General features: G+C 37.5%; 1 protein-coding gene and 1 pseudogene across 12 annotated transcripts; both read left to right on the top strand.

Annotated features, from left to right (window-relative positions):
- Positions 1 to 65381: 65381 nt before the first annotated feature.
- On the top strand, positions 65382 to 283019 carry PTPN13 (protein tyrosine phosphatase non-receptor type 13). 12 transcript variants are annotated; one of them, XM_037030632.1, is made up of 48 exons: positions 65384 to 65906; positions 112883 to 113002; positions 138540 to 138718; positions 140704 to 140769; positions 149558 to 149743; positions 153786 to 153873; positions 164408 to 164974; positions 179689 to 179784; positions 180152 to 180245; positions 195853 to 196075; positions 198785 to 198859; positions 198979 to 199153; positions 200683 to 200836; positions 201099 to 201237; positions 201951 to 202103; positions 202846 to 203028; positions 207639 to 207801; positions 212230 to 212647; positions 212786 to 212883; positions 214467 to 214523; positions 224514 to 224603; positions 224910 to 225017; positions 225188 to 225319; positions 229411 to 229871; positions 230860 to 230991; positions 232228 to 232321; positions 235061 to 235146; positions 235843 to 236005; positions 237376 to 237590; positions 237713 to 237811; positions 238974 to 239338; positions 242216 to 242390; positions 243866 to 244024; positions 244563 to 244734; positions 244834 to 245044; positions 250499 to 250569; positions 253158 to 253219; positions 255496 to 255589; positions 256500 to 256637; positions 256735 to 256823; positions 263450 to 263505; positions 267342 to 267445; positions 268921 to 269069; positions 272383 to 272473; positions 276304 to 276641; positions 278345 to 278560; positions 279824 to 279886; positions 282323 to 283019. In XM_037030632.1, the coding sequence occupies exons 2-48, from the start codon at positions 112888 to 112890 to the stop codon at positions 282416 to 282418; spliced, it is 7458 nt and encodes a 2485-aa protein (XP_036886527.1). In that variant the 5' UTR covers positions 65384 to 65906; positions 112883 to 112887; the 3' UTR covers positions 282419 to 283019. The 12 variants fall into 12 exon arrangements, 11 of the variants coding, with proteins under 11 accessions (XP_036886574.1, XP_036886527.1, XP_036886512.1 ...); XM_037030617.1 differs by having other exon boundaries at positions 255496 to 255640; XM_037030625.1 differs by having other exon boundaries at positions 230860 to 231006.
- On the top strand, positions 264580 to 265388 carry LOC118976277 (proteasome subunit alpha type-1-like; annotated as a pseudogene).
- Positions 283020 to 288358: the final 5339 nt, after the last annotated feature.

Genomic DNA, 288358 nt, shown 5'->3' with positions numbered 1-288358 from the left:
TTTTGCTGACATAGCAGACTTCACAATTACAGAGAAAAGTTCACAAGTTTTGTCTTTCAAAACTGAAAGTTGTTGTTGTTGTTTTTAATTTCATTATTTCAAAAGGAAACAAAATCCTCAGACTTGCTTCCTGAGGAAGAATTTTAAAAAGAAGAGAAGAAGGAATGGATAAAAGGGAAAGAGGGTAAGAAAGAAAGAAAGAAAGAAGAGAGGAAGCAACAAAACAATGGCATAATCATGTTTCTGAGTGTTGTTTTTTTCTCTTTTATAAAGTATTAAGATGTTGGATAATAAAGGAGCCAAAAATTTTTGCAAGGACCTGAGTGTATCATCATAAGAATAAGAATACAAGGCAAGGCCCATGGAGCCAAGGATAAAGGGTTTTGAAATGAGTGTAAGGATTGATTCACCCAAAAACTTGTAGAATTGAGGTATCAGGCTAAAAGGCTAAGTCTTGGGAATGAGTGCATAAAGAAATAGGATAACTTCTCCCTCATGTTCTTCTTTCTTTCCCCTCATCCTTGGTGTGGAGGGGATGTTTGGTAGGACAGCATAAATGACCGCACTTTATGAGGACCATGAGAGTCCTGAGGCAGATGTGCTTTCCCCTGAGCACTTTCTCCAAATCAAACACCTTTTCTATGGTGGTTAAGGACATGATGAAAACACCTGGTGAAAACACCTGGGAGTAATTACTGAAATACCATCTTGTAACCGGAAAAGACGCCAACGTTCAGGCTGCCTGTCACTACCAAACCCAGTAAGCAGTGACAGGGTTGAATCTGTATGGGAGCTGTATTCAGATGGCCAGCAATCTAAGATGGCGGGTTCATACCCTAGCAGACCACCTTGCCTTCTCTTTCCTGGCCAGATCTTTTATAAGGGGGGTGGGGGAGGACAAACAAGGTGCGTGAGGGCTTTGAGATTCCGAAGCTGCACCATTCCTGTCCTCCACAGTGAGCTGTCCCCAGGGTGGGGTGGTTGTCTGCTCCCCTGGAAGACAAAGGGCCCAGATGCCTCCAACTTGTCCCCAGGCGGTCATCTCTAGCCCGTGTCCCAGGAGGCCAGCTGTTTTTCCCAGGAGCCAGGATGGGCCTTATCTGTAGTTTCTGAAACAAACGCTTTAACATGCACATTACTGGCTAGACTTATAATTTTACCTTAAGCTAAAATTTTCCAAGTCTTGAGTTCCCTATCAATCTGAGGTTGCTTTCCAATAGCACCATGTGGGTCTTTATGGTAATGGAAGACAAAGCAACTGTGTCTTGATAGAAATGTCTCTAAATGAAAAAAATATATACAAGGCAGGGCAGAAGTAGGTTTACAAGTTGTGAGTAGGCAAAACAGAGTTTATTCTTATATTGTTATTTATTAATTATTGTATTGTTTTCCATACAAACAATGTAAACCTACTTTTTCTGCACCCTGTATATGTTTGTATATTTTTCATGATGGTATATCAGGCAGAAGGCCTGGGAAGTCCAGAAAGAAAGAAGCATAAAGTCACTGGTGGAAAGAAAAAAGAAAAGAGGTATTAAGGGCACTTCAAACATTTGTCTCACTTCAACTCTGACCATGATGACATTTTGCCTTAGTGCCTTAATACATGCAAAGAGAGTAAGTACCAATTTCATATTTTAAAAAGTTTAGTTAGACATTAGAAAAACATTAGAGAGTATCTATATAATTCTTTCTTTGAAAATAAAAGCAAATCACTGCAACAGAACTGGTGACAAAATTTGCATGGCCCAGTGCGATATGAAAATTCAGAGCTTCTTCTTCAAAACTTATTAACAATTTCAAAATGGCAACAGCAGAACATTAAACTAAGCAAGGGGCCCTCCGAGTATGGGTGCTCCATGTCTGCGCTGGTCATACACCCAGGAAGCTCACCCTGCCCTAAAATTAAGATCAGACTTGAATGGGTTCCCTAAGCATTTTGGGCAGAAAATCCAAATGTAAATTCCCATCACGCAAGTTGAAGAGAAGGAGCTTGATTATTGAAGACAGCAGGCCAGTTATCTTCCGTTTTTGATGAGCTGTAGTAGGTTCAGATGCCCTCAACGTTACTTCTGGTCCTTCTATTTTTAAAATTCTACTTGAGCACAACCTGCTCCCTAGAACAATGCAAGAGCCCAGAAGGACGTTATACGCATCTCTCAGGTATGGAAAAGGTTAAAAACATGCTGTAGGTAGGTTTGGTTTCTTCAAAATGTCATTACATCATTGTAATTCTGTCAAGTTCAAATAAATCTATGCTTTCACCATTATGGTTTAATGATTTCAGTTCTGAAACAAAGTGAATATACCACTAGTAGTTTACCATTTATATCATGTAATGTTAAATTATCAGTATAAATGCTTGTATTTTATTTTAAAATTTAAAAATCAGTGAATAAACCTTTAATACATTTAAAATATAAAGGTTTATAAATATATTATAGCCCTGGCTGGTGTGGCTCAGTGGACTCAGAGCTGGCCTGAGAAGAAAAGGGTCACTGGACTGATTCCCAGTCAGGGCACATGATTGGGTTGTGGGCCAGGTCCCCAGCAAGGGGTGCTCAGGAGACAATCACACACTAATGTTTCTCTCCCTCATTTTCTCCCCTCTCCCCCTCTCTAAAAATAAACATATAGAATCTTTTAAAAAATAAATGTTTAAAAAATAAAAATAAATAAAAATAAACATCAAATAAAAATTAAAATGCATAAAAATATTGTAAAAATGTTAATCATTTATCATCATAGTAGATAGATACACTTTATTTCCTCACACAACAAAAGAAGGATAACAACTGATTTAAAAATTAAAAACAACCAGAACTGCCAGAAAATTCAACTGCATGGAACTCCAACACCCAAGATGTTGAAGAAACATTCATCCAGACTGGTAGGAGGGGCAGAGACTGGCAGCCAGGCAGAGCAGATGTGTGGCACCTTCGGGGTGAGGTGGGGGCTGGCAATCCAGGCAGTCCCATGATTTCATGTGGATAAACTGGGAGGAACAACAGAGGAGGGAGACAGCCTTGAAACCCAGTGTTTCAGTGCAGGGAAACTAAAGAGTCAAAAATCTATGGCTATAAAATTCTTTGGGGACTGTGAAAGTGGGAGAAACTCCCGGTCTCACAGGAGAGTTGGTTGGAAAGGCCCATGGGGTCCTACAATGTACATAAACCCACCTGGAAATCAACACCTGAAAGGGCACAATCTACTTGTGAGAAGTGAGGGAAGTGACAGAAAGTGGAACAAGAACCGAGCAAGCAGCATTGTTTACTTTCTGACCCATCATCCACAAATAACACCACAACACAGCAAAGTGGGTTGCACTCCTCAGTTGAATACCTAAGGCTCTGTACCTTACAATATAATGGGTGTGCCAAGACAAAGAAACATGGCCCAAGTGAAAGAACAGAGCAAAGCTCCAGAAAAAGAACTAAGCAACAAAGAGATAGACAACTTATCTGATGAAGAATTCAAAACATTGATAATCAGGATGCTCACAAAAATGGTTGAGCTCAGTTGCAAAATGAAGGAAGAAATAAAGGCTATGCAAAGTGAAATAAAGGAAAATATTCAGGGAACCAATAGTGAAGGGAAGGAAACTGAGATTCAAATCCATGAAGTGGACCAGAAAAAAAGAAATAAACATCTGACCAGAACAGAATAAAGAAACAAGAATTCAAAAAAAAAAAAAAAAAGGAGAGGCTTAGGAACCTCTAGAACAGCTTTCAACATTTCAACATCCAAATTATAGGGGTGCCAGAGGAGAAGAAGAGCAAGTAATTAAAAACTTATTTGAAAAAATAATGAAGATAAACTTCCCCAATCTGGTGAAGGAAATAGACTCCCAGGAAGTCCAGGAAGCCCAGAGAATCCCAAATAAATTGGACCCAAAGAGGAACACATCAAGGCACATTATCATTAAATTACCCAAGATTAAAGATAAGGAGAGAATCTTAAAAGCAGTAAGAGACAAAGAGACAGTTACCTACAAAGGAGTTCCCATACGACCATCAGCTGGTTTCTCAAACGAAACCTTGCAGGCAAGAAGGGGCTGGAAGGAAGTATTTCAAGTCATAAAAGGCAAAGAACTACACAAAGATTACTCTATCCATCAAAGCCCTCATTTAGAATGAAGGGCAGATAAAGGCTTCCCATATAAATTCAAGTTAAAGGAGTTCATTATCATAAAGCCATTATTATATGAAATGTTAAAGGGACTTACCTACGAAATAGAAGATCAGAAACTATGAACAGTAAAATGGCAAGAAACTCACAAGTATCAACAACTGAACCTAAAAAACAAAAAGAAAACCTAAGCAAACAACTAAAATAGGAACAGAATCACAGAAATGGAAATCACATGGAGGGTTATCAGTGGGAAGGGGGAAGGGGAGAACATGGGGGAAAGGTACAGGAAAAAGAAGCATAATAGGTAGGCACAAGATAGACAGGGAAAAGTTAAGAATAATACAGGAAATGTAGAAGCCAAAGAACTTATGCATATAACCTATGGATATGAACTAAGAGGGCAGTGGAATGCTGGAGAGTAGGGTGGTGTAGGGCAGAGGGGAACAAAAGGGAGAAAAATATGGGACAACTAAATGGCACAATCAATAAAATATATTTAAAAATTATTCATAGACAAAATTATTTAAAATATTCAAAAATGTATTCAACACTTTAAATTAAAATAATTGAATTAACCATGAAAACTTTGAACTGTGACTTCTGGTCAAGCTGGAGGCATAGGAAGACATGCTTTGCCTCCTCACGCAACTACAGAGAGAATTACAATTATATCCAAAACAAGTAACACCCAGAACAGTCAGAAACTTGAGCTGTATGGAAGTCCAACAACCAAGAATTTAAAGGAGCCACATGCATCCATATTGGTAGGAGGGGCAGAATCATGGATATGGGCTCAAAGGTGCAGAGATGTGGTGTGGCACAGAGAAGCAGCGGCAACACATTGGGCAGTCCAACATTCCTGTGCGGTGGATGAAAATCAGGAGGGTTACCTTGGGAGGCAGTGATCCCAGCCCCAGGCCAGACCACAAACCCCAGGCTTCCAGCACCAGGATGATAAAATCCCATACATTCTGGCTGTAAAAACCAGTGTGGTTTGGGATGGCGGAAGAAACTGCCAGATTTTCACAAGAGTCCATTTAAAGAGCCTGCATGGCTTAGAACTTACACAAACCCACCTACTCTGGGATTCACCACAAAGGCAAGAGCTGGAAGGGCACCAGTCACATAAAGAAGGTGGGTGAAGTGACTGAAATGGGGTGAGTGCCAGGCAAACCTCCAGAAGCCAGTCAGCAGCATTCCCCTTTCTCTAAGTTACCCCACCACCCGGAGCCAGGAAGCAGTGAAGTGGGTTGCCTTGCCCAGGTGAGCACCTAAGGCTTTGGCCCACATAATTTACAGGTGCATTTTCTAAGAAAGGTGGGTCAAAGCAGCCCTACTTAACAGACAGAAACAAACACAAGGAGATTGCTGAGCTGATGAGACAAAAAAATATGGTCCAAATGAAAGAACAGAACAAAACTGAGATAACCAACCTATCAGATACATAGTTCAAACTACTGATCATCAGGATGCACAAAGAACTCACTGAATATGACAAAAACATAAGGGAAGAAATGAAAGTTATACTAAGTGAAATTTTAAAAAAGTCTATAAAGAACCAACAGAGGAGAGGATGAAGGTGAGAATCAAATCAATGATTTGGAACACAAGGGAGGAAAATGCATTCAAACAGAACAAGAAGAAAAAGAATTTTTAAAAAATGAAGATAAGCCCAGGAAACTCTGAGACAACCTTAAACGTACCAATATTCAAATCATAGGGTTTCCAGAAGGAGAAAAGGAAGAGTAAGAAATTGAAAACTTATTTGAAAAAATAATGAAAGAAAACTTCCTTAATTTGGTGAAGGAAATAGACATACAAGTCTAGGAAGCACAGAGAGTCCCAGACAAGTTAGATCCAAATATGAACACAGCAAGGTACATCATAATTAAAATGCCAAAGGTTAAAGATAAAAAGAGAATCTTAAAGCAGCAAGAGAAAGGCAGACAGTTAACTACCAAGGAGTCCCCATAAGACTATCAGCTGATTTCTCAAAGGAAACCTTGCAGGCAAGAAGGGGCTAGAAAGAAGTATTTAAAGTCACAAAAGGCAAGGACCTACATCCAAGATTACTCTATCCATCAAAGCTATCATTTAGAATGGAAGGGCAGACAAAATGCTTCCCAGACAAGATGAAGCCAAAGAAGTTCATCATCACCAAGCTATCATTACATAAAATGTTAAAGGGACTTATTTAAGAAAAAGATCAAAACTATGAACATTAAAAGAGCAACAAATTCACAACTATCAACACTGAATCTTAAAAAACAAACTAAACAAACAACCAGAACAGGGACAGAATCATAGATATGGAGATCACAGGGAGGGTTATCAGCTGGGAGGAGGAAGGGAGGGAGGGAGGAAGATACAAGGATTAAGAAGCATAATTGGTAGGTACAAAATAGACAGGGAGATGTCAAGAAGAGTATAGGGAATTATGAAGCCAAAGAACTTATATGTATGATCCAGGGACATAAACTAAAGGGGAGGGGATTGCTCAAGGGGAGGAGGGTGCACAGCAGAGGAGCACAAAGGGGAAAAATTTGGGACAATCATAACAGCATAATCAATAAAACATATTTTTTTTAAAAAGAAAAGTTGGAAATGTAACCATACATTTTATTTAGAAGAAGGAAAAGGGGGAGAGAGGGAGATGGAGAGAGAGAAAGACAGAGACAGAGAGAAAGATGGAAATGCTGATTTTTGTTGTTCACTTATTCATGAATTCATTGGTTAATTGTTGTATGGGCCCTGACTTGGGACTGAACCCACAACCTTGGTGTCTCAGGGTGTCTCACTAATCAACTGAGCAACTCATCCAGAGCAACAATAACATTTTAATTAAATGTAGTATAAAAGCAAGGTCATCAATTTTGTCATGATTGATCCTTGAGCAACATTTTGTGCATTTTTTCCCACCTACTGAAAAAGTATTCTGACTATATAATAGTTGGGGGACTATAAGAAATAATTTAGTGTGCTAACTTTAGTGTGCTAATTCAATCTGGCCATCATTTGCAATTAGGTATATTTATTATTTGATGATAAACTTTGGAACCAAATCTTTTTTCAGGGACTTCAGTGTTTTGATTGCTAATGATTGTTTTGCTTTACTGATATTTTAAAAGAATTAAAGTTCATTTTTCCTTCTCCCCCCATCTTACCATGTATAAATGAACACTCTCAAACAGTTATCTACATTACTTTTTAAAAAATTAATCTTTATTGCTTTTTTTACATTACCTTTTAGTTCTCTTATATCCCCCTAAGCCCGGCAATCAACACACTGTTGTCCATGTCCATGAATCCATTTCCTCTTTGCTCAATCCCTACACCCGCTAATCTCCCCTCAGGGCACTAGCTGTCCATCTATAAGTCTGTCCCCATTTTCCTTGTTAGTTTAGTTTGTTCATTAAATTCCACATATGAGTGAAATAATATGGTATTTATCTTTCTCTGACTGGCTTATTTCACTTAGCATAATGTTCTTCAGGTCCATCCATATTGTTGCAAAGGATAAAATTGTCTTCCTTTTTTATGGCCAAGTAGTAATCCATTGTATAAATGTCCCATAGTTGTTTCATCCATTCATCTATTGATGGACACTTGGGTGCTTCCATATTTTGGCAATTGTAAATAATGCTGCCATGAACATAGAGGTATTTAAGTTTTTTGAATTAGTGTTTTTTGTATATTCCCAGAAGTGGAAACCCTGTATTAAAAGGCAGATCTATTTTTAATTTTTTGAGGTATCTCCATATTACTGTCCACAGTTACTGCAGCAGTCTCCCTTTCCACCAACAGTACAAAACAGTTCCTCTTTTCCCACATCCTCACCAGCACTTGTTGTTTGTTGATTTACTGATGATAGTCACTCTGACATATGTGAGATGATATCTCATTGTGTTTTTAATTTGCATTCCTCTGATGATTAGTTGCACTGAGCATTTTTTCATATGTCCAGTGGCCATGTGCACGTACTCTTTGGAGAAGTGTCTATTCAGGTTCTTGCCACTCTTTTAATTGTTTTTTATGTTGAATTTATAAGTTCTTAAAAATTTTTGGATATTAATCCCTTATCAGATGTATGAGCAAATATGTTCTCTCATCCTGTGGGTTGTCTTTTTATTTTGTTGTGATTTCCTATCCTATGCAAAACTTTTAGTTTGGTGTAGTCCCCTTTGCTTTTTGTTTGTTTGTTTGTTTCCCATGTTTAAGGAGATATATCGGATAAAATATTGTACAAGCAATGTCCAAGATTTTGCTGCCTATTTTGTCTTATAGTATTTTTATGGTTTGGGGTCTAATATTTAAGTCTTTGATCCATTTTGAATTACTCTTGTGTATAGTGTAAGAAGGTAGTCTAGTTTCATTTTTCTGCATGTTTTTGTACAATTTTCCAAACACCATATATTGAATAAGCTATCTGTAGCCTGTTGCATGTGCTTGCTTTCTCTGCGGTATATTAATTGACTATGAAAGCATGGGTCTCTTTCCAGGCTCTTTAGTGTCTTCCATTGGTCTATGTGTCTGTTTTTTATGCCAGTAACGTGGTGTTTTGATTATTATGGCTTTATAGTATAGTTTGATATTAGGTTGATATTAGGTACCGTGATTCCTCCAACTTTGTTCTTCTTTCTCATGTTGCTGTTTCTATGCAGAGCCTTTTATGGTTTTTTGGCAACTCAGAGTCAAATCTAAAACAAAATTCTGTGTACTTAGTGTGCTGTTTCACATACAGAACCTAAAATATGTGACACTGTTTCAAAGAAAGTGGTTGGAATATCTCCTAAGAACTAGAAAAGTAGCAACTCTTCTTACGTCTTAAAAAAAAACATTTAATAAAACTGCTATCTATGATGACTTAGAGGGCAGACCACTTGCTAGTTAAGAATGTAGTAGTTGGGAGATGGTTAGAAAAAAATCAGGGCACTGGTACTTTTTTACTGCATCAAATCCTCACAAGCTAGAGATAGAGCTAGCTAAAATTCAAAGGTGGAAAGGACTTCATTTAGCTCTGCTGAGAGAGGCCTACTCTGCCTGCAACCTATAATCAAAGGAAACTGAAAATGTAATGAATTGGAGCCTCCCCGGATTTGAAAAAGCCAAGCCTTGTCCTGACTGGGTAGCTCAGTTGGTTAGAGCATCATCCTTTTACACCAAGTTTATGCATTTGATTCCCAGGCAGGGCACATATGAGAATCAACCAATGAGTGCATAAGTAAGTGGAACAACAATAATAATGTTTCTCTCTCTCTCTCTCTCCCTCGGTCCCTCTCTCCCTCTAAAATCAGTTAAAAAACTAAACTGCTAAAAAGTCAAGCCTTTCATCCCCCAACTGAGGCAATTTTAATCAGTGCCTTAGAAACTTCGATCTTAACAGTAACCAGTGTGGCTCATGTGGTTGGGTATCATCCCCCAAAAGCAAAGAGTTGCCCATTTTGACTCCCACTCAGGGCACATGCCTGGGTGCAGGTTCAGTTCCTGGTTGGTGCACATGCAGGAGCCAACTTACTGATGTTTCTCTTTCTCCCTTCCTTCCCCTCTCTCTAAAAATAAACAAATAAAATTAAAAGAAAATAGTACATATGCCCATATCATATCAAGAACACTTAAAGAACTGGACTTAGATTTTCTTTCTCTGTCCTGGCTGGTGTGACTTAGTGGATTGAGCACTGGCCTGTTGACTAAAAGGTTGCCAGTTTAATTCCCAGTCAGGGAACATTCCTGAGTTGTGGGCCAGGTCCCCAGCTGGGGGCATATGAGAGGCAACTGATTGATGTATCTCTTGCACGTTGATGTTTCTCTCCCTCTCTTTTTCCCTCCCTTCCTATTCCCTTTACTATTTATAAAAGTAAATAAATAAAATCTTAAAAAATATATATTTTCCTTCTCTAACCAGCCCATTGCTTTAGTTGATTTCATAGCCACCATTAAGCAGAGTAATGGGAATGAGCTCAGCTATCCCAACACAGACCTGAATCTTCATAAAAAAATATGTCTAGACAAGTATTTTTGTTGTGGTTATTGGCATGTGAAACTGACCAAGTAGCAAACTGATTGGAAGTCTACTAAATTACTGAAAAAAAATTTTACCAAAAAATTCCCACAAGTTTAGTCTGCAAAAGGCTGTGATTATTCAATTCCTAAAGCACACTGGGCATCTAAATCTGAACTAGCCGAAAGCAACAAATATGAGGCAGTATGCTCTCCAAAGCCTACTTCAGCTGTGACCATGGAAGATAGTGCACAAGGGAGACTCTCCAGAGGGCAGTGACAGGGACGACAGAGGATGATGGGCAAGGAACTTTTTCCAAGGGAGCAGAATCAGGGCTCGCAATCTAGGGGAAGAGGAGCAAGGGGTGACCCAGAAGCTGACTTTACCTTCAGAAATGACTGTCTTCCCTGTTTCTGCATGTTGGGATTTGGGCAATACCCATTCTCCCCTTTCCCATAGGGGTGTTTCTGTTTTAGTTCCCTGTTCTTATACTACTATGGTATAAAAAAGGGGAAGCAAAAAATGTATCCTTCATGGGTCATTGAACCAAGAGGAGCCAAGTTTGGACCTGGCAGAAACGACTATACATTATTTATGTCCTAGACTTTGAGACTTTAATCTGAATAAAATTTTGAAATGTCTTTCTTAGAAAGACAACAGCAAATCTATTATTTATTTGTGTAGAAAGAAAGGATTCCAGAGATCAGGTGGTCTAAAGAGTAGACCCTATCAAAGACTGATGATTAGTACCCCAGTAGGTTTTGCAGCAATAGAAGCCCTGATTTTTATTGAGTCACATGGCCACCTGAACAAAAAGCTATATTCCCCAACCTCCCTACAGTTAAGTACTTGGTCTTTGAGTTACATGACTACATTCTTACCAAGAGAATGTAGATAAAGGTAGTATATACAATTCCAGAAAGTAGCCTTATAAAGGGGAAGAAACATAGGTTCCTCTCTCCTTGTCTTCCTCTCTGCTAACTGGAATGCAGACTTGATGATTGAAGATGCATCAGCCATTCTAGCCTAAGAAATGACTTTGTAAATAGAGGCCATGCAGAAGCCTCTGTCTCCGATATTGTGAAGTGCTACATCAGCTTTGGACCTTCTGCCTTTACGTTTGTACTGTTCCATATAGTCCTCCTTAGCTATATGTATCTATTGAGCATTTGCAATATGGGTAGGCAAAAGTGAGCTGTGCTCAGTGTGTATAAAATATATATCCAATTTCTTCTAACTTTTTTATTGTTGTTCAAGTACAGTTTTCTACATCATATATCTGACTTTGAGGACAGTATGAGAAAAGAAGTAAAACAGCTCATTAATAATTTTATATTGATTATATGTGTATTATAACATTTTGTATTTATTGAGTAAATAAAATATATTATTAAAATTGATTTCAAGTGTTTCTTTTTACATTTTTAAACATAGCTAATTAAAATTTTTTATTTACTTATATGGCTCACATTGCATTTCTATTGGACAGCACCGTTCTAAACTTTTATGTGGGAAAAATCTTAAGCTCTTGTTACTTCAAATTTTCTGTCACAGTTGAACTTAACTCTAATTAATTATCTACAAATACACTTTTTAAAAACTCAATCTCAAGTCTCTGATCTCTCTTCTAAACTCCAAGTATATTCTCCTATGTTTATGGGAATATTCCCCTTGGATATCTGAAAGGCATTTCAAACCTACAAATCTCAGACTGAATTCCTGATCCTTGCCTGCATACACCCCATTAAACCCAATTTCTTTTTCCCTGTTACCTCAGTGAAAATTGTCACCATCCGTTCAGTTATGCGAGTCAGGGAACTAGGAGTCTTCCTTGATATCCGCCGTTCCCTTACGCGGCATACCCAATCCATCATGCTCTAGAAACTGAATCTGAAATGCAGCTCTTCGTGGTCTACCATCACTGCCCCTACCCTAATCTTAACCACCTTCATTTCTTCTCCGGTCAACTCTGGTAGTCTCTTAACTGATCCCCTTTACCATCCAGCCTGGCCTTCTTCCAATACATTTTTGATGCTGCCAACAGAACGTTCCTTTCAAAAACTTAATCTGGTCACATTAGCCTCAGATTTAAAATATTTCTATGGCTTCTTATTGCTCTTAAGATAAAAGACCAATCTTGCTCTGGCCGGTGTGGCTCAGTTGGTTAGAGCATTGTCCGTAAACTGAAAGTTTGCAGGTTTGATTGCCAGTCAAGGTAAGTGCCTAGGTGGCAGGTTTCAGTCCCCAGTTGGAGCACGTGTGAGAGGCAAGCAATCGATGTTTCTCACATCCGTGTTTCACTCCCTCCCTCTTTCCCTCCATTCCCCTCTTCCTAAAATCAATAAGCATGTCCTTGGAGGAGGACTTTGAAAAGAGATAAAGACTGATCTCCATTAGAAGGACCATAGAACTCTCCAGGTCTGGCCCACTCTTCCCTTATTCTCTGTATTCCTGCTACATAGACCGTGCCATGCCCCTTTGCTCTCTCCCATGTCTGATGCTGTTCTCCTGGTCCAGAATGTGCTTCAGTGCCTTTCCTTCATTCTCTGTACACCTAGTTGACTCTCATTCATACTTTAGAAGTCAGGAAAACTTTTTCTGACCTACAATCTAGGTTAGCTTTCTTCATTATATGTACTTACAGTACTGTATTTCTCTCTCAGATTACAATATCAGCTTATAATTATATATTTATTATTATAATGATTATTCATGTCTGACTATATGAAAATTGGAACCATGTCTGGTTTTGTCTCTATTATATTCCTAGTGCTAAGCACGGTTTTCAGGAGAAAATAGATACTTAATAAATATCGGCTAAAAGAATTAACAAGTTTTCATTTATTATTCCCATTCATATACATTCTATTTTAAGTACCTGACATACAAAAGGATCAAGGATCAGACACATTATAACATATCAAGTTCATTTAAGTTTATTTAAATAAAATAGCTTTCTTCAAAAAAAGAGAATGAATGAATGAATGAATAAAACAGCTCTCTTAAAACTATATCCTCCTCAAATAAGAACACACTGAGGTCCTGGCTGGGTAGCTCAGTTGGTTAAAGTGTCATCCTGATATGCCAAAGTTGTGGGTTCAATCCCCAGTCAGAGCACATACAAGAATCAACCAATGAGTGCATAAATAAGTGGAACAACAAATTGGTGTCTCTCTCCCTTCCTTTCTCTAATAAAAAAGTAATAATTTTTTTTAAAAAAAGAAGTGCACATTGGGGGAAAAAAAGACACAAAACATTACACCCTAAAAGTCAGGCTCCTTGGAACTTCTCAGGGCAGAAAATAAATAAATCTCATAAGTGATCTATAAATTATTAGGTATTATTATCAGTACCTTTCAAGTCAAAAAATCTTTTCCATGTAGTAACTGTATACTACGAGACATCTTTCTCACAAAAATTCTGAGCTTATTGCCCAGGGGCACTAGTTCATTCAGAACACAAAAGCACATGTATAGAATCAATATGCATAACTCCTCAGGAGACTAGAACTTATGCGATCTGAGATCCAATGGCATAAAGCATGACAATGGCCAGTTGTATTTTTTTCCTCTGTCATATCTACTTATTTAGTACTCAATATGCATCAGATACTAGAATAAAAAAAGATGCAGTAGCATTATTATAAAGTGGAGTTTCAGTTAAAAAAAGGAAAACCAAAACTCCAAATAGAATTAATAGAATTAGGTAAAGTTTAATTCTTGCTCATATCAAGTCCTCTGAGGCTTGCTTTTTTTGCATGTTGGTCCACTTTCCAGGTTGCTTTGGAATTTATTGTAGCACCTCCTACTCAGCCCATGCTTCCATAATACTGGTAATAAATGCCTCCTCCTGACAGTGACATACTTCACTTCCACACACAATTTATAGGTCAAAGCAAGCCACCTGGTTATATGTCACTTTGGGGAGGAAGGTAAACACAATACTCTTGTATGCCAGAAAACAGAGGAAAAGCAGAACTAAGTAAACAGCAAAAATGCTACCCATAGTACATGACAATCATCCAGATTTATGTCAGTTTGTATAGCTTGACCTTGATTTTCTAAAATTTATAATAAAAATAATGGGCAGTTAAACAAACTGTATACATATGAGTTAGTCCATCAAATACAACTACATACTTCATTCATATTATTTTATAGAAATTTGTGGGTTTTAGTATTTAATAATTACATTATTTACGCTGGACTCATAGGTATCCACTTTTCTTTTTGCCTATGAATTTTTTAACTAGGCAAAACCAGGTAAAAATATTGTGGTTGTAGGAATTGCCTTTACTCAATGGAAAATTATAAATAGGCTTATCTCCTAACCAGTGAGTGAAGTTTTATCAAAAAGATCATTCCTGATTTCGATTTTCATTAAGGTTAGTAAAATAAATACTTCAAAATATAGCCTGAGTTTTTCTTTTTCCAAGTGTTCTCTTTTAACCTTTGGCTGCCTGAATTTTATTTTCATAGGTTTAAAGATAAAATTATATTTCTGCTGAATTTTGTCATCAGAAAATACCTATTTTTAAAAATAGGTTTAATTTTAGTAGACTAAAATTTATAGTAGGTTAAAATTTTAATTTTAGTAGATTAAATTGTATTTTTTAAGGAAATAAGAAACATAAAACAAAATAGCTTAATTAAGAGAGGGAGAAGAAAGAATACACAGACCTACTTGTTAGGAAACAATTCTCCATGTGTCTCCCACGTTACTGCATGTGCTGCAAGTAGAGGAGCTGGCTTTTTTCTGGATTATCTTTTAAAGGATGTTTGATAGAGAACAACCTTGGAAGAGAGAAGGAGTGCCTCTCTTGAGAGCAGAGAGCAGGTTTGTTTGCTGCACAGTGTAATTAAGATAATGTTTTCCTCCGGGGTAAAGTTTGGGCAGGCTTGTTTGTAGCCCCCATAAAATTGACTGGGATTTTCTATACTCTGGGGTACTCAGCTGCATGTGTACCACTCATGTGAGTTAATGCACATCACCTCTATAGACTCAAGAATGGTATGATGCCTGATGTTTTATGAGAATAAAGTCCTTTTTCTCTGACCAAGGAGTCTCATATTTTTTGCCAGCACCCACAAAAGTGTGGCAAACTAACTTGACAGCTTTTGGCAACAAGAATGGGATACTAACCAACATTTTTTTTCTGGGACAAAAAAGACAAAGGATCCTCAGGACTGAATTTGGGATTATGAGAAGACTCCCCAGGACCCAATAGTGCAGTTCTTGCCCAAACAGTAAGCAAAGGCAGATGGAGGGTGTGGCTAGGGGTGGAATCTCCCATTGTGCTACCTGGTCATGAGTATTTAGAGTCTGAATAGAAAAAGATGGGATTGAAACAGATTACCTAAATGCTGCTTTAGTTGTTGCTTGCTCTTCTCTGGTAAGAAAGGGAAAGGGTCAAGGAATCTCCAAGCTGATAAGAGAACTTTGGGTGTATGAAAACAGAACTTAGCTTTGGCTGAGCCCTGAGCAGCCCCTCAGTCACTCAAAATGGAAAGTAAATGTAGTGTAATTGCTGGCATGGAGCCACTTTCTCCCTACACACCCCAGATTCCCTTCCCATCCCTTCTACTCTGACGTCAGCTGCTTTCAAGGGAAAGATAACTGAAGGTGGGGCTGAGTCTCCCTGTCCCCCAAATTTATATATATATACATATATATAAATTTTGCTTCCTTTAATTTTGCAATTTTGCTTCCTCCAATTTTGCTTCCTTACTTGGAAGTATATATATATGCTGGGGAAGTTAATGGAGGTGAAGGACTCAATCTTCAATGGTTCTGTTGAATGTAAGCATCCAAGTCATCCATTCTACCCAGAGCCAAGAGGAAAAACTGGTCAGATTCAATTAATATGATTTGGTCAGGACTTACAGTAAAGATCAGAAGCTAATAAGACCTCACCATTTCCTCTTGACTTCTAGTTCTCTGAGAGGCCTTTGGTTTTCTTCAATGAATCCTTCTCTCAGACCATTTCTTCAATTAGGAATTCTTAAAAGAAATAGAAGTTAAGAAAAGTTAGGGAGAGGAGGCTATTATCAGCTCTCAAAGGGAGATATCTGAATTGCCATGATTAGAAGTAATCTGAAATATTTATATTTTCGAAAGGAGGCATGGATAGAAAATGAATGAGGGACACTGTTATAAGTGCTCATGTTTTCCAGAGTTTCATCTTTGGTGGCTGTTTCTTCTATACTTTTCGGTATATGATTTCACCCATGTTGTAGCATCTACCTATATGCTTAGAGTTCCCAAGTGTAAGTTCTAACATATCAAGTTTCAGACTCATTTTCTCAAGTGCTTATTAACTTGGCTTTTCTATAGGCACATCAACCTAATACATTAAAAAATTTTCTGAAATAATCTTTAACTCCTCAAATATTGCCCCTGTTCCCAACATGATTAATAGAGTCAACATCCTGAAATCTCCCTAGTGAGAAACTCATTCTGTAGTCCCTCCTTTTCTCAACGATCCACATGTAGATTTTACCCCTTTTTTTCAGAAATATGTCCAAAATATTATCTTTCTGACCCATTTCTACTGCTACTAATTCAACTCAGGCTCTCACAATTTCTATCCACGTCTAATGACATAGTGCCTTATCTGGTCTCTCCTCCATCATTCTCTACAATTCATTTTTTACATTTCTGCCATAATTATCTTCTTGTCAAATAAATATAATCATACCCTTCTCTTTTTTGTTTCTGTTTTGTTTTAGCAATTTCCCCTTATTTCCCACTAGCTGCTCTACAACGGCCAAGTCCTTTTGTCTGGGTACAGTGCTTCGTGATGTAACCCTAATATACTCTTCCAATTCATTTCCTGTCACTCCCCACCACAATCCTAAGTTCCAAACCACAATGAACTTCTCACATATCTTTTCAAAACTCTATGCCTTTGCACATTTTACTCTTTTTGCCTGAAATGCCCTTTCTTCCTCTTTTGTATATAGTAAATTCCCATTCTACATTTAAGACTGTCCAGAGGTTTTTCCTTGGTCAAGCTTCCCCTGATGTCCCTAGCATCCACCACAGGTCCTACTTCTGTGTTTTTTTATTTATTTCTTCATGTGTATACCTCTTCCATTACACTGAATTTTCTTTTATTGTTTAAGATTTTATTTATTTACTTTTAGACAGAGGAGAAGGAGGGAGAAACGGAGGAAGAGAAACACCAATGTGTGAGAAATACACCAATTGCTTACCTTTTGCATGCCTCCAACTGGGTACTTGGCCTGTTACCCAGGCGTGTGCCATGAGTGGGAATCAAATCAATTACCCTTGGGTTTGCAGGCTGGTGCTAAATCCACACCACCCAGAGCTATACTGAGTTTTTTAAGAGTAAAGGTCATAGGTTTTTCATTTTTTGAGTCCTGTGCACCTCAGCAAATATCTTGAATATAGATAAACAAATGCTTATTGACTTAATAACCTAATTTCTCATGTCAAGCAATAAATGCTTTCACCTGGAATCAGTTCTTAAACAACCAAATGCTGATGTTTTAAATAGTTTCCATATCTATATTCTATATCTTTTATTCTTTGAAAATTTCATTCTTTGACAAACCCCATTGTGGTTATTTTTTTCTATTTTTGTTTACATTTTTTGTTATTTTAAAATCTAGGTGTAATTGACATTTAATACTATACTAATTCCAGGTACATAACATAATAATTAGATATTTATATAATAAATGATTACCACAATAAGTTCATTTTGGTTATTTAAATGAACATTATGAATGATCACATAGGGAAAAACAAGTTTAAATTTTGCTCTTTATTAATAGTTTAAGAGATTTAATAACGGAAAATATTTAAACTAATAGCTAAATTGAGAATGAGGAGAATCTATGAATTATCCTTGGATCCTAAGGTCATGAAAAATCAATTTGTGTAGATATGAAAGTATTACTAATGATATCATGCCTTATAATATCAGGAATCACATTAATAAAATAAGAGTTCAATTTGAAGATCCTAAAAGATTATTTGGACGACTAAGATCATATATATTCTGTTCAGAGAGTCGTTTTCATTGGTTTGGGCTATAGCATTTTACAGCCCACTGCATTTTTATCTGCTCATTTTATCAGATTTATCAAACACCTCCTATGTTGTCTCAGAAACACGTAGGTGGGAAATGAGGGGCAAGAAGCAATTCATAAAGAGGGATGGTAAAATACTAAGACAATATGTGTTTTTATATTGAATGTGAGCTGGCCTGTATCCATAGGTTAGTAAAACAAAGAAATCTGAGTTATCTACGTTAGTTATCCTAGGACATTGCAAGTTCCTGAGGACAAAGAGCTTTTATTCATCTCGCCTTTTCTCCAAGTAAAATATTATGAGTATGTCTTTGCAGAATTGTATCCAATGGGAAGCTTTACTCCCTCCTTTCAAAATTTCAGATGATATTTTAATAAAGCACACTCATCTATTGTCTGATATAATAAACTATAACACACATGCATCAAAAATGAAACAACTTGCTTTTACTCTTACATAATACTTAGAAATAGAGACATATTTATAGACAACCTTGGGCAGAAAAACCTGCAAATTAATTGCTGACTCAGTCACTGAAAATGAAAAGAACTTTAAGAGACTCAAGATGTGGCAAGGTAGGTGGGAGTGGAGCCCAGTCCTCTCTGTGCCCAGCGGGAACACCTAGCCTATCTTCTGAGGAACAGAGTGACCAGCCAATGGAATCCCGGCTTATATGAAGTTTGGAGGCCAAAAATTGCAGAGGACACTGAAAAACAGACAGTGAAGAGATTGTACTGGGACGGTAATGTCCCAGATTGCATGCTGGGATCTGCAAAGGGTCCTAGGCTGCTGGGCCCCTGCCCCGGGCCCATTGCCTGCCACGGGATACCTCAAGGAGAGTTAGATCACCAGACCCCTCCCCTACCAGAGCAGGAGGTCAGCCTGGCACCAGGAGGAAACTGGATGCTGGAAGTCACCTGAGGGGAATAGAGGCAAAGTGGGAGATACACAGTGGCGGTACACATCCACTGGGACTGTGGACACCCGAACAAGAGAAATTGGGGTGCCAGGCGACACCTGGAGAAGGGAGGAGTTGGGCCATGTCAGACCCTGACTTAGTGCCCAGACTGATTGGAAAGCTGGGCTGTGTGAAAAGCCTTGTGCTTATTAAGAACAGCGAGAAGCTGCTTTGTAAGGAACTTACAAGGAGCAGCTGGCTCCTTGGAGGGTGATTTGAGCTTCGTGCCCAAAGACTGAGTGGTTGATTTGAGCCTGGTGGTTCATGGAGGACCTGGGCCAGAGGCTGGGCAATTGTGAATATTGCCGCCCAGACCTGGTCCCCATCCTCTCAAAATCATAGGAAAGGAGAAAAGCCAAGCCCAAGCTCCCTCTTCCTGTGGCATCCAGGAAGACTAGCAAAACTCCCTGAACATGTTTAAAGTCAGCAGGAGGCTTATTTTTTTTCTTTTCTCTCTCTCTTTTTTTTTCTTCCCCCAAGTGATACAATAAGACTGGAGTTACAAAAGGTCCAGGGACAGATCCAAAGGGGGAGCACAAAGCTAACCTCAAAACTTGAGAAACTGAGACAAATGTCACTTTGCTATCCCAATAGAGCTGGCATTTTATTGTTTATCTGTATTATTATTTTTTCATTATTTTTAGCATTTTATTTTATTAGTATTTTTTATTTCTCTTCCTTATGTTTAGTTTTCCTCGTTTTATTTCTCTGTTTAGCTGAAGTGAAATTAATTGTTTGACTGGTTTTCCTTATATTCTTTTTATTGTATTTTAATTTTCCTTCTTTCTCTTCATTCATGTTCCAATAACACACTACTTTTGACTGCATACTTTCTATTCTGGTTATCCAAATCATATATTTCTTGTCATATTATTGTTATTCCAGTACTAATATAAATAATTGTTGTTCCATACAATTGTACATACTACACAACAACCCTCCCTGATCTTAGCCCACTTCACTTTATTCCTGAGCATTACTACTATTGTGGTTAACTCTATTGTCTTTCACACTGTGCCTACTTTCTATCCTTTATTCTCACTCCATCTCATCACCGAACCTTGCACAAGTACTCCTTCGAGTGTGCATTTTATTTCCAAGACTGTATTGTTCATTTCTTCCTCCCCTCTAACAATCCTCCTCCCCTCTAACAAGAGTCTTATCTCTCTTTCACATTTTATAAAAAGTGACTAATTGGGTGAAATATCACAGTTAACGCTATACTTATCCAAAGAATCTATCTCTTCTCTACTTGCTGGTACTTTAAATCCCATAAAATACTCTCCTGCTTTCTTAATCCATCTTGCCTACCATCGCCACTGATCACATACTAAAATACATGAGAGCTTTGAACACCTGCTGGAGGAGAGAAACCACCAATGAAGTAATCACTAAAAGGCAAAAACCCAAGTACAACAAGACAGCCCACACAAATGGAAGAAATGGAACACCTAGAGCACCCAGACAAGGAAATCAAAGATATCACCCCACTGAACCCCACTGAAGCAGTAATCAACAAACTCCCAACACGCAAAAGCCCTGGACCAGATGGTTTCACGGGAGAATTCTACAAAGCATTTAAGGAAGAGCTAACCCCTATCTTTACAGACTATACCAAAAAATCAAAGAAGACAGAAGACTCCCAAACTCTTTTTATGAAGCCAGCATCATCCTAATCCCAAAACCAGATAAAGACACAACAAAGAAAGAAAATTTCAGGCCAACATCACTGATGAATATAGACACTAAAACCCTTAACAAAATATTGCCAAAGCGCATTCAGGAATACATTAAAAAGATCATACACCATGATCAAGTGGGATTCATCCCAGGGATGCAAGGATGGTACAATATTCACAAATCAATAAATGTAATACATCACATAAACAAAAGACAAAAATCACATGATCATATCAATAAATATGGAAAAAACATTTGATAAGGTACAGCACTCATTTATGTTTAAAACACTCAGCAAAGTGGGAGAGGAGTATTCCTCAACCTAATAAAGGCCATATATGAGAGACCTACACCCAACATCATACTCAATGGGCAAAACTAAAAATTTTTCCACAAAGATCAGGAATAAGACAAGGTTGTCCACTTTCACCACTTTTATTCAACATAGTATTGGATGTCCTAGCCACAGAAATCAGACAATAAAAGGAAATAAAAGGCATCCAAATTGGAAAAGAGGAAACAAAACTGGTATTGTTCGCAGATCACATGATAGTGTACATAGAAAGTCTTATAGACTCTGCCAAAAAAACTGCTCAACCTAATAAAGAAATTTGGCAAAACAGTGAGATACAAAGTCGGTATTCCCAAGCAAAGGCATTTTTCTATACCAACAATGAAATATCAGAAACAGAAATCAGGAAAATAATTTCATTTGATATAGCAACAAGAAATATAAAATACCTAGGAATAAACCTAACCAAGGGGGTAAACGACCTATACTCAGAAAACTACACAACACTGAAGAAACAAATTTAAAAAGACACAAACAAATGGAAGCATGTTCATGAATTGGAAGAATTAACATCACCAAAATGTTCATATTACCTAAAGCAATTTAAACATTCAATGTAATACCTATTAAAGTACCAATAATATATTTCACAGACATAGTACAAACATTCCAAAAATTTATATGGAACCATAAACTACCACAAATAGCGGCTTCAATTTTGAGAAAGAAGAACAAAGTAGGAGGGATCACAATACCTGATATCAAACCATATTACAAGGTCACTGTAATCAAAACAGCCTGGTACTGGCATAAGAACAAACACACGGACCAATGGAACAGATAGAGAGACCATAAATAAACTCAGGTCTCTGTGGTCGATTAATATTTGACGAAGGGGGCAGCAGCATAAAGTGGAGTAAAAATAGCCTCTTCACCAAATGGTGTTGGGAGAGCTAGCTACATGCAAAAAAATGAAACTCGAGCACCAACTTACACCATACACAAAAATAAATTCAAGGTGGATAAAAGATTTAAATATAAGTCATGACACCATTAAAGTCCTAGAGGAGAACATAGGCAGCAAAATGTGAGGTATTTCACACAGCAATATTTTCACTTATATGACCCCTAGAGCAAGGGGCATAAAGGAAAGAATAAACAAATGGGATCTCATCAAAATAAAAAGCTTCTGCATGGCTAAAGAAATGCTTTAAAATGAAAAGAGAACCAAATGTATGGGAAAACATATTTGCCAATGATACCTCAGACAAGCGTTTGATCTCCAAAATATCAAAGAACTCACATGACTCTAAGAAGACAAGCAACCCAATTTAAAAAATGGGCAAAGGACTTGAACAGACACTTCTCCAAGAAGGACATACAGAGGATCTAGAGACATATGAAAAGATGCTCAACATCACTATGCATCAGAGAGATGCAAATTAAAACCACAATGAGATACCACTTCACACAGGTGAGAATGGCCATCATAAACAAATCAAAAAACAACCAGTGTTTGAGAGATTATGGAGAAAACAGAACCCTACTGCTGTATTGGTGGGAATGCAGACTAGGGCAACCACTAAGGAAAACAGTATAGAATTTCCTCAGAAAACTAAAAATGAAACTGCCTTTTGACCTGGCAATTCCACTGCTAAGATTATATCCTAAGAACTTTGAAACATCAATCCAAAAGAATTTATGCACCCCAATGTTCATAGAAGCACAATTTACAATAGCCAAGTGCTGGAAGCAACCTAGGTGCCCATCAGTAAATTAATGGATCAAAAAACTATGGTACATTTACACAATGGAATTCTACACAGCAGAAAGAAAGGAGCTCCTACCCTGTGTGAAAGCATAGATGAAACTGGAGAGTGTTATGCTAAATGAAATAAGCCAGGCAGTGAGACAAATACCATATGATGTCACCTTTAACTGGAACCTAATCAACAAAACAAACAAGCAAGCAAAATATAACCAAAGACGTTGAAATTAAGAACAAACTGACAGTAACCAGAGGGGAGAATGGAGGGGATAATGGAGGGGAAAGGGTGAAGGGTTTACAGGAACAACTATAAGGGACACATGGGCAAAACCAAGGTGGGTGGAAACAGGGCATGGAGGTGGGGATAGCTGGGGTGGAATGAAAAGGCAGAAAAATGTACTTGAACAACAATTAAATTCAAAAGCATTTAATAAAAATAAAAAATAAAATAAAATAAATAAAAGAGATAGTACATAAAACATACCCCAAAGAAAGGAGAAATATTTTTGTTTCACAGCATAGAGAGCTACAATTGCAAAAAGAATTAGATGGTGAACAAAGCAAAACTATAGTGTTTATTTATTACAGAGCCCTTTTAAGTCTGAGATAAAAAAAAAAAAAAACTAAAGAAAGATAACTTGGAAAATGTCTTCCAAAGTCTCCTAAAATTTAAAATTTAACAATGTGTAAAATGAGAACCATTCTTATAACACTGGCAAGATAATCAAGTTATAAGATGTCCTCACGATTTCATGCTCAGTCTGTACTTAGCTGTAACCTCTGCAACTTTTATTTTTTCTGAGTGGGCTGGGCAGTGAAACCCATAAGATTGGCCCTCTGGGACAGAGCCATTTTAAATACAGTGCTTTGCCTACTCATCAGACACAAAAAAGCAGTGAATCATTCATCTTCTAACCAAAATTAAGCTGGTTAATTGCATGGCTATCAATCTTGACAGTTAATGTTTACATTCACAATTTGGGGTAGGGGATAAATGAGTTTTTAACAAAAGAATATGAAGTGGACCATTAATGAAATTCTAACTAGAGTGAAACTAAATCTTTTTTTATGGCAGTAGTAAATGTTTTAAAGATGTATTGCTTCTTGTTTTCCAGTCTCTCTTTTCCTTGACCACAACCAGCATAGGATATAATGATTCTAAAATAACAACCTCATGAGTTATGTTATTGCAGAGTTGTTTTACAGCCCAACCCAAGGCAAAATAAACATCAGTAATGAATTGTTCCCAGGAACCGACCTCAGGAAAGACTGTACTAAAAACTCGTACATTTACTCTGAGGTTTGACAATTTCATTGATAATTTATGTCATCCAAGGTTTCATGCAACTAAAGGCAACTATTTAATTAGGATATAATATCTCAAGAATCTTATTGGTTCTAGTGGAAATCACAAACTACTGATAAATTTGTTAATATTTCAAAGGATACAATTGTTCATTTATTCAGCAATAATTGCTGAAATTTAATGAATCCAAAATGCTGTTTAGTTTCAGCCAAAAGTGGGTGACAAATATTTCTCTTATTACAGAGCATAGAGGTAACTGATTCATCACAATATTTTTTTGTTTTCATATTAGTCATTTGAAATCCAAGAAACTCAATATGTCATGGAAGGATGCAATAGGAGTCATATCTGAAAATGAAATTGCTATTTTTATACCTTCTACTGGCTCATAAATTCAGGCACTTTACAGAAACATGAAACGTATTTCCCTCAGTTAAATGTCCTGACTTGAGTAGAATTTAATAACATGTTTATTTAAAGTGAATTGTATTACCTTGATATGTTGGCAACAAATTAAATGTTTTGTTCTTTCATGTACCTCCAAGAAGCTTTTCTAGACTCAGTCATTTTTTAGAAACAAACAACTGATTAGCTTATGTTTGACAAATAGAAGCAAAATAAAAAGTAAATTTATATATATAAAGTACATAGTTTATTACTTTAAGTGGCTATATTTTCTATTTTCTATATATTACCATATTTAGCCATGTATAAAGCAACCCATGTCTTTGGCCCAGACTTTCAGGAAAAAATCTTTTGTTTTAATCTTTTAACTGAATTATTTATTCATTTATATTTAGGAACAAAACCAATTATTGTATTCCAGGGTATTATTTTGCATACAAATATGATTATTGCTTTCAAGAGTTACACTTTTAATGCATAGCATAAATAAAAGAATTAAAAACATTTATTTAGATACAGAAGTAGTACTATCTATGTACAATGCAGATCCTTATTTTTCCTTCAAAAATTTGGGCAAAAAAGGTGCTCACTATACACAGCAAAATACGGTTATTTCTAAATGGTTACATTTTCTATTTTCAAAGTAGCATTCTCTTAAATTCTTCATTTAGTCTAGATTGAAAAATTCAATGTAGACATCCCAAATAAAACATTTATGAACGGATTCATAAATTTAAGTCACATGAAAAGAGTATTATTTGATGTTTCAGAATTTTTCCATCAATAAATGAATTTTTATAGTCCATCCACTTCAGGGCTAATGATGAGGCTCCATACTCAGTATGGTGTCTTTCATCTTGGGCCTTTGAAACACTTTATGGGCCTTAATTAATTCTCACCACACCCCTCTGAGACAGGTTGGTATCATTATCTCCTTTTTATAGTTGAGGAAACAAAGACAAAAAGAGATTAGTATGAGATCTGCCCAGCAACGTAAAATAAACCAGGGACTCCTTCAGCATGAGCTAACAAACTCACAGCCAGCCATGCTATCGGCCTCTACCTTTCTCCATCCTACCAGTATCAATGTTTTTGTTTTGTTTTGTTTTTTTTTAAATTTAATTTATTTATCTTTAGAGGGGAAGGAGAGAGGGAGAGAGACATCAATGTATGGTTGCCTTTTGCGCGTCCCCTGCTGGGAGTTGGCCTGCAGGGAACTGGCCTGCAACCCAGGCATGTGCCCTGACTGGGAATTGAACCGCGATCCTCTGGTTCGCAGGCCTGTGCTCAATCCACTGAGCTACGCCAGCCAGGGCCCAGTATCAATGTTTTAACATCTTCAACAGAAAAAAGTTCTCATAGTAGCAACATAGTTAAGTTGAATTACTTTATTACTCTGAAAAATTTACATTGCCTCTTTGAACATTTATTTTGTTTTCAGGTGGCTACAAAATGGATCTTTGACGTTTTGTAATAAAATGTACAAGTTAGTACCCTGAGAAAATTATATTATACATTACTTACAGTTACATATTAAAGTTTCAGGAAATGTGTAACATATAATATCAGATCACTTATAAGGGCATTTTAGAGTCCACATAGGCCATCCATCTAGAAATCTTTATGGTAATACTGCTGAGATACAATCTCATCTCATGACTCTTGTTGGCTTGTTCAGGCTTGTGCTCTTTGCGAACTGAAGACCTGCCACAAGCCCAGTCACAACTAGTTTGTCTGCTATTACTTCACACCTCATAGTGACTGAGAAAGTAAACCTGCATACCTCATACCTGTTTTTCTATTAGAGTTCTATGACAAATGTCTTTTACTGAAGCAAAATGAAAAAAGAAAGTCAACACTTTATCACTTTTTTCCTCTCTCTTTTTTTATTGTGGAAACATCCTTAAAAGTTTATTTTAAGGCTCAACCAAATCCAATAGCTTTGGTTTTCTACCCCTTGTATGACCAGCATCTCTCATTAAAAGAGATAATGCCATATGCTAAAAAAATTTTAGTAATCATATAATCTTAAAAATTATGTTTTAGTTGCGTTGTTTGGATGAAAATGTTTATTGGTAGATGTTTCTATTATTGGATTTATTCTAAATTTGATCTGTTTATGCTGCTTGGTTTTCTTATAATGTCCTACTACTCCATTAAATGTCTCTGATCATGCTACCAGCAAATGTAGGTAGCATGATCAGAGACTCTCTCTGATCAGAGAGACTCTCTCTCTGTTTTCACCATGAACTCTTTCTTTTTTCCCTTGGTCTGCTTTGAATAACTTGTCTAAAACACTATGCAAGGACTACCTTTGTGGAAAAGCTAAAAATAGGAAAAGGAAAAACACACCATTTTAATTTTGAAACTACACTCTCCAAATATTTTATTCTTTACCTTTCATGCCCACTCACCTACCTTGTATAAAAAGCAATGACTTTTAAACTTAGGATATTATTAGTCACATGATTTCAGCAATAAATATTTTGTTTTAAAATTTTGCTATACTAAATTAAATCATAGTATAGTTAAAGTTCACCTTATTATATAAAGTTCACACACACATACACACACACAGTTTGAGGAAAATAGCAAGATTTTTCAAAATGAATGCATTACACCAAGTCTCAGGGTCGGATTGAGCCCCATTAAGCCAACCTCCATCATCAGATATTTTAAATATTTTTCTAAGTCCACCAATGTCCATACAGCTTGGACATTTTACAAAATCTTTTCCTCTTAAAATAGAAATATGTTCTATTTTCCTCAAATGTGTGTGTTCAAAACAAGGACACATCTTTTAATATTTATTGCAAATTATAATGGAATTCTTAGTCTAAGTTTTGGATAGAATTCGTCATATACTTCCAAATATTTATTTTAGGGAGTAGTTGATAAACCTGCCTGTTTTATCTGGTAGCTTAAAACTGGGTCAATTTCACCACTTGGTGCTAAGCACCATTCATCACCCTTATCTCTCAAACAGCTAATCTAAAGCAGTTAAGTAGTAATATATTAGCATTCTTCCTCTTAACTCAACCAGCAAGCTATAAACTTAGCATTGAAAAACAGAAAGAAAGAAAACTCCAATAAGCCTCACTGATTTAGGTAAACTATTTTCAATTCAAAATAAAGAGTCTTAAAAAATCATTTTCGTAGAGTTGGTAGATTCTTTTCTGCGAAATATTAGGACATATAATAACGCATATTTAATGAGCTGTGCAAGAAACAAAGCCTCTTTGCTCTTTTAAAGTTCATAGTCAAAAGACCGAAGCACATTAAACTCTCACATTGTAGTGAAAGCCCTATTCAGTTTCCTAGATGACTGCCAGTTGCTGTGTGGCGTGACTTTTTATAATACGATGTGAATTATATAATGCTTATGGTAGTAGTAGTAGTATTTCTAATACACATTCTGTCATGCCTTAATAAACTAGACTCTCATGTGCTCCAGGCATATTTGAGCTCAGTTCCAAAAGTTCTTTCATTTTTTACAGAATGCAACTCACCAAAATCTCTTTGCTCTTTTCCGGAATCAAGTCTTCATTGTTGCTTCTCTTGTTGACTTACAGTGAATGAAAAATGGCTCTGGTATTATTGAAGTCTGTTTTTTATCAAAAATTAGCTGTGTTATGTATATGCATATTAATATGCCTTTTAATACTTGAAAACAGACAGTACTAATGTGGATGAAATTGATAATCAAGGAGGATATTTATTCATCAGAAAACATTTCTCTGTACCAAACAATATACCAGGCACTGGGGAGATAAGACACAGACACCATCCTTGCTTTCATAAAACTGATGATCTAGTTAGAATAGAAACTGTTTTATTCCTTTATAAATAATCACAAATCACTTATTTGCTTCTACACCTCTTCTAATTTTCAGCTCCCTAGTTTGGGCACTTACCACTTCCTCTTAGATCACTATAGTGGTCTCCTCTAAAAGGTCCTCAGGCTCTGGTAAATCCACCCTCTTGATCCTCTTGGATTGGTTATTCATCTTAACTTCTACTTTGATTGTATTCATAGAGGGCTGTATAATCTTGTTTGAAAAGTTCAAGAATTAATGCCTTTGAAATAAAGTTTTATTTTTATTTTTATTTTTTTAATTTAATTTTATTTATTTGAGAGAGAGAAACATCAATTTGTTGTTCCACTTATTTATACATTCTTTGGTTGGTTTTTTAATGCATTCTGACCTGGGATTGAACCCACAACCTTGGCATATGAGAACAGTGCTATAACCAACTGAGCTACCTGGCCAGGGATGCATAGAATAAAGTTTTATTTTTTTAAATATATTTTATTAATTATTCTATCACAGTTGTCCCATTTTCCCCCTTCATTCCCCTTCATTCTGCACACCCCCTCCCACCCACATTTCCCCCCTTTAGTTCATGTCAATGTGTCTTAAGTTCTTTACTTTCTACATTTTCCACACTACTCTTGCCCTCCAGCTGTCTATTTTCTATATACCGTCTATGCTACTTACTCTTTGTAAGAGTAAGTAGCATAGACGGTATATAGAAAATATACTCTTACTCTTATACTCTTACTCTTCTCCCTCCTTCTCCTCCTCCCACTCCCATGTTGCTATCCCTCCATGTGATCTGCATTTCTGTGGCTCCACTCCTGTTCTAGCTGTCTGCTTAGTTTGCTTTTGTTTTAGGTGTGGTTGTTAGTAACTGTGAGTTTGCTGTCCTTTCACTGTTTATATTTTTATCTTCTTTTTCTTAGAGAAGTCCCTTTAACATTTTGTATAATAAGGATTTGGTGATGATGAACTTCTTTAACTTGACCTTATCTGGGAAGCACTTTATCTGCCCTTCCATTCTAAATGAAAGCTTTGCTGGATTGAGCAATCTTGGATGTAGGTCTTTGGATTTCATGACTTGGAATACTTCCCTCCAACCCCTTCTTGCCTGTAAGGTCTCTTTTGAGAAATCAGCTGACAGTCTGATGGGCATTCCTTTGTAGGTGACTGTTCCCTTATCTCTTGCTGCTTTTAGAATTCTCTGCTTCATTTTAATCTTGGCTAATGTAATTATGATGTGCCTTGGTGTGTTCCTTCTTGGGTCCAACTTCTTTGGGACTCTGAGCTTCCTGAATTTCCTGGAAGTCTATTTCCTTTGCCAGACTGGGGAAGTTCTTCTTTTATTTGTTCAAATAAGTTTTCCACTTATTTGAATAAGTTGCTCTTCCTCTTCCCCTTCTGGTACCCTAATTTGAATGTTGGAACATTTAAAGATGTCCTGGAGGTTCCTAAGCCTCCCCTCATTTTTTTTTGAATTCTTGTTTCTTCATTGCTTTCTGTTTGGTTGTTTCTTTCTTCCTTCTGGTCTAATCCATTGATTTGAATCAAAGTCCTCTTCCCAACACTATTGGTTCCCTGTGCATTTCCCTTCATTTCACTTAGTGTAGCCTTCATTTATTCATCTAATTTGAGAGCAAATTCAACCAATTCTGTGAGCATCCTGATCACCAGTGCTTTGAACTGTGCATCTGATAGGTTGGCTATTTCTTTGTCGCTTAATTGTATTATTTCTGGAGCTTTGATCTGTTCTTCCTTTTCAGCCATTTTTTGTCTCATTGTGCCTGTTACATAGGAAGGGGCAGAGCCTTAGGTGTTCACCAGGGCGGAGCAACCCAGTTGCTGGGTTGTGACACTGTATGTGGGGGCAGGGTCCAAGAAGGAATAATGACACTTGCTCTGCTCTCTGTCAGACCTAAGTCCCTTCTGCTGCTTTCCCCAAGCCAATTGGGCCTTTCTGGTGCTGATTCCCATGTGGGTGAGCTTGTGTGCATTCTACGACCCTGTGGATATCTCCAATGAACTCTCCTGTGAAGCTGGGAGTGTCTCCCTGCACCTCATCCCCCACAGGTATTTTCAATCAGTGTTTTCAGACTTTATTTCCCAGTGCTGGGACACTGGGTTGTGTGGTCTGTCTCACTCTCCAGTCATCTGCAAGTGAATGTGGGACTGCCACCCAGTCAGACAGCCATCTTGCCCATGGTGCCCCGCTTCTCAATCGCTGCCTCGCTGGGTCTGCCTGTTGCCACCCCAATCCCAGGTCTGCCAGCCGTCTCCTGCGTGCCTAGGGTCCATCTGTGTCTTGCATGCCCAGTGTGCCTTGCCCACCCAGTGTCACCACTTCCTGTGCCACGACCCTCTCTGCTTGGCAGCCCGACTCCACCCTGCCTACCGGTCTATTTCAACTCCGTGGCTGTCAGTCTTCCATACAGTTCAATTTTCTGTCAGTTCTGGTTGTTATTTTGTTTCTAAATTTTTGTTGTCCTTATTTTGGTTGTGTGAGGAGGCACAGTGTGTCTACCTATGCCTCCATCTTGGCCAGAAGTCTCAAGTTCTAATTTCTAAGTCTAGCTTCAGTCCCAATGCTTTTAAAATCAGACACCAATCTACTCAGTTTCCTGTATATCCCACACATTTTTCTATATTTCTACCCTGAATTACTTTGTTTCCAGTCTTTAGAATTCCCTGAAATACTACCCACCTAAGGTGAAGTTCTTATGCTGCTTCTTCCTACTCAGGAAGCCTACTCAGAATTCCTCCAGGAGAAACTGATCTCTTTTTCAATGTCATCTAAAGGTTTAAGTTCTTCCTTGTATCACTCTTATAGTGCCAGTCAAATGCTATGTTGTGTTGTTATGTTTATTTCTTTCTTTCTTACAAGCATATAAAAACAACCACAGAACTCTTGGCATGTGTCATGTATATTGAGAAGTTAGTAAGCATGTGTGAGGTGTTGAATATAATAAAAAGAACAAGCAAGTGTGCAGATATGTAGGTGGAGATAAATGCCAGGGAAAGCTTTGTTAACAAAAGTACAAAATGTGGAACTTTAGTATTAAAGGAAGAAATTTTGTTCATAATTGTATCTTGATCTATACAGTTTCTGCACCAGAGATTTCCAATTTCTCACATAAATAATTCAAACATTTACAACATACAGGGAAGGTACACAAAGGTGTTGAGTTCAGTGGGTAAAAAAAAACCATTGGGAAAATTCCAAGAGAGCAAAATCAGAATATCTGATAGAGAACTTGCTCAAAGTGGCAGCATTATTTGTATCCAGATAATTAAATTGCCAGATTTTAAATACTGAAATATATTTACTTTTGTCTTTTATGGTTATGGTGTCAGTGTGGTAAGCAGGCCCATTTGGAACTGGAGTAACTTTTCTGATTACTTGATACATATTACCTATTTCCTTCCAGTTCCTTTCCTTGAGGTGAAAGGTCTCCTGACCACTAAAAGGTGTTGGATGTGTGGTGTTTTGAGAAGGATATGCAAGAAGAGAAGAAGAAAAAAGCTGCGACTGTTTTAAGTATTACAGGAAATGCCTCTCCTCAAAAAGAGCTGGGTTTAGAGCCTTTTGTCTGCTTCCTCATCATAGTCTTTTTCCCTTCCCTCCTAAGCTACAGTGCATTACGTGATCCAAAGGAAGGCTGGAAGGTAAGAAACAGTGTGTAAGGAAGGCACTGATTTGCCTCTGGGTGAAGAAGTGCCGAGACACCACCAAATGAACCTCATTCTCCCACTCCCCACTCTGCCATAAAGAGGAGTCTGTGTGACCCCACCCAGGTGTGGGGCCCCGAGGAAAGATCCTGTCCCCTCTTCCAGTACCATTTTAAGGAAATGAAGCAAGCAAATGTTCTTTAGGCTCTACTTAGACCTCAGAGTTTTGAAAAGGGTGAATTTCCAGTAGGGCAAGATAATCTTGGGGAGGAATTCTTCAAGCATACAAGGTCAAAATACCCTGGAGAACAACACAATAAAGTATTTGCCCAGGCTTGTGGAACAGTCTGCATTTATTCAAGCAGAAGATAAAGGGGGAGCTTCAAGGGCCTCCCACACTGGAAAGTGTGCTTAATGACTTGGCATCCTGAGAACTTATCTGGACTAGCGGAGGAAGTCTAACTTTACAAATGGGTTTCTGTCAGAATTTTTCTTATATTCCCCACTTCTGTTGAGAATGGAGTTGGCTATACATGTAGCCAGATGACCCCCCTCCCCCATTCACAAAAGATGAGGTGGTGGGGACACAAGAGAAGATGGGTCAGCCTCCTACTGTACGCTAACAAAACAGTCTAATCAAACTCATCTGTGTACAACTTCATTTTTTAATAGCTCAAAGTAATACCTTTCTATTGATGAAGTATAGAGTACTGCATATTTCCAAATTACACATATACTCATTTCACACTCTGTTCAGAAGAATAAATCCATGTTAAAATAAACAAAAAGTTTCAGGCCCTGGCTGTGTAGCTCAGTTGGTTACAACATTGTCCCAACAGGACAAGATTGCATGTTCAATCCCCAGTTAGGGCACATACAAGAATCAACCAATAAATACATAAATAAGTGAAGCAACATCTCTCTCTCTCTCCCCCCCTTCCACTATTTCTCTAAGATTAATTTAAAAATAACTTGAAAGTTTTAATTCTTATTATTTTTATGTTGTAGTGATTTTTTTAAAATTTGAATAAATATTTCTTAACACTATGATATACTATAAAAATAATTTCAAAGACACAAATTTTCTCTAAAAGTGAGCACTTCAGTTCATCCATAATAATTAATCCAAAAATAGTACACATAGTTGAAGCACTGAAAAGTCTTCAAGTTTCTTCTGAGTCATCAGAGATAAAATTGTGATTGGTTTTCTAACCAATCACAGTTTAAGAGAAATAAAGCACAGTGAGAAACAAGTACCTGAATATAACATTTTTATGTAGCACACTTGATGTTGCAAAAATGGTCCAGTATTTATGGCTTCAACCCAGGAATAGATAAGATTCAGCTTGCCCATAATACTTGTTGCATATTTTATCCTCATATTTCTTTGAGGATAAATGTATAAATTTCTTTGACAGCTCACCATTTCTTACATTAAACTTTCAAGCTTCTTCAACTGGCCTTTTTCCTCACATTCCTTTGTGACACTTCAAATGTATTAGGTGTTTACTAGTTACGTAGAACTCCTGCTCAAGATAAACTGGTCTATTTGTTTCCCGAATGCATCATTCACATTCTTTCTACCTGCATGATTTAACTCAATCCCTCCCCCACCTGTTTTCTCCCTTCTCTGCTATCATTCTTAATGTGTAGCTTAAGTGTTAGCTCCTCCAGGAAGCCTTTCCCAACCATTTCTCTGCCAACAGGTCAGCACACATTCACACTTGTGTGGAACACCCCCTTTTCTGTACTCCTCTGGCAGGCATGTCTGAACTACCATTTGGCCTTCACTAAATGCCTCCATCCATTGCCATGCTGCATATGTTCATTCCCTTTCCCTAAGGTCAAGGTTCAGGTCCACTGTCTGTTTTATCCACAGAAACTAGAACTAAAAAGTACTCAAATACTGTTGCTGATAATAATATTGATGTGACAATAATGGACCTATGGAGAACAAAGACTAGGATGGAATCTCTTAGGAAATGATTGGCCACAAACACACACACATGCACACAACCATTAGTTTACCTCACTGAAAACACTGTTTCTTTCCTAAATTCAATAGATATAGAACTAACTTATACTGCGTTCTGACCGATAATCACCTATATCCTCATAAGATTCAGTTTGGTATACAACTGTTAAGAATGCATTTAAAAATTACCTATACTGCTCACTATACATAAAAATGTTATTCAAAAGTAGAGTGTGTCACACTTGAAAACTCTGTAGAAAAAATTATTTCTAGGGATTTTATTTGTTTTGGTCAACTTATGGATGCTTTTTGTCCTCCTAAATTCTATACTAATTTCCTTATCTATGTCAACTCACAATGGGTCACTTACCCCTCTGGGTTCTCTAATAATTCATAATTCTTGAAATGGACAAGAGATATCTGTACCTGAAAAAGTGTTCTATAAGCCTTTGAAACCCCTCTAGCTGAGGATAACAATTCCTTACTTCTAGCCTTGGCTCTGCTACTATGTCACTCTCCGATCAGTAAAATGGGAGTAGTAACATCAGTCCTTTCCTTGCTGCATATTAGATCATAGATATAACTGATCTGAAAATCCTCACAGGAAATCTGGTACATAAAGTCAAGGTATTGCCCATTAAAATGAAAATTTGAGATAACCAAGACTGAAATCTCTTCATTTCCTGGAAAAAAAAAACTTTCTAAGACTTACTAAGCACCTCTACTGTGCCACACAGAGCTTTGTCTGGAAATTGAAAGAGAAATAAGACCCAGGATGGGTCCCAGACTTCAAAATATAGTAGAGACAAAGTTAAACAAATAGATCAAAGGTCAACAAGCTACACTGACTGTTTTGTAAAGTCCATGAGCTAAGAGTTGTTTGTTTTCTTCCCCTAAGACTTGTTTTTACAGATGAACATTTGCAGTCAGTTTGATGAATGGGCACACTAATTCTGAACCATGGTTAAGAGAAATGTTATCCTCTCCAAAAAAAAATTCCATTACTCTGACGAATTTATCGGTGTTATAAAATTGTAGTTATTACATTTTAAATTGTTATACAATTTGTTGTTTCTTGCCATTGAGTCAGCTCTTACTCCAGATGACACTGGGAATGCATGAGGTCCACAATGCCCTGTCCTCAACAGCCCTGCTCAGCTCCTGTAGCTTCATGCCTGTGGCTTCTTGTATGGGGTCACTCCATCTCATATTTCTCTTCCTCTTTTTCTGATGCCTTCTATTTTCCCCATCAGTATTGTCTTCTCCAAAGAACCCTGCCTTCTTATGATGTGTGCAATGTAGGACACTTACATAATGGTCTTGATCTTGCCTCTTTGCCTGCAAAGCCTAAAATATTTACTAACTGTAAACTTTACAGAAAATGTCTACTAACCCCGGAAATAATTAAACATATAATTAAAATATAATGTGGTAAATACTGTGACAGAGAATACAACTTGAGAATTTTGGTTATGTTAAAATATTGAGCATTAACATCTAAGTCAGCTTGGTGTCACGGTCAGAAGTCAGCTTAATCCACTCCCAGAGCATACTCCTGGGAATAGATGGCATCAGAAAGAGTCTGAAAAGCTCGTAAAAGTAAACAAAATAAGGGGGATGGGCAGAGGGATCACCAAGGGTGGCTGGTGGGGGAACTTTAGTTCTGGTCAGTTCTGGTCCTCAGGTAAGAGGATGCTCAGATGGGATTAGATATGATTAATTGCAGGTGTTGATGGCTTTTAACTCTATACTCCTACCATACACTCAGTTCCAATTAGTACCAGCTATGTGATGGTGCTTTGCGAGCAGGTCTAGAGACCCCTACTGAGATGATACCATAATCTCTATTCCTCCTATGGACATGGGTTCTGGTTATATGAGTATGTTCTATCTCTGTGGGTCTGTCCTGCCTTTAGTGTGTTCACTATTCACATGCTAAAGATGCATTGTTTTATGTTTTAATTTTATTTATTGATTTGAGAGAAAGAGGTGAAGGGGGATATATAGAAAAAGAAATCAATTTGTAGTTCCAGTTATTTATGCATTTATTGGTTGCTTGTTTTAAAGATTTTATTTATTTATGTTTAGAGAGAGAGGAAGGGAGGGCGAAAGAGAGGGAGAGAAACATCAGTTTGTAAGAGATATCAGTTGCCTCTCACAAGGCTGCTATCCAGAGACCTGGCCTGCAACGCAGGCATGTGGCTGAATAAGAACTGAACTGGCAACCTTTAAGTTCACAGACTGGCACTCAATCTACTGAGCCACACCAGTCAGGGCTATTGGTTGATTATAGTATGTGTCTTGACTAGGAACCAAACCCACAACCTTAGCATATCAGGATGATGCTCTAACCAGCTGAGCTACCTGACAAGGGCAAAGTTGCATTGTTTTATATAAAAGAATAAAATACTTAATTTTTTGTGATAGAAGTCTGTAGAAACTAAATAAATTTAAAAAAACATAAAAGTCTTTGCAGGGACATCCAAATTTTCAAAACATATTTCCAAAAATAGATAAAATATATGTATACACTTATCCCTCACCCTCCTAAAATATTACAAAAGTAATGCCAGGAAAAGGATTTTTAAAAATATAAAATCTCAAATAAAAGGAGACCTGGAGAGAAAATAGCAGAGAGAACTGTCAAACGTAAGTTGAAAACTGGAGAGCATATGGTCAAGTAAGTAGTAACTGACTTAGGAGACAAGAGGACCTGAAAGTGCTTGTCCCGGGAAAACTCAAGAAGCAAACTATTCCCAGAAAAGAAAAAAAACTGAAAAACTTTATCATCCCCAAACCACCATTACATGAAATGTTAAAGGAACTTCTTTCAGGAGAAGGAAAAAGAAAACATGACTAAGAAAATAGTGCAAAGACAAAATATTCCCACTGACAAAGGCAAACACGTGATAAAAGCAGTGCATCCACCAACGCTAAAGCTAGAACAAAGGTTAAAAGGTTAAAAATGTAGAAATATCATGCAATAAATTAAGAGATACATACAAACAGACACACACAGAAGTAAAAAATAATGACAAAAACGTAAACATAGGAAAGTGGGTAAAAATGGGAGTGATTTGAGAATGTTTTCAAATTTAAATGACCATCAACTTAGAATAGACTGCTATAAATTGCTTGGTATATACGAAGCACCTAATAACCATAAACCAAAATCTACAAGAGATAAACAGCAAATAAAGAGAAAGAAATTCAAACACAACTCTACAGAATGTCATCAACCTATAAGAGAAGAATGCAAGAGAATAAGGAAGGAACAGGGAACTACAAATACAATCAGAAAGCAATTAATAAAATGGCAATGACTACATACCTAACAATAACTACTTTGAATGTAAATGGATTAAATGCTCCAATCAAAAGATGAATACATAAAGAAGAGGTGGTACACTTATACACAATGGAATATTGGCCAGAAAAAGAATGAATTTTAACCATTTTCAACAACATGAATGGACCTAGAGAGTATTATGCTAAGTGAAATAAGTAGGACAGAGAAAGACAAATATTGTATGATTTCACTTACATGGAGAATCTAAAGAACAATATAAATGAACAAACAAAACAGAAATAGACTCAGATACAGAGAACAAACTGAAGGTTGCAAGATGGGAGAGGAGTTGGAGGAATGGTTGAAAAAGGTGAAGGCATTAAGAAGTACAAATTGGCAGTTACAAAATAGTTATGAGGATGTAAAGTACAGCTTAAGGAATGGAGTCAATAATATTGTGCCCTAGTTGCTGTGGCTCAGTGGATTGAGCACCAGCCTGAGCACCAGAAGATTGCCAGTTCGATTTCCAGTCGGGGCACATACCAGGGTTGTGGGCCAGGTCCCCAGATGGGAGCATGCGAGAGGGGACCAATGGGGGGTACAAGATTTGTTAGGGAGATCACATCATAACTTATATCAATATCTAACTCCTATGCTGTATACCTGAGACTAATATAATTGAATGTCAACTGTAATTGAAACATTTTTTTAGAAAAGAAGCACCTCTCTCTCTCTCAAATGCCTGTGCTTCCCTTTTCCCCCAGGTGCTCTCTCTAGAGCATGCCCACACCTTTCCCCCTCTCCTTTCCCAGGTGGATTTTTTATTTTGCCTTTCTTTTACCTAAGCTCCATGGGCCCTTCTTTTGTCTCTGTAATTTGCTTCCTCAGTCCATGAAGCCTAGCTGGCTCACTTCTTCCATGGCTCACTTCTTCTACCTCTGCGATTCTCGAAATAAACTTTTGCTTGAATTTGAAAAAATAAAATCAAATAAAAAGAGGAAACTAATTAATTTAGCCTCAAACCAAAAACCAAAACCAAAACCTCAAACTCAAAACCAAAATCTGAATTCTGAATGATGAGCGTTAACATGTTCTCCCCTCCCTTAACTCCCAAAATGCTACATGTGCATCCTGAAATATCTAGGTGGATATCTCTTGAGAATCCTACATTAAAGCCCAACAATTGCTTTCTTAGTAATATGGTAAGTGAACAATGTAATTTATATGCTTTTAAGCATACAATTTATTTTTTAATTTTAATTTTTTATTTTTAGAGAGAGAAAAAATTGATTTGTTGTTCCACTTATTTATGCATTCATTGGTTGATTTTATATGTCCTGATCAGGGTTAGAACTCCCAACCTTGGTGTATCAGGGTGACGTTCTAACCAATGGAGCTACCTGGCTAGGGCTAAGCATCTAATTTAAATGTATAATAAATGTATACAGAGTCAGCTATACAATGTGTTGGGATCCTTGTTCAAAAAGCGAGAAAAAGTATAAATAAAAAACATGGCTAACCTTGACTGGTATGGCTGAGTGGTTTGAGTGTTATCCTGTGAACCCAAAAGTCACTAGTTCTATTCTGGGTCAGGCCAGACATACCTGGGTTGCAGGCCAGGTCCCCAGTTGGGGGGCTGTGAGAGGCAACCTGTTGATCAATGTGTCTCTCACACATCAATGTTTCTCTCCCTCTCTTTCTCCCTCCCTTCCCCTCTCTCTAAAAATAAATAAATTTTTTTAAATGGAGAAATCTTAAGAGTATTTCATTAAGTGAAATAAACTAGGCAGAAAAGGAAAAAATATTATTTTACTTATATGTGGAATACGAAACAAAATGTAACAAACTAGTGAAACAATCAAAATCAAACTGATAACTAGGAAGAACAGAATGTTGTTAACCAGATTGTGGGGTGAAGGGGGGAAAGTGGATAAAGGGGGTCAAACATGTGGTAATGCAAGGAGTCTAGATTGGGGTGGGAAGCATATAATAAAATACACAAATGTTAAATTATAACATTGTACACCTGAAAACTATGTAATGTTATTAACCAATGTTACCTCAATAAATTTATTTTAATAAAATATAAAGGGTTTTTTGGTTTTTTGTTTGTTTGTTTGTTTGTTTTGCCCTGGCTGGTGTGGCTCAGTGGATTGAGCTCTGGATTACCAACCAAAAGGTCATCATTCAATGCCCACTCGGGGCACATGCCCGGGCTGTGTGCCAGGCTCCCAGTTGACGATGTGTGAGAGGCAACCAATCTCACTCTCTCTAAAAATAAATAAATAAAATGTGTTTTTTAAAAAATATTTTTCCTTTCTTCCTCAGTCACTCTTTTAACTTCCCATAGTGTTTTTTAAAATTTGCTATTTAATATTTATCTAAGAAAAAAATTTTAATTTAAATTATTAGCTCAAATTTCACCATTCTTTATATTGTGCAATGTCGGTGTTAAATGTGAATATGGAAACATTTAATTAATATACAGAATAATTAAAATCATACAATTCATATTTTGTAACTCATACATGCAACATATTTTGTTTTTAGCAGAACAGTGGAAATACTACATAAAGCTAATTCAATTGTTTATTTTAGTTTTTTTAATGATTTTTTTGTTTGGGGGAAGGGGGAGAGAGGAAGAAATTTGTTATTCCACTTATTTATGCATCATTAGTTGACTTTTGTATGTGCCCTGACTGGGGATCAGACCCATAACGTTGGTGTATCGGGATGACGCTCTAACCAACTTTGCTACCCGGCCGGGGCCCCAGCATCATTTTTTTAAACCTTTTACACCATTTAATTACTGTGTCATCTTTGTTGAAAATCATTTGACCATATAATGTGGTCATATTTCTGAATTCTCTTTATCTACATGTCTATCCTTACTCCAATAGCACATCGTCTTGAAGCTTTAATAAGTCTTGAACACAGATACTGTGAGGGAGACCCCACACCTTGTTTTTGTTTCAAAATAATTTTGCCTATACTAGCTTCTTTGCATTTCCAAGTAAATTTTATTGTGTGTCTGTCAATTTCTATCCAGTTATGTGTTTATGTGCCCCTTAAACACATACCTCAGTAGACCTGTGATGGATGAGAGTTTAGTGAGACTCAAAGGTAGTACAAGATAAGCAAGCTACATCTGTGCAGCTTAGATTTTTTATTTGAATTGTATGCATTATATAGAAGCGTGAGATAAACTGACAGCATAAAAAAGCAAGTCTTTCAATCCGTGAACATGATGTATCTCTTTATTTATTAGGTCTTTTTTCACCTCCCTTCCCAATGTTTTATAATTTTCAGCATATAACTTTTCTGTATTTTTCTTAGATTTGTCCCTTAACATTCATGTGCTATTGTGATATTTTAAAGTTTTGATTTAAATTTTTTCTTGATTTTACATATAGAGAAAACATCAATTTTGTTGTTTATGCATTTATGCATAAAAAGTGGGTAAATGTTTATCCACTTATTTATGCATTTATTGGTGGCTTCTTGTTTGTGCCCTGACCAGGTATTGAACCTACAACCTTGACATATCAGGATGACACTCTTACAAACTGAGTACCCACCCAGCCAGGGCCTAAAGTTTCCATTTCTAATTATTGACTGCAAGTATACAAAAATACAAAGTATTTTGTATACTGTGACCTGGCTTCATTGGATAAGTAATTTTATTAGATTTTTTGTGACATTTTTGGGACTTGGAGGCAGCAATCATGCTATCTCTTTCATATGGCTTTTACTTGTTTTCTTATGTTATTGCTCTTGCAAGCATGTTCAGTACAACATTAAACAGAAGTGGTTAGAACAGAGATCATTTCTTTATTCCTGATTTTAGGGAGAAGTAAACATTTTTCCTCATTAAGTATGATTTTAGCTCTTTTTTTTCCAGTTTATTGTGTTCAGAATGTTATCTTCACAACTTGCTGAGTGATTTGTCATAAATAGCTGTTAAATTTTTTCAAACACTTTTACATCTACTATTATGATCACAGGAATTGCTTTTTAGTCTGTTAACATGATAAATTGAATCAAGAGGTTTTCAAATGGCAAACCAACTTTGCATTCTTGTATAGCCCCCACTGCGTTATGATGTAGTATGAAAGGATAGACAAGAATCACTGCATTTGAGAGAAGCCTCTAACATGAAAGCTAAGATCAAAATAAATAAAAGAAGGTACTTGCAGTAAACAGAAAATATTCAAAAGTATCATTATTACCTTCAGAGAGATGAGAAAATATAGCATGCTAGGAAGAATAACATCACACTGTATATTTTTTCTTTCTCTTTTAAAAAATATATTTTATTGATTATGCCATTACAGTCGTCCCATTTCCCCCCCTCCACTCCCCTCCACCTGCACACCCCCTCTCACCCACATTCCCCCCCCTTTAGTTCATGTCCATGTGTCATATATATAAATTCTTTGGTTTCTACTTTTCCCATACTATTTTTACTCTTCCCCTATTTTCTACCTACCGTTTATGCTACTTATTCTCTATACCTTTTCCCTCCCTCTCCCCCTCTCACTCCCCTGTTGATAACCCTCCATGTGATCTTCATTTCTGTGGTTATGTTCCTATTCTAGTTGTTTCCTTAGCTTGTTTTTGTTTTAGGTGTGGTTGTTAATAATTGAATTTGCTGTCCTTTCACTGTTCATATTTTTATCTTCTTTTTCTTAGATAAATCCTTTAACACTTCATATATAAGGGCTTGGTGATGATGAACTACTTGAACTTGACCTTATCTGAGAAGCACTTTATCTGCCCTTCCATTCTAAATGAAAGCTTTGCTAGATAGAGCAATCTTGGATGTAGGTCTTTGGATTTCATGACTTGGAATACTTCTCTCCAGCCCCTTCTTGCCTGTAGGGTCTCTTTTGAGAAATCCGCTGACAGTCTGATGGGCATTCCTTTGTAAGTGACTGTCCCCTTATCTCTTGCTGCTTTTAGAATTCTCTCCTTCATTTTAATCTTGGCTAATGTAATTATGATGTGCCTTGGTGTGTTTCTCCTTGCGTCCACCTTCTTTGGGACTCCCTGAGCTTCCTGGACTTCCTGGAAGTCTATTGCCTTTGCCAGATTGGGGAAATTCTCCTTTATTATTTCTTCGAATACATTTTCCACTCATGGCTGTTTCTTTCCCCCTTCTGGTACCCCTATAATTTGGATTTTTGGAACGTTTAAAGGTGTCCTGGAAGTTCCTAAACCTCTCCTCATTTTTTTGAATTCTTGTTTCTTCATTCTTTTCTGATTGGATGTTTGTTTCTTCCTTCTGGTCCACTCCATTGATTTGAGTCCCCATTTCCTTTCCATCACTATTGATTCTCTGTACATTTTCCTTTATTTCACTTAGCATAGTTTTCATTTTTTTCAACTAATTTGTGACCAAATTCAACCAATTCTGTGAGCACCCTGATTATCAGGGTTTTGAACTGTGCATCTGAAAGATTGGCTATCTTTTCACCACTTAGTTGTGTTTTTTCTGGAGCGTTCATTTGTTCTTTCATTTGGGCCGTTTTTTTTTTTTTTTTGACTTTATGAGCCTGTTACATAGTGAGGGGCGGAGCCTTAGGTGTTCACCCGGGCAGGGTAACCGTCATCACTGCATTGTGAAGGTATATGTGGGGAAGGGGTTGGAGAGGGAACAATGGCACTTGCTCTGCTCTCTGCTGGATTTCAGTCATTTCCCCCACTTCCCACAAGCAAATTGGGCCCTTCTGGTGCTGATTCCTGGGTGGGTGGGTTTGTATACATTCTAGAATCCTGTGGGTCTCTCCAATGAACTTTTCTGTGAGGCTGGGAGTTTCTTCAGCTGCTGCCTCAGCCCCCACAGGTATTTTCAATCAGTGGTTTGAGGCTCTATTTCCCCACACTGGGACCCTGGGTTGTGCAGTTTGTCCTGCTCCCCCTTTGTTTTACCTGGTTTATCTGCATGCACATGTGGGACGACTCGGTCCACCAGCCCCTGTCTTGCCAACCAGCTTCGGCCTTGCCTGCCCCATTCCACACTCTGCCACCTCGCTGGGGCTGCTATCCACCACCTTTCCGAGAGTCCTCTCTGTCCCAGCTGCCTGTCTCCATCCCTCCTACCAGTCTGGATGTATGTCTTCTTTAACTCCTTGGTTGTTAGACTTCCATGCAGTTAGATTTTCTGTCAGTTCTAGCTTTTTGTGTGTGTTTTTAAATTGCTGTGGTCTTTCTTTTGGTTATGCAAGAAGGCACAGTGTCTCTACCTATGCCTCCATCTTGGCTGGAAGTCCTCTCACACTGTATATTTTTAAAGGGATCATTCAAAAACTAAAATAGCTCCTGTAATTAAAAACAAAAAATAAAAAAAGGTGATATTTTAAAAATTCTCAGAAAATATAGGGGAAAGGATAAACAGAAAACATTAAGTCAGGAAGCAGGATGTATAAGAGAATCAGAGGTTCCACATTCGATAAACCGTAGATCCACAAAGAGAGTGCATAGAGGGAGATGAGGGGAGTGCAGACAAATATTAATGAAGTTATACCACAATAAAACTTCCCTAAACTAAAAAGCCTGAGTTTCCAGTACCCAGCATAATGGTATCAAAAAGACCTATATTGTGCTCGCTATTGTAGAATTTTAGAGTACCACAGACAAAATAAACAGAAATTCCAAATGTTCTACTGAGAGAAAACAACTTACATACAAAACCCAGGACTTGGAATGACATCAAAGTTTTCAATTACAACACTGAAAATTAAGAGACAATAGAACAATACCTTTAATATTTTCAGGGAAAACAATTTTCAACATTATATTTAGAGTAAATACAGCCAAACCTCAATTCTTGAACATCTTGTTTCTCAAACATTTCAGTTCTCGACCAAGTTGTTCATGAAAAACGTGTCTCGGTTGTCTAACAAAACTTCGGCTCTCCATTCTCTACTCCACAATCCTTTCACGCGATCCTGGAGGGTAAGTCACGCGTCTCTCGTGAGACACTCAAAGGAGATTCAGTTCCAGACAAACCGCTTCTCAAACCGTTTTCCAGAACAAATTGAGTGTGAGAAACAAGGTTCCACTGTACATTTGGACACTCAAAGAGTCTCATGGAAGATGCAGTCCATAAAGTCAAGGGAGTAAATCAGAATTAGGCATGAGATCCAGAAATAGGGAATCAAACGCATAATAAAGGTGAAAGGAATCCCAGGAAAATGGTGCACAGAAATTTCAGATGCAATCTATGCAGCAGGCCTAGGTAGGGAGCATCATGGCCATATGGAAGCAGAGAAGGAAAAGCTCTGGAGAGGAATTGTGTAAATTTGCCATATGTGTCCAATCGTACTGACATTAGATGTACATTTCTAATAGACAGTTTAGAGATACTTAGCTACACAGAAAACTAAGCAAATGAACAAAAAGCCAATTATTTACTCTAGGAGAAAAAGAAAATAGTAGAAGAAAATAAATATACCAAATATAATAAAGATACTAATATACTATTTGACTCAGTTTTGAATAACTACATGGTCATAATCATTATAAAGGCTGAATATCGACATACAGAAATTGTGGCCCTGGCCAGAGAGCTCAGTTGGCTAGAGCATCACCCCAACATGCCAAGGTTGTGGGTTTGATCTCCAGTCAGGGCATCTACAAGAAGCAACCAATGAATGCATAAATACATGGAACAAAAAAACACTCAATGTTTCTCTCTCGCTCTCTTTCTCTCCACCCCCTTTCTTTCTTTCTAAAATCAATGAATAAAAAAAATAAATTGTGATGATTGCATTGCAGAAATGGGAGGAATCGAAGTCTAATGGATAAAACATAAAACTGAAAAACTGAAATATAATTGTATTTGTTTAGCAAATATTTGCAGAATACTTACTATGTGCTAAGCAGTAAGTGCTTCACAAATGGTATTTATTTAAAAGTCATATTGGCTCTATGAGTTGGTATTACTATTAGTTCCAATTTGCTGATGAGAGAACAAAGTCATAGAAAACTTAGTTAACTTCCCCAACATTGGAGGATTTCAATTTCGGGTGATTTTTTTCCTCCAAAGGACATTTGTTGGTGCATGGAGACATTTTTAGTTGTTACAGCTGGGGTAGGGGTGCTACTGAACCAGGGTACTGCTACACACTCTACAATGCACAAGACATCTCCCTACAATAAAAAATTACTTGGCACAGAATGTCAGTTCTGCCTGTTAAGGAACACTGCCCAAGATAAACAGAAATGGTGAGTGGCAGAACTAGGAGTTGAATCCTATCAGCTCCTAAACCACCTTACTACACCACTTCTCCATAGCAACCTAAGGACATTATTTAGAAACACAAAGGTTAGTATCAGAAGAAAAAGCTAGAAAAGTTTAAAGTATTAGTTGCCTCTACAGACAGAGAACCTGGGAGAGGGAATAAAGGACAGGGAACTATTTTTTAATAATGTTATATATTGTTATTCTTTGGTTGTGTTGTTCTTTTAAAATACTTGAAGAATTATTTGGACTATCATATATTTATTTTTAAATGTTTCCCATATTTCAAAAGCGCTAGTAAAATGCAGTTTATGAGTTGACTCAGTAAATTTTGGTTGAGTGAAAGAAAAAAAGAGAAATGTTCATAGAGGACAAAATGTACAAAAAGAGAACTTTTGTCTTGATTATCATCTCGTACATCAAGTTCCAACTTGCAACATAATGAAGCATTTCAGACAGAAAATCTTGAAGATCCAGATTCCTAAAAGAAAAGCTATTTCAGGCCTTATAGGCAAACAAGAAAAAATACCTTTACTAGATAATAACAGATCACTAACTCTATCATTACATATATAAAAAATCCATATTGGGGTAACAATTATTTTTAAACACATTGACAGCAACTGAAATAAGGATGACACTATAATATTTACTAACTTTTTTAAGTCACAAATATCATGCAATGTTTAAAAATCCATAAAAAACTACAAATCTAACTGGAAATTCATCCAATTTTCAATGTCTTGTGCCAGTAACAATATATCTTTAATAGGATACACTGCAGAGAAAAGGAAGAAAGTTACCAAGTTCATGCCATTACTACAGCAAAACAGTGGATCAGCAGAATATCTCCCTCTTTACTCTCAAAGACAATAAAAGCTATCTTCATGAACCTTCCCCATCTTTATTTCCTTCCCCACATCTCTGTTTTCTTTCCTTAGGTACCTGTTTAAAATTCTCTAGTATGCCATACTATAAAAATTATTTAACCATTTTAAAAAATTTTTTAGTTTTCAAGTACATTAAGAGAAAAATACTTTTTAAAATCAGGTGTATACTTCTATGTTTTTAAAAGTTCCAAGTTAAGCCAACTTAAAGAAAATTTGTACCTTAACATATAGCATTTTTGCAAACAAACTTGTAATGAGACCTAACAGTATCCCTTGTATAAAAATAAATCAGTGGTTTTACTTCAACTAAATTTTGTATCATTTTCTGTACTAACAGTAATTACTTAAATTTTAAACAGTATGCTTTATATGGAATATTTTAATTTCTCATATTTAAATATATCATTTTAGTATAGTCAAATAGAAGAAATGCTAAAAGTCTAAGTAATCACATGAAATATTTTTTTTCAAACAAGATATTAAAGGTAAGCTAAGAAGCTTGGAATTATATAAATAATTAAATGCTTCCATCTCTTTTTCTACCACCTACTTCCCGTCTCCCAACCCCGTGCACCCTGGACAGCTCATCTCTTTGACTGGAGCTCAGACTGGGGACTGGGTAGAGGAGAGTAAGAAAGACGCAGCACATGACAACCATCCACCAAGTGCCAGGAATACATCTCTTCACAGGGCTTCACAGTCAGGCTAATTTGGTCTAAAACTGTGACATCAAAGGAGAGTGTGAGTTTCTCTGTGGCCTTTGCCCTTTTTTTCAATTACAGTTGACACTTATTTATGGATTTATTCTTTAATATATTTTCTTGATTATGCAATTACGGTTGTCCCATTTTCCCCCTTCATTCCCCTCCACCCTGCACACCCCATCCCCCCACATTCACCCCCTTTAGTTCATATCCATGCGTCATAAGTTCTTCAGCTTCTACATTTCCCACACTTGCCCTCCCTGTCTATTTTCTCCCCACCGTCTTTGCTACTTATTCTCTTTACCTTCTCCCCCCTTCTCCTCCTTCCCCTCCCTTGTTGCTAACCCTCCAACTGATCTCCACTTCTATGGTTCCGCTCCTGATCTAGCTGATCCTCTTAGTTTGCTTTTGTTTTAGGTGTGGTTGTTAATAACTGTGAGTCTGCTGTGCTTTCACTGTTCAGGTTTTTAACTCATTTTTCTTAGATAAGTTCCTTTAACATTTCATATAATAAGGGCTTGGTGATGATGAACTCCTTGAATTTGACTTTATCTGAGAAGCACTTTATCTGCCCTTCTATTCTACTATGAAAGCTTTGTTGTTAGAGGAATCTTGGATGTAGGTCCTTGCCTTTCATGTCTTGAAATACTTTTATCCAGCCCTTTCTTGCCTGCAAGGTTTCTTTTGAGAAATCACTTGACAGTCCTATGGGAACTCCTTTGTAGGTACCTGCCTCCTTATCTCTTGCTGCTTCTAAGATTCTCTCCTTCATTTCAATATTGAGTAATGTAATTATGATGTGCCTTGGTGTGTTCCTCCTTGGACCCAACTTCTTTGAGCTTCCTGGACTTCCTGGAAGTCTATTTCCTTTGCCAGATTGGGGAAGTTCTCCTTTATTATTTGTTCAGATAACTTGTCCACTTCTTGCTCTTCCTCTTCCCCTTCTGGTACCCCTATAATTCGGATGTTGGAACGTTTAAAGATGTCTTGGAAGTTCCTAAGCCTCCCCTTATTTTTTTGAATTCTTGTTTCTTCATTCTTTTCTGTTTTGTAATTTTTTTCTTCCTTCTGGTCCACTCCACTGATTTGAGTCCCAGTTTCCTTTCCATCACTATTGGTTTCCTGTGCATTTTTCTTCATTTCACTTAGTGTAGCCTTCATTTTTTCACTTAATTTGCAACCAAAATCAACCGGTTCTGTGAGCATCCTGATGATCATCAGTGTTATGAACTGTGCATCTGATAGGTTGGCTACCTCTTGGTCTCTTAGAAGTATTGGCTCTGGGGCTTTGAGTTGTTCTGTTTGAGCCATAATGTTTTGGTCTGGTAATTCCTGTTATGTATGAGGGGAGGAACCTTAGGTGTTTACCAGGGCAGGGCAACCCAGTTGCTGGGTTGTGATGTTATATGTGGGGGTGGGGTCAGAGAGGGAGCAACGGCACTTGTTCCGCTCTCTCTCAGATTTTGGTCCCCTCTGCCACTTACCACAAGCAAATTGGGCCCTTGTGGTGCTGGTTCCCAGGTGGATGGGCTTGTGTACATTCAAGGACCCTGTGGGTCTTTCCAATGAACTCTTCTGTGAGGCTAGGACCCTCTCCCAGCACCTCAACCCCCACAAGTTTTTCCAATCAGTGCTTTTAGGCTTTATTTCCTGTTGCTGGGGCCCTGGGTCATGTAGTTTGTCTCACTGCCCTGTTTTTCCCCTGGTTTATCTGCATGCAAATGTGTGTCCTCAGTCAGCCAATCACCTTGCACGCCTCATTTCCTCCCTGGACCTAGTTCTGCTAACCACTGCCTCTTCCTGCTGAGACCCCTCTCTGCTCGCCACCAACTCTGCCCCTCTCACCTGTCTGGATGAATGGTTTGTTTTTGCAGACTTCAGTACAGTTCAGTTTTCTGTCTGTTTTGGTTGTGTTTCTGTTTCTAAATCTTTGTTGTCCTTAAGTTTGGTTGTGTGAGGAGGTACAGTATTTCCACCTATGCCTCCATCTTGGCCAGAAGTCCTACTGTTGACATTTAATATTATATTAGTTTCAGGTGTACAGCATAATGGTTAGACATTTATGTAACTTATGAAGGGATCACCTCAATAAGTCTAGTGACTACTTGTGAGAGGGAATAAAGGCTATTGGACTATTTTTTTTAAGTGTTGTATTTGTTGTTCTTTGCCTTTTGTTCCTTCAAGAGACTTGAAGAATAACTATTTGGACTATAATATATGTATTTTTAAATGTTAAAATAATGTGAGCATTCAAATTATAGACTATTTCACTGTTTCCCATATTTTAGAAGTATTAGTAAAATGCAGTTTATAAGAGATGACTCAGTATATTTTGGTTGGCTGTAGTTATTACAATATTATTGACTATATTCCCAATAATGTACTTTACATCCCTGTGATTATTTTGTAACTGCCATTTGTACTTCTTTCTCCCTTCACCTTTTACACCTGACCCTCCAAACCCTTCCTATTTGGCAACTGTCAGTTTGTTCCCTGTATCTATAAGTTTGTTTTTATTTTGTTTGTTCATTTATTTTGTTTTTCAGATTCCACATATAAGTAAAATCACGTGGTATTTGTATTTCTCTGTCTGACTTATTTCACTTAGCATAACACTCTCAAGGTCCACCCACATTGTTGCAAATAGTAAGATTCCCTTTTTTATGGCTGAGTAATATTTATTGCAAGCACATATGACATTTTCTTTAACCAATTTTCTATTGATGGACACCTAGGTTCTCTGTGTCTCCTTTTTTTTTAAAGATTTTATTTATTTATCTTTTAGAGGGGAAGGGAAGGAGAGGAGGAGAGAAGTATCAATATATGGTTGTCTCTCATGAGTCCCCTGCTGGGAACTGGCCTGCAACCTAGGCATGTGCCCTGACTGGGAATCGAACTGCGATCGTGTGGTTCGCAGGTCTGTGGCCCTTTTAAAAGATTCTTCCCAAGAGAAAAGTCCATTTGATATCCATTGATAAATGGATAAATTCCAAGGTCAATGGATTTTTTTTAATGAATGGTCTTCCATTCCAAATTAATATAATCTTTGGGGGTTAAATATTAAATTTGTTAGCCCACTTCTATTTTCAAGTAAGAAAAGAAATTGCTTTCACTTTTATGGATTCAACTTACTTCCCAGAACATAAGGAGATAATCTACCAGACAATCAGAAAGCACTGTACCATGTTTGTTTAAATTCCTTAAGGCAGCCCTGGCTGGGTAGCTCAGTTGATTAGAGCATTTTCCTGATACACCAAGCTTGAGGGTTTGATTCCCCTGTCAGGGCACACACAAGAATCAACCAATGAATGCATAAATAAGTGAAACAACAAATTTATGTTTTTTTCTCTCTCTCTAAAAAAAATCAATAAATAAATTTCTTGAGGCATATGGATATGACCTTGTCACTGGTAAAAGACTACAGAAAGGCTGAGGGCACAAAACTATAATTATTGTTCCACGTATTTACTGTCCTGAAAAACAAACTCCTAGAAGGTAGGTATTAACACCAACGCTGCAGCAGGGCAAAGAGCTCACAGTTTTGAAGAGTTTAAATTGCCAGGGACCCTGGTAAATCACAGATACTCCTTCACTTAGTTTTTACAATCATTGATGAGACAGGTACTGTTTTAAAATTCATTTTACAAATGAGGACACTTGGGTACAAAGAGGCTAAAGTGATTTGTCCAGGGCCACACCACCAGTTTAAAAAAAAAGGTCTACAGAAATGGAAAGGCGACATGCATGCCTCAAAATAGGGAAAGAAAAGATTCAACATGTATAAATAATTAGAAGTTAAATATCAATTGAATAATTATCACAACCAAAGAAGGCATGTGACCCTTCCAACCTTCCATAGGCCAAAAACTAATAAAGTGCTATCAGAAACATGATGAAAAGCTGTCAGTTACAGATTATATTAACTCTCTAAGAAAATTAAGTCACAATTCTGTTATGAAAATTTTGTACAAGCAGAAAAATAAAAGCAAAGAAAAACAGTAAACACTTCATCAAAATGCCACAATGATATTTTAATGATAACAAATCCTCTCAGTGTGTGTTCTGGCTGAACAAATTTGTATTTACTCTTGTTCAGTTTTGCATAATCAAGTTGTCCTTCTTTGAGTTTGTTATTGTGTGTATGTCTGCTACTTTCTGATGAAGATAAGATGTAAGAACTTGAAATTCTTTTCTTTAATATAATTTTCTTTCTTTTTTAAAAAAGATTTTATTTATTTATTTTTAGAGAGGAAGGGAAGGAGAGAAGGAGAGAAATATCAATGTATGGTTGCCTCTTGTGAGTTCCCTGCTGGGAACTGGCCTGCAACCCAGGCATGTGCCCTGACTGGGAATCGAACCATGATCATGTGGTTTGCAGGCCTGCACTCAATCCACTGAGCTATACCAGCCAGGGCTAAGAACTTGAAATTCTTTACCAGGGATCCATCCAGCCAGTCCTCGTCCTGTAGGAACCAGGCCGCACAGCAGGAGGTGAGCTTGAATGTAATGTGCTTGAATTATCTGGAACCATCCTCTCCCACCCATAGTCCATGGAAAAATTGTCTTCCACAAAATCAGCACCTGGTGCCAAAAAGGTTGGGGACCACTGCTTTATACAATCTATATCCATGCATCTAAGAACAGAATATCAATTTTAACATAACATTATTAATAAGAATAGAGCACGACATAACAATTAAATTGCATGTTATTGCTTGTTATTAGTTGGCATTGATAAATTTCTAGAAACTATGAAAACATAGTAAGTTGTTCGTGCATATCTTCAAACACTGAGGTGGCATGTAAATCAAGTAATTTGTAGAACTGATACTCAAATATAAATTTCTTTTCTGTTTAAATATTATTAGTCAGGTGCCAAGTACAATGGAATTTTCATGAGCTTCATAGTGAATCTATAGGCTTCTGTCTTTGTCTTCAAAAGTATAAGAAATAGACTTCCAGCCAAGATGGAGGCGTAGGTGGAAACACTGTGCCTCCTCTCACGACCAAGTTTAAAGACAACAAAGTTTTAGGAACAAAAACACAACCAAACCACAGACAATTCAACTGTACAGAAGTCTGACAAAAACAAACCATTCAGCCAGACCGGTAAGAGGGGCAGAGCCAGCTGCTGGTGGAGAGGTGTCGGCTAGGGGGAGGGGTCAGGGGACAGGGGTCATGCAGGAAAAAGCAGCTGGACCAACCCAGGCGCACAGGCAGTGGTTGGCAAATCTCAGGCCCGGGGTGGCAATGGATGGACCCAGTGAGGGCTCAAGTCGACAGAATGACTGCGGTCACACATTCATGCGCAGATAAACCAGGCAGAGGAGTGAGCTGTGAGACAGACAGCACAAACCAGGGCTCCAGCGACAGGAATTAAAGCCTAAAACACCAATTGGAAAAATTTTCAGGGTCGAGGTGCTGGGAGCAGCTCCCAGGCTCACAGAGAGTTAGAGAGACCCACAGGGTCCTGGAAGGTGCACCAGCCCACACACCCAGGAGCCAGCACCAGAAGGGCCCAATTTGCTTGCAGGAAGCAGCAGAGGGGACCGAAATCTGAGAGAGAGCAGAAAAATGCCATTGCCCATCTCTGACCCTGCACCCACATACAGTGTCACAACCCAGCAACCTGGGTCGCCCCATTCTGGTGAACACCTAAGGCTCCACCTCTCATACATAACAGGCACAAACACCCCAAAACATTATGACTCAAGCAGAAAAGCTCAAAGCTCCAGAGCCAATACTTCTAAGTGACCAAGAGATAGCCAACCTATCAGATGCACAGTTCAAAATACTGGTGATCAGGATGCTCACAGAATTGGTTGATTTTAGTCACAAATTAGATGAATAAATGAAGGCTAAACTAAGTGAAATGAAGGGAAATGCACAGGGAACCAATAGTGATGGGAAGGAAACTAGGTCTCAAACCAATAGAGTGGACTAGAAGGAAGAAAAAAATGACCAAACAGAAAAGAATGAAGAAACAAGAATTCGAAAAAATGAGGAGAGGCTTAGTAACCTCCAGGACATCTTTAAACATTCCAACATCCGGATTATAGGGGTACCAGAAGGGGAAGAGGAAGAGCCACAAGTGGAAAACTTATTTGAACAAATAATAAAGGAGAACTTCCCCAATCTGGCAAAGGAAATAGACTTCCAGGAAGTCCAGGAAGCTCAGAGAATCCTGAAGAACTTGGACCCAAGGAGGAACAAACCAAGGCAGATTATAATTATACTACCCAAGATTAAAATTAAAGAGAGAATTCTAGAAGCAGCAAGAGATAAGGAGGCAGTTACCTACAAAGGAGTTCCCATAAGACTGTAAGCTCATTTCTCAAAAGAGACCTTACAGGCAAGAAGGGGCTGGAAAGAAGTATTCCAAGTCATGAAAGACAAGGACCTACATCCAAGATTGCTCTATCCAGCTAAGCTTTCATTTAGAATGGAAGGGCAGATAAAGGGCTTCTCAGATAAGGTCAAGTTCAAGGAGTTCATCATCACCAAGCCCTTATTATATGAAACGTTAAAGGGACTTCTCTAAGAAAAAGAAGATAAAAAATATGAACCATGAAAGGACAGCAAACTCACAGTTGTTAACAACCACACCTTAAACAAAAGCAAACTAAGAGAAGAGCTAGATCAGGAGCAGAAACATAAAAATGGAGATCACATGGAGGGTTAGCAACAGGGGAGTGGGAGGAGGAGAAGGGGGGAGAAGGTACAGAGAATAAGCAGCATAGACAGTAGGTAGAAAATAGACAGGGGGAGGGCAAGAATAGTACGGGAAATATAGAATCTAAAGAACTTGTGACACATGGACATAAACTAAAATGGGGGAATGGTGGGAGAGGGGGTGTGCAGAGTGGAGAGGAGTGAAGGGGGGAATGGGACAACTGTAATGGCATAATCAATAACATACATTTTAAAAAAATATAAGAAATAATTGTTTATCATCTGTAAATATTAAAGTAATGACAAATATCAAATCTATTTATGATAGAATAGAAAAAGTAAGCCAAAAGTATTATAATTTCTAGCTTTTTCAGTTGCACACAATCCCTTTTGGGAAGAAAAAATTTCAAAATACAAGCTAAATTAGCTAATACATTTTTTTTTACATCTTTAGAAGTACCACATAAAATTCTATTATTTTCAAGGACTACATGCCATATTGCTAATATAAATACATGCTTTTCAGAGAATGAATGGAACACTAATATCAGAATTAAGCAAGAGTTTTTGCACATTTCATGCAAATACAAATTCAGAACTTCGGTTCTGAACTTTGGTTATGAATTTGGTACAAATTTTGCTCATTCATGATCATATACAATTAGCTACTTTAGCTCTTTGTTTTCCCCTCCAAAATAGACCTCTTGTACCTTAAAGGCTTAATCTATAACTAGAGCAAGGCTGAAACAATCATCTGTGTCATCTGAAAAAACACAGTTATGCGACACTGTCGGGGAAGAGAGAGGCAATGGCTTGGCACTGGTGACCATCAAAAAGAAATTGTGAACTAAAACTGATGGACCTTGAAATTCGATAGGAAACTTTATATAGTAACTGAGAAACCAACGTTGTTTTACATAAAATTTAATCCCTTTTTATCTGATAAGATTTGTCCATTCTAGTTGATAACTTACATTTACATTTTAATCTTACTATTGTGGTGTTAGTCAAACATGTTATTAATACAATTGTTGAGGTGATTAATATAGTATATTTTTTAAATATTTTATTTATTTATTTTTAGAGGGGAAGGGAAGGAGAGAGGGAGAGAAATATCAACGTATGGTTGCCTCTCATGAGTCCCCTGCTGAGAACTGGCCTGCAACCCAGGCATGTGCACTGACTGGGAATCAAACCAGCGACCCTTTGCTTCACAGGCCCGTGCTCAATCCACTGAGCTACACCAGCCAGGGCTAATAGAGTATATTTTAATAAAAATATTTTAATATTTTACTTTTAGAAAAGATTGTATTTGTTTTTAGAGAGAAAGGAAAGTAGAAAGAAAGAGTGGGAAAGAAATATCAATTGGCTGCCTCTCACATGTCCCCAGCTAAGGAGCTGGCCTGCAATGCAGGCATGTGCCCTGACCGAGAATCTAATAGGCGACCCTTTGGTTTGCAGGATGATGCTCAACCCACTGAGCCACACCACTCAGGGCTTCATTGACTTTAAGAAAGAGAGAAGAGGAAGAGAAAGAGATGTCGATTTATTGTTCCAATTAGTTGTGCATACATTGATTGATTCTTGTATGTGCCCCGACCAGGGATCAAACCTGTAACCTTGGCATATCAGGACACTAGCCAACTGAGCTACCCAGAGAGAGCAATATGATATTATTTTTAAAATAATTCATTGAAATTTTGTCTTAAATTAAAATAGTTTATAAAGTTCTTATTTGTTTACTTAAAGATTCTATGGAAATGTTATTTGTAGAACCTGTTCACCCTACTTCCACCAACCCCTGTACCTTACCAGTAACCCCGCCTACAGTATTCTCATGCTGGGAATATTCAAGCACAGACACTGACGATGGCCTAAATAAATCAATACACATTTTCAAACCCTGTTTCCTATGCTTGCCTCTACTAGGGGCTAGAAAAGCTAACTACTTTCTTCCCAGCTTTCCTTGTGATTAGAAAGATGCAATTTGGCCAACTATGTACAGGTGAAAGAACACTGGAGCACAGTCTTTTGGGAAAACTTATAAATTTTACAAATATACGTGAACAATGTAATCTGCCCCCACATTTTTCCATCCTTATTTTGGTCTCAAAGGAGAATTAGATGTCTGGAGTTGCAGCAGTCCTCTTACAGATCAGACAAGGAAGGCAGAGAGAAGTGCAATGACCTGGCTTACACATCATCAGAAGCAGCTGCCTAACACAGAAAATAGCCCTGTCTGTAAGCTGCTGTTTATAAGATACACTAGTTCTTGGAATGGCCTTTCTGATGCACTACCTTTAAAGAGTTCACATTCTACTGAGAAAAACATGGTCAGCTGCCCAAGTCAATGACTATCTTTATGAGATATCTCTCTTATCTTAATTAAAGAACATGTACCCACCCACTGAATCTTTCTGCAATATTCTGATTACCAGAGCCTGGTTGTGCTGAAAGGGAGGGCTGGTGACCTCTTAAAGCATCTATGTGAATGAGCGTATCCATAGAAGTACTTTTACTTTTGGCTGAAGAACAGGGAAAGAATATGTGCGTGAGCATAAGTGAGTATGTGCGTGTGTGGGTGTAGGGTGACAGTAAAAAGAAGTTGGCATGGTGACTTTCTTGCTTCACCTCCATTCACTTAAAATAGTTAATTTCGTCAGAAATTTTGTGATATAATAATGAACACAAGCTGCGCTGCTTCAAGAACCAGGTGACAAAGTATATGTAGCACAGTGGTGGCCTTGATTCTGCAGTTAGGCACAGGCCAGCTCCAGCTCGTTGGTGGGCAGCTTGGGAGCCGAGAGACAATGTCCTTGATACCAACATTGTTTCTCTCATGAGGGTATCAGCAGCAGTGGAAGTGACAAGCTCCTTACTTCTAATGATATTCAGGCATTAGATTTTCAGGAAAGCTTTCAGTATAAGGACAAAGGCCAACATTACAGAGCACATGTGAACTATCTCTTGAGAAACCCTGTATGTCCAGGAAGCAGATGAGAAATTTTCAGGCGACTGGAGGTCCTGTAAGAGCAGATGAAGCTAAAGTTGAGTTATTAATGTAAATGGAATTCAGACCATAGCTCAAGCTGGCAAAGGTTTTAAAGATGGTAATTTTTGGCCAACAGAGGTCTGTGGCTAACTTTAACTCTTTATCAAATGCAAGTTGCCATTAGTGGTATTAAAAAAAACTTTCACATTAAGCAAACTAGAGAAAGGAGAATCATCAGACACAAGACGGTGTGTATTGAAAGCTGAATAATTGGAATATATTCTCTCATCAAAGGGAATAGAGTTCATTCTGCTTTGAGTTCATTTTATTGCACACTTTAGTAATTGTTTTGAGAGAGCAGAAAAATCTCTTTTCCCCTCCACACTGCAAGACTCCATATGCAGCATCAAAAGCTCTTCTCCGTGCTTTCCCCTTTCCTTCTCTCTTTCTCTCTTAAACTCCCTCCCACTTTCTCTCTCCCTCCCTCCCTCCCTCAGCAGAGTAAAACCAACAATCAACAGAGATTAATAGTATTTACAGAACAGATATAAGGAGTGCTAAGCACTACGTGGGGATTTATCCTTCTTTAATTTTTTTTTTTACTTATTGATGTTAGAGAAAAAAGAAAGGCAGGAGAGAGAGAAAAGGAGAGACATTTATTTGTTGTTCCACTCATTCATGCATATTGGGATAATGTTCTAATCAACTGAGCCTGGCCAGGGCAGGCAATTTTTCAAAATAAAATAGAAGCTCTATTAAATCACTTCCACTTAGTCAAACCACTAGATTTACTAATCCTCTCCATTCTCTGTATAAAACACACAGACAAATGCTAATGACCTCTGAATGCTTACTGATGGGCTACATCATAGTATACCTGCACATTTATGCTTCCTCCATCTGAGTTATAACTACGAAGAGTCATTTATTCCCTTAATAGTATCTAAGCACCTACTGTGGGACATGTACTTTTCTAGAAGCTAAGGACATGGCAGTAAATTTTTAAAAATCCTGTCCTCATGTAACTTACATAAAAATGAATTGTTTTAGTTTCCCAAACTCTTAATGTGAGTTATTCTTGCTAATATAATTAGGTAATTTAATTTTATATACTTTATTAAAATAAATGCAAAATACATTTTTTTCTATTGAAAATAAAGTTGAAACTTAGAAATGGCTAAAATGGTAAATTTTATATATATATGTTTTACCACAACTTTAATTTTAATTTTATTTTAAAAAACTTCTTATATTGCCCTGGCTGGTGTAGCTCAGTGGATTGAGTGCGGGCCTGTGAACCAAAGATTCGCAGTTCAATTCCCAGTCAGGGCACATGCCTGGGTTGCAGGCCAGTTCCCAGCAGGGGACACACGAGAGGCAACCATACATTGATATTTCCCTCCCTCTCTCCTGCCCTTCCCCTATAAAGATAAATAAATTAAAAAACTTCTTATATTCACCTATTGACTTTTAGAGAGAGGAAGAATAGCAGAAAGGGAGTGAGAGAGATTGATTTGTTGTCCCATTTATTTATACATTCACTGGTTGATTCTTGTATGGGGTACTGACCAGGGAGTGAATCCCCAACCTTGGTGTATTGGGATGATGCTCTAAACAGTGGTCCCCAGCCTTTTTGGCATGCAGGACCAGTTTTGCAGAAGACAATTTTTCCACCGACAGTGGTGGGGGGTTGGCGAGGGAGGAAGGGGGACGTGAGGTGGAGCTCAGGCAGCAAGGTAAGCGAAGCTTTGCTCTCTTGCCCAGCGCTCACTGGTACTGGTCTGCAGCCTGGGGGGTGACGGCCCCTGCTCTAACCAATTCAGCTACCTGGCCAGGGCCTACCACAGTTTTTAAAAACCAGACTTGAATATTGAGGAAAGACAAATTACTGCCACACATTATCATGGGCAAGAAAACCAGAATATGCTACATAAATATAGAAGTGTTCTAAACTCATATTATTTCACACATGTCCTCTAATTCTAGGTTTTCTCTAACCAAAAACCAAAACAGAACATTGTAGATTTTGCATTTTGAAAGGGTGTATGTAAAAAAGGCAACCTAGAACTCTCAACAGTAGATTCATATTCAGACAGGCCTTGGCCCATGATGGAAAGATTGGCTAATAAATGCGCATGATAGGTTTTTTTGTAAAAACAAAATACTTAACTTACATATATATAGTTTTTTACAGTTCCCTACTATACCTTTTTAGATGAGTTGAAGAACTACTCATCCAAACACCTTCAACTCTCTAAGATGTGTTTCCTTTCTTCATATCGTTATAAAAAGAATTTTTTCCATTTATATGAATATCATCAGTCTGGATTTGGCCTAAAACTGATATTCAGTTTCTGTAGATAAGACTGTTTTCCTCTTAAGTTTTCCACTAGTATAGAAAAAAATGCAAAAATCAAGGCACTTTTAAGACATTTTTCACAAAGTGATACTTTGTTTTAATACCCCAACTCCATTTAAAGCCTTTAATGATCAACTTTCTTGCACAGCAGCTAGTTCAGCATGAAATCACTGTCTTTAAAAGTGAACGTTAACTAGAAAGCTTAACTTCTGATTTGGCCTCCATTTCTGAGAACACTTAAAAAAGTCAAGATTAGCAGTCTTGAACCCTAAGGCAAGTCCCTGTAGGTCAGATTTAGATGACTGCATATTTGTATTAAATTACTCTGTGTATGTTCAAACATGGCTAAGTTTCAAACAACAGAAGGGTTATGCTTATTTGCCATACTCCCTTCAGCCAAATTGAATAGGCGGTTACATAACTTGCCAGGACAAGTAGTAGAACTGAGTCAGACAGAACCAGCCCAAGTAAAAATTGTGAATTAGGCGGTTTGACTTCAGTGCCACACCTCTTCAGTACTACACACACTTCCCTGATCTCGCCCTTGGTATCATCGCCCTGAGGGTCAGCCTCATACTGCATACCTTCCTCCCCCTCACTACCAAATTCCTCTCTTCCTGTTTTTCTTCCATTCACACAGAAACTAGCTTTCCCTCTCTCCTCCTTCCCGGTCATTAATTAAAATTTACCTCTCCAGTATCTTTCGCCCTCAGGGTTTAAAGTGGCAGCTACCTAATCTGATAAACCCATCTACATTAATGTTCCAAGAGGGAAAGCTGAAAGGTAAAATGAATTTACCCTTAACTTTCTAAAGTGAACACCTTTGGAGTTTAACTCATTAGTAACTAAAAGTGAAAATTTCTTCTTAAATTTTAGTTATTGATTTTAGGAAGAGAGAGGGGGTGGGGTTAAAAGTGAGAATTTCCAGCAGAAGCATTCAGGATAAATATTTTTGTTCAGGTAGAGCGATTAAGCAACTGGCAAATCAAATAGGAAGTGATAAATGCTTTTAGCCTAACAGGCTGCCAGCCCTATTCAGTGTAACTAAAAAGCCCTGGTCAGTGTGGGGTCAGTAGGGGAAAATGGGAAAAACGCTAAGAATCTTTGGTTGGCAAAAAAAAAAAAATTTAGGGGAGCACCACAATGAAAATTTTTTGACTTAACCTTTCATAGGACTAGCTAGCCTTGGTACCTAATAAATTTTTTTTAACTTTCTCTTCAGAATAAAAGAAATTATTTGAAAAAAAAGTTTCTCAATATGTCTAAAACAGTAATTCTAAAAATCTGTACAAATCTGTACAACTTTAGTTGCTGTTGTTTGATTTCTAAAACTAATGCTTTAAATTTATAGTTTTCATTTACATATTTTATTTAATCCTATTGACTACTGAAAGAACATGACTAGCTATTATCAGTTATTCTTATTTCCTTCACTCTATCAATGAGGAAAATGATGCTCAAAGAAGTTAAGTGGCTTGCCAAGATTTGCACTTGGGTCTTCCGAGTGCATATGCTGTGCTCTTTCATTGTCCTGAGTACCAGGCTGCCTCCTAATATCTAGAGTTATCTGCGCCATTGCTGTCGTGTACCTGTGTCCTAGGGGAATTCTCACATTTTGAAGAGAGTTCAGCTACTACCAAAAGAAAATAACCTGTTTATTCAATGGACCTGAGGGTAATTGTAGTCCTATCTGGTTTCCATCGCTGCATTTTTTTTCCCCTGGCTAATTCTTGGTTCACTTGGAAGTGTTAGCACTGCCTCACAAAGTCTTCCTTAAGCACTGTCAGAGTTTGTGCTCCGATTACCTGCTCATGTTTTGGTGGATTACTTATCTGGCTTCTCTCTCACCTGGGCAAAGTTCCCATCATAGCCCTTACTCTGTTAGCAAGAAAGGATAACATGTTTCTGGGCTTAAGGAGGGAAAACACTAACATGGTTGGTACAAGCCAGAATACAAATATTTCACATTGAGATGAACACAAGAAGCCAGCTGGGAAAACATTGCTATTTACAGATTTAATTGGCCCAGAATTCATTTCAGCCTTTGAGGTAAAGGTGGTATTTTTAAATCATTGACATTTGAAGAACACAACCTTAACATTTTGGAGAGATATAAAACCCCTTCTGAATTTATCAAAACATATAGGTGATCTCCGTAGAAAAATGTACAATCACACATACTTGAAATATAGTTTCAAGAGGTCCATTATGGGGTGATCCATGAGTTCCACGTAAAATATCCCTGATTTAGAGAGTGTCACAAGTATGGTCCCTAAGAGATGAGCATTCTGAGGTCCACGGGCCACTTGGGAACCCAGTTAAATTGTGTTATTGTCACTAATTTCTGTATTATTAGTAGTAAAAATCTATGTTGACCTTTTACAATAAAAGGAACACATACTTGTAAAGATTCTAAATAAAAAGATTTCAGAAATGCACTGTTTTCTGTCATTCTAATCCTCAGAGAAACCATTGTTAGTGGCATGAATATTGTCGTATATATAGATATATGACTTTTGAACAGAAATCACATCACACTATACTGCAATGTGGTTTTGTCCCTAGGTAATATGTTTGAATAGACCACAGTGTATGTAATTGCTTCACTATTACGGACATCTATTTTTAAAAATATTATAATTGCTAGCAATATTGCAATGAATGATCATATCTATGGGCATATATGTAAACATTTCTTTAGGATAAATTTCTAAAATGCAATAAGTTAAAGGAATAAATATTATGAATTATGACTTTGCAATTGTACCCCCAAAATGAACAAGCTAACCTATAATCCTACCAACAATTGTGGGTCATTACCTACTTTACATGTTTTCACCAGTGGCACATAAAAGAAGTCTTTAAAAATATTTTTCCAATTTGATAGTTATATAAAATAGTTCATTTTTGCTTTCATTTTAATTTATAAACTTGCTTGACTTTCAAATATTCATTGCTTTTCTGGGTTTGTTTTTTTGTAAATTTCTTATTCATTCTTGTTTTTATTACTATATAGAAGCTTTATATTTTATGTAGGAAACTTACAAATTGTTCTATGATTTTGGAGGATAACTGGGTAGCTGTTGCAAAATAAAGTCCATATGAATCAAAGAATAAAATTTAAAAACAAAAGCCATAAAAAAGTTCTAGAAGAAAACATAGGAGAATATTTTGGGTAATGGAAAATAAAATGGCCTTTAAGCATACAAAAATATACTCATTGTAGAAACAAAAATTACACTTCTTTTTTTTTAAGTTTTATTTATTTATCTTTAGAGGGGAAGGGAAGGAGAGAGGAAGGAAATATCAATGTATGGTTGCTTCTTGTGCATCCCCTGCAGGGAACTGGCTCCTGCCGGAAACTAGCCTGCAACCCAAGCATGTGCCCTGACTGGGAATCGAACCACGATTATCTGGTTCACAGGCCCGTGCTCAATCCACTGAGCTACACCAGCCAGGGCCACACTTCTAATGAGATAGCATTGTTTCTATAAAATTGGCAAAAGTCAATTGGTATATCATTTGTACTGTAATTCTGGGTTCTATTTGTTAATATTGTGTTTTAATTTTCTATCATATTTGAAAGGAGATTACCTGTAGATTTTTCTTTTGTGTACTCTTCATTGGGTTTTGGTATCACAGTCATTTACTTAAAAACCAGTCTTTCAGCTCACGCAAAACAGAAGTATTACTATGAAAAAAACATTGAGGGAAAGCAATTGAAATGATCTTAAAGTTAAAAAGAAAGAAAGAAAGAAAGAAAGAAAGAAAGAAAGAAAGAAAGAAAGAAAGAAAGAAAAAGTGCCCCCAACACCATCTACTTTTGTGAAAACTTCCAACACCATAGTCTTTTTTTTTTTTATATTTTATTTNTGTGTTTTAATTTTCTATCATATTTGAAAGGAGATTACCTGTAGATTTTTCTTTTGTGTACTCTTCATTGGGTTTTGGTATCACAGTCATTTACTTAAAAACCAGTCTTTCAGCTCACGCAAAACAGAAGTATTACTATGAAAAAAACATTGAGGGAAAGCAATTGAAATGATCTTAAAGTTAAAAAGAAAGAAAGAAAGAAAGAAAAAGTGCCCCCAACACCATCTACTTTTGTGAAAACTTCCAACGCCATAGTCTTTTTTTTTTTATATGTTATTTATTTATCTTTGGAGGGGAAGGGAAGGAGAGAGGAAGGAATCAATGTATGGTTGCTTCTCATGCATCCCCTGCAGGGAACTGGCTCCTGCCCGAAACTGGCCTGCAACCCAGGCATGTGCCCTGACTGGGAATCGAACCAGGATCCTGTGGTTCGCAGGCCTGCGCTCAATCCACTGAGCTACACCAGCCAGGGCCCCAACACCATAGTCTTTACATGTTCTGACAGGAATTTATAAGCTATTCCAAGTTTTATGAACACTGTTTTTCTTTCCAATAAATATATGAACTTTCTGGGACAGACGCAGATGTTCCGTGGTTTTTATTCTCACAGATATCTCACCCTCTCTACCTTACCAGCTTGATACCTGAACCAGAACATTTAAAAACTCCTATATCATAAAATGGGGAAAGAACTCCAAGCCCTCACTTCCGTCTCCAGTTGAGCTAGGCTGGTCTTCTCACTGTTATTTGCTTCCACCACTCTCCCTGCTGCTGCTCTCTGGTTTTATGTTCTTTCCTTCACCTTTGATTCATTTATCCCATTACCTACCCTTCAAAACCCAGTTTAAATTTCCTTCCTCCATAACCTAATCTAGCCCATTCCACATACCACAGACTTTCATTTGTTAATATACTTGAAGTTCGCTGTACATTCTATAACTGTTTTCAGATTCTTTCAAGAGTGCAAGTTTTTCCCTTAGGCTTTGTGGTTAGCGCCTTCCGGGCAGGTAACTTACCTTAAAATTCTGCTGGGTATTTCCCATTGTGTTTCAGCACTGTGGGTAAACGCCATCAGTGAAGGCTTGCAAGGCAAGTTCGATGGAAGACATCCATCATAGTTATTCATTTAGTAAGATAGTGAAATTAAGTACTCCCCAAAGGTGGACCATTGCTATTAACTCCCTCATTCATCACACGTGCACAGCGGCCTCAGCGGCTAGGGAACCTACGATTGCATCTTTAACTTTGTCTCTGATATCTCCATTTTAGAGGCCATGATGAGTTTAGATTTATCTAGGGCCCAACACCAGAGTTCCAAGACTAAATTTACTCCCAGGACCTCTTCCCAGAGTGGACCAGGTAACCTTGTATCTCTGAGAATAAACCCAAACTATTGAAACTCAAATGCCAAGATATCATTTACTCATGAATTCAGCATGACACCGTTGTAAATAGCTGAAACCCAAATATTTAGCTTGCAGGAGGGGGACAACTTCTGGGACATACCTTTGCCAAGTTGTAATGTGTAGTCCTACATGGAAAAGGGGACGTTCTTTATTTTATTAGATTAAGTTAAATATTTGCTTAAATTTTTACTTTAAGATTGTTTCAGTTTCAGAGGAAAAATAACTGGGCAAGAACTTACATACTTGTTTCGAAAATATGAGAATTTGGGTTTTGCAGAGGGCATTTGGAGTTAACGGAGTGCTGTCACCACACCTTCTAAGATCACTTTACAACAGTGGGAAAACTCGCAGGGCTGTTCTGTTTTCGTTGACCCCCGCCATTTCCAAGTTGCTATATTGCTGCAGGGAGCGGGCAGAGCCTTGCTCTTTATCTCTACTTTTCTGCTCACCCCTTCAAAGCCCAATCCGCTCAGTGGGAATTTGGAAACAGGACTGGAGGCAAGAGAGGGCAAGGGGGGAGGGGTTCTTTAGAGTGATAGGGAAAGAGAATCAGGCGTTTTTTTCTCTCTCAGGCCCCAGGGCCATAAAGTTCTGCTGAATTTGCAAATGGGTTGAGGAGGCTGCCTGCTACATTGTCAATGTAGCCTAAAATTGGGCTAAGAACTTCGCCTGGAGGCTAACAACCTGAGTTTCTAGCTACTCTGAAGCGAGACTCAGGCCCAAGGCACCGGTTGTCATGGGAACCAGAGCGCAGGTCTCCCCGGCGACCTCGTCCCTAGGGAGGGGGCGGGGCTTAAGGCCCAGCGGACTAATCAGGCCTAGGGAAGCTCAGGGTTGGCGATCTGCGGTCCTTCAGGAGCCCGGAAAAGGTTGAGTGACAGAAATGAGGGCGGGGCCGGAGCGCCGCCCGAGGTGGGACAGAAGTCCTGCCAGTAGCTCCCGCGGCCGCGGCGCTGCGAGGGTGACACATCATGATCGCCGGCCGTAGAGACTGTAGTGCAGGCGAGCAGCACGCTCTGGCTCCCCGGCGGGTCTCAGCCGCCTCCGCAGCACTCGGAGCCGACTGCAGGAGTTAAGCCATTCCGCGCCAGAGAGGTTTAGCGAAGCCCTTGGAGTCCTTGGAGGCGCGCTGAGCACGGGAGCGCGGAGCGGCTGCGCGAGCGTTCCGGGGTCGGGCGGTCGGCCGGTGTCGCCGCTGGCGGGGCGTTTCCGAGGTGTGGTGGAGGAGGAGATGCTGCTCCTCTTCCCCCCCTCCCCAGGCTCGTTCTCCAGCTCCTTCGGCTCACTCCCGCAGCCGCTCGGGGGAGAAGAGGTGGTGGCTCTCCGCGCCCGCGGCGGCTGCCGGCGGCCCGCCCCGACGCCGCGTCCCCGCAGCCCGCTCCGGGCGCTCCAGTAGCAGGACCCGGTCTCCACTCGAGCGGGTAAGGACAGGAGCGGCCCCGGGCTCTGGGCTGGATGTGCAGAAGTGCAAAGCTTCGTACGCTGCGCTGGCCCTCTTCTTCATCTCTCTGCTTTTGCTTCAGCCCCTAAAACCAACTCCTCTGTCGCCTTGATGGAAGAAACTTTTGTTTGGTTTTCGTGGTGGTGTGTTTCTGTCTGTTACAGTGGGGGTAGGGGAAAGATGAGATGAAGTTTCATTTTGAGGTAGGTAGATCCACCTCTTCCGTGGAAGAAAGCCAGATTCCTGGGAATGAAACCCCAGAGGGCGGGTAAGAGATCGTGGGGTAATAGGGAGTGACATTGTCCCATCCTGCTAGTCTAGCTCTGCTCTGTGCATGCTAAGGGCAGGGCTCCCGGAGTCTGTTTCTAATTTTTGTAAATGATTGTGGACATGCTTTGTGGTTAGAGCCCGCCCAGAAGAATGTGTATATGTAAGGACTCAGGGAAGAGGGGGAGTGGTGAGGATTGGGGGCAGCGGGGGCGCAGGGAGAGAGACGGCGCCTGCTATGAGCTCTCTCTCCACTGTTCTCCGGGCGCGAGTTAACCGCCTCCCCTCCCCCCTTGCCCTTGTCCCCGCCGCTCTCCGCAAGCTTCTGTAGTACGGAAAGCTGGAAAGCTGAAGTTTGGTAAAGTCAAGAAAGTTCTTCTGAAGTTTAATTTCCTTCTGTTGTGAATATATTGGAGGAGGGGGAGTGGCAAAAGATGTATTACCACTGAAATAGACTTACACAGCAAGCAACAAAAGTTTCATTGGCCTTATACATATATGATGGACACCTCCACGCACTTCCAACTAATCTCTAAGACAGCTTTGTGTCATGTTCGTTTAATTGCATCTTTGAGACAACAAACGCGGTGACTTCATAGGGAGCTGCCCAGAGCTGATTTTACCTCTCAGAAAATGGGGCAATCGGGTTTGTTTTCAAGGCGGGGACCTAAACAAAATGTAGGACACCTGATCTGTGGGTGAAGGCGCTGGTAACTAATTAGAAAGATGTTTAAATTTATCTACAGAATTTATTAAAGGACAGGGAAAAAATTAAGGTCGCAGTATTATGAAACAAGCGTTGATATGTTCCCAAATTCTTGAAGACTGGGTTCCCAGGGTCCAAGTGAAAACTTGATTCATGCTCATTGGTTCCTTGTAGTACTCGTATGATACAAATTATTTCTCGTTTTAATATCATTATCATTTTAAAATTAAATGCACACATATATTGATTCAGTAAATTCATACAGAGGCAAGTTGAATACTTTATCATTCAGTCCTAAATTTACCAAACTTTTTCATAATAACATTGTGTTCTAACTTTGATGTTGTAGAGGCTTTGTGGGAATATGTGTGGGGCAGAGGGTAGGATGGAAGCTGGTATTAAACCTAGAAAATAACTAAGGTTAGTTGTTAGGAAAATTGACTGATTTATAGTCTTTCACTTTTATAATGGGGGAAATATGATTTCCTTCACCATTATGTAAAATTGTCTTTAAAATATTTTTAATTTGTTGGTTTTAGAGAGAGGCTGCGATGGGGAGGGGAGAGAGAGAGTAAGACAGACATGGATTTGTTGTTCCACTTATTTATGCATTCAGCGCTTCGTGTATGTGCTCTACCCAGAGATTGAACACACAACCTTGGCCCACAACCTAGGCTTATGGGGAGAATGCTCTTACCAGCTGCGCTACCCAGCCAGGGCCTGTAGGATTGTTTTTGAATTGACATTTGTCCCACCCAAATTTTCACTTGCATGTAAAGCCTACTTATGTTTTGAAGGGTGATTACCAGCATCCCAAAAATATTTATAAATAGCCTTTCTTGTCACAAATAACACAGGTACACAGACCATTAAAACCAGTGTTAATTTAAAGGATAGATTTTGATACTGTGATAGGAGTCAAACTTTGTAAATACTTAGATTGTCTTTTTCTCTAGGCATGCTTCAAATGCAGGAAGTGAATTTGAGAATTGCCTGATCGTTTATTTTTGAGTAGATGATAGGTGTCTATCTTTAAATGAATGGAATTTGTGTGCTCTTTATTAAGAAAAACAGGTTGAATCCTTGTTTTGTTTCATTTTCAATAGGTTAAGGATGGCATGGGAGAGCATTGTAGCTTCTCCTGTATCAATTGAGCATACATTTTCCAGCCCATCTTATTGCCCAGCTCCAAACCTAGTGGAGAAAAGGACTATTGGTGGTTAGCTGCCACTGCTTCTGCATTTTTGACAGTATGTAATTTTTAAATAAACTACAAAATATTTTTATGGTATTATTCCATTGTAGTTAGTATCATTTGAAATTGGAAAGAAACACTACCATACTCCAAGTTGGTGTATTTAGGAGTTACTCCTGTCAACATATTCTTATTTTGGCGTGTAGTTTATGCCATTAGAATGATGTGTTGAAGGTATTCTGTTTGGCCTGTGATATAACCAAGCATGACTCATTTAAGTTAATGTCACTTGACAAAGCAGGGGCCTGAAATGTTGAAAAGATGTTGGGTCCCAGGAAAGAAAGATCAGTGCTGATGGGGAAAGATGAGGGTCCATTGCTCTGGATTTCCCAATTTTTCTCTGAGAACCTTCTTCTTTCAAGTTGAAAATTAAGATGAGTTGAACAACTCAGGAACTAGATTTTCAAAACATAGCTTTTAATGAGTGAATTAATATAGGACTTTAAATGGTCTAAGTTAAAGTTTCACACTCAATGTAAGAAATTGAGTATTATCTGCAAACAAAGAAATGTCTTTTGCTGCATACTGCCTCTATGCCTAATAAACAGTCTCCTTTTTTATTTCTAGTTGCATGGCTGCATGTTAGAATCACCTGACTAGCTTGAAATATTTTCATGCCCAGGATGCCCAGGACTCAACCCAGACCAATGAAGCCAGAATTTTTGGCGTGGCATTGGGGTGGGGGTCTCATGGTGGCATCTCATGGGTGTGAGATCCATGTGTCCATATTTTTGGAAGCTCCCTAAGAAATTAAACTATGGAGCCAACTTGTGAACCAGTGTTCTGGTCCTCTCTAGAAGATCAGTATAGAAAACTTGATTCCTACAAATGCAACATTTTTATGTTGAGTTACAGTTCTTCTATATAAATCACAAGTATGTTTTAAAAAATAAACTTATATCTCCAAAGCATCTATGTATATAGCTATCTACAGGACTTTTTACAATTTGATTCAGAATTTAAGATACAAATATTTCCTTCTAGTTTCTTAGCCCACACTGTCCAATGTAGTAGTCCTAGCACAAGTAGCTAAAGTTAGTTTAAAATTCTTTTTTTTCTAGACTTTATTTATTTCTCTTTAGAGGGGAAAGGAAGGAGAGAGAGAGAGAGAAACATGAATGTATGGTTGCCTCTGGTGTGTCCCCCGCCGGGAACTGGCCCGCAACCCAGGCATGTGCCCTGACTGGGAATCGAACCACGATCATGTGGTTCGCAGGCCCGCGCTCAATCCACTGAGCCACGCCAGCCAGGGCTAAAGTTAGTTTAATGAGCTAATATGTTCCTTATTCCCACCAGCCCTATTTTAAATGCTCAATAGCCACTTGTGGCTAGTAGCCACTGTATTGGATATCATTGCAGAAAATTCTGTATTACCTACAGGTATAAACATTTGTATTACAATTTCCATCTGAAATGGAAAGATGTAATCATTTCCTTCAGATTTATAATTTAAAAGATGTGTTTTTGATAGTTGTTTTTTAAGTGAAGGAAATACATTTTCAATGTTTCCATGACCTCTTTCCTCAGTATGTTGCACATAGTTGCAAGATTTTCCTATCTAAACTTGACTGAGAGGAGAAATTTTAGTGTCCTTTTGTTTACTATTTGTACCAGAGTGCTTTGAATCTAACCAGTGGCTTAAAATTGCCCTGGTGTGTTACAGCAGTTACTGGTCTGGAAATAGAGTCGTCGTTTAATTCAAGTGATGGCATTTGGTTCAAGGTTTTTCTATTTAGTGAAGGTCCCCCCCCACCCCCACCCCAAATCGAGACTCTTAGTTGGGATATGATATGATTGAATTTTTCAACAGGAAATCATCTTAATAGTTTTAACATGAACATGCAAACAGACTTTATTTTCCCCCATATAAGAAACCATCCCCTTCAACAAAAGAAGAGGTTTCTGAATGATCTGAGATGGTTGGAAACTAACAGTAGTATGTCATGAGCTTTAATGGTGTTTGCCACTTGTTAACTCCTGATTCACAGTTTAGAAGAAACTGTGCTGCGTACATCATCTCCCCAGCAACAACTCCATAACATGTGTAAAAAAAAATAAATCAAAGTTTTCGCTATGGATTTAGTGTGTTCTGATTAGAAATGGAGACAAATTATTTTCAGTTAAAAGTATTCTTTCTTTAGTTTTTTTTCCTTATCGGCAGATGGTACATTTCCTTTTTAAACACACATATACTTTTTTACCTAGTTGCATAAGACAAATTTGCATCTAGAATGTTGTAGGTTTTTTTAAAGGATGCCCGAATATGGGTGGGGGGAGAGTATAAGGAGGATAAACAGTAAAGAAAAAAATACAGAAAAAAAAACCAAACCTCTGGCTGGTGTGGCTCATTGGATTGAGTGTCAGTTTGTGAACTGAAAGGTTGCTGGATCGATTCCCCATCAGGGCACAACCTGGACTCCCTGATGGAGTCCAGCGAAAGGCAACCCAGGCAACCCGTCCATGTTTCTCTCGCACATCCATGTATCTTTCCCTGTAGTTCTCCCTGCCTTCCACTTTTTTTAAAGCATAAATAAATAAAATCTTAAAAAAAGAAAGCTTCTTGTTGAATAACTTAAGGTTAGAATGATTATATAACTTGAGAATGTGGAAAAAATATTCCAAGTTGGTGGGTTTTTGGAAAAAAGATACAGCTTGGAAATTTTTTAAAATAAGGAAACTCTTTAGAGAAAATTTGTTCCTCTTACTACTTAAGTACTACTTAAGCACTTTTCTACAAAAGTGTGATTTTCAAAATAAGCATTTAAACTATTAAGGAATGACGAATTGTTAGGTCTTAATGTAGTCAGGTGTCTATCTTTTCTAGAAAATACAATGTAATTCAGTTTTTCAAGGGAAAAGAAATAATATGTATTTTGGAACAAGAATTTTCCTTATTGTAAAGTTCTGACTGATAGATTCATTTCCTCTTCATTGTCTTTCATATTCTTGGTTTGTGCTGAGATATAATTTTTTAGAATTATTTGAATATAATATTGATTAAATTCATTCTTTACACAATCTGTTTTAATTTTATTCTGTTGCTACCTTTTGTATTTAGTTTAAGAAGTGAGCTTGAGGCAATGATTCCAATGTAACACATACCAATTTTCTATGTGCTGTGTGAAAATGTACCAAAGCTAAAATGTATCCTTACAGCTGCACTTGAAAGCTGGACGACTTGCTTTGTTAAAACGAAACAAAACAAAACCTAATAATAAAAAATACAATAAATATAATGGAAACTTTAGTTCAGGAATATTCAATTATCAAATCAAAGCTAGATAAAACTGTTACTGGTAGCACATACCATTCAGTTGAGTTCAATCATATCTTTGAAATTCTGGCGCTGCTTTGAAGTGTATGGAAATGAATAACAAATAGGACATAGTGCCCCCAAAATTGTTACTTAAGTTACAATTTAAGTTGACATAGTCTCCAATGTTTATAATTATTTAATTCTTTTAAAGATTTTATTTATTTACTTTTAGAGAAAGGGGAAAGGAGGGAGAAAGAGAAGGAGAGATACAGCAATGTGCGAGAGATACACTGCTTGGTTGCCTCTCTGGTGGCCCCCAGTCCAGAACCTGGCCCACAACAGAGGCATGTGCTCTGGCTGAGAAGCAAGCCTGTGACCTGTAGATGCACAGGCTGGCGTTCAAACCACTGAGCCACACCAGCCAGGGTGGTTATATAATTTTTAATAGTTACAATTTAAAAATCTAGACTATATTCTCTATTATTACAAGGTAATGGGATTTCTTTCAAGTTTTATTTTTTACTTTTTGTTTACTTATTTAAATATTACTTAAAAATATTTTAAAATCTATTTTAGAGAGAGGAAGGGATGGAGGGAAGGAGAGAGAGTGAGAGAATGGGAGAGGCAGAGAGAGGGATTTGTTGTTCCCCTTATTTATGCATTCATTGGTTGATCCTTGTACGTGTCCTGACTGAGAATTGACCGAGAATGAACCTGCAACCTTGGTTTATTAGGACAGCGCTCTAACCAGCAGAGTTACCTGGCCAGGGCTTCCTTCAACCTTTAAATAAAAGAAAAATTTTAATGCAGTCATACAATATATCATACTCATTGTGTAACTGAAGACCAAACTGAGCTGTTTTTAGAAATTTCATCTGAATCTTTCTTGATGTTTATATTAGTACAAGATTTCTAACTACAAAGGGATTTTAAGATTGCATTGAGATACTAAGATTTAATTGGAAAACAGATAATATTGTTCTTCTACCTACAGGGATACTAATGAATCATTTTTCATTAGTGAGCCAACCCAATTAGTTGACTTTTTTAGTAGCAGTAATAAATGTGGACTGATCCATCCACGTTCTGGTGCCCAGATCTCTTCTTAATTGTTCTGTGTTCTATAAATATACAATGAATTCCTGCTTTCTTCCAGGCACTTTACTAGGTATTGATGATTCACAGAAAGAACACATATCCAAGACAGCAGATAAATGGAATAGTCTGTGGCCACATAGCCTTAATCATCTGAGTTCATGCCAAGTAAATTGATCCATCAGCAGGATATATTGACACAGAATAGCTGTGAAAACAAAATTAAATAAGATGTAAACTTGCCTTGTAAAACTCTATAAACACATGGGTAACTATCTGAACATGAATAAATTGTTTTCGGCACAGCTGTAAATGCTGTGTTGACCACTCCTGTTTGATTCAGAGGGACAGTGTAGTGTGGAATTTAGATCATAGACTCTGGAGCCAGGCTGCCTGGGTTTTGATTTCTGACTCTGATTTACCAGATTTCTTAAACTCACTGTGCTTTAGTTTTTTAATCTGCAAAATGAGGATAACGACCAGGCTTCTTTTATCAGATCCTTGCAAGGATCAAATGAGTTAATGCATGTAAAGCACTCAGAGTAGGACCTGGTGCATACCGAGTGTTTAATAAACATTAGCTATAGTTATTTTTGTATAAAGTTGATTTGTAGCAGTTTTTTTAAACACTGAGTAAAGGTGATATGTGAACTGAAATGTGTTTTTTTTCTTTTAAACTTATGGCCCTACTTTGTTCCTTGGGCTGCATGTTTCTTATACTCATTACTTGGGCTCCTTGGTATATGTAATGTGTGCCTGATTTTACACGTTTCATGGAACTTGTGAAAATAAATGTCCTCTTCAGACTACTCATTTTAAGAACAGTACATCTTCTGTTTTGGAGTTACTTTTAGAGCATATGGCATGTGGTTTTGAATATCTTTCTAGTGGCACATCTGTTCTTTGAGTGGGTTTGAGTCAATTAAATACTATATTTACTCATGTTTTTGGTGAGTGGTGAGGAGTATGATTTGAATTAAAATGAAAAATGAGCCCTGGCTGTTGTGGCTCAATGGATTGAGTACTGGCATGTGAACCAAAGGATCACCCACTGGATTTCCTGTCTAGGTCACATACCTGGGTTGCAGGCCAGGTCTCCAGTAGGGGGCGCACCAGAGGCAACCACACATTGATGTTTCTTTCCCTTTCTCTCTCCCTTCCCCTCTCTAAAAATAAATAAAATCTTTTAAAAAATAAAATGAAAAGTGATTATAAAGTAAAATAAGTGATTTTTAAAAAAGATTTAATTAATTTATTCTTGGAGAGGGGGGAAGGGAGTGAGAAAGAAAGGGAGAGAAACATTGATTGTTTGCCCGTCATGTACCCTCAACCAGGGACTTGGCCCTCAACCCAGGTACATGCCCTGACCAGGAATCTAACCAGTGCCCTTCGGTTTTGCAGATGATGCCCAAAACACTGAGCCACACCAGTCAGGGCAAAAGGAGTGATTTTTAAAATATGGCTAGAAACATAATTAGAAAGGACAGTCCCAGAAATGGTTTTGATAATATTATGTTTGAGGACATGGGTATGTGTCTTCCCAAAGTGTGTATTTTGAAAGGCGGTGACCCTCCCAGACTTACGAATTCTAGTATATAGTTAAATGTACATGTTCACAGTTTCATAAACAGTTATTTAATATTTGTGAGTGTTAGGTTGCTATGTCTCTGGGAGTAAGTGTTGTGTAGCATAATCTAAAATTGTTTGGCATATTTCTCAAGAGATACTGTGTACCATTAGAACCTGTAATATGTTAATACACCTTGTGAACCTCCAAGATGATATCATATATATCATTTTTCATTTATTTGACAACTTAACTACAGAATTCATAATATATCTTTTAACATCTCTCATAATAGGAACACTGATTTGGGAAATGCTGCTTTAAATATTCTTTTTGTGTGCCCCACGCAAGACCATTGTAATGATTTGTTCTGCTTCTTGCAGTTACAAATTACATTGGGTTGCAAATGCAAGACACCTAGCATAACAGTGGACAAAAAGAAAGTAGGAGCCCTGGCTGGTGTAGCTCAGTGGATTGAGCTTTCATGTGGACCTGCGAACCACATGATTGTGGTTCAATTCCCAGTCAGGGCACATGCCTGGGTTGCAGGCCAGTTCCCAGCAGGGGACTCACGAGAGGCAACTATACATTGATACTTCTCTCCTTCTCTCCTTCCCTTCCTCTCTAAAGATAATAAATAAAATCTTAAAAAAAAAAGAAGGTAGGGATTTTTCTTCCAACATGATAAAAATCCAGGCATAATGCTCCATAGCTGGCATGGCAGTTTCAGGATATGGCAGTGAACCCAGGCATCCTTTAGATTTCTTCCCTACCTCCGTAGTGCATGGCTTTCATCCTCAACATGGCCTCATGGCCACAAAAGGGCTCCTAGAGTTCTATTCAAAATGTCCTTTCAGGAAGACAGAATATGGGAGAAATTGGGAAAAATGGCAGAAAGGGTGTGCCTTCCAGCTGAGTCAAATTCTTGTAAAGAATTTTCATGAGAGCCTTACCCAGTGACTTTGGTTTACGTTGGCCACCTCTAAATTGAAGGAAAGCTGGGAATTGTAGGTTTTTCCTGGGCCTTTGTCCCAAAGCTAACAGAAGTAAGTAGGTATTTGAGATCCAATTATTTTCTCCACGCTTCCTAATATCTGATCTCCATTTGTTTCCAGTTTAGTGGGATTTGGTTGTAATGCACATAGTTGGGGGGTGGTGGTTAGTATTACTTCCCACTTGATGTGTGACACATAAACAATGTTGATTGAAGTGTACTGACCTAGACCACATTTAAGAAACTGGATTCACTTTCTGTATAGGCTGGTTTATAGACATTAAGATTATTTGGTACTTTAATACTTTGTATTGTTTGATAATTAGTTCCTTGAAATAATATAGTTCATGTATACAGTTTTAAAAACCATTACTCAATCTACCACTGAAATATTGAGTTACTGTTAACCTTTAACAGGAGAAAATTAATGTATTTCTATCCATTCTTAAATACTGTGTTTGTGAAAACTAGATAGTGTCATGACTTGTTTACTTACATTCCAATGTAAAATAGGAAGCGTAGTGTAGTAGAAAGAATACAGATTTCAAATTTAGACAGTGTTTGGTTTGTGCTTTAGCTCTTTTAGTCATTCTGGGTGAGTAATTTCATCTCTCTGTGTCTAATCTTTAAAATGGAAGTGATAATAACTACCATACAGTTTTGTAAGCTTTATTCTTGAAGCCTAGATGTGTAAAAGCCTAGATGTGTAAAAGCCTATTCTTTACTAGATGTGTAAAATGATTGGGCACAGCCCTCTGATTCAGTTTATAAGAATTCTTTCCCTTTTACTTCTCTCTTTGGTGCATATAGAAGAAATAGTAACTAAGAAATATGATTAATAATACTAAGAAAACTGCATGGCTTAGGTCTATCACCCAGTGTATTACTAGATTCTTTAATATACATTATTTTGATTAGGTCACTGACTGCTTTTATTAGATTGTTATATTGTATATGTAGGATGTTTTTAGACATGGTAGGTACATATAAGTCACTTTAAAACTAAAATGTTTGAAATTTTAAAGGAAATAAAATAGGTAAATCTGCCTGTGTTCTCTTCAAAATGTGAAAAAATATAGAAATTGGTAGAAAATATCCATAGGATTGTTTGACTATAAAGTAGCAATAATTACAAATGCTGTATAAGTAATACAAATTTATTTTTGTTTTGAGTGTCTTTTGTTTCTTCTCTAAACTATTATACATCTTACAGTATTTGGCGAACTACTCCATGTTCAAAATTGTTTTATGTATTTTGAGAAATACTGAACAATAAAATAAAAATGTTCATAAAACACTTCATGTTTTTTAAAATTTTAGTTATTTATTTTCAGAGTGAGGAGAAGGGACGGAGAAAGAGGGAGAGAAACATCAATTGGCTGCCTTTTGTTTGCCCCCAATGGAGACCCGGCTCACAGCCCAGGCACATGCCCTGACAGGGAAGTGTACCCACAACCTTTTAGTTCACAGGCCATCGCTCAATCCACTGAGCCAAACCATCCAGGGCCCTAAAACACTTTAAATCTAGGTTTAAAAAGATAAGATAGGAACCCATTATCTATTACAAAACAATAAGTGCAGTAAAACTTTTAAGGAAGTGTAGCTTGATTTAATCAGAGGATTCACTTGGAAATAGAGCTGTAGCAGACATTATTGGATGTGGGAACTAGCAGTGTATCACAGAGCAGAATGAAAGATGAGAGAGTTTTAGATGGTATGTGAAGGTGAGAAAAGTTGGGGGCAGAGAAGTAGCTAAAGAGGAAAAGAAGTAGGGAAGTGTGTTCGGAGAGCCTCAAGGAGTATGTGACCAACAGTGCCAGGTGCCACACCAAAGAAAGACCACTGAAGGAAAGTACAAGAAGCAGAACAGTGTGAGCAGTTGAATATTATTACCATCAAAAGAACCATTTGCTACACTAACAAGGAGGCGGAAAGGAAGGACATTAAATTGGAGGATGGTATTTGGTGGTAAAATAGATGAGATTTCATAGGTCAGAAAAATTTTTTTAGATTTTATGAGATTAAGAGACTTAAAATGCCAGAATGAATGCAAAAGAGTAATTTCCTTTTATGAGGCTCTGTCTGGATGTGAAGGAGTGAATCCTAGGTAGAGTTGTTGGCTTTAGTTTTTCGTGAGGGAAACAACATTTGTCTATAAGACTGAAGGGAGGTCTACAAAGATAAGTATGGGCTTACTGATGAGTAGAGATGAAAATAAGCTTCTGTAAAAGAACTGACACTTACTGCTGTTATCTTCAGAACCTGCTGTATGAGGAGGCAAGATGATCTGCTTTTCAGTATGATTTGGGTAGTGGTAAAGAATTGGAAGTTTGAGGAGCAAGGTAAAGATTAGATATCATCACCATTGGGGAAGTAATGGGAGATTAAGAAAGGATTTACAGGTCTTATCTGTTTGAAGGTGAATACTTTGAATAGTGATGGCTTAAATCTACACCTGCAGAAAATGAAGAGTGAGATATAGAGATTATTGCAATCTGTGATGGCCAAGTTATATATGGGTCTTCCAGTAAGGAGGAAGCCTCACTGAGGCAGGGTGGCTTAGATGAAGTGGAAAGTGATTTTTATTCAGTGCTTTCTGAATTTGCTCAATGAGCTAACTAACTATTGATAGAGTCAAAGTTATTTATTATTTGCTGCTATCTCCATACCACTTTATTAGAACAAGCTGACACAGGATCCTGACTCGAAGTAAAAGTGTGTCTGATGTTTGTTAAATTGAGAATGCTATGTGGATTAGTTACTGCTTGGTTCACTTAACTGGAGTAGAGGATTATTTTTAAAATGAGCCATTTAAACTCTAAATTCAGGAAAAGTGTTTAAATTAAAATCTCATCCTGTGGTTGAATATTCTGTTATGGTAGTTGGGTACTTTTTGCCACTAGTGTGACTTTGCTGTTTGCCTTTATACTTACTTAGTATTATGATACTTATTACTAGGATTTAAAATTTAGAATTAATCAGGAGTGTTTTCTGCAAATTGCTTTGGCTACAAAAGAATTTTCTATCCCCTTCTATGAATTATCATACTTGGCAGATAAAAAGTTTTGAAATTACCCCATCCTTCCATTTTTAAATCACATGAGGGTTTTATCTGCTACACCTAGTGTGATGTAAAAAGTAAAATTCAAACATGTTTATTATTTTATCAATGCAGGACTTGGTTTATTTCTTTTCATTCCTGCAATAGCATATTATAAAACTTTTTGGCTATGTACAGATAATGGTAGATTGCCTAAAGTCACCCACTTGATTGTTAAGTAACAGCAAAATTCAGTGTCGGCCTCTAATAATGCTGCAAGGATGAACTGCCATGGCCTTGATTAATAGTGTACATAATGCTGACTGGTGTGTTTTTCTTATCTGCTAGTTTTAATATTACCATATAACTTCTAAGCAAAAAAAAAAAACCTAGAAGAAATAATGTTATTCTAGCTTATAAATTACTCCTAGTTTGCTTAGACAACCTGCTTTTCAATATACTAGACCTTATTAACTATGTGAAAAAGACTAAATCTGGGGTTTCTTATTTTGTCTCAAGAAAAATTTTCCATGGTATGTAATATAAGCAGCAGAATTTATGTTTATGATTCCTTTAAAACTAGTATTTAATTTGAAAAGTTTATGTAACTCCTTTTTTACAGTCCTAGTGAGAAGCATTGTATTTTCATATCTCTGTGTTTTGACAATTAGCTTTTTAGAATGAACAGTATGTTAGAAGCTAACTATGATGCAGAGATTTACAAATATGCACCTGTACCATTATAATCTGTAAATTAGGCCAATAATTTATTCATGAACCACATATATAGTATCTATTTGTATCTTTCAAACCACCTAAATGAATATTGAGAATGGTTATAACGATAAGGTACTATTTGTGAATTTATCATGTGCTATGCACTGTTTTAAGAATTTGACACATAGGATATTAATTGTCTTTACAACATTCTTGTGAAATAGATGCTATTATTCTTATAATAGATGACAAAGCTGAGGCTTAGAGAGGCTTAATAAATTACCGTAACTTACACAGCTAGTTGGTAGAGCGTGGATTTTGATCCAGGTCTGTCTGACTTCCAAGTCAATTATCTTAACCATAACTTCTCATGTGAATAGTATCTTTTAAAAAAGCCGTAGTGCCCTGGCTGGTGTGGCTCAGTGGGTTGAGCGCCAGCCTGCAAACTGAAAGATTCCCGGTCAGGGCACAGGCCTGGGTTTTGGGCCAGGTCCCCAGTTGGGGGTGTGGGAGAGGCAACCTGTTGATGAGACTCTCACATAGGTGTTTCTCTTCCTCTTTCTTCCTTTCTTCCTTTCTCTCTAAAAAGTAAATAATTAAAATCATAGTAAAAAAAATGAGCAGTATCAAGGAGGAACAAAATATTATAATTTACATGCACTTATTAAAGAGAATTCCACAATCTGTGTTGGAATCTAAATTTATGAAATTGTCAAGAGCCCTTAAAACAAGTGTTCTTGTAAATGTGTAGTGTATTTTCAGTGTATTTATGTTGTTCCCTGTGCCTAGGTCTCCTTCTACTAAACTATGGTCTTCATAGCATCAAGTTACAATAAACTGTTGAGTAAAGATAATAAAATATCCTTTTGAAAAATCTTTAAAAAATGTTTAAATGCTCATCACAGCATTATTTGTAATGCTATAAAATTGGGAACAACATAAATATTTTATAGAGGAGGAGTGGCTTAAAGCATTCTTACAGTGCCGTATTGTGATCATCAAAAGTTAGATTGATGAGAGGCGTTTTGTAACATGGATATGTATTTAATAGAAAAAAGATAAAAGTAAATAAAGCATGATTATAACCATAGTTTTGGTTTTGCTTTAATTTTTAATGAAAACTTTAATTTTAAGAAAGACCAAAAAGAAACAAAAATGTCAAAAATGGTGATATATAAGGGAAAAACCAACCTGTTTTAGGATTAGAAGGATTAGATTGTGAAGAGTTCATGACATACAGAATCTGTTCTGTTGAGTTGAGAAAGAAATTATGATATTTTGCCTGAATACATTTTTCTGTATGGAAGAGGCTTAATGATTATAATGCATCAAATTATCTTAGCAACACTGTAAACAAACTAGATGTTGTACTTGAGCTTAGGTTACTGCTTTACAGGATAATTTAATAATAATGATAATACACACTCATAAAATACACTCTTTAATGTAGTGAAAATTCGATTTCTCCAAACAGTGTTAAGGTAGGTACTACCATTATCTCCATTTTTACAGATAAGGAGACTGAGGTAAGAGTTAGACTAATTTGTCCAAATAATGTAGATGTGTAGTTAAGTAGTTAAGTGGGAGAACAATCATTTTGTTTTTTTTAAAATATATTTTATTGATTATGCCATTACAGTTGTCCCATTTTCTCCATTCTTCCCCTCTGCCCTACACACCCCCTCTTACCCACATCCCCTCACCTTTAGTTCATGTTCATGGGTTGAACATATAAGTTCTTTGGCTACTACATTTCCTATACTGTTCTTAACCTCCTGCCTATTTTCTGCCGAGAACCGACATTTTGAATCTGGTTATGTTATGTGATCCTGAAGCCTGTGCACTTAATCACTATACACTATACATTTTAATTTTGAAAATCATCTAACTTTTAATTCAGGGTTAGAAGATCTTACGAAGGTGTGATCATTAAGAGTAGTTTATGTTCTGAATCTCTATTCCATGTTTAGTGCATTAAAAAGTGTCCTTCCGTTTGGTTGACAGCTGTTATTCACAGAGCCCCAGACTGTTCGTAATTGCTATCACAGTTTCTTCCTCTTTCAATGGACTCTTTTAGTAGGCTTGGATGCTTTGTATGTGGTGGTATAAAAAGTGTCTGCAAGGATAACTTCAGAAGTTTCTAAATTTTGCTTTATCGTATGGTTTTAAAATTCATTCACAGTATAATCAGTTGACATTTGCTCTTATTTGGATTAATGAAATTTGTATCCTAGAGTTCTTAGAGACATAAAATTGAAGTCACTATTAACCATTTCCTTTAACTGCCTTTAGTTCCTTTTTTCACTTTAAGTATTGTATTCTCATGCAGATGGTTTAGGTGATCATGAAGTTCATTTATTAAGTAAACAGTTTTGTTGCCCTCAGAAGGGGATGAATTATGCAGGCTTTAATTATTAAGCAAGTAAAGTTTCGTTTCCTTTTTTTAAAAAAAAATTATTTTTTGATTTATTTTTTTTTAAAGAGGCAGGGATGGAGGGGGGGGGGGGAGATCAATTTGTTGTTCCGCTTACCCATTCATTAGTTGTTTCTTGTATGTGCCTGAGGACTAACCTGCAACCGTGGCACCTCAGGCGATGCTCTAACCAACTGAAGGACCAGGCCAGAACTGTGGCCAGGGCTGTGTTCTTATTTTTAAATACATCACTTTTTCAGAATAGGCAAATTGTGTATTGTACATGATTAAAGTTACAAAGACTAGAAAGTAATCTTTCTATTTCTACTTCCAGTTGCCCTCCCTGAGATGCTCTTCTGTAACCTTCATTTTCAGTAATATTACCAAAACAGGAGGGAACATTAATGAATACTATGCCAGGCTGATGTGAAACTTGATGTGTCCCCCATTGATATGCAAAAAAGTTCTTGCTTTTGGAAAACAAATATATACACAGTCTTTTCTTTTATGTATTGAAGTACATCTTCATGTTTCTGATTTTTTCCCTTCAGATTAGACATTAAACATTTCTCACATTTTGCTCTGTTAATCTACATGCTTTTTTTAAAAATATATTTTATTGATTATGCCATTACAGTTGTCCCATTCCCCCCCTTCATTCCCCTCCACCCTGCACACCCCTCCCCCATCATTCCCCCCCTTTCATTCATGTCCATGTGTCACAAGTTCTTTAGATTCTATATTTCCCATAGTATTCCTGCCCTCCCCCCTGTCTATTTTCTACCCACCGCCTATGCTACTTATTCTTTGCACCTTCTCCCCCCTTCTCCTCCTCCCACTCCCCTGTTGCTAACCCTCCATGTGATCTCCATTTCTATGGTTCCACTCCCGATCTAGCTGTCCTCTTAGTTTGCTTTTGTTTAAGGTGTGGTTGTTAATAACTGTGAGTTTGCTGTCCTTTCACTGTTCATGTTTTTTAATCATCTTTTTCTTAGATAAGTCCCTTTAACATTTCATATAATAAGGGCTTGGTGATGATGAAATCCTTGAATTTGACCTTATCTGAGAAGCACTTTATCTGCCCTTCCATTCTAAATGAAAGCTTTGCTGGTAGAGCAATCTTGGATGTAGGTCTTTGGATTTCATGACTTGGAATACTTCTTTCCAGTCCCTTCTTGCCTGTAAGGTCTCTTTTGAGAAATCCGCTGACAGTCTGATGGGTACTCCTTTGTAGGTGACTGTCCCCTTATCCCTTGCTGCTTCTAGAATTCTCTCCTTCATTTTAATCTTGGCTGATGTAATTATGTTGTGCCTTGGTGTGTTCCTTCTCGGGTCCAACTTCTTTGGAACTCTCTGAACTTCCTGGATTTCCTGGAAGTCTATTTCCTTTGCCAGACTGGGGAAGTTCTCCTTTATTATTTGTTCAAATAACTTTTCCACTTGTGGCTGTTCCTCTTCCCCTTCTGGTACCCCTATAATTCGAATGTTGGAATGTTTAAAGATGTCCTGGAGGTTCCTAGGCCTCTCCTCATTTTTTTTGAATTCTTGTTTCTTCCTTCTCTTCTGTTTGGTTGTTTCTTTCTTCCTTCTGGGCCACTCCCTTGCTTTGAGTCCCAGTTTCCTTTCCATCACTATTGATTGCCTGTGCATTTCCCTTCATTTCAATCAGTTTAGCCTCCATATGTTCCTCTAATTTGTGGCTAAAATCAACCAATTCTGTGAGCATCCTGATCACCAGTGTTTTGAACTGTGCATCTGAAAGGCTGGCTATTTCTTGGTCACTTAGAATTATAGGCTCTGGGGCTTTGAGCTGTTCTTGAGTCATAATGCTTGGTTTGTTCGCACCTGTTATGTTTGCGGGGCGGAGCCTTAGATGTTCACCAGGGTGGGGCAACCCAGTTGCTGGGTTGTGATGTTGTATGTGGGGGCGGGGTCAGTGAGGGAAAAAAATGGCGCTTTGCTCTGCTCTGTGCTCTCTCTCAGATTTCTGTTCCCTCTGTAGCTTCTCACAAGCAAATTCAGCCCCTCTGGTGCTGGTTCCCGGGTGTGTGGGCCCTTGTACTCACCAGGACCCTGTGGGTCTCTTCAACTAACTCTCTGTAGGCCTGGGAGCCTCTCCTGGCCCCTCGACCTAGAGAAAGTCTTTCCATTTCCAGCTGGTGCTTTCACCAGCTTGCTGGTGCTCTAATTCCCCGTGACTGGGGCCCTAGCCTGAGCGGTCTATCTCACTGTTCGCTCCTTTGCTTGGTTTATCTGCAAAGGAATGTGCGAATGTGTGACCGCAGTCAGCCAGCCGCCCTGCGCTCTCAGTGGGTCCGCCCGTCGCCACCCGATGCCTGGGATCCACCAACTGCATCCACCTCTGCTCCTGGGTCGGTGGGAGGGAACGGTCTTTCCAGCCCAACCCTGCTCTGCCGCTGCCTCTGCCCCTCTTACTGGTCTGGCTGAGTGGTTTGTTGTTGTCAGACTTCTGTACAGTTCAATTTTCAATGTTTTGGCTGCATTTTTGTTTCTAAAACTTTGTTGTCTTTAAATTTAATTGTGGGAGGGGGCACAGTGTTTCCACCTATGCCTCCATCTTGGCTGGAAGTCCCTCTACATGCTTTTATTGGCAGTTAAAAATATGTTAAAAATAAAAGCAAACTGGATGTCTTAATACTGCTTTGTTTGTGAAGCTGAACATTCTCTTTTAACTGAGGTTGGCAAATATTGGGTATAACTGAAGTTGGATCATTTTACCAATGACATGAGTATTTAGATCTATTTCAAGTATTTTATTTTATAGAGCACTGGGGTGGGTACAAAGAAACCCCCAAATATTGAAATTTTTGGTGTATAGCAATTTTTAAAAACAGGCTTGCTCTTCTAATTTTCTTGACTTAAGGATGAATGCTAAGGACTAAATATAGGGTTATGCTTATTGTGTGCCTAAAGTTCAGATTTTTTTCTGCTTAAATAGAGTGTGTTGGGAGGAAAAGTGTGCCAGAGCATAATTTTCTAATAACTTCATTTTAGCTCTTTCTAATTATGCTTCCTTTAATGTGTATCTTATGAAATGTAGTCAAAAGGTAGGGTACATTGTGGTTTCCAAAGTGAGTTATATCCAAACTACCTATGAATCTGTTAAAAATAAACATTTTGAGATACTTCCTAGACCCTCAGGAATCTAGTTTTCTTATAATTAGTAGACAGTAAGTTCTCTTTTCAGTGTATCTTTCTAGAAATCCTGTCTCCCTTTAAAAAATAATAGGTGTTTTGGTTATGATTTTATACATTTGTTCTGTAAGTTTAAAAATCAGAGTTAATTTGTTGGGATATTATTATATGTACCCTTGACAGGTATCACTAGCCTAAAAATACCTGTAGGGGCAAGAAGGACCAGGGATAGGTGAGGGGGATGGAAGACAGTAATGAGGATAGACACTGTAGTCAACCAAAAGGCTCAGACTCTGCTTCCCAGTTGAGTACTGTTGTATCCCCTTTTTCTTCAAGATAAGATTTTTATATTAAATCCCTCTAATTTTGAAATCTAATTTATAAATATTAGCCACAAATTTACACTTTTGTAAAATATGGTGTGGCCCATCACTCTAAAGGCGAAATACAACATGATTGCAGGCCAAGTAAAGCCTATGGGCAACTAGTGTGCAAGCCTTGCCCTAGATTATCTTAACCACCTTATACTTGCATGAACTTGTTGTATTTTGTTTTGACATTTATTAAGGGATAATAATGATGATGCTTCCAGTTGGCTGCTTTAATTAAATATTAGTTAAGTAAACATTGGAATTTTGCGTAGGAAGAAAGAACAAAACATGTGGAGATAATGTCATGTATAAATGTCTCAGACTTGACTTCCATGAGAATTTTATTCTCAACCCCTTTCTCAAGATCTGCCATTCTTCCTTTTCCTGCCTCCACATTCAGTATCTCCCTGCTCCTCCCATGAATGTTCTTTTCATTTGTAAGAACTATATAAAAGGGAAATCTTTCTTATAGAAACTATAGAATGGAAATCACTTTGTGACTTACTAAGCTGCACAAACTTTAAGACATTCTTCCCCATGGCATTAAAATTCCTTAGCCTTAATACTGTTTCTTTCAAATGTGCTGTTTAAACAGAAGAATGACTGCCTTTAAGATGGTTAGTGAAAGGACTCATACAGAAACAATCTAGATGGGCAGCCTCATAACCGTGTAAGATTTGACCCCAGTCCATTAGGGATTATTGAATAAGATGCCATTTACACTAGTTCAGTACAGAAAAAATAAAATAAGTGAGAGAAACTTCTGCTTCTAGCCAAGTTGAAGGAATAGGAACAAGATTTACCCTTGTACCCACAACAGTTAAAAAATGAACCAAACATGTGAGGCAATAATTTTCAAGACCCTGGATATCAGGCAATGAAAGACAATGATGTATCCCTGAGAATGAGAAACAAAGTGAGCCTTAAGGTTGCCCAGGTTACTAAACTGAAGAAACTTTCTAGACTGTGGTGCATGTAAGGTGTGGGAAAACATGGGAAGAATGGTGGAATTTCTGAATTTAGAATATTTTGCTTAATGTCTAGCGAGACACAGGCAGCTAAAGTTAACAGTACAGAGTACTGGTACAGAGAACTATAGGGGTCTCCATTGAGTATTCAACTGAGTCCTCAGTAGCACTTACATATGAGGACACTTCTGGAGCTAGATTTAAAGGGAACAGCACTTGTGTATTCATGGCCAGGAGTACTGCCTGTTTCCACAAACCACAGTGGAAAACCTCAAGGTTCATGGAGCACTAGGTAGACTACACGGAAGAATTTTTCCCCAGTTGTGAGAAATAATTAGCCCTTGATTGCTTATTGTCTGGACCAGCCTAACAAATATTAAAAGCCAGACCAAAAGGATCAAACTTTCCAGTTTTCAAATAATTTAACTTCATCCATGAGCAAATCTCAAGAATATTATGAGCATGCTCAGCATCCAACAAGATAAAATTCACAATTTATAGCATCCAATCAGAAATTTCTAGGTATGCAAAGAAGCAGGAAAATATCTCTCATAATGAGAAGATAAATCAATCTTACTAACTCAGAACTAACAGGTTAGAATTAGCAGATAAGTATAATAAAATTATTATTCTAACTTTTTCAATTATTGAAAAGTTAAATAGCACATTGAACCTCTAAAGATGAAAACTATAATGTCTGAGATGAAAATTACACTGTATGGAATTAATAGCAGACTAACCGTTACGGAAGAAAAGATTAGTGAACTTGAAGGCATGCTGACCTAAATTATTCAAAATGAAACAAAATAATTTCAGAAGTTAACAGTACATCAGTAAATTTTGGGATAGCTTCAAGTGCCTAATATTCATGACATCTGAGCTGCTAGAGGAGTGGAGAAAGAAGGCATGATGGGCAAAAAAATTTGAGTAAATAATGGCTGAAAGTTTCCCAAATTTGATGAAAACTATAAATCCACAGATTTCAGTGAACCCCAAGGATAAGAAGTGTGAAGAAAATTACACCAAGGCACTGTTCAAAACCTGTAATTGAAAAACAAACAACAACCAAAACCCTTAAAGGCACCCAAAGGAAAAAAGACATTGTATAAAGAGGGATACAAAGATAAGGATGACTGTATATTTTTCGTCAGAAACAAGCAAACAAAAGCAAGGCAACAACATCTTTGAAATATTGAAACTGCCAACCTAGAATTCTGTACCCAATAAAAACATCTTTGTAAAACAAGGTGAAATGGAGACTTTTTCAGAGATACAGTAGCCAAAAAAAATCATCACTAGGAGACCTATAATACCAGAAATGTTGAAGTCCTTAAGGCAAGAGGAAAATGATGCCAAATGGTCCTATACAACAAAAGGAAGAACACTGGAAATGCTAACTGTATTGGTAAATATACATGATATTTTTCTTATTACCTAAATGTCTTCAAAAGGAAATTGATGAAAGTGAGAAAGGTAGATTAATAGGCCCACTTTGCAAGAATCTCAAAATGCAATAATGAAATAAAAATGACTAGCATTTTGACCACTGTAGTGGGCAGTGAGTTTTACCTGTATCATTTCATTTAATCCACCTAATAATCCTATGAGTAGGTCCCATTATTTTTCTATTACAAAGGAGGGAAGTAAGCTATAGGAAGGTGAAGTTACTAGTCCAAGATTACACAACTATTAAATGGGTGGGCTGGGATTAAACTCATTCTGCTTAACTCTAAAGCTTAGATACTTTACCATTTCTCTACATTGCCATCTGGGAAGGAAGAAATAATACAGAACAAGTGCTAAGTCAAAGAGGATCAAGTAGAGAGTCAAGGAGGAGGGAATAGAGAAGAGATGGCAGGTGGCTTGGCAGATCTCGTTTTTCTTACCCACGTAGCATAGACTGTTTCCACTTGGATGGTCAAGGCCACTCAAGTTGGCACTTTTAACTGTAATTTTTCTTAAGTTCAGAGTTTTCACAGATGTGGGAGACAGTGAGTCCAGGTCTCCTTTTTAAGCTTAACATAGCTCGGAGTGTGCCTTCGGCAGTTCTGAAATGGGGAGAAACATATTCTCATATGCCCCTGGGAGGTGATTAACCCTCTGTTCAGGGAGGTCCTTCCCCTCAGCCAGGTCTTTCACCAACTTGTTGGACTATAGACCTAAATGATTTAACAGCTTTTCTCTTTCATTTTTAATAACAGTTGTAACATTTCATGACTTTACTTACAAGATCAGCTAACCAGGAATAAAAGGTTTAGTGTGGGTAATCTGGTTTGTACTACTAGTAATAATTTTGAAGTCACATGAGAATGATTTTAAAAAACTATGGGTAACGATAGGTACTTTTTAATGTGCTTATATTTTCTTATTTACAATAAATTTGGCTTGAAAATGATTGACTTTAAACAAAAATAATGCTGTAGTAACTACAGTGTAGTAATAACACTGTAGTAAAAATAACACTGGAGTTTATAACACGTGTAAAAGTAAAATGCATGGCAATAGCACAAAGGTTGGGAAGGGAGAAATGGAAGAATACAATTGTAGGTTCTTATATGAAGTGATATAGTATCACTTGCAGGTAGACTATGATAAGTTAAAGTGTATACTATAAACCCTATAGTAATAACTAAAATAATAAAACAGTTATAGCTAAAAACCAACAAAGGAGATAAAATGGAATCAGAAAAATTATTGTTATTGCAAAGGCAGAAAAAATCAGTAGGGACAAATAAAAAAATAATGAAGCAATAAACCCAATTATACCAATAATCACATTTAATGTAAATGGCCTAAACACTGCAATGAAGTGTCAGACTTGTCAGATTAGATTAAAAAACCAAAACTCAACTACATGCAATCTTAGTTAAAAGTAAAAGGGTGGAAACAGTGTACCATGTTGACACTAGCTTTAAAAACAGCTGGCTGTGTTAATATCAGACAAAGCAAGTCTCAGGACAAAGTTACGAAGGTGAAAAAATAGTAGACAATGGCAATGGGGTCAATTAATAAAAAAGATGTAATAATTCTAAATATTTATACCCCTATGACAGACCTTCAAAATACACAAAGAGAAGTTTAACTGTAAGGAGACATTTTGAAATCCACAAATGCCATTGGAGATTTCAGTATGTCTCTCAATAGCTGACAGGACAAGTAGGAAAATCAGTAAGATATAGAAGACTTTAACAACACCATCAACTCGGCTGATCTAACATTTATAGAACATGTTGCCCAACAACAGCAGAATGCACTTTCTCTTCCAGTGCACACAGAATATTTACCAACACAGTTCGTATTCTGGGCCATAAAATGGGTTTTAATGCATTTAAATTTATTCAAGTCATACAAAGCATCTCTGAGAATTTATATGATGATTTTTCTGAGAAACTGTCATATATTTGAAAACTAACACATGGCTCAGAGAGGAAATGAGAAAGTATATTGTTCGGGGTACAAATGAAAACACAGTTTATCAATGTGTGGGATGCAGGCTCTTAAAGCAGGACTTACAGGAGAACTTATAGCACTAAATGTCTCAAACCAATCACCTCAGTTCTCACTTAGAAAAAGGTCAAAGTAGAAAGTAAAAGAAAAGTAAGTAGAAGAAAGGATAGAATAAAGATCAGAGGAAAAATCAAATAGAAAACAGAAAAAAAAAGAAAATTAATGAAACCAAAAGCTGGTATTTTGAAAGGAGCAATTAAATATATAAACCTCTAGCAAAACTGATTAGGAAAAAGAGAAGACACTAATTACCAATATCAGGAATGAGAAAGGTAATATACCTATTAAAAGAATGATAAAGGACTTAACAATGATTTTATGCCAACAAATTCAACAACTGAGACGAAATGGACAATACTTTGAATAACCTACTGAAATTAGGTACTCACCAACATTAGATATTATTCCTTAAAGAGAGGTGTTATAAAATGAAAAATCTTCTGACCATGTTTCTTTATTTTTTTGCTTTTCTGGAGAGATTAATGTAAAATGTAAAAATCCCCAAGAATAGTGTCTTTGGGTAACCCTATTTTACTGTTACATAATCATTTTTTTAGAATTCTTGGAGAAGTACTTACAAGAATTTTCTTCTTTGCAGATGATAAAATGTCTTATTTTAAAATGTTGAACATTAAGTCTGGAGGTAGGAGGTTAGAAGCTTTGTTCAGTGGCTCTGTTGTGCATTTCATAAACTATCTAGCTTTAGTTTGCTTACCTTTTCTTCCCTACTGTTCTTCTGAATCTTATCTTGAACTTTTAAGGCGTAGCCTCTACTACTCGTGAGAAAGTGTCTGCCACGGTTCCAGATATTGCCCATGTATAGCTCACTGGCTAGTGTGTTGGGGATTCCCAAGACCAACAGAGGTTCCATGATTTGCCAGGAGGACTCACAGAACTCAGCATGATAGCTTCATTAGAGAAAGAGGGCACAGAGCAAAACCAATAAAGGGGAAAAGGCGACAGGGCAAATCCTTGAGGAAACCAGTCACAAAGTTCCAAGAGTCCTCTCAGTAGATTCACATAGGGGTCCTTAATTCCCACAGTAGTAAGTTGTTACCACACATATGGAATGTTGTCTATCAGGGAAACTCACTGGAGACACCGTGCTCAGCGTTTTGATTGGGGATTGATCATGTAGGTAACTCAGACTAACATGTACCAAAATTCCAGACTCCTGGAAGGAAAGCAGATGTTCATCATAAACCACACTGTGTGCACAAACAGTTTAAGTGTGGTGAGATACTATTATGAGTTCTGGGAATGGTGAGAAGGAACCCTACTGAAATCCAAGTTTCCAGATTCGGCCAAAGACCAACTTTCCTGAAGGCTGGCTTTGTTCATTCTTTTCTGCGTGGCTAGACAAAGATTAAAAACATTTCATGTATCTTTTTTATTAGGAAGGAAAATTTTTCCTGGTGTCCCTCTTGCTAGAATCTGTCTCAGTACCATTAGCTAGGTTGGCTTGTTGCCTATATTGTAACTGCAGCAAGGCTAGGGTGTTAATATTTGACGTTTCAGGCCTTTATAGTGGAAGACAGATTCTGCCAAGAAGGAAGAAGAGCAGAGGGAGTTGTGGGAGAATGCCTGTTAGGAAGTTGAATGTTTTTTGACTCATAATTGTCAATCCTAGTATTTTTAACAGTGAGGTCCTAAGAGATATATAGCTAGAAAAAGTGAGTGCCGTGGCCATTTACTTTTATTTTGAAGGGAAATAGTGGATATTTTCAGTTATTAAGAGTAATTTTTGTTGTATCCTAATGAACAATACAAATCTGTATGCAAGACAAGTTATTTAAGATAAAATCTTTAAAAAAAGATAAAATCTTTATCAATAAACTGAACTGGAAAACAACTCATGTTACTCCGATTAATAAACAAAACAAAGTCACCCTAAATTACCCTGATAGTTGATTCATTCATTTAAGTATTTGATCTTTATTATGATATTGAAATGTTACTGTCACACAAGAGGTTTTGTTACACTATTATAATGTTGATTTTCCAAATTTTTGAAAAAGGATCTCCTTGTCTCAGAGCAAAGAAACATCCTAAGGAAAACTGACTAAAACCAAGAAAGAAATGGCATAAGATGTGATTGAAAAGTGTGGTTCTTCAGAAAAGGTAATAGATGCCCAACTAGTGTTTCTGGGGATGAAATTTCTGAGTTACAGTTAGCCATGGCTGACATCAAGACAAGCTGCAATGACTAAATGACCCTCTGCCACCACACCGATCAATCAGTGGAGTCCATGACCCTGAAAGGACACACCTGCAAAGCTTATGAATATTCTATTGAGATCCTCCCCTAAAATCCTGGCCCTTAAAAGCCCTTAGGACAGAGGACACAGTGCTTTCCCTCTTAGGAGCATTCCTGGGCCTTTCCTGCTCCCCCTACTTCCCCCTAGGCACCTTACCTTTACCCTTCTTTTTCCTAAACTCCAAGGGCCCCTTTGTTTTTCCTCTGTAACTTGTTTTCTGAGCCCATTTCTTCTACTGCTCACTGCCTCTACCTCTGTGACCTTCTAAATAAACTCTCTCTTATACTTTGAGTGTTGGCTCTGAATTCTTTCTTAGCCAGAACTCAAGTACGGAGGTTGCTGAAACAAGGTCCAATCACTGGTGACGTTCTGGTGCCATTTTCACCACCACCACCACCAAGACTGAAGGGAATAAAGATACTCCATCCCTTTTTTTGGAGATATTGAAAAAGCCTTCTTACTGACCATTTTGACAAGTTCCTTATTCTGTAAAGTTATGAGTAGGAAAAACTCAACATTTAGGTATGGTTTTCTTATGCGTATATAATATTGGGACTGTACTAGGAAGGTACTGAAAGTTGAGAAGGTGACCAGACATTTCATCCATTTAGACACATGGACTCTTTTGTTTACTTGAGTACAATGAAAGCCTTTTTTTGAGGGTGTTTCATTCATTTATGCTATGACATCACTAATATCACAATATGGTGTAATATAAATAATAGAAAACAGAAGATGTTAAGCATCATATTCCTTTTTTTTAAAGATTTTATTTATTTATTTTTAGAGAGATGGGAAGGGAAGGAGAAAGAGAGGAAGAGAAACCTCTGTGTGCGAGAGATACATCTATTGGTTGCCTCTCGCATGCCCCCTTCTGAGCACCTGGCCCACAACCCAGACATGTGCCCTGACTGGGCATGAAACTGGCCACCTTCCAGTTTGCAGGCTGGCATTCAATCCACTGAGCCACACTAGCCAGGGCAAGCATTGTATCTTTTTAATCATAATGGTCATGTATACTGGGCCACATAGTCCTTGGGTAATGAATATTGAATATAATTAACTCACCACTATGCTCATTAATTAAATGCCATTGTTTAAGTCTTCTTTGTACAGTCCAGATTACTGGAGCTGTAGCTATTTGCATGTACTCTCAGATATTCTCAAACAGATAAAGTCACAGTGCTGGAGGTGATATCAGAAATATTTGTTAAATAACTATTACAACTTTGCAGCCTGAGCTATTTCCCTCTAATTACTAGAGTGTGTACAACTAACTGATCACAGGGAAGATGCTCTTTTTGTTTAAGGTGTCTGTTGTCTGGAAGTCTCTCTGTTTTTCTTGAAGCCTCTCTTATCTCTCCCTAAAACACAGATTTACAACATTACCCTCTCATGTAGACTGGCTTCTACCTTTAACTGGATCTTGTGGTCCTAGTTTCTCACTGGCTTCTTGAATTCTTTCCATTCGAAAGGCAGACAGAGCCTGGACCTGGGGTACACATGTGGTGTTCACACTCTATGCCATGAACGGAGACAAAGTCCTTTGTTGGCGGCATGACCTCTTTAACAATTAGTGGGTCAAAAACTCTTATATTCACAATAGGCAGTGGAAATATTTGTTTGGAATATTTGTTTTAAATTTTAACCTCCATTTAAAAGAAGATAGCCCTTAAATATAATCTTGACTTTACCATATAAGTGTTAATTGAGTTCAGTTCCATTCTCAAGTTCCTAGAATTGTGAGGTAGTGCTCCCAAAGACAACAGAATTTCTTATTAAGCTAGTGTGCCTCTTTAATGAAATAAATGTTCATGAATTTGTATCTGCAATCCCAGAATACAAAAATGACTGAAAAAGCAAGTCTTTGTAACTCATTTCAAGGCATTTCTGACCTGAGCTTTTTTGGTGACAAAACCTGACTTGAACAGATATGAGGCTATTTATAGCTTTTATCTAGCCCACTTAGTGTCAGTATTCACAGTTTTGCTGCAGAAATGCTGATGTGTTAGATTATGGATGCTGCCCTAGACCTGTGCTGGAGGTGTTTCATAAAACACTGTATGAGCATTGCATTACTCTTCTAAATCTGAGAAACGCTCACTACAAAAACAGAGCTGGTCCAGTTTCTCATAAGTGGTTGAGGCCCTGTATATAACAAGTAAGAGTATACATAAGAGATAATAGAAGCTAGTTTTTTCCCCCTTTTTCTTTCTCATTCTTTTGCTACTGTCCCTTTGTCATATTCTCCCTGCTCCGCTTTGGTCTCTTCCTCCTCTTTTAATACATAGTCAGTATATGCAAAGTCTGTCCAGAAAAAGTTCAGCCATTGTTAATATAATGAGAATGATTTGTATTACATCAGTGTAACCTGGCAGCCAACGAGAGTAGACTGGAATGCACATGCGTGAACAATGATGACTTTACCAGTCAGTGGGGGTATTGTACTGTGTGGCTGAGACATTGAAAATGACTGAGTGAGTAGAGCAAAAAATCTGCGTCAGATTTTGTGTGAAGCTGATCATTCCTCCTTGGAAACTACTCAGATGATTTGGAAGGCTTCAACTATGGGCCACTGGTGATTGGAAGTTTGGGAATCTTCTGGAGAGAGCTTGTATACTGACAATATCTAAATATATATCTCTATCCCAGACTTATCCTCTAAATTTCAGACTCATATCTAGCTATCTGTGTTTTTATTGGAATGGCTAATTAGCATCACAAATTTAACATGTACAGAATTGAACTCTGAAACCTTTCAAACCCAACTCCTTACACGGTCTTCTCCATTTACTTAATGTTAACTTTATCCTGCCAGTTTCTCAGTGCAAAAAGCATCTATATCAGCAAATTCCTTTGGTCCTCACTTCAGAATGTTGCCAGAATCTGGGCATTTCCAACTGTCCCACAGCTACCATCTTGAGCCAAGCTACCATGATTTCTTGCCTGACTTATTGCCATTGACTTCTAATTGTCTCCTTGCTTCTACCTTTGCCTTTCTATAGTCTTTTCTCAAAACATCAGCCAGAGTGATTCTTTTAAAACAAATCAGATCACATAACTCCTCAAAACCTTCTAGTGAGCTTTTCATACCTGTACATATCAAGACATTTAGCAGTGACCTAAAATACCCTATATAGTTTGTCTTCTATTTTTTTCTTACTCTTACTGTGTTCCTCTTTGCTATTCGGGGAACAGTCTCCTGCCTTAGGTTTTTTTTTTTTTACTCAGAATGTTCTTTCCTGGATATCTGCACAGCTTCCTCTCTTCTTTCAGATCTTCGCTCAAAGGACAAACTCTCAAACTCTCAACTTTGCTGACTATTTCATTTTAAATGTGTGCTCTCTATCGTTCTTGATATTCACTAGCTCTCCTTGAGTTATTTTCCTCTGTAGCATTTATCACCTTATGATAACTTATTTTCTTATTTATTGTCTGTCTTTTCTAACAGAACATGAACTCCATGAGGCCAGATATTTTTGGTTTGTTCACTGCTGTATCTTAAGTGCTGAAAAGATTGTCTGGCATATTATGGTGGGTGCACAATAAATATTTGTTAGTTGAGTGAATAAAAACCAAACACTCACCAATGCCTAGCACATTGAGTTTTAATAAATATTTGAAGGAATGAATGCATGGTTAAATAATCTATAGATGGATGAACCCATTCTCATCCAATATATTTGATTTCTCGCTTTATTTTATTATCCAGCTGAGGTCCATGGCCCATAGCTCAACCTCTGGTGCAGCTTTCTACTGTTTTTTTTCTACCACATCCACCAAGCAAACCTTTGGCTTCTCTGTTATTATTCTTTGGTTGCTAAATGCAACCAGGAAAAGCTGAGGATTTGACCTCTGGCTTTAGGGGCAGTGAAGAGAGAGAACATCCAGGGACCAGTATTCTCATCACGGGATGATTTGTGATTCTGTAGCTATATGCTGCAGTGCCAGCAGTCCCTTTGCCTTGGTTGATATCTCCATTTTCTGTGCTGAAAGGGTACCATTTAAAATGGCTCTTTAGCCCTGGCTGGTGTTGCTCAGTGGATTAAGTGTGGGCTGCAAACCAGAGGGTCACTGGTTCACTTTCCAGTCAGGGCACATTCCTGGGTTTCAGGCCAGGTCCCAGTAGGGGATGTGGGAGAGGCAGCCACACATTGATGTTTTTCTCCCTCTCTCCTTCCCATCTCCTTTCTCTAAAAGTAAGTAAATAAAATCTTTAACAGAAAAATTGCTCTTTATTCTTTAGTTAGTTCAAGAACCTCCAATTGCTAAAAATCTAAGGTGAGCATGGTAAGGAAGTACTCAAATGATTAATCTCGAGGTCATAGGGAAAGTCTGACAGTGATTGCCCTTTTAGAATTGTTATCAAAATTGATGAAAGGAGTTATTGGGATTGAGAATTAAAGCTTTATATAAAGGTGTTTAGTGCAGCGATTCCTTAACATTATTGTTTATGGAAGTTAACCTGTGGAGCTGCAGATTTCTGAGAACATCCTAAAAGTAAGTTAATCTTTGGGGTATGTAAGCAAATAGACATGTACTAAGCATTTTTAAAAAATCAGGAGACTACCATACTCAGCCAGTGAGGCCATTAGTCAAGAAGTTCTCCACCTAATTTATTTTCATCTGTGTACATGCTTCTTCCCCTTTAAATTCAGTGGACCTGGTGAAGCATCTGATGTGACCTTTGTGACCTTGCCTATTAGTGGTATATTTCCTCCTGTATCTTCAACCTCTTCACTTATTGTTTCCCTCCACATATAAACACAAAGTCCCTTATATATTTAAAATTAAAGCAAATACCATCCAACCCTCACCTTCAAATTTGTCATCCTAATTTTACTTCTGTTGCCACCCAGGCTTCCAGAAATTAGTCAGCACTTAAGATTCTGTTTGCTTCCTATTCTACATCAACTTGGTTTCTCTCCTAGACTAAAACTTCTTTTTTTAGAAAATATATTTTATTGATTATACCATTACAGTTGTTCTATTCCCCCCCTTCATTCCCCTCCACCCGCACACTCCCTCCCCCACATTCTCCCCCCCTTAGTTTATAACCACGTGTCTCAAGTTCTTTAGATTCTATATTTCCCCCACTATTCTTGCCCTCCCCCCTATCTATTTTCTACCTACCATCTATGCTATTTTCTGTGCTTTCTCCCCCCTTCTCCCCCTCCCACCCCCCTGTTGCTAACCCTCCATGTGTTCTTCATTTCTATGGTTCCACTCCCGATCTAGCTGTCCTCTTGGTTTGCTTTTATTTTAGGTGAGGTTGTTAATAACTGTGTGTTTGCTGTCCTTTCACTGTTAATATTTTTCATCTTCTTTTTCTTATATAAGTCCCTTTAGCATTTCATATAATAAGGGCTTGGTGATGATGAACTCCTTGAACTTGACCTTATCTGAGAAGCACTTTATCTGTCCTTCCATTCTAAATGAAAGTTTTGCTGGATAAAGCAATCTTGGCTGTAGGTCTTTGGATTTCATGACTTGGAATACTTCTTTCCAGCCCCTTCTTGCCTGTAAGGTCTCTTTTGAGAAATCCGCTGACAGTCTGATGGGTACTCCTTTGTAGGTGACTGTCCCCTTATCCCTTGCTGCTTCTAGGATTCTCTCCTTCATTTTAGTCTTGGCTAATGTAATTATGATGTGCCTTGGTGTGTTCCTTCTTGGGTCCAACTTCTTTGGCACTCTCTGAGCTTCCTGGATTTCCTGGAAGTCTATTTCCTTTGCCAGACTGGGGAAGTTCTCCTTTATTATTTGTTCAAATACGTTTTCCACTCGTGGCTGTTTCTTTCCCCCTTCTGGTACCCCTATAATTCGGATGTTGGAACGTTTAAAGATGTCCTGGAGGTTCCTAAGCCTCTCCTCATTTTTTTGAATTCTCATTTCTTCATTTCTTTCTGGTGGGATGTTTTGTTCTTCCTTCTGGCCCACTCCCTTGATTTGAGTCCCAGTTTCCTTTCCATCACTATTGGTTTCCTGTGTATCTCCCTTCATTTCAATTAGTTTAGCCTTCATATGTTCCTCTAATTTGTGACTATGTTCCTCTAATTTATGACTATAATCAACCAGTTCTGTGAGCATCCTGATAAATAGTGTCTTGAAGTGTGCTTCTGAGAGGCTGGCAATTTCTCGGTCGCTTAGAGTTATTGGCTCTGGGACTTTGAGTTCTTCTTGCACCATCTTTTGGGCTGTTCGTGCCTGTTCCGTAGCAGGATCAGAGCCCTAAAGTGTTCACTAGAACAGGGCAACTGAGTCGCTGGGTTGTGACGTTGTATGTGGGGGGACGTTGTATGTCAAAGAGGGACAATGGCTTCCCGTCTCCCGCCTGCCGGCGCTGCAGCCACCACCGTCACCAGGCCCACGTGTTTCGTTCCACTGCACGCGAGTGTGCCACCGCCATCAGCCCTCCACCACTGGGTTCGCCCCCTGGGGCCTGTGTGGTCCGTCTCACTGTGTGCGAATGTGCGACCTTGGTCAGTCTGCCCCACACCCCGACTGGTTCCGGGCTGCCTGCGCGCCCAGGTCGGGGGATCTGTCCTGCCCGACCCAGCTCTGCTGCTGGCTCCGCCTCTCTTACCGTCCCCGTTGAACGGTTCGTAGTTGTTGGACTCCCGTATAATTCCGTTTTCTGGTCTTTGGATGTGTCCTAGTTCTCCAAACCTTTTTTGTCTTCAAACTTGGTTATGGGAGAAGGCACAGTGTTCCCACCTATGCCTCCATCTTGGCGGAAGTCGACTAAAACTTCTTTGGATACACTTACTATGACACCCAGATAGCCAAATCCATATGCTCCTATATTATTGCATGACTTCTCTGTATTGATTGAGAATGATGATGATGATGAAGAATAACAATTATTGATTTTTTAATTCTGCATCAGGAACCATAGAATTTATATGTGTCTCAATTTAATTTTTGCCAACATCCTGTGAGATAGGAACTGTTTGCAACTTGTTTTGAGAAGGAAGCTGGGCCTAGAAATATTAAATAATTTATTAGAAGTTACAGAGCTAGTGTTTTAACCCAAGACACCCTGGCACAAAAATCCATATTCTTACTCTCATGTTCTACCAATCTCCTGTGTGAAACTTCTCTTTCATCCTTTCTCACGTAACAATCTTCTGGTTTTCTTCTTGTTTGTCTGGCTATTTCTGCGTGTGTGTGAATATTTGTGTGTCTCTGGTTACTTCTTGGTAGAAGTAGCCAGAAACACACAAAACCTTTGTAGGTTTTTTTTCCTCCTCTAACTTTGAAATACTGGTATTTTGTAGGTCTCTATATGTGGCTTTTTAAACAAATATATATTCTTCCTGAATGTCTCTATCCACACTCATGATTTTGTTCATCACTTACATACTGATCATTTCCAAATCTATAGTTCAAGAGTTCCATTAGTCCTAAAATTGAAATGTTTTTTTTAAAAATTTATATTTCATAATTTTAATGTCTTACCCTAAAATTTATCAGGGTCTCCTCTAGGTTTCAGTGTAAAATCCAAACTACCATATTTTGCTGTGTATAATGCCCCCTTTTTTCACCCAAAGTTTTGAGGAAAAAATAACATACTATGTAACAAAAATAATTACATACTATAGCTATAATAAACATTTGTATAATGTGCACAAAAGCATGGGTGCATATTATATATGGAAGTGTATTTATTATATACCCCAAAATATGGTACTTCACTAAATCACAAAAATACCTTTCATGGTCTGGCTTTTACTGCTGTAGACTCATTTTTTTTCTCCCCTCCNTAATAAACATTTGTATAATGTGCACAAAAGCATGGGTGCATATTATATATGGAAGTGTATTTATTATATACCCCAAAATATGGTACTTCACTAAATCACAAAAATACCTTTCATGGTCTGGCTTTTACTGCTGTAGACTCATTTTTTTCTCCCCTCCATTTTTCTATTTTTAAAACATATATATATATTTTTTTTGATTATGCTATTACAGTTGCTCATTTTCCCACCTTTATTCCCCTCCACCCTGCACACCCTCTCCCATCTGCATCCCCCACCTTAGGTCATATCCATGCCTCGTACATACAAGTTCTTTGACTTCTGTATTTTCTGTACTATTCTTAACCTCCCCTTGTCTACTATTTATACTTCTTATTCCCTGTACTTTTTCTCCCATTTCCTCCCTCCCCTTCCCTGCTGGTAACCCTCCATGTGATCTCCAGTTCTGTGATTCTGTTCCAGTTCTACTTGTTTGCTTAGTTTGCTTTTGTTTTCATGGTTTTTTTTTTAGGTTTGGTTGTTGATACTTGTGAGCTTGTTGTCATTTTACTGTTCATAGTTTTGATCACATCCTTTTTTGAAGATAAGTTCCTTTAACATTTCATATAAGGTGATGCTGAGCTCCTTTAACTTGACCTTATCCGGGAAGCACTTTATCTGCCCTTCCATTCTAAATGATAGCTTTGCTGAGTAGAGTAATCTTGGATGTAGGTCCTTGCCTTTCATGACTTTAAATACTTTTTTCCAGCCCCTTCTAGCCTGCAAGGTTTCTTTTGAGAAATCAGCTGACAGTCTTATGGGAACTTCTTTGTAGATAACTCGCTGCTTTTCTCTTGCTGCTTTTAAGATTCTCTCCTTATCTTTAATCTTGGGTGATGTAATTATGGTATCTGTTGACGTGTTCCTCCTTGGGTCCAATTTCTTTGGGACTCTCTAAGCTTCCTGTACTTTCTGGAAATCTATTTTATTTGCCAGATTGGGGAAAATCTTTATTATCTTTTCAAGTAAGTTTTAAATTTCTTGCTCTTCCTCTTCTTCTGGTGCTCTTATGATTTGGATGTTAGAATGTTCAGAGTTGTCCTGGAGGATCCTAAGTATCTCCTCATTTTTTTTTTGAATTCTTGTTTCTTCAGTCTGTTCTAGTTGAATGTTTATTTCTTCCTTTTACTCCAAACTGTTGACTTGAATCCTGTTAAAATAAAAATTCCTACTATTTTTATCACCTTCTAATGCCATATCTGTTTTTTCATTCAGGTTATAGTCTCTGACTAGAGAACCTTAAATATAATAACCCCCTTTTCTTCTCTTCATCTATCTTCCTCCTATTTATCCCTTCCTATTAACTCAAGTTACTTTCCTCACCCCAACCTCAGAATCATTTCTAGAATCTTTTTTTCTGATCTGATTAAATACCTGTTTTGGAATCCCATGGCACTTTGAGCCATTATAACATTTAACACAATGTATTATAATTGTTATTTTTTTCTTTCAAGTCAATGAATATTGAGTTTTTTTTCTTTTTAAATGTCAAGTACCACACTTTATTCAATTTTTATATATGATGTAGTCAGTTAAGGTTTAAGTAGTGAGTTATCGAAGACCACATTAACAGACAAAGAAGACAGCTATCTACAAGTCAAGGAGAGAGACCTCAGAAGAAATTACCTTGCCAGCATCTTGATTTTAGATTTCTACCCTCCAGAACTGAGAGAAAATAAATTTATTTTGTTTAAAGCACCTAATCTGAGGGATTCATTATGGTAACCCTAGCAAACTAATATAGTAACTAAACTCAGACACTAAATGTTCAAGCTCACTAGTGATTACCAAAATGTAAATTCAAACTACAGGATGGACTTCATGGCTCACCCCTTTGCATAACCACAACAAATATTGCAACTAGACTGCAACACAAATAACACTCAGATTCTTCATAAAATTGAGCTGTATGGAATTCCAGTAACCAAGGACTTAAAGAAGCCACATTCATCCAGACAAGTAGCAGGGGCAGAGATGTGGAGAAGTGTGGAAACTGAGAGACTCAGAATGGGCAGTCCCACACACGTGTGGTAGATAAAAATCAGGAGGGATACCTTGGGAGTGACAGATCACTGCCTCACACCAGACCACTAGCTCAGGTTCCAGTGCCAAAGGATAAGTCCCCATAGCCTCTGGCCAGAAATTCCACTGGGGTTAGGGTGGTGGAAGAAATTGCAGGATTCTCAGGAGTCTCCTCTTAGATGGCTCCCATAAGACTTAAAACTTATGCAGGCTCACTCCCTGTGGTCTTCAGCACCAAGGGCCATAGCTGGAAGGGCACTAGTGGCATATGGGGAGATATTGAAGTATCTGACATCAGGGTGAGTGCTGGGGTACAGCTTCCTCCCAGACAAAACTGCAGAGGCAAGGCAGCAGCATTGTCCCCTTTCTGAGCCTTCCCACACATAGAGCTGCAGAGTGGAGATACCGTATTGGAGTTTCCATCAACCTGGTTCACACAGGTTGCCCTGCTCTGGTGATTATCTAAGGCTCTGCCCCACCCAACTTACTCATTTATTTTCTACAGTAGGGCACTCTACTAAGACAGAAAGTCAAAGAAGCTCTACCTAATACATAGAAACAAGCACAGGGAGGCTGCCAAAATGGGGAGACAAAAAAATAGGGCCCAAATAAATGAACAGCACAAAACTCCAGAAAAAGAACTAAACAAAATGGAAATAAGCAATCTACCAGATGCAGAGTCAAAAAGCTGGTTATTCAGGATACCCAAGGAACTCATTGGGTACTTCAACAACATAAAAAAAGACCCAGGCAGGAATGAAGGTTATACTAAGTGAAATAAAGAAAAAATTACAGGGAACCAACAGCGGAGTGAATGAAGCTGAGAATCAAATCAATGATTTGGAACATAAGGAAGATAAAAAAACATTCAATCAGAAAAATAAGAAGAAAGAAGAATAAAAAAGGATAGGCTACAAAGCTTCTAGCACATCTTTAAACGTCAATATTTGAATCATAGGGGTGCTGGAAGGAGAAGAAAAAGAGCAAGAAATTGAAAACTTATTTGAAAAACTAATGAAAGAAAACTTACCTAATTTGGTGAAGGAAATAAACATATAAGTCCAGGAAACACAGAGAGTCCCAAACAAGATGGATGCAAAGAGGACCACACCAAGACACATAATTAAAATGCCGAAGTTTAAGCCCTGGCTGGCGTGGCTCAGTGGATTGAGCGCAGGCCTGCGGACCAGATGATTGCGGTTCGATTCCCGGTCAGGGCACATGCCTCAGTTGCAGGCTGGTTCCTTGCAGGCTAACTACCAGCAGGGGACGCACAAAAGGCAACCATACATTGATGTTTCTCTCCCTCTCTCCTTCCCCTCTAAATATAAATAAATAAATAAAATCTTTAAAAAAAAATGCCGAAGTTTAAAGAGAATCTGAAAAGCAGCAAGAAAAAAGCAGAGAGTTACCTACAAAGGAGTTCCCATAAAACTATCAGCTGATTTCTCAAAAGAAACCTCACAGGCACGGAGGGGCTGGAAAAAAGTATTTGAAGTCATGAAAGTCAAGGACCTACAACCTAAGTCACTCTATCCAGCAAAGCTCTCATTTATAATGAAAGGGCAGATAAAGTGCCTCCCAGATAAGGTAAATCTAAAGGAGTTCATCATCACTAAGCCATTATTATGTGAAATGTTAATAAGAAAAAAAAAAGAAAATTAAAACAATGAACATTAAAATGGCAATAAATTCACCAAGATTAACAATTGAATGTAAAAAACAAACTAAGCAGACAAGCAGAAGAGAATCAGAATCGTAGTTATAGAGATCATTTTGAGGGTTATCTGTTGGGAGTGGGACGAAGCAGAATGGGGGAAAAGATGCAGGGATTAAGTACAAACTGGTAGGTACAGAATAGAGAGGGGAATGTTAAGAACAGTATAGAAAATGGATGAGCCAAAGAACTTATATGTATGACCCACGGACATGAACTAAGGGATTTGATTGCAGCAGGGGATGGAGGATACTAGGTAGAGGGGGGCAAAAGGAGAAAATTGGGACAAGTATAATAGCATAACCAATGAAGTATATTTTAAAAAACTACAGGGTTAGCCTTGCTCTGCATGCCCCTATTGGTTGGGCATCATCCCACAAAGTGCAAGGTCACTGGTTCGATTCCCAGTGAGGGTGAATGGGTTTGGTCCCCCATCAAGGTGCATGTAAGAGGCAACTGATTGATGTTTTTCTCCTCTCTTTTTCCCTTCTACTCTCCCCCCAAAAATGAATGAATGAATGAATGGTTAAAGATACTATAGGGTGAAGACATTTCTTACCTCAGTGTGATATAAAAAACTCTGAATATCTAGCACTGCAGTTTTATATAACAAAGTCTTATGCTACTTGATAGACTATAAATGGATCTAATCACTTTGAAAAGCAAGTTGCTTTACCCAAATGTCAAATATATGGCATACTTCATTATTAAAAAATATATTGTTTACTGTTTTTTTAAGGGACTGTGTATGTGTGCATGTATGTGTGTGAGGGAGAGAGAGAGAAACATTGATTTATTCCATTTATTTATGTATTCATTGGTTGCTTCTTGTATGTGCCTTGACCTGAGATTGAACCAACAATGTAGGTCTATTTGGACAATGCTCTAACCAAATGAGCGATGGCCAAGATATACATACTTTATAATAATTGAATTGCTATTCAATTTGTGCATGCAGGTACAAAAAATGTTTATAGCAACATTACTTTTATTAACAACAACAGCAAAAAGAAAACCACAAGAAAAATCCAAATTCCAACAATAGAATCCTAACCAATAGTGAAAGTGAATAAGCAACACAAGTGAACATGGATGAATCTCATGGTAAGATTAGAAGTGAAGAATGAAAGTCATAGAAGTATAGTTGCGGAATAATTACTATTTTTAAATATTCAAAGGTACTTATATGAACAGAATGAGAGGGGAAATGGGTAGTAGAGAGAGATTAATTTGAGAAGAGATCAAGAATGAATAAGCAACAGTTCTTGGTGAGAAGACTAAGGAGGGAGGGGAGGGAAAGAAGTGAAAGGTGAGGGTTTTGAGCCTGGTGGTTAGGGGAATGGTGGTCTCATTAACCTGTGTGAGGTGGTGAGAGGGGCTAATTTGGAGAACAAGATTTTGTTTTTTAGATTTGTTGAATTTGATATTAGAGGACTGTATCTATCTGGGCAAAAATGTACAGTACATAGTTAAAATTGTGGATCTAGAATTTGAAGCAGGGCTGTTTCAAGGCTGCAGATAAATTCAGGAATAATCCATCCTAAGGTGATTGGTCTTAATGGCAGGTGAATTCTCCGTTAGAAACTGGATATAAAGAACACTAGCTTTATGAGAATAGTTGGAGGTTGTGTAACTAAAAATTAATTTTGACCTGAATAACATTGATTAGAGTTAAATTAAATGAGGTGATATAATGACAAATTCATAATTTTGACAAGTGAGATGTAGAAAAGTGCATTATTCCAGTTTTTCTAACCTTACTATATGAATACTAAATTTGAAAAAGTGTCCAAAATTACTTTGTCATTATCTGTCTACAAATGAGAATTCCTTTATCTTCTCACATGAAAAGGGCTCCAATATTTTTACATATTGGCTATTCTTATTTATGATAGTTGCACGGTGCTGTGTAATTAATTAAAATGATAGTTGTAGGTATAATAGCTCTACTTTGAGAAATACATCTTTATAGTTAGTTGAATTGCCACAAAATAAGGGAGTAGCTCACACCACATGGTTTGAGATTAAGTTTATTCATTCTTGTAAGTCATTATTTAAATTATAAGCAATAGTCTAATTTAGTTGTCACAATGATAGGTAAAATAATATGAAGATTGCGTAATGAACAATATTCAACATTAATATCTCTTGTGTAACTGCTTATATATAAAATTAGATATTTTAAAAGTTGAAATGTAATAAAATATTTCAAAATGCAAATTGGTAACACCAGAATCATTTTTATAATAGAAAAAATTGAGTAGAAATTTTGCCTGTCTTCAAATATTAAGTTGAAACTATTCTTGCAATTACTTGTATGCCTAAATTTATTATGCTTCATCAATCACTTGTGAAGTTATTTGGGTTTCCTGTTCTCATTTGTTTTCTGTGGAATCAGAGTTGATTTTTTTCCACATTAAAATGAATTTACACCTGCTATTTTATTTTACCACAATATAAATTTGCCCAAAACTTTTTAGATTTAGTAGACTTGTAAGAAAGAACAAGAGGAGAAGACAGACACTTTAACCTTCAATATTTAACTTCTATTTTTTTCTGAGTAGATAGTGTTTGTTGTCTTCTGCCTTCTAATACCTAAGCTGGCGTCTTGCTTATCAGTTACATTATGGCTTCCGAAATATTGCCTCACCTTGGGAATGCTAAATGCTAGAAAATCAGAAAAGCAGCAGGAAATGCTGTAATAGCTAGCCTGTGATTGTTTGTCCTGCTTATTTTAAGTTAACTGTACTTTGGAGTGGAGTGAGTTTTGGTCAACCTTTTGGAACATCTAACCTGGCATCCCAAACAGAATATGATGAAAGGTACCTCAGTGCAAATTGCTCTACTAATTAAAATGTGAAGCGATAGGTTGTAAAAAGCTTGAGGTCTAGAAAGACAATGATTAATTTATGTAGAATTGTCCCAGTCTTAGAAGATCCTATTTAATGGTCTAAATGCATTATCCACAAAACCTAAGATTAGAAGTATAGGTGGTTTACTTTGGTATATTTTCTTCAAAATCTGTATTCTGTTTGTATTTATCTTCTATTGCTATGTAAAAAGTTATCACAAAATTATTAGCAGCTTAAAACAATACAGATTTATTACCTTATAGTTCCTGTGGGTCAGAAGTCCAGGCACTCGTGAACTGGAAACTCGGGGTAGAGTTGTAGCAGGCAGAAATCAAGGTGTTCGCCGGAGTGGAAATCTCATCTGAACCTTACGGTCTTTGTCGAAGCTGACTGTTGGCAGATGCAGTTCCTTGCAGCCACAGGTCTGAAGTTTCCATTTTCTTGCTCGTGTCAGCTTGGGTATGCTCTTAACCAGCTGAGCCACCCGGCCAGGGCTTAAGTCTGTATTTCTTGAGGAAGATCAGCAAGTTTCCTAAAACTGATCTTAAGAAAAATCAGCGGGTGTAGAGGAGGGGTTACTCTAGGAAGACAATTCTCAAAACCAAAATTCTACCATTACACTGTTTTGTTGGTACCCTCAGTGGGTGAGGAGAAATACAACAAATGTGAAATTCGGAATTTTACTTTATTCATCAGTTTAAATCATACAGAGAGGGCTTGAGAATTCCAGAGTTTTCCTTCTGGTTTTTTGAAGCTGTCCTTGAAAACAGGGGCAGGCATATATGATTTCTATTTAGATAAGTAGTTGACATGAGCCAGAGACCCAGAAAGGCAATTCAAACTTGTGTTTATTTTAGTTTCTTTTTTCTCACTGGGAAAGTACAATGGAAAAGTTGACAAGTGTTATGCATTGCTCCAACTTCAATAAAAATGTTTAGACACATGCAGCATGCAATTAAAGCACTGAGTTTTCTCTTTTTCTTTTTAAAATCTTATTTCTTTCTTAGTATCTTATTATTTCTTTCCTAATTATTTTGGGCAATAATTTTTTTATCTCTACTAACTGGTCTGTATTTACCCTAATGGAAAGAAATATTAATGTATTTGTTTCATTAGAGAGATTAGCTGTTGGTCTGTTAGAGCCCTAATAGTGTTTTTATTATTTCTACTTTGTGTACATCTGTCTTTGTGTTGATCACTGTGGATCAAAGGTTAAAAAGTAGAAAGAACTGAACATTATTTAAGTTGTCCTGGAGTTATTGTAGTCATCATTTTACCTGTAAACCCTTTAGTAAATTAGAAATCAAGAGAGAAAAAAAGAGATTGCTATCTTGAGTACTGGATTTTAAAACAATGACTGGGCCACCACTCCACAAACTCTAACTTTATAAACATTAAGTTACATGGCATCTTAGACATGCTTTGACTATTTGTCTAAGGAGGAAAGATCTTAAGCCTTAGCCATGGGTTTTGGTTTCTTTAGTTTTACAATTTTTTTTTTTAAAGGGAGAAGTTAACTTTTAGAGAACAAATTTAAAAGCAATAAAAAAAAAAGCCAGAAACAAAACTATGTGTAAACTGAAATTGGGACTTGGCTTCTCCTGACAATAAAAAAATCCAGTCAGGTTCATGAAACAAAGAAAAGAAATATGGATTAGTTTTTATTTTCTCTTTCAAACAGCTTTATTGGGGCATAGTTGACTCAAAATAAACTGTACATAATTAAAGTGTACAATTTAATAAATTTTGACATACATACATTCCATGAAACCATGATCACAATGAAGGTGATCAACATACTTATCATCCCCAACCATTTTCTCATGTTCCTTTGTCATCACTCTTACATGCCTCTCCATGGGACAGTGCCACCTTCAGGCAATTGATCTGCTTTCTGTAACTGCAAATGAGGTGCATGTTTTATAATTTTGTACAAATGTAATCATAAAGTGTATACTTTTGTCTAACTTTACTCATCATACTTATTTTGAGATCCATATTTTTGTATGTATCAACAATAGTTTATTCCTTTTTGTTGCTTAGTATTCCATTGTGGGATTATACTAAAGTCCATTCACCTGTTGATAGACATTTGATTGTTTCTGGTTTTTGTCTGCTATGAATAAAACTGCTGCGAACATTTACGTATAAGTCTTGTGTGGCTGTGTGCTTTAATTTCTATTGAGAAAATACCTTGAAGTAGAATGAGTAGTTCATATAATAGACTTATGTTATAGACTTATAGAACTTTTTAAGAAATTCTTTAAACAAACAGTTTCCCAAAGAGTACCATTTTACATCCCACTAGCAATGTGTGAGAATTTGGGTCTTCCACATGTGTGAACAGTTTGTATGGTGAGTCTTTTTCATTTTAGCTTTTCTGATAGCTATGCAGGTGTGTGTGTCTCATTATTTTAATCTCCACTTCTCTGATAACTAATAATGTTGAGCATCTTTCATTTGCCATTTATATCTCTCATATGATGAAGTGTCTATTCAAATCTTTTGCCCATTAAAAAAATTGGGATTCTTTATTTTCTTATTATGCTTTCAGGAGTTTTAAAATATATTCTAGATGTAAGTCCTTTATCAGTTATGCACTCTGAAAGTATTTTTCTTTCATTTGTGGGCTGTCTTTTTACTCTTTTGACAGTTATTTTTAAAGAACAAAGGTTTTCATTTTGATGAAGCCCAATTGATCTTTTTTTTTCTTTCATTGATCATACATTTAGTGTCACATCTAAAAAAGTTTGTCTATTCAGGATTACAATGATTTCCTCCTAACTTATGAAAAAGGCCTCCCAGGTATTATATACATAAAAGCTTAATTGAAAATTATCTAAAAATAAATATTCTTAATGAAACATCCTAAAACCTGGTGGTTAAGCTGTACCATCAATTTTAATATTTTACTCTATAGGTAGAATATTTTAAGTCAATTGAAGGGGCTTTAAAATTTATTGTCCCATTTTCATACTTTGTTGAACTCTCTTAAATATTTTAAAACTGCATTTGTATAACTTAAGTCTTAAAAAAATATTTAGTAGTGTAACTGACAACATAAAGTTCCCAAATACTTACATAAATCTTCTTCTAATGAATGGAAATTTATAAATATGTTAAGACTTAAGTTCTCTTATATGTTCCAGTGGTATTTTACACATTAAAGTATCTCAACCCATTTTCTCAGCATTATTTAAATTGGAATCACAAGGATAATCTCTTATTCTAACAGACCATATTTTCTTAAACATTATGAGCAGCTAAAATACCTAATATGTACAGATTCATTAATTTAAAAAATACTAATATACGTGTTTGCTTCTCTTAAACTGTTATAAGCTGCATGGTGAATCTTCCTGGGTAAAAGATGTATGCAGTTTGGGGGGTTGCCTTCTCAACTGACTGTGGTTTCTTACTGCTCAGTGACAAGTTCTTATCCAGGGGGGTGAGTGGATCTTTGCCCCAAACTGGTGGCCACACAAGAGCTATATTTTATAGTAGCTTTGTTCTTGAAACAGGATCCTCTTATGGCCCTGTTTCCTTAAAATCAATGTAAACATTTCTAATTCATTAGTTTACTCATAGACAGGTTGTTATTGTAAAGCAGGCCCATTTTGATAGTAAAGTATGCCAGTCGTATATATTTATATCCCAGGTTACCTAGTATTGTGTATGAAGTAACAATTAAAGTTAATAGACTTAAGAATTGCTACCCTCATCTATTGATTGACTTCAAGCTATTTTTTTCTTCATTCTTTTGCACCCCTCTTCCACTTCTGCATTTCTTTTATTCCCTGGTCTTCTCTTGTATTTGAAGGTAGTGAATCTGGAAAGCTATAATAAAGGCGAATAAAATTAATGGAGAGAGAAGGTAATGGTATGGTAGGCAATTACCAAAGATAGTGATGGCAGGCAATTTATTAGGTATAGTTTTGTTGTTTGATTTTTAGAAAGCTGCTTTAACATTACATTAAATCTTGAGGTTCAGTAATTACAGGAGTATGGCATTCTTTAAAAATTTTTTAATTGATTGATTTTGAGAGAGAAAGAAAGAGGAGTGTTTAAGGATGACCCTTCTCTTGTGTGTACTTGTGTGAGTTCTTCCGAATCCTTCACTGGAACCACAGTACCTGTGATAATTCAAAATTTTTTTTCCTCTTACTAGCCAGTACCTAATTCTTCTTTCTTCTTCTCTTTTCCTCCTCCTCTTTCTCTCCCCCCAATCTTCCTTTTCTTACTCTCTTCTTCTCCCCCTTTCTTGTTCTTTCAGTGGTACTCTGGGAACTTTGAGTGGTACCCTGGGTAGGATTTTTTAAACAACTTTATTGAAATTCACATACCATAAAATTCACCTTTTTCAAATATGTCTTCAGTGGTTTTTTTAGTGTAAACACAGAGTTGTAGAACAATTACCAGAATATAATTGGGGACATTTTCTGGATAGAATTTCTTAGTTCCAGGCTGACCCTCAGTGTAGACCTGCTTCTGGCCCCACCCCTCTTCCTCTAATTGGAGAGTAGTAGCCCCCAATACAGCACGCCACTGCACCCTGACTCTCTTGTGTGCCCCCTTCTCCCCACTGGCTGCCGCCTCGGAGTGCGGTGTAAGCCTTTACATCCCTAAAGCCTCAGGCATCAGCCTGTAGTGTCCCCCCTAACTCTAGGGAACATACATCAAATACTCCAAGGTGTCCTACTGAAGCTTCCTTTAACTTGCTTGGGGTGAAACAATGACACTTTCCCACACCCATATTTGGGGAAGCAGAAAACTCAGCACAACTCTCTTCAAAGAAACTCTCCTTCTGCAGTGTTTTCTCTACTTTTATACCTGTGTATGTTGGCTTCAGAGCTGCCTAACTGTTTCTTAGACGTATTACCTTGAAAATTTGCAACAGGATAATCGTTTTCACAAGTCATATTAGTATCTGATTGCTAATAGTATCTTGATGCCTCTGTTGAAACTTACAATTTAATATAGTGTTTTATTTAGAAAATAACTCCGATATCTCTTAGAAAAGAATGAAGTTTCTCTTTTTCACTTTAATAAATTTAATTTTTTTTTCCTTTTTTATTATAATAAAGTACAAGAAAAACCCATAGAGTTTTGGTGGTAGTGAAGGGATCTGAATAAATAATCATCCAAGCTAAATATACTTCTTACATAAGCTAAATAAAAACTTTTGGCTTTTCAAAGCAATATTTTATATCTTCCATTTTAACTATCACATTGTATGTTTAAGTAGACACCCCTCAAGGCAGACTCCATGCATAAAATGCTGTATAGTAAACATTTGGAAAGGAAAGTAACAGGACAAAGCTGTTCTCATTTGTAGCTGGAGTTGCTTTTTTTCAGTCTGAATTAAATTATTATAAATGTAAATAAAATGAAAATATTAGCTTTTTTATTAATCTTGTATAGGTTAAATTTTAAATCTAACAAAAGATATAATTACAGAAAATAACTATTTAACATTCTGCATTTCCTCTAGTTTCTTCTGCCTACCATAATATATACATTGCATGTTATACTTAAGTTGGTTTTATCTCAGTCGTAATCTTAGTAAAGAGCAATTTTCTTTTCAAGAATTATCAGTTCACAAAAATCTATATAGGAAGTTTTGACTAGCTGCATTTCTCCCTTCCAAAATGAAAATAGGATTATTGAGACCCATAGAAAACCTTCAAAGTTATCAGTATATCACCTACTTAATTGAATGCCATTGAAAAAAATGACCCTAAAAAATGTTATCACAAAGGCACCTTTCTACATTTTTGTCGAGTCTTAGATTATGAAGCATGCTTATAGGTATAACTTCTTTCCTTGTCATAGTCACCTTAAAACAGTATTGTTATTATTTTTGTCATTGTTATTGTTATTATTCCTATATCACAAATAAAAAACTGAGATTTGGAGGTGAAATGATGTTCCCTGGGGCAAATGGTAAATTGGCAATGTGGGGGAGGAGGGAACATTCCTCTACTCTTTAAGGTTCTTTTGATTAGTCTAATAATTAAATCTACATGAGAGATGAACAAGAGAAAACAACCAAATTTAATTACATATGCAAGAGAATCAGAGACCCTCACAAGTAAGAGGTTTGGAGAGAGAAAGTTAAAACGAGATACAGTATGGCATTCTGAACTAAGTATAAGGTAAGGCACCTTAGGGCTTTAGAGGTGAGGAAGGTCTTATAAAGGACAATAAGAAAAGCAGATGTTCAGTAATTAGATGTTTGCCCTGTCCTCTAGATAGGTGAAAAAAAAAAAAAGTAGTCTCTAATAATAACTGCTACTATGCGCAAGGCCCCAAATTTAAATTCTTTAAGGAGAGGTAAAAATTTCTCGCGAGCCTTCAGGGTCTCTATTGCCATCAGCTCAAAATAATTCACATGCCAAAATGGCATGTCTTGGGGAGGCTTGCTCTGAACCTCTTGAGCAGCAAACCTGGCTCTAGAAATAGTTAAGTCCATTCAGTGGACAATTTATAGTTACATATATTGGAAATATAGAAATCAATCAGTGAATAGAATTAGATGAGATGCATTGTGTCTGCCTTCTCCCGCTGTGGCTGCAGGGTCTCCTTTCCACTCCTCCTTTACCTGAATGGATAGTATGAACTTGGAACTGTCATCTGAAAGGCTTCATTTCAGTCTGGCTGCTTTGGTTTGACCATCTGCCCTTGCACTTTGGCCCCTTGGGACCCTAAGTTCTGTCTGCCTTCTCTCATGAAATAGCACACCATTCTCTAGTTCTGTCTGTGCCGTTGCTTCCACTGTGCTAGGGCAGGTGGTGGTTTTGAAGGGTTTTTTTTTCCTTTAATTCCTTTACCCCCTCTGAATTTAAGTGTGGGATTTTATTTAGATTGAAAGTCATATTGAGAAATTGGGTAGATAAGGACCTCACAATCTCTTATTATTGATGTAGAACTTTCACTACTGCAAGTGCAGTCAAGTTGTTGGTGTACAGACCATCTGTTGTTACCTTTGTTTCCTAGGTAATATGCAGGTGTCACTAGCTGAGGCCCTGGAGGTTCGGGGTGGACCCCTGCAGGAAGAAGAAATATGGGCTGTATTAAATCAAAGTGCTGAAAGCCTCCAAGAATTATTCAGGAAAGGTAAGTCTTGTTTTCCCCCTAATACTGAATATTGGGCTGCTGAAAATACTTAAGGGACAGAGTACAGAAGAGTACTTTCTCTTACCTCCTAAGGCTAAACAAGCTAAGATCTATTTGAACATCTTTGCTGTGCCTGATATTGTGCTAAGTAAGGACTGAAAATACTATACAATGATGAACAGAACTAAAAACATTGTCAGCTTATAGTCTAGTGTGGAAAATAGCTATTAATAAAATATTTATATAAACAAATGTAAAAGATGCAGCCATGACAAGGGCCACACCGGAAAGGATTCACAGACTCATGAGCACTCACAATAGGAGGATTTGACATGATCATAGGGAAGAAAAGGAAGGCTTCCCTGTATAAGTCACCTGAAGCTACGATCTGATAAAAAAAAAAAGTCAAGTTAGAGGGAGGGAAAAACATTCCTGGCAGAGCATATAATATGTGCATCGGTCTAAGTTGGGATAATGTATACAGAATAACTACTTAGGTGCTTCCCTGTAGAGGTAGTCACCTGTTCCAAAGGTTGTGTGGCATTTTGGAGCAGGAAGATATAGGTAGTCACTCATTAGTTGTCCAAAAACATTTGATAGCACACTGAAAAACTCCAACATGAAGGTGATGTTTGCCATTTACATATGAATAGCACCTGTTTACAACACTAGGCAAAGAGTCCAAGTTTCACCTGAAAAGGAAGAATCAGTCTTTGGTTTGAATGGATTAATCAGGCACAATAAACATAACAGAAATAGATGAGGCAATAGTTCTCAAAGGCAGGTCTGTGGATGAGTAGAATCAGCATCACCTGAAAACTTAGTAGAAATGAAAATATTTTGTCCCTCTGTAGACCTAACTGAATCAAATATTCTGGGGGTACAGACCAGCAATTTGTGTTATAACAGGTTGTTAAGGATGTTCTGATGCATGTTAAAGTTTGAGAACCATTTATAAGTTTGAATTGCTAAATACCAAGAGCATGGGAACGTTTTAAAAGTTGTAAGGGGACCACTGATTGAATACCGATTAGGGACAGATGGTAAGGCTTTGTTGTCACTCTCATTGCTGCTGTTTCCCAGTCCAGGGACTGGAACTTAAACAAAATAGTGTTAGGCCCCATTCCACCCAGTTCTGCTATAACCTAGATGTTTGAAGATCTTTGATTAGAATTAAGATAAACCTAAAGAAAATGAATTCATTTTATTTAATGCCACCTACCTAAAATCTAGCTATTTAAATAGACCTTGTTGCTTTGTTCTCTTTGTTTTAGTTTTCCAGAAAACTTGAAAGTGTAGGCACTCTAGAACTTAGAACAGGTACCCATGCCCTGAAGATGTTGTTGCAGAAAAGATGTTGTTGGTGGCATTACTCAGTTAATTAACAGTTGTCAGTTAATATTTAAGAAATGTCTGCTTGTGAGGTGTTGTATGGAGAATCCCAATAAGATGTCACTGTTGCCCATAAGGGATTTATTCAGATCAAATGCATGTGAAAAACTTACTACTTCAAAAGAGTGTGCCAAATGAGTGGTAGAGACAATAAGTACTACAGATGTTTGGTCAGAGGAGGGAGAGGTAATACTTCCTTTTATTGTACTAATGGCAGGATCACTGCCCTGGCTAAAATATAAAACACCTTGCATACTCTTGAATACCTGAGGGTTTTCTTTCTTTCAAATTTCATAATTTCAATAGAGATTGAAGGTCTGAATATAAAATACTTGTCATGGAGATGGAATTATTGCATAACAATACTGGCACATTACAATAGAGACTTACTAAATACATGAAGAAAGTGGAGGTAAAGCACAGATGCTTACAGACACAGTTCAAAGCTGTGGGAGCTTGATGCAGAGTGTGGTTCCCAGGTGTTACAGACAGAGAGTTCATCCACATGGTGCTAACAGAGCCAAACACTACACACTGAGAGCTGCAGTGGAGGTGCCGGCAGGAGCATGGGAAGCTGATGTTCTGATGCCCAAACTCCCCAGTAGTGTGTAGCTTACAGAGTATATAGGGCAAAATCACAAGACACTGTGGGTTTGGGGGTCTGGGGTCATGTTGGCAACTGATTGATTGGAGGTGAGGAAGAGTAATAAACCACTTATTTCAGTCTTGAGTACAGTTCTGAGGTCTGCTCTGGTGTCCCTCTATCAGGTCTCATGGGAAAGTAGCCAGGGGGTTGTTCCACCATAGGACTCAGGCACTGAAACATAACTTAGTCAAGATGTTATCTTTAGCCTGCCAGAGGTCTAGATGGTGTGACCATTAGTCATGTGCAGGCCATTAGTCTTCTGCTGCTTCTGGGGTTGCTAATTATCCCGGGAAAATTCTAGGTCGTTGAGAAATAGAGAGAGATAGAGATGATTTCTAGAGAGGATTTAAAGCGAAATTTAATCAAAGTCGTAAGGGCCCTTGGTTTCAGTGGGAAGGAGCTTGGCCATGCCGCTCTCTGGCCCAGGAGTGCTGCCTCTGCGATGGCTCTCTGCAGAACAGATGCTGGGCGGTAGTTTTGCCTTTTTTTGAAAAAGCAAAAATCCTCTTCAAATTTATTTCAGTTAGAGAAAATGCATGTTAATATATATCTTTAATAAAAGCTAAATAGATTAAAACAGCCTTTCCTAAAGCAAGGAATGCCTGTATGAGTTTGCTTATTTTGTGGATGAATGGTGTTGGTTTCTAATAAACACCCTTACGAATAATGCTTAGTATTGTTAGGGAAATAAAAGCAGGTAAAATACAATGGTCTCTAAGAAGTTTGTTTTCTAAAATGTGTTTTCCGGTCTGGGTTTTCTTTGTCTTTCTGTGTCTTAGTTTTGGTTCTTGTCTTCCTATCCTTTGGCTTTTTCTCCCTGTCTTTTGAACTTGTTCCTGTGTGTTTTTTAGTATTTACATGAAAGTTGACATTCCTGAGATAAAAGGTAGGTAATAAACATTTCTACTGGGGTTTTATTGAGCACAGGTCAAGAAAATTATCTATTTCTTCATCTTTTTGAGACTTCTTGCAATTTAAGGCTTTTAGCTGTTTTTTAAACACACTTCTTGTGGTTATTAGTTATTGAATAATCATACCTAAGCCTGACTTTGTTGAAAGATACCATATTCAAGTGAGTTTCTCCTTGGAGGAGGTAACATATAAAACTTTTTTCAAATGTATAATTCTAAACATTTAGATAATAGCAATATAATAATTGGTTTCCCTTGTGGTATATATGTTTCTTAGTTTTATTGTCTTATTATTAAAATGTGTGATCTGCGTGATTACTTTTTAGAATTTTTTGAGATTTAGTTGTAGTCTTACACATGGTCTGTTTTTGAAAATTGGGAATTTGGAAAGAATATGTTATCTGTTTCTAGGGTATAACTTAAGCTTATTCATGCTTGTGCTATGAAAAATTTTCTGTGTTCTTATTATCTGTCAAATCCTTATAGTGATATTTTTGTCTGTCTTACTACTGTCATGTGTTTTCATGCAATTTTTGGTAATATGTATAATGGCTAATCACTAATTTAAATGGATTGGATCTTCTATTCAGATGAAATAACCCTTTTTTTCTCTTTACTGTTCACCTTAAATTCTATCTAGTCTGCTCTTTATTTTTCCATTATCATATTGTTTATTTATTTCTAAATATTTATTGTTTTGCCATTACAGTTTTCCAAATTTTTCTCCTTTTGCTCCCTTCCACCCACCCATTCCCCCATTCCCACACCATTGTCCAAGTTCATGGGTCAAGCATATAAGCTCTTTGACTAATCTTTTTACCTTCTTTCAATGTCCCCGTCCATCTTACAGTGAGCGGTCTGTTCCTTGGTTCTATGCTTCTGATTCTGTTTTGCTTGTTAGTTTGTAAGGGAGACAACATGGTGTTTGTTGTTAGTTTATTTTGCTCATTAGATTCCACTTATAAGTGAGATCAGATTATATTTTTCTTTCTTTGATTTATTTCACTTAGCGTAATAGTCTTCAGCTCCATCCATGCTGTCACAAAAAGTAAGAATTCCTTTTTTACTGCTGTGTAGTATTCAGTTGCCACCTCTGCCCCTTTTCCTTGCCATTTACCTAGAATATCTTTTCTCCTTCGTTTTCAAATGGTCTGTGTTGAAACTTAGGCATTTCTTATAAATAGTAGATAGCTAGATTTTGTTTTTTATGTTCATCTGAGGAAATACAATGTATTAATTCAAAAATTAAATGTGGCCATTGAAATAAAAATTGTGGAGAAATTTTATTACAGGTCCTTTCTTCCTAATTATATGCTTCTCATTTCATCTGATTGACTGATTGAAAAACATAGCTTATGTCAGAGAAAACATACACATTTAAGATTTTAGCTTTTACTTCATGGATAAACTCATGCAGTGGCTTAGTGGTCCTAGAAAATTAAAAAAACACTGTCGTTCTCATACACATTGTGGATAATCTTTAGAACTGAAATATTTGCTGCCTTGGAAAAATTAGCTTACAATTTTATTAGTTGCCCCAAACAGTGCATTTTTAAAAAATTATGAAACTATTGCTCTGTGTACAAAATAGATATTTTGAATCTATTTTAAGGTATTAAGGGGTTTTAAGGTATTAGAGTAGCTGGTTGGTTGTGGAAATTGCCTCTTCATAACTAATGAGGAAAAGACCTAATCTCCCTTCCTTAGGCAAGGATATAAATCCCATATAAATCCCTTTTATTATGTCTGTTGTCGTTTCTGGTTCCTTGTTTAAGGAATAAAGTAATAAATCCATAAAATTAGTAAATCAAACAGTTAAAAAGATAATAAAATGAAGACTTTGATAAAGAAAAGTACTACAAAAAAATACCAAGCAAAGTTCATTGTCTAAATAAAAGAATTCAGAGTTACCACCAAGTGTCCTGGGAAAATTGAGAGGACTGCATTACATTTCATATTGTTTTTAGGAAACAAATTTGGATATGGTTGCAGAGAACAGGACGTATGAATCCACTGGCTGTACTTCATTATGAATGCTAATTTGTTATATGCATGAGTGAAAACTACAAATTATTACACATAGCTGGGACAAATATCAAATAAATATCTCTGCTCTTCACTCATTAAAAAGTTTAAAAACTTTGTAGTTTTTAAATTAGAATTTGTAGATACTTGTTTAAACAAATAATCTTACTAGAAAATGATCTATTTTATGAGCAGAATTACATGAAATATTAAGTTCTGTCTGATTTTGTTTTATAGAATTGGTTTCATTGAATAAACACTTTTAGGGAAATACCCTTACCATTAAAAGGGAAAAGATATACATACATATATATTTATGAAATTAAAGTCTTGGAGCTAGAAAGATCTTAATCCATTTCACTAATCATCTTTAGAAATAAGAAAACAAGGTTTTAGCCCTGGCTGGTGTAGTTCAGTGGATTGAGCACGGGCCTGCGAACCAGAGGATCGCGGTTCGATTCCCAGTCAGGGCACATGCCTGGGTTGCAGGCCAGTTCCCGTCAGGGGACACACGATACATTGTGTGTCCTCGGCAGAGGCAACCATACATTGATATTTCTCTCCCTCTCTCCTTCCCTTCCCCTCTAAAGATAAATAAATAAAATATTTTAAAAATAAAAAAAAAAGAAAACAAGGTTTAGTTCCAATAACTTATAAGAATTAATACTGGCAGAACAGAAATAATATGACTATTTTAAAGTAAGTCTTGTCCTGGCTGCTATGACTCAGAGGATTGAGCACTAGGCTGCAAAACAAAGGATTGCCAGCTTGATTCCCAGTCAGGGCACATGCCTGGGCTGCAGGCCAGGTCCCCAGTAGGGGGCACTCGTTGATGTTTCTCTTCCTCTCTTTCTCCCTCCCTTCCCCTCTGTCTAAAAATAAATAGAAAAATCTTTTAAAAAAGAAGTAAATCTTTATGAGCAATATCTATTTAGAGTGGTAAAATTTACTTTATGTATACTTTACGATAAAGTGTTAATATTGATAGCTCTTCTATGAGCATAGAAACGGGACATTTAGAAAAATATCTGGTGATGCCTTGATGGGTGTGGCTCAGCTGGATAGGCACTGTCCTACAAAGTGAAAGGTTGCTGGTTTGATTCCAGGTCAGGATGTGCCTCGGTCGTGGGTTGGATGCCTGGTCGGGCACATGTGAGAGGCAACCAGTCGTCGTTTCTATCTCTCTTTCTTTCCCTCGCACTAAAAATAAATAAGGAAAGAATTTTAAAAATCTGATGACAAAAGTGATATCTCTTTATATTATACAGATATTAAAAGAATAATAAGGAATATTATTAATAAGTAGATTTGTTGGAAAACTTAGTAACTTTCATGAAGTGGGCACCTGAAAGACACAAATTAACAAGAGCTCATTCACCAAAAAAAGATGATCTGAATTGCTTTTATCTATTCAGATGATTAAGTATGTAGTTTAAAATGTCCCAAGAAGAAAAATCCAGGCTCATATTGCTTCACAGGAATTTTAAAAATTTAAGGAAGGAAAAGCAATTCTATATCAAATGCTTCAAGAAGATCGGAAATGAGAGAGTACTTCTGAATTCATTCCATGAGGTCAATATTACTATAATGTCAAAATCAGATGAAGACATTAGAGAAAATATACCTATAGATCAATATATTTTATGAACATTAATGCAAAAAGTCTCAAATTTTAACAAATTGAATCCAACAATACATAAAAGTGATAATATATCAGGATTAAGTAGATCCTAGGAGTACAAGATTGATTTAACATTCACAAATCAATCAGTATAATTCACCATATTTATAAAGTAAACATAAAAGCATATGATCATCTCAGTAGATGCAGAAAAAAAATTTAATGAAACCCAACATTCATTCCTGATTTTCTTTTTAAAATCTGCCAATAAAAAAATAACTATCTCTACCTGATAAAGGGCACCTACAAAAAACATTTTATGTAACACCATACTTAATGGTAAAACATTGAATGTTTCCCCCTAAGATCAGAATAAGGATTTCTGCTTTAGTTACATATATTCAGCATTGTACTCAAAGTTCTAAACAGTGCAATAGGGCAAGAAGAAGAAATTAAAGGCAATGGGATTAGAAAGAAAGCAGTAAAACTACTTATTTGAAGATTACATGAATGTCTAAATAGAAAATGTGATGGGACACACACACAAAAGTCTCTAGAACTGAGTTGAGCAAGTTATAGAATACAGAATCAGTATAGAAAAATCAGTGGTATCCATACATAGTAGCAATGAGCACTTAGAAAATTTAAAATACCATTTTATCTTATTTTTATGTATTTATTTGAATTTTTATATCAGATTATCTGAGCCAAACATATGCCAAGGAGCAAGACCTCAGATGCTCCCGAGATTAAGTTTTGCAGCTTCTTTTATGCATCTGAAGTTAAGGAAGGGCAGGGAAGATTACAGGGAGAGAGGAAATAATTCAGGAATGGGATTGCAAATTAGTTCAAATTGTGTGCTCTCTGGGGGTTGGCCTTGTGAGGATTGGGTTACAGAGTCATTAAAATTGTGTGTTCTTCTGAGGGCCCTGAAAGGGGGCACTTGAAAGGTATGTTAACCAATACACAGAAAGAATAGATAGGGCATGCTTAAGACAGTGACAAGCCTTTCAGTAAAGAAGTTGGATGCCTGGGGAGAGCCTACCACAGTATATAATCTGCCCAGATAGGAATTTGTGATCAGATCTCACCCTGTGAGGCTATTTTCATAGAATCCCTATTTTCATCCAGCAGAAGGCAACCTTTCCAGATAAAGTAAAATTATTTATTGTTATAGTACACACAGGGCCTGCTCCCCCACTAGAAATTTTAAATCAGTTCTCAGGGTCCATTAGTAGATGGAGAAGTGAAATTGAATTATACTCTGAGAGTTGAGCTTTGAGTCTTGAGTTATGATTAGTGATTGGTTTCTGAAAAGCCTTGTGCAGCACAACTTTGATCTTCTCCTTGGTCACAAGAGTATTAAGGCCCCTAATGAAAGAATTTGGCTTCTGATGAGGAAGAAGGGGGAATTTCATTAGGGGAATTTCCCCTAATGAGGAAATTTGGCTTCTGATGAGGAAGAAGCTTGAGGTTTTTCCACAGGTAGAACATTGGAGTCAGGAAGCAGGAGTGGAGGATGTCCCCCTCTGAGGCAGGAATGGCATATGTTCCAAGGCCTAATTGTAGAAGCAGAATGTGAGGACACGAGTTGCAGCCCACATGAGCAACTGCAACAAAAAGCTGAGCTACAGTGTTCTTGCTCTGCCTCTGAATGACTGAGGGATCATAGTTTTCTCCTAGAAGCTCTGAGATAGTCTAGCTGGCTGTGAACAAGGAAATAGACTTGGTAAGAATTGAAAGGTGGAAAGTAATTTTTTCTGCATTAGCCCTCCAGGAAGCAACTAGGAAAGGAAAGTGGAAAACCCCCATAGAATGACTCCCTTGATTGAATCTGCATGGTGCTCTGTGATTAGGGACCCTAAAGAGGTGTCTGCACATTAAAAACAAAACAGAACAACCTATGAGACTAAAGGCTGTCTAAATGCGGGATGGCAGATGCATAGCATAAATGCCATCCTCTTCCATCCCGTGCCGTGACAAACACCACCAAGTAACTGTGGTACTTTTTCCGACGTAGATTGTGATTTTTCTGTGTTGAGATCTACAAAATTGTGAAGACCACCTCTACCCATGAGATTTTTTTTTTTTAACATCAATGTGTTGTTGCCTCTCGTGAGCCCTGTCCTGGGGATTTGTCCTGCAACCCAGGCATGTGGTCTGACTCGGAATTGAACTGGTAACCCGTTGATTAGCAATCCAGGCTCAATCCACTGAGCTGCACCAGCCAGGGCCCCTGTCTGAGATTTTATCTTTTCAGTTGGAATGTTACTGAACAGGGACCCAGCCCCAGCCAGTCTGCCTCAGGCCAGTCTGTAGTATGTGGATTCTTGACTTTGTTCAGGAAAGATTTCACAATATGAGTCCAAATGATTTTGAGAAAACATTTGTCAAAGCTGAGGACAGTGAAACAAGGAAGGACTGAGGATAGAAGACACAACAAGATAGAGTCTAGGTTGGGGAAAAGAGGTTCTTGGAAACAGGTTCCGGGGGTTAGCCTGGTACAAACTGCCTCTGGCTATTGCTCCCCTATAAAGTACTATTTTAAATTGTTAAAAATGTAGAATATGAATTATGAAATAATCAGGACTAAACCTGATAAAAGATGTGAAAACTACAAAACAATGCTGAGAGGAATGAAAGAGCACCTGGAGAAATGAGAGGGTGGTGCTGTGTTCCTGGATCAGAAGACTCGGTATTGCTGTCAGTATTCTCTAACTTGTCCGTATCAATGCAATCCCAGTGCCTTTCTTTATAGAGATTTGTGAGTTGGTTCTAAAATCCTTAAGGTAATTCAGTGGACCTGGAGTAGCCAAAACACTGAAATATAATAGAACAAAGTTTGAGGACTTGCATTACCTTATTTCAATATTTATTAGTATAGTTACATTAATCAAAATAGATCAGTGGAACATTACAAAGTCCAGAAAGAGATCCACATTTATGTGGTTGATTGATTTTTGAGAAAGATGCAAATGATAGTAAGGAACAAACAATCCCCCCAATGAAATTGAGCAAAAGATTGAACAGATATTTTACCAAAGAATATATACAGATTTCAAATTTCAAATAATAACATGAAATATTAGTTGTCAGGAAAATGCAAAAGTCTAACATCATAATCATAAGTAAAGAAGATACAAATTAAAACCACCGAAATACTAGTACATATATATTAGAATATTTAAAATTTAAAATGACAGGGGTGGAGGGAAGGGTCAGGGGTAAACAAACAGCTGTAAATGAACAACTTAAAGTAATTTTACAAAATAAGTAAATAAAAATAAAAGACTGCCATACCAAGAATTAGCAAAGACTTGGTGGCAAGTAAACTCTTACACACTGCTAGTGAGAATGTAGAATGGTACAGTTTTACATCTTGGAAACTTAATATTTTCTTAAAAAGTTAAATATACACATGCTACCCAAAAGAAATGAAAGTATATGTCCATACAAAGACTTGTACATGAAAGTTCATAGCAAGTTTATTTGCAGTGGCCAAAAGCCATAAACAAATAAATGTCTATCAGTAGGTGAATGGATAAATAAATTGTGGCACATCATGTAATAAAATTCTACATGGTAATAAAAAGGAGTGAACCATTGATGCATGCAACAACATAGGCTACTTTCAAAATAATGAATTATGCCGAGTGAAGGATATTTGGCAAAAATAATACATGTTTTATGATTCTAATCTAAAAATTCTAAAAATGCGACCTAAACTATAATGATAAAGTTAACAGTGGTTGCTTGGGAATGAGAGTTACACAGGGGACCAGGAAGCTGGGATTACAAAAATGTTTGAGGAAATATTTGGGTGGTGGATATGTTTATTATCTTGATTGTGGTGATAGCTTCACAAGTGTATTCATGTCAGACATCAAATTGTAGTCTTTAAGTACCTGCGGTTATTTTGTGTCAACTACACTTTAGTTAAAGCTACTTATAAAAATACACCATATTTTCCAAAAATTGTTTAGTTTTTAAATTTAAAGCTTTGACCTTTTTCTTTATTAATTTGAAATTCATTGTTTTTAAAAAGAAAATGTTTTCTAATCAAAAGCCACGTTTAGCTAATGGCTACTGCATTGGAATGTGCAGATAGAATATAATGTCCTGGCAAATTGTGGTTCCCAAAAAAAGTACAAATTTATCATCAAGAAGACCCTCATTGAGCAACTTACCAAAAGATGTATTTCAGGCAGAAGGAAGGATAATCATAAAACCAAAGAAGGAAAATGTAAAACTTTCAATCTGGTACAACCAAAGAATAAGTAACCCAATGTATGAAAAGGGAGACAAAGGACCAAACTTTTACATTTTAATTCCTGATTTTTTTAAAGCCTTTATAAAAAAATACAGAAAGTTTTTGCGAATTGAATGCTTTTCCATGAATAGTATATAGTGTATGCAGCTTTTAAAAGGCCAAAACCCAACTCGTCTCTATCACACTTATAATCATCTACAATCATAATTGTTGTTGGACAGGGCACATCAGTTGCCTTTGACACGCTACATCTTGCCTTGCATTCTTAAGGCCCGAATTAACAGGTTCTTCAAGTTAAATGTGTTTGAACCTGATAAAATTACTGCACTTGTAGTACCCTGGAAACAAACTATAAAACATGAAATTAGTTTAATATCTAGTATTTTTAAAATGAATAATGTGGGATGCTTAACAAGTACAAGAAGCCCTAGAGTAAACCTCTTTTCCCACAAATACGCAGCCAAGGCACTTGCAATTTGAAATTATTTGGCTCTGGAGTTTATAAATAGACCATTTTATGAATTTAAAGAGTCATATGTTTAGAATGAAAGTTGCTATAGGCCATGCTCTTTATCTCTAGTGCCATACTTGCTGATTTATGTAATTTTACTCACTATATTCATTGTTTTAATTTATATGTATATAGGGGTTTTTAAAAAATAATGAGGTATAATGTATACTGTAAAATCATTATTCCTAATGGTACAGCTTGATGAATTTTATGAATGTGTACACTCATATAAACATCAGCATCACCACCAATGAGCGCTAGGACACTGCTTCAGGCTCCATTGTAGTCGGTCAGTTCTAGGTCACCAAGAATAATCATTTTTGTGACATATCACACAGGTTAAGTTTTGCCTGAAAATAAACATCATACAAATTGAATCATACAATGTGAACTCTTGTGTTTTCTGCCTTCTTCTACTCAGCACTCTGAGATTTATCTGTTTTATGTAACCAAGCTTTTAAAAGAAAACACAGTATAATTACTTCACTCTTTTCTCAAGTAAAGAAATTAAAAGATGTCTTTGTGCCTTCTATCATTTAGTAACAAGTTAAGATTTTTACTTTTTTAGAGTGATGTGCACTAGTCATTGTTAATGTTTTTATGAGAAATGTATCATTAATACTTCTTGAAAAGTGGAATAGTTTATCATTCAAATAAACTTCCTTCCCCCTTTTTTCTTTGGGAAGGAAAAGATGTTAAAAATGTAAATGGAGGGAGAGGTGAGACCTGAACAACCAGAGTGAATGGCATTAGTGATCACAACAATATTTTTCATAATTAGTTACAGGTCAGGGTTATGTGGATTTATGTCATCATAAATAAATAAACAAATTCCTCTCTAAAAAACAGTGTGTTTCCTTCTTTCTCTGGAAACTGAAAATACATAGTAATTGTCACTGACCTTTTTATTCAGTTCTCCAAACATGAGATAAATGCTAGTCTCCCCTTGATATTAGTGTTTTTTCAGTCTTTGTGTAGATTCCAGGCCCTTGAAAATAAAGAGAAGTTGCTGAGGTCATGTTTTGAATTTTGTTTTCTCCCCACACCCCTGGCTTTATAGATAGCAGGAGTGGAAGATCTCCTTTGACATGAAACTTTCTATTGAAAACAAACAAACGAAACCAAGAACCTGCTGCTTTATAAAAGACCCTTACCATAAAACTCACTCTATTACTAATTACCTCAGTAGTTTATTTTGTCTGGCAAGTATAATGTGGCAGCTGTTTGATCGACAGAGGCTATCATGAAGTTGTTAGATGGCAAAATTGTGCCAGTCAGTGCTTTAAGAAACTAGCAGTAAAATTATGTTTTTAAATAGATTTTACCATTCAAGATTAACATCTTTATAACTGCTTGAATAGGTTGGTAAAGTAAGATATGACTTGTGTATTTTAAGAAAGAAACTAGCTCAGAGCAAAAATTTTGAGAAGTCTACTGACTAAAATACTACATTTATGTAGAATAATTTTGCTCTCAAAGTTTGGATCTTCCTTGGAAAAATAGAAATTGGTGTTAATCTCATGATGTTTCCTAGGTACTGGTTGTATGTGTAATAGTACATTCATGTATCAGACAGCCTGGAAGAGAGCAAAGGCTTGAGGAGATACAGTATAGATATTAATTGGATTTATAGGACGTGTCAGAGAAGAAACAATATGTGTGGGCCATTCTTTTGTAATTTGCTTTACTTTAGGAAAGAGATTTTTAAACAAGCCGAATAAGGATAATTTTTTAGGTGGGTGTGGCAATTTAATTTCTAAATGTACAGTCAGTGACATTCTGAGTGTGGTGTCAGTTATTCAGCTTCTTCCTTTTAAACAGAGAAGAGCTATCTTTAAACTCATTTCTAGTTTAAAATTATTTTGGATAATTATTTTGCCTTTCTAATATGAAGTTACTTTATTATAGTTTGGAAAAACGGTTACTTGTAATACTTTCTGGCTTGCCCCCAAAGTCCAGATGGTAAAAAATAATTTTGTTTCAGTGTTAGAATTAATAAAACTGACACTTCCTTTGAATCATATTTGAAAACAATAACTAAAAGTAATAAAGACTGAAAAATAAAATTAAAGATCCAGAGTATTCTCTCTTGGTGAATAATGTAGAGTTTTTGGTGTTTGAAAGTTGGAAGAAAACTTTGTTTTTCTTCATAATGGAGTCTAAAATAACCTGTGTGTGCATGTGTGTCCAGCAATATCTAAATTGATGTTATTGTCAGAGCAGAGTAGAGCAGGCACCTTTAAAGGGCTATGGACCTATGGAAATATAGTTGACATTATAAACATTTATTATTTTCAAGTGTTTCAAGTGCATTATTATAATAGCACTATACCTCATCTTTAGGAAATTTTAATTACTGTCCTTAAGCCACTTATATTCTGGAAGAAGTAAGTGAAAACAGTTACAAAAGCATTTTGTTCAGTACTTTGGCATGTAATTTTGGGGTGGGTATTTTTATTGTTGTGAATACAGAAGGTTGGTGAGAAATGTGGAAACCAAAGAAAAACAAAGGAGGAACTTAATATATCAAAGGAATGAAGTGGGCAGAATTCCTCAGAATATAATACAGATGCCAATAAGAAATGAAAGGAACTGCTACTATTTCTTTCATATGCTTGGATCAGGTAGCCAAGGAGATTTGCTGAAGAAGAAAGTAAATTCTTGGAGATTCGCTTCCTTCTGTGCATATTGTCCAGTTATTTAAACCCTGTTACTTTTAATAATATCCAATCTAGTTTTAGTAATATAGATTGCCTATATATCACTTTTTTAAAAAAGAGTTTATTTATTTATTTTTAGAAAGAGGGGAAAGGAGGTAGAGAAACATGATGTTTGAGAGAAATAGTGATCGGTTGCCTCTCTCATGCCCCGAGCTGGGTCCATGGCCCACAATCTAGGCATGTGCCTTGACTGGAAATCGAACTGACAGCCTATCAGTCTGCAGGCTGGTGCTCAGTCCACTGAGCCACACCAGCCAGGCTGCCTATATATCACTTTTGTTAAACTAGGGTCTCATTAATGTTTTGTTACCAAGATGCATGGTTGGAATTATCTTGAGTCTTACAAGTATATAACAAAACAAAACTACTTAGAAGCCTAATTGATCAGAAGCTATACCAAGATTCCAGGGGTTGTGACTTGCATAGGTTGCTTGCATGTGTTTAATGTTTTAAAAAAGAGAGAATAAAAATTAAAATATTTGAGTTTGTGCAATGAAGTATCATTTCTAAAAAAGAAAAATATATTTTGTCTCCTTACATTAAAGGAGACAGAAAAGCTCATAAAAGAAAAGCTCATAAAATATCAATTTAGAATAATAAATTTGCATAATTTTGTATTAATCAAATGTTATAATTTCTATTACGAATAATTTTTTTCTAAAAATACATGCTGATGCTATAGTTTGTATATGTACATTCAAATAAATATCTTCTTTGATATTTTGTGTTATACCCCAAAATAATGATAAGTAAGATACAGTAAAATATCTATTTCATATGTGTTGTTACTTAATAAGTACTAATTGGCTTGATTGTAAAACTTTAAACCATTATTCTAAATTGAAGATCCAGGTTAGCTAAGAATACCATGTAATAAATAGAACACTTATAGAAGTATATTCCCCAAGGAATTAAAGTAAAAATTCATACTATTTTAGGATACTTTGTAACTTAAATCATCTGTATTTTACAATATGACTTCTAAGAAAAAGATTTGTCTGATTAGCAAGGTCTGGGAACTACTGCATCAGAATGTAAGTTTTTGAGGACTAAAGCTTATTGGAGTTTATGAAATGCTGTTAGATGCTTGGCTATAGCAACAGTATTTAGCCCTCACTGGGCTAAACCTCAGTTGGTTGGGCATCATCCCACAAACCACAGGGTCTCTGGTTCCATTCCTGTAGAACACATGCCTGGGTTGAGGCTTGGTCCATTCGGGAGCCTGTGCAAGAAGCAATCGATTGATTCATGTTTCTCACATTGCTGTTTCTCTCTCTCTCTGTTTCTCCCTCCCTCTTGCTCTCTCTAAAAATAAATAAATCCTTTAAAGAAAAGAAAATGTACATGATGTAAAATGTCTATGGAAAGACTAATACCGTCAATTTATATTATATAGATGTCTCAATTCCAATCATTCACACAACTTCATTTTCAAATTGGGATTGCTATTCTATTTTGTTTCTTATTAGAGAAACAGAAGTTTTAGAAAATAGTAATATGGTTTATGGGGAACTAGACTTCCAGCTAAGATAGAGGTATAGGCAGATACACTGTACCTCCTTGCACAACCAAAAGAAAGACAAGAATAAATTTAAAAGCAAAAAACAACTAGAGCTGCCAGAAAATGGGATGGTATGTAACTCTGACAATCAAGAAGTTAAAGAAGAAGAAACATTCGCCCACACTGCGCCACAATCCAGCAACATGGGTTGCCCCGCCCTGCCCCTTACTACATAACAGGAGCATCAAGACAAAGAAGTTATGGTCCAAAGGACAGAACAGATCAAAACGCCAGAAAAACAACTAAGTGACAAAGAGATAGCCAACCTATCAGATGCACAATTAAAACCAATGGTATTCAGGATGCTCAAAGAAAATAGTTGAGTATGGTGGCAAAATAGAGGGAAAAAGTGAAGGTTATGCAAAGTTAAATAAAGAAAAGTATACAGGGAACCAACTGAAGGGAAGGAAACTGGGATTTAAATCACCAATTTGGAGCAGAAGGAAGAAATAAACATTGAACTGAAACAGAATAAAAAGATAAGAATTCAAAAAATGAGGGGAGGCTTAGGAACTTCTGGGACAACTTTGAATGTTCCAACATCCGAATTATAGGGGTGCCAGAAGAAGAACAACAACAGCAAGAAGTGGAAAACTTATTTGAAAAAATAATGAAGGACACTACCGAGTTCCAGCCAGGATAGAGGCATAGGTAGAAACCCTTTACTGCCTCGCACAACCAAAGGGAGGATAACAACCAATCTAAATTCAATAAACAACCAGAAGCACTAGAAAATCAAACTGCATGGCACTCTGACAACCAGGGAATTAAACAGTCAACCAGAACATCCAGACCAGTAAGGCAGCAGACCTCGCAGGTGGGCTAGCTGAATGGGGAACGGAGACTCAGAGCTCGCTGTGGACCACAGTGGTTGCTGTGGTGGGAGAAACTCCTAGTCTCACAGGAGATTTCACTGGAAAGTGGGCTAGAGCCAAGCAGAGGAACCAAATTGTTCCCTCTCTGGCCCCTCCCATACAGGCAGCACTGCAACACAGTGAGGAGGGTTGCCCTGCCCCGATGAATACCCAAGGCCCCACCCCGTTACAACTGAACAAGGCCCTGAACAGAGAAATAGGGCCAAAGTGAAAGAACAGAGCAAAGTTTCAGAAGGAGAGCCAAGTAATGAGAAGATAGCCAACCTATCTGATGAAGAATTTAAAGCCCCAGTAATCAAAATGCTCACAGAACTGATTGAGCTTGGTTGAAAAATCAAAAAAGAAAGGAAAGGCACCCAAAATGAAATAAAGCCAAATATTCAGGGAACCATTAGTACCAGAAAGGAAACTAGGACTCAAAGCAATGATTTGGAACAAAAGGATGAAATAAACATCCAACCGGAACAGAATGAAAAAACAAGAATTCAAAAAAGTGAAGAGAGGCTGAGGAATCTCTGGACAATCTGAAATATTCCAGTATCCAAATTATAGGGGTGCCAGAGGAGAAGAACAACAGCAAGAAATAGAAAACTTATTTGAACAAATGATGAAGAAAAACTTTCTTAATCTGGAAAAGGAAATAGACTTCCAGGAAGTCCAGGAAGCCCAGAGAGTCCCAAAGAAGTTGGACTCAAAGAGGATCACACCAAGGCACATCATAATTAAGTTGCCCAAGATTAAAGATAGGAGAGAATCTTCAGGAAGAGAAAAGAAGACAGTCACCTGCAAAGGAGCTCCCATAAAACTGTCAGTTGATTTCTCAAAAGAAACCTTGCAGGCAAGAAGGGGCTGGGAAGAAGTATTCAAAGTCATGAAAGTCAAGCACCTACATCCAACATTACTCTACCCAGCAAAGCTATCATTTAGAATAGAAGGGCAGATAAAGAGCTTCCCAGATAAGGTTAAGTTAAAGGAGTTCATCATCACCAGGCCTTATTATATGGTATGTTAAAGGGAATTATCTAAGAAAAAGAAGATCAAAGCCCTGGCTGGTGTAGCTCAGTGGATTGAGCACGGGCCTGCGAACCAGACGATCGCGGTTCGATTCCCAGTCAGGGCACATGATTGGGTTGCAGGCCAGTTTCCGACAGGGGCCAGTTCCCTGCAGGGGATGCATGAGAAGCAACCATACATTGATGCTTCCTTCCTCTCTCCTTCCCTTCCCCTCTAAAGATAAATAAATAAAATATTAAAAAAAAAAGAAAAAGAAGATCAAAACTATGAACATTAAAATGACAACAAACTCATAACTGTCAACAACTGAACCTAAACAAAACAACAATTAAAAAAAAAACCTAAGCAAATAACCAGAATAGGCACAGAATCACAGAAATGGAATCACACAGAGGATTATCAGTGGGGAGGGTGAGAATAAAGGCAAAGCTACAGGGAATATAAGGGGGAGGTTAAGAATCCTACGGGAAGTATAGAAGCCAAAGAACTTATATGTACAACCCATGGGTATGAACTAAGTGGGGGAATGCCAGTGAGAGGAGAGGTGCAAGGCAGAGGGGAATAAAGGGGAAGAAAAAAATGGGACAACTGTAATAGTATAACCAATAAAATATACTTTAAAATAAAATAAAGAATTTATGGGGTAATCAACGTGTAGCATGTAGTATAATTTCAGTTAATCTTAAATAATTTATCACAAAGCTTTACTATCAAGAAAATAAAATACAGGGGACATATTCTTAACAGTTTGTTCTTATTTGTGCATTCTTACACAAAATGATTAATTTAATAATACATATGTTTTTATGCACACATGAACTAAAGTTTTGAGAGAATCCCATATTATAGTGTGACTTCATCCGATCCTTCAGAGTTTGAAACAGTGGTCTCTGCATGAATTTTTTGCCAAGAACCTTGGTATCACATGTAAAATGGGAAGACTACAGTTTCTCTGTTTGTGCCTAAATAGGCAAAGGATTTTTCAGGTCAATGGGGTGTTACTGTTATAAGTCTTTCGAGAATTTCATGGTACTTTTGATTGTTTTTTTTTTCTTATCATGTTTGTTACCCAGTTCTGATCATTTTCTTAATTTTCAAACCATACATGGAAAGCCAAAATATTAAAGGAAGGGAACCAGTTTAAAAAAATGGCAGCTCTCTCAGGAAAAAAATATGTGGAGCTGGATCTTAGTTGAAAAGATTATTTGAAGGAAGTGCTAAGGCATTTATTTGCATATCAAATTTCTGTTTATTTCTAACTTTGGCTCTAGCTGCTTGAAATTCCGTTTAAGCAAGTTTTTCTGTGGAATGTTGGTAAAGTCTATAAATAGAGTCATCTGACTACTAGAATCAGTTCGCTTCAGATTTACTCTTTCATAGTTAATAGCATTCTTCAGGACAATCATCACACAAGTAAAATATTATAGGACATTAAATTACAAGCTTCTGGAGTTCCATTTTAAAATATTGTTTTGTTAGTATTCCTTAAAGGATTTTGAATACATTTGCTTTAAATTCCTTCCTTTTAGTTAGGCAATGAGAGTAAATGAAACAGATTCTAGTCACAATTCTAAATTTACTCACTTGTACGTTTGCATAACACTTTATAATTATTTAAAAATATATTTTGCGATTTAATTGTTTTCTAAAGAATTCAGTACAACCCTGGCCAGGTGGTTCAGCCAGTTAGAGCATTGTCCTGTGCACTAAGGGTTGCAGGTTCAATCCCCAGTCAGAGCACATACCTAGGTTGTGGGTTTGATCATCCCCTCTCAGGGCACAGATGGAAGGCAACCGATCCATGCTTCTCTTTTACATTGATGTCTAGTCCCCCCACCCCCACCTCCATCTCTCTCTAAATTCATTAAAACATATCCTTGGGTGAGGGTTAAAAAAGAAAACAAAAGGATTCAGCACTTAAACTCATGTGTATGTTTAGGTAATTCCATAGCAATGTAGTTTGTTGTCACAGGTGCTTTATTACCAGACATTTAAAAATCACATGTGAAAATATTTTGTCATGTGTGTGTGTGTGTGTGTGTGTGTGTGTTTTAACGTGCAAAAATATGACCCACCTTGGTAATTGTTTTTCACTGTTCATCATTGCTCTGTCCAAAATTTCTGCTGCTCTGTTTATAAACTTAATAATTTCTTGTCTACCTGCCTTTGTTTTGGCTGCTTTTTGTTTTGTTTTGTTTTTTGTTCTGTTTTCTTGCGTGTGGAATCTTTCCCCTATCATCTTTAGGGCCACATATAAAAGAAATTCTCTTTTCATTGTAGTTCAAGGAATTTTGCTATCCTCTAAATCATTTTTATATTCTTTTTTCTTTTTTAGACACCTTATACTTTCAATTATACATATATACATACATGTATTTAATCTTTTAAATACCATATGGACTCTGTGAGCAAATGACCTATAATGTTTAAATATGTGTAGTGCTTAAATTAGGTTTACTATAGATGTTTAGTAAAAATAAACAAGAAAAAAACCTTACCTGTTATATAAAGCAAAAGTTAAAAATGCAGTTCTTGCCAGAGTAATAAGTTTTGCAGACCTTGTTGTGCTGCTAAACGAATAAATCTCTTAGTGATTTCAAATTGAAAAGCAATTGTGGGTTGCTTTCGCCTTTGATTTCACTTCCACGCCACCCTGTCAGGGATGTGTAGTCGGTGGCCAGGGATGATACGGAGGATGAGTGCGGCAAGCTCTTTTCTGGTTTGAGTTAATACCAGCATCCAGGATGACAGGACAGGACATAGCTTTTAGACTCCAGGGAGTCATGCATGCCTCTGTTATCTGTGATCCCCAATAATTTACAAATTCAAATGGTAACAAGTATAACAGAAATCATAATTCTGTCCCCAAATAAGGAATTAAGCATAAAACTTAGAAGAATTCCATCTGCCTGTCCTAGGTTCAGGATGGTATACTGGGGAACTGGATGGAGAGGTAATAAAAGTAATTAATTAAAATAGTGGGTGAAGATTGATATTGATGAGTAAGAGGAAAAGCATGACAGGGAGATTACAGCACATACTTGCGTGGATGCCCAAGAGAAGAACTTGGAAAAAAGGACTGAGACGCAGTGTTCAGGTTGGTATACACCAGGGCTCAGTCCTTGGTCTTGATTTTTATTATGCCATAACACACTTTTCAGTGATCTCATCCAGTCACAAGGCTTTAAATTGCATCTATTGTGTCAGTTACTTCCAAACTGTGTCTTCTGACACCTTTCCCCCAAATTTTATATCCAACTGCCTACTTATACCCCTATTTAAGTATCTGACACATATCTTAAATTTAATAGGTCCCAAAGTGAAGTTCTAATTCCAACCACCATCTCCCAACCTCCTACCTCAGCAACTTGCATTATCCATAATCATCTCTGTCGCAGTTGATGGTCCTCCATTTTTTTCTTTATTGAGACCAAAGCTTTGGAGTCATCCTGATTCCTCTCTTTCTCACTTCACATCCAGTCTGTCAGAAAATTTTGCTGTCACTGCCTCTACTGCTCTCCCTCAACTCAAGTGCATCGAGTTCCCAGCAGGTTCTCACTACTCTGTTGCTCCCACTCTGCTTGCAGGCCATCAGCATCTCAGACCAAATAGCAGTGCGCTGTGGTTCCAGCTGGTCTCCTAGTGCTTATTCCCTTCAGTTGCTAATTTGAAAGGAATTTACTGTAGATGTTTTTATAATGCTGTGACATGTGATAATCTCAGTATTTTGAATAGCTTCTTTGGCAAAGAAAATATTGTTCTGCCTTGTTTGAGTTGTCCTCTAGCTAGATTGTGTGGTACTCATAGTTCAGATATCTAAGAAGTTGTTTTTGACAGAAAATGCATAAAGTGGCCAGGAAAGATAACAATCTACCTATGCTTTACCAGCTGTGATGATTCATTGAAATGTATTTTGCCATAAGAATTGTGAGTCCTGTTTCTGTAGCAGCCTGCTGTGTGCATGGGTTATACTGTGGGGACCATTGTTTGTAACTCAGCTTCAGTCAAATATAAGATGTACTGACTGATTAAAAGATGCATTCAAACACATTTTTCCTACTCAACACAGTTATTAAAGACCTGTTTCAGGTTTATAAATAGTCAAGAGAAGAAGTATAGTTGGCTTTGAAGGAGGAGTGAATTTTAATAGTTTATTTTTTTATTCACATAAAGATAAGACTCTTGGCCATAGGTAGAGATTAAAAGTCAGAAAAGAAATGATTCAATTCTAATAAAAATAGTTTTTAGGAACACATAGATACTGTGTGTTTGATAAACTGTTCCAAAGTGTCATTTTCTTATGATTTGACAGGGATATCGGTATAACCCACTCAAACTGAATAATAGTGGCCTTGGAAGTCACAGGCCCTTCGTGGTTTTCCTAGAGCAGCTCCTTGAGTCTACAATCCAATTCACTTTGCAGTTGTCTTAAATTCTATGTTAGAGACTTCTGGTCAAGATGGCAACATAGGCAGACAAAGATAGAAAACCTTAAAAGCGACAACAGAAGTTAGTTGGCCACAGGAGAGTTCCCATAAGACTGTCAGCTGATTTCTCAAAAGAAACTTTGTGGACAAGAAGGGACTGTCAAGAAATGTTCAAGTCTACAACCAAGATTTCTCTATCAGCAAAGCTATTACTTAGAATCAAAGGACAGATAAAGAGCTCCCCAGAAAAGAAAAAACTAAAAGAGTTTATGATCATCAAGCCATAATTATATGAAATGTTAAAGGGACTTATTTAAGAAAAAGGAGAAGATCAAAACTATGAACAATAAGATGGCAAAAGTACATGTCTATCAACAGTTGAATCAAAAAACCCAACACACAAACAAGAAGAACAGAAACAGAATCATGGATACATAGAGCACTTTGATGGTTGCCAAATGCGAGGGGGTTGTGAGGTGAGAGGATCAAAAAGTACGAATAGGTAGTTACAGAATAGCTGTGGGATGTAAAGTACCGGACAGGAAATGGAGCAGCCAAAGAACTTATACGCATGACCCATGGACATGAACAATGGTGGGAGATTGTCTGAGGGAGTGGGGTGCTGGGTAGAGGAGCACAAAGGAGGAAAAATCAGGAAAACTGTAATAGCATAGTCAGTAAAGTATAATTTCAAAAAATGGGAAAAAGGCCTATGTTAACTTATTTTTTAAAATATATTTTATTGATTATGCCATTACAGTTACCGCATTTCTCCCCCTTCATTCCCCCCCTGCACACCCCATCCCCTACCATTCCCCCATTTTAGTTTATGTCCATGTGTCACAAGTTCTTTAGATTCTGTATTTCCCATATTCCTCTTGCCCTTCCCCCTGTCTATTTTCTACCTACCATCTGGGCTAGTTACTCTCTATACCTTCTCCCCCTTCTCCTCCTCCCACTCCCCTGTTGCTAACCCTCCACGTGATCTCCATTTCTATGGTTCTGCTCCTGATCTAGCTGTCCTCTTACCGCTTAGTTTGCTTTTTTTTTTTTTTTAGGTGTAGTTGTTAGTAACTGTGAGTTTGCTGTCCTTTCACTGTTCATATTTTTTACCCTCTTTTTCTTAGATAAGTCCCTTTAACATTTCATATAATAAGGGCTTGGTGATGATGAACTCATTGAACTTGACCTTATCTGAGAAGCACTTTATCTGTCCTTCCATTCTAAATGAAAGTTTTGCTGGATAAAGCAATCTTGGCTGTAGGTCTTTGGATTTCATGACTTGGAATACTTCTTTCCAGCCCCTTCTTGCCTATAAGGTCTCTTTTGAGAAATCCGCTGACAGTCTGATGGGTACTCCTTTGTAGGTGACTGTCCCCTTATCCCTTGATGCTTCTAGGATTCTCTCCTTCATTTTGGTCTTGGCTAGTGTAATTATGATGTGTCTTGGTGTGTTCCTTCTTGGGTGCAACTTCTTTGGGACTTTCTGAGCTTCCTGGATTTCCTGGAAGTCTATTTCCTTTGTCAGACAGGGGAAGTTCTTCTTTATTATTTGTTCAAATAAGTTTTCCACTTATTTGAATAAGTTGCTCTTCCTCTTCCCCTTCTGGTACCCCTATAATCCGGATGTTGGAACGTTTAAAGATGTCCTGGAGGTTCCTAAGCCTCTCCTCATTTTTTTGAATTTTTGTCCCTTCATTCTTTTCTGTTTGGTCATTTTTTCTTCCTTCTGGTCCCCTCCTTTGATTTGAGTCCCAGTTTCCTTTCCATCACTATTGGCTCCCTGTGCATTTCCCTTCATTTCACTTAGTTTAACATTCATTTGTTCATCTAATTTGTAACTAAAATCAACCAGTTCTGTGAGCATCCTGATCACCAGTGTTTTGAACTGTGCATCTGATAGGTTGGCTATCTCTTGGTCATTTAGAAGTATTGGCTCTGGGGCTTTGAGCTGTTCTTCTTCTTGAGCCATAATGTTTTGGTCTGTTTGAGCCTGTTATGTATGAGGGGTGGGGCCTTAGGTGTTCACCAGGGCGGGGCGACCCAGTTGCTGGGTTGTGACCCTGTATGTGGGGGTGGGGTCAGAGAGGGGCAGTGGCATTTGTTCCACTCTCTCTTGGATTTCAGTCCGCTCTGCTGCTTCCTGCAAGCAAATTGGGCCCTTCTGGTGCTGGTTCCTTGGTGTGTGGGTTTGTGCACCCTCTAGAACCCTGTGGATCTCTCCAACAAACTCTCTAGGAGCCTGGGAGCCTCTCCCGGCACCTCAACCCCCAAAAGTTTTTCCAGTTGGTGTTTTTAGGCTTTAATTCCCGGGGCCCTGAGTTGCATGATCTATCTCACTGCTCACTCCTTTGCCTGGTTTATCTGTGTGTGAATGTGTGACCACTGTCCACAGCTGCCTTGCGCCCTCACTGGGTCCGCCCGTTGCCACCCCACACCTGGGATCTGCCAACCACTGCCCACGCCTGGGTTGGTCCAGCCACTTTTTCCTGCGCAACCCCGCTCCGCCAGCCACTAATTCGCTGACTCCGCCCTTCTTACCCATCTGGCTGAATGGTTTGTTTTTGTCGGACTTCTGTACAGTTCAAATTTCCGTCTGTTTTTGTTACTAAATCTTTGTTGTCTTTCAACTTGGTTGTGCAAGGAGGCACAGGGTTTTCACCTATGCCTTCATCTTGGCCAAAAATCTGTTAACTTATTTTTTTAGTGGAAAAACAAAATAAAGTACCCTCTAATAAGTTTGTTTTATTGAGCCTACTGTATAGCTTACTTTTGGAAGGAGGACTTGAAATATTAAGGAATTTTTAAAATACTCTGATACATGAGCTGTTGGGCACCCATACAGGCAAACATTAAAATAAAATTAGAGACCATTATCACATTTGTTAATATACAAGCTGCCAGAAATTCTAGTGAAATAATGAACAAATGCAAACAAAACAAAATCCACATTGGGACAAATAAATCTTTTGACACAGAAAAAAAGAAACTTTCATTGTAGTTGGGAAGTTTTACTAATTTCAAATTTTATAATTATCAATTGAATTATTTCTATCAGTTTCAGACCGCTATTATCTATATTAGGGCATCTTAACCTGTGGTCAATAAATGGGCTACAAAAATATCTACAGACACTTTTTGTATACTGAATGTGTTTTTATAGGCCATTTACTTAAAAGACAGACTATAGTGTTTACCATATTCTGAAAGGAATCCATGATTTCGCACAAGTTTAAAAACTACTGATCCTTATATCTATCTCAGTGTGGTAAAGTACTTAAACCAGTTTGAGTCTTGTGACTAATAATGAAAGTTCTCTAAATAGAGTTTCTAAGATTTGTCATCTGGGTTTTAAAAGATTGAGCTGAATCCAGGTGCTGTCGTTAATAATACTAGCAGTATAGATTTGTGAAACTCTCTCTTGACTTAGTGTGTGTAACTTTATAGTTTCCGTATCATATGAATGGGCTGGGATACTCATTTAAGTGATCTGTAGTTCCTCTAATTATAATTTTAAACAGTTATCTTTCCTTTTTCCTTTTATTTTATGCGGTTACAAACCAGTAAGCATAGCCGATCCTGCTGCCCTTGGCTTTATCATTTCTCCGTGGTCTCTGCTGTTGCTGCCATCAGGCAGTGTGTCATTTACAGATGAAACTCTTTCCAGTCAGGATCTTCGAGCATTCACTGCACCAGAGGTTCTTCAAAATCAATCACTAACGTCTCTCTCAGATGTTGAAAAGGTAACTCTTACTTTTTGTTTGATTTTGTTTTTTATTTTGTTGGAAAAGTAAAGACATTGGGCTACTCTATCTCAACCCTTGGAAGAAAAATGCATTGATTTTAAAGTAATCATGTGTTTTAAGAAGTTCATTTTTATTTTAAGAATTCAAAATTGTTTTATAAACGTTTTACAGGTCCAAGAAAAATAGGAAAAAAGGTGTGTTATTCCTGACTGATGTTTACAATTACTTATTTAATACCCGCTATGTATAAAACATTGTGCTCATAGGAAGATAAAAAATAACTAGAAAATTGATACTGATCAGCATGCTTATAGAACAATCTAATGTACGGCAGAACGAAGTAAATGTTATATAAAGGTATAAAGTATTTTGGGAATCTAGAGGAGGAGCAATTAATGTTCCGTGTAGAGTGATGTGGCAGAGAAGGTAGCAGTGTTTATGTCGGGCTTTGTAGAACGAGTAGGATTTAGAGAAGTGAAAATAGGCATTTCACTGAGGGCCATTAGTATGTGGAATGAAGGTAAGAAATCATCCCCTGTGATGGGGGGATGTTTGGTTATATCGACTAGGCTAGAGTGTTAGCTGCCTGGGAAGGCTGTGGTCACGGAAAGGAAGGGAAGCTGTGGGTCTGAATGAAGAAGACTCCAAATGCCAGAACTTGAAACTTTCTTCTGAGGCAGTTGTGAGCTATCCTCTTTTTAGGAGAGTAATATGATGTGATTTTTTTATTCCAGAGGGTAAGTTTGAGAATAGTGTTTAACTAGGTGAGATGAAAGATTGTGTGTGTAGGAATCTAACTGGAGAGTTTAATAATGTGTGGGAAGGAACCGGATATAAGATCCAGTGGAAGCAAAGCTGACAGTTTGACAATTAATTTGATGGGATGATGAAGAAGAAAAAGTATTATATAAATATTCAGTCTGAAGATGGGATGCCATTGACATCAAAATATCTGATTTCATTGTCAAGGCTATGAAAAAAATTGGGACATATAGATAGTGGGCTATAATACTTTAGATATGGAACTTGGGAAATTCACTATTGTCTATGAATATAATTTCTCAGGCAGCATTCCACAGAAGCATGAAGATTAACCTAATAAATTGCTAGTAGTGAAATTGTTAAATCAAAAAGGATGAAATCTTTTTTGACCCTGCTTTTTTCTCCATCTACTATCCATGCATTCATAATAAGAAAAAAATACTATTCAAATTGCAGTGAGATTTTTTTCCTCACTTTTAAGATTGTCAGAAGTCCAAATATTCATCAGTTATTCTAGGGACGAGGCTTGTGAAAAACCTATATGTTGGTGATAGAAATGCAGAATAATACGATTTCTATATAGGGAAATCCGACAATATGTATCAAAACTACAGATGATTCATCCTTTAGTCATAGTTTCAAAGAATCAATTCAAGAGAAATACCTGCATGTACAAAATAACATATCACAAGACTGCTTGCTGAAACATTACTTATAATACCAAAATTTGGGAAAATTCTAATTGCCCGTTAATAACCGATTGGCTAAATAAATAGTGGTGCGGCCACAAAAGGGAGTTCTGTGCAATGCTAAAAAAGGATCTCTAAGCATTGATATAGAAATATGTCTCCTACTAAATTAAAAATGCAAGTAATCTTTAATGTTCCTGACCTTTTTTGGTGAAAATAAGAATGTATATTCATTTTTGCTTGAGTTTGCATAAAGAAACTTTAAAATAAATAAGAACTAATAAAAATAGTTACTCATAGAGGATGGGCTGAGTAATTGAGAGCAAGAGGGTGTCTGTTCCAATAACTGCTACTTTTATTTTCTATTTTAAAAGCTCTCACTTTTATAAAATATATGATATTAATACTTTCTCATTATGTGTTGTACTTTCTTTGGAACAAAATGTCATGAATATGTAGTACTTAACGAATTTTTAAAATTTAAAATTTTGGTTTACCATAAAGTGACTCTTTGAAAAATTCTGTTTCTAGATCCATATTTATTCTCTTGGAATGACATTGTATTGGGGGGCTGATCATGAAGTACCTCAGAGCCAGGTAAGTGAAATCATTACATTTGTACACCTGTATGCTTTTTAAAAAAGCTCTTCCATATGTTCACTGCAGCATTATTTACAGTAGCCAAAATATGGATGCAACTCAAGTGCCCATCATTAGATGAATGGATATAAAAGCTGTGAGGTATGTATATACAATGGAATATTACTTCGCCATAACAACAATGAAATCTTATCATTTGTGACACTGTGGATGGACCTGGAGGGTATTATGCTGAGTAAAATAACTAATTCAAAGAAAGACAAATACCATATGATTTTACTTACATGTGGAATCTAAAGAACAATATAAATGAACAAACAAAACAGAAGCAGAGTCATAGATACAGAGAACATTCTGATGGTTGCCAGATGGTAGAGGAATTAGGGGACTGGTGAAAAAGGTGAAAGGATTAAGATGTATAAATTTTCAGTTACAAAATAGTCTCAGGGATATAAAGTACAGCATATGGAATTGTCAGTAATACTAGTAGTAGCTACATGTGGTGCCAGGCGGGTCCTAGAAATATCAGAGACAGCACTTTGTAAAGTATATGGTTATCTAACCACTATGCTGTACACCTGAGACTAATACAAAACAACATTGAATGTAAACTATAATTGAAAAATAAAATTAGAAAAAGGTCTTTTACATATTTTTTTGTGTTCAGTAGCATACTGTCAGGCACAACATAAATGCTGGCTATTCACACTCTCAGAATGAAATAATAATAAAGTACTAAAGAAGTTATTTTTCCTTTAGATGTCCTTAGAATTTTAGCAGTCACTGGCCACGTTTCAACAATTCAGCCTCTTCAAAAATTATAGCAAAAGAAATAGGAGTATACTGTGTTTATTCTAATTTAATGATGATAAAGAAGAATTGTAAATGTCTTTTATTTTTTACAACCATCACCACTACTTATTTTTAGAACCGTTTCATCATCCCAGATAGAAATTATGCATTCATAGCAGTAACTCCCCATTTCACTCCCATCGACTCCTAGTAATTTCTAATCTACTCTCTGTTCCCTAGGAATTTAGATATTTTAGCTGGTTTATACAAATTACATACATTCATACAATATTGAAATTATGTAATAAGATCCTTTTGTATCTGGCCTAATTCATGTAAAAATATTATCAAGGTTCATGCATATTGTAGCAGATATTAGTACTTTATTTCTTTTATGGCTGTATAATATTCCATTGTGTGGATATACCACATTTTGTTTACTCATTTATCTGTTGGTGAACAATTGGGCCACTTCCACCTTTTGACTATTGTGAATTATGCTTATATTAATATTGGTGTACAATTACCTGATTATATACCCATTTTCAAGCCTTCTCACCCTGTTGATAGCGTCTGTTTTTTAACTGGGTTATTTGTCTATTAAGTTATAACAGCTCTTTATATATTCTAGATTCAAGTCTCTAATGTCTGTATACGATTTGCAAAGTTCTGTTCCCTGTGGATGGGTTGTCTTTCACTTTCTCCTGGTGTGCTTTGAGGCATAGACATTTTTTAAATTTAATCTTTATTGTATTTTTTTCCATTACCATTTAAACTCCTTATATCCCCCTCCCCCCAGCAATCACCATACTGTTGTCAACATCCATGAGTCCTTTTTCCTTTCTGCTCCTTTTTCCTTTCCTTCCAGTCCCTCCATCCCATACCGCCCCCCGTCCCCTTAGTTGTCATCCTGCTCTTCATCTATGAGTCTGTCCCCATTTTCCTTGTCAGTTCAGTTTGTTCATTTTATTTTCCTTAGCATAATAGATGGTCCCAGAGAGCATTATATAAATGTTTTTGATGATTCATTCTTATACTGAAAGCAATAACCTTTATTGGTGCAAAAACTGAATGAATAGTAACTCTGTGTCTCAGAGTATGGTACATACTTCATTACATTACCTCTTTTCACTTTGAAATACCTCACTGCCCCTGCAGCAGCAGACAAAGATTAAAGTAACAATGAGGTCTTGGATTATTATGACCCTTGGGCTACTTCTAGTCTTTGTTTTCTATAATAATTCTGATTCCTAAAAACCCTATGTAAACCTAGTAGTAAACAGTAATTAAAAATTTAAAATTCACTATTTCACCAAAGCAAAGACAAAGGATGTTAAAATTAGGTATATTATAGGTATTTTGAAGTAAAAAAAATAAGATGTGTTTTTTATTGAATTAAGAAGTTACAGACATTTTAGGCTTTTATTCTAAAATTTAAACATAAGATCTATGAGAGATAAGTGGATTACAACTAGCGAAATTAAAGCAGTGATTAGAAAACTCGCCAACAGATGGAGGCGTGGGTGGAAACACTATGCCTCCATGCACAACCAAGTTTAAAAACAACAAAGTTTTAGAAACAAAAACACAACCAAAACACAGAAAATTCAACTGTATGGAAATCTGATAACAATGAACCATTCAGCCAGATGGCTAAGAGGGGCAGAATCAGCAAATCAGTGGCTGTCAGAGCAGGGTTGCGCAGGAAAAAGTGGCTGGACCAACCCAGGCATGGGCAGTGGTTGGCAGATCCCAGGTGTGGGGTGGCAATGGATGGACCCAGTGAGGGCACAAGGTGGCTGGCTGACAGCTGTCACACATTCACGCACAGATAAACCAGGCAAAGGAGCGAGCAGTGAGATTGACTGTGCAACCCAGGGCACTGGGAATTAAAGCCTAAAAGCACCAATTGGAAAACCTTTTGGGTGTTGAGATGCCGAGAGAGGCTCCCAGGCTCACAGAAAGTTTGTTGGAGAGACCCACAGGGTCCTGGAGGGTGCACAAACCCACACACCAAGGAACCAGCACCAGAAGGGCCCAATTTGCTTGCAGGAAGCAGCAGAGGGGACCAAAATCTGAGAGAGAGTGAAACAAACGCCATTGCCCCTCTTTGACCTCACCCTCACAAACAGTGTCACAGCCCAGGAACTGGGTCATCCCGCTCTGGTGAACGCCTAAGGCTCTGCCCCTCATACATAACTGGCACAAACAGACCAAAACATTATGGCTCAAGAAGAAGAACAGCTCAAAGCCCCAGAGCCAATACTTCTAAATGACCAAGAGATAGCCAACCTATCAGATGCACAGTTCAAAACACTGGTGATCAGGATGCTCACAGAACTGGTTGATTTTAGTTACAAATTAGATGAACAAATGACGGCTAAACCAAGTGAAATGAAGGGAAATGCACAGGGAACCAATAGTGAAGTGATGTGAAGGAAACTGGGACTCAAATTGAGGGAGGGGGCCAGAAGGAAGAAAAAATGACCAAACAGAAAAGAATGAAGAGACAAAAATTCAAAAAAATGAGGAGAGGCTTAGGAACCTCCAGGACATCTCTAAACATTCCAACTTACAAATTATAGGGGTACCAAAAGGGGAAGAGAAAGAGCAAGTGGAAAACTTATTTGAACAAATAATAAAGGAGAACTTCCCAAATCTGGCAATGGAAATAGACTTCCAGGAAACCCAGGAAGCTCAGAAAGTCCCAAAGAAGTTGGACCCAAGAAGGAACACGCCAAGGCACATCATAATTACATTAGTCAAGATGAAAATGAAGGAGAGAATCTTAGAAGCAGCAAGAGATAAGGGGACAGTCACTTACAAAGGAGTACCCATCAGACTGTCAGCAGATTTCTCAAAAGAGACCTTACAGGCCAGAAGGGGCTGGAAAGAAGTATTCCAAGTCATGAAATCCAAAGATCTACATCCAAGATTGTTCTATCCAACAAAGCTTTCATTTAGAATGGAGAGGCAGATAAAGTGTTTCTCAGATAAGGTCAAATTCAAGGAGTTCATCATTACCAAGCCCTTATTATATGAAATGTTAAAGGGACTTATCTAAGACAAAGAAGGTAAAAAATATGAACAGTGAAAGGACAGCAACCTCACAGTTACTAACAACTACACCTAAAAAAAAAAAAAAGCAAAACTCAGTGCACAGCTAGATCAGGAGCAGAACCATAGAAATGGAGATCACATGGAGAGTTAGCAACAGGGGAGTGGGAGGAGGAGAAGGGGGGAGAAGGTACAGAGAGTAAGTAGCACAGACAGTAATTAGAAAATAGACAGGGAGAGGTTAAGAGTAGTATAGGAAATGTAGAAGGCAAAGAACTTATATGTATGACCCATGGACATGAACTAAAGAGGGGGAATGCAGGTCAGAGGGGGTGTGCAGAGCAGAGGGGAATATGGGGTGGGAGGTGAATGAGACAACTATGATAGCATAATCAATCAAATATATTTTTAAACAGAAATAAAATTATAGGCCAATATCCTTAATGAACATAGGTGCTAAAACCTTCAAAAAAATTAGCAAACTGAATACAGCAATACATTAAAAAATCATAAACTATGATCAACTGAGATTTATTTAGGAATGCAAAGTTGGTATAACTTTCACAAATCAATAAATGTTATTTGCCACATTAAAAAAATGAAGGACAAAAACCACATAATCATATCAATAGATTTAGAAAAAGCAGTTGATAAAATGCAGCACCCATTTATGATAAAAACTCTCGGCAAAGTCGAAATAGAAGACACATACATAACCTGAACAAAGGCCATATATGACACACCCACCGCCAGCATCATACTCAACAGGTCAAAACTATACGTGTTCTTCTTAAGATTGGGAACAAGACAGAGATGTCCACTTTCACCTATTTATTTAATATAGTACTGGAAGTCCAAGGCACAATCAGACAAGAAGAAAAAAAGGCTTCCGAATTGGAAAGGAAGAAGTAAAACTGTCTTTATTTTCAGATGACATGATACTGTACATAGAGAATCCCCAAGATTCCACCAAGAAACTACTCTGACTGATGGATTCATCAAAGTATCAGGATGTAAAACTAATATCCAGAAATCAGTTGCATTTCTATATGCCAATAACGAACTGACAGAGAGGGAAATTAAGAAAACAATCCCATTCAGAATTGCCTCAAAAAGAATAAAATACCTAGGAATAAATCTAACCAAGAATGTAAAAGTCCTATACAAGAAAAATTACAAGACATTAGAGAAATAAATTGAAGAAGATACAAATAAGTGGAAGCACATACCGTGTTCATGAATAGGAAGAATTATTATCATTAAAATGTCCATACTACTCAAAGCAATCTATAGATTCAGTGCAATTCCTATCAAGATTTCAGTGACATATTTCGCAGAACTAGAACATATATTTCAAAAAATTTATGTGGAACCCCAAAAGTTGCACATAGCAACAGCAATCCTGATTAAGAGCAAAGTTGGAAGAATCATGCTACCTAATGAAACTATAAGGCCATAGTAATCAAAACAGCATGGTACTGGCATATAAACAGACACACGGATCAAGGGATCAGAATATAGAGCCCAGAAATAAATCCATACATTTATAGCCAATTAATATTTGACAGAGGAAGCAAGCATATTCAATGGGCTAAAAATAGTTTATTCAATAAATGGTGTTGGGAAAATTGAAGAGATATGTGTAGAAAAAATGAACTTAGACTACTTTCTTGCACTACACACAAGAATAAATTCAAAATGTTTCAAAGACTTAAATGTTAGACTTGAAACCATAAAACTCCTAGAAGAAAATATACGCAGCAAAATCTCGGACATTTCTCATAGCAGTATTTTATAGGATATATCTCCCGAAGCAAGGGAAACAAAAGAAAAAAATAAACAAATGGACTACCAGCAAAGCTATCATTTGGAATGGAAGGGCAGATAAAATGCTTTCCAGATTTGGTTAAGTTAAAGGATTTCATCACCAAGCCCTCATTATATAAAATGTTAAAGAGACTTATCTAAGAAAAAGAAGATAAAAATACAAACAGTAAAATGACAACAAGCATACAACTATCAACAACTGAACCTTAAAAAAAAACAAACAAACAAAAACAAACTAAACCATCAACTAGAACAGGAAAAGAATTATGAAAATGGAGATCACATGGAAGGTTATGAGGGGGAGGGGAGAGAATGGGGGAAAAATTACAGGGAATAAGAAGCATAAATGGTAGGTACAAAATAGATAGGAGCAGGTTAAGAATAGTATGGGAAATGGAGAATCCAAATAACTTATATGTAGGACTCATGGACATGAACTAAAGAGGGGGAATGCTGGTGGGAGGGGGAGTTTGGGGCAGAGGGGAATAAAGGGGAGAGAAAAATGGGACAACTGTAATAGCATAATCAGTAAGATACATATTTTAAAAAGACTTTACACAGCAAAGGAAATCATCAATAACAAAATAAGACTACCCACAGAATGGGAGGACATATTTGCCAATACATCTAATAAGGGGTTAATATCCAAAATTTGTAACGTAGTTACAAAACTCAACACCAAATAAACAATCCAATTGAAAAACTGAGTGAAGGACCTGACTAGACAATTCTCCAAAAGGACATTTAGATGGCCAATAGATATATGGAAAGATGCTCATTGTCACTAATCATCAGAGAAATTGAAGTTAAAAAAACCACAATGAGCCCTGGCTGGTGTAGCTCGGTGGATTGAGCGCAGGCCCGCAAACCAGAGGATCGAGGTTCGATTCCCAGTCAGGGCACATGCCTGGGTTGCAGGCCAGTTCCCTGCAGGCCAACTCCCAGCAGGGGACGCACAAAAGGCAACCATACATTGATGTTTCTCTCCCTCTCTCCTTCCCCTCTAAAGATACATAAATAAATAAATAAATAAAATCTTAAAAAAAAAACCACAATGAGATACCATCTCATATGTCAGAATAGCGTCATCAATAAATGAACAAAAAGTGCTGGTGAGGATGTGGAGAAAGGGCAGCCAACCCTTTCGCACTGTTGGTGGGAATGCAGACTGGTGCAGCTTCTGTGGAAAACATTATGGAGATGCCTCAAAAATTAAAAATGGAGCTGCCTTTGGTTCCAGGAACCCCAATTCTGGGAATATATCTGAAGGAACCCAAAACACTAATTCAGAAGAACATGAGCACCTCTAAGGTCATGGCAGTGTTATTTAGAATCACCAACATACGGAAGCAGCCCAAGTGTCCATCAGTAGATGAGTGCATAAAACAACTATGGGACATTTACACAGTGGGATTCTACTTGATTGAAAAAGAGAAGAAAGTTTTACCTTCTGCAACAGTATGGGATGGACGTGAAGAACATTATGCTAAGTCAGTTAAGCCATTCAGGAAAAGACAAATAATGTGTGATTTCACTCATATATGGAATCTAATGAAGAAACTCAACTAACAAGCCAAGCAAAGACAGACTGATAGTAGAGAACAGATAACAGGTAGTGGGGGTGACATTAGGGGGTGCAGGGATTGAGCATAAAAGAAAAAGGACTCATGGGGAGGTTGGGCTGGGGTAGGGGGAAAAGGCAGAGAACTGTACTTGAATGACAGTTAAAGGAAATAAAAAGAAAAAGGACTCATGGATATGGACAGCAGTGTAGTGATTGCTGGGGAGTGGGGAGCGTGTGTGGAAACTATATGGTGATGGAAAAAAATACAATAACAATTAAATTGAATATTAAAAAATGAAAAAAGAATGATAGTCTTCAACTTGATTTGGTCTCATTTTTCATCCTGAAAAATACTGTGTATTTATGTTCTGTCCTCAGTTTCAATTCTATAAATCGAGGAGGTTAAATTATTACTGAGCATGTTGGAATCATATATTGTATAACCTAACTTGCATGTAAAATGCAATCACAGTCTATAATGAACACTGTATACTGTTTTCTGGTAATTGAAAATGAAGTCAATGTCAATAATGCATGAATTAGTGGGACTGTATGAACTTTTACTTGTATTTTGCTATAAGAAATAATAATTTTGGCAATATTTAATAGTAGTTTAGAAGTGTTTATTAAGTGTCTGCCTGTTTTAGACACTGTACTAGACACTAGGAATATAATGGTCCATGGCTGTAGAGTTCATTCATGGGTACAAACAACCCATAACCAATTACAGCACAACATTATGAATGTCGCGTCAGGGAGAATAGAGGGTGCTCTGGGAAACCAGTTAAGAGCCTCTAACTAGACCTGAGGGGTTAGAACATAAAGGAAATCACATCAAAGTTGTGTCTAAACTATGACATAATGCCCAAATGGAGAAGTGAAAGGCTCACAGGGAAAGCATGTGTTTAAACCAAAGTGAATGTACCAGTTTTAACTCCCATCAGTTCTCAGCACTACTTAGTATTATCATTCTTTTTATTTTTATCCATTCGATCAAGCGTGTAGTGGCTTCTTTTTGTGATTTAAATTTGTATTTCTTGGTATGCTTATTGGATATTTCAATATAATCTACAAATTATTTCACCTAATTTTAAAAATCTCACATTTTATCTTCTCTATTTCACCAGCATAATGAAAACTTATATTTAAAGGATCTTTAAACATTTGCAATATTTAAAGTCATTGCAATATTTGAAATCTTTTCCAAGTTATCATGAGTGTCCAACTCCCAAATTGTATATTTATAGTAAATGCCAACCATAATATTTGAATAATTAAAAAATTCCATTTCTTTATTATACAGAAAATCCCAAGTTTTTCTGTATTTCCTATTTTGAAAAATGTGTATTAATGATCTCATAAATTTTTGGAATGTCAAAATGTAAAATGCAATAAAATGGTATACTACTAGATAAGGAAGTAACTTCCTCCAAGTATTTGAAGTGTGGTTGTCGTGATTTCTGTGACTCCTAGAATGGCTGTCTTATTAAATTTGTAAGATTTACTCACACCTATCTATGCGACTTCTCTTTTCTTTATATTCAGCCTATCAAACTTGGAGATCATCTCAACAGCATACTGCTTGGAATGTGCGAAGATGTTATTTATGCTCGGGTTTCTGTTCGGACTGTCCTGGATGCCTGCAGTGCCCACATTAGGAATAGCAATTGTGCACCTTCATTTTCCTATGTGAAACAGTTGGTCAAACTGGTTCTGGGAAATCTTTCTGGGGTAAGCCACAGTTCTAATTGGTACATATGCTCATATTTTTAAATTTAGTGTACCATAAAATTATATTTAAAGATATTTTATAGGTAGCATTTTCTCAGTGAAGACTAAGAACAAGAGATTGAATTGCTTTTTCTAGTGTTAATTGTTTATTTGGAACAGTAATTAAAACTTACAAGACTAGTGCAGTAACTTTGTCTCCTAGATTTTATAAGACCTAGTCTTTATTCAGACCTTTAATTCAACAAGTGTCATTCAAGAGTGTCTGCTCTTGCCTCATAGTTCTGTCTATTGTGAAAAATGCATCGATGTAACAAAATGGGTTTTAGAATTGTTTAAATGCACTTTCTGTTGCTTCATTCTTCTTTCTTGGCCACTTATTTGTCTGGTCTCTGTCGGTGTTCCCAGCCCTCCCCTCCTTCACTGGGCACTGGCACCTGCTGTATGTGGGCAGTGGGGTGGAGGGTCCATGTGTGTATCCCTGCCATGTGGCCCCAAACCTGGACTCTTCCACTTTCCCACTCGTCTTGGATATGAAGAATCCTAAGAATGACGAACTATATCTAATAGTCCCACCTCTGCTCTAGTTTGGTGGATACACCTTGGGTTTTGATACCTGATCTAGATCTAAACATTATGTGTCCTTACCCTTTAGGGTTATGGTCCCTGAGTAGAGGTCCCTGTTCTTTGTGTGAGCTACATAGTTGCCACTGTCACGTATGTTCTTGCTGGCTTCCTCGTTCCTACAGGTGTAGTTTTGCCATCTTTACTGGCATGTCATATGGCTGGCAGGAGTATATCCAAATTCCACACACGTTGAGAGTTGATAAGAAAAAGGCTCAGAGATTCTTCTAGGCACATGGCTGGTGAACTATATTCCATGGAGCCTTTGTGATTCTCTAAAGGGAATCACAGCTCCAGTAGAAGCCGAGTGCCTGAGGTTCTTGGTGCGTATTTCCCTTCCTTAACTACAACTGCTCCACTTTGATTTGATTTATTTGTTTATATTCCTGCATGTGATCTTTTTAAAAAGATTTTATTTATTTTTAGAGATGGGGGAAGGGAAGGGAAGGAGAAAGAGAGGGAGAGAAATATCAATGTGTGGCAGCATTTCTTCTGCCCCCTACTAGGGGAACCTAGCCCACCACACAAGCATGTGCCCTGACTGGGAATTGAACCTGTGACCCTTTGGTTCGTGGGCTGGCTCTCAATCCTCTGAGAGTCAGCATTTGATTTTTTTTTTTTTTTGACAAACAAAGCTACTAAAAATATGTGAAAGCCCTCTATACAAACCAGGGTTTCCTATATATTTTCACATATTTTTGTTTTAAAAAATTCCTCTATGATTAAATAAGCTTGAGGAAAAACTAAGGGAAATTGTGATTTCATTGCAGAATTTCTCAGAACCTTTATTACACTAGACTATATTACTAATCTTCAAGAGAGAAAGGCATGGAAATGAAACATTCCCTAAACTTATTTGGGTCTTATTTCAGATCTTATAACACTCCCTTTGAGAATGTTTATCAATATTAACTCTTTCACTTTATAAATAAGAAAATTGAGACATAGTTTGTGGGACTTATGTTTTTCGTTAGTAAGTCCAGGGATTTTTCTATTACATGACACCTCCTCTAACTAAGACTCTTATCCTGTTTGCTGATTTTACTACTATGGTAAAATTGCTAGAAATATTTTTTATTTCTGTTTCCATGAAGAAATATTCCTCCATGAAATTCTGTTATCCATCCAGTAATTTCCCATATTAGATAAAAAGATCTCAATCCCTTTTAGTACTTAGTTCAGTTTATTACAATAGCTATATATTGCTCGTTTACATATGAAATCTGTGCTAGATACTATAGGAGATAGAAATTTGAATAGAATATGCTGTACCTGTTAAGAGTTCTTACTTAAAGTTCTCTATCCATTTGCTTAGTTATAAAACACAAAATAACATAGTAAAATTTTTCAAAGCTTTGAGATCTTGAGGGGAAAGGATACAAGTTATGACCACATAGAAAAGTAGCACTTTGAACTAAATCCTCTAGACAAGATAGAAAGAGTAACCCAGGCAGAAGGAAGTGAACTTGAACAAATGCTATAAAACAGGAAAGAGGGGTGTGTTTGAGGAACAGTTTTAAGTTGGGTATGGGTGTGTTGTGGGGTTGTTTAGTGGGAGAGAAGGATAGTGAAGGGTCCATTGGATTCAGTATATGGGAAGTCTGTCTTCCAAGAGGCAAATTTCTACTAAGTAGAAATATTAATTCTCCCCTCATCTTTCCAGTCAATGCCTTTGCTAGTCTCCTGGACATCAGTGGGCAGAATAAATCTTGCAGCTACCATTTGTTAAGTGTTTACTCTGTGTCAGGCACTGTGCTAAGTGGCGTATGTGCTTTTTCACATCCACCCACCATAACTGCCCCAGGTTATAAGAGATTATTTTAATGTTATCTTCATTTTAAAGATAATGAAACTAAGGCTCAGAAAGATTAAATAATTTACCCATGGCCACAAACAGGTAACTGACAGAGACACAATGGGAACCTGGATCTCTGACTCCCAAGGCCATGCTGTTATGTTTCTCTGCAGCTGCTGTTGTCTCCAGTAACTGATAGAATGAGTTGCCTTTCACTCAGTGTGAGATTAATTCTAATTGGCCATAATTCTTACTGTACATTAATTAGCATAGAGTAAAAGTCAGCAGGCCAGTTTACTTGTCCTGGTTCTTCCCCTGGTTTAATGTTACAACCTTTTTTTGCCTTGATAGTACTGATCTGTAAAATAGGAAAAATAGTACCTACCATCTTACAGATACTACTGACCAGTTATGAAGATAAAATGATTTCAGTGTTGATGAGCTGCTTCAAGGATCTTAGAAATTTCGTTGCTATTTCTCACTTTATCTGTAATAAGAGAATAATAGTCTTCAAAAAAATCTCATGTTTTTGAGGACTAAATAACACAAAGTATGTAAAGCATTTAAGGTAGTGCCTACTTTACAGTAATTGCTCAATGAAGAGCAGCTATTATTAATAATAGGGTCAATAACAGGGATTCCCAAAGATGCAGGGTATTCGTTATCTCTTCAGTTACTAACATAGCATACAATCTGGACTAATACCATTTGTGTAATTTAAATGATAACCTCATTTCAGAAAAATATCCATTTAAGTTTTCTTATAGGTAAGAAATATAATGCCTTGAACATAGCACCTTAAACAGTTTTTTAATCTGTACTCATAAACAACTTCTACTAAAGGACGAATGTTAGAACGTGTGTGTGTGAACAGATGTGTATGAAGGTTCTAGGTGTCAGATTTAAGTAATTTCTCTTCACCATTCTCCCTCCCTCCATTTATTTCTTGAAATTTCCACTCCAGTATTCATCTAAATAAATACAATGTTCTGTCTAACTTTTCATCCCTTTCAATTAATTTGACATGCTTTATTTTAAATGAGTACCCTCAGTTAAAGTTATTAAAGTCTAAGACTACTGAAACATTTTGTTATAAAGGGGACTCAAAAGAGCATTGATTTAAATTTAATTGTCATCCCTCAATCTGTCCATTTAGTTTAAAGCATTTCTCTGTTGTAATTTCTGCCAGGAAAATCCTAGAAAATTATTCTTGAAAATAACTTAAATTAGTTCCCCCAATGCATAGTTATCAGGTGAAAGTTTTATTATACCAGAATTGATATGGTTTTAAAATTGTAATCTAACTTGAAAAATGAAAATAGTTATCAGTTTGGTTTTCAAATGGAACTCATTGTAACTTATTTAATTCTACTAACTTTGTTCCCTAGTTAACAGATTACTCTTTGGTAACTGCTTCTTGTCTTTTATTTCCTGAGGATAAATTGGCCAGAACTGAGTTATATAAATCTTACCCAAGGAATACAAATTAACAATAGCAAATGTAGAGGGTCTTTGCTTAATGCTACACTCTCCAAAAGTTGTGTAGTATTGTTCTGTAGCCAATTACCATGAAAAAAAAAAGGAAGATTCTTTTGTCAAATTTGATTTTTGATTACCTGTGTGCAGACGGATCAGGTTTCCTGTAACAGTGAACAAAAGCCTGACCGAAGCCAGGCCATTCGTGACAGATTGAGAGGAAAAGGATTACCAACAGGTAAGACTATATTAGTAGGAAATATTTAGGCTTTAACATTATTTTGTTGTTTCCTTTACAATACCATATTTACCTGGCTTGAAAATCTGATATTTGTGACCATAGTTAAAATATAAGTGTGCAAAGTAGAGGTAGAGAAGAGATAAGAATGCTACCTTTATTAATATATCAATCCATTAAAGTTGTGCAGAAAACATTATTAATATAATCAAGACCCCACAGTAAATCATTTTTTTCTCATGTTGTTATAGAAATAAAATCAATGATTTACTTTATTATGGTATTTTATATTAAAAATGCATTTTAAAGCAAGATGAAAGCAATACATACACATTTATGAATATAAACACTACTGATATTATTCTCACTGCATTTTCTATTTTATTTCTTATTTTTAAATGTTAGTCACAGTCCACTAAATTGGTTTCATGACTAACTTAATGATTTGCAGTTAGTTATAAATACTGTCTTAGGTTATATGATGCTTAGTAAAAATAAAATTGATGAAGATGGTTTTGCTCTTTGCCAGTAGGATTAGATAATTATAAGTTTTGTATAATCATTACTTTTTTTTTTTTGGTGAGAGAGAGAGAAACATTGATTTGTTGTTCCACTTACTTATGTGTTCATTGTTTGATTCTTTTATGTGCCCTGACTGGGGATGAACTCACAACCTTGGTGTATCGGGCCAATGAAATTAAGTTTTAGGCTTGGCTTATTTATAAAATGAAGTTTTATTTTTTTCTCAATAACTTTGCTGTTTACTTTTTCCCTGTATTATTTATTGTTGACACTATTACAGATGTGCTTACTTTGCCCACCCCCATCCAGCCTCTATGTCCCCTTCCTTCTGGCCATCACCACACTATTGTCTGTGCCTGTGGGTTATACATGTATATCTTTTGGCTAATCATACATATTCTCTATTTCTTATCAAGCGTTGTTAATAATTGCGATAATCTAAATATTAACAAAAATATTTTGTGGGGGAAATATTTTGTCTTATGGGTGCTGGGGAGAAGTAAATGTAAATATGGCTTAAATATATACTAATAAGTCATTTTAATTAATATAGTTATATTAAAAAGCTAAGATACCTAACTGTTCAGTTTAATCACATAATGAGAACACAACCATCTTAGTTAAAACCTATGAGAAACTCTCATTGTGCAAACTAAGTATAAGCAATTGATTATGTGCACCAAATGTTTTGCAGAATTCACAGCTCTTATATCTGAGAGGGAAGAATATGCCCTAAACAAGTATACTGTTGTTCTTGAAAGAGTCAAAGAAAAGCAAGAAAATAATTTCTAATGGAGTGATTCTATAATGATCTAGTTAGTTAAAGTGTATGTTTGCGTATGTTTACTTTACTTATTGTGATTAATGACATTTTCTGAAAAGTTGTCTTAGCTTTCATATCCTCAATATAATCATTTTATTTCTGGTTATATAAGGTTCATTTTCTAATAAATATATTATTAGTTTATGGGAAGGTTAAAAAAGACAACTTTGTTTAACTTAGTTTTTACAGTGCTTTGATGGCAATTTGGAAAGAATTTTTAACCCTTTCTTATGTTTCTTTAATGGACTTATGTTCCCATATATAGAGAGACACACCTTCTGGTAGGTAAAAATCTGTCTCTTTATTTAAAAAATATACTAGGATTTGAAATATGATATAGTGTGAACTTTGGCTCTAAGAATAGCAGCATTTTGTTAAATCATCAAATTTTCAATCTCCTGTTTTAGAACTGAATAATAGGAGAAAATTACAGGGGCAAGGTCAGTGGCAAACTGAAAGAGTCTTTTTCAAGGAGATATAATGAATACTTTAATAACTGAAACAATTGACTTAAAAGAGATGATTTCTATTTCTTTTATTTATCATCGTTCTAGTTTATTTGTCCCTCTTCCCTGCCTGTTTTTCTCTTCTGCATCTTCTCTTTCTCGCTCTCTGTACTCTTCGTTTTCCCCTCCCTTCCTCTTTGCTTCCTTATTTCTCTTTCTGTACTTTATTAGACTTTTTCTAGAATTCCTTTCTAGTATCCCCTATCAATTAAGTAGTCATGTTATAAAATGGAAATTTTTGCTTGTTATTTACCTAGTAAATATAATGTTATATAATTAATTATTAATTTTTAAAGACTGTTTTTTTCTAACAATAAAAAATGTTGTATATGGAAGAACCGCATTTTATCCGTATCCATTATGAATCTATAAAAAAGAAAGAAAATCATCCTGCTTTATGTAATTTATTAAATGTTAAAAACTCTCAAATGTTAACATAGTTTATATTATCTTCAATGATTTAGTGTTATTGTTACATTTATTATCACATAATATTTTAAAGGTAAGAATTAGAGATTGAACTGAATCTATACCTACTATATAACATTCTTTTTTTAAAAGATTTTATTTATTTATCTTAGAAGAGAAGGGAAGGAGAAAGAGAGAGAGAGAGAGAGAGAGAGATCAATGTATAGTTGCCTCTCATGTGTCCCCTGCCGGGAACTGGGACCTGGCCTGCAACCCAGGCATGTGCCCTGACTGGGAATCAAATCGTGATACTCTGCTCCACAGGCCCGCACTCAATCCACTGAGCTACGCCAGCCAGGGCTATATAACATTCTTAAACAGCAGGTTATTTACTTGTCGTTCACATATATACATTTATTTTTTTTTAAGCCCTATATAAAATTAATCTTCCTAGACATGTAGATGCCAAGGATAGGGAAAACCTACTAACATAAGCACATTAGTTTCTGTAGGTATTTAATGAATATTTGTTGGTTGAGTGGGTATGAAAAAAGTTTTTAAAAAATATTTGATATAGTAATACATTTGTATTTTGATTTTTAATGATTTCATAAGGAAATATATGTGACTCAAGATTTATTTTTTTCTTTTCTTTTCTTTTCTTTTCTTATTATTTTTTTTATTTAACTTTTGTTCAAGTACAGTTTTCTTTCTTATATTCCCAGCCCTGCCCCCCCACAGTGCTCCCCACCTCCCTCCCATCTCCGCCCCCCACCTTAGTTATTGTCCATGTGTCCTTCATACTTATTCATGTGAGTCCATCCTCTTTTCCCCTGTGATTCTCTCCCCTCTACCCTCTGGACCCTGTCAGCACGTTCTGTATTTCAGTGTTTTTGGTTACATTTTGCTTGCTTGTTTGTGTTGTTGTTTAGATTCCTGTTAAAGGTGATATCATATGGTATTTGTCTTTCACTGCCTGGCTTATTTCACTCAGCATAATGCTTTCCAGTTCCATCCATGATGTTGCAAAGGGTAGGAGCTCCTTCTTCCTTTCTGCAGCATAGAATTCCATTGTGTAAATGTACCATAGTTTTTTGATCCAGTCATTGACTGATGGGCATTTAGGTTGCTTCCAACTCTTGGCTATTGTAAATTGTGCTGCTATGAACATCGGGGTGCATAGGTTCTTTTGGATTGGTGTTTCAGGGTTCTTAGGATATACAAGATTTATTTTTTAAACATTAAGTCATATGCAAAGTAAAAAGAAAAACTATAGTTCACCATATTGCCTCATATTTTTGGACTATTATAACAAATATATCAGAAAATTTAAACCAAATTATTGTCTTTTATTTGCGACTTTGTTTTTATAATATTGAGAAAGATTTAATACTATTAGTATTATTTTCTAACAGCTCTTTAAAATTCTATGACTTTCCAAATGCAGATAACCTAAGATTAATGATAATGTTTTTAAAATGAACAGAAATCTTTAAATAGACACTCCATTAACTTTATTCTCTAATGGTCCTATCTCTTTTTTGGAGAATAAAATCTTTCCTATATCCAAATTCAAGATAATTAGTTGTCACTCAGAATAAACCAAATTTTGTTTATGTTTATATTTTGGGTAGAATTGGAGGTCTTGGAACTTAAAGAAACAATAGTGTTTTGGATCAAGTATAATGGAAGAAAATTCCTCAGCTTGTCTTAGCCATAGCGTTCTGTACTAGCATTCCTCAAGGGCTTCTTAATTTACCTTCAACAAACTTACAAAACCACATCTTAAAAACAGAATCAAAATAACATACCAGTGACAGCCATTACCAGGCAGAAGCAGTTAGCAGCTAAGAGTCAGTGGGTGGTATGTAATAATATAAAAGCTTTAAGATTAAGAAAAATACTGCCTCATGAAGAAGAAATACTCCTCTAGGACACTGGTGTTGCTTTTGGGCAGTGCCCGTTGTCAACTGTCAACTGTCAACGGGCACTTGCAGCAGAGCAACCATGTCACATTGAATTAGTGGTACAGCGTTCACTTTGACATAAACCAACTGAAAATCTTTACATACCGACAGCTCTAGTTTAGTAATTAGGCTCCTGACCACAACTTTTAATACAGAAAAGTCAAAATGGGCAGGGAGGCTGGTGAGGCACAGATTTTGATTAAAAGAAATAAATAATTTTAGGGATAATGCCTTGTATCTATGTAGTTTGATTGTTCAACTAAAACTTAATAAAATTTTTTGTCTATGAGTAAACAGCCTTGAAAGTTCCCTCCTTATATCTCAACTCTGAGGCCTGTCACAGAAGCTAAGGCCCAAACTAGTGGGCTAACTGCCCCCACTTTGTTATTTAATACTGCCAATGCTGATAAAATGGCTTCACCAAGCAGAAAGAAAGCAAACATTTCCTGCCAAGCTCAAGGTGGAAACCTACACCGTGATCAGATCAGCATGATACAGCTTCAGAACTTGGGCGTGTTGATAATATCATGTTTCTTTTTTTATGTTCTTGAACATGTTTGCGAAGACAGATGGGGAACTGAGGAGCCTCTTTTAATACTGAAATGTCATTTTGAAGTTAGCTTCTAAGAGATGCAATGAATTTTTTGAGTCTGTATGTGAGGGGAAAGGTAAAAATGATATTATATCCAATTAGAGATAATGTGAATCATTTATAACAAAAATAGTTACAATAAAATATACTTTACAAGGAAGATTTTTTTCATTATGTTCTTAAATTTGTTTATTCATAGCTCTTCAAAGTGTATTTATTCTTCTCCATTTAGTTTTTAGCAAGCTATATACTCTCCAAAAGGAAAATATTTTTGGTTTCATTTTAAATTTGAATGCTTATAATTGTATGTAATCTAATGTTGTCTATAAACTCTCTCTGAACTCAGAGCCTCATCAAGACATAGGAAATCTACCCATAATCATCATTTACTCTATTTTGACTAATGTGATCTTTATAATTGTAGAATAAACCTAAAAATTTCATAGATCTTTCGATTTCTGGTTTCATGATTTCCTTCAAGAGAACTTTTTTTAAATTCCCTCTCAGTAGATAACTACATGCTGACTAAAATAAGACACAAACAAAGGAGAACAATTCAAATTTTATGTTGCCCTTCAGAAGAGCTTCTAATAGTTCACATGAGTTAGTTCATTTATTCTGTCATCTCCAAGAAGGCATAACAAATTATGTCCGCATTTTTGTAGATGAAGGAGGTGTGAAATATGGATATTAAGTGGCTTATCCAGGCTCAGGAATTGAATGGTAAAGCTAGAATTAAAGCCTAGGTTTTTTTACAGCAATCTTTGTGGTGGATTAAGCTATTGTTTTAAAAGGTTTCAAAAAGTTAGGTAATCAATCAAGATCCTATAGCATTGCTTTGAAATCTCTTTTATCAGGAACTGCAAATACAAAACCAAATAAAACATAGTCCCTTATATTATTGTTTCATTTGGAAGTGGGAGTGGAAAAATGAGTGGACGTGATGAGAGATGTATGATATAATGGATAATTTATTTATTTGTTCATGCATGCATTCATTCAAATTATGAGAGAAAGTGTATTTAGAAAGTTATAGAAGTAGTAGAAGTGAGGCAGCTGGGCTTTGTAGGCTCAGGGAACAAGTTACAGAAGCAAAAGAAGGGCTGTTGGGAGCGGAGGAGGGAGAAGGGCAAAGGTAGCGTGTCTGCGGTGGGGAGGTAAAGGGGAGGAGAAAGGCGCACACTCCAGAGAAGCAAAGCACACCACAGTGGATAATTTTAATATAGTGAAAGAAATGTTCTAATAGTGGTCCAGCATGCTCTGTGAATACAATGGAAGGAGGTACTAACTCTGCCAGGATGGAGGATATCAGGGAAGTGTCCATGTGGAATTTTTTTAAGAGTAGGTCCAACTACACTGTTTTCAGAAACAACATCTCCTGCGATCAAAATGGGTGGTGAGCACAGCTATTACGTAGGTGTGCTTAATTAATGATTTCCATGCTGTTTTTTGTACTAAAATAATTATAATAGCCTGGACCATCTTTAGAAAGATCTGAAAAACAGTTGAAGACAATGCATCTTATCTAGTCTCAAATACTGCTATTAAGTAAGTAGCACAGTACATGGTTTCACTGGTCTAGTGGACCTAAGCATTGAATAAATGAGCCTGGAATTTCATGTTTCTCCTTATTTATATGGCCAGATTCCATACTTGAACTCTCATTTTGAGTGTCCAGATGAGTAGAATTTTTTCCCTAGTGCTTTAACAACATGAAGCAACCATGATACTGTATTGCTACATGTGATACTGTAGATAGTATCCACCTGTGAAGTGTTAATCAGACAGTTACTGTCCAGTTGTGTAGTTAAAAACAGAAAATATCATTACCATGGCAATAAAAGCCTAACATATATAAATTATTAGTTATTCAAGAGCCACCTTATTGGCAATTAGTTTTAAGTCTCATGGCTACTGAGAAGACATGGCTCTTTTGGGATACCGTGGCCCACTGATATATTGTTAGTAATGACCTAAAAGAGGATGATATATGTGCCTGTTACAAATGGAATTGGCTTATGATACATTAAGAAAGTTCTCTATTTCAGTAGTGGTTGGGGTGGGCTTCACTGAAGAAGCCATGTTTAAAATAAAACTATAGGGTAAGAAACAACTAACCATGAGAAAGGTCAGGAGTAGACCATTCAGGGCAGAGAAAAAAAGTATGTACAAAGGCCTTTAAAATATAAGAGAAGTTAACAGAGAAAAACATGTGGCCTAGATGCAATAAGGGAAGTGGAGATGAAACTGAAAAGGATTCAAGTGGCAGACTGAAAAGTAGTCTAAATTTTATTTAGAATGTAATTATATCCCTTCGAGACTTATTGAACAGGGTAGTAGAATCATGAAATTTATATTTTGAAAAATAGTTCTGGCTCCTGAGTCAAAGATAGTTGGATGAAGAAAGTAGAAGAAGCAGAGAGGCCTATTCAGAAGCCATTGGAATTCCCTAGTCAGGTGATGGAGAATAGGGTGATGCTATTGGAATTGGAAGGAATCACAAGGAGTGAGACATCTTTGAGATTTAAATGGCCAGCATACGCTGATGGATTTAATATGGTGAGTAAGAAAGAAGGATTTCAGCATGGTGCCCATTGTTCTGCTTTGAGTATCAGTTTGGCGATGGTGTCACCTGTTAAAATTGGAAAGACTGGGGTAGAATGGACATCTCTGGATGTGGGAAGTAAAAGATTAGTTTTCAGCATGTTCGGTTTGAGGTGCTTCTGATAATATACAAGTTGCAGTTTGAATTATATAAGATTAGAGCTCCCAGAAGAGGTCAGTGGCATGAATATGAATTTGGGAGATGTCAGTATGTAGATAACATTTAAAAGCCTTCTAATGATGAAATTATATAAGGAAATAGTGAAAAGACAGGGTTCTAAAAGTAGTACTGAGGAAATCCAACACTTGGATATCCAGTAGAGGGAGAGAAAAAAGCAAAGATTAAGAATGAGTGGTCTGAGAAGCAGGAGGAAACTAAACTTGTAAAGAGGAAACTAGACTTGTAATGAATCTAGTGATTCATTAAGGAATTGTCATCACTCACAGTTATTGCTGGTAAGATATGGGCACAGAAATGTCCTTTGGATATGGCATACAGAGGTTGAGAGTGATACACAATAAACATTGCCAAGGTGTGGAGGAGTTGGACGCTAACTAGGGTAGAATAATGAATGGGAAGTGAAAAAGTGGAGAGACTCGTGACTAGAGAGAAATACAGGTGTGAGCAAAAGGAGGCGTAGAGTTGTAACAAATAAATAGTACAATAATTAACAATGCAAGAATAAATTCTGTTTTGTATATTCAAAACTCTAAAACTACTTTTGCTGGTCCCTGTATTGTAACTTAGGGAGAGGTTTTCTTTAGTTCATTGTTTTATTATGCTGATATTAGTGCATGTTTGTATACTGATGGGAATGGCTCACTAGAAATGAAGATGCAAGGAGAGGGGAAAAGTTAACTAAAGAAGTGAAAACAATTTTTAAAAATTTTATTTATTTATCTTTAGAGAGGAAGGGAAGGACAGAGGGAGAGAAATATCAATGTATGATTGCCTCTCATGGGTCCCCTGCTGGGAACTGGCCTGCAACCCAGGCATGTGCCCTGACTGGGAATTGAACTGCAATCCTTTGGTTCACAGGCCCCCGCTCAATCCACTGAGCTACACCAGCCAGGGCTGAAGTGAAATTTTTGATAAAATAAAAGGAGGGGGAACAGAACAGATATTGGGAACTGACCTTCAATCGGTAGGAAATTTCATCCTTTGAGACTACAGGCAAAAGATTTGCAGACCCACATAGATGTGTAGAATCAGTCATGGAAAAATGAGAAAAGTCCTCTCCTCTGACAGCTTGTATTTTGGCAGGGGGAGGGGGGAGGGATATGAGATAAGATCATCATGTAAAAGAGAAGAGGGAATTGAGGTGGAAAATTTGAAGAATGAGGAAAAGTGAAGCAGTCATTGTGGGCAGAAAGTGAATATTAACACGTTGTTAATTGTTCAAAGTAGTTAACCATGAATTTATGGTGTTGCCAGAATAGTCACTTGTTTGATTTTCTCTGTTTTGACTATGTGTTGGTAGTCAAGGTAGTAAAAGAAGACAGTTTGTTGAGTCTATCTCTGATGGTATGAGCCTTAAATCCTTTCAATTCTTATTTTTATCTATTCTATTAATTTTTAAGAATATCTCTTCCTATTTTTAAATAAAATTTTAAATTAGTGAGTTTCAATATGTAGCTTGTTTAAGAATGTAATTTACCACTAAAATAGTGTAACATAGACTGTCACAAACTCTAGCTTCTAGTCTGATTTTAGAATTATAAACATATGTCTAACGTCTAGATGTAGCATGGTGTGTTTCTCAGTGGTCTTTACATGACATACCCCAAATGTTGTTATCCTTATTTGCGATTAAGTGGATCCATGTGCAGGAAAGGATTAGTTACAAGGAAAGTAAAATGTTCGAACCTTCAGATTCCCAAGTAAGCAAGTACTTGTTGCCATGCTGAAATGAACTCACTTTCCCAAGACTTTCAAGGTAAGTGATCATTCTCTGATCACTTTGTGATCACCTTGTGATCAGGGAATGCGAGCTTAGACCTGTTACCCTGGAGAGGCAATTGGCTTATTCCGATGAATTAAGAAGCAGTTTGTTTCTTGGAAGGTTTTAGTCGTTATTTTGTATTGTACACACAGCAAAAAAGGAACCAGGCCATGACCACAGATGTCACACAGGAAGTCTTCAGGGTCTGTGGGCTACTGGGTTAGTGGCTATAAAGTATTCTTCTATGTTTCTTTTTTCAATAGTGGAGCCATACATATGATTTTTTGTTATTGAACTATGGATTCAAAAAATTAATTTCTGGTCAGGCAGTTTTGCCATGTCTCAATGCATATACAGACCACTGCCTTAAAAAATTAAAAAGGCCTACTGGGTTGAAGTAGTACCTCAAGGTTTGAAGAAGAAATAACAAATGGTGTACTTTATTTCAGTTGAAAAATACTGATACATTATGTTAGAGAAAAATGTTAGTACATGGTAGTCTGCCATGAAAAAAATTAAGTTTTTTACCTAATTAAACACAATCCAGTTATCTGATTTCAAACAATCAGATTTTCTGAATACACATGTAATCATAATAAAACTGTGATACTTAAGAATTCCAAATACTACATCTTTTTTTGCAAGAACTCTTTGTTTCTTCTTAAACATATTTATTTAAATGACCAGAGAATACCAGGGCTTCTTCATACTGAAGTAATGGATATTTGAACTATACCTTTAGTATAGTTCAAATTAAAGGAGTAACTAGAAATTAAAGGAGTAAACTTTACATTCTATTATTACCCCAAGTCATTTCATGGATAATAAATATTCTGCCAAACTAGACAGTATCAGAAACGTTTATCTGTTTTTAAAAAGCCAGTAATTCACCTTTGATGAATATGAAATGATACTAAAAAAATAAAGTCCAAAACATTGATTTCATTAGGGAAGAAACATTGGGCTGTGGGAAGTTAGGCAAACATAGCATCGCTTTTCTCATCCACTGTCACCGCCACCATGGCCATTCCGTCCGTGACCATTCCGTCTCTGATCCTCTGTTTGGAGAAGTCAGAAAATTGCCACCACTTTCATTATCAATAGTAAGGTAACATTCCAGTTATTTTCTAACAATTTTGTGCATACATGATAGATTCTTATCATTCCAGGAAGAAGCTCTACTTCTGATGTACTAGACACACACAAGTCTCCATTCTCTCATCAGACCTTTCTTAACAAAGGGCTTAGTAAATCTATGGGATTTCTGTCCATCAGAGACACACAAGATGAGGAAGATTATTTCAAGGACGTTTTATCAGATAATAATTCTGGACATGAAGATTCTGAAAATACCTGCTCTCCTTACCAATTCATAACTAGTGGTCCAGAAACAAAAGCTACCCCTGGCATTGATGTGATTCCCAAGAAGAAGATTTGGGCTTCATCCATGGACTTGCTTTGCACAGCCGACAGAGACTCCTCTTCTGGGGAACCGGGCAGATACCGACACTGTCTCCCTGAGGCAGTAACAGTGCGGTCTTCGACTGCTCCTAGAAGAAAGGAGGCAAGATACTCAGATGGAGGCATAGCCCTGGATATCTTTGGCCCTCAGAAAATGGATCCTGTGTTTCACAGGCGAGAGTTGCCCACCTCCTCAGCCATATCAAGTGCTTTGGACCGAATCCGAGAGAGACAAAAGAAACTTCAGGTTCTGAGAGAAGCCATGAATGTAGAAGGTTAGTAATTTTGTGTGTTTCAGAGAGAATTGAATTGAAATACTTAAAATTGTGTTTTGAAATAAAGAGGGTTATTAAACCATTCCACAAGTCTTATTTCCACTGCCAAACCTTTGCACCCAGGTTAGTCTTATTTCTCTATCAGTTTCTATCCTCCCTTCTATCAAACCCCTAGTCCAGAACACTGCTTCCACAGTCAGCCCTACTAAACAGAACCAGGGCAGTTACTTTGTAGTCTCGATATTTTGGATGGTGTATTTTTAGATTGCAGGCTTCTTGGAGACAGGCACCGTGTTTTGTTTGTTTGTTTGTTTGTTTACTTTTTTAATTCTCCAAGGTACCGCGTATGTCTTGGGAGTCTTTGTGAGGGACTGGGTCACAAAAGTGGGATGGAGGCAATGTGCAGACAGTGTAGTGCCATGCCTCCCAAAACACCCATCTCAAAACAAATTCTGGGACACAACTCCTGGAGCTTAGAATTTGTTTTGTTTGGAGCGAAGTCTTAAATCTATGTTTTCAAAATCATAGTATTTAATTTTATAGATTTAGAGGGAGACAGCCTATGTGTAAATGATTTACTCCATTTAATAGCTATGTGGGCCTTACTTCAGCAATTGGGCTTAATCACCCTGAAGTTACCCCCTCTGTAAAATGTTCTTAACAAAAATAGATTAACTGGCTAATGAATGTAAAGTGATTAATAAATCATATTATTACATTACTAGTATGAGAGGCATAAAAATAACTATAAATGATAAATTCTTATTTGCAGGGCAAAGCTCTGTTTCAGCAATACCTGATTCACATACAAAGGTCAATATACTGAATGGAATAAAACTATGTTCTAGACATATGGATGGATAGGGGCTATTTTTATTACAGACAGATGAAAAAACAAAATAAGACACAGTTTTTGATCTAACCCTCTACATTTTTGAGGATTAAACTTGTACAACTATACCCTTTGCCTTTGACAAACTCTGGGGCATAGCTGATGAAAAGGGACTTTGAGGAGCTTTCTAGTTCAGTGAAAGTCGTCTCATCATCAAGGGTCATGTTCATTTTTAAGGCGATTGTCTAGTAGAACATTTTTGACTCATTGATTGCCTTTAAAATGCTCTGTCTTGAAAGGTTTGTTTGTTCCTTAAGTTTTAAGCATAGTCCTGGAACTGAACATACTCTCCACATTGTATTTTACTTCTAGTAAAAGAAGTTTTACAATTGTTTTCTAAATTCAGGAATTGTAGATTAGTAAATAATTTGGAATTACAGAGGAAATTATTGAACATTTAATTGCTATTACAGGTTTGTGTATACAAGCATTTTAAAGATACTAGTTAACTATGAGATAGTCAGATATAACCTTGATCTGAAAAGTTTCAAATATAGAAAATAAAAACTTAGAAATTTGTTTTTGCACGATTTCACTGTTTAACTTCAATCAGTAAATTTTTCGTTTCAACAGCAAATAGGCATATCCTATAGCTTACAACACCCTCCCTGTTCAGAAGTTGTGCTTCGTGGCTGCTTCACGTGGCACAGCAGCCAGCACGGGAATGACAGTCTGGCCTGACTTCTGAGCATAATCCCTCCTGGATACATTTATGTAAAGGAATCTTGCCTATTGTGGAATGAAAAAACAAAACCTAAATTATTTAAATAGGTGAACCAGGATGGTCTCAGAATATAGATAGTGAAGATTGACACCAATCTAGATGACCTTGTATAATGTTTAAGCAGTTGAATAATATATTTTCTTCACATGAGCATATTATAAGTAAAATCACAACTTTGAATGTTCTCAAAAGATTGACTATTAAGTGGGGATTATTAAAGTTCGAGAAGGTGTTTATTTCTTCAGGTAATGTGTGCATGCATGTGTGTTAAGGAAAGTGAAATAAACCAAATTGTTTCTAAATATGCAAATATATTTGCAAAGATGGTGTATAATGTACGCCCTTATTTTTTTAAATGGTAATTCGTTATAGAGCATAATTTCCAGTTTTAGAAATTTTAGATTCATTACAAGAGTTATAAGAAAAGGAAAAAAATTCCTTTTAAAAATATAATATGCTTTAAATTGGTTGATAAAAGACAATTTTCATTGCTATTGAAATCTTCTTCACTATTGAAGAGTTGTCAGAAGCATTTGTTCCCACAAAGAACCTATTCATTTTTCCTAGAGTATATTTTATAACCAAGTAAAATAGCATACTTTAAATATGTTGGTATATTATGGAAATGCTTCCACCACTTTAAATAAACACTCTTATTATGTAGTAACTTGCAAGTAGTAATAAGTTATATTTGCTTTATTCTAAAGAAATGTTTGATGTTTGGAATTCAAGCACTAATTCCTTTTAGTTATTTAGTTGAGTAACTTACTGGTTTTGTAGTGTGCTTTTTTCTAAAGGTGAGATAATTTGTCAGTTGTGCAAACAAAATTGTAGATTATTAATAGAAGATTTTAGCTGGCATACAGAAAATGATAAATCCCATTTATCTCATTTAATTCTCATTAAAAGCAGTTTCCACAGATGCCTTTTGTGTGTGATATAACAAGCAGAACAGTGGATGTTATTAACTTAGACATTTTCTTGTACACATTTCTTTTTTAAAAAATATTCGTGTTTGACTCATAGATACAGAGAACAAACTGATGGTTGCCGGGGGTGGGCGGTGGGAGGACGGGTGAGAGGGATGACGGGGATTAAGAGGTTCAGACTTATCATAGTTATAAGTCACAGGGATGTAACAGGCAGCATAGTGAACAGTCAGCAATATTTGCAATAACTTTGTGTGGTGATAGAGTTATTAGATTTCTCATGACGATGACTTCATACGGTATATAAATGTCAAATCACTATTTTGTATACCTGAAACCACTATAATATTGTAAGTCAACTGCACTTTAAGTAAAAAGAGCTTTGCATTCCAGAATGAAAATTAAAATGTATATTTTCTTGTTTTAAAGCCTTTTAAAATATTGCTTATGCTCTGTACAATTTTTGTGAACTTTAAATTTGACATTTGCTACCGTATATCAGGAACAGTAGAGTGAGAAGAGCTCTAGAATGCATGTTCTCAGGCTTGCGAAGATTCAGCGATGTACTCAGGATCACATAACAAGTTAATGGTAGAGTTTTCACCATTATGGGAGATTGTAGATTTCCACCATAGGTTTCAGAGTTCCTGTCTAAGGACTTCCCACTACATGTCATTTCCTAATTTTGTTTAAATTTTAAAAAGGTTTAAATTGCAGTTGACATTCAATATTAACACTAGTTTCGCGTGTCTGGCATAATAGGTAGACTTTTATAGAACTTACAGAGTAATCCACCCATAAGTCCTCCACCACCTCACACCATGTATGATTATAGTATTATCACCTGTATTTCCTGTGCATCTCGGAGACTGTTTTGTAGCTGCCCATCTGCACCTCCTAATCCCATCACCTTTTCCACCCAACCCCCAACCTCCCTTCTGGCAATCATCAGTTTTTTTTTCCTGTATCTATGAGTCTGTTTTTGTTTTGTTTGTTCATTTATTTTATCTTATTTCACTAACCAGTGTTCATTGGGTTAATATAACAATTGGAAGAAAAGAAGTTTTGAAATTTCCTTTTGTCCCATTAGTCCAATGAGCAAGGAAGCTCATTGGACTAATGGGAAAGGCAGTTGTCCCCATCAGCCTTAGGTGTGTAGCCCTTTCCTATCCCATCCTCTTCAAAGGAGCCTTTACCTAAATCACCCTCACGGATTCTCTTCAGCTGACATCAACCTGCCACCATCACAGGGGGTACAGGCCTTAAAATCAAGGAGTTTGGTACTGGAAGGAAACTGGATACCATTTAAACCAAACATCTAATTTTCGGAGGCTGAGTAAACTAGTTTGCCAAAGGATGTGAATAATTCATAACAGAGCTGTATTTAGAATGCAGGTCTCTTAAGCTTCAGAATAAGATTTTTTCCACTGTTATTCTGATTTCAAGCAGAAACCAGATATGTTGTCAGGAAAACCTTTATTACTTCCAGGGAAGCTGGACATTGAACTAACCCCCTAACAAACCCCTTAAGTTTCTTTCTAATCTAATAAAGTTATATCTTTTTAAAGGCAGGAAAACATGATAATATTATGAAAACAGGTTCAAAAGGAGGCACTTTTGTTCTTTCTACAGTAAACCGCACTGGGTGGGGGTGAAGAAGGAGCTCCGCTGTGACACAGGCTGTATTGCCGTGGGTAGGGTTGCGACGGGGCTTTGCTAAGGTAGGATCTGTAAGGCTGACAAGATAAGGGAGGGAGTAAGTGGTTGGCATTGAGTGCTCTGATTTCTTTGTAAACAAAATAACAAAGTTAGCAACAAAAGAAACTCCAGGAAAGAAACTGTACTTGGAGGTTAAAGCTTGTAAATATAAGATTATTACTGTGATTAAGTTAAACTTTCAGATACGTCTCCATATACATACAGCAGTAGGGAAGGGTTGGGAAGAAACAGCAGATTTGTCTCATGAAAACTAGTTTTAAAATTTGACGTCACTTTCTTTTATTGCTTTATTCTTTATATTCCTCCACTTTCGCTTCACCATAGAACTGTCCTATTCTCTTTTTTTCCTTCTTTGTCCTCACTGTTTTCTTTTCTGCCTTTCGCTACTTCATCTCATGATCTGAGACAATTGTCTGTTTTTTAACAGGAGTATTTGTTGTCGTCTTTCTTGTGAGGTAATTACCACACACTCCCTGTCCATTGCTCTATGATTAGGAGACAGCGACTCGGAACCAGTACTGTAAGTGTAGTGTGAATAGCAGTCCAGCCCTGAGTGGGCACTGTGAACAGCTGTTTGCTTCCAATAGTCAGAACTCCTCTGTATTCTATATAATATTAGAAGGAAAAGTATGAAGAACAGAGATAATTAAATCCTACAAAAGTGATTATTATTATATATACTTATTTAATGAGTTTTAAGTTAATCTGCCTTACATCAAAATTAAATATTTCCTTCCTTTCAATGCTGTGACCTCTGGTCTTGCCTAGTTTTGCTATTCGGTGACTGCCCTGTGAATACAACTTAAAGTCTGTGTCTGCAACAGGAACATGTAAACACTCAGGTATGTGAGCCTGTTCACCTTAATATTTCCATGAGATGATTGAATTTGAAAATTCACACATTTTTATAGCTATATTTGAGAAAAGCAGGAGATGGATTCATAAATGTTACTTTTCAGCATGTAGGCTACTTCTAGTGACATTTCATGGAGAGAAAGAAAATTTCAAAACTCTTCTAAAAATTCAAAACTCATAAAGATGAACTATTCAGTTTTTATTTCTTCCCTTTAATTCTCTTTGTATGGGGGGAAAGATATGATTGAATTGTTATTTATATACTCCAAGAACTAAAACAACATTAATATTCAGATTTTATTTTACTCATCAGTTCCACAAAAGTAAAAAATGAATAAGCGGGGATTTTAGGTGGTGTTAGTCAAATATCACATGCATTTTAGGTATTAACGACTTAATTATTATACTATTAAGATACAAATATATTTTGTATCTCCAAAGAGCACACTCTCATACATGGATTCAACATCCTAGCCAGAAGGAAGTGCCTACTGTGTTTCCAGGGCTGAATTGCAAAGAGTTAGGAGTTATACCAGCATCATCCAACAGAACCTCTTCAGTGGAGGAAATGTTCCCTCTCTACCAAGTCCAAACCAGTAGTTACAAGCCACATGTGACTGCCGAGAGCTTGCCTTTTGGCTAGTGCGGCTGAAGAACTGTTTTATTTGAACTTGCGTAGCTCCATGCAGCAGGTGGCCACTGTGTTGGAACAGTGCAGGTTCAGATCATTCTCGGTAAAGTTGGTCCAGTATAAAATACTAATGTTCAGTTGAGGAAAGATTGGTTTGAAGTGTGCAGCGTTATTTTTTACTTAAAATACAAATGAGAATAGACATGTAAGACTTGATTTATCCAAGAGGGAAAAAATGAAATCACATTTTTAACACTAAGGAAAGTTAGAGGTGAGACTAGTACAAACATTTTATTGTCTATATTTGTAGTCACAGAATACTGATTTTGGAGTCCACAGAAACCACAGACTACTTTTTTGGAAATTAGGGACCTAATTTCAATCTAACTCATATATAGGGTCTGGCAGAAGTAACACCTGCTAGAGTGTGGTTGGTAGGGTAATAAATAATATGGGTGTAATCATTTATAGCTTTCATTTGGACATTTCCCCTAAAATGTCATATGGTGTGCTTGAGTATGATATTGTTATGTCACAGAATTACATGCTTATGATTCTGTAATAAAATATTTTGTAATTAAAAAAAAAGGTTGTTACTTGTGCTAGACCCTGTTGTTAACATAGACCCAATTTGGTTTTGACATCAACACCTGCTGAAAAGCATGGATTGGTATGTTTAAGAAAGGTTTAAATGGATTTTACTAGCAGTGAGTATCATCGTGTTTTTTTAAGACCCAGCAATTTTTAACTTCTAAAATACTTTTTTGTTCCATCCCTGTCAGTACCTTCTGTTTCCCAAAGGACTTTCTTTCTCAGGTGATCACACAGCTATAATTTGTCTTCCATTTCCCTGCTATACATTTCTTCTCTGCCTTCAGTCATCTGCTAACTTCCCATTACCTGAACAGGGTAAAATGTTAGCTCCTTTTGGATCATGGTATGCGGGGCTCTCCGTGTTTATATCTCTTGAGTCTCGTCCCTCAGCATTTCCCCTCTCATATCTCACTCCAGCACCCGGTACACATTCTGTCTCTCTAGCCCCACCTCTTCCCTTCCCCTCTCCCGCCCATCATACAGGCAGTTTTATATTTCTGCGCCTTTATTCATGCAGCTTTACCCCTTGAGACTCTCGAAGCTTTCAGTCACTGCCCAGTTTAGGAAGCTTCTCTCAGCTTCCCAGTTTAGGATAATGGCTTATGTTTTTCATTGAAATTACTTGTTTTGAACAGCCTATTTCTCTTCCTTACAACATCAGTTATTTGGCCTAGTCTAATTCATACTGTCCTTAGCATCTACATATAATAGATACTCATAACTTTTTCCTTAAAATTCTTATTGTTGACACAATTACAGATGGTCCCCATCTTCCCCTGCTTTTCCCACCTCTACCCAGCCCCTACCCCCTACTCGTAATTGTTTGTTAATCTAAACTGAGTATTGCATTGTGGCTATTAATATTAAATATTTAGTATACTCAGTGGTGCTACTTCAGTAAGGGACACAACAATATTCTCTGATGAATTATGGTGAGGAGAGGTCTACCTCCCCCTGTTTTGTCCTGCTGTGAGGGAGAACCACGTACTTGTCAGTCATAGACTGGCCAACAAAATGCAACCAGTTTCTTTTAGAACTCTACTGTTTGAAAGCTTTAGAGGAGGCGGTGAAGTCATAGCAATGGGGGAACCTGTGGGGCTGCTAGCAGAGTGGTACAGCCAGCCCAGATGCAGTCATGGCCCAGATTTGTGGTTAATCCCTTACACAAGACCCACATAGAGGAGAGGAACTTGGAAACTATTCATTCTTTTTGCAATTTCTACTCTGCACAAATCTTACATCTATAAGGTGTTGGTTCACTGAGCATTTCTCCATATATTCTTCATCATTTATATATATTCATGATTGCCTAAGTTATGTTCCCGGTTAAAATTTTTACTGATCTTGTCTAGTTCTCAAGGAATTTAGAAAATTCTATTCATGTACTTTGCAGCATGGTGTAATGTAAATGCAGTGGACTCCAATGAACATTTAGAAGGCACAGTATATAATCTCCATAGATTAATTCCTTGAAAAGAAGTCATATAGAAAAACATTTCATATGCAAATACATAATGTTATTATTATTTTTGTTTCTCCGCCTTATTTGAAAATTAAAACATTTTATTTGTCAGGATCTATAACCTTAAAATATGCATGGTTTTTAAATTTTATAGGTCTGAGCTACAAAACCTGTTATTTTGTGCTTTTCTCTTTGAAACTCATATCTGTAATTAGAATCATGTATTAAAGGTAAATAAATGCCAAGAAAAAAGTGGTTATATAATCCTTGATGTTGCAATTGGCTGACTCTTACTTTTTGCATGTTACTTGTCTGAGCTTGAATATGTGTCATTTGTAAATGGTGTTTTTATTTTTATTTTTTATAGTGATATAAACAATGAGGATAAACTTTAAATTACAGTTCAAGTAAAGAATGTTCTAACTAATCACCTATGGCATGATTACTCTTTTTGTGATGTTAAAAACAGTCCAAATAAAAATAAATACTTTTTAGGAATAAATGAGGGTGGGTACCCAAGAAAATGGAATTTTCTTCTGGAGAACAGCCCTCTTGTAGTGCAGGCGTCCCTCCCAGCTGCTAGGTGATGTTCTAGGAACCCTTTGGTATCAGTGTACCAGCAGGAGTTATTGTGAGAGGCTGCATTCAGCTTCAGTGAATACTTTTAAGACTCAGCACATTTGGCTATTTCATGAAGAGTGGGCTATGACTGTTCCTGCCCACACCTTGCTGAGTATTCAGCAATTTTTGATCAAAAATGGCATGTACCCCATGCCCTACCCTCCCTATTCACCTGATCTCACCCCTAACAACTACTTTTTGTTTCCCCTGATGAAAAAAGTCCTCAAAGAGGAACATTTTGCCGATGTGAAAGAGGTGAAACAAAAGATGCCAGAAACACTAAAAGGCATCAAAATCAATCAATGAGTTCAAAAATTGTTCTGAGCTGTTAAAAAATGTGTCGGTAGGTGTACTGCATCAAATAGATAGTGCTTTGAAGATGACTGAAGTTTAAACATGTAAGAATAAATACACAATTGTTTAATAAATAAGTTTCTGTTTTGAGGGCATCCCCCTACATATACAGATGTGATAAGACATTTAAAAAGGAGAGGAAGGAAAGGATGGACATAAAATTCAGGGTCATGGTTACTGTGGGCAGGAAGTGAGGCAGGGGATGACGTGCATGTAGGTAGATGCAGTTTTGTCAAAATTCATGCATTTATGGAGGGATAAGGATTCATGAATATTACTTACATGATTCAGAACTAAAGAATTAGTCGTAAGTAAAAGCTGGCCATATATTTGAAATACATTTTAAAAAAGGAAGTGGTATTTTTGGATTGCAGTTTGTGCTGGCTTATATTCCTCTTAATGTGAAGATTGTAGATTTGGATATTTTATCTGTAATAGTTTTATGTAAGCTTGGAATATCATGCAAATCTTTATAATCTTCCAAACATTAAAAGTGTAGTATTCATGATCATTTGCCACAACTTTGTATGTTTATACTATGTTAAGTGGTGGTGGAAATCATGACTTAGTTGTCAAGCACTCAGGACAAAACATTCTACCCTATTGAAGAGCTGCATTTTATTGTAACTAATTAAGTGGAGTCATTATATTAGAGCCAAAGTGAATTTTATTTAGAGAATCAGATTACAGTTAAAGAATAATAAAATGTCACTTTTTTAAGCCGTTCTTCTAATAGTCCCTATTTTTCTCAGCACTATTCCACCAAATGTATTTTGGAGAGACTATATTCTCAAATGTTATATGTGTTTATATACATATATTTGCGCACACCCAGTTTCATGCTTCTGATTTAGTAATATGTGACCAGGCTGATTTTATTTGTTCTTTTATACTTTTTACTATTTCTACACCACGATTCTTTCCTACTACTTTGTTTAACACATTTGCAATCTAAGTACTCATTGGAGGTCGAGAAGAAATTTCCCTAGTGAAATGAAGAGTAATATGACCCTAACTGGACCTTAGTACACTGATTCATACAGTGTAGGCTTCATTGAAATATTTACCAGCTGAGATAAGAAATTTGCAAACCAAAATTATGTACTGAGTCTAATTTTATCCCACAAAAGGCAGATAAATCAGTTCTGCAACTGTATTAATGAAAGCTTAAATTTATAAAGTGTGTGTCTGAATATTCTTAATAGAGCCATTCTACATGCTTCAAGAATTTTGGCATCTTTGTAATGTTGTGTAAATACTTTGTTTATATAAATACTTTGTTTAAAAAAATAGTCTGACACTCTCTAATTAAAATACCAGTCACTGGGTTTGGTTGATGCTGGGAGATGGCTATGTGAAGACTTTATTGTTCTGTATTCTTGTCTGTTCTGAGTTTTCAGTAAAAAGTTTGTGTTTTTTTAAATCATTCAGCTAATACCACATTTCTGGGATCTGGACCAAATCCAAAGTGCTAATATTACACATTTAAATATCGATAGAAAACATTTGTGGTATCTGGATCCTCCGAAAAGAAAAGTTGTTAATGATGTTGGGGCAGCTCACGGAAAGTTAGAGATTGCCGTCTGCAGACCAGAATGGAGAAGGAAAACTGCTCTCTCTCTGGTCCGTGCCTACCAGGTGCTTTTACGCAGGTCATCTCAAAAAGCCAGTAACTATTCTTGCACGGTGGTGTGTAAGCATGGTAATGTGCCACTCTTTATACACCAATAACGCAAGATACCCGTAGCTAAATGACATATAATTTTACAATAATTTCTGACAAGGTTACATTTATTACTTAATTCAGAAATGGAAAGCCTACACTTACAAGGGCCAACTTTTCTTGTAAGCATGAGTAAGTAGTAAATTTTGGATGAGAATGTCAATCTGATGATAACCTTCTTACAAGCCTGACTTGAATAGTAAATATTGCCTGGGAACTTTAATCTCGTTTTATCCGCCATGCCGTAACTTGAAAGGAACGTGCCTAACAACATTTTGGTAGATATATTGCAGAATACAGAAGCTCACAAAAAATATTCCTACTACTTTGGTTAACAAAAACACTCACCCTACCCCAATCTTGGTTGGGGGGGATGTGTCTTCTTACCCCTAATAGTCCTGCCAAGGTAGCCATTCAGTCTGTGCCTCGGGAGTGCTCGTGCCCTGTTTCTAGAAGGCAGTGAAGCATCCTAAGGAGTTCTGTTTCTGCTGCCCCCAGATGTGGTAGCGAGCACATTTGCAAATCAACAGATTATCAAAGAAGATGACTTACTGTTACATTTTTGAGAGGAGGTAGTCAAAGTAAACAAAAAAAACAGAGAGAGAAAGAAACAAAAACCAGGCCAGCAGGAGAGAGGAAATATGGACACATAATATTAAGAACAACTAACTAAAGTACCACCAAAGTATGGGCATTAATATTAAAATGTATTTACTGTCTTACAGCCACTTTGCAGAAATAGTAATGAGTCAGTAGATTCATTTAATATGGCACGTAAAATTATTATGCGTGGTCTAACATCCCAGGGACTGAGGCTTTCTACTTCCGTCAACGACAGGCTTGCTGTGTCTCTGTTTTACTTTGTCAGGTAGAACTGTATTGCCTCTGCACACCGGGCCTCTCCTTGGCCTTGTTGGTTTTATTGCCCGGTATGTTGCAGTGCTGTCTTTGTAATTTGGTTAAATTACCTTGGTGAAATTCCTCAAAAATTTTAGCATGGGAGTTCTATAAAAATAAAAAAAATTCTTTGGTGCCCCTTGGAAAAAATAACCATTCTTCTTAAGTAATCATTTAACTACATTCATTAAAATAAAATAGTATTAGATTAAATTATTGCTAGAAATCTGCAATCCTTTCAAATCACATTAGTCTTAAACCAGAAGATCTTTTTAAAATTAATATTCTTTCCATAAGATTTCTCTATGGTACAAGGCAATCATTTTTGAAAAAACACTGGTAAATACTTGGATTTTTAATTCTAAAATTCTTTTCATTTATTATAATATTATCTAATACTCATGTCGTCCTTCTCCAGGTAAATATTGTCTTCCTCTCTATCAAGTCCATGGCCAGTCATTTATCCTTCTTTTCTTCTCCTTCATTTAAAGCTTTTTCTCAGCATCATTTCCCAGTTTTTCCAGCCATTATTTCCATCCTTGTTCTATAAGCCCGATTCTTACGGTGCCACTTAAGTATTTAATGAATTCATTCCTCTCTTTTTCTTTTAAGAATCTCTTTGCACAATTTGTAACACAATGAATAATTCATTTTTTAAGTCCCTGCTGTCAAGTTTGCGAAGTAGTGAACTAGAACCCCTCACATCGTACCTTGATTATCTGCCGCCGAACATTCCATGTCACTCCTCAGACCTAGGGGTTTCCCATGGTCTGCTTTCTTACCGCCAAGAAAGGCCACAGAACCATTCTGATTGATTTCAATACAAGTCATACTCTCTAGCCTAATCTAAACTTTCATGGCTACATAAAAGCTTTCATGTGGTTTTTGCTGACTTACCACATTCTTCACTCTTCAAGCTCCAAGCCTAACAATTTCCCAGGAAGTGATTCACTTTTTATTAACAGGAGTAAGTCAACTTTCTGATATGAGTAGTATCTTGGAATTCCCTCTGTCTTTTCACTTTTCTTTTGTCCATCACTTGTTTCTCTTAAGAAGAAAATGTTCTTTTGCCTTGCCAACTAACCATTCCATGTGTTTTGGGTTTTTTCACATCTCCTGTTTTCCTCAGCACATTTTTTCATCCGTTTTCCTCGCTATCCTTTACAACATCAATCTCCCCTAGTCTACAGGCTTATTAACCATGGCCTAAAGTCATGCTCAGACATTTCGCTCCACCAAGAAGACCCTGAAGACCCAAGAAGACGGTTAATCATCGTCTTTCAAAAATTTCTTTCCCTTTCTCAAAGCACTAATTGAAAGGATAGTGTATACTAGTTTTCTGAATTCGATTTGACCTCTGACTTGTCTGTGCAATGGAAATAGTACTCTGTTTTAAAGTTCATCAGTGATATTTGTATAACACTTAGAGTCATCTATTCATCTTCACGCAAGAAGTATTTGTGCTTGCTAGTAGACACTTGGTAGATACTAGAAGTACACCTGAAAAGGACACAATCCTTTTTGTCAGAGAGTTTATAATTTAGGTCGAGGAGACAAACAAGTAGAGAATTACTAGGCAGTGGAGGAGTTGCAAATAGTTATGTGTAAAGCAACATGAAAATAAAGAAAGCATTGCCCACCTCAGCCTTTAGGTGATCATGGCAGCGTTCGTGTTGGAATGAAGGCTTCTCTTAAAACAGGGGTGTCCAGCTTGTGGGCTGCATGCTGCCCAGGACAGTTAAGAATGCAGCCCAACACATAATCATAAATTTACTTCAAACATTACTTAGCTTTATTACTAAGTTTTATTACTTAGATATGAACATTTTCTATATTAATTATTACAAATGGGACCTGCTTGATAATTTTAAAAGATTACTGAAAGGGCCACTGCATAATTAGGGTTACTACATGAGGACTTTTTCGCTTATCTGTGGTGGCGGATATCACAAAAATTATGCACAGATCTTTGTTTTATTCGTCAGTTTTCATTAGTGTTTGTGGATTTAATGTGTGACCCACGACAACTCTTCTTCCAGTGTGGTTCTTAGATGCCAAAAGTCTTTCCTTTAAGACCCCTGTCTTAAAGAAAAAAGAAATATCTAGGTTAAAGAAGGGTGGAGGGGGTGAGTGACAGCATTTCTAGCAGAGAGAGCCTCTTTCAGGAAGAACCTGAACATTTATATGCTTTTGGTCATATATTTGCAAATTTGGAACATAAGAGCATTATTTGTTTGGGGAAGTGGATGGTGATGAGGCCATTGGAATAAGGGCTCTGCCTGTACTGAGTTTTTAAAGTTCTGTTTAAATGTTTGTGTATATGTATGTTTCGAGGAGTAGGAAGAAATAGGCCAGATTTTTAATGTTTCTAACCAGTAAACCTGTGACTTCACAGTATCTATAAATGTAGTTGAAGATCAGGTTATATATAAAGCTTCAAATATCAAGCTAAGGAGTTTTTAATTGTATCTTAAAGACTCTAGTTTGAAGAAGGTTAAGAAATATAGCAATATGCTCAGATTTGTTTTCCTGAAAAGTTCAACCTCTATAATGTGAATTATAATATGAGATGAGAAAGAGGAATCTAGGACACATGAAGGAGTCCAGACATGAAATAAACAGTGATGTGTGATAGCTATGGTGAGTATGGAGAAGAGGGGCAAGTCAGAAACATCTTGAAGGTGGAATTTGGACTTTAGTGGGGCCCTGCCCTCTCATACAGCTCACACCGCACAGCCCTACACTCCTAATGCTTACTCATCTTATCCTTGTGAAACTAAACATCCTATCCGAGTTAAGAATTTTGTACTTCTACATTTAAAATTATTTGAGCTCGATACTGTGTCTTTGGATTTTTCTATCCCTTGTAGCACCTAACTCAGAGAATTACACATAGTGAGCGTTCAAAACTGGTTTCTCAGGTGATGTTTATGTAACACCCACTCTGTTCTAAAAGCTTTGCATGTGTTCACTTAATGCGCACAACGACCCTTGCAGGTGGGGGTTATTATTTACCCCTTTTCAGCTCAAGAAGATGAGGCCCAAGAACACTAAGTTAACCGCCGGAGGCTGTGCCCCTGGCAGTTTGCAGAGTGAGATTCAGACCCATGCACCCTCATGTCAGTCCAGGCTCTTCCCCAGGAAGCCAGGCTGCCTCAAAATTGGAATCACACGGTTTGAATACCATCCAGCGATCTGTAAATTTAAAACATTATTTAAAATGTTCTAGTCTCACAGGTGTAAATCCTAACTTGATTTGTGTGGAACCGCTAATGAGTTTGCTTTCTAATGTTGTTTGTTTTAATCTTTTTAGAACCAGTTCGGAGATACAAAACTTACCACAGTGATATCTTTAGTACCTCCAGTGAAAGTCCATCTGTTATTTCCTCTGAATCAGATTTCAGACAAGGTAAGAGGCATCTCAAACACAAAATGTTTGAGAAACCATGATTGTTCTTCTTCAGGTGTTGAGATAGGAGGTGGCAAAAGCATAGTTCTATATAAAATTTAAGAATTGTGAAAAGCTACCAGTTACTTATTTTAACAATGTTACAGGAGCTTAATAGTAGTTTCATCAACCAACAATGTAGTCATTTTCATAATATAGAAAATAATTCATTGTCTTTAAAAATAACAGACTTACATCTAGAGTACAATGCCATTGTCATTAATTTTATTATATGAATAAGACTTGAATATGAAATGCTTGAGTTTCAAATAAGATTATTTCATATTATTATCACCTGTGCTATTATTCCTTTTTCAATTACCATTAGTGAGAAAAAGTGAAGCTTCGAAGAGGTTTGAATCCAACAGTGGTCTCCCAGGAGTAGATGAAACTCCAAGTCAAGGCCAGTCACACAGACCAAGGTATGTGACATTGAAAAAGTAATATATTTCCAATAACAGTATTTTTTTAAATCTGAATCAAGTAGAATTTTTAAAAATTATCCTCTTTTCTCTATTTTCTCCAGTTTCCTTTTTCCTTTTCATCTGCTTTAAATTCTCAGAAATATATTCCTTTATTTAAAAGACATTGTAGTAGTTCAAGTGTGAGTTATTGGAATCTTTTCAAAGTGGAATTGCCTCTGATTATTTATAGTCTGTGCTTGATTTTTGAAATGTGAATATGAATATAAAATAACTTATTAACAGGAAATGTTGAAGGCATGGCATTGAACATGTGTGAGAAGATAGGTCAATACCTCTTTTGAAAGGTTGAACAGGTTCACCAAGCAGGATTTCACTGAGTATTGGTTGAATGAATAATGAGTAGGTTACTATTAAGTAATCTATTATGTAAAAAGTTAATTATTCACTACATTTTTCCTGGTTTAAAATACATCATTTTGTATTTTTTAAAAGCCCATTTGAGCTGTTTAAGAGTTCATTCTCATACTGAAATACTTAGCTTTCTTCTGTCATATTAGGTATTATTCTTGATTCATACTTAGGATGGTGTTATAATAGCTGTGTATAGAATTTCCTTGTTTAAACTGAAAAGTATCAAAGCAGTAGTGAATATATTGACATGTATTCTTTTGGTATGTGCACAGGTCTCTTACATGAAAAAAAGCATGCTAATGTTAAGCATTAATTTGAAATTTGCAATATGATTATTAGAGAACCAGAGGTTGCTATAGAATTCACTTCTAAACTGTGAGAATCCTTTTAAATTCATTATGTTTGTTTAATTCAAGTGCCACCTTATATACAAGAATCATTTGGAAATTAACAAAAACTTGCCCTTTAGCTAATTAATTCTGACAGACACTGTTTCATTACTGTGAACTGTTAATAGACTAGGTAACCCTAGCCATGTGATCAAAGGTTTAGACTCCCAGTAATTAAATAAATACATTGCACTAAAATTATCTTTAATGTTCCAGTTTTTATTAAATTCATATAATTTTATCTTCTCTCTTATACTTTTTAAACTAGTCCACGATATTTTACTTTACTTGAGGAAAGCTCTAATAAGTATTCATTTACCTAAGGTAATGTTATATTTGCATAATAGCATTTTATGTTACTATAACCCCATGTGGTAATAGTAATTGTGATTACTCCATTTTGCTAATTTCAAACAAAAGGTAAGAGACAAAGCTTGATATTATGTGGTTTTCTTAAAGAAGCAAAAGTGTTGGGTGGGTATGAATACCAGTGTGAATATGGAATTGCAATAAGCTCTGTGCTGAATTAAGGAAATCCCTCTTCTGTATATATGTGATTTGGAGAAAACTTATAAACAGTTAGTATAATGCCTCTTAAGCTTGATCAAAAGTAGGAATAGAAAAAACAACTGGAAGAACTATTAAAATAGTGTGTTTAAAATTGACTGATTTTATAGCCAGTTTATTAGTCATATAAAAACATATCCCTCCAAATAAATCATTTTGTGTGTCTTATTTCAATTTTATTGATAACTACGTCAAAAGTATCAAGATTATGAGAGTATTTTAGTTATGCTATTTCCAGGTTTTATATAGGAAGTGTTCACATTGTTACGGGAAGAACTCAGGCCGAACACTGGAGGAAGGCAAGTGGAACCTTTATTTACACACATGGACCCAGAGGAGGCAGTCTCAAATTCTGGGCCCCGATCAGCGGGGAGCAATTGCTTATATAGGGTGAGGGGTGGTCTGTCACTTAGACCATTACTTCTGGTGGGAAAGCAAGAAGCAGCTCACAGAAGGGAAATGTTACATCTAGCAATTGTTATCTCTGGCACTCAGGGACAATCAAGAAACAAAGGAGAAAAACAGGTCATTCCCTGGGTGCTGTGCTATGTTTTAAAATACTGCCAGTTTCCTCTCATATTCCCCCCTTTTAATGCTATAGGCCATTATTGGCTACTTTAGCATCACCTATAGCTGGCTGTTGTCTAGGCTTCTAGATTTCAGTAAGTTTTGGTACCTATGTCGGTATTGTTGGAGGGCGAGGACTTTTGCTGTGGCCTGTCTAGTCACTGTGGCCTCTAGCGTCTGGATTATGCAGGGCCCAAAGCTTATTCCTAGGAAGATAATAATTAGGGGTCCTAGAAAGGGAAGCAGCCACTGGAGCCAGGCTTGAGGATTTATTCCCCAATTTCTCCAGTTCCAACTTTCTATTTCTTTGGCATGGCAGTTTATGTTCTCCCTGATTTCTTTAACTTTCTTTGCTACGATCCTTGACTGATTTACATAGTAGCAACATTCCTCTCCTAGGAACGTGCAGGTCCCCCCTTTTTCCACAGTGAGGAGGTCTAGGGCCCACCACTTCTGGACGGTGACTTCCACTAGGGAGTTAATCTGCTGTTGGATTGTGGTCTCAGCAGACTTGTCTACTTGGGGGCCCATGAGGTGTACACTTCCAGCTCTGATACCCTAAACTCCCGACCATAATGCCTGTCTCATATAGTTTCCCTCCCCAGCTGCAAAGCGACGAGCCTCTAACACAATCTGAGGACATAGAGGTGCTTGACGTGAAGTCTCTTGGCTCCATGTACCAGGATGCTATGCTGCCTCCTATCCCTATTCTTTCTCCTGGCGTGCTGCATTTGCAAACTGGGGCTGTAGCATGGGCTGAGCAAGGGCTGAGCAAGCTAAGCAAAACATATTAAGTATCCAAAAATACAGACAATACAGAGACTACCCCAGAAGCAGCCTGCTCCCCAGAGCTCCATCCCGGGGGAGTTACGGTCACTAGTCCAATTCCTAGGATTACTGCGAAGATGCCAACGAGAGTCAGGTATCCCCAGGAAGGCAGTAGTCCCCAGGAACAATGATCCATGCACCGAGTCCTTGCTGGTGACTGGTCTTCTCCTTAACCTCAGGGTGGGCAGTCTCGGCGATGTGGCTCTGGATCGTCGTCAGCCCTGTGGTCCTTGGGGTCTCCTGCTGTCTTGGCTCAGCCGTAGTGGATGCAAGGCGTGATTCCTGCAACCTTAAGGGCAGTTGGGGTAGTTAAAATGACTAAATGAGGCCCTGTTCATGTGGGTTGGAGGGGCTCCTTTTTCCAATCTTTCACCCATACATAGTTTCCAGGCTTATATGAGTGGGCTGGCCCCCCTCGTAGACGGGGTTCTTGGCCTAATCTGACCTGGTATATCTGGCTAAGTGTTTCCCCTAGCTTCTGGAGATACCTAGTCTGCCCTGCTTCTCCAAGAACTTTAAGCTCTCCCCTAGGCAGGGTCAAGATAGCTGGTGGCCTGCTGTAGACTAGCTAGGTGTGTACCCAGTGGGGTTTGGGGCATTCCAAACTCCGAACAGTGCTAATGGCAGCAGGTCAGGCCAGGGTAGGTTAGTCTCTTGATGAAATTTGGCCAGTGTCTCTTTCAGAGTCCGATTCATACGTTCTACTTTTCCTGAGCTATGGGGGTAGTAGGTAGTATGTAATTTCCAATTAGTCTTTAGCTGAGTTGCAAGATCTTGGATCACCTTGACTATAAAGGCGGGTCCATTGTCACTCCCTACAGTGGTGGGCAGTCCAAACCTTGGAATTACTTCTCTGAGTAGAGCCTTTTCTACTTCTCTGCTTTTCTCTGTCCCAGTGGGGAACGCTTCTACCCACCCGGAGAACGTGCAGACCATCACGAGGAGGTAGTTGTATCCTTTGCTAGGCTTTACCTCCGTGAAGTCTATTTGTAAATCTTCGAAAGTCTGCAGTCCTTTGTATTGGACTCCCACTGGAGTTTCTGGGTGGCCTGCTGCATTGTTCCGGGCACAGGTCGAGCACTGTGCTGAGGCTATAGCACACAGCTTAGACATGTTGGGGAAGTAATGGTATCTCTTAAGCAAAGACTCTTGGCCCTGTGGGATGTAGAGCCGGCCATCTGGCAGCTTCCATATCCCAGAGGCTGTTCATAGGCAGCCCTTTTTCACTACCCACTTCTGCTCTTCTGGGGTGTAGTCTGGCTGATTTATATCCAGGTCTATCAGGGGTCCCTCCCTGCAAGGCCGGCAGCATGGTTTGTCACCTCTGGGCTTGTTTTCACCACTTTTGCTGCCTGGTCAGCCCTCTGGTTTCCCCTGGCTACTTCTGTTTCCTCTCTCTGGTGGCCCCTGCAGTGTATTACAGAAGTGTATTACTTCTTTTTTTTATTAATATATTTGTATTGGTTATGCCATTACAGTTGTCCCATTTCCCCCTTGATTCCCCTCCACCCTGCACACCCTTCCCCCACCCTGCACACCCCTCCCCCACCGTTCCCCTCCTTTAGTTTATGTCCATGTGTCACAAGTTCCTTAGATTCTATATTTCCCATACTATTCTTGCCCTCCCCCTTGTCTATTTCCTACCTACCATCTATGCTACTTATTCTCTGTACCTTCTCCCCCCATCTCCTCCTCCCACTCCCCTATTGCTAACCCTCCATGTGATCTCCATTTCTATGGTTCTGCTCCTGATCTAGCTGTCCTCTTGGTTTGCTTTTGTTTTAGATGTGGTTGTTAATAACTGTGAGTTTGCTGTCCTTTCACTGTTCATATTTTTTATCTTCTTTTTCTTAGATAAGTTCCTTTAACATTTCACATAATAAGGGCTTGATGATAATGAACTCCTTGAATTTGACCTTATCTGAGAAGCACTTTATCTGCCCTTCCATTCTAAATGAAAGCTTAGCTGGATAGAGCAATCTTGGCTGTAGGTCTTTGGATTTTATGACTTGGAATACTTCTTTCCGGCCCCTTCTTGCCTGTAAGGTCTCTTTTGAGAAATCCACTGATAGTCTGATGGGAACTCCTTTGTGGTTGACTGTCCCCTTATCTCTTGCTGCTTCTAGAATTCTCTCCTTCATTTTCATCTTGGCTAATGTAATTATGATGTGCCTTGGTGTGTTCCTCCTTAGGACCAACTTCTTTGGGACTCTCTGAGCTTCCTGGACTTCCTGGAAGTCTATTTCCTTTGCCAGATTGGGGAAGTTGTCCTTTATTATTTGTTTAAAAAAGTTTTCCACTTGTTGCTCTTCCTCTTCCCCCTCTGGTACCCCTATAATTTGGATGTTGGAATGTTTAAAGATGTCCTGAAGATTCCTAAGCCTCTCCTCATTTTTTTGAATTCTTGTTTCTTCATACTTTTCTGTTCGGTCATTTTTTTCTTCCTTCTGGTCCCCTCCCTTGATTTGAGTCCCAGTTTCCTTTCCATCACTATTGGTTTCCTGTGCATTTCCCTTCATTTCAATTATTTTAGCCTTCATTTGTTCGTCTAATTTGTGACTATAATCAACTAGTTCTTTGAGCATTCTGATCACTACTAGTGTTTTGAACTGTGCATCTCATAGGTTGGCTATTTCTTGGTGGCTTAGAGTTATTAGCTCTGGGGCTTTGAGTTCTTCTTGAGCCATGATGTTTTGGTCTGTTCGTGCCCATTAGGTATGAGGTACGGAGCCCTAGGTATTCACCAGGGCGGGGCAGCTTAGTTGCTGGGTTGTGACACTGTATGTGGGGGCGGGACCAAAGGAGAGCAATGGCGGTCTCCTCTGCTGCTTTCCACTGCTGGGGCCTGGGAGGTCTGTCTCACTGCTCACTCCTTCGCCTGGTTTATCTGCACACAAATGCATGACCGCAGTCAGGCTGCTGCCTTACGCCCTCATTGGGTCTGCCCATTGCAACCCCACACCTAGGATCTGCCAACTGCCGCCTGTGTGCCTGGGTCAGTCTGGCTGATTTTTCCTACCCAAACCCACTCCACCAGCCACTGGCTCTGCCCCTCTTACTAGTCTGGCTGAATGGTTCATTGTTGTTGGACTTACGTATAGTTCAATTTTCTGTGATTTGGTTGCATTTTTGTTACTAAAACTTTGTTGTCCTTAAACTTGGTTGTGTGAGGAGGCAGTGTTTCCACCTACACCTCCATCTTGGCCGGAAGTCCTACAGCCACTTCTTGAGGGGCCCAGACTACTTCTAATAGTCGGAGTATTTCAGCCTTATTTTTTATTTCTTTCCCTTCAGCTGTCAGTAGTCCTCTCTCCCGATAGATTGCCCCATGTATATGGAGAGTGGCAAAAGCATACCTTGAGTCAGTATATGTATTGACTCTTTTCCCTTCTGCTGGTTCTAGGGTTCTGATTAATGCCCACAGTTCCGCTCTCTGGGCTGACCACCCCGCTGGCAGTGACTTGGCCTCTACTGTTTTTTGGTTGTCTACTACAGCATACCCTGCTACTCACTTCCCCTCTATCAGGTAGCTGCTCCCATTGGTATAGAATGTCAGCTCTGGATTTGTTAGGGGCTGGTCTTGCAGGTCAGGCCGGCTGGCATGGATCTCCTCCGTCACTTCGAGGCAGTACCAACTGCCTCAGGTTCTCCCACCTCCGCCGGGAGAAAGGTGGCTGGGTTAATCTGCCAAACAGTTTTGACTTTTATGCAGGGATTTTCATGAAGGAGGCCCTAATACTGAGTCAGTCTTGGGTTAGAGAGCTATTTATGTCCCTGTCCAGTAAGGAGGCTGGTCACCGCGTGTGTCACATAGATACTGATCTCCTGTCCTAGTGTGAGCTTGTCACCCTCCTGCAGGAAGCTGACTGCAGCTGCTACGGCCCTGAGGCAGGGTGGCCAGCCTGCTGCTACATTGTCCATTGTTCGGATAAGTAAGCTACTGGCTGCTGCCAGGGCCCAACTTGCTGGGTGAGAAGGCCCAGTGCTACTTTCTCTTTTTCATGCATATATAGATTGAAGGGTTGGCTGGGGTCTGGTAGCCCCAGTGCTGGGGCTCAACTGAGGTGGTCCTTTATGGTCTGGAAAGCTTTCTCTTGCTCAGTGTCCCAAGAGAGAGACACCGTGTCTGGCCCCTTTAATACCTGATATAAGGGTTTAGCCAGGGCAGCATATCCCAGCATCCAGATTTGGCAGAACCCAGCTGCCCCCAGGAAGTCTCAGAGCTCCTTCCGAGTCTTTGGAGTTGGTAGGGCTATGATTACTTTCTTTCTCTCTTGGCCTAGGACTTGCTTTCCCTGAGAGATGATAAACCCTAGATATTTCACCTGAGCCTGGCATATTTGTACCTTCTTCTACGACACCCAGTACTCTGTCCTAGTCAGCAGTTCGAGCAGCCGGCGGCAAGTGACCTCCCAGTACTGGTCTCGGGTCTGTGCTGCTAAAAGGAGGTCATTTACATACTATAGCAACACCAGGTCAGTCTCCCTCTCGGTGAATGGCCTTAGGTCCCTGGCCAGGACCTCTCTGAAGAGAGTAGGAGAGTTTTTGAAGCCTTGGGGCAGTCTGGTCCAGGTTAACTGGGTTTTTGATGCAGAGCGTGGATCCTCCCATTCAAAGGCAAAGAGTGGCTGACTTGCCTCTGCAATCCGGAGGCAGAAAAAGGCATCCTTTAGGTCCAGACAGGTGAACCATGTGGCTCCTGGTGGGAGCTGACTGAGGAGGGTATACGGATTTGGCACCACCGGGTGTAGCACAATTGTTGTCTCGTTCACCACCCTCGGGTCCTGGACCTGCCTATACCCACTCCCATCTGGCTTCCATACTGGCAGAAGGGGGGGGTATTCCATGGGGACTAGCACAGTACGAGTAGGCCTTCTCCTAGATGCTTGCGGATGACTTCTGCAGTGCCTATCCTGGCTTCTCTGGAGATGGAGTATCGGCAGACCTGCCTCGGGCTGGCTCCTGGTTTTAGACCTATTAGTATAGGCGGATGGTTTTCTGCCAGTCCCAGCAGGTTATCTTCCGCCCATACTTTGGGATATTTTTCTTGCAGGTTGACTTCTTTATCTTCTGCCTCTCCCTCCCAGTCCCCTTCAGCCCCCTGATATAGCCTGTACTCTCCCTCCTGGGGGACCAGGACTGCAATGAGGCTTGGGGTGCCTTGGGGTACCTGTAGCTTGGCTTCTCCCAATGGATGGAAAATAACCCAGGCTCCTAGTTTTGTGAGCAAGTCCCGCCCTAGGAGCGGTACAGGGCATTCTGGTAGGTACAGGAACTCGTGCTTTATCTGGTGGCCCCCAAGTTCAACAACTCAGGCCTGGAAGAATTTGTTTGGGGCTACTGGGCTGTCCTGTGGCTCCGACTATAGAGGTTTCACAGCCCGACAGCAGTGCAATGGGCATAGTCACCACCGAGTGTTCTGCCGTGGTGTCTATCATAAACGGGAGTGTTTGGCCCCCTACTGTCACTTTGACCAAGGGCTCATGGGGGCCTAGACTCAGTGAGCCCGGTCCCTCCTAGTCTGAGTCCAAGCCAGCCAGGCTGAGGACTGTAGGTGCCTGTGACCTGGTCCCCATCGCCTGCCTGTCGGCCGTCTCCTTTTCTTATCATAGGGGCACTCTCTTTTCCAGTGCCCTTTCTCTTTGCAGTGGGTGCACTGGTCTGGGTCTGTGCTCTGGGGTGCAGGTCTATTTTTTTCCTCAGATGGCTGTTTTCCTCCTCCTCTAATCAGCCCTGTCTTGCTCGGTAGGGAGTTACCAAGAGCAGCTGCCAGAAGAGATGCCCTCTCCCTCATCTTTTTCTGGGCCTCTCACACTGCCATCTCCTCCCTGTTGTTACTGTAGACCTTGTTAGCGACCTCTGTTAACTGGCTTATATTCGTGCCGCCAAACCCTTCAAGAAACTCCAAACCCATCTGGAGTTTCCTCCAATGACTAAGGCTGACTGGGAGACGAAGGCCATGTTGACCATCCTCTGGTTATCTGGTCCTTCTGGATCGAATGGGGTGTAGACCCACTAAGCCTCACACAGGTGCTCATAAAAATCCCCTGGGCACTCATCAGGGCGTCGGGTGACATCAGCTACTTTCAACATGTTTGTCAGTCGCCAGGCCTCCGCTCGGATCCCTCGGAGGAGGACATCCTGGTAATGTTGGAGGGCGGCCCTCCCTCCCTCTGTATTGTGTTCCCAGTCAGGCTGGGCCTCAGGAGCCGCCGTCCTGGCCCATTGGACTGGGTCAAGGATGCCCACTGGTGCTACAGTCTCTAAGTATCGGTGGGTTTCCTGGAAGATATGTCCCCGCTCCTCTGTTAACCAGGGTGAGGAGCAGTTGGCAGCAGTCATGCCAGGTGGGGTGGTGGGTCTGCATAATGGACTCCATGAGGTCTATCAGGGCCTGGGGCTTCTCTGAGTAGGAGGGGGGATGGTGCTTCCAGTTTAGCAGGTGGTGAAGGGCTGGTGATAGACAATGGTCCGCCCTGGCTGTTCTGTGCCATCTGGCCCGATCTGCAGCAGGTCAGGGAGTCTCCCTTAAGGGCATCTGGACAGCAGGTCAGTGTTGGAGCCTTGTCATAACCGGGGAGGCAGGTGGCTCAGCTGGAACTGGCACAGGGAAGACTGAGGGCGATGGAGTGTCAATCTCTGGGGCCTGCGGGAGAGTTCCCGGAGCATGTCGGGGAGGTAGGCTGATAGACAGCTCTTCCTCCGGCTCTCCTTTGAAAGTGAGGGGGTGGCGTGTTTCTCTTGACTGAGCAACTAAAACACTGGATTGCACCACTCTTCGCCTACCGCTAGCCCTTCCTGCCGTCTTAGGCTTCTGACCTGCACACTGCCAGAGCCATGACAGCATGTCCTATGCTAATGCCTGCCATCTGTCTATGTAAGTATACTGATCTGGGTGTCCTGGCTTGTCTGTGACTTTTAGATGTACTACCTGAATTATCCTTAAGTTCAGGGTTCCCTCAGGGGGCCAGCTTACCCCAAGTGTTGGCTACTCTGATGTACAGAAAGTTTCTAATTGATCTCAAGTCATGTTTGGGTCCTGGCCCAGAAGCCGATCAGAGTTCTGCAACATGCAGTCTAGTACTGTTGAGGGTCCTGCTCCCATGATGTTCCTCCCACAACAGTGCAGACAAACAAAGGGATGGGGTTTTTAGTTTTGCCCACCTGGCCTCTCCTCTCGAAAGGGACTGGGGTCTGTCTTAGCTAAGGCTGCCCGCGTAGAATCTAGGTTAAACTCCCAGCCGTTATGCCATATGACAGACCGAGGAGCCGCAGGTTGGGGCCCACTCAGACTCTGTAGGTTTTCACCCGTGGAGCCACTACTCAGTCACTCACACAAACACAGAGACAAACCTCCGACAAACATCCGAGAGTTTATACAGTCCCGCCCCAGTAGGACTGCCCTAACCAAGTGGGGATATGTTTCCCCTACCAAGTGGCCAATTGGCCTTTAAAGGACTTACACTAATTGCCTGCCTGAGAGGTGATCAGTCTCTCCGTCCACCACAAGGGGTGGGTTTGGTCTCGGGTCCTAGTCCCCGGGGCACTTACCAATCCCAAAACTGCACAGCTCCCCAAGCTGGACCAGTTCACTCCCTCTCCAGCCCAGGTAGAGAGTGGGTCTCGCCAGCAGCTAACTGCGGAGTCCAGGATGGGTGAGGACCTGAAATAACCAAGGTGTGCGCTTCCTCTTTGTCGCAGGGCTCCACAGAGCTCTGGAGGCCACCTCACCAGAGGCAAACGCCTGCTCCCGTGAGTTGTTTCCCAGTCAGAGAACCAAAATGTTACGGGAAGAACTCAGGCCGAACACTGGAGGAAGCAAAGTGGAACCTTTATTTACACGCGCGGACCCAGAGGAGGCAGTCTCCAAATTCTGGGCCCCAATCAGCGGGGAGCAATTGCTTATATAGGGTGAGGGGTGGTCTGTCACTTAGACCATTACTTCTGGTGGGAAAGCAAGAAGCAGTTTACAGAAGCGAAATGTTATCTCTAGCAACTGTTATCTCTGGTGCACAGGGACAAGCAAGAAACAAAGGAGAAAAACAAGTCATTCCCTGGGTGCCGTGCTATGTTTTAAAATAGCTGCCAATTTCCTCTAACAACATTAAGGCCATCTTAGCTGAGCAAATCATGTTTTAGTGATAAATTATTGGGTTGGCCAAAAAGTCCTTTGCATTTGTTCCAATCTATGGCTCTAATAGTGTTTAGTGGTCTTTAACTTCATTTGAAACAGTTTTGTTAGACCGTATTGTGACAGCTGTCATATCAGTGTGCATTAGAAAAAACATCAAAATCGGTGAGTTTTTGTGCAGCCTTTTTAATATTGAAGATGAAAGAAGACTATTTTCAGTGTATTATGCTTTATTATTTTAAGACATGTAGAAAGGCAACTAAAACTCAGAAGATTTGTGTAATGTATGGAGAAGAGGCTTTGACTAATCAAATGTGTCAGAAGTGGTTTGCAAACTTTCTTGGTACTGTTGACATTCTGGCCAAATAAGTCTTTGCTGTGGGGCTGTCTTATGCATTGGAAGGTGGTAAGCAGCACCCCTGGCCTTTACCCACTAGAAGCCAATAGCAGGAGATAGCCAACATACTCAAAATATCCAAATCAATAAAGTTACTGGTGAAAATGAAAAATGTGTCTTATTTTATGGGTAAAACCATACAGACATTTTGGCCAACTCAGTATCTTTTATTTCACACTTTAAGAGGGGGAAAAACCCAATGTGGTATTCATAATATCTGCCCTAGATAAAAGGTATAGGTGAAAGAAAAGTATTTCAAGAAGTAGGTAGATTTTAGGTCCGTGTATATGTTATATTTAATGTAAGATGCTAAACTCTACTTATAGAATGGAACTACCCATTTCTTTAAGAAAAACACATTAACTAAAATACTGTCTTATTCAAGTGTAGAATTTTTTATGAATGTGTACGGAAGTTTCTGATAATATCCTTAATGTGCTTGTATATATCAGGAGATCTTGTTTTCTTCTTTAGGTCATATAATTTGTGGGATCTATAAATAGTGCTGTATTTAAATATGTTGCATGGTTCTTTATAAAAATTTCCATTCCCTTTAGCTAGAATAAAGTGGAAAAACAAGTCCAGGCAGCACTATTGATTTGTAAAACAGAGGGTAGGGGAAAATGAACAGGAAATAATGAGTCAGATGCCACAGAATGAGTAGTTTTTGGATTCTGAGCTATCAAAAGTGTCTTTCAGTGATCAGAAAGGATACTCAACGCTGTCTGCCCAAGAGCATCATCACTGAGTTTTTTTCTGTTAACTTTTGAAGTACGGTTTATTATACATAGTCCAGTTCTCACTGCTTCTGAGCCTATCTGCTTGATGAGGTAACCTTTTTTTTGTGACTCAGAACAACCAATTTATTCATTCCTAAATGATTCAGATTTTCTGAGCTTTTTGTTTTGTGTATCCCTCAAACTTTTCAGTCTCTCAAACAAATGCTGTGTTGGGGGAGACAAAAGGATAACCAGTCTTTTGCTACCTGTTTTGTAGCTCGGGTATAAAATAAAATTTTTTGCATTTTCTTGCTTTCCTTTTTTAATTTAACCTTTATTATATATATTTTTGTTATAAAACCATTTGAAGAAGGATAACATATTTGATGAAAAATAACAGGTGTGAATTAAAATGTATAGATTCAAATAGTTTTCATTATCCTTGACTCCCATTAAATGAGATTAATGAGCAATAAAATTATATATTCAATCATGTGCTTAATAAATGATTATTAAGCATCTGCCATGTACTGGGCACTTATAGGTAGAGTCATGAATAAGACAAAAAACGAAGTCTCCCAAGGATCTTTCTAGGGCTGAGACATAGCCAATAAACCATTGAAAAACAAGTAAGTAACACACTATTAGATAGTGTTGCTTCTTTGAAGAGAAATAAAACAGGCTAAAGGGATAGGAAGTCAAGGATATGATGTCCAAGTTCTGTTTTACTCTGGCAGGGTGATCAGAGGAAGTATCTCACAGGAGGTGATGTTTGAACAGAATACCCTTTGGAGTAATGGAGTGAACCATGCAGATATCAGGAGCAAGGGGGTTCCCGACAAAAGGAACCGAAAGAGCAGAGGCCCTGAGGTGTGGGCGTGATGCAGATTAGAGGAATAGCAAGAAGGGCAGTGTGGCTGCAGCAGAGAGTGAAAGGCAGAACGGATGGGAACCAGGACCCCTATCTGTCGCACCTCAGAAGCCGAAGTGAGCACTTTGGGTGTTATTGTAAGTATAATGGTTGAAAGCAGAGAGAGCTAGGGTCTAATTTACATTTTAATGGCATTAGTATGTCTGTTCTGTGAAAAACAGATTTACTGGAGTAAAAGACCACTCAGGAGGCAATCACAGCATTTCGTGTGAGATGGCAACTATACAGGTGGTTAGGATTGAGAAGAGTCGGATAAGGATATCTTTAAAGTTGTGTCTTCAGGATTTGCTGCTCTATTGGATATGGAATTTGCAAGAAAGAGGAATCAAGAATGACTCCAAGCTGAATGCTAACCAACCAGAGAATCATTGAGAAAAGGGCTGGATGTAAGGGGGGAAAGTATCAAGAATTTGGTTTTAGACGTATTAGGCTAAAGATATATATTAACATCCAAGTTGAACACTCAACTGGACAAGTGAATAGTCCTAGAAATCAGGGGAGAGACTGGAGTTTTAGGAACATATAAAGTGAGTCAGACCATGTGACTACATGAGATACCATTATGGGGTGTAGAAGGAGACTAGAAAAATCTGGAGGTCTACGCACTATTGTAGTCTAACAGTAAGAGATTGGAAATGAAGGTCGAGCCAGCAAAAGACGTGAAGAAGGAGGGACTGGTGAAGCAAAAGGAAAATAAAGAATATGGTTTCCAGAAGGCAGTGTTTCGAGAAGAGGAAGGATTGAACAACTATGTCATATGGTGTGTAGAGATCAAGTAAAACAAAAGGTGATAATTACCTTTAGCCTTGATAATGTAGAAGTCAGTTATTTTTTGACCAGTTTTGTTCCAACAATAGGAACTAAAACTATTGATCAGAGTCCAAGAAGGTAGGAAATGAAGCAGGATAGTCCAAGAGGGTAGGAAATGTCATAAAATTTAAATGACAATTTTGAAGAGATTACTCTTAAGCAACAGCAGGGAAATGGGATAGAGTCTAGAAGAGGACGTTATTCTGAGTAGGACGTAGTATAGCTGTTTTTATGCTAGTGGGAATAACCTAGTGTACCAGACTGTTGATGCATGTGAGAGGATAATTGCAGGAGCAAAGTCTTTGAGTAGGGGAAGGGGTGGAATCCCATGCACGGTAGAGGTTTTAGGCCTACATACCGTAAGGGTACAGAACATCCATCCATTGTAAAGAGAAGGCAGAACATACGGATGTAGATTTAGCAAGTTTGATGGTATGAGGATGAGGAAGTTATTTCCTGATTGCTTTCTTTTTCAGCAAGAAAATTGAGGGAAAAGCCATTAGTTGAGAGAGGAAGAGGGAGATAGTATTGGAGCTTTGAAAGGAAAAAAAAAGAAAAGGAAAAGAAGACAATATAAAATAGTTCTTCATAAGAAAATGAGTCACCAGGCAGTGCTGAGAGCCGAGTGAAATCAGTCAGCATGGTTCTTCAGTTTTACCAAAGTTCAGGTTTATGCAAAAGTGTGATTTTAATGATGGGCCTTGGATTTCAAGTAATACAAGGGCAAGAGAGGGGTAATAGCCAGAAAGAGTGGTGGAGTCAGTGGATTACAATTCCTGATAAAGTCAGTGAATTATTTGAAGAAAACTATTAGAGGAAGTGAACTAGAAAAAATAAGGAGATTATGTAGAGAGGGTATTGGAGGATAGAAGTAGGAATTGTTAGAGGTGGTGTGGTTATTGTTAATACCCAGCACGACCACGGGAGTAGGTTGTTGGCTGCAGTGGAGGAGACCAGAGTGTTGGAGGACTCCTCAGTCCTTGTATGCAGCACCGTGAGTGATGGCAGAAGTAGAGGTGAAGAGCAAGACTGAGCCAGGCATTTAAATCATTAGTGAATAAGTGAGGAGTCGACCAATAGGACAATAAAGGGCTAGAGCAAAGTAGAGCAGTGGATGGTATGATTAATAGCATGTACTTTGGAGAAGATGGGGCTGTTGGAGAAGGGTTGACAGTCATGAAAGCTGAAATACCATATTTTGCAGTATATAATGTGCACTTTTTTGCCCAAATTTTTGAGGGAAAAATAAGGCAAATTGAGGGATGCATATTATACATGGGTAGTACCTGAAATACCTTGTATCTGTTCTTGTGTTTTCTAATTATTCATTACATAAAATTTCTTGTACTATAATATGTTCAAAAATAAATGCCAAAATCCCTTTAAAATACAAAAACCAAGTATCTGAATATAAATAAAAATTGAATTAAAAAATTTAAATGAAAATTTTTTTCTGAAAGTTTGGGCTCCAAATATGGGTACACATTACATACACATGGCAAAATACCATAAGCATTAAGGGGAATCTCAATCCCATCTCCAGGCCCAGTAGTTCAGGAATAAGGAATAAAACATCCCTCGTCTGAGAGAACTGCAGGGAAGTAGTTCTCAAAGGATACTGAATGTTCAGAGAAGAGGTGGAGGAAATAGGTCTACCCACTAAAAATGGAACAGCATATTATATCAGTGATTAAAAGTAGAACTGAAATGTTACTGCAAGCGTTCTTCTGAGGTGACAAAAATAAATTTTGTTAAATTCTTGATTCCTTATTAAACATGGATTTTTATTCCTTGATTAGACTTAAAATAAACGTTTTCTTCCCAACCCTAACTATTCTTCTCTCTTCTCTATAGTAGGCAATATGAAACACCCCTTGAAGGCAACTTAATTAATCAAGAGATGATGTTAAGACGGCAAGAAGAAGAAATGGCGCAGCTGCAGGCTAGAATGGCCCTTAGACAGTCTCGGTTGAGCCTGTATCCAGGAGACACAATCAAAGCTTCTATGCTTGATATCACCAGGGATCCTTTAAGAGAAATGGCCCTAGAAACAGCCATGACTCAAAGAAAACTGAGGGTGAGTTGATTCTCAGATTACTGCATCTGAACTTGGTCTCATGGGGAGTATTTTGCAAGAAACTTTAAAATATTCTATAGGTATCCTAAATTTGCCTACGCATAAAATTGAAATCACATGTTAGTTTTATAAGTTAAAAACTTGTTGGGTGATATTAAAATAAATATTTATCTATATTATTTCATTTTTAAAGTAACATTAGATGGGTTTAGAGTAACTTAACTGTACATTTTAAAAGTATATGTGTGACCCTTAAAGTCAACTGTCTTTATTCAGTTTTGTGGGGATTTTTAATGATAGCAAACCAAAAAGATCAGAGATAGATGTTCATGGCTGATTCAGAAGCTCAAGAATGTTATCAAGGACATTCATCTTTCTGCTGTGTCATTCTCATAATTAATTCACTTTATAACCATAAAGTGAATTAGCTCCAAGCATTATATCCTCACCTTGCAATACCCAAACACAAGGAAAAAAACCAATGTATATCTTATATCTTACATTAAATGTGGGGGACTTTTTAATGTGATTAGTTGGTTTATTTTTGTTCTAAACGTAAGCTCAAATGGGCAAACTTTTTCAAAGTCAAGCAGACTTTGACATATTGTCAAATTGCTCTTCAAAAAGTTTGTACCAATTTATGCTTTTATGATCATGCCTGTTTCACTATACTCCTACCTACTCTAGATATTATTATTTTTTTTATTGCCACCAATTTGGTAGATGAGGCAATCTCATTAGTATTGCTCCTTTACAAGCAGTTCTTAAAAAGCAAAATAAATACTAGTAAAAGTGATAAAATCCAGAATGATTTTTTTCTGTTTTGTTTTGTGCTAAGAAATTATATTACTTTATTCTGTATTACTTTTATTGCTATTTTATGACTATGTAAACTTATAAATATGTTTGTGCCTCAGTTCTGCTAAGTTTTAAAATGTGGAATTGGGTTGTAATTTATAAGACATTGTCCAGTTTTTAAGTTATTAAATTCTAATAAAACAACTGAATTTGTGTTAAGTTGACAGATACTCAATAAGGCTTCATCAATCTATTGTCAGAATTAAGCAATAGGCAGGATATTATACTAAATAGCATGGACTTCCAATAATTAAAGGCACACAGAAAGCATAAATACACATTGTTTTCCTAAATCATAGAATTAATGTAAAACTTTGGCTCATTGGAGATTCATAAATGGTCATCCGTACCTTTACAGTATGCCAATTACTACATGTTATCTCTCTAAAAACTTGTGCTGTCTTACAAGGAGCCAGTATCTGGCTATTTTCAAAACACATTGTCAGAGACATGCTTTATGTCCCAAATTTAGTAGAGAATTTAAACCATTGGCCTTTAAAAGATCACACAGTGATGTGTTTTTGTTGTCATTGTTGTCTTCTGAAAAGAGCAGGAAGGGTGGGTTTTGGGAGATGAAGAGGAGGCTGTATTTGGAAGAACCATTTCATAACTGAATTAATGTTCTTTCCCAAAACATGAATTTTTTAATTTTTTCTATGTTACTCTTGGTGCAGACACATTTTAATTTATTCATACACTGTCGCTTTAGTTGATGTACATTCAATTCTAGGTTTCCCATAGCAGACCATTCTCATTTTTTCTACTCTATCTCTGTTCTTTTTTGTTGATTATTAACAAACTCATAATGTTAAACTTTTACTTAAATCATTTTTTTTGGTAAACTTTTACTTTAAATGGTTTCACATGTTCCACACTGTTAATTGGCTAGAATTCCTACACCAAGTAGCCAAGTGAACTGTATAGCCAAATGCAAAGAGCAAACTAATAAAAATAAAACTTCAGTAACTTCCATTAGTTCAAACCCGCACACCAGCTGCCTTTGGCCTGAAGATCAGCCCTGAATTCCTTCTAGTTTTGCCCATTTGGACAGAATTTTTCAACTCATTCTGATCTTGCTCCTACCTAGAGTCTATCTTATTTTAAGTTGTCTCCTCAACCAGTTCTTCCTTCTTTGCAGAAATCCCTGGATATACAGGGTGTCGAGGGAGAGAGTAGATTGAGAAGCACTAAGTGCAGGGTGTAGATCTCACTTTCTCCCCCTCAGATGCCTCCCAGCCCCTGAGATACTGTTTTTCTTACTTGAGGCAACAGTGGGAGCCAGAGACTGTCATACTTACACCATCCCTAGTTGTCACTGTTCAGAACAAAAGAACACAGTGTTGCTTGGTTCCCAGAACATAATTACAGATGAATTTGTATGTTTTGTTTTTTAATTATGATTTGATTTGTTTTAGGACAGGTCAAATATCACTCTTCTAAAACAGTGAGATTCTGTTCAGTCACTTCACACATTAGCAATATTAAACCGCATTTTTCATGAGCTTGATAACTGTATATGTTCCTTCAGCAATTAGGACTACTCTTGTTTTGAGAGTCTGAATCTATCTCGAGTCCAGAAAATGAAAAACTTGTAAAACAGTATATAATGCAGCTTTACATTTGGCGTCACTGGTAGAAAACACAGCCATTCATACTTGGTGTAAGGCACCTTCCATTCCTGTTCTTGGTAACTTCCTCTGAAGTTCTTTATTGAAAGTTTCTACATGTGTTTCAGGTGACCTAGCTCTAATCAGGTGCTTTATGTGTGGTTTATTTTTATTACATTATTTGTTTTCAAGGAAAGAGCTAGCATAAAGAATAAAAACTTAATTTTATTTATGTGATTTGCAGAATTTCTTTGGCCCTGAGTTTGTGAAAATGACGATTGAACCTTTTATATCTTTGGATTTGCCACAGTCTATCCTTGTAAGTAATAAAATCGATTTGTGCCACTCTTAGAAAATAATTTCAGTCATGATTTTTAAACAACAGCTGAGATTCTTATAAACTTTAATATATGCCATTCATTTTTTTGTCAATTGCAGACCAAGAAAGGGAAGAATGAGGATAACCGAAGAAAAGTAAACGTAATGCTTCTGAGTGGCCAGAGACTGGAACTGACTTGTGATATCAAAACTATATGTAAAGATGTATTTGACATGGTCGTGGCCCATATTGGCTTAGTGGAACATCATTTGTTTGCTTTAGCTACAATCAAAGGTATCAAGATGTTTTAAATTCGGCGTACAATATGAAAACTTGATGAGTTGACTTCCTCTACCTGTTATGTCCAACCTTGTTTTGAAAAATAGTAGCTACATGAACATTCAGGATGGAGAAGTAGCCGTTAGGAACTCACTTCCTTCTTGTACCTAGTGCACTGTTTTAGGGGTGGTGTCTTTTTGCCTCGTCTGCACTGGACCATGCAGACTTTTTTTGGCTTCGACTATGTAAAAATTGATTTTAATTGTTATAGTTTGGGGAAAATTATATATATGTCAATTGCCTACATATGTACTCTTGCTAATATGAATTTGAATGTATAGCAGAACCCTAGTTCTGAATCTTCACATCAATTTCTTCAGCCTATACCATGAAATATATACTGTCTTTTAAAAATGTTACCGGTTAATGACCGAAAATTAGTCATTTCATGTATTTTTTCAGCATTACATCCACTGGACTGTGTGGCTTGCACGTCTGCAGTGGTCTGATGCACAGCTTCAGCAGAAGCTGCTCCTGTCTGTCGACTGGAATGTCTGTATCAATAAGCAGCCTTTTGGAAAAATGGGCTTTACTAAATCTCTTTAAATTATTTTTTTTATAAATTACTCTTTAACACTTCAAATTCCTGTTTACCACAAAATTTAACTTAGAAAGCTAGAGGAGAAAGTACCATCAATTATAATCGAAGGATCAAATCATCCTGAAACCCTATAAGATCAGGATAATGTCTTCTTTGTCATAAGAGAAATATTTCTTTCAATTTTTTATTGAAGTCTTTTCTTAAAAACTAATGGTTCATTTTATACAGTCATTTAATAAATATTCCATTAGTGCCTACTGATGTCCTATCACTTTACTAATTATCATTTTAGAATAAACAGGTAGTACTATCTAAATATTCAATTAACTAGAATTTCAATGTATAATGCAACCTAATTTCTTAAACATTCTGGATAAATCAGATGTAACTGAATAATCTTTTATTTGAAGAGAGCCAATAATACTTATGTGATGACATTAAAAAATAAAAATAAAGTGATGACTATTCTTCCTAGTTTTCAACTGGTAGCTCAATAATAATAAATAATAGCTAACATTTATTGAATGCTTGCTTACTCATGGCCACGTACTTTGCCAAGTGTTTTATATTTATTATGTCATTCGATTCCTATGAAAACCTTATAAAGCAGGAGTTGCAGGAAATAGCACTGTCCTCATTTTATAGACGAGAAAACTGATGCCTAGCAGGGTTAAATTTATTCATTGGTCACCTAGACAGTAAGTGATGTGGCCAGTGGTTGAATCCAAGTCTGTCTGTCTTCAGACCCTTCATTCTTAAAAGACTGAGCCGTGTTGCGGCGCATCCACATTCAGCACCTCAAAGCTCACTGTCCTGCTTCTGTGGGATCTTGTTTTATTCTCTCGTGAAAGTATTTTGTGCAAGTCTAACCAAAACATGAAGAAATTGAAAGAAAACATTGAAGTATTTTTATTTTATCTGAATGGTTTTTATTCTGTTTTAGAAAATGAATATTTCTTTGTTGATCCTGATTTAAAATTAACCAAAGTGGCCCCAGAGGGATGGAAAGAAGAACCAAAGAAAAAGAACAAAGCCACTGTTCCTTTCACTTTGTTTTTCCGAATTAAATTTTTCATGGATGACGTTAGTCTAATACAGTGAGTACACAGTTTTCTATTTTTCTCTTTTTGACCCTTGGGCTTTTGACTCTTTGGTATACTGACACTGAATTATTTGATCTGATCGATGATAGTGTCTTCTTTATCATAAAGAATTCCTTTCATGTAGTTTATTAAATTGTTGTGGCTTAAGAGCTTAATAATAAACTTTTTGGAAACTAAACTTACTTGTCAGTAATAAAAATTATCCCAAGGTTGAAGACGAAAGCCTAGATGTCCTGTGTTTGTATTTATTTTCCAGACATGCGCTGACCTGTCATCAGTATTATCTCCAGCTTCGAAAAGACATCTTGGAGGAAAGGACACACTGTGATGATGAGACTTCTTTATTGCTGGCATCCTTGGCTCTCCAGGCTGAGTATGGAGATTATCAACCAGAGGTGGGATTTATTACTTTCTCTGGGACCACTTTTGAATTGATGTCCTTATCCTCAGCATAGTTAAAGACTAAACCTAGTTAAGGTGTTTGCTCTTTAGATCTCGAGATTTTTGAGGCTAGTTTAATACTTCAAAGTGACCGAGATCCTCGTGTACACTGGTTATGTAAAATCATACAATGTGGGATTTCCCTTCCTTCTTTCCTTCCTTTCGTTGTCCTATTTCAGAGTTTTGAGATATCTAGCGCTTGCCCTTTCTCTTCCGAGTTTCTAACTGATAGGTAGTAGACGCAGGGTTACTAACCAGATTTGGAATAAAAGAGTCTTCTACTTTCCATATTGATCCACGCAGTGATGGGCTGAGAACCTCGCAGAGCTCATTGTATGAAGAAGAGATGTCTCAACCCAAATGTTCTAGAATATAAGTGATCGAAGAGGAAGCAAGAGGCAGTTGACTCGGCCGCTCAAGCAGCATCCTTCACAGCATTAACCCTTAACTATAGTGACATTTGGTTCTTGATTGTCAGTCTCTCCTCAACTTTGCCAGTCAGTTCAGTCATTCTACCAAACTGAATAAAAAAGAATGCATTTCCTCTGAAACGCACTCCACAGAGAGAACTATAAATAGAAGTATCTTATCTTTTGGTCGATGTAAGAACTTTTACAATAAGAAAAGGAGGGAAAACAATTGCTTAAAAAATCATTCTCCTTTCTAGGTTCACGGTGTGTCTTATTTTAGACTGGAGCATTATTTGCCTCCCAGGGTAATGGAGAAACTTGACTTATCCTATATTAAAGAAGAGTTACCCAAATTGCATAGTACCTATGCAGGAGCTTCTGAAAAAGAGACAGAGTTAGAATTTTTAAAGGTAAGCACGCAGCATTGCAAATGATAAGCTTTGTATCTTTATCATAGTAAGCAAGGTGCCAATAAATGATACTGTGCATTAACTCACTTTATTTATTCCTGACTGCAACCATGGTGTTTTAATTCTCATTTTCTAAGAGAACAGAAACTCAAAAGGGACGTGTGATATTCACAAAGTCAGCGGCTGGTATGTGAGGCAAAACTATGATTTGAACCCATGGCCACGTGGCTATGGATTCCACATACTTTTTTAAAAAAGATTTTATTTATTTATTTTTAGACAGAGGGGAAGGGAGAAAGAGAAGGACAGAAACATCAGTGTGTGATTGCCTCTTGTGCACCCCCTACTGGGGACCTGGCCCAAAACCCAGGCATGTGCTCTGACTAGGAATTGAACTGGTGACTCTTTGGTTCACAGGCCAGTGCTCAATCCACTGAGCCACACACCAGCCAGAGCATGCTTCGTACTTTTAATGTTCCATCTAAGAAATTTTTATCTAGTCCATAGTGACAGAGATTTTTCTAAGTTGTATAATTTAACTCCTGTATTTAGATCTTTGGTTCATTTTGGGTTAATTTTCATATATTGGATGTAAGGTCCAGATTCATTTTCTTGGCATGTGACTATTCAATTGTTTCAGCAACATTTGTTGGAAAGACTATCCTTTCTATATTAAATTATATTGGTACAGGTTCTGTATCTTTGTCACCTTTTAGCAAAGTATGTGCTATTGTTCCAACAGGTCTGCCAAAGACTGACAGAATATGGAGTTCATTTCCATCGGGTGCACCCTGAGAAAAAGTCACAAACTGGAATATTACTAGGAGTCTGTTCTAAAGGTGTCCTCGTGTTTGAAGTTCACAATGGAGTTCGCACATTGGTCCTTCGCTTTCCATGGAGGGAAACCAAGAAGATTTCTTTTTCAGTATGTCTAAGTCACATCTGTTTGATTATGTTTTAAAATAAGTGTTCTCAATTTCAAACGTAACATTCATTGACATTACTTAAGTAAGCTTTAAACCCTATCGCTCAGTAGGGCTAATATGTCAATACTTTTTGCTCTTCTTTCTTAACTGCAGGAAGTATTATTGAGATTTATTTGTTTTTTATTTTCTCAGAAGGTGATTTTTTTAAAATTACACATTCCTATCTGGTTACATGCTCAATTAACTTTAGTTAAATAATAAGCTAGCTGACTTCTCTGTTAATTCAAAAGTTATTCTAGGGTACTAAGTTCTCACATGGAGAAACCACTTTAATGTATTTAAGAAAGACATCTATCTTAATCACTGTGAACTTTGCCTTGCTCAGTAATAGGTCTCTCACAGCAACTGTATTTGAATCTCAGTGGTCCCGAGACTTACTGGATTTTATGAACTAATCCTAGAATTTTCTGCAATTTTAAGTTTTAGTGTATGCTGTCTGTAGACATGAAGTTTAAAAAAAGAGTTTTAGAAAATCATGTTTATGAAAGTCAACTATAAAGGCATATTTTGATTCTGAACATAGTTGCAATATCTGAACATTGAAAGACAATTGGCAAACCCCAGGGGTGAATCAAAAATATGTTTAGGTACTTTTTTTCCAAATGGGATTTAGGAACTGCTGACATCTTTAGTTTATATTTGAGCTAAAATATGGTCTCACCAGAATATTGTTTATAAAAATATCAGTGTCAAGGTCTCAACGGACTTTGGATAGTCTTCAGCCTCGAGACTCCTGGAATCCATTGTAGATCTAATGGTTAGTTAATTTGTTTCCTCTGAAACCCCTAAGATTACCAGATAATAATCTCTGAGGAAAGGCCAGAGCATTCACATCTTTCAGGATTGTCAAGACCAAAAACTTACCTGGGTTTAATTTACTTCCCTCAGTGGAAATGCTAGCAGTGCAGGTATCTGGAGGAAACCTTAGATTAATTAAATGCAAATGTAATTTTGACCAGTTTTGAAAGGCAACAAATCAAATAATCATTCACCATTCAGCTCTCTGTCATTTGCTGAGCTATCACACAAGTTCTACCATATGTGGAACTAGCTGTGATTGGCTCATTTTTAAAGATCTCCAGTAATAAAGAATAGACCACATTCCCATGCAAACTATTCCTGTGTTTAGCCAGTTCATCCCAAGTGCTTGCTTTTACACAGAGCTCTCTTTTGTACCGTCCTTTTTTTCTTCCACTAGCATGTGGGGAGGTGGAAACATCACCTTTTCATGCCCTTTTCATCTCTCACTACTGGATTCCCTTGGGCGCATTTCTTGTCCAGTCCATCAGTTAACACTTAGAATCAGTTGCTCTGATAATTTGTTTCAAACTTCTATAGCTTTATAGCTCTGGAGGTCAACATCCTTGGAAATTACTTTACAGTGGTTAAATGGTATTTTAGAAAAATTTTCCAACTACTTGAATTGCTAAGTATACTGCTGATAGTCAAGGTACTAGTTTTGTGGTATTATGTCTTTAACTCCTCTCTAATATTTTCTGGTTTCCTTTTTTAATGAAGAGAACGGGGCCTTACAGATTTCATTGCAAAAAACATCTTATTTGGTTTTTATTGCATCAATTACATATTTTTATAGCTGGGTTCTATTTATGGGAAGTAATACTGGTTTTCTATTTATAGTTGTGATATAAAGTGTCTTTAAGTGGATTTATATAACTAAGCAAAGTCAATATAAAAATTTATAAATAAGTCCAGAAATTATGAAAATGGCACCTGCATGAATGAAATTTGAATAATACATATTCTGTTATGTATTTGACTTTTATAGTTTATTGATTATTCTATTACAGTTGTCCCATTTCCCCCTTCACTCCCCTCCACCCTGCATACCCACTCCCACCCACATTCCCCACCTTAGTTCATGTCCATGTGTTATAAGTGCTTTAGCTTCTACATTTCCCATACTATTCTTGCCCTCCCCCTGTCTATTTTCTCCCCACCATCTATGCTACTTATTCTCTGTACCTTTCCCCCTTTCTCCTCCTCCTCCTCCCTTGTTGCTAACCCTCCATGTGATCTCCATTTCTATGGTTCTGTACCTGTTATAGTTGTTTGCTGAGTTTGTTTTTATTTTAGGTGTGGTTGTTAATAACTGTGAATTTGCTGTCATTTTACTGTACATATTTTCTATCTTTTTTTTCTTAAATAAGTTCCTTTAATATTTCATATAATAAGGGCTTGGTGATGATGAACTCCTTGAACTTGACCTTATCTGAGAAGCCCTTTATCTGCCCTTCCATTCTAAATGAAAGCTTTGCTGGATAGAGCAATCTTGGATGTAGGTCCTTGTCTTTCATGACTTGGAATACTTCTTTCCAGCCCCTTCTTGCCTGTAAGGTCTCTTTTGAGAAATGAGCTGACAGTCTTATGGGAACTCCTTTGTAGGTAACTGCCTCCTTATCTCTTGCTGCTTCTAGAATTCTCTCTTTAATTTTAATCTTGGCTGATGTAATTATGATGCGCCTTGGTGTGTTCCTCCTTGGGTCCAAGTTCTTCAGGATTCTCTGAGCTTCCTGGACCTCCTGGAAGTCTATTTCCTTTGCCAGAATGGGGAAGTTCTCCTTTATTATTTGTTCAAATAAGTTTTCCACTTGTTGCTTTTCTTCTTCTCCTCCTTCTGGTACCCCTATAATTGGATGTTGGAATGTTTAAAGATGTCCTGGAAGTTCCTAAGCTTCTGCTTCTTTTTTTCAAATTCTTGTTTCTTCATTCTGTTCTGTTTGGTTGTTTCTTTTCTTCCTTCTGCTCCACTCCTTTGATTTGAGTCCCAGTTTCCTTCCCATCACTGTTGGTTCCCTGTACATTTTCCTTCATTTCACTTAGTGTAGCCTTCATTTTTTTCATCTAATATGTGACCAAAATCAACCAATTCTGTGAGCATCCTGATTACTAGTGCTTTGAACTGTGTATCTGGTAGGTTGGTATCTCTTTGTTGCTTAGTTGTATTTGTTCTGGAGCTTTTATCTGTTCTTTCATTTGTGCCCTTTTTTTTCCATCTTGATGTGTCTATTATGTAGTGAGGGGCAGAGCCTTAGTTGTTCGCCTGGGTGAAGCAACTCAGTTGCTGGGTTGTGGCATAGTATGTGGGGTGGGGTCCAAGAGGGAACAATGGTGCTTGCTCTGCTCTCTGCTGGATTTCAGTCACTTCTGCCGCTTGCCCCAGGGAAAATGGGCCCTTCTGGTGCTGGTTCTTGGGTGGGTGGGCTTGTGTACATTCTAGGACCCTGTGGGTCTCTCCATCTAATTCTTCTTTGAGGCTGGGAGTCTCTCCTGGGCACCTCAACCCCCACAGGTGTTTTCAATCAGTGTTTTGAGGCTTTATTTCCCTGCACTGGAGCCCTGGGTTGCAAAGTCTGTCTCACTCTCCAGTTTTGCCCGGTTTACCACAGTCCACCAGCTGTCTTGTGCTCCATGCCCCTCCACAGTCCACCACCTTGCTGGGTCCACCCACTGCCACCTTGCGCACCCAGGGTCCACTAGCGATCACTTTGCTGTGAGTCTTCTCCACCCCTGCCGCCCGACTTCGCCCCTCCTACCAGTCTGGATGAATATTTCTTCTTTAACTCCTTGGTTGTTGGACTTCCATACAGTTCAATTTTCTGTCAGTACTCGTTGTTTTTTTATTTCTAAATTTTTGTTTTCCTTATTTTGGTTGTGCGAGGAGGCCTAGCGTGTCTACCCACACCTCCATCGTGGCCAGAAGTCCAGATGTGTATTTGACTTTTTGTATGCCTACTAAATTTGACTTTTTTAATGCTTATTTCTGCATTTGAAGTAACATGACAAGGGACATCAAGTAGAAAGAATAATTTGCACCAAAGAAGAAACCAAGAGCTAGTGTGGTATCTAACCTGACTTAAGCAGTTCTCCAGAGACATTCGTCTTACATCCCAGCATGTTGAATGCTTGACTTTTTAGGCACACAGAACACTTCAAGCCTTACCACAAAGGTCGTAACATTTTGGGATGTAAGACGAATGCCCTCTTACACATGAGGGAGTTTTTCAGGAAACCTCAGGGAAATAAGACTAATTGAGGTTCCCCTTCCTTCCCTGATTTTGGCAAGAATCACTGTCTCTGAATATTCACTTGTTCAATTTTTAGGCCAGCAGTTTCATTAAGTTAATTTTTTATTGAACTTCATTTTCTCATCCAAGAGAGTGGAACAGGTATTTCCTGTACTTTTTGTTTTCAAATAGTTTTGGTGTTTGTAAACATTGCAGTAAACTGAAAATATTGGTACCTTATTAAAGGAAACTGTGTTCTCCTTGCTGGTGGCTAGTGTGGAGTCTAGTTTAGGCTATAACTGCTGAAAGTGGCAAATAATATTAATATCTTTTACTTCCTGAATTTGTAATAATACTGGTTTATAGTTTTCTATACTTGTATGAAGTGTAGGACAAGGAATACTAATGCCTAATAATGTGAGATAAAAGTAATATTTACATACTAATGTCTTTACAGAATTCAGTGATGTTACAGAGTAATAAGGTAATATCCTGGTTATTAATACCCCCGATTAATATTGTAGAAGAAGAAAATCACATTGCAGAATACATCAGACGGGATAAAACACGCCTTCCAGACAGACAGCAGTAAGGTGTGCCAGTACCTGCTGCACCTCTGCTCTTCCCAGCACAAGTTCCAGCTGCAGATGAGAGCAAGACAGAGCAACCAAGATGCCCAAGATATTGGTAAGGAGAAACAAACTGTGACACATGACTCCAGGATATATGCATGACGGTTGCCACAAATTTTTTTAAAATTTCCATGTTTAGGATGAAAATTACAAGATATATAGATGTTAAATGACAAAGTCAAGTTCATGAATGTGTTACCAGTGAAGCCGAGATTTCAACTTCATGTTTATTTTGATAACATAAGCCCAGATCAATCAGGGAATACCCGTTGAAATTTCTGTTTTAACACTATTTGGGGAGGTAAGACCAATATACATGAAACAATAAACAATACACAATAAAGGTCAAGGTTTGAATAATAGATCAAATTGTACAGACTCTGTGATCACCACAAGAGGAGAGGGAGACCAGAAATGAGGGTACTTGACTGGTGGCACTTGAAGTAGAACTTTAAAGGAGGCAGGGGAATGTGCACCCAGCAGGGTGCAGTTACATACCATAACAGTTTTGGAGGTGGCACATTTCCCGTCTGTTATCTTTGCCTGGGTGTGTCCCTGTTCTGAGACTGAGATGAACCACAGCACCCAATTTAAATGGTCAGGAGAGTGGTTTCAGGTTCTTTTGAAAAGGAACCAGCAGAAGAAACTAATTCAGCCCTGAAAGAGTATCTCAATTAGAATCAAGATTTTAAAGGTCACTTTGCAAGATCACATGTGGAAATTAAAGTTCCACAAAGTCTTATTTCTGCATAGAATATTGTTACAGATTTCAAGTTAAAAACTCTGAAGTTTACAATTTTTAATGGAATAGCACTCATAACCTGTGCAACAGAGCTCTGTGAATTCTTTATCCAAACTTTCTCACATCCTGAAATCTTACAAAAAATATCTTCCCCATGGGATCAGAATGAGGAGATGGCAACCTATGAATGGATGTTTCCCAGCCTTTCAAAATCAAGAAAGTAGGGGCCGTATGCTGATTAAAAATGAAGATTCCAGAAACCTACCTGAAGCGTGGTGAATCCCAAGCTTTGGGCATTGGGTCCCAGGAATTTGTATTTTAACATGCTTTCCTCACTAATGTTTATGCATGCTAAAATATAACTACTGCTATAATCTCATTATTCCTTTTCTTTCCCTGCTTTGCTCTGCTTAAAAATTTGTATGCTCTTATATATTCTCAAAGTATAGCAAAATATCAAACTTACTAGGGCTACCAGTATATCTTTGTGGACTCATATTCTGTTCAGTACAAGCCAGAATTGAACAGTTGAAGGCTACATCATTATAGATGTGGCATAGTGGGCTATAGTAAAAAGAGAGAAGACAAACGATGAAGCCAGCCCTTCATGCTTAATATTTCTTATACTAAAGAATAATATAGTATAGATCTTAACAAAACCAATAGCCAGAGTTCAAACCTCACTCTATTACTTAAAGTTTTGAATCTTGGCAGGCAGAGAGTTTAAGTACAAACTCTCTCTGTTAGTTCCCCATCTGTACAATCGTTATCAAAATGACGATACCTGCATCAGAAGATTGTTTTGAAGATGAACATACTGTAAAGCACTTGAAAAGTGCCTGGCATAATATAAATGTTGAATACATTTCATTGTTATCATGACCACCATCAACTTTACCACTACTATTACTAGTAGGAGGAGGAGGGAGGAGTATGACCTTAGGAAAATAACTGACTTTTTTCGAGTCTCAGTTTCTTCATCCATGAGGAGGGAATGCTTTCTGTATGTCACAGGTTTGCCCCCTAGGAACACAACAGCTGTGGATCCTAGAACTTGTCTGTGAAAGCACTTTAAGAGGATATTATCTACATTTCCCCCAGATTTTGTTTAGCCTTCAAAGGAATTATTTTCTTGTTAGAATTGGCTTAGAAGTAACTGCCTGCCCACTAAACTATTTGTACTAGATAAGTGGAAATAACTGTTTTCTTCTGTAGGATGTTGAGGGCTAACAGATGTGTGTTACTTGTTTAGCATGATAGAGTTTTGGTGCTAGAAAGAACTTTAGAGGCCAGTAAGTGCAAAATTTTAGTGATGAGGAATCAGTCAGGTTCAGAGGAGATGTATTTCACCTAACCTTAGAGTTAGAGGCTGAACAAGGAGGAAACCTTGATCTCTTAAATCCTAATCCAATACTCTTCCTACATTGATGAGCTTCCAAAGAACTAATTTGCATGGAATTAAATTGAAATTAATAATCATTTTATTGAGTACTTACTACTTATAAGACACTATGCTCACTGCTGTGGGATAACAAAAATGACTGGAGCTCCTCTCAGAAGATCATACACAGTTAAGCTGACATAAAAAGGAATTACACAACAGTGAAAGGGCCTGGACACAGCCCAGACAAAGATTAGGAAGTGTACTGCCGCCTGAGTGCGGAACTAGTAAGCCTTTGAGTTCATATTTGAAACATCAGTATTAGGATGTAGGCTCATTCTAATGCTTTATCCCATCCTATCTATGTTGGTTTTTTCCAGTTGAAAAGCAGTAGGATAGACCAGGTAACTGGATGGTTTTTGACTCCATTCCATAAATACCTGCAGTATTTTAAATCCTACCCAGGAGTAGGCTATGAGCAGATTTGAATAGCACAATCCTTGATGTTTACAGAAGAGATATATCCTGAATTGAACTATCCCTATTCCTGCCAAAGCCTGATCTACATTTTCCTTAAAGGTGAAGAATCTATTGGTTGTAAAGGTATTTGTTGGTGATTGAATCTTTGTAAGACTCCAGTTTGGCATCTTTAGTCTGTTCTCAAAGTAAAAGAAAATAGAAATACCATCTGCTCTAATAAAAACTCTATGTTTTATGCTAAAGATCCTTCTGGGAATTTTTAAACCAAAGCTTTTTTTTGTTGTTTTGTTTTTTATCGTGTTTTAATTGGGTGACCATTTCTACTTCATGTAGAAACACATCGATTTTCTCTGATGACAATGAGACATGTTTATTTAAACCCCATCCTAATGCATGAATATTATTTATATACCTTTAATGTTTTCCTATCTTCCTTTACCTGAGATGAAGTATTGATTATTAATCTTCCTAGGAAATGAAGATAATGAAACAATCTAAAAATCTAAGTCAGCAACAGTTGACATTTTCTTTTGAAAAGGAAGTTTCACAGCTACTTATAGTCAAGCTGTATTCCTTAAAGTGCAACGTGGTGTTGGTACTTTACAAGGGGTGGGGCATGGCCAGTGGGATGCCTTGTGATGTGAATTACTAACGCATGGACAACTAAATCATTTAAAATTCTACGCTCCCAGTCCTTTATTTACATTAAAGGATTTTGACGCCAAAATTCTGTGATGCATTGCTTTTTTTAATAGCCTCAAATGTTCAAATACTTCCATAGCATATTGGTTCTACAAAATACAGGGTCTAGCAGAAATAACACCTGCTTGAGTGTGGTTCATATGGTAATAACATGGGTGTGATCATTTACAGTTTTAATTTGAAGATTTCACCTAAAATGCCATATGGTGTGCTTGAGTGTGATATTGTTATATTACAGAATTACATGCTTATGGTTTTTAATAAAAGATTTCATAGTAAAAAATGGGGTGTTATTCATGCTGGACTCTGTAGAATAGCCAAGCGCTTGTTAGATGGTATGTCTAATTTTGCCTCTAAGAGAAGACTTTGGATGTGTATGTAGGAGTGAAAGGAATTCAAACATGAAGAGGACCCCAGCTCCTTGATCATGTTCATTAACAGAAACCAGGAGCGAGAAGACAATATTTGATCCTCTCGTGGCTCCTGTGCCTCAGTTTAATCACGAAAAGTCAACAAGGTTGTATGGGGGATTGGCACAGTAATGGAATAATGGAAGAAATATTTTACCGTGAGTGCCTTTTTTGGTGACAGTTTTGAGATAAAATTCACAAACCATATAATTTACTCACCTAAAGTGTACAGTTCAGTGGTTTTTAGTATACTCACAGATCTGTGTAACCATCACCACAGTCTGCCATAAGCTTTTAAGCACGTAATTGTGAAGGACTTTATCTGTGGGCAGACATCCTCCACACAGCTTCTCCTTTAGGTGTCATCTCACCGTGCTGGCCCGTTGAGGGTTCATCTCCCCCTCTCCCATCCTTGGTTTGTGGTGTTTTAGCAGGCACACTACTAGGTTGGAAAATTTCTCTGTCAAATGTCATTCTCATTTCTAACTGAAATCCATAATTGGGAATTTGGGGTCAGCAAGCCTGAGGCCTAAATGTTATTGGATCCAAGGAAATCATTAGAGGAAGTAGGAAATGCTGACCAGGCCCTGGATGCCAGAAAACTACAAGGATGGAGAGATGGTATGAAAAGCAAGACCTTCCAACCTCCTTTTTATGCTGACAATCAAAATGATTAAAAACTGCATGCTGTATTTTATTTATTAAAATAACTTCTCATAAAGGTTCTGCGGTGTTTCCATCATGTAAAGCAATCCTGTTTCCTTGTAGAGAGAGCTTCGTTTAGGAGCCTGAATCTCCAAGCGGAGTCCGTTAGAGGATTTAATATGGGACGAGCAGTCAGCACTGGCAGTCTGGCCAGCAGCACCCTGAACAAACTTGCCGTTCGACCTCTGTCAGTTCAAGCTGAGATTCTGAAGAGGCTGTCCTGCTCAGAGCTGTCGCTTTACCAGCCATTGCAAAAAAGTGCAAAAGAGAAGAGTGAGAAAACTTCATGGGAGGAAAAGCCTAGAGGGATGAGTAAATCATACCATGATCTCAGTCAGGCCTCTCTCTATCCTCATCGGAAAAATGTTCTTGTTAACCTGGAATCCCCGTCACAGACCATTGCGGAGTTGGTAGGAAAACCATTTCACCAAATGGCAAGATCTGATACAGAGCCTTTGACAGGAGTCACAAAACCTAATAAGTAAGAATGTAATTTACCCAGACTACATATTTGTCAATTCTACATTTCATACATTTGTTTTTGTTTTGACATTTTATTATTTTCACCATATTTTTTACATTGACACACCCCCCTCCTACCTTCCTTTTCCCTCTTTAGTTCAAAGTCTGTTGCAAGTTTAAATAGAAGTCCTGAAAGGAGGAAACATGAATCAGACTTCTCATCTTTTGAAGACCCTGGTCAAGCACATGTTATAGGTCAGCATAAACAAGCTTACCTTCTTTCCCCCTGTACCTGGTGCTCATAGTGAAGTGAACAATACAATGTAATCTACCAAGAAATTATTTTTGGTTTTATATCCCAATTGCCAAAACTATTTGTGAATATAAGGTTTTAGACTGCTTAAAATGCACCAAGTCGAATCAAAAATGACTCGAGTGATTGCTTCATGGCACAGACCACTAGTCAGCTTTCTCTTGGGGGTAATTAAAAGCCACGACAATTTTACCAAGAGAGAGTTTTACCCAGACAGAGAGCACATGGCTTTGGATGGCCTTCCTTTGGATTTTCCTTACAAGCCTGTGAAAGTAGATTCCACAAATGCTGTGTTTTTTGAAGAAAAGTTTATTTAGGGTACTTTCAGCTTAGCATGAATGGAACTGTCTCTAAAAACAGATAATTTTATGAATGTGCTGTCATTGTAGGTAGAAAATCCTAGTTGATTTAAGTTTTTCAAATTCTCCCAGCTAGCCGGGGCCTGTTAATAAGTATAGACATTCTGTGTTTATAAACACACACTACCTTGTAAGGTAAATAGTTCAGATTTCCTGTTGCTTTATGCATCTTTAAAGGTAGAACCAGTCTTTCAGGAGAGTAGATAGTAAAACACAGAAGTCTGGAAGATTGCTTAAAATAAGAAACAACTCAGGAGACAAAGGGAAACAAGAATAACCCTCCTCTGCCTTTGTTCAACTAAATAATACTAATCATCCCTTCCTTAGACCAAAGTTTGTGTGATCATTTAACTCTAACTTCACAAAGTTAAGAAAGTAGTATTTTTTTTTACCCTGTAAAAATTGGGGGTATGTGAAGTAAGTGAAGTCAAAAAAGAGGTCTACACTAGAATTGATAAATATTTATGGAAAGTAATGTTACTTTATTAATATAGGCTTCCACAATTTTCAGAGATTGTACTATCATCAATTGTAATTTAATTGGTTTAAAAAAACTTTTAAACAATTAAAAGGCAAGATTTCATCCTATAGGTCACCCTTTTGTATTAAAAATAACATAAGACACTGATTCAATCTTTTAGGAAACACTTTTCAAAGTACATTCACTAAGAGATATGGTATCTCTTATCAAGTCTAAGCTATTTTCATCAGAAAGGCTTTGGTTTATGTAAAAAACCATCACATATCAGATGTAGAGTAGTAATATTACATAGATAAACACAGATAGAACCCATGAAAGAAATCTTATTTTCTGCAGTTAGTTTTTGATTAAGATTATTTATTCTTATTGAATATTTGATTTTCTTTTAACATTTGAACAAATGTTCTAAACATTTCAGTTTGATCATCTCATATCTGGCATATCAATGTTATTGTCAGAAATAATACACGTGTTTAAATTTATTCTGCGATACAAGTTGATATGCTTAACCTGGGCATTAAAAATAGTAAGTCCATTGTCAGAAGACATATTTTTCTGAGTATAAGTAAAACAAATGTTGCACCTTAATGTTTTACTGCTTTTATGAATTTATCAGAAGAAATTACTTATATATCTAGTATCTGACCATTTTATAAACTGTCTAATAATTTAATTTATACCACAGGAATGACTTTGCATAGTTCTGGAAATTCTTCATCCCAAGTACCCTTAAACGAAAATGGTAGGTTTATAAAATGTTTTCCCCCTCCTTTTCATCATACCTTTTCTCTTGTACCTTGTGAACTGGTCTTAGACCTAATAATGAAGTGTCTCCAAATCTTTGCCAATGATTTTAAGCCTTACAGTGTAGTCAAAGGGGAATTGTAAAAGTACAATTCTTTTGCAACATCATAGTGATGTGATGAGACCTATAGTTTAGGCTAATGTTGATGAACTAGAGAAATGACAAATTAACGATATGGACACTAATTGGGAGGCTAAGGTAATTCAGGTGAGAGATAATTTTGATCAAAAAGAGTTTTAACTGAAGTGGCTATTTTAATGAGATACTTGAGCTGAATCTTGAATAAAAGGATCTATTCAGATAGACTGGTATGGATAAGCATTCCAGACCAGGAGTGTAGTATAATCAGAGACATGAAGACATGTGAGAAGGTATAGCAGATTCCGGGAACTGTAGGAATCTCAGCATGGAGGTATGTGAGGATAAGGTTGAATGAAGCTCAATAACTAAATAGGACCAGCATTGAATCTTATCCTAAGTATTATGTGAAGAATTTGGAGACTTAAAACATTGAGATTTATACTTCAGAAGTCTACGAAGAAACAAAGTTATGAGAAGAAACTTTGTGTAGTAACTTCAAAGTTGGTGGATTCAAAAGTTTTAGAATTCAGGTTATAAAATATTTACGTGGCCATTATCTTACTTGATTTTTCTAGCACTTTTCATGGGTAGAAAGAATGTTTTATTATTATACATACACTACTTTCCTCCAAAAGTGCTTCAGACTTACCCTCAAACTCTTGAAGTTGAAAGAATCAGAAATCTGATGAAAAAGAAGCAAATACGTTAACCAAATAACATAGTTAAACTTGATGAAGTTTTCAGTTTAGTTCTAATTTGCCTGAGAACCAAGGCAAAAGTGTAGGCATGAGAGTAGATTAAACCATATGAAACTGCTAGGTCGAAACAGTCGAACAGCTGAGTGCTAATTTTCTATAATTCTCATTCTCTGATATAAATGCACATACCAGTTCTTTTAGAGAGGAAAATATTTATTGAAAGTGAAATTGTCATAACATAAAAATACACACAATACCTTAAATATGCATAGTAAATGTAGCATTTTTTCTTCTTTTTTTAAAAGATTTTATTTATTTTTTAGAGAGGGGAGAGAGAGAAACATAGTTGTGCAAGAGAGAAAGAGTTGCCTCTCACACGCCCCAACCAGGAATCTGGCACTCAACCCAGGGATGGGCCCTGACTGGGAAAGGTCAAACCAGTGACCTTTCAGTTCATAGGCCAGCGCTCAATCCACTGAGCCACACCAGCCAGGGCTCATCTTATTTTTTAAAAAATATGGGGAAAAGGGAATGGACTCACATGAACAAGTATAAAAGACACATGGACAATAACTAAGGGTGGGGGGTGGAAAGGGGAGGGAGGCGGGGAGCATGGGGTGGGGGGCGGGCAGGGTTGGGATTATAAGACAGAAACCTGTACTTGAACAAGAATTAAATAAAAATTATATTAAAAAAAATATATCAATCTTGGAAAATCTGAGGGACATATCATTTAAAAAAACAACTTCCACTTGGGCCCTAGTTATGAAGACCCTGGCATATATATTTGTGATGATCAAGTGCCCTACATGGACTGAATTTAGAATACCTGTGTATCTAAATAACTCAATTATTAAAATGTCCACAATGGCAGTAATTCTTGTCTAACAGCTATTGAATGCTTACTGTGTACCAAACACTTCGTGTTTATTTAATCTCCACAACAACCCTATCAAGCAGGAGCTAATATTATTTCCTTTTCACAAATGAGAAACCAAACCATAAAGAAGTGGAACTGTACAGAAAGTCATGGAACTAGCAAGTTCCCATGCCATGATTTGAATTCAGGAAGTCTATTTCCAAAGCTCATGTTCTACTTCACTCTTTAAACTGTCTCCTAGCATAGTAATGCCTAATTGTATTTATAGGTATTATTCTAACAGCCAAGTTTTTAAAAGATTTTATTTATTTTTAGAGAAAGGGGAAGGGAGGGAGAAAAAGAGGGAGAGAAACGTCAATGTGTGGTTGCCTCTCGCACACCCCCTACTGGGGACCTGGCCTGCAACCCAGGCATGTGCCCTGCCTGGGAATCAAACCAGTGACCCTTAGGTTTTCAGGCCAGCAATCAATCCACTGAGCCACACCAGCCAGGGCTAACAGCTAAGATTTTTAAAGAAGCTGGGTAGTAATTTATTCAGGGGTAAGAACTTGAAATGTGTTTTAACCTAGCTTCTGATAAAAGAATGTGAATTTATATTGTGTACCACATGAACAGTATGTACAGAGCAGTTTCTCTGTTTCAAACCCTATCCCTACAGAGGAAGGGTTGATTCACCTTCCTGTGGATGTGTCCCAGTTGCCCAGCAGACAAGGCTATGTTTTTTTCAAAATTATCTCTGAATCTTCCCAGTTAGCCCTGAATTCTTTTGAGAATTGAGTTTCACATAATAAAGCATGGCAAACATGCTTTTTCAAGTAAGGTAAGTGATAATCAGAAAGTTAAGCACTTGCCCATGAATCAAATTTATTACCTCATATTCTGTTTTCAATGTTCTTCCTTACTGGTCAAGATTATTAGAAGAAAATTAGAAATGAGCATCAATTAATATTGATCTATTCATCCCTTAATACAAGAACCAACAAATAAAATTTAATTTTAAACTTACAACTTTCAGAGACTCTTAAAGAAGGTAAAACTTGAACGGGAATATAAAAGAATAAGGGGATGAATCTTCTAATTTCATGAAAGAGAAATAGGAAGGATTCCAATTTTTTATTGTAATTTTTTTAAGTTGCTTAATCTTTCAGAAAACACACATATTTCCTGCTAAGCAAGTAAAAACAAAAATGTAGAACTGATGCAAAAATTATATAAAAGTGGTTTTTAGTGTTTCCCATTTTACTATAATTTAGGATTATTATAAAATTGAAAAGTCATTTTTATCTAGATCTGTTACCTTTCTTCCTGTTCAAACCAAAAAAATGGAATCGAACACCCTTAAAAAAACAAAATGCAGGGAAAAGTTGTCGTGTGAAATAGGTTATTCTGGTACAGAGGAACTTGGTACAGACAGTAAAATAAGCTTTTTCTCTTAATATTAAATCTGGTTATTATTTTTATGGCCAATCTTTTTAAAATATATTTTATGAATAATGCTATTACAGTTATCCCAACTTTTCCCCTTTTACCCACCGTCTACAACAACCCTATTCCCTCCAGTACCCTTCGTTCTAGTACCCTCCATTCCCTCCAGGCACCCTCCCCCCTTTAGTTCATGTGCATGGGTCATGTATATCAGTGGCTTCTCCATTTCCTATACTGTTAACCTCCTCTTGCCTATTTTGTATTTACTACTTTGTACTTAATCCCTGCACCTTTTCCCTCATTTTCCCCTTTCACCTTCCCAAATGATAACTCTCCAAATAATCTCCATATCTATGATTCTGTTTCTGTTCTGCTTGTTTCCTTCATTTGTTTTTTAGATTCAGTTGTTGATAGTTTTGAATTTATTGCCATTTTAATGTTCATAGTTTTGATAATCTTCTTTTCCTAAGTCCCTTTAACATTTCATACAGTAAGGGCTTAGTGATGATGAACTCCTTTAGCTTTACCTTGTCTGGGAAGCACTTCACCTGCCTTTCAATTCTAAATGAAAGCTTTGCTGGATAAAGCAGTCTTAGATGTACATCCTTGCCTTTCATGACTTGGAATACATCTTTCCACTCCCTTCTTGCCTGCAAAGTTTCTTTTGAGAAATCAGCTGACAGTCTTATAGGAACTCCTTTGTAGGTAACTATCTGCCTTTCTCTTGCTGCTTTTAAGATTCTATCTTTAAGCTTTGGCATTTTAATTATGATGTATCTTGGTGCAGTTCTTTTTGCATACATCTTATTTGTGAATCTCTGTTTCCTAGACCTATGTGTCTATTTCCTTCACCACATTAGGGAAGTTTTCTTTAATTATTTTTCCAAATAAGTTTTCAATTTCTTGTTCTTTCTCTTCTCCTTCCGGCATCCCAATGCTGCAGATGTTGTTATATTTAAAGCTGTCCTAGAAGCTTCTTAGCCTATCCTTGTTTTTTTGGATTCTTTTTTTCTTCTTGCTGTTCGGATTGAATTTTTTCCTTTCTTGTGTCCCAAATCATTGATATGATTCTTGTCTTCATCCCCTCCACTATTGATTCCCTGTAAATTTTTTTTTATTTCACTTAGTGTAGCCTTCATTTCTGCCTGGGTCTTTTTTATGCTGTTGAAGTACCCAATGATTAGTTCCTTGAGGATCCTTTTAACTAGTGTTTTGAACTCTGCATCTGATAGATTACTTATTTCCATTTCATGTCATTCTTTTTCTGGAGTTTTATTCCGTTCCTTCATTTGAGCCATATTTCTTTGTTTCCTCATTTTGGCCGCCTCCCTGTGTTTATTTCTATGTATTAGGCAGATCTGTTTTGACTCCCTCTCTTAGTAGCATGGACTGATATAGAAAAGCTCACCTGTAAGTTGGGTGGGGTGGAGCCTTAGGGAATTTTTAGGTGGAGCAACCCATGTGATCCAGGCTCTTGGAGTCGCAGATATGGAGCCGCCCACTCTGTGACTGTTTAGGGGAGCGCTCAGAAAAGGAACAGTAGCCACTGCCAGGCCAAAACACTGCCTGGTGTTTTGCCTGGGAGGAAGCTGTAGCCCGGCACTTGTCCTGACGCCAGTCACTTCAGTTTCTCCCTATATGACACTGGTGTCCTTCAAGCTGCTGCCCTGGTGGACCAGCCCAGAGGAGGATAGTCTGCGTAAGTCCTAAGTCCGTTGCAGACCCTTTAAGAAGAGATGCCTGAGAATCCCATAGTTTCTCTGCCCCCCAACCCCTGCTTATTTTTACATCCAGATGTTATGCAGACCTGTCTTACAGGCATTGGAACCCTGGGCTGGGTGGTCTGGTGTGTGGCTTGGTTCCCTTACTCCTGAGATACCCCTTTCAATTTTTATTCACCATACATGGGTGCAAGACCACCTGTCTCCATGTCTCTGCATCTACGCCCATCCTACCCATCTGAACAAATGAGACTTCTTTAATTCCTTAGTTGTTAGACTTACATACAGTCAATTTTCTGACAATTTTGGTTGATAATTGTTTTGTAGTTTAGTTGTGATTCTGCTGTGGTTGTGCAAGGAGGCCAGCCATATTTACCTGTGCCTCCATCATCTTATGGCTGATCTTTAATCCAAGTAATAAAATGTTGTACAAACAGAAGTGATATTGTAAAACATACTTTGTTTACTCAAGTGTCAAGGAGCAATGTGATTTTAAATGCTAGTTTTTTTCCACCTAAGGTTTAATTAAAATATATACAAAGTTAAAAGTCATAATAAAAATAAAAGTCCAAAGTGCTCACAAAAGATTCAACAGGTACAGGAATTAACCAGAAGTAAAAAAATAGAGTCAACTAAATTGAGGACCGAAAAGAACTAAAAGTTTATCCAAGCCAAGTCTTTTTATTTTATGGATGAGTCAAATGAGTCCCCAAAATGTTATATAGCCCCAAACACTCAGATATTTATTAATAGCAGAAATAAAACATCAGAGTTTCCGTGGTCCTCTTAACCACCAGAGCAATTATTATATTAGTAGTATAACAATGAAAAGTACCTCTCTTTGTTGTATACCTACATGGTGCTACTACTGACCCATCATCCCCAGGATTTGGAATGGGTCTTTTCCCCTAGGCTCAGTGATGGATTTATCCAAAGCCTTCTCTACCTGTAGTCCAGTTAATCTTAGAATCAATGGCATGAAGCTGCTCTGTAATTGATAAGAGTCTATATCTATAACCAAAAAATTAGTTTCGCTTGCAAAAAAAAAACCTGTTGACTCAGATTGATTAGACATGATGGGGCAAAAGTAGGTACAGTTGTGAGTATGCAAAACAGTTTATTCCTGTATTATTTATTATTGTATTATTTTCCATACACACAACTGTAAACCTACTTTGTGCCCCACCCTGTATGGCTTTGGCCTTACTATAAATATGATCTTACTGGGAAATTCTATTCGTTTACTCATAGATAGATTTATTATTAGCATCTACAGTTATTCTAGTTAGGAACTATAGATGTCCACATGACCCTTATGAGAGATGAGGAAGGCAGCATTGGGACAAGTCTCTAATACAGAAAGGGTATATATTTTATCTCTAAATTGTGCATTTATTAGATTTAGATATCTTCCAGGTACATTATTGAGAATGACACTGGTGTTACATGATGATACAGCAGGAGAAGGAGAAAACACTCAGATGTGGAAATTTCAAGTTGAGGCTCTTTTTTTACTTTAAAATATTTGCAGAATTTGTTGGATCATGCAGTACATTAATGGGAAAAAAATTAAGGATTTAATGATAAGTAGGATATTTTACTGTGTGTAATGCACAATTTTTTGCCCAAATTTTTGACGGAAAATAAGGATGTGCATTATACATGGGTAGTGCTTGGATTGCCTTGTATCTATTCCTGTGTTTTGTAATTACTTGTTATGTAAAGTTTTTTGTACTATATTTAAAAATAAATGCTAAAATTCCATAATAATATGAAAAACAAGCATCCAAGTATAAATAAATAAGTGAATAATTTAATTTAAAATTTTTAATGAAAGATACTTTTTCCTGAAAGTTTGGGCAAAAAATGTGGGTGCACATTATACACAGCAGTGCATTTCACATGGCAAAATACAGTACTCCTTGAATATTAATGTTTGTTTTCATGTAGTAATTCACTCAGAAATGTCTTGGTACTTAAAATTTCTAGCTACCTTCACTTTCAGAGGTTCATAAATTCTATTCAGTCCTCATTGAAGTCTATAAATACCTTTATATTTCACCGTCATGTATTATATGCTCTCAGATACTCCCTCCTCCCTTTTTTAAACCAACGGAAAAATATTTGAACATATATGTGAATAGAATACAAAGATAAGTAAAAACTTGGTGTGTGCTCAGTACTACCTAGTAACATGTAGTTGCACACCAACAGTTTTCCTTCCTTCTGTCCTTGCATTAGTAAGTCCTTTTATACGAAGGTGGACTGTGATGGGGAGGACATATCACTGTTAAAAAGAGTGGATTAGCAAAGCTTCTGTTTCCAAAAGAAGAGTCAGATCCACCCTACTCAAGTCTTGCACTCGAGCCTAACTCATCTGTGGCATTTCCCCAGAACTCTCTGCCTTCTCTCCATCTCGACGTTTGCTAATGCTTTAGTTGTTGCTGTATAACCATCTCCATAATCCACTCACTAAAATCCTACCTCATTTCCTTGAAATCTTTATTTTTGGAAGGAAGAAGCCTCTCCTTTCTTACAGGTCTTACTCATGCCTTTGCTATGCAACTGTTTAACTGCTGGTCTTAACAACAGTCTCTATCAGTCAGGCTAGATCTTTGCTCCTCTAGCAAAGATTTGGTCTCATTCAGCTCACATTTACTACGCTAGCGGCTGTCATATACATTATTTCATTTATGTATATAAATTACCCAGTGAGGGACTTTCACAAGGAAATTGTTCAGTAAACAGTTGAAGGATGAAAGAATAGTTGAATAAATGAATCCTTAAATGTCACTGGTGAATCCTTGAATATAGAAAGCTTAAGCTGTTGCTTATTGTTAGGAAAGTAAATATGCAAAAATAGTGTAAATTTATCATGAGTGTGTGTGCAATCCAATAATGTTTACCTAGGATATATCTTAACATAAACACATTTATCAGCCACGTAAGCAACATAAATAACCAATCTTATTAGTGCATGTGTTGGGAAAGAAAATGCCATTTTTACTCTTTGAATTGAAATCTCTGACAGTCTAGCATCTACTCTGTGGAACATTAAGAACATCAGTTTTATAACTGAAGGCAAAAACACTCTGTATAAAGTAAGTGGACTTTGTCTCCATGATGGTGACAAAAGTTCACCTTTAAATACTTACCATGACCTCTCTTATTTTATTTTATTTTGTGGGTTTTGTTCTGCTGCATTTTGCATTTGATTCCAGCTGAAAACTAGAGTGTATTGTCTATTTTAGGACAAAAGCATCTTGGATGTTTAGATGATAATATTAAACTAGGTTAAGTAACCTGTGGAATTTATAATTATACACATATACTTAATATGTATGTTAAGGCTCTTCACAACTTTGTGCAGTGATTTAGGAGAGGGAGTTTAATAAATTAGGAATACTGAATTACTGTATACTCTTATTGACTATAACTAAGTTTATAACTGAATTTTGGTCAAAAGAGACATGAAATGGACATGTACACTACAGGGAGCTCCCTGTAAACACACACTTAAACTTGGTGTTTAAGGGACAAGGTTAATTTACTTCAGAGAGCAAATAATTGTTTTTATTTTCTGAAATTAAAGGGATTTATTTCTAGAATACAAGTATCCCATATATCATTTAAGCATTAAGGTATGTTGTATAGTAAACTCACTACTTGTTCTATAACACAGTACAATTTTAAATCCACATGTAAATTATATGTTGGCAGATAATTTCTAATTTTTACAAAGCTCCAATATATTTAAGAACTGTGTGGAGATGAATTTGAAAGTTTAGTTTACCAAAATATCTTTCTGATTGTGTTGGATTCATTTAGCACCATTATCACCACCACACACACAGAGGTTTGAACTGTCAAATTATAATTGATGTTAAGAAGGTAGTAATTTGCTAGGGCTGTTATAACAAGGCCCCCTAAATTAGGTGGCTTAAACAACAAATTTAATATCTCGCGGTTCTGAAGGCTAGTAGTCTGAGATCAGGTGTTGGCAACATTTATTTCTTCTAAGGCCTCTCTCCTTGGCTTGTAGGTGATGCTCTTCTCTGTGTTCACATGTGTGTGCACATACTTGTATTCAATTTCCCCCTTATAAAGACTCAAGTTATATTGGATTGAGGTCTGCCTTAATGACCTCATTGCAACTTAATTATCTCTTTAAAAACCTATCTGCAAATATGGTCACATTCTGAGGTGCTGGGCTTTAGGGCTTCAACATATAAATTGGGGGGAGAAGGGGAAGAAGGGTCACAATTCAGCTCAGAACAAGAAGAGAGGTGTGTGTGTGTTTCAAATTATTGGATTGCTAAGTACATGAAGAGTTGTTTGTTATTTAAATGACACTTATCTGTTTAACTTAGGAGCTATTTATGAATGATTAACCTACTTAGACCAAGTGGAAATAAAAAGTTAACTGTAGTGTTTAGCATTTATCAAGTACAGGTGGCATTTTGCAGGGTAGAGATACTAGTTGTAATGTTGAACAAGTCATGAACTATCATTCTACATGCACAAGACATTGATTAAAGATCTCCTTACCTCATGAGATTGTTCCACAAGTAAAATAAGAAATAAAGTGCTTTGAAAATGTACATGTGCTAGACAAGTCATTATTGAAATTTCTAGAAATAACTCACTTCTGTTCATTGCTATTTAACTCTAGAACTTACCATGAATATTTTAGTCATTATAAATAAAAATGTCAACTACTTACTAATAGGAAATTCTGAATGTATTGAGCATTGTCAAATTCAGGAAGTCAGTGGTGATGCAACAGATAGACGTGGAGTCGGAAAACCTCGCTTTAAGATTCGGTTCTTGCAAGTACTAGCTGAATTAAACCCATTCAGATTATTTAACCTCTTGAGATTTATTTACTAATTTCTAACAAATGTATTTATATACAGAGAATCATGTATAAGAAATAAATGTGATAACATAATCATTTTGTAAACTATGAATCACTATCAAAATATAAGATGATGGCATATTGTTTATAATATAAATTTATAGCAAATGAGCTTTGTTAACATTTAAATTGGAACAAGCAGACAGTTTTAGTACATGAGCATGTTATATTTATTTTCTCTTAAAATTAATACATTTTCAATAGATGGTCTACACAAAAGATGGAGCATAGCATCTTCACCAGAAAGGGAGATCACCTTGGTGAACCTGAAAAAAGACGCAAAGTGGGGCTTAGGTAAGTCACTGAGGGATTCTTAAAGCCCATCGCATAGCACTGGCATCAAGGCACAGCCTACTTCTGATCAGGTCACTGGCTGCCCACTTGTAACACCTCACCCCACACGCCCAGTCAGGAAATACCAAAGATGAGATGCTTACAAGCAATACTTTCAGCAGATTTAACAGTCCCATCTCACATGTGTTACCTATTAATCACATTTGCTATGACAGTCTCCGCACTTCTGTGTGTCAAACAGGCTAATCATTAGTCACTGAAAACACCAGTATAATCAAGATCTTTTTAATATGTGCTGTTTCACAGGATTTCAAATTATTGGTGGGGAGAAGATGGGAAGACTGGATCTCGGTGTATTTATTAGTTCAATTACTCCTGGAGGACCAGCTGACTTGGATGGATGCTTAAAGCCAGGTACTTGACATTTTGGTAATTTCCTGACTGCTTTACTGTTCAGCACAAATTTGCACAGATGTCAGAAGTGGAACTTGGGCAAAACAAAAATAATGGGAGGAGTGACATTTCTAGTATTTAGAATGAATTTCTCTTTGTCATTGAAAATACTGGATTGTCTATTTTTACAGGAGACCGTTTGATATCTGTAAATAGTGTGAGCTTAGAGGGGGTCAGCCACTATGCTGCAATTGAAATTTTGCAGAACGCACCTGAAGACGTGACACTTGTTATCTCCCAGCCAAAAGAAAAGATATCTAAAGGTAATACAAATGTTGCTTAGCTGTGTTCTGTTTCGTTTTCACAAGAACTTCAATACTTTGGCCTAATAAATTGCATTTAAGCTCATGTCCTTTCTGGAAATTTTAGATGTATAGTTCTGATTATTTTAATTTTATGGGTGACTATAGCTTTTTGACTTATTACTTCTATGATTTTCTGTCTCATTCCTCTTTAGTAATACACTTGACCCTTGAACAACCCTGGGGTTAGGGGCAACAACCACCCACACAGTTTAAAATCCTTGTCTACCTTTTGACTCCCCCAAAACTTAAGTTTTCTCCACTTAGGGGATTGGTTCCAGAGCCCCCATGGATACCAAAATTCACGGATGCTCAAGTCCCCTTTATAACATGGCATGGATCAATGCATACAGTTGGCCCTCCTCATTGGCAGGCACCCAACCACAGGTCAAATATAGTACAGGTATTTACTGAAAAAAATTGTGTGTAGGTGGATCCATGTAGTTCAAACCTGTGTTATTCAAGGGTCAACTGTTTCTGAATGAAAATTGATTTTTTATGCAAAATTGAGGGCATTAAGTATTGAATAACTTCTCCTGAGGACTTGTTTTCCATCACTTAGACCAAATTAGAAATGAAATTCTTTGTCATTGCCTATGTAATATAAAGCACAACAGATAAAAACATGACATCTAGGCCCTGGCTCGTGTAGCTCAGTGGATTGAGCGTGGGCCTGCAAACCAGAGGATCGAGGTTCAATTCCCAGTCAGGGCACATGCCTGGGTTGCAGGCCGGTTCCCTGCAGGCCAACTCCCAGCAGGGGATGCACAAAAGGCAACCATACATTGATGTTTCTCTCCCTCTCTCCTTCCCCTCTAAAGATAAATAAATAAATAAAATCTTAAAAAAAAACTTTTCAGAAAAAAATTATTTAAAAAAAGAAAAACATGACATCTATGAAGACCTGTTCTGAACCAGATTATAAAAAGGAAAGGAAAACAACATAATAGCAATTTCAAAGTAAGACCATATCATTTTGTCTCAGTCCCTGCCATTGGCATGTTATGGGAGAAAAACCACTTGACAAAGATCAGATGACTAAAGTTTGAGCCACACCCGAGTCACTTAGTAGCTTTATGACATAAGTCCTCTTGAGCCACAGTTATTTTTTTCTTTAAAGAGGAGACAATCTCGGGCCTGCCTTGTCTGCCTGGCTCAGAGCTGTTAGGAGGATCACATGCAGGGCACTGTTGGTGAAAGAAGCACTCATTGCACGTGCAGTCTAGCCCAGCACGATGCAGTGGGTAATGGGAAGGGCCACAGAGTCTCCACCACTTAGCACTATGTAGCTGGAGTAAATCACCTGAACTTGCTAAGCCTCACTGTGCTCATATGTCAAATGGTGAATATAAAAGTGCTTATCTTGTAGACTGAAAATTAAGTAAAATAATGTATGTGAAGACTTAGCACATTGCCTGGTACATATTAAGCACTTAAATGTGAGTTTCAGCTGTCATTATTAACAGTATTTTTTCAAAAACATTACTGTGCTAAATGCATGTGAATTACTTTGATTCCAAAGATTCTGGGAAAACATAAAATAATTAGAAATACATTAGCTAAAAATCAAGTTTAGATGCAAATGACTGCTTTCTTCTTTTAGTAACTAAATATTGTATATATGTTGTGTAGTATGTATAGTATACATACTATATATATTTTGTATACATACTATATATATTGTGTGTATGTATGTAGTATGTATGTATATAAATAGTATTTCCAGCACTTGTTTACTGTGAACAAACACAACAGGTAACTACACCACCGCTGCCCCAAAGAGCCTTCTAACCTGATTGTAGTCTAGGTCTTCGGCAAAGGAAGTTGATTACAGTTGAAAATGTAGCATATCTCTGAGTTTTAAGCAACCAACACCCAAAAAAGTAGACCATTGAGTTCTATTACTCACCATTATTCTGGAAAAAGAAATATGAATTCAGAAGAAACTCATTTTGTCCTTGAATAAAGTCCTAAGACTTCCATCTCAATTTTGTTTTTGATTGATGTTTTATAGAAAATCTATTCATTCATTCAGCAAATATTTACTAAGTGCCTATGACATACAAGACACAGAACCTCTACCCTCATGACACTTTACCAGGGGACACAGCTGCGGACCGACTCTAACTATAATAGATGTTAAGATGAAGTCCAAGCACTTAACGGAGGAACCTAGAGTGGAATCTGTAAAGCTTTCTTCTCAGCAGACTTTCATGTGGTTATTTTATCTTTTACTATCTATTCTCAATAAAGTTAAAAGCATAATGTTAAAGTATAGTTCTATGGGATTGTTCCTTCAGAAGGCCGTATTAATTTATCTCAGCGTGTAGCTATACTGTAGTATAACTGGAAAACAGGTAAAACTCCAAGAACATAGACCATTACCAGTACCTACCTCAGGCTATTGCTCTCAGTTATCAATTAGCAGAGGTCTTTATTTTTTCTTTCTTTTTGCCATTTTTTTTAAGTTATAGAATGTGTCCTAGTTTATTTAAATGAATCCAATTTATACAGAAACCTATGCAGTAAAAACTAAAAGTCTCTTTTACAAACAATTAAAGAGGACCTATGGATAACAACAGGGTGGGGGAAGGGGAAGGGAGGCAGGAAGGGCAGGGTGTGGGGAGGGGGGAAGGCAGAAAACTGTACTTGAACAATAATTAAAAAATAAAATAAATAACATAAATCACAAAACATATAACAATTAAAAACAAACAGTTTGCAACCTGAAAATAAATAAATAAAAGTCTCCTTTACCCTGTTTCCTAGGGAAACTATTTGGTGTGTATGTAGCCTTGTATATATTGTAATTTTTTAAAAAATAGTACATATACATACATCCATATACACACTTTTTAAACTAAACTACAATTATTTTTATACTCTGAATATCAGTCTGTAACTTGTTACTCAATATATTGTGGACATCCATGAATATGTATACCCTTTTGATGGCATTATATTTTATGTTTCTGGGAATATCAAAATTGATATAATTTTTTCTTTTGTTGTACATCCAGGTTAGTAGAATTATAATACATATGCCTCTGCAACAGATAAACTTGTTTACATACCACTGAAAAATGTGCATGTTTTAGAAGTGGATTGAGTATGCACAATTCAATTTTTGATGAATGCTACCAGTTTGCCCAAGTTTTACTAGTTTATAGTCAACCAACTAGATAATGAGTGTTCTTCACACCATCAGTGGTGTGAGAAATTATCATTCTCATTTTTGTCAGGTGAATAGGTAGAAAACTAGTTTAAACTGCATATCCCTGATGAACAATGAGAATGTCTTTTCATATATTTATTAGTTATGAGGATTTTACTCCTAATACTCTTGTTCAATAGGGGTTCTAAACTTCTCTTATTGACTTAGAAATTCTTTGTATATTAAAGATATTAAGTTTTTGACTATTTTTTGTTATTGTTCCAAGTATTTTCTCTGTAGCTGCTCATTATTCTTCAGTTGTCCTTGACTTTGATTGCTACATAAAGCTTTTAGTTTCTTATAAATTTGCACCTGTAATTCTTTTGCAAATGTCCCAGGTGGTTTGTGTCTTACTTACAAAAGTCTTCTTAAGTGGCTTTTGATAAGAACTGTTTGTACGGTGTGTGAAGTTATCTTTCTTGATAATAACTTGGAGTCCAAAATATGCAGTCTGGTATGGAAATATAAGATAGATATATAAATGACCACTAAACAAACAAAAAACCAAATTTTGAAGGCCCATATTAGTTAGGAAATCAGTAAAGTCTTCACAGAGGAGACTCATTTGAAATACGTAGAAATGGGGAGTTAAGGTGAAGCGGGTACACATTTCAGTAGAAGTTGCCTCAAGAATGACCAGAGGGAGGAGCAAGGAAACAGAAAGCATCTCCTACACTTGCTGGGTTCTTGTCACGGGTGCAGGCCCGGCTCAGGTGTGGTGTATGTGATGTTCTGCCTAAAATCCGCCCACCAGTCCTCAGGGAACATTGTGCATGTGTGTAAGCACAGGCATGTGTGTCACTAACCTGTTGTCTTCATTTTGGATTTTGACTTTTAGTGCCTTCTACTCCTGTGCACATTGCCAATGGCATGAAAAATTATATGAAGAAAGCTTCCTACATGCAAGATAGGGCTATAGATTCTTCTGAGGATCACCGCTGGCCACGTGGTACCTTGAGGCACATCACAGAGAGCTCTTTCGGGCTGTCTGGGGGGCTGAGGGAAGGAAGCCTGAGTTCTCAAGATTCCAGGACTGAGAGTGCCAGCTTGTCCCAGAGCCAAGTCAATGGTTTCTTTGCCGGCCATGTAGGTGACCGAACCTGGCAAGAATCCCAGCATGGCAGCCCTTCCCCTTCTGTGGTATCCAAAGGCCCTGAGAAGAGGACTTCTACTGACAGGAACCAAAGCAAAGCTAAAAATCCAGGCGTTTCTGATGCAACAGATTACTCTGATCGTGGAGATTCAGACATGGATGAAGCCACTTACTCCAGCAGTCAGGATCATCAAACACCAAAAAAGGCATAGTTTAATTTGAATCTTTTTTAAATTTAATAAACAGCAGCAAATATATTACAGAGCAGGACAATCTGCTATGAACTACTTATATTATTCTGGAAAGGAGGAATGACTTATATATTATGCTACTAACTGCTACTGCTAACTTTCAGAGAAACTAGCAGCTTTGAATACTAACTCTAAAATGGCTATTATTCTGGGAACTTGTTCCCTGATAACACAGAGGAATTTAATAATCAGATTATGATTGTTTTCTACAAGTCATTTATCTTTTGCACACTTTCTGTTATAAGAGAATTTAATATCTGAAAATTATTGTTCCTAAATAGTTCATGGAGTGGCCAATTGACTTTATTATAGATAACCTAAATTATTATGAAGTTCTGATGTCTGGCAATAAGAGCAACCACCTAGAAAAATTGCTCATTTTCTAGAAATGATCCAAATTTAAACTCAAATTCACAGGCAAATTTAGAATGGAACCTTAAGCCCTTTTTTTACTTAAAAACCAACATTCTTCATAAGAGGGTCATGTCCTTATAAATGAGATTCAGCTATTGTGCCTGTGTTTATATTGGATTTGTAAACATAAGTGAAGTAAACATGGAGCCTACTCATCTTAAAATCTTCTAAGTGAAGAGCTACTGCTTAATATATTCTTGATTTTTTAAAGGGAATGGGAATGCTTTGCAAAAAGCTTTGGATGGGGGTTGTGTAAAAGCCAGGTCTGACCTGGGTTCTGGGCTTCCCTCTGCCGCGTGTAGCTGTTTGACTGGAAGCAAGCCCCAGACCCCGATTTCCTCAACCATGAAATGTGAAGACATTGGATTTGATGATCTAGGAGATCACTTCCAACCCTCATGATTTTTTAATCCACTCTGTCCCTCAATATCTTATTTTTTCTTAATTTTTTCCCAAAAATACATAGTGAATCTTCCCATAGTAATTCCTTTTGAGTCTAACAAGAAATCCTTTTTTTTTCTTTGTTAAGGAATCTTCCTCCTCAATGAATACAACCAACAAAATGAATTTTAAAACTTTTCCTTCATCACCTCCTAAACCTGGAGATATCTTTGAGGTTGAACTGACTAAAAATGATAACAGCTTGGGGATAAGTGTCACGGTACTGTTTGACAAGGTTTTCAAATGTTTTCTCTTCTCCATTTCCAGCAGCCTATTGTATTCCAATTTATTACTGAACTATTTTGCTTCAAAAAGGAAACTTGTCAAATACTTTCAAAATCAGAAATTGAACCATATCTTAAAACTTTTTTAAAAACTTAAGTTTGCTGGTCACTTTTTACTGTGGTTAAAAGATACTAAACCAATGCTACCTTCCCCCCCATAGGTTTCATACTTGCTTAATCTAACATAATACTTGGAAAATACAAAATTAACAAGTATGTTTTGTATACATTTGATAGGTTCTGCATGAACATGGAATAATACATTTTGACCTCTATCATAAACAATTCAAGTCTAATGTATATGCCCATTCTATAATATCTTTTAATTTGTAAACATAATTAGTATTTTAAAATTAGCTTCCCAAGGAATATATGTATTTTAAGGTAGTTATAATATGTGTATAGACTACTTGCTAAAATTACTTTAGAATTTTTTAATGAATATGCTATACCCTAAATGATAACAGTATCATTTATGATATTTGAAGGATATTGGTTATGAAAAGCAATTTAGAAACATTGCAGAAACTGAACTACTAGTATACTGATATCAAAAAGAAGGTATAATTGTCTAGCACTTATTAAAATATTATAACTCTTTTTCCTTTTGCCCTTAACTTATTTAGAATTTTATTATCTTCCTACTGTGAAGGGAAATAAAACCTGTATATCTACATGGGATGGAGAAGCTACTCATTATCTGTCATCTGCACTATAAGCAAACTTCTCCACTAAAATCTTTCAAAATGAAAAAACAATTTTCTTTGACTCATGAGATTTCTTTTCAGATTAGCAAATATGATCAGAAGTATATTATTCCATATGCTATTTTTCCTGTTGGTTAAGTTCTCATGCTAATTTTACATAGGTGGATTGTGCTTTTTGACTGCTCGTAATGCATGGTGTAGCTTTACAAAGGAAAACTGATTCTTTATATAGTCAAGATCTGGCATGTGATTTTCTGAATAAAGAGTTTTCCTAAAAATTAACTGCTTTAACATTTGGAAAACTTATCTAGAAATATTGCTGGGGTTTGAAGTAACTGCATGTGCTGACATGCTGCAGCTGCTTTCGCTGATAAATTGAATGCTTTCTAGGTCTCAGATTTGAAAAATGGAGTGTGAACCTTTTTGTATTACAAAATGTTGCTTTATTTGTCTCTTTCCACTTAGGGAGGAGTGAATACCAGTGTCAGACATGGTGGCATTTATGTGAAAGCTGTTATTCCCAAGGGAGCCGCAGAGCTGGATGGTAGAATTCACAAAGGTAGAGTGTTTATGTGTGTGTGGAAATTACATGTAGGATTATCACTGCAGCTATGTAAGAAATTAGAAAGTTAATAAGACCTTCAAATTATTTGTAATATAAAATAAGGATATATACAAGTATTAAGACTTCAACATTAAAACACTACTTGATGTCATTCCAAACCGCTTTTTTTCCAGCTCATTCTCTAGTATCAGAAACTATCTTGACAATGTTTTGTACTTTCTAAGATGCCAATTACCAGAGAATGGGAGTGGGATAGTGCCCTTAGAAAAACACTGACATCTACATTTCTGATAAGAACTAACTAGGTTAGTTCCATCCAACTGCTCTACATTTGTAGTTCAATTTATCTGTTACCATGATTTAAATCAACTTCACTATATATATATATATATATATATATATATATATATATATATATATATCTTGTTCTAAAATGTATCTAAGGTTAGACTTCTAGTCAAGATGGAGGTGTGGGTAAACACGGCTTGCCTCCTTGCATAACCACAGTAAAAATTACAACTAGACTGCAAAACAAATATCACCCAGAATCATCAGAAAATCAAGTTCTGTGGGAGTCGAACAACCAAGGGATTAAAGAAGCCACATTCATCCAGATGGGTAGGAGGGGCAGAGATGTGGAACAGCCAGTCCCGTACCCATATGTGGTGGATAAAAATTGGGAGGGATAACAAAAAAAAAAATTAGGAGCAATACTTCAGGAGTGAGGGATCCCAGCCCCACAACAGACCACCCAGCCCAGGGTTCCAGTGCCAGGAAGATAAGTCCCCATGACTTCTGGCTGTAAAAAACAGTGGGGGATGGGGTGGTGAAAGAAACTGCAGGATTCTCAGAAGTCTCCTCTTAAACAGACTTAGAATTTCCACAGACTCACTCCCTCTGGACTTTAGCACCAGGGCAACAGCTGGGAGGGCACCAGTGGCATATGGGGAGAAGTTGTAGTGTTGGGTATCAGGGCAAGTGGCAGGAGACAGCTTCCTCCCAGATAAAATTCCAGAGGCCAGGCAGTGGCATTGTCCCCTCTCTGAGTACCCCCACACACACATACACAGAGGGGCAAAATGGGTTGTCCACCCTGGTAAATTACCTAAGGCTCTACCCCATCTAACTCACCTGAATGCTTCTGTACAATGGGCCACACTGCTAAGACAGGAAGTCAAAACAGCTCTACCTAATATATAGAAATGCAGGGAGGCTGCCAAAATGAGGAGACAATGGACTATGGCCCAAATGAAAGAATAGCACAAGTCTCCAGAAAAAGAATTAAACTAAATGGAGATAAGTAATCTATCAGATGCAGAGTTCAAAACACTGGTCATTAGGGTGGTCAAGGAACTCATTGGGTACTTCCAACAGTACAAACAAGGCCTAGGTAGAAATGAAGGTTATACTAAGTAAAATGAAAATTTGCAGGGAACCAACAGTGGAATGGATGAAGCCAAGAATCAAGTCAATGATTTGGAACAGAAGGGAAAAAAACTGTTCAATCAGAACAGCAAGAAGAAAGAAGAAGAAGAAGAAGAAAAAAAAGGATAGGCTAAGAGCCTCTGGGACAACTTCAAACGCACCAACATTAGAATCATAGGGGTACTGGAAGGAGAAGAGGAAGAGCAAGAAATTGAAAACATGTTTGAAAAAATAATGAAAGAAAACTTCCCTAATTTGGTGAAGGAAATAGATATATAAGTCCAGGAAGCACAAAGAGTCCCAAACAAGTTGGATTCAAAGAGGACCACACCAAGACACATCATAATTAAAATGCCAAAGGTTAAAAATAAAGAAGGAATCTGAAAAACAGCAAGAGAAAAGCAGAGAGTTACCTACCAAGAAGTTACTGTAAGACTATTAGCTGATTTCTCAAAAGAAACTTTGCAGGCCAAAAAGGGCTGGCAAGAACTATTCAAACTGATGAAAAGCAAGGACCTACAACCTAGATCACTCTCTCCAGCAAAGCTGTCATTTAGAATGGAAGGGCAGGTAAAGTGCTTCCCAGACCAAGTGAAGCTAAAAGAGTTCATCATCACCAAGCCAATCTTATATGAATTGTCAACAGAACTTAAACATTTAAGAAAAAGAAGATCAAAACTATGAATGTTAAAGTGATAATAAATTAACTACTAAATCTAAAAGACAAACTAAGCAAACAAGCAGAACAAAAACAAAATCATAAATATGGAGATGATTCAGAGGGTTATTGGTTAGGAAGGGGCAGGAGGAGAATGGGGGGAAAGGTGCAGGGATTAAGAATTACCAGTTGGTAGGTACAGAATAAGTAGGGGGATGTTAAGGAACAGTATAGGTAATGGAGTATCGGTAAGAGAGTAGCCAAAGAACTTATATGTATGACCCACAGACATGAACTAAGAAGGGGAGTTGGTGGAGGAAATAGGGGTACCAGGTGGAGGGGGTAAAAGGAGGAAAAGTTAGGGCAAATATAATAGCATAATCAGTAAAATATGTTAAAAATTAGTAATTAAAATAAAATAATTTTACAAAAATATAAAATGTACCTAAGATTAGCCATAGAATTGGGAATGAAATTAAACACACGTTAAGAAACTGTGACACAATGTTAACCATAATTTGTCTGTGTTAACCATAATTTGTCTGAGTTTCTCCTCAATGAATTAATTAATACAAAAGAATCATAGGGTATCAAAGAACGTGATTGTATTTTATGATATGCTTCTTTCAAAATGACTGCCTAATTTATAGGTGACCGTGTCCTAGCTGTCAATGGAGTTAGTCTGGAAGGAGCTACCCATAAGCAAGCTGTGGAAACACTGAGAAATACAGGACAGGTAATAGATCATTGTGCCAAATTTTTAAGATAGCTTAGAAAAACATAATGTGTGAGGTCTCCAAATTTCTTAGTCAAGAAACCAAGCCTGAGTTATGCACATATTGTATAATTTTTTTCTTCCAAATAAGAACCAAGTACTATCACAAAATTTGGGGGATTTTTGTTATTATTGTTTTATATGTGGGAAACCGGCTTTCTGTGTCATATTTAGCCCTAATATTACCAGAGATCTGCCAGGAAGAATGGTGGAGATTACATTTCTTTTCATCAACATCTACAAATATCTATTGATTTTAATTCTCATCATTCTTTATCCCAAAGGCTAAATTTATTTTTGCTCAATTACATTAGGAGTTAGGGAGATTACCACATTATTTATAATAGTTTAAATATTATACTACAGTGGTGATTTTACTTCTTACAGTAACTTCTAATACCTAAGTTTTCTATAGTATGTTATTTTTATAATAGAACATTTTCTTTTAATCATTTTTCTTTTTATATAGAAAATAATAAAAACTTGATTTTGAAGTTTTCAATCCCTTGCTTTTGTCCCTTATTTTTTTTTCTCCCTATATTTTGGTGGACCAGGTACTTACTTTAAATGATTTTATACTGTCCATTATACAAAATCCTGAAAATTTATGTACTTATAATTATTTTTAGTTAATAAAGTGCTTTTTCATTTGTCCAGTTGGTCCATCTGTTGTTAGAAAAAGGACAGTCTCCAGCATCCAAAGAACATGTCCCTGTAACCTCACAGTGCACTCTTCCAGAATCAGATGGCCAAGGTCAAGTTCCTGAAAAAATGATGAAGAAAATTACTCCTGTCAAAGACTACAGCTTTGTTACTGAAGGTCAGACCTTGGGGCACTGCAGTCTCAGCTTTTACTTAATCCTGGTTTACTCAAACTTTGAGTTTTGCATGTTGGATCACAATTCATGCCTCTAATTACTCTTGTCAAGTGTATATAATCTGATGCAACACTACACTGAACTTTTAAAAAGACGTTGTAGGTTTTAGAGTCTGAAAGACTTTGGGTAATGAAGTCAAGCATGAAACACATTATCATATAATAGTACCTGAAATAGCTGTAAAATTCAAAATCATATTTATAAGGGAAAAATATGAAAATACATAAACAATTGCTGAAAATGGCTTCAAACACATTGAAACCTTGATGCCTACATTTTCTATAGTTCCATTTAGCTTTATGGACTTGTCAAGCTAACCCTAACCCTGAGCTGAAATTAACCTAGTAGATCCCAGATACTGGTCTTACTTGCAAACTTTGACAGCCCTTGGACATACTACTAATTGGTAATAAAATAAGAAAATTAAGAATGATATAGCAGTGAGTTTTTCCTAAGGTCAAATATATTCATAATACAGAACTGTCCTTTATTCTCAGATTCTATTTATCTTGCTTTTCAGGGGCATAAATACCATTTACTTTATAAATAATAGTGGTGGTATATAGTCATTGTTTATTTTTTATTTCAAATCCTTAATTCATTACACAACTGTCAGCAACTCTGAATTAGTCCCCAAAATAAGGATGAAAAAACAATCCAGCCTGTATTTTTCCTGATTATGAAAGTAAAATTAGTATACCCTCTTGATCCCACTGCCCTATATTCTTTATTACTTCTAACGTTCTTTCTTTAAATATCTTTTAAAATTTATTTTCTAATTATTGTTTTCAATGTTTTTTGTTGATGAAAAGTTTATCATAATGTTATTGCAGTTTACTGGATTGTCTTACACTCTGCCCGAACATGAGGATGCCGACTTTTCCATGCGCTTCTCTAACATTTGTTTTGCTCTTTCCACTTCTCTCTCATGGTATGCCCGGATTTCTCTTATTCTTCTCCTCTCCTGTGATTTTTTTCCCGTTTTTGTGTCATTCTACAGTCTTTTAAAACACATGGGATTGAAGCATAATTTCATTTCAGAACCTTTTTTTAAAATCCCTGATTTCAAAATCCTCTTTTCTGTTCAAGCAGTTAGTCATGCAGTTTAGTTTATTTGGATTAGTTTCTCATTGAGAAGAGAGTATGAAATAGGATTTGATCACAGAATAAGAGTGCAATAAGTATATAAAACTGTTAGTATGGTGGAAAAATGGGCTTTTAAAAATATGTCCAAAAGTATGACGTTTTTATATTTATATGTATACATAGCATGTATTTTCTTTTCTTTTTCTTTCTTTTTTTTTTTTTGCAGAGAATACATTTGAAGTAAAATTGTTTAAAAATAGCTCAGGCCTAGGGTTCAGTTTTTCTCGAGAAGATAATGTTATACCTGAGCAAATGAATACCAGCATCGTAAGGGTTAAAAAGCTCTTTCCTGGACAGCCAGCAGCAGAAAGTGGAAAAATTGATGTGGGAGATGTTATCTTGAAAGTGAATGGAGCCTCTTTGAAAGGACTGTCTCAGCAGGTGAGCCCCCAGCATTTGAAGTGTATCATTTAAATAGTGGGAGAGGTGGGCCTTTCAGAATGATTTGGTTATGATGGTTTAACTGTGGCTGCATTTGTCATTTGTGCCCCTCCCACCCCCAGGAAGTTATATCCACTCTCCGAGGAACATCTCCAGAAGTATCCTTGCTTCTCTGTAGACCTCCGCCTGGTGTGCTACCAGAAATCGACCCTGCTCTTTTGGTGAGACCTATGAAAAGTAATTTATATTTTTATAGAATGTCATTGGAGTGATTAATTCAGCTATAGCGATTTCATCTTTGTGTAATCTCCTGGGTTTTATGTTAGTTACTTCAACTAATATCACTGTCTGTGTACATCACTTGACCTCTGAGTCCATTCTGTATTTGTAACATAAAGTAATTTAATACACCTTCTCTCCCTTCCAGCCCTAGAATTCCAGGATTCTAGGATTTTAGAAATTTGTTTTCCAAGCATAAGTAGAAACAGACATAAAGTAATGGTTACAAAAACCTTATGTTTATTTCTTCATTGAACCAAAATTGGAAACATAATCCTCTTTCTCAACAGATAAAAATGAGAATTATTTAAGATACTTTTGCCTTTATTTTTAATATTGAAATCATAGAGTAAGCATTACAGTAGTTATTCATTTCCCTTTCTATGTCAAGGAATAACTAAGGTATCCAAAATGTATTTTGATGGTTATTTGTAAATTGCATACTGCTGGGTAAGAATCCATACATAGATGAATAAGCATTCAAATGAAGAAAGACAGCTTTTGTCCTGTCTCCTTAAAATCACGTTCCAGTCCCTGTGAATGCGACTCCTGGATATGGAAGGCAGTAGTGTGTTGCCCCGGAGACTTTAACCCTTAGATCAGACAGAGGGGGTGTGTTAGAATGATATCAATAGGAAAGTTAATGTTTCGGTAAGGTACATGATAAATAGCATTTTAATAGACGACGCTGATTTGGGTCACCAGTGGGGAACTGATAGAACTTTCTTAATGAGAGTACTGGTATATAAATTGATACAAACTTTCTGGAAAGCAATTTGGAAATATTTAGCATGGTCTTTAAAAACATTCTATGTGCTGATTCTAGAAAATTCTATTTCTATTATATAGAAAATTACAAGGAAATAATGAGAAACTCAAGTGAAATTCTACATACAAATAAGTTCTCCTAGATTTCTATTAATAGTGTAAAGCTTTCCACTAGGAGAATGCTGAAATAAATTCATGGGATAGCTACCTGTGGGACTATTATACAGTTTTATGCAGTTATTCAAAGCATATCTAAAGACCCCAGAAAATACTTATAAAAACCTAAAGTTAATATAAGTTGTCACATTCTGATCTCTTTTACCATGTCCATTACAGACCCCACTGCATTCTCCAGCCCAAGTCCTTCCAAACAACAGTAAAGACCCTCCTCCACCTGCCTGTGCAGGACAAGGCAGTAGCTCAGATGAAAATGAAATGTCTGACAAAAGCCAGAAACCATGCACATCCTCATGCAGGAGAGACAGTTACAGTGACAGCAGTGGGAGTGGAGAAGAAGACCCAGTGAAAGCTCCAGCGAAGATACCAGACATGAGCTGGAGTTCAGCTTTGCATCAGACACCAAGCAATGCAGCACCACAGGCACAAAATCAACACGAGGCAACCAAAAGTCAAGAAGATACCATTTGTACCATGTTTTACTATCCCCAGAAAATACTCAATAAACCAGGACTTGAACACAGGTATTGTTAATATTTTAATGTATTACACTCAAAGCAACTGGTTGTTGTCAGTACCAGGAGCAGCAACCCACATTTCTCTAAGAATGAAGCATGCCTATATGGGAACCTCTCAGTGATTAAGTAGATGGTGGCTCTGTTGGCTAACTGTTGTGACTGACAGTTTTAGTTAGCAAGCTACTAAGCTCTCTAGGCATTCAATCTGAGCCTTGCTGTTCTCTTCAGAATATTTACTAAAAATTGGGAAGTTATTTGTATTTCACCATCATTCATTTTACTTAACAGAAAGAGAATAACCCGTTTAGACAGTCATGCGGTGGAAGAGTAGAGAGTAGAAATATAAAGGGGAGAGACTTCCAGCCAAGATGGAGGTGTAGGTAGATACACTGTGCCTGCTCGCACAACCAAAAGAAGGACAACAACAATTTAAAAACAAAAAACAACCAGAACTGACAGAAAATCAGACTGTATGGAAGTCTGACAACCCTCATCCAGACCCACAGGAGGGGCGGAGACGGGTGCGTGGAGAGAACTCGCAGCAAAGTGGCAGTGGGGAACTGAGGTGGGCAAGGTGTCGGTTGGTGAACTCCCCACCAGATTGTGGAATGCAGCACGCAAGGCTGCAGCTGGCCGGAAAGACTGTGGTGGCAGCTGGTGGAATGGGCGATCCTCCATTCATGTGCAGATAATCCAGGAGGAACAATTGGGGAGCAAGACAGACCTAGCTCCAGCACAGGGAAATAAAGCCTCAAACTACTGATTGAAAACACCTGTGGGGATTGAGGCTGCAGGAGGGGAAATTCCCTCACAGGAGAGTTCATTGGAGAGACCCACAGGGTCTTAGAATGTGTACAAACCCACCCAGCAATCAGCAGGAAACACAGATGGACAGTGGGGGCCCACTGGAGGGCCCAATTTGCTTGTGGGAAGCAGGGGAAGTGACTGAAATCCGGCAGAGAGCAGAGCAAGTGCCATTGTTGCCCTCACTATGTAACTATGTAACAGGCACGTCAAGACAAAAAAAATTGCCCAAACAAAAGAACAGATCAAAGCGTCAGAAAAAATACAACTAAATGACGAAGAGATAGCCAGCCTATCAGATGCACTCACTGTCCATCTGTGTTTTGAACTGTGGTTTAAACCAGTGGTAATCAGGATGCTCACAGAATTGGTTGAATTTGATTGCAAATTAGATGAAAAAATGAAGGCTACACTAAGTGAAATAAAGGAAAATGTACAGGGAATCAAAGTGATTAGAATGAAACTGGAATTCAAATCAACAGAGTGAATCAGAAGAAAGAAAGAAACATCGAACCAGAAAAGAATGAAGAAATAAGAATTAAAAAAACGGGGAGAGGCTTAGGAACCTCCAGGACATCTTTAAACATTCCAACATCCAAATTATAGGGGTACCAGAAGGGGAAGAGGAAGAGCAACAAGTGGAAACGGTTTGTTGAATAAATAATAAAGGAGAACGTCCCCAACCTGGCAAAAGAAATAGACTTCCAAGAAGTCCAGGAAGCTCAGAGTCCCAAAGAAGTTGGACCCAAGGAGGAACACACCAGGGCACATGCATTTACATTTACATTACCCAGGATTAAAATTAAAGAGAGAATTCTAGAAGCAGCAAGAGATAAGGAGGCAGTTACCTACAAAGGAGTTCCCATCAGACTGTCAGCAGATTTCTCAAAAGAGACCTTGCAGGCAAGAAGGGGCTAGAAAGAAGTATTCCAAGTCATGAAAAGCAAGGACCCACAACCAAGATTGCTCTATCCAGAAAAGCTTTCATTTAGAATGGAAGGGCAGATAAAGTGCTTCTTAGGTAAGATCAAGTTCAAGGAGTTCATTATCACCAAGCCCTTGTTATATGAAATGTTAAAGGGACTTATCTAAGAAAAAAAATATGAACAGTAAAATGATAGCAAACTCACAGTTATTAAAAACCACACCTAAAACAAAAGCAAGCTAAGGAAACAACTGGAACAGGAACAGAACCACAGAAATGGAGATCAATAGGGGAGTGGGAGGGGAGGAGGGGGAAGGTACAGAGAATAAGTAGCATAGATGGTAGGTAGAAAATAGACAGGGGGAGGGTAAGAACAGTATAGGAAATGTAGAAGCCAATGAACTTATATGTACAACCCATGGACATGAACTAAACGGGGGGGGGGAATGTGGGTGGGAGAGGGTGTGCAGGATAGAGGGAAATGGGGGGATGGGATAACTAATAGCATAATCAATAAAATATATTTTAAAAGATTGATCTCAATATTGAAAAAAGAAATATAAAAGGAAGTGGTATGGAGGAAGGGGTAGAGAGTGTGCAGAGGGTAGGCTATAGAAGACTACAGGAAACGGGGAACAAAGAAGTAATTGAAAGCATAGAGGTATAGAACGGCTACATCTATGCCTCTAAGAGTTATGTATACATTTTATTGTTTGGTTATGTCTTTGCATATATCCAGGTCCAATCATATTTATTCAAGTTTTTTTTCTACTATATCATCCAAAATAACCATAGGAGTTAAGTCTTTTTTTTTCTATTCTCTTATATTGAAACAAACATTGGGCTTCTGAAAACATTAGCTTCAGCCGTGAATTAACAATTAGGGAACAAAAGTATATTTATTTAATTTATTTTACTGATTTGTGCATCTTAAAGAGCTTCAAAATAGAACCTAGAAGGAAAATAAAAGCTGATAATGTTAGCATATAACAAGTGTGAAATAAATTCACAGTCCAGGATTCAATAAGAGGTAGCTGGGATCTCAACCTAACACAAACATGAACACTTGTTAGACATTTTCTGTTTGTGGCACAAACTTACTATATTGATATTGAAATGTATTTGAAAAAAATCTTACTTCTTTGTCCCTGTAGTAATCCTCCTTCCCCTTTACCACCGGATGTGACTTCTGGGCCACCCGAAACAGAATGTGTTTCCACTAATTTAACAGATAAATATCATATACATCACACTTCTGAACCAACAAGACAAGAAAGCTTGACATCTTTGAAAAATGATTTGGAAAACCACCTTGAAGACTTAGATCAGGTGAGTTGTTTCGTCTATGTTAAAAAAATTCCATAGTACACACACAATTTCCCTTTAAGGAAAAGACTGTTTTTTAGAGTACCTTCATATTTATGCCCAGTAAACAGGTAACTTATCTGGTGTGTTTCTCTGCTTAGAATTAGGGGAAAGGCAAAAAAGATCTAGGTACAAATCCTATTTCTACCACTGACCTGCTGCCATTTGGTAGACACCAGCAGAGAAATTACTTAATTCTTCTGAGTATCAGTAGTTTTGGCTATAAAATGGGGCCAGAAACCTTATACAATTGTGGTAAGGAATAAATGGAATAGTATAAAGCAGGGGTGTCAAACTCATTTTCACCAGGTACCACATCAGCCTCATGGTTGCCTTCAAAGGACCAAATGCAATTTTAGGACTATATAAATATAACTACTCCTTAACGCAGGCGTAGTTCAGTGAGAGCTCGGTGCTGCCGCTGGGTAGAAACAAGGTGCCGGGCCAGATAAAACAAGGTGGAGGGCTGGATTCAGCCCGTGGGCCTTGTGTTTGCCACCTGTGGTATAAAGAAAGAACCTGATTATGTATCTGCTATTTGCTAAATTCTGACGGATTGATTACCTATTTAATTTTTAATCAGGGTTGAATGTAATTTTTTCACCTTCACACTTGTTTTTGTGTGCTCAAATGTACTTCTTTACATCCTGCAAATTCAGTTTGAAAGTCAAATTTTCAAGAAAATATCCTTTATATTGATTGAAAGTCGATATTTTTAATAGTGTTTTTATTATCATGTAGTAAATATTTATTGTAGGAAAATTAAAAAACAATAAGCATTTGGGAGGCAATTTTTCCAAATATTTTGTTTGCCTGTAGTTGTGTGCGTGCATGTGTGTAGCACCTGTACCTTTTATTTTATTCTCAACAATAGAGTAAAAATAGTCTTTGAATGATTTCCTTAGAAATCTGTCATCACCCCTGTAAGCTGCAAGCAATCTTTGTGTCTCCACTAAAATCATGCTTTAAAAAAATGTTTTATACAACTAAATACATGAAGTTGTGCTATTTAATTACCCAAAGACTTTATTTAAAAACAACAGCAATAACTTTCTTTGTGGCTCTTGGCATCTATCTTGGTTGTCTAAATATACATGAAGAATTTTCTGAACCTTCTCTTCAAAAAGTGTTCTTTGATGATCTGGGTATAGCCACTAGTGTGTCCTTGTTTATTCTGAAAATACAAGAATCGAAGCATGAATGAGCTCTGTCTCAGATTCCTCTAAACAAACATATCATGTTGTATTTAAACCCAACGTTTGCATTGGAGGGCATGCTATCTAGAATCAGATAGACCTGGCTTCCTCATTTGGAATATATAAGTAACCTTTTAAGGTTGGGTTTCCTTCTCTGTTATTCAGTGGAAGTAGTAGACATCATTTTGTCCATCTGAAAGGCAGCATTGACATCCTAAAGGAATCACTGTTTTCTTCACTTAGGAAGTAGAACTCATCATTACCCTAATTAAATCAGAAAAAGGAAGCCTGGGTTTTACAGTAACCAAAGGCAATCAGAGTATTGGTTGTTATGTTCATGATGTCATTCAGGATCCAGCCAAAAGTGATGGAAGGCTAAAACCTGGGGACCGGCTCATAAAGGTGAGACATTACATGGAATGAACTTGTGCAAATGTGGCCAAACAGCAAGCCAGGGCTAGAGAAGAAAGAACAAGAAGATTGAGTTAATATAACACTCCGTTTCTGTTTGGTTTATGTTTTCCTTCTCCACCTCTTAAAAGTAAAGGTCTTTATGTAATTAACAGTTCTAGGAATACTTAAAGTTATCTTTTTAATTTGGAAGTCTTCAGTTAGAAGAACTAATCTCAGTTAAAGCATTAAACAAGCTATCTTGGGTTTCAGGGACAGAAAGTTTCTTAAGTTACTATGGAGATAAATGTCCTATACTAGTGAAATAATGATGCCTTTTTTAAGTATTTACATTATTATGTTGCTTATAATTACTTGATTTCCAGAGGATAGGGAATTACCAATAAATTAGAAACCATTCTTTATTGTGAATCTTTTACTGGCTAATATATATTGTATTTTTAAAAGTTAGGGGGATTACTGTATTTTCTTGGCATATTCTCTGTTCCAAATATTAGAATCCTACTTTTCCCCTTTTTCATTTTGGTAGGTTAATGATACCGATGTTACAAACATGACTCACACAGATACAGTGAATCTGCTCCGAGCTGCACCCAAAACAGTCACATTAGTTCTTGGACGAGTTCTGGAGTTACCCAAGATGCCAGTGCTGCCTCATTTGCTGCCGGACATTACGTTAACATGCAACAAAGAGGAGTTAGGTAATGCAAATGGAAGCTTTCGGCAGTGTGACTTTTCTTGGCAGGATTAAAAATAAGTACTCTTATGGCTAAGGAAACAAATATTTTTATTCACTGAAGGTTTTTCCTTATCTGGAGGTCATGACAGCCTTCATCAAGTGGTATATATTAGTGATATCAATCCAAGATCGGCTGCAGCAGTTGAGGGCAATCTCCAGCTGTTAGACATCATCCACTGCGTGAATGGAGTCAGCACACAAAGCATGACCTTGGCAGAAGCTAAGAGAGCATTAGACATGTCACTTCCTGCAGTGGTGTTGAAAGCAACAAGGTACCATTCTGCAATTATTTGTGGGTTTTGTTTGTATGATGTGCTTACGCATTTCAAGCTGTTGTTTTACTTATGTTCTCTTAAAAAATTATTAGTGAATTTGTAATTCACAGACTAAAGTAGCAGGATTTAATAGTTACACAGACTTTTCGATAGATAATATATCCTAAGAGCACTTTAAATGGATTAGTGTTTGGATACATGTTTGCAGTTATTAATAGGGTAGTTATGACATTTGTCACTTAGGATGGTTTCAGTTGCAAGTAACTAAAAATACAACTCAACTTGGTTTTAAACAAGAAAAGGAATTTACAGCCTTACATGGCTAAAAAGATTATGGAGTCAACAGGTAAAATGTCATTTGGCCTCTGGCTCCATTTCTTTGCTGTTGCACTTATTCTCCACCCTGTGTTTGTGTTTCCTTCATGACAGTCACATTTCTGCGTCAGTGTAGTGCCTCACGCCTCCATACTGCACCATTCAGGGCAACCTCCAGTCAAAAGTCTCACCAGTCACTGTGGTAAAGCAAGGACTGTATGCTGATAATATTAGACCCGAAATAAGGCCAGTCTCTGAATTGACACAAAAGGATATGAATATACTGATTGGTTTAGGCCAGTCTGGGCCCATTCTTAGTGTTGGGACAGTTAGTCCTACCTAAGCCTCATATCTATAAGCAATGTGGCATAGAATTACCACATCCACTACACCTCATAGCAGTCTCACATCATAAGAAATGCCAATAGCAACTTTTCGTTCACTTAAAAATTAATTGAAAAATGTATGTATTAGTTTAAAATTACTACAAATGTAGTGGCTTAAACAACAGAAATTTACTGCTTAATAGTTGTGGAAATCAAAAATATGAAATGGGTCTCAGTGGGTAGAAAATCAAGGCAGAGCTGCATTCCTGCTGTAGGCCCCAGGAGGCAATCCATTTCCTTGCCTTTTCTGCCTTCTAGAGATTGCCCGTGTTGGTCGACCCATGGCCCACCTCCCTGTGCAAAGCCAGCAGTCACAGCACCATGCTCTGTCCTCACATCTCTGCCTGGCTCGCTGCCTCACTCTTTCATTTATAAAGAACTCTGTGATTACATTGAGCCCAAGCAGATAATACAGTATAATCTCCTTATCTCTACATCTTTAATTTACTCACATCTGCAAAATCTCTTTTGCTTTGTAAGGTTCAATATTCACAGGTTCCCAGGGTTAGCGTGTACACGTGCAGAGGGGGGGGGAGGGGCCTCACTCTACCTACCACAGTATACTGAGTACAGGCTTTCTAGACTACAGGCTTACATAAAGGGAAACTACATGTTTACATCTGTAATACATGGTGGATTTTACAAAGTGTGTCTTTCCAAAACATAGGAACTATTAATTAAATCATTTGATAGTAAACTTATTTGCTCCTTCTAAACCTTTAAGTCAGTTTGTGTACATTTTTCTTTGAATGCACTTCCTAACTGGATTTTCTAATATGTTTCTAAAAATTAAAATTGGCATGAAGCTATTTTCATAGATATAGCTGAATGTTAATTAGCGGGGAAGGAAAGGGTTCAAACAAACTAAAAAATTTTTTGTGAAAATTAACATCTCTGTTAACCATAGATCTAGCTGAAATTTTTTGCCTCAAAATCAGTAGAGCCCCCTTTATTACCTTAGCTTGAAAATTACTTTCTTTTTCTTTTTCCTTTTATCATTTCTGTGGTCACTAAAGATAGAGTAGTGGTAGTCACAATTACTTCCGCCTCTGTTCTTCTCCCAGCTCTCTGTGCACTGTTACCTATATATCTGATGTCTTTAACATCCACATTATATATATCCGATGTCTTTAACATCCGCAGAGCAGCAGTAATGGAGGGATGTGTATTGTAATTATGTGTATGTCAAGAACTATAAAGGGTCTTTGAGTTTTACCTTACTTGCAAGCTGGTAAGTTAGCCAGTTATTGTTTCCTGCATGCCAGTAGAGGATATGAAACTCCTGGATCAGAGACAAAATATTTATCACAAATGGTATTGCTGTCAGTCCTGTATGTCCTCCAAGTCCCATGGAGATGACATATGGGAGGGCCTGGTGGATTCCTGAACATGCAGTGGATTGTATGACAGGAGAGGAATACTTTAGGAGAGGCTGGGAACCTGACTCTTGCAGGGGTGTCCAACCCACAGCCTTCAGGCCACATGAGGCCCAAGATGGCAATAAATGTGACCCAACACAAAATTGTAAATTTACTTAAAGCCTTTTTTTGCTCATCAGTTTTTGTTAGTGTTTGTGTATTTAATGTGTGGCCCAAGACAATTCTTCCAATGTGGCCCAGAGACACCAAAAGGTTGGACACCCCTTTTAGCATTTCTGGGCCACAGTATGCCATCCTGCCAGAAAGCATGCTTTTTGTTTGAGAAAAGAGGTTGTATCATCCCTCAAGCTTGCTCACTACAACCATAGCCTTGAGAATTGGCACGGATAAAAAATGGTCATGGCCTTGCATTTCTGGGCTACCCAGGAAGAATATGCAGGGATGCTTTGAGCCCGTAGTGCAAATGCCTCTCCCATCACTGTACATGTTAGGCAGTGTCCCTTTTTCTCAAGTATTAGCAACAGTAAGATTGCCTGCTAATCCTCTGTTTCCAAGGTGGTCCCTTTTTCTCAAGTATTAGCAACAGTAAGATTGCCTGCTAATCCTCTGTTTCCAAGGTGTTCTCTTTTTTACTGTTTTTCACATTGGGTGATTGTGGGGGCAACTTTCCTCGCAAGTCCCCCCAGCTGCCACAGATGAGAGTAAATATGACTGAGACATGATATGATCTGCTTAGGGAGGAGAAGTGGCCAGTTTCTCCGAGGAGAAAAAGGCCTCAAGCCCCTTCCTCCAGGGCTTTTTATTGGGTTCTAATACACAGGAATACAGGGTGGCAAGGATCAACGTGTAGATAACATTTCAAAGAAATCTGAGGGCTTAGTATGAGTCAGAGTCTCTCAGGAACAGAGTTTTAGGGTTTCCTGCTCAAACCCTTAACCTATGAATGAAAGCACTCTTAGCAGAGCAGATTTCACAGGTTTATCAGCAAGTCTTTGTGATGCCAGATTGTTCCCTAGGACATGCTCTAGCAAGGCGAGGAGCTGCACCCCTCCCCATCAGGTATTCAGGCTTAAGTGGAATAGAGCCAGGAAGCACTTCTCCCAGAGGACATGGGGACTCGGGCTTTGTCAAGGCCAGGGGGAGGGGGAGTCCATTGCTCTTTGTTGCAGCGCCCCCCACCCCAAGTCCTTCCCTGAAGGCCTCCCAAGTGATCAAGTCTGGCTTAGGTTGCCCCCTGCTGTGAAGGATCTTACCCCTCTCATCTCATTGACTTCCAACCAAGCTTTGGGGTCAGGGAGAGGAAACTGAGGCAGCGTTTGCTACCAGAGACAAGCTTTGTCTCCTGTGGCTCGCATTCCAGAGGTCGTCCCTCACCCTTAGCCACAGGGGGTCCAGGTACAATTCCTAGAACCAGGCAGGGCAGTCTACAACAGGTGATTCTATTCTTCTGATGATCCTTTGAATATATATTTGTGTGTGTGTGTGTATATATATATATATATATATATATATATACACACATATACATATATATAGGGAGATATATAGAGAGATATATAGATAGAGTCTAGATTTTCACTTTATTTTTTAATATATATATTTTATTGATTATACCTTTACAGTTGTTATATTCCCCCCCTTCATTCCCCTCCACCCTGCACACCCCCTCCCCCACCATTCCCCCCACCTTAGTTTATAACCACTTGTCTCAAGTTCTTTAGATTCGATATTTCCCATACTATTCTTGCCCTCCCCCCTATCTATTTTCTACCTATTGTCTATGCTATTTTCGGTACCTTCTCCCTCCTTCTCCTCCTCCCACTCCCCTGTTGCTAACCCTCCATGTGTTCTTCATTTCTATGGTTCTGCTCCTGATCTAGCTGTCCTCTTGGTTTGCTTTTGTTTTAGGTGTGGTTGTTGATAACTGCGAGTTTGCTGTCCTTTCACTGTTCATATTTTTCATCTTCTTTTTCTTAGATAAGTCCCTTCATTTCAATTAGTTTAGCCTTCATATGTTCCTCTAATTTATGACTATAATCAACCAGTTCTGTGAGCATCCTGATGACCAGTGCTTTGAACTGTGCATCTGAGAGGCTGGCTATTTCCTGGTCGCTTAGAGTTATCGGCTCTGGGGCTTTGAGTTCTTCTTGAGCCATCTTTTGGACTGTTCATGCCTGTTACGTATCAGGAGCGGAGCCCTAGGTGTTCACCAGAGCAGGGCAACTCAGTCTTTGGGTTGTGACGTTATATGTGGGGGCGGGGTCAAAGAGGAGCAATGGCAGTCCCATCTGCCGCCTCCTGCTGCTGCAGCCGCAGCTGCCACCATCACCGGGGCCCTCGTGTTTTGTCTCACTGCATGCAAATGTGCCACTGTGGTCAGTCTGCCCCACACCCTGACTGAGTCCGGGCTGCCTGCGCACCTAGGTCGGGGGATCTTTCCTGCCCGGCCCTGCTTCGCTGCTGGCTCTGCCCCTCTTACCGTCTCGGTTGAACAGTTTGTTGTTGTCGGACTTCCGTATAATTCAATTTTCTGTTCTTTGGGTGTGTCTTTGTTCTCCAAACCTTTGTTGTATCCAAACTTGGTTGTGGGAGAAGGCACAGTGTTTCCACCTATGCCTCCATCTTGGTGGAAGTCCTAGATTTTCACTTTAAATAACTTAAAAGTAAAACACGTATCAAGAGCTTTAAGTTCATAAAACTTAGTGATCTGTGATTTCTAAGTTATCTTTGAACTATGACCTGAGTGACTGAGAAGCAAGTTATTAAGTCATGAATATTACCAGTATTTGAAATGAGAGGGGAAATAAAGTGGTATGTTAAACTGAAACCCAAAAAGAGACTATATAAAGAAGTGATTCTTAATCTTTTTTGAATCAAGAATATCTCTCTTGAGAAAATACATAGGTGAAGACTGATAAAAATTTTGTCTGAAGCTTTAGGGTATGCCTTGAAACCCATCTANGTTTTATTCAAACTTGGTTGTGGGAGAAGGCACAGTGTTTCCACCTATGCCTCCATCTTGGCGGAAGTCCCTGTGATTTCTAAGTTATCTTTGAACTATGACCTGAGTGACTGAGAAGCAAGTTATTAAGTCATGAATATTACCAGTATTTGAAATGAGAGGGGAAATAAAGTGGTATGTTAAACTGAAACCCAAAAAGAGACTATATAAAGAAGTGATTCTTAATCTTTTTTGAATCAAGAATATCTCTTTTGAGAAAATACATCGGTGAAGACTGATAAAAATCTTGTCTGAAGCTTTAGGGTATGCCTTGAAACAATAAAACTCCTGAGGCTAATTAACAGATAATCCAAAGGATATTAAAACAAACATCTCATTTGTACTCACCTTTCATTTTTTTACAACACAGAGATGGTCAGCCAGTCGTCCCAAGTTCCAGGAAGTATGCTGTTTCAACTCCAAAATCAGCCAGAGCTAATGGTAAGGATACATTCATTTTATAACACAACTGGTTTTGTAGTGGTAACTATATTTTTCCCAGATGCAGGTATGGAGACTATCACTAAAAGTGTTTTTATTGTCTTTCCAAAGTGCTATGCAAGATCTCTATCTACCCTGTTATGATGAGGCATAAATGCAATAATATATGTGAAAGGTCACATTGATTGTCACATAAAAATTTAATCAGACAGTTTATTTATCATCTGTTGGGCACTATTCTGGGCATTGTGAATATGTCAATGAGTAAACAAGTATCTCTCTTATTTATCTCAATCTACATTTTAGCATAATAATGTAGATTGTAGTATTAGTAGTTGTGGCATATAATTGTATAGTAGTTGTTATTATCCTCCTTTTATAGAAGGGGAAACTGAGGCACAGAGATGTTCACAGAGTTAAATAGTAGAGCCAATATTCAAACCTAGGATATCTGACTTCATGCTCTCATTTACATAATCAGGCTCAGTAATTGTAACTTTTTAAAAAAGATCTTATTTATTTTTAGAGAGAGGGGAAGGCAGGGACAAACATTGATTGGTTGCCTGTCTCACAATCCAGGCATGAGTCCTGACCAGGAGTCTAACCAACGTCCTTGCCCTTGGCCAGATGATGCCCAACCCACTGAGCCACGCTGGTCAGGACAGTAACTGTAACTTCTCATGCTAGTGTTAATGTAATAAGAATGTTAAGCACAGGGAAGAGTGGTTGAAATTGGTGTATTTGAAATGTAAATTCAGTACTTCATACATAACTAAACTTTTAAGTTACCGAATGCAGCATCTAATTTCTTTATGAATTCTGAAAAATTATATAGTATCAATAATAACTCTCATAATGAGGGGAATGTAAAATGGTGGAAAACATTTTGACCACTTCTTAAAAATTTAAACACACGCCTACCATATGATCCAGCCATTTCACTCCTGTTTGTTCACTCAAGAGAAAGAAAAGCAGTTATCCTTACACAAAAACCTGTACAGGAATGTTTCTAGCAGCTTTCTTTGTAACAGCCAAAATTGGAAACCACTCAAATGTTGAATGAATAAACCAATTGTAATATATCCAAACAACAGAATACTATTAAGCAATAAAAATGAATGGTCTGTTTTATACACACAGCAACATAATTAAAATAAACTCAAATAAGTCTGCTGAGTGAAAGAAGCCAGACAAAAAAAGAATTCATACTGGGTTATTCTGTTTATTCAAAATTATAGAAAATGTAGCCATGGCTGGTGTAGCTCAGTGGATTGACTATGGGCCTGCGAACCAAAGAATTGCTGGCTGATTCAATTCCCAGTCAGGGCACGTGCCTGGGTTGTAGGCCAGGGCCTCAGTAGGAGGCACGTGAGAGGCAACCACACACTGATATTTCTTTCCATCTCTTTCTCCTTCCCATCTCCTCTCTCTAAAGATAAATAAATAAAATGGTTTTTTTTTTAAAAAGAAAGTTCAAATTAATCCATAGTAACAGAAAGCAGATCAGTGGTTGCCTGGAGAAATGAGAGGAAGAGGGCAGTTCAGGGAACAGGAGGGAGCAATTACAAATAATAAACTATTGTATTTTATGCTATTCTAATATGATTATTTTGAACCAGTGGTTTATTGTTAATTTTTCATTATTTTCCCTGGAAGTTTAATAATGTACTATATCTCCCAGAAGTAATAATAAAAGACATTCTTGGGCTCTTTGTAACATTATACACAAAATTATAGAAATTTATTCCTTACCTGTATTTCCTCTTTTCTTTCTTTTTAACTTTTCCAAAATTAACCATATCTTTCAAAATTTCTTGAAGATATAATTTAATGAGTCAAATTATTTTTAAATATAACTTTAATTGTAAGAGGCACATAATCTTATTTTAATATATCCATTGAATTTTTGTTCTGACAGCTAAGAGTTCAAATTAACATTTGGTTTAGACACATATTAAAAGTCCTATTCAGTTATGTCCAAAACTTATTTTACTGTGTTAAATTGATAGTCTGAAAGGCTTGCTGTCTTCTTTTTTTTTTTTTTAGGATTTTATTTATTTATCTTAGAGGGGAAGGGAAGGAGAGAGAGAGAGAAATATCAATGTATGGTTGCCTCTCCTGCATCCCCTGCCGGGAACTGGGAGCTGGCCTGCAACCCAGGCATGTGCCCTGACTGGGAATCAAACTGCGATCAGGTGGTTCGCAGGCCCACGCTCAATTCACTGAGCTACACCAGCCAGGGCCCTTGCTATCTTCTTTTAAATAGTCGTGAACTAGTTTATCACCTGTGATGGGTCTCCCATTTGGTTGGAATAATTCACATTCCATACCTCATGCTAGAACAATTCAGGCTGAACTGAGCTTTTATGCAAGCTATATTCTTTTAAGAAACTGCCGTTTTTCTTGGGAAAAATTCTTTTTTAATATTTGATTGCATTTAGTTAATTTTAAATTACTTTGTGACATGACCTCTTTTAATGTGTTAATAAAAAAGCACGTACACATATGTGGGTTTTCACTCATCATTGTGATATTCCTGCTGTGCTTCTGACTGGCTCATCCCTTTCTTTCTATATTGTCCCTTTGAGGTCATCAAACTTCGGAGCCTTGCGGCAAACCCACCCTCACTCCTAATAATTCCTTCTCCAAGGTAAGTAAAGGCCGCCTTCTTCATGTCCTCCTCCTTTATCCAAATAACCAGTTTATTTGTGTCTGAACCAAACTGATTTTACATTTAAATATTTGCCTTCTTTAGAAACATATATTGATAATAGGAATGTATTTCAGTGAACTAATAGGCCTTTTTCAGTACAGGTCACATCATCAAGGCCCACTCAAGTAATTCCGCTTCATTCGTACATGCTTGGCTTCTAAATAAGCTAATTGCTTAAGTTGACAGTTTTAGTGCTGGGATTTTCTTCATTCACATGCACAATTAATTCTTTTGGCTATTTGAGATACCTGGAAGAGAAGAATGTGATTAAGAGTGAAATTGGTCCTTTGGGTTAATGCTGCCCAGCAGTGACTATTGAATGACAAATCTCTGGGGCAAGTGAAGAAAAACAGTAGTGGCAAAAGAAACAGGCTGACTTGCTTCTTGAGAGACATAGAAATACTTTACCAATAATAAAATGAAAGGGCCTAAATCATTTAAGATCAGCACAGAGAAACTTGGTGGTGCTTTAACAGAACTATTTTTCCCATCACCATTTATGCCCCATACCCCCTTCATCTCTGCCTTCACCCCTTCCCTCCGCAATCACTAATAAAACTACTTTATCACAAACCTAGATTCCACTTTGGGCTCTCTCTTTAAGGCTACATGTATGCCTATTTGTTTGGCTAATATTTTGTTGAATAATTTTCTTTTGGCATGTAAGGTACATTCTAAAATAATCACAGCTGGATCTTCATTTTTTGTGTGAGATTGTTTAATCCCACACACATGCCGTACAGTCTTTTCTGAACCACATTATTTGAATGTCTTCCCATGTAAAATCCATAGCTGAGGCATTACTTAGTAATCTGAAAATCTATCATTCCCACAAAATTTCTGGATATGAACTGAAATGAGTGGAAGAGGAGGAAATGAATTTAGTTTAGTGGCCAGAAGCCCCAAATCCCATGCCTTTCATCTCACTGTGTTACCTCAAGTTTGTGACATGGTTTAGCAATGTCTGAGAAGGCAGTGCAGCAGAAGAGCTGTTAGGCAGAAATGATTGGGACCCAACAATAAAATGTCTTGGTATTTGTATGTTTGTGCATTGAAATACAGCAATACTCTCTGTTCTCTGTTTATCCACAAGGCCTTCATATATATAGCTCAAGCAACTGGATTTTTATGTATTTGGAGTGTTAGTCATGCTGTATAGTGCTTATTTTCTTTTTAAATATCAGCATGTTGTTTAAAGGGAGAAAGGTAGTTTCTATTGAAATTAACATAAAATCCTAGAAACTATGACTTTGTTATTCAGAGCTACAAACACTTTTGGTTGAAGTTAAAATCTTCCAGGAAGTTGCTCAAACAATATTCTGTTCTTGAATACTAATAAATTTCATAGTACAGGTGTACTATGAATTTCTCATAAAGATTGGGATTTCACAATCCAGTGAAACTATTTATGGAGAAATAATTCAGTTGCATCAATCATCTCTACTTTTTATGTTAATAAAAAGTAAAGTCTTCAGAGCACTTTTACTTGCATAAAATTATTGTAATTCTAATTATTTAACTTTGCATTTTTGCTGAGTCATTCTTTTTCAGTAGGCTATTCACCATGACGTGCTTCATAATTTATCCTTTAATTAGAAGGTTGTATTTTATTATTTTTTATTTTGAATAATTATTGTCCTTTATAGTTATGAATCCATTATTATTTTTCTTAAATTGAGGTAAGATTTAGACTTGAAAATCTTTACACCTACTAGTTGATTAGATCTCTGAACTGGAATTTATGACCATGTAACAGCTTCACAAATACTGAAAAGGCTGATTTTTCCCCCTTTCCTTCAACTTCAGACTTTCCTAAAAAGTTCTATGAAAGACAAGTCTCATAAAATAGGACTCAGAAAAGAGCTTTCTGCAGTCAAATAAGTTTAGGAAATACTGTATAATAGATTTCTCTTTTGGAAACTCAGAATTTATATTGGTAAGCATTATAAGAATTCTTAGGACAAAAATATTGAGGTAGTGTTAAATCTAGGGTGTTTAGACATACTTGATGATAGGAAGTTCCATCCCCTTTGCACATTTTATTGCACTGGGATTTTCTAAAAACACTTCTAAGGTTGGGAGATACAGAATGGATTTTGTACTAAGAAAGATGGGGAGAAGGACATTGAGGGGCAATGTACTACTGTCCCTCTCTAATGTTGGAAGTGAATAAAATAGGAAACTAATGCTTTGCTTTGGTTTTTATACTTTAGGTTAATGGGGAAGAAATAATTGAAGTTTTGTACCCTGAAGAAAAACACTCTATTTATCAGATGAAGGCATCAACAAATTTGATTCTGTCCAAAGGTAGTTTTCCAAATCAGTCATCCAGTTTCTCTACATGCCCTAATAATTCAGGTAATAAAGACATATTAGGTATCTCTTTTATTTGCCTTACATATTCCTATAGTTGATTTTTTTTAGATTTTATTTATTTATTTTTAGATTGATAGGAAGGAGGGAGAGAGGGAGAGAAACATCATTGCTTTTTGCAAGCCTTCAACCAGGGACTCAGCCTGCAACCCAGGCATGTGCCCTCACCAGGAATCAAACCAGTGACCTTTTGGTTTTCAGGCCTGTACGCAATCCACTGAACCATAACAGCCAGGACCCCATAGTTGGTTTTAAAAGGAAAGATTGTTGTTCAAAGAAATAAAAGAACAGTGTAAAATTAATTATTGTTAGCTGCATCACTGTACAAATATGCAGGATTCATTCTCATCTCTTAAAATTAAAACTATTTTAAATGATTGCAAAGATAGCTGTTTTGTTTGATAGTGTTTCTTACATATTTTAAAGGAGCAATTTTTAAGCTACCCAATATTTAGACATTTTTTTCTTAGGACATTTGAGCTGCTTATCATTTCCTTAATCTTTGCAACATAATTTGCCTTTCTTTCATGAATTAATAATTTGGGATTAATTTAGGGATATAAGCATCAAATTACTAGTGTCTCATAAAAAGGTCTATCACAGACACTGATTTTGGTTTATTCTTCATAACTTGCTGTGAGTGGTTTTTGTCAGAGCAACCAGAGTAGTTCTGGAACTGAAAATGACTAGGCCCCATTAGTGTGAACTACTTGTCAAATTAAGGCTACTTTTCAACGTGGATGCTTAAAATTTGAAAGACCTGGTATATTCTATTCGAAACATTGTCTTTTTCTTATACCAATATTTTTTAAGTAAACCCCCATGTAAATTACTGTTTTTCAAGAATCTGATGTACAAGAAGATGATATTTATGATGACCCTCAAGAAGCTGAAGTTATCCAGTCTCTGCTGGATGTTGTGGATGAGGAAGCCCAGAATCTTTTAAACCAAAATAATGCAGCAGGAGGTGCCTGTGTTCCAGGTAGATGAGCCAGAAGGAATGAGTTGGTACACTACGGAGCACAAGAAGCCCTCTAGGGAACATTTTAACTCCTCTTGGCTTCTTATTTCTCTCCCAGGTGCACCAAAAACCAACGGAAAGTTTCCTGAAGAGAAAGCAGAAGATACAGATTGTGATGGGTCACCTTTACCTGAAGATTTTACAGAGGTAAGGATAATACCTAGGTAAATAAATACTGTAAGACCCTACATCTTGGTAGAATTATCCTCTTACTTTAAAACTTGCTTTCTCTGCTGACACCTTGCCTCTCCCTATCTCCTGATTTCCCTTTTCGACGTGAAATAAAGATAATATACTGATGGTTGCTCGGTAACTTCAGTAAGAATTAGAAATTATGTCATTTACTTATTTTGGAGGAAAAACTTGCCCTTATTAAATCTTTTAACTTTGGGGGGGGGTGTGAAATTTTCCATTCAAGAAAAAAAGTATTAAAAAACATAATTTTTTTGGTATGTCATTATTTTTACATCAAATAAAAATTGAGAATTCCAGGATCCCATTCCAGTTAATATTAATGTAGGTACCTAGGTAGAAAACTTGGTTTTGATCTTTGAATGTTGCCTCCTGCCCCTCAATGGATCCTTGGTCTTAATTGCCATGGGAACATCTAATTCTTCCAATTACACCATGGCTTTTGTTATGATTACTTTGAGGTTTCAGTTGAGACATGTTTAAAAAAGCTGGACAGGTGACTTGTTCATAATACATTGGAATAGTTGGGTCCAAACTTGTAAGAATAAATTGTATAAGAATTGGTGCTCAATACATATTATTAAAAATTTGTTGGAATTTTAAAAAAATGAATTGATATCATCTGAGATTATTGCCTATTTTCCTGAAACATTATATTTAGGGTAAAAATGAAGGTTAATTGCATTTGTAACATTTAAGAATTGTCCTATCCCAGTGAAACAATCATTTCTTCCGTTTCCTCAAATCAGAGAAAGAGAGAGAGAAGCAGTTTTCGAAAACACGTGATAGACTTTTCAACCTCTCACGTAAGACTTTAAGACCAGATTTTCAGGGACATTGACCTGAGAAAAAGCGTGGTATAGTAGGTAAATTGCATGTAAAGTTGCTCAAACTAGGCATCATTCTATTTATGTGAATCTGATCTTGCTCAATATTCTAGGATAATTTCCCTTCTTATTCTTCTTACTCTTCCTACTGAACATCTTTGGAATTGTCAAAAGTAAGTCAGTTTGGATTCTTACAATAGTTACCATACATGTACCCATACACAATCTCATACACATATGATTAGGTTCATTAAACACTTATAAATAATTAATGTGTGTAAGTACAGGGAAGCTTGTACCTGTTGAGTGTGTATTTCTTAGTATGGAAAAAAATGATTACTAAATATTGGATATCTCAAAATGTATCATACTTTAGTGATTTTAGTTGAGATGTTATTTCATACTATAAGAATATTAATTATTATAGCAGCAAACCCTTTTCAGAAAATAGGTTTCTGAATATTTTTAATTATACTAACTTTAATTATATTTTCCTAATATTAAAAGTATCCCTTCGAATGTATATGCTGAAGCCTCTTTTAACTAAGAGAACAAATAAAAATCTTTAATCCCCATTTCAAAAATGTTATATTCAGTCTTTTCCTTTAAAAAAAGCTTGTCAACATAATATAGATTCTCATTTATAATGTGCTATAGTAACAAGTTTATATCAGAAAATTTCATTCAAGTTGCTTCTTCTTAAATTTTTTTTAAGATTTCTTTATCTTTAGAGGGGAAGGGAAGGAAAGAGGGGGAGAAATATCAGTGTACGATTGCCTCTTGTGCGTCCCCTGCTGGGAACTGGCCTGCAACCCAGGCGTGTGCCCTGACTGGGAATCGAACCACGATCCTTTAGTTCACAGGCCCACACTCAGTCCACTGAGCTACACCAGCCAGAGCTCAAGTTGCTTTTTTATTTTAATATGAAAATATTATATTATTGTAAAAATATTTCAAATAAAATCATCTAAAAGTACATGTTTTCTTCTTTTACCCACTCCTCATCTTCATGTGAGGTAGCTATTAGTAAAATTTTGGGTTTTACCCATCCATTATGCATATGAAAACATAGATATTTATAAACATGAGATTTTTTAAAATAGAAATTGTAATATATAGTTCTAAATTTGGTTCTCACTTTACAATTATCCTCCTCTTTCCACATGAGTACATAAAAATTTGCTTCATAACCATGGCCTGGCAGCTTGGTTGGAATGTCAGCCCATGGACTCAAGGGTCGTGGTTCAATTCCCTGTCAGAACGCATGCCTAGGTTGAGGGTTTGATCCTCTTTTGGGGTGCATAAGGGAGGCAGTTGACCAATGTTTCTCTCTCACACTGATGTTTGTTTCTCTCATCAATAAAAACATATCCTCAGGTGAGGATTTTTAAAAATCCTCTTTCTTCATATTTCTTTTAAAAAAAAGTCTGCCTCTTAATTTCTAATGCCTTCCCAGTATTCTGTTGCACAGATATATCTTTATTAAATTAGCTCTTAATGATTTTAAATGTATTGTATAAACAGCACTATGACAAAGATTCTTATTTATATGTAAACTCTCAGGATTCACAAGACCAAATTATTTTACAAAATTTAAATTACTTATATGCTGTGACAGTTTTTCCACAGACCCCACCATTTCCTACTTTCCAACCTTTGTCATCACCATCGACCCCAGCCCTGGCATCTTGAAGGTTTTATTCTTTGTCTAGTTTCTCCAGGCATTTGGGTTTGAAGTCCATCCTATTCTGCTTGGACTATATGACTAAATACCATAAATTGGGTGGCTTACAAAACAGAAACTTATTTTCTCACAGTCTGGATGCTGGAAATACAAGATCAAGGTGCCAGTAGGGTTGGTGTCTCTTGAGCCCTCTCTCCTTTGCTTGGAGACAGCCGCCTTCTCTCCATGACCTCACATGGCCTTTGCTGTGTTTGTGTGCTTCTGGTGTCCCTTCTGCTGAAACACGTCCCTTTGGCTTAGAGCACCATTTAGCCTTGTTAACTCCATAAAGGCACTATCTCCACATATGGTCACATTGGGGGTTAGGTCTTTGGCCTATGGAATTGGGGGGGCACATTTCAGTCCATAACACAGACTTTGCCTTAACCAGTTATAAAATATAATTTTGAAGGGGGAAATGGGACAACTGTAATAGCATAATCAATAAAATGTATTTTAAAAAAGAAAATTTTATTCAAAACAGTTACAAAACAAATTAAAGCTCTAGGCATAAATTCAACAAAAGTGTGCATGATCTGTATTAGGAAAACTTTAAAACTCCACAAAGAAGCATAAAAGAAGTATTAAAGAAAATTAGTCCTTGTTCTTTGATAGAAAAACCCAAAATTTAAATTCTTTCTAGATTCACCCATTAATTAAATATGATCCCATAAAGTATTTTGAATTTTTTTTCATTAGAGGCAGGGATGGCTTGTTAAAATGATTCTAAAGTTCACATGAAAGAAGTGGGAAGTAAAACTATCCAGGGCAAATCTAAAACTTAAGTTTTGTGGAGAGAGCATAGTCCTTCCAGTTACTTGGAAATGTTATATAAATCATCCTGCCATCAAAGTACAGGGAGATCCCACAGATTTGTGCCTTGAGAATTCAAGATGTTTAACACCAAATATTTTGGGCCAGTCCATCCTTAAAAATAATAAATTAGAACTCACATAAATGGGACTTCTGCTTTAGAAGAAATTTTAACTACTGGTAAGCAAACAAAGCAAGGAAACAAATTCAGGAAAGGAGAAAACAAAGTGCTGAAATAAATCATGATGAGATTCCATTTGTATCAAACTCTAAATTATTAAAATCACTACAGAAATTATCCTCAGAACCAGACAAAAAAAAGACAAATACAACTAATCTTCATAGTTGAAAGGAAGACTGTGCCAATATTCTGAAGAAGTGTGCTGTTTCATCTTCTATGTCTACAGTATTGCCTACATTTGAGTAGTTTTAATAGTTCTTAGAACTTATGAAAATATTCAGATTTTATAAGTGTGCCACTTTAGGATTGCCCTGAATGAATTGTAGATTATATACTAAATTGCTTCTTAACAGTATATTCTGCAACCCTGAAAGTTTATCAGGTGCCAAAAGTTAAGCTGCTAACCATTAGTATTATAAAGAGTATAGATTTAATTTACCATCCAGGAAATTAAATCCTTGCAGGTAGGGTATTACATGGTATCCTGAAAGCTAAGTCTTTAGAGATAGGCGGGGATAAGTTCATGAGGTGACTTACAGGTCATGCCAAGGAATTTCGTTTTTCCACATCTCTTGGCAGATGTCTTTCCTGAGACAGGGAGAAGAAGCACTTTGCCCTGAAGCCAGGAGAGCTAGAATGAAGAGAAGAAAAACATACCCACCAAAGACATGACATCATTGTGCTGAAATTCATCAATACACTTCTAGTTAGTCTAAAACATGCTTTTAATTTTTTTTTTAATATCAATGTATTGTTGCCTCTCGTGCGTCCCCTGCTGGGAACTGGCCTGCAACCCAGGCATGTGCCCTGACTGGGAATCGAACTGTGATCGTCTGGTTCGCAGGCCCATGCTCAGTCCACTGAGCTACACCAGCCAGGGCAACATGCTTTTAATTTTTTAACCAAAAATCAAAACTAAACTGTCCTGGCTTCCCATCAGCTATAAGATAATCATGCTTGATGCAGGGTTTAGGCAAGGCTGGCTTCCTGGGTGTCCAAGCAGCGCAGTCACACAGAGCCCTGTGCTTCGAAGAACTCCACAGTAATTTAAAAAATAATGCTATGCCATCACCATCTTCAAATTCTTAATAATTTTTCACGAGAGATATCATTTGGCACTGGGCACCATAAATAATGTAGCTCTCCTGGATCTAGGAGATATCGCCTCTCCTCTTTAAGTTGCTGGATTATAAAGTAACCTTCAAATGGGTTGGTTGTAATAAAAATCTTAAATCTTTTTTAAGTATAATTTATTGATAATGCTATTACAGTTGTCCCAAATTTTTCCCTCTTTGCCCCTCTCCCTTCAGTTCATGTTCATAGGTTATGCGTGTTTAAGTTCTTTGGCTTCTCCATTTCCTGTGCTGTTCCTAACTTCCCACTGTCTGTTTTGTGCTTCTTATGCTTCTTAATGAACCATTAAAACCATTTATGCTTCTTAATCCCTGCACCATAACCCCATTCTCTCCTTCCCCCTTTCCAGCTGATAACCCTCCAGATGATGTTCATATCTTTGATTCCATTCCTGTTCTGGTTGTTTGCTTGGGGTTTTTTTTCTTTTTTTTTTTCTTTTTTTTTTACTCCCCAGTATCAGTGTATTTAATTGGTCTTTATCTCACCACCTTAATTGTCAATAATAGCACCTAACTCTTATAAAAGGCTTTATACTTTTCAAAACCATTGCACACATAGTTGATTCTTAGACCAGGATTACAATGGAGAATGAGAAATTCAAATGACTTTACTTGGGAAAAAATTTGAACCCATACACAAATGATCAACTTTTAGAAACAGGTAAGGTCTAAGAAGCTTCCTTTTAATTGTCAGTGGATAAAAACAAATTTTTTTCTTAGTAGTTCTGCATTTCACTCAAATGAATTGAAATTTATATCAGAATAACTTAATTATAGGTACTTTTAAACTCTACGAAGTCTGTAACTGAAGGGTCTTATTAAAGGCTTTTGATGCTTTTATTAACTCAGACAACCTCCTGTGTCTCGGGCATAAGTATGTGTGGGCATACAGCGGTAAACAGACGTGATTTCTGCCCTCATGGAGCTTACAGTCTAATGGAGGTAGAGACGGAATGATCAAAGAAACAAACACAGAATTATAAGTTGTGGTAAGGTCTATGAAGTTGGGTTGTTTTTTTTTTCTTAAGTGCTACCAAAGAGAGCAAGGAGACCTACCCCAGACAGCGTGCTTAGGGAACAGTCTCAGAAGGCACAGACACTTACGTAGAATAAAGAAAGAGTACCTTCCATAGGAAGAGCTTTGTGGTGAGAGGAGATGAGTGAGTTTGAAGAACTAAAAGAAAGACCTGTGGGTTTGAAGCCTAGTGAGAGGAAGAGGGAAAAGTACAACCAGATTGAATGGCAGAGGTAGACAGGGTCCAAATAACTCAGGGTCTTGAAATCAATTTTTACTTCATTATGATAATTTGTCCTGATAAAGATCGAATGTAAGATGTCTTACCCATGTAAGAATGCAACATCTTCCACTTGAATCAGACTGCTCCTTTAGTGTTGGGGTCTCAGAGACACCATACTCACTTATAGTACAAACTGACCGGCCAGCACCCACTATAAGGAGGCCCCGCCCTACTGACAAAAGGGCAGGACAATTTAACACTTTGGAAATTACCACGATATTTCTGGAGAGCCCATTTTTCAGATTTTAAAATTGAAGTAGTATAAAAACATACACCAAATGTGCATATCTCAATAATCATTAGATTTTCATCTTGCTTTCTCCTTACTGCTATTCCATTAATATCCCTTATAGTAGACATGAAAGGCCAAAATGGGTGTGAAGGTGAATAAGTGGAACTTCCAGCAAAATCTCTTGGGCCACTGGGAATGCCTCAGCAGTTTGGCATGTATTAATTGAATGTCACATGTGACTTTGTAATATGAAGATGAACAATAACAGTACATATAGGAAATAATTAATAGGAAAAAATTTGAACATAAAGAGATTATTATAATTTTTTTTATTTTTACAATGGACTAATTTATTTTATTTCTCTTTAATGTAGTCTACCAAAATGAATGGCTGTGAAGAATATTGTGAAGAAAAAGTAAAAACTGAAAGGTAAGAAAAATAATTAAGTATTTATAATAATTCCATTCTTTTTTTTAGAAGTGCCCTAAAGATTTTCTTCTAGATATTGATTTTAAAAATAAGTTATTTTCTAACAAAATGAGAATTGTTGCATAAATTATGGAACTATGGCTGAATATGAAGAATGTTTTAAAAATACTGTTACAAGGAGATTCTAGTGACATGTGACAATGTTATAATATTGCTTCAAAAAAGTATTATTCTTTTGAGCATGTGGAAAAATGGAAAAAAGGTTTAAGAGGAAATGTACCAATAGTGATGATATTGATCATCTTTTCTGGTAGGATTATATATAACTTGTTTTTCTTTTTCTACATTTCTCTATACTTTATAAATTTGTTTCTTTAATAAGAAAATGAAACCTAAGAAGAATCATTTAAAAACTTCACTAATTTTTTTTCTTTTTGAAAAAAATTTCTAATATAAAAAAACACTTTTTGTAATACTAAATGATGGGTCAAGGAAAGTTATATATGAAGGGTGACCCCCCCAAAACAACTTATTTATAAAAATTGTGTACTTATTCTTACATGTTTAAATTTCAGTCACCTACAAAGTACTCTCCATTTGATGTAATATACCTATCGAGATTTTTTTCCACTGCTCAAAAACAGTTTTTGAACTCATCAATTTTGATGCCTTTTAGTGTTTCTGCCATGTTTTGTTTCACCTCTTTCTCATCAGCAAAATGTTTCTCTTTGAGGACCTTTTTTATCCAGTCACTTGAGGCAGGATCCAGGTGTATAGGGAGCGTGGGGCACAGAACGTGCCTATTTTTGGTCAAAAACTATTGAACACTCAGCACAGTGTGGGCAGGTATGCTCATAAATCACCCATCGTGAAATGGTCAAAGGCGTTGAAAGAGTCTTCAAAAAAATTCACTGACGCTCTGCCTGGATTCACTGAAATTCACTGAAAAAATTCAATGCAGCTTCTCACAACAACGCCAGCTGGTACACTGACACAGATGGGTTCCTATAACTCTGACCTAGTAGGGGAAGCCTGTGCTACAAGGGGCCCACCCTCCAGAAGATAATTCCAGTTTTTAGGCAGGGTTACCCCCTCTTTTTTAGTTTTGCAGGAGGCAACAGCCAGAGAGCCACATTGAGCATGTTTTGCAACCAGTATGAGAATGGTGTCACCATTTGAAGCCTCGGGGCAGGATTCATCAATAAATTGAATATGCAATGGAAGCTGTTGCACAAGGTTCATCCACAGTTGATCTGAAATCAAAAACCCATGCAGTGAAGAGTATAGTCAGAGCTTGCAGCTCATTAGTAAAAAATTCTCCATGTTGACAACCTTATTGGTACCTCAACTGTGGGACTTACTGCTGATGCTAGACTATTACATATTTTATGCTCCAGGAGCATTTGGACTCCACATTTGTATTTGACAGACCTCTTCCTGTGTCTCAACTTGTATGTCTAATTGGAAGCAAGACCCAGATACCAACATAAACAAATGGCCAAAGACCATGTGGTATTCAGCTGCTTATTGTTGGTTATGATGATACGGGTCCTCATATTTTCCAAACCTGTCCATCTGTTAACTATTTTGACCACAGAGCAATATCCATTGGAGCCCTACTTGGAGACATATGTTTGAGTTTATGGAGTGCAATTTGAATGAACTGGTTAAGCATTCTGCTTTCTTTAAGAGAGACACTTCCTGCAGAACAGAACTTAACTATAAAGAATGTTTCCATTGGAACTGAGTATACAATTGATGATGATGATGATGTGTCTCCATTCCTGGAAGGTCTTGAAGAAAGACCACAGAAAAAGGCACAGCCTGCCCAATCTGCTGATGAACCTGCAGAAAAGGCTGGTGAACCAGTGGAGCACTAAGTGATAATACCCTGTCTCTGTGTATTATCAAAATATGTGAGGATGCAGGAACATGTACTGATGACAGTAATCTCTACTTTGAACCAAAATATGCGGTAGTGGAATAGTGTGTTTTAGGAATCAGTCCATATATGAGTTTGTGAGTTTTTTCCAAGCAACTTGACTGAAACCATACAATGGGATGCATTTTCCCTTGAGAGGGTCTATATAATCATTTTCTAGAAAGTATAGTTATCTGTACTAATGTTTTTATATGAAGAACATAGTGCCTTTGTGGTTTTAAAGACAACTGCAAAATAAAATTGTTTCTTCCACTAAAAAGAAGGAAAATTGAATATACTGTTGGCCCACAGAGTGGTTATGCACAAATTTTGCTTCATATCAGATGCCATCCAAGCAGCCAAAGGGAGCTATTTGCATTTTCCTAGAAAAGCAAACTAACAGTAAATTTGTTGCTATGTGAAGTTAGACAAGGTAGTGCGTGTTAATGTAGAAATGCGTATAGTTTTATACTTAAAACAATAGCAGATGTCTGAGGCAGCCACCAATAATTATAGAGATACCAGCTGTACCTGTTGGGCAAAAGAAGGGGAGAGGAAGGAGTAAAGGTAAATTGGAAACACTATTAACATAAATTTTAATTGCATGTTACTAATTCTTGGATATACTTTTTCAGCATATCTGATATCATGAAGGGTCTCATTGTTACAATAATATTATTTCTTTCTTAATGCATACTGTAAAATAATAGTGCATCTTACAGTGATGGGTGTCATAAATTCAAAGAACTGTGGTACATACTGTTAAATCTAGCAACTTTTTCCTAAGAATTGGTCCCACTACCATAAGTGTGCAAAGACATTTCCATAAGACTATTCTTTGCAACATTGTTTATAGTAGTGAAAAACTATAATAGATGCAAAATAAATTAGGGTGTACTCCACAGCAAAATACTAAGGAGTTGTTCAAAAAGATGAGAAAGAAGAGAATGCCTGGTGGAAAGATCTCCAAAATATATCCTTGAAGACAAGATATACTTAGTAGAAGGCAAAACAACCTCATGAATGCAGAACTTGCAAATTAAATTTTAATTGTGACCCACAGTTAGCAGAAGCAGAGGAAAACACCCACCCTAAAAGCAGCATAATTGCCCTGTTTTGACATTTTGGGAACATTGGACAAATGTCATCTCAGCACAGTACTAAACATTACTCTTCTACCTAGTTTTGTCTTTTCTAGCCACCTATATGACCAGGAGCGCAGCATTGGCTATGCACCCCTAGAACAGTGAGAACTTGTACTGAGTTTTAGTACATTAAGTGAGTGCTCAGATACAGGATTGTCTTTCTAGCTCCCAATTATAGCAAAAGAATAATATACATTAATAGGAACTTCTCTAAGTAAATTAATGTGCATTTGTTACAAAAAAAGAGAGCTATATTGACACAGTTGTGATCAGTTACCCAGGTTGAAGGGTGGACAAATGACCCATCAGCTATCCCCAAGAGGACTCCTATGGTCTGAGGTTCAGAGACCTGGGATTTGTTTGACAATAAATTTTAAGAATTGTGGGTTTGGACCCTGACTGCCTTGCTGAGTTGGTTGAGCATCATCTCATCTCACAAACCAAAAGCTTGCCGGTTCGATTCCCGGACAGGGTACATGCCTGGGTTTTGGCCCCGTCCCCAGTTGGAACACGTGCAAGACACAACCAACCAATGTTTCCCTCACACGTTCATACTTCTCTTCCTCTTTCTGCCTCCCTACCCCACTCTCTAAAAATAAATAAATAACATCTTTTTTAAGAAAAGAATTTTAGACTTGGATTTTTTAATCAGATAATCTATTTTTAAAAAAACATAATTATAGAGAAAATAAGTGGTTCTAGGACATAATATTTATATTTATGTTGCACAAAACTAAAGAAAATTTTACAGTTGTGTTTCATTTTCATAGATTAACTCAAAACTCACAGGAAAGGAGGACGGATGGTGATGAAATGACATGGGAAAGTGATGAATCACCAATAGTAACAACAAACCATGAAGATTCCCATAAAGGCAAGAAGTTTATTAGCAATTTTTTTTTTCAAGAAAACAGTGGGTAGAAAAAAGAAGGGTCTGAAAATTATATAAATTTCAGAATAAATGGATATGTTATTTCACCAAATGTACACACTATTTGGTTCTGCACATAAAGTTAAATCACATAACAGGCAAGCGTCAACATTCATTTCCATAATCAGAAGTTTGCACAGCTGTAGATTAGACTTTTCAGTGGCTTGGTGTAAAGTGAGTAAATACCAGTTTAAATAGAAACGGTTCTGGCATTCTGGAATGAAAAGTTAAGGAGCACATTTTATTTATAGTAAAATAGGTAGAATAGCTCAAAGATATGAATTTATTACCTTTGAATCCTGACCTCATTTTTTAAGAGCTGGAGTCACTTGCTCTGTTCTTCTTATCACGACCTCTCTCATTTTATAACTGAGCCAGGAGAGAAATGGAGTTCTTATCCAGAGTTTCATCTCTCTTTTTCAGTCTAAGGAAATGTTATACCAAGGCAAAGAAAGAGCATGGTTTTGTACCTTGAAGTCTTGATTAAAAGGAATTAAAGAAGTAGCATGAATACTTTTTGGATGTAGGTAGACAGCGGTAAGGGACAGTGCAGGCCCCTCCTCTCGCCCAGGCTCTGTTGCCCTGTCCCTGTGGCATCCACCCTCAGCTCTGTAAACGTTTACGGTGCTTCAAGTGAGTGAATTTTGTCCTAAAAACTAGCCTTTGCCCCACCCAGATGCTAAGCTTCTTGAAGTATCTTGTACAGCTTTGTATCGCCCACAGTGTCTAACCTTGCTATTGCCTGTGTAGTTGGCTGTGTCATCAAAATACTTTAATCAACTGATTAACAAATGAAAGCTACACTTGTGCAGAATATAGCAAACTCTCTCTCTCGTATTTTTTTTCTGGGTAATAGTTGCCTTCTGTTATGAGCAGGTACTAAATTAGGCACATCTATTCTGAGACACTGATATCACCTGTTGGATAAATTCCTGAAGACGGCAAGGGCTTCACTTACCTGAGAAAACTATCAAATACCAGAGATACCAGCACTGAGTACCAGGAGCAGGCAGATGAGAGGGAGACCAGTGTTTCTAGTGTTTTGCCCGTTGTAAGGAATTTCTGAGGCACTTCCCTCCCTCTTTTCCCGAGGTGTTTGGAAACTCATTTAAATGCAAAGTGATAGTAGGACTAGATGCATTTTCGTCAAGAAAACAGTGCCACTGGAGCCTTAAGAATTTCTCAACAGTTAATGAGGTGTTTCCTTGAAAACTGAGTACAGGGGCCTTGCTGTGGCCAACATTTTCCTGTGTTGATTGTACTTATCTGCCTATTAATTCTAGTGCCTTGTTAATTCTAAAGACTCTTTCGCTCTTGTAAAAAGAGATGAGGTGAGAATAGACTAAATTTAGTTCCCTTACTGGGCAAATCAGTCCTGGGGGGATTTTTGTTTTAATTAACTGCTGTCTTCTTGTTAGGCCATCCCTTTCTGACAGATGAGGAACTCGCTGCACTTCCCATTGTCAAAGTGCTGCCCTCTGGTAAATACACTGGCACCAAGTTGAAATCAGTCATTCGAATGCTGCGGGGTTTGCTGGATCAAGGAATTCCTTCTAAGGAGCTGGAGGTCAGTAGCTTCTGCCAATGGTGTTTTTCTCTCAAACAAAATTTTAGAAGTTAGAAGAAATTTTGAAAATGTCTGTTACTTTACAACTTTATAACTCAACTTCCAACTGTAGAAGCACCATCTCACCATATCTAACAGTAAATTATTATTTTTTAATTAGGATCCTAATAAATAGTATTGACTTAAAGGGATGTCTTTAGCCACCATGGAGCTTGATCATTCTCCTTGAAGATTATTCTCCCTGCTTCTTATTTAGGGATAAAGTGTTTTGTTTTTTAAGTCAAGTATCAATTCCAACCATCTGTTGAACTTCATACTCAACACACTGTGGATGTGGTTCATCATTAGCCACAGTTTCTAATTTAACCCAGCTGTAAGAATATACTGTTCCTGTCAATTTTGCAAAAGTGATTTTTTTTAAGATCTTAAGTTTAAATGTTAGCTTCCATCACAACCTTTGGTAAAGTAAATCTTTTATTTTTTCTGTCATAGCAGCTTCTTGATTTCTTCAAAGCATACATCTCAATATGTGCCTATTTACTTCTTTACTGCCTTTTCCTCCCAATAGAATATAAGCTCCAGGAGGGCCAGAATCATATCTTTTTTTCTCACAGCTGTATTGCCAACACTTATTACAGTGCCTTGCAGATAGTAGGCATTTTCGGTATACATTTGTTGAATGTGTGGATGAATGGGTAGATGGAATGAAAAGTGAAAAATAGTTGAACATAGAACATAATAGAACATAATACTGCCTAACTACAGCTCTACCACATGGAATATTCTATGACCCCACAGACAATATTGTCAAGAAATCTTGCTCCAGCTTATTATTTTAAGCCAAAGTTGGTTCTGTGAGTAGAGTCTTTTTCTAAATTCTAATTATAGACATCTGAACTAAAAATTAAGGTACAGAGATTGGAATGATGCAACCACACAGCAGGGACACCGGCAGCCACCAGAGGTGGGAGAGCTGGGGGTCCATGTGTCTCCTGCATCCTCTGGAAAGACTGGCCCTGGTCCCACCATGAATTCAGCCCAAGGAAGCTGACCACGGTCTTCTGCCTTCCCAGACAGCCAGAGAATAAATTTCTGTTGTTTTATGCTTCATAGCTTTTTTGTTTTTTAAAAATATATTTTATTGATTATACCATTACAGTTGTTCTATTCCCCCCTTCATTCCCCTCCACCCGCACACTCCCTCCCCCACCATTTTCCCCCCTTAGTTTATAACCACGTGTCTCAAGTTCTTTAGATTCTATATTTTCCCCACTATTCTTGCCCTCCCCCTATCTATTTTCTACCTACTGTCTATGTTATTTTCTGTGCCTTCCCCCCCTTCTCCTCCTCCCACTCCCCTGTTGCTAACCCTCCATGTGTTCTTCATTTCTATGGTTCCACTCCTGATCTAGCTGTCCTCTTGGTTTGCTTTTGTTTTAGGTGTGGTTGTTAATAACTGTGTGTTTGCTATCCTTTCACTGTTTATATTTTTCATCTTCTTTTTCTTATATAAGTCCCTTTAGCATTGCATATAATAAGGGCTTGGTGATGATGAACTCCTTGAACTTGACCTTATCTGAGAAGCACTTTATCTGTCCTTCCATTCTAATGAAAGTTTTGCTGGATAAAGCAATCATGGCTGTAGGTCGTTGGATTTCATGACTTGGAATACTTCTTTCCAGCCCCTTCTTGCCTATAAGGTTTCTTTTGAGAAATCCGCTGACAGTCTGATGGGTACTCCTTTGTAGGTGACTATCCCCTTATCTCTTGCTGTTTCTAGGATTCTCTCCTTCATTTTAGTCTTGGCTAATGTAATTATGATGTGCCTTGGTGTGTTCCTTCTTGGGTCCAACTTCTTTGGCACTCTCTGAGCTTCCTGGATTTCCTGGAAGCCTATTTCCTTTGCCAGACTGGGGAAGTTCTCCTTTATTATTGGTTCAAAATACTTTTCTACTCGTGGCTGTTTCTTTCCCCCTTCTGGTACCCCTATAATCTGGATGTTGGAACGTTTAAAGATGTCCTGGAGGTTCCTAATCCTCTCCTCATTTTTTTGAATTCTCATTTCTTCATTCCTTTCTGGTTGGATGTTTTGTTCTTCCTTCTGGTCCATTCCATTGATTTGAGTCCCAGTTTCCTTTCCATCGCTATTGGTTTCCTGGACATCTCCCTTCATTTCAATTAGTTTAGCCTTCCTATGTTCCTCTAATTTGTGACTATAATCAACCAGTTCTGTTAGCATCCTGATAAACAGTGTCTTGAATTGTGCTTCTGAGAGGCTGGCAATTTCTCAGTCGCTGAGAGTTATGGGCTCTGGGACTTTGAATTCTTCTTGTGCCATCTTTTGGGCTGTTCGTACCTGTTACGTATCAGGATTGGAGCCCTAGGTGTTCACTAGAGCAGGGCAACTAAGTCGCTGGGTTGTGACGTTGTATGTTGGGGCGGGGTCAAAGAGGAACAATGGCGTCCCATCTGCTGCCTGCTGCCTCCCGCTGCCTCAACTACAGGTGCCGCAGCTGCCACAGTCACCAGGCCCACGCGTTTCGTCCCACTGTACTCAAGTGTACCACCGCTGTCAGCCCTCACCCCCTGGGGCCTGCGTGGTCCATCTCACTGTGTGTGAATGTGCGCCCACAGTCAGTCTGCCCCACACCCTGACTGGGTGCGGGCCACTTGCGCGCCTAGGTCGGGGGATCTGTCCTGTCGGACCCTGTTCTGCTGCTGACTCTGCCCCTCTTACCGCCCGGTTGCACGGTTAGATGTACTCGGACTTACGTATAATTCAATTTTCTGTTCCATGGCTGTGTCTTTGTTCTCCAAACCTTTGTTGTATTCAAACTTGGTTGTGGGAGAAGGCACAGTGTTTCCACCTATGCCTCCATCTTGGAGGAAGTCCTTATGCTTCATAGTTTTTGTGAGTTTGTTACAGGAGCCATCGGTAATTATGGGTGATTGTAGGAGATCATGTAGACTATATTCAAGATTCTTTGTGGTTTTTAGGTGCATGCATTCATTCATTTAACCAACTAATAAATATTTGAGGCAAAATGGAAAAAAATAAAATTAAGCTACAAAGTGTTACCTCACAAAGTTAGTTGATGGCAACAGTTAAAGATTTTTGCAACAATGTATTTTAACAACCAGTATATCAAATTTGTATTGGGAATTTAGACTTATTTATCTTGACAATACATATTCATTTCGAAGTCTTTCCTGAACAATAGCCAGTTTTGCACCCTGAACATTTAGAGCATTTTCAAAGATTACTGGATTACTGCTTATCTTAACAAAATTTTATTTCCATTTTTTATTATAGAATCTTCAAGAATTAAAGCCTTTGGATCAGTGTTTAATTGGACAAACTAAGGAAAACAGAAGGAAGAACCGATATAAAAATATACTTCCCTGTAAGTTCCAATTTGGCTGTGAATCTAGTGTATAATATAATTTAAACTGATTTAAAAATGTTATGCTAGTTTATCTTATCTCTCACATAAGTGTACATTCAAAGATTTGTATTAGTAACAAATGAATTTAGATATACAGTGTGAATTCCTTTTAAAGTTATCTATGTATTGGGCAAATCAATTAGAGAAATATTAAATACTTCTTAGACATTCATGAATTACTACTAGCATTTTATTAAAAATGCATCAGTGCTGCCATGACTGGTGTGGCTCAGTGGGGTGGACATCATCCCGCAAACTGAAAGGTTGCCAGTTCTGTTCCCAGTCAGGGCACATGTCTGGGTTGCAGTATGTAAAGCAACCAATTGATGTTTCTTTCCCTCTTTTTTTCCCTCCCTTCCGCTCTCTCTAAAAATAAATATATCTTCAAAAATTTTAAATTACCAAAATTAAAAATACCAAATCAGTGTTTTTGAAGTCTTTTTAACAATATAAATTGTCTTCTGGATGAGTAATTTCTTAGTTCATATTTCACAACCAAACTCTACTTATTCCAGTCACTGTCAGCCTGACGGATGTCTATGGTACATGGCGGCAGCTATGTGTGCACATGTGGCTGTGGTGGCACCGCCAGGGCCAGAAGGGAAAAATAAACAAATACTTTTATCCATGTTTTATAGACATATTGTCAAACATTTGCTCTTTTACAATTATATATGAATATATGTGCATAGCGAAAATATTAATGTCTAGCAACTTCTTCTAAAGTTTATCAGCCACATTTGTGTGTGTGTGCATAAGCACGGTGCATTACTGTGTGGTGCACAGTTCCATCTTCACCAGGAAGTCCTTGCTGTAAAGATAATAACAGAGCCCATAGTGACAAATCATGCAATAAATAATAACATAATTGAGACTTCTGGCCAAGATGGAGGCATGGGTGGAAACACTGTACCTCACACAACCAAATTTAAGGACAACAAAGATTTAGAAACAAAAACACAACCAGAACAGACAGAAAATGGAACTGTACTGAAGTCCCACAACAAACCATTCATTCATCCAGTCAGGTGAGAGGGGCGGGGTCAGCGGCCTGCAGAGAGGGGTTGAGACAAGAAAAGGTAGTGGTTGGCAGACCCGGGCTCGGGGAGGAAACGAGCGGAACCAGTGAGTCGTGCAAGGCTGTTGTCTGACCAGGAATACACATTCGTGCGCAGATAAACAAGGCAAAAAAGGGGGCAGTGAGACAGACCACCCAACCCAGGGCCCCAGTGACAGGAAATAAAGCCTAAAAGCACCAATTGAAAAAACCTGTGGGGGTTGAGGTGCTGGGAGAGACGCCCAGCCTCACAGGAGAGCTCATTGGAGAGACCCACAGGGTCCTAGAATGTACACAAGCTCACCCACCCGGGAACCAGCACCAGAAGGGCCCAATTTGCTTGTGGAAAGTGGCAGAGGGGACCAAAATCCAAGAGAGAGTAGAGGAAGTGCCATTGCTCCTTCTCTGACCCCACCTCCACATACAGTGTCACAACCCAGCCACTTGGGTTGCCCTGCCCTGGTGAACACCTAAGGCTCCGCTCATGCTATATAACAGATACGACCTAACCTAGCTCAAACAGAAGAACAAATCAAAGCCCCAGAGCCAATACTTTTAAGTGACCAAGAGATAGCCAACCTATCAGATGCACATTTCAAAGCACTGGTGATCGGGATGCTCACAGAACTGTTTGATTTGGGTCACAAATTAGATGAAAAAAATGAAGGCTACACTAAGTGAAATGAAGAAAAATGCACAGGGAACCAATAGTGATAGGAAGAAAACTGGGACTCAAATCAATGGAGTGGACCGTAAGGAAGAAAGAAACAAGCAAACAGAAAAGAATGAAGAAACAAGAATTCAAAAAAATGAGGAGAGGCTTAGGAACTTCCAGGACATCTTTAAACGTTCCAACATCCAAATTATAGGGGTACCAGAAGGGGAAGAGGAAGAGCAACAAGTGGAAACGGTTTTTTGAAAAAATAATAAAGGAGAACGTCCCCAACCTGGCAAAGGAAATAGACTTCCAGGAAATCCAAGAAGCTCAGAGTCCCAAAGAAGTTGGACCCAAGGAAGAACACACCAAGGCACATCATAATTACATTACCCAAGATTAAAATTACAGAGAGAATTCTAGAAGCATCAAGAGATAAGGGGACAGTCACCTACAAAGGAGTACCCATCAGACTGTCAGCGGATTTCTCAAAAGAGACCTTACAGGCAAGAAGGGGCTGGAAAGAAGTATTCCAAGTCATGAAAGGCAAGGACCTACATCCAAGATTGCTCTATCCAACAAAGCTTTCATTTAGAATGGAAGGGCAGATAAAGTGCTTCTCAGATAAGGGCAAGTTCAAGGAGTTCATCATCACCAAGCCTTTGTTATATGAAGTGTTAAAGGGACTTATCCAAGAAAAAGGAGATTAAAAATATGAACCATGAAAGGACAGCAAACTCATAGTTATTAACAACAACACCTAAAACAAAAGCAAACCAAGAGGACAGCTAGATCAGGAGCAGAACACAGAAATGGAGATCACATGGAGGATTAGCAACAGGGGAATGGGAGGAGGAGGCAGGGGGAGAAAGTAGGGAGAGAATAAGTAGCATAGACAGTGGGGAGAAAATAGACAGGGAGAGGGCAAGAGTAATATGGGAAATGTAGAAGCTAAAGAACTTATGACACATAGATATGAACTAAAGGGGGGAATGTGGGGAAAGGGGGTATACAGGGTAGAGGGGAATGAAGGGGGGGATGGGACAACTGTAATGGCATAATCAATAAAATATATTTTAAAAATAACAATTGCATTTTTTCAATCAAGATGAAAAACGCAGAATTTATTTTGGAAAATTTCTTGTAACAAGTGAGTCTTAGCATTTTAAAATGGAATAGGTTATGGCTTGGCATAAAGTTCGGTGGAAATCATTTCAGGTTAAAAAAAAAGCCAGGCTATCATCTCAAGGCCAGAGTCGGAAAAGCCATAACTCCAAAACTAGTAAGTGGGTTTGTTTCTGTGGACCCAGAGATACAAGTCAAGTAATAGAAAGGCAATTAATACAGGATTTTGAAACCCATTATTAAAATCGTAATTTGGCAATCACAGAAATTACCAGTCAAGTTTATAAATATTGGAAATAGAAATGGCTTCTAATGTTTAAGTACATGCAAATTAATTCTCCCACATAATATAGCTTATATATACTTTTCACCAGGTGAGCCTATTTTGAAAATTTATATTTGACTCTATGAAATTACTAGAGAATGAAGTGAGCTCCCTTTGTGTTTAGTATGTTTATTATTTTGGCTTCTTATTGAAAAGAATGTAACTTTAGATGAGCAGTAGTTAATTATGTCAGTTACATTTATAATAAATATTTCAATAGTTTTACTGTGATACTAAATTTTGTTTTATGGAATAATTTTTCTGCATTGTCATTTATTATTAAATTCATTATTATCATCCTTAAAAATAAGGATTGAAAAGAAGTAACAAAGTTGTATTTGTTTCTCTAGTTAAGAATTTCTAAATGCATTTATTAATTTGTTAGTTTTAATTTTTTCAGCCAAATCTATGTAAATAATACCAAATTTTCTTTCAGAATCTGAGTTGCCATCTTAGATATATGTGTAATTACAATTTGAAAAATATGCCTTTATTAAAATGTTTATGATTTCATCTATGGTTATGAGGAATTTCTTATCATCTTTGACTCAACCTGTTTATATATAAAGTTTTTCTTTAAAAATGCATGAGATACATGGCCATGTTTTGTGGTGGGAAATTTACAGATGATGCCACAAGAGTGCCTCTTGGAGATGAAGGTGGATATATCAACGCCAGCTTCATTAAGATGCCAGTGGGGAAAGAAGAGTTTGTTTATATTGCCTGCCAAGGACCTCTTCCTACAACTGTTGGAGATTTCTGGCAAATGATTTGGGAACAAAAATCCACAGTGATAGCCATGATGACCCAAGAAGTAGAGGGGGAGAAAATCAAATGCCAGCGCTACTGGCCCAACGTCCTGGGCAGAACGACAATGGTCAATGGCAGGCTTCGGCTGGCTCTTGTGAAAATGCAGCTGCTGAAGGGCTTTGTGGTGAGGGCAATGACCCTAGAAGATATCCAGGTAGGGAACTAAGTCTTTCCTTTTACTAAGACTTGCCTCCTAGTTGGAATGCAGGCCTAGGCACTGTCCGTGATTGTATCAGTGTATTTCTCAGAAAAAGCCAGTGATTTCTTGGTTCCCATTCCAGTGGAGCTAATCCCACCTATTCTTTTATATCTGATATAAATTCAGATGTGACCTTCTTCATGAATTCTTCCAGTTTCCTCCTGTATGTACTGTATTAAAATGAAAGTGAGAATACAGGGCTTTTAGTGTGATCATCCATCATCCTTTGCTTAGATGTAGCACAGAATGGCTCAGAGGCTATGTGTTGGAAACACATTTTTAAAAAAATCAAACCTTTAAGTAGATTCAATAAAACTTTTTTTTAGATCTTTAAGTAGAAGATATTCCTCCCTAAACACAAAACATCCTTGGTGATACGTAGACCATTGTAGCATAAACATTTGTCATTCAAGTAATTCCTACTGTGGTCATCTAACCACCGAGTAAATTTAGCGTGAATTAGACAATTGGGTACACCCTAAAAAAGCTACTACTGCTTCCTGACCTCCACAGTCTATTTCACTCCTCCCCCCGTAATACTAGCTAGATATGAGTGATGTGTTACTCACTCTTGGAGTGTTAGCTTTTGTAAAGAAAAAGTAATTTTACTTTCACAGAAACAAAGCACACTTGCATTTTTGACTCAATTCTACGGGTGGCATGTAAACATAGCCTGAGAATTTCCTTCATGATTTTTGATTTTACAAAGAATTAAAGTTTATACCTTCTTATTCATTATATCAGCTTACATTACTTATGCTAACACAATTGTTCAATACTCCTTAAATTATTTATTTAATCAACACATGTTTCTAGAGCTCAGGCCCTGCTAGGGAATCTGAGGTCTGAGTGGTTAACATCACAGTCAGAAAGAAATCCCTGACTTCATGGAGATTACTTTCTAATGAGAAGGTAATGCTGCTGTGGAAAAAACAATGAAGGTGTTGCGTGAACCACAAGTATATCTGGGGAGCAGTTCAGTCAGGAAGAGTGAGTGCAAAGGCCCTGAGACTGAACTGTGCTGAGGGTTTCTAAAGACCCACAGAGCAGTTCCTGTGTCAGGAGCAAAGGTTAGGCCTGAGAGGCAGCTGGGACAAGTGATGGAGGGTTTTTAAGCCATTGCAATGACTCTGGCTTTTGTCTGGGGTGAGTTTCAAAAGGGGTCATTAAAAAAAAGGTTGTTATCAAAACATGTTTTTCTTTTAGGATTTCCAAAAAGTAGTTTTGACCAATATTTAAAATGTGGATCTGGGCCTGGCAGGATAGCTCAGTTGGTTAGAGCATCATCCCAGTACACCAAGGTTGTGGGTTTAATCCCCAGTCAGGGCACATAGAAGAATCAAACAATAAATGCATAAATAACTGGAATGATGTCTCTCTCTAATTCTCTCTTTATCTCCCTCTCCTCTTTCCCTCCTCTCTGTCTAATATCAGTAAAAATAAGAACAATTAAAAAAATTAAAGGTGGATCCAGAAGCCTCCTTGATAAAGGCCCTCCATATTTTTGTTGTTTCATGGAGTCTTTTTTGGCACTTTTACTTTTCCTTTGATTTGATCCAATGTAAAAGTCAAAATTTGAAAAGACAAAATATCAAGAACTAAATACATGTGTACAATATAGTATGCCTTTATATTCTTATTCTGTTGTGTAATTTCAGACAGGAGAGATGCGACATATTTCTCACCTGAATTTCACTGCCTGGCCAGACCATGATACGCCTTCTCAGCCAGACGACCTGCTCACTTTTATCTCTTACATGAGACACATTCACAGCTCAGGCCCAATCATCACCCACTGCAGCGCTGGCATTGGACGCTCAGGGACCCTGATATGCATAGATGTGGTTCTAGGGTTAATCAGTCAGGATCTGGAGGTGAGTACAAGTACAGGGTGAGTGAGCCTTTGACCAAAAATGACGGTGGAATCTACAGTAATTTTTAATAATGTGTTGAGATCTGGGAATTTTTTTATCAGTTTGTATGAATGCCTTGATTTTCTTACTGTATAGAATTGTGCATTCAAAGCTGCATAGACCATAATAAAAAAGAGATCATTTAAATTTATATTTGTTTTACTGGGTTTTTTTAACCATGTGCTCTAAAGCCTCTTGTGCAGTACTATTTCATTTTACTCTTTATCGTCTTTAGGCCTTTGTAAGATAACGTCAACATTGTTATCATACTTTCAGGGGTAGACATACTGAAGAATGAAAGAAAGCACGTTTTGAAATGAACAGGCTTATGCTTTTTTTTTTTTTACTTATTGTTACCTGTAGGTAAGGAATGAATTAGTGTTAAATTGATTGTAAATAGTCTACATCTAAACAATTGCTCCCAATTTTTAAATAACTTCTAAATAAACAAAGCCAATAAGTGTGATACTGCTTACAACCTAAATTAGTATAAACCTTACATAAACATTAGCATATAGAATTATACATAACATGTAATTAAAACATTTGTCTTTGAAGAATTTTAGTTAAGAACAGTTCTTTCACTTCATACTCTATTATATCTACCATAATAATTTAAGTAGGACAAAATGAATAGTCTACTTCTTCTTGTTTCAAACTATTAAATATCAGTGAAATAAAAATCAGGAATTTTTTTTTTTATTTAAAATTTTTATTTATTTATTTATCTTTAGAGGGGAAGGAGAGAGGGAGAAGAGACATCAATGTATGGTTGCCTTTCACACATCCCCTGCTGGGAGTTGGCCTGCAGGGAACTGGCCTGCAACCCAGGAATGTGCCCTGACTGGGAATCAAACCGCGATCCTCTGGTTCGCAGGCCTGTGCTCAATCCACTGAGCTACACCAGCCAGGGCCTAAAAATCAGGAATTTTATTGATTTAACTTTTTTAATTAGATATTAGTCCAGTTTCAGGGGGTCAAGGATTTCTTTTGGGGACTTCCAAACAGAATGACCTTCCCTAATTCTTGAAAGATCATAAATAACATTACCAAGTGATAGCAAAGTCAGTTCACCAACTCATTTTGTGCAGAATAGTGTCCCCAGACTGCTAGAAGGGGAACGAGGTACGAAACCTGTGTAAGCCCCCATGCTGGGAACCTTCGGGGCTCAGCTCTGGCTGTCCTTCTCACGTAACACATGGACTCTGCTTTGGTTTCTGGCAGTTCGACATCTCTGACTTGGTGCGCTGCATGAGACTGCAGAGACACGGGATGGTTCAGACGCAGGTGAGTTTTGGTGTCTTCTAATAAGGGTTTTTGTGAGGTTTTCAATGTTTTAAAAGTTCTGGTTAAACCACTTCTCTCTTGAGGGTTCCCACATTATTGCATAAACCCAAAGATTGATGGTAATGAGGGGCTTTTTAAAACATAACTAATTCAGAAAAAAAATGAAAATATTTCTAGGCTATTTTTTAATGTTGCCTTTTAATTTTAAAAATGAGAAAATGCAGTATCTGCACTGAATAGATTACAGAGTGTGAGATGGCATGTTGGGGTCAAAATTGGGGAGTGGAGCAAACTGGTGTGTAATTAGCAGCATTCTTTCCCCATAGCCAACCACACATTGTTGCTACAGAAATTCCCCATGAGTGAGTGGACTCAGCAGCATTGATTAGAAGGCAGGGAGGCAGGTCAGGTTGCTTACCTTGGACAAGGCACTGGGAAAGACTGAAAGGTCTATTTGTCCTCTGTTTTGATCATTTTCATTTCATTCACCTGAAATCAAACCAGTTAGTTGCTCACCCACTGACCTACGGCCTTGCGTCCTTCACAGGGACTGCGTCACTTAGGTGTCTGCCTGCTCTGAGCAGCCTGCTGTCCTTTGTGTTTGTGTTGGGAGGAGGGGTGTGGAAGCTATTTCATATATCTATAAATTCACATTTCTCTACCTCTTGAATTATATAGAAGTTTACTATTTTTATTACTCTTTAAAGATTTTATTTATTTACTTTTAGGCAGAGGGGAAAGGAGGGAGAAAAAGGGAGAGAAACATCAATGTGTGGTTACCGCTCACACACCCCCTACTGGAGACCTGGCCCACAAGCCAGCTCTGACTGGGAATCGAACCAGCGACCCACTGGTTGGCAGGCTGGCACACAATCCACTGAGCCACACCAGCTAGGGCAAAAGTTTACTATTTTTAAAATTAGAATTTGCCTACTTTTTCTTCTTACACGTTTTTAATTCAAGTTAAATCTTCTGAATGCTAAGCTGATTTACAGTCACATTTTTTTAGGTAAAGAAAACATATTGATCCAGATTAGCAGTTCTTTAGACCCAGGCATTCAGCAGATGTCAACTGAGGGCCTAGTGAGTACCCGGCCCCTTGTAGGTGCAAGGAGCGTATCAGTGAATAAAACAAAGATCCTCTAGTAGGATGGTGATGAGGAAGGCAGATAGTAGACACATTAAATAAGTAAATCATATAGGACATTTGAAAGTTATGGGTGCTTTAGAAGGAAAAATGTAGAGCAGGGTGAAGAGGATGAGTCATCCTGTGTTGAGGTGCTGTTTTAAATAGGTGGCACCACTGAGAATAACACTCATGCAAAGATGTGGAGAAGCTGACAGAGCAGGGTCATGCAGATATCTGGGAGCAAGAGCCTTTAGGGCAGACAGAGCCACCTGTGTGGAAGTCCAAAGTGGGAGGGGTCCTGTGTGTTTAAGTTCACAGCCAGTGTGGCTGAGGCGGAAGGAGGAGGAGGCGGGTGAGAGGGAGGGGATGGAGCCAGGGCTAAGGTTTCCCCCAGTGAAATGGAGCCACAGTAGCACCGTCACTCCACATGGTAAAGGACCACTCTGGCTGCTGTGCTGAAACAAGTCCCAGTTGGGGGGCTGGGTGGGGAGGGTGCAAGGTTGTAAGCAGGGAGCTCAGTTAGGTGGCCAGCAGGGGTGGTCCTGACTGGAATAGTGGGTGTGGATATAGGGAGAAGTGGGCATGCCCGAGGTTTATGGGGTGAGGGAAGGTTAAGGATGAATGTGTGGAAAACGTGGGAAAAATAAGACAGATGAGCAAAAAGTAAATAGAAGGGTTACTTGTTTTCCTATACTTCATAGTTGTTAGTGTTTGGGCAACTTCCTCACTGTCTTGAGTCTGAGCAGGGGCGCTGAGGCGCTCTTCTTTCCATTTAGCATCTGGGAATGTTTTAAATTTCCTTTCAGACTCATTAATTCCTTGTCAAACAACGAGAAAACTCAGATCCCTGTGCCATCAACTTAATAGAGAATAATTTCACCAAAAAAAGTTAATTTTCCAAAAACTGATTTCTGCATTTATCTCTTCCAAATATTGAGAAAAGTATTTTGTGTAGCTTTGGATATTAATTTCTTGACATTTCAAAATACCAGATGAGTTCAATAAATCTAGAAGAAATTTTGTAGAAAGTTTTTTTTTTTTCAATCATAAAAGCAAATCACAAAAGAATAGAATGGCCCACTGATCAGAGACTGCTTCTGTTAGCATTCTGGAATATTTCTATCTATTCCCACCATCCCACCCCAGGGCTTTTTCCCTTCCCATTTTATCAATCTGGCTTTTGTTTTTAATCATTTTTACAACACTGCACTATTCTGTATCCTGCTTCTCACATTGAATTACTCAGACATCAAATAGTAGTGAAGCTATATTTATAAAATATTCACTTTACACATCTCTCTATATAGGATCAATATATTTTCTGCTACCAAGTCATCCTTTATGTCCTGACACGTCTCCAAGCTGAAGAAGAAGAAAAAGAACAGCCGCAGCCTCTGAAATGACCTGAAAAAACAGCCTTCTGGATGCCTTTCTGGTTCTTGCCTTAACATCCAACAGATGTTCCTGTTACCCATTAAAAGCAGAGACCGCAGGACAGCAAGTCCATACAGTATCGTTGTGCTTGTCCCCCTCTACCTCAGAGGGGCATTCTTCATCACAGTGAACCATGTTGCGATGCTGTGTTTGTACAGCTACTTAACCTGTGGTAGTTATTTTTCAAAAAATTTAACACTGAATAATGCAGCTCTCCTAGGGACAATTAAGGCAGCATTTAATTATAGTGGACATTGTTACAAGGACACACTGAGTCTATTTTTAATGTATCTTGTTTATAGAAAAATTATTTTCCAGTATTTCAATAAAGTAGTATTTTATAGAGATACTTAAAACCAATATTTAAGCTTTAAATGACAGTAGTATTGGCATAGGAAAAAAGTAGCAAACGTTTACTGTATCAATTTCTAATGTTTACTATATAGAATTTACTATAATATATTTATATACTTTTTCCTGAAAATGGAGGGATCAGATGTTTGTAACTGCATCGTCCATTTGTTATACATCTCACCTTGTAAATAAAAATACACTTTAAAATATGAAAAAGCCCAAAGTTTGTGCAGACAAATTAAATCTTTCAGTGTTACCTTTTTTTAACAACACCCAGGCCCCTGGGAAAGCAAGGACTCCTGGACCCCAATCTCCCTCTCCCCGCCTGGGCCCAACGGTGCCAGCCTGGGGGGGTGGGGCCCGTGTCGTCAGGAATCGGGGCAGATCCTGATAAAGGTCAGGCGTGAGGGGCAGGCACCAACTGGCCGTGGCTAGGAAATTCACTCTCCCTCGCTGGGAGTGGTGCCGGCTTACTGCACCTAAATCCGAATATGTTGAAGTTCTAGGAGTGGTAAAGCCCAGAATACCTCAGATGGCAAGGAGTGACGAAAGAGAATAGTATCACACTGCCTGGGAGATTCATATTTGGTTTTTCCTGAAGAGAAAGAAATTAACCTCAAGAGCCTGCTTCTGTTTTTCATTACTGACCATGTCTTACTAAATCCATTCTTGACAGCGTGCCTCCCCTCTGCGGGAGGGGTGGGTGCCTTTCCGAGAGCCGGGAAACTGCTTGGTTCATCCTCGGAGGGCTGACCAACTCTGAGTTCGTTAACTTGAATTTTTCTGATCACGTCCAAGTGCAGGAATTTGCTAGGACCTATTCCTTTGTGTCTGAGCTACATGAGGGCTGCCAGGCCTGTGTCAGTCAGTGCACGGAGCCCCGTGGTGGTGTGTTCGACCCCTCCCCAGGTAGCCGGTTTGAACCCTACCTCAGAAGTGGCTTCAAATCTGGCAAAAGCAGCAGCACCAACACCACCATATTCATTTTATTAAGAACAGTTTTTGTAATTTGGGTCGTAGCTGAGGATTCCATTTTTTTTAAGTTTCTGTTGCTTTAAAAAATGCTGGGAAACTCCTGTCTTGTGTGACTTGGAATCATGAGGCCTTGATTTCCTGTCTAAGCGCAGGAAACTAGGCCAGCAGGGCCCTTGGAGCCAGTACAGCTGGAGGTGATTATCCACCCTCTGAATTCAGCAGAGATGGGAGAGGGGGAAGCTGAAGAGAGATCCCTCCTCTGCAAGGAATGTGACTAGGAAATGGAAACTGGGGGAGGAGAATGCAGGTTTCAGTCTACAGGCCCTGGGAACTGCATTATAGTAAACATCACCGTCCTCCTTGGGGACCTGGCGCCATTATCGGAATGTGATGAGCCATTCACTAGGGCCACACTGGTTTGAAAGCATGGCAAGGCCACAGAGCCAGGGTGGCACACGGAGACATTCAGATGTCAAATAAACAAATAAATACAGTTAACTGGGCTCTTAACCCACATTGGATAACTAAGGACTATAAAATATAGCCCCAAATATATAATGGCCCAAACATAATCATTTCTCATCTAACAGTTCTGGGCAGGAGAAGAGCTCAGCGGGGCAGCTCTCCTCCCAATTTTCAGGAACCCAGCCTGGAGGAGGTTCTGTAATGGACACATAGCCTCCAAGGTCGTACTGGGAATCGGCGCCTTTCCCCTGGCCAGAAAGGGGACGGCGTGGAGCGCCATCTGTCCGAGGGTTGTGAGAGTCAGCAGGCCTGGAAACAGCGTGTGGCTGCCACTCATTCCAGCAGCAAGAACTGGTCAAACTGCTGGCCCGCCAGTACAAGGAAGCTGGGAAATGAGGTGGGGGACCAGGTGTTTCCTGTGACAGGCCACTCCACTGTGGAAGGGGAAACACACATTGCGATGGAATTACTTACAAAACTGAACCAGAGTGGTGTATTCTAAAAGAATGGTATCTTAGTATAGTCCTGAGTGTTGCATCTTATCTCCACGTCAAAACTGGTAGATGTCATCAGCAGAAGTCTTTCTGAATTATCATGATAGAAAAGAGAGAAATGGATATGGAGAGAAATGCATGTGGCAGTGCTCACATCTGTGGTTCATGATACTCTGCCAGATCTCTTGATTTTAAAATGACGAGCTAAATGAAATGTGGTAAATCCAAGAATTTTTTAAAAAATAGCTATCCTCTGGTCATTGACACCTTGACAGTAAGAGAATGTATTCCTGTTTCAGATAATTCAGAAATATTCAAGATACTTGTCATGGTGGAGAAGAATGTGACAAATTATGCATGCACCTACATAATACTTTTAAGCTCATTTAAATGTTAACATAAATTTGGAACTGCCTTTGACTATTTGATCCCAAGGAACTAAAAACCAACCACATGGGCTTACATAAATTACAAATTTCATTACCAAAAAAAAAACAGGTTTATGAGGAGGCAGTTTCTGTGATTGATTCTATAGTTCAAGAATGTCAGCAATGGCCCTGGTTGGTGTAGCTCAGTGGATTGAGCACAGGCCTGTGAAGCAAAGGGTCGCCAGTTCAATTCCCAGTCAAGGTACATGCCTGGGTTGCAGGCCAGGTCCTCAGTGAGGGACACGTGAGAGGCAACCACACATTGATGTTTCTCTCCCACTCTTTCTCCTTCCCTTCCCCTCTCTCTAAAAATAAAATATTTTTTTAAAACTTTAATTTAAAAAAAATGTCAACAGATGCATAAGTATCCTGGCCTTCCTTCATGGTCTGGAAATGGCTGCTGCTACAGCTCCAGCCATTCCATCCACATTCCAGAAAGGAAAGAAATGACAGGAGAACGGGTTAGTGCCTAGTTAGGGGATGAAAACAAAATGTTCTAGAAATCACATGTAGACTTCCAGTTCTTATTAACAAGAACTATGTCACATGGCCATCTCTAGCTTCAAAAAAACTTATTTTTAGTTTAGCCACATTGCTGTCCCGAATGAACTCTTGGTTTTGTGGATGAAGACAAAGGACACAACAGACCCTGGGGATCAGTAAGCAGTGTGTGCCTTTCCAGTTCTGCCAGTTTCCGCCATTTCTGTAGTAGCTAACACTATGTCAGTATTTAAAATCTTTTTGATCCCAGAACTATCTGAACTTGTAACTGTTAAAAAGAGACTCAGATAGTAAATATTTGAAAGTAATCTTCAGCTTTGCAAATTTAGAAACAATTTTATCCCTTCACCCCAAATTATCTTCTAAAGTTCAGGCTACGCAAACTCAATACACTCGCTGATGAACCGAGTTGCCAGTTTTGTAGTTTAGCCCTCAAGCAGGATGACTAAGCCTGGACAGTAAGGTGGGGCTCTTCCTGGGCGGGCGGGGGAGGGGGGGTGCAGTACATACACACAGAGGCTGGTTAGAACTAGCTCAGAGGCTAAGGTGTGTGTGATTCATCAACCTGGGTTAGGCCAAATTACCCTTTCCATACTAGGACTAATTGTGACTACACAAGGAAAAGAAGGGGATGGAACACTTACTGCTCACTTCCCACACATCATAACAGGTATTTTCACCTTGCCTAATACATTTCAGGGTGTTTAGGATTGAATGTCACTTTTTTCCCAGAGAGGAAAATGAAGTCTAGTGGGACTGTCACTTGCCCAAGGTTGCCCAAATAACAGCTGGGATTCGATTCCAGGTCTGACTTCAGCCTACACTTCAGGGGCATCCCAGCTCTGGGGGGAAGACAGCAAGTGGCCTGGCAGAGCCCGCATTCTTTCCACAGAGCCCACTGCCCCGCCCACCCGGCCCGCTCTTCTCCAGACGCGGGGCTGGACTCACTCCACTCACCCTGATCGCTTTTGGCCCCACTTCTTCTGAGCCTCCTATAGGCCCTGGCTTTTATGAACTCATAACTATTTAGATCAGTTAGAATATAATTTACTCAGATAGAGCTTTGGGTAGTTACATGCTTCATCCTAAAGCTAATGCACGGCCTCCTGGACTGATGGACTGTTTCCATCTTCTCAATAACACAGTTGCAAACTGTCTCTGGAGATGACAGTCTTCTGCTGTGACTGCTTTCACTCACTTACATTGATTTGTGTTGTTTCTGCCTTAAAAGGGTGGTTTTTGGTAGACCGGTCCCCAGCTTGTCCTAACCACAGTAAATGCTGACCATGTTGACCATCTGAAAGGACCTAACCAGTCCTTTCAGAATGGAGTGTTGGGTGCTACCATTTTATTTAGATTCCTTTATAGAGAAACAATGTAGAAATTACTTTCTTTTGTATAGTCTTTAAAAATTCATGGTAATGCTCGTTTTAGGCCTGGGGATGTCAGTACACAGTGCTGCTCTGTTCACTGTGGCGATCCGTTCCCCACGGACTGTAACCCATGAGGTCAGGAACGCTTCCTGCCTCGTCGTTGCAGTTTGTGCCGGGCACCTGCACACAGTGCAGACCAGCTTCCCAGGAGAACCGTGCTTCTCAGGCGGGCACACGGGGGGTCCCCAAGTGATCAAGCAGCACTTGAGAGTGCATAGTCACGTCACAGGTCTGCGTAGTTCTTTTCTTTAGAAATACACTTGCAACACCTAATGGGGCTCTTTCTGTACTACCATAAAGGTGGGCTTCATTGTTGTGACAATACCATAATACTCATTATCATTATATTCACCCACAAGTTCTTGGGAATACTCACAAAATAAAACTGTAAAGATTTACCTTAGACGATACACTTTGTCACATGTTTGAAAACTTACAAATAAGAGTAGACAGAAGACACAGATCTGTGCACAGCTTCAGGGACATCTTTCAGAGTCAGCAACACGGCAGAAGACATCCAGACCAAAATCAAGAACCAGGAGGCTGCCCCTTTTGACAGCTGCCTCCCCAACCAGAATCAGACCAGGAACTGTTGGCAGAACTACCTGGACTTCCCCCGCTGTGAGAAGGCAATGACTGCTAATGGGGGCGATGTCTCCATGCTCGAGGGGCACTGGCGTGGGTTCGAGTCCCTTTGCCCCATAGCCTGGCTGTGGCCTGGGGTGACGTCTCAGCAGAAGGCACATTCCTGGGAAGACCTGCACTGTCTGCACCCCACCTCTCCTCTGCCCTCCATCCTTCTCCCAGGAGGGTGAAGGTGGACCTGGGCACATCCCACCCTGGGATCCTGAATCATGGCTCAACTAATAATAAATGTTTGTTGGAAAAAAATAAAAGAATAAAAGAAAGTGGAACCAGATGGAGCCCTGACAAAAACACATTGTATAGGAAGTTACGTGATAAATGTAGCATTTATCAAACCAGTAAAGAAAAGATGAATGATTCAATATGTGGTGTGGGACAATCAGATTCTTAACACACCATACAGAAATATAAATTCAAGATGAAATAAGTATATATTTACTCCATAAAAGTAAGACAAATTACACGAGAAATATTTTTAATACAAGAATAGAGGAGGAGGACGGGGCCTAGGAGGCCAGGCTGCGCACACAGCGGCCTGAACCCACTGTGGGCACCCTCAGAAAGAACTCCCTGGGAAGGGGCCAAATACATGCGCAAATAGAGTCCTTTCACAG

Source organism: Sturnira hondurensis, unplaced genomic scaffold (assembly GCF_014824575.4).
Source record: "Sturnira hondurensis isolate 20B ecotype Veracruz unplaced genomic scaffold, ASM1482457v3 Scaffold0001721, whole genome shotgun sequence".
NCBI classification, from domain to species: domain Eukaryota; kingdom Metazoa; phylum Chordata; class Mammalia; order Chiroptera; family Phyllostomidae; genus Sturnira; species Sturnira hondurensis.
Note: the sequence above shows the minus strand (reverse complement) of the source record. Positions and strands in the feature narration are given on the sequence as shown.

Coding starts and splice junctions, on each gene's coding strand:
- PTPN13 (XM_037030608.1), top strand. CDS start 112,888: ATGCAGGTGTCACTAGCTGAGGCCCTGGAGGTTCGGGGTGGACCCCTG. Junction 225,320..229,410: donor AAAAGAAAAGATATCTAAAG/GTAATACAAATG, acceptor TTTGACTTTTAG/TGCCTTCTACTCCTGTGCAC. Junction 279,887..282,322: donor ACGGGATGGTTCAGACGCAG/GTGAGTTTTGGT, acceptor CTCTCTATATAG/GATCAATATATTTTCTGCTA.